We start from the raw sequence: 274,927 nt of genomic DNA on the forward strand, positions 1-274,927 counted from the left end.
TAAAGAAGGCCAGCTAGTGATAGCTGTGCGAATAAACCTGCACTCCCCTGGCCTCAAGATTCGCACTAGCGACTGCCGCTAGAGGCTGCAGTCTTTAGTGTCCTTGCTAACGTGCCCACCTCCCATGAAGTAAATGCCGGTTTTGAATCCCGCTCGGAGCGATGTGAGTAGAACCAGAGGGGTTACATTGGTGCTGTGACCCAGATGGGAATGAGGTTTAGGGGGTTGAGTGTAACGGAGGCCAGCTAGTGAGAGCTGTGCGAATAAACCTCACTCCCCTGGCCTCAAGATTCGCACTAGCGATTGACGCTAGAGGCTGCAGTCTTTAGTGTCCTTGTTAACATGCCCGCCTCTCACGCAGGAAACACCAGTTTTGAATCCTGCTCGGAGCGGTGAGAGTAGAACTGGAGGGGTTACATTGGTGCCATGACCCGGATGGGAGTGAGGTTTAGAGGGGGGTGTGTGTAACGGATGATGACTAATAAGAGCTGTTCGAGTAAACCTCAATCCCCTGGCCTCAAGAGGCGCACTAGCGGTTGACACTAGAGGCTGCGGTCTTTAGAGTCCTTGTTAGCACGGCCACCTCCCATGCCAGAAACGCTGATTCAGATCCCTCTCGGAACAGTGCGAATAGAACCAGAGGGGTTACATTGTGATGGGAGAAACAAAGCTTTTCAATGCTTTGAATCAATTGAACCAATTGCTTCGCAAAATGATTCACTGTTTCGAAGCGTTTGAAACCCCACACGCTGGTGACGCCTGCTGGTCAAAACAGTTTAAGCGCAAAAAAAACTCAGGCCAAACATGCATAAAAACAGCTATTACAAACTTGATTGGCTTGGCTAAACAGGCCAATAAGAGACTATTAATTACTATTATTCCTTTTAATTATACAAATGTCTCATGAAATTGAACCACTGAAATTTCGAAACATTTCGAATCAGTTATGATGTAACAAAGCCTTGTTTACTGAAATCACGTGACTTTGGCAGTTTCATACGTGCTCCGAACCACTGATTCGAAACAAAAGATTTGTAAAGGTTTTGAAGCTTCATGAAGCAGTGTTTCGAAAGTGCCCATCACTATACATTGGTGCCGTGACCCAGATGGGAGTGAGGTCATGGATAGCGGCATGATGTCTTCTTTAGCGTCCTTGTTAGCCCACCTGCCTCCCATGCCGGTTCGAATCCCTCTCTGGGGCGCATTTCCCAAAAGCAACTATGGTCGCAAGTTCCGTCATTACCAACATTAATGGAGATTAATGGAACTTGCGACCATAGTTAGCTAACGATGCTTTTGGGAAACGCATCCCTGAGCGATGCGAGTAGAACCGGAGAGGTCCTCAGCAGAGTTTGATTGGAAGCGGACTGAGACCCATCTTGTCAGCACTCCTGGCCCGCTTGTTTGGTCTGCACCATAGTTCAGATGGCAGCCTTCACAATTATTCAAATCAACATCACTAACATTTTAATCGAACCAAACCTGACAAGTGTGAAAACACCCTTGAAGGGATACCTCTCTTAAAAAAGAATTCTGGCATCATTTCACGTCTTTCCAAACCTGTACATACTTTCTTTTTTTGAAACATCAAAGTATACATTTTGAACAGTGTGCTGGTGGAACTTTTTCATTCAATACAAGAATTTCAAAGCTTCAAAAAAAAAAAAAAAAAAAAGTACTATACTCAAAGGCTTCTAAAGTTATATGATAGCCTGTGTGAGAATCAGAGTGAAATTTATGTTGTGGTTGTTCTCTAAAACTCTTAAAATTCACCTCCTTTGCATAAAAATAGTGATATATGAGTTGATCAATAGTAATGAATGAATGATTCTTTTGAGTCATATCTTTTTAATGAATTGTTTGATATGGTTCACAAAACTGGTCTACTGATCTGGTTGCACAAGTCATATGGAACCACTTTATGACCTTTGTGGTGCTTTTTTGAAGCTTGAAAGTCTTCATTCATTGTAAAAAGAGTGACCAGAGTATGGAAATCTATCCAGATTTTCTAAACTATGAGCAACCAGTACAAATGTTTTCAAAAATTCCCCTTTTGTGCAATAAAAAGGAGTCGTGGGTTTGGAACAAAATCAGTAAATAATGACAGAATTGTATTTTTGTTTCAACTCTCATCATTTATTCACTCCCAAACCCCTTTTAATTTCTTTATTCATGAACCACTGGTATTTGGTGTCATTGACATCAAACCTGATGCATCTCGACGGGTCAAGTTTGAATATGTAAAGAACAAAATCACATGGCACAAAGAAACGCTCCATTATTGGAATAGAGTTTATTATTGTGGTTTGGATTATCATAATAATCATTTTTACAGTGTATCATTTTCATTCAATGCTCATGGCGCTGTATTTTCACAAACATCTCATCATAAAGAAGTTAGAGTCACAGTGATGGCAAAGGTTAAGGGAACACCAACTCATGTGCTGATGTTTCAAGACTGATTCTCTCTCTCAACTATTTACACATTCATACTCAATCACAAATACAAATAAAAAACATCTCATATCATTTAGTGCTACTGAAAACCATCATATCTGGTAATACTGCATGGGCAGAGAAACCCGCATACACGAAAAATTGAAAAACCAAGAAAATGTTCACATGGTGAAGCTTGTATCTGTCCTATTGTAATTAGTTACTGCTTAAACCACATCCTGTTATCTTCATTGTGGTTTATTCAGTTACCAGAACTTGATATTGTTTTTGTGGTGCACTTACAACATCCGTATTTTTTCTTCATAAAACTATTTTAGTGATTGCAATCTGAAATTTGTTATCTATTCATTCTTGTGAAAGGTACCTATACTGTTTCATGAAAGGTACAAACCTTAATTTTGACATCTGAGAAAGCTAGCTCTGTATCTTTAGCTATGTTTTTGCAGAACTAGACATAGATTTGGTACTTTACAAACTCATAATAGGCATGTTTAATTTCAGGGTTTTAAAAACAATTAGGATATAATATTAATTATGTCTGTATAGTACATAAACCTTATTTTACACCCTGACTCTGTTCTATAATCTTGCGAGCTGCCTCGCCATCTGTGGTCTACACAGACAGAAAGTACAATAAAGAAAATTCTTCCAATAATTTGATGTTTGCATGTTGCTAACAGTACTTTAAAGGTGCTGTATGTAATTTTTTGACTGTACTAAAGCATAAAAATACCATAATATGTTTGCAGAGATTTAGGAAACATGCTAAGTTCACATACATGTTTCATATACATTGCTATGGCCAGTTATTCTATTTTAAAATCTGCGTTGGAAAGTCTGTTTTTGTTTTAGTCCGGGTGATCCCGCCCACTGCCATTTTACCCAATAGTATTTTGACACCCTGGGTTGCCAACAGCGTATTGCAGCCAGAGAAGTCAGCAAACGAACTGGGTCAGAGATCGCAGATTCTACCTGACCGAAAAAGCCTCGGCATCCATCTAAAAATCTCTATGAATGGGAGCATATTAACACACGGATAAATCAACTCATCATCTTGTGTAAGGCCCCATTTACACCAGTGCGTTTTTGTTTTAAAACAGTGTTTCTACACTGGCGCTTCCACAGCGTTTCAGAAACTATCTCCGTCTACACTACACGACCGAAAACGCATATCACATGACTGTTCATACACACTGGGCATGCGCGTACAAGTGTAAACAGTTTCCTCTTGCGCATGTAGGCAGCTGCATATTAAAAAAATGTACAGTTTAACTGCACAATGGCTGCTAAAATGACAACAAAGCCAGCAAAGATTGCAGTTCAGTCTCCATGTTATTGTTTACACGGTCGTCAAGGATACGAACGTGGACAGCCACGGCATCATTTTCAAAAGTCTCCGTTTTGGTCTGTTTACACTGAAACGCAACCTTGGCGTTTTCAAACTAAAACAGGCCCTGCAGCGTTTTCAAAAATCTCTGTTTTCGATGTTCGAAAATGGAGGCATAGTGTAAATGACAGGCGTAAAACGACTTAAGCTGTTGCGAGTCCTCAGACTTGACGCTCACTCGGGTTGCCAGATTGAGGAGGAGAGGGCGGGGAAACAACTCTCTCCAATATTTTGAATTTGGACTGCAGTACCCATTTCAACTGCTAGCTGTCAATATTACATACTGCACCTTTAAAAATGAGCACAAAGAATACATAGTACTGTATACACAAATATTGCTGCAATGCATTCTGGGATCCACAATGAAATAAGATACTATCTTTGAATCAGGTCAAAATGAGGTATGTCAGTTTTACTGTCTATGGAACAGCCTCATGTCAGGAGCCCGTAAGATGCATTACAATGATAGGCACCTCTCTAGATTTTGGAACAGAGCTCCTGTGCCTCAGCTTTACATAGAGGGGTGAATCCTACAATGTCCAGGCCACATTTAACCCCAAAATCAAAAGACAAAAAATGAAATTATATTTTGCTTAAAGAAAATGAGCATATTTTATGAAGCTTATTTTCAGGGACATGTTCCTTGCGGTATTATTTTAATGAAAATTGGGCACAGTCCCGTAAGGCAGTGCTGTCTAAACTCGGTCTTGGAGGGCCACTGCAGAGTTCAGCTCCAACTTGCCTCAACACACCTGCTTGGAGGTTTCTAGCCTATAGTAAGACCTTGATTAGTGTTTAATTAGGGTTGCAGCTGAACTCTGCAGGACAGTGGCCCTCCAGGAGCAGGATTGGACAAGCAAAATATAATTTATTTATATCTTTGGATTTTTGAGTGAAATATGACTTGGGCTTAACAGGGTGTGTGATATTCTTCCAATGAGCATTTTATTTTTTAAAATAAAACATTACACCTTTATATAACAGGCAGTGTTCTCCACACTTCGGTTTCTATAATCTTCACATTTCTGCTGTAAACGTAATTCCTGTGGTTTTATACAGTAAGAGAACTAGAATGTCTGGCCATGGATGAAGTGCTACGTGTATGCAACAATATACTATAAGTGCTTGGACATGATACATGACAAACAGACACACTTAACCATACCCACCCCGCCCACCACCTCCCCAAACCCTCCAAATTTCTTATAGGAAGATAGTCCATGATATTTGCTTATGACTTGTGGGTAAAGAAAAAACATTTTTGGGGCCTTTGCACGTGTGAAGTCTCTCAATTCAGTGTTGTCTATATATGGCTATGACCTTGAATTAATCATTTTTCAAGTGATTCTTTTTAGATGTTTAAAGACAATAATTTTTTTTACAAAAATGAAAATTCTACACTGTTCATTTTCAGTATGATCCCTCTGTCAGTCAGGGACCTGTGGACTGTGCTTTCTTATGTATCGTTTCCTTAGGAATGTCTTATTTGGCAACTTCCGCCATACACCTTCTGTCCATACTTGCATATTCCTGTGTGGTTTCTTATATTCATTGGGACTATTGGGAAAAAATTATAGGTGGGCTCATCTCCCGGGGGTCAAACAGGACCTTAGTACGCACCCCTCATCAAAGAGTCTCCTATCCAATGATGGCTCTGTATATTCCCAATGGTTCAGACCTCAATGTTGGCCCCTCTGTGTAAGTTGCATGAAGTCCTTCATATGTTCAGTATGGCTTTGACTGCTTGTCCAGAGAGAGGAAGACACACTAACAAATTAACAGAGAAAAGTCTGGAGAGGATTCTGGGAAGACTGTTTAACAAACCTCAAGTTCCTCTCTCAACGTTGTGCCCTGTCCTTTACAATCTCTTCCACCTCTCCTTTACATTTTTTTTTCTGTCTTTCTCCCTCAATCCTCGTCTGTCCCTGCCGCCCCCCTCAGTCCGTTCATACAGAAGGGCAGAGTTGGAGGAAAGGTGGGTTCGGCTGGAGAAAAGCCACTAAAAGGAGGCAGAGATGCGATCCTTTGCAGGTGAGGAAAGAAAGTGGGGGTTTTGGCCACGTGGTCTGAACGGTGCCCATCAGAGTGAGCTGTAGGCATCTCAGGTGGGGCGTAGCGAATGGTGCTGGGAGCGTAAAGACTCTGAGGCCCCTGTGGGCCAAGAGCCAGGGGGTGAAAGAGCACACGTCCCGCAGCCCCACTCGCAGTCAGTCTCTGCAGTAGCTCGAAGTCTGGAGCGCGCCCTCCGTGGATGGACCTGTCATCTCTGGGCAGGGACGAGGCTGAGATGGGTGGAGACAGAGTTGGGGATGGTGGGTTGAACAGACCCTTGGGTGGAGCTTCTGTCGGGGTGGAGTTTGGAGGTTGGGAAGGTGGACTGCTGCCATTGGTTCCTACACTGCCGGGCTGAGGTTGGCTCCAGCGCCTCCCAGAACCTACACCTACAGTTCCTATCACTTCTTGTTCAGTCTTAATATTCGACCCGGAACTGGTCACCACGCTCTTAAGATGCTGGATCACAGCGCGGCCGTTGTGGATCTTACCTGCTCCATTGGCCCCATTGCCTTGTTTCAGTGCCCCCTCTTCGCTCTTCACCCGTTTGCTGGTGGGGTTGTGGTCCCACACGCTCTCTCTCTCATCGTCCTCTTCCACCTCGCTGTCGCTGGCTTGGTCCGAGGAGGTACATGGGCTGTCATCTCTCTGACGGAACACCTCAATCCGCCTCCTCGCCTCGTGAGGGCCACTTTCAGCGTCAGACTGGTGCGATCTCTTCCTGGTGCCCTCTGATTGGCTGGCAGCAGTGTGTGAAAAGGGTTCCTTCCCTTTGTGGTCCGTCTCAGACCTGCCTTTCAATGGCTGTGTCGCCGTGGAGCCTGGAGAAAAGATAACTCTGCTGATTCGGGCTGTTGAGTAACTCATTACCAGTGTATGGATGGATAATTGTGTGTGGGGCTAAGAGCGTACCTTGTGCCTTTGGAGAGGTGTCACGTGGGGAGGAGCTTGCTTGAAGCCGCTCTGCCCTCAGGCTTTCTGGGAGTTGTAATAAGTCCAGAGGCATGTCTGGCAGCTCTGGTCGACTGAAAATACAGATAAAAGAGTGCAAGCAGTTTACCTTAGAGAGCTTTACACATTTGATAGTTTAAATGCTAAACCCTGCGCCACAGGTTAACAGTGTTCTCCAATCATTTAGTATGGCTGAATCACACAACAGGAGGTTGTACTATATGAGGTACTAGGGCTGCGCAATTAATCGAATTTCTAAACGCGATTATGATTATGGATGCCATGATTTCGTAATCGCTCAAAGGCGCGATTACAAAAAATATATATATCCACTTACATTATTCTGCATGCTCACGACGATGTGTGTTTAAAGCATGTTATCACGACTACTTCAGAGTGTTAAAGGTCTAACCCAGCACAAAAGGAACTACTAGTGATGTAAGTGTATGCTGATTGGGCACGTGAAACACCAGTACCCGCCATTTTTAAAAAGCCATGTACACAGCCTATATATTTACTCCACAAACTAACTGTACAAACATGGAAAACAGTGATAGATGGACCTCTCAACCTTATGCTAAGGAGAAAATCTAGAGCGACTTCGAGTGGACCAAGCGAGACATGATTATGTATTTCTGCTCAGCTAGCGACACTGGGCATCAACCACACGCGCAAAAGCCAATACTTTTTCATATGCTGTCTACTTTCTTTGTATAACAGTTCTATCTAATAACATATTAGACAGGACTGTTAAACAGATCATAAACTAATGAAGACTGAGAATGCGAGCACTGTGCTCGGGCTCTGGCTGAGCTGTTCTCAGAGCTGTCAAAATAAAAGTCACAACAACAAGCGCAGTTTGTCACTTCAGAGTTCCTATTGGCGGTGCAAATGCAACCAGGAAAATGACACATATGAAATCAAACCAACTTACATTTGAGGCTTAATGCTATAGAAAAGCAATAAAATAATTTCAGGAAGAGTGTTTTCAGCTTGTTTTTTATTTTTATACAAAAATATGACAATTGTATAAAGCTTTTCAAAACATTCAATGTAAATTGTGATAATCGTAATTAATAATCGCAATGATTTTTGTCATAATAGTGCATCCCTACCTCATATAGTGCCTGTTCAAAAAATTTAGGTGAGCTGTCTAATTAGGGAACACTTTAAGGCATCATAGACACGCTCCAAACACAAAGTCGGACTACTCCAATCATTTTTGGCACTTTTCCACTGCATGGTATGGCTCGGTACGGCTCACTTTTGGGGGGTTTTCCACTGTGTACAGTACCTAGTACCTGGTACTTTTTTTAGTACCACCGTACCAATACTAAATGTGTAAATGTGTAAATACTGCAGATCACTGATTGGTCAGAGAGAATCGTCACTACCAGCAGCATTGGATTTGCGACAAGAGACATCAAACCCGCTAGATTTAAACAGTCAGCAACAGCCACCGCAGTATGATTTGTTCGTACAAATTTTTAAACGTAATTAACGTCGCACACAACTTGAAAAAAGTTAGTAGATGAGGTGGCAGCACAACTATAATGATCAGTCTATAAACCCATCCACTTTGAAGCGGTACTTAACTGCAGTGGAAAAGCAAACCGAGCCAAAGTAAAGCGAGCCGAGCCGAGTCGTTCCACGCAATGGAAAAGCGCCTTTAGTCCACTTAAACCCCACCATCAGTTGCCCCGTATGCTACATTTTTTCAATGACCCCTTTCATTCAGATTATTTGTCACAATACAGAAAAAAGATCTGATGCTACTTGTTTCATTCAACTTTAAAATCACTTGTTTGGCAAGTAATTTGGCAAGACAGCATCTCATGTATCACCCAGTTGCATAGTGTGTTTATATGACGTATTTTTTATCTCATCTTGTTGTAGTTTATGTATGGTCCAGCATTTGTCTTCCTTCCTTTAACTGTGGTCTAAAAATACATTGATTTTTGGGAATCCGAGAATGTTTTGCAACAAGCTCAATGAAAAATCCAAGATGGCAGACAAATCAAGAGAAGTGCTGAAACATATCAATACATTAGTTGTATTTGACCCAAAATGTGTGCGTTATGTATTTTATACTTACATAATTGTTAGCTTGGCAACATATGCTAGTTGCAAACTCTATTGGCATCAACTGTAAACATAACCAAGCATCTGTGCATGAGAACTTTGTTTAGTGCCAATAAATGACCTTTGCTGACTATGTAGAAAGTTCCAAATCAGTCCCAGGTTTCATGACGGTTAGGAAGATTTTGGAACATAGCTATAGAGTTTCCTCCTCACAGAGAATAACAGTGTGGTAATAGAGGTACCCACTTGTGATACCGCTTCCAAACACACACACACACAAACACACATATACTAGAAAAGCCCTTCTGAACATGAACATGGCTCCAGCAGGGTGCTATAGAAGTTAATTAGCTATCGTAATTACAAAGCTAATTAACTAAAACACCATTCAGCCAGAAAATTTTGACATCCATTTGGTGTAATTATATATCACCAGTCCAATTATCACTGAAATTCAGCCAATTTTTTTCTTGTTTTTGTCTGACTTCTTTGAACGTGTGTGTGTGTGTGATGAAGATTACTGTAGACAGATGGAGAGGAACAGCGTTTACAAGGGGCACTGTGGAAACTCTCATCACATTAACATATTTTTTTTATACTGTAGCACAACACTCAAAAACACAAACACATAAGGTCACTAGGAAGCTGACCTGAGCACATAGTTGACCCAGATGACGTTACGCTCATGGGGCGCTTTGTGGTTAATGGACACGGTGGCACAGGACTGAATCCACAGATACCCTCCTCTCCTCTGCAGCCACCTATAATACCCCGTCACAACCTGCCCTTTCCGCAGCACTAAGAGAGAAAGAAAGAAGTCAGATTAAATATTAGGTTTGAAAATCCAAACCCCACATGAGATGGCAAAAAAAAGATACATGGTTGTGAGTTACACAATTTGTTTATTTGGCTAGGGGGCGCTGTTGTCAAATTGTAAACAGCAGCTTCAGGCTCTTAAAGGGATAGCTCACTCAAAAATGAAAATGTTGTTCCAAACCTGTATGATTTTCTTTCTTCTGTTGAACACAAAAGAAGATATTTTGAAGAATGTTGGTAACCAGACAGTTGATGGTAGTTGATGGACATTGACTTCCATAGTATTTTTTTTTTTTCCTACTATGGCTACCGTCAACTGTTTGGTTACCAATATTCTTCAAAATATCTTATTTTGTGTTCAATAAAAGAAAGAAACTTATACAGGTTTGGAACAACTTGAAGGTGAGTATGTGATGACAAAATTTTCATTTTTGGGTGAACTATCCCTTTAAACTGACAAAACAGATACAACTGTTCTTTACTGATGAGCTGTTCAAATTAACAAAATTTTCTTTTTTTCCCCCTTTCCATTCCTTTTATGCTGCCACCTTCACAAAAGATCTTCATATTTCCTTATCGCCCTACATCATAGGTAAAGTCTAACAGTTTGTTGGTCATTATGACAAGATAAAACCCAAAAGCGTGATCAAGTTCATGACATGAAATACATAAAATATAAATATTTGAGGGATAGGGAGGTGAAAAAAAAAAGAGCACAAATCCTGACAGGCTTACAGTCTTCATGGCTCTGCCTGACGGTGTCCAGGTCTTCTGCATGGATAAAATGGTAGCAGGTTTGTCCAACCACCTCAGCTGGGCTCAGGTCCATATACTCCGAAATCCTACAAAACCCACACAAGGACACATATAAAGGCCAGTTCACACTGCACCAACAGACACCTACCAATGCAGACAATCACCAGAATACAGCACGTCACTTCTCAGACATTCCACAACCCAACAAGTGCCGATTCAACATGTCCAATCAGAGAAAACAAGCTCTGACAATTTTGGGCAAACACTATCAGAGCAAATCAAAGTTTATTTATAGAGCACTTTTTAAAAACAACAATTGTTTACCAAAGAGCTGTAAAAGCATAAATGGCAAAGGTACTATGGCAAAGGTAGCTAGAGATATTGGCTGAATCCCAAATGGCACCCTAAACCCTCACGGTCTTCCTCTGAGTCTGCACTTTCGTGACGTAATGCCACTTTGACTGCCAGATAAAGTCCTCTGCATAGTTCACAAACTTCCGGGCTCAGCTGAAGTGCGCATCGAGGGCGCATAGCAGCCGCAAAGGGGGCACTCGCAAGCACCCTTCTGAAACCTAAAATGATGAATGGGACACCCTACGGTCTCGTGGACTTAACGGACACGCGTACACGGCAGCCATTCTAAGTCCACAAGACCGAAAGTGCATAGAAGTGTGCCATTTGGGATTCAGCCAATGTAACTGAGACTGAAAGGCATGCTGGGAGGTTACCTGTTTTCACAGTAGGTGATCTGCAGGTCCATGTTGACGCGGAAGACAAACATGTTACTTTCCATGCGCACCTCATTGAGTGTGGAGGGCGGAAGCGTGTGAGCCAGAGCAACCAATCCCATTGGCCGATGCAAGGGGCGGGAGGAGCCTGGCACCAGGGCTGGCCGACACCGTATCCGACCTGTCACATGAATCACCTGAATTCACCGGAATTAAATGAGCAGTTCAGTTTATGAAATCATTCAATCAATCATAAAAATTATTAAATGCTAATATTCTAGTCAAACAGTATTTATATGTATTTAGATTTTTGTATTCACTATGCTGTAAATTACACCAAATAGCATATTTTACAGAATATATATATATATATATATATATATAGCGTTTTTTTATTATCTAAAACATGCTGCAATTAATGGGCTTCAGTTTTAATCTCTCCTCACCTTAATTTTTAACAGTTTGTGTGGTAATTCAGTTTTGCTTTAAATTAGTTTAGGCTTGGAGTTTATATGTTGTTTATAATGATTTTTTTTTTTTTTTGTAAACATTTTGTTTTATTTACCAGTATTTTACATGGATGTAATAAAAAGTGACTTAAACACTGCTGCGACGTATCTGTGCTTTTTTCTTTCTACAATGCACTTTTGACTCGGTGCGACTATTTCTGGAAAATACGGTACAAGAGTACAGAGACAAGACAGCCATTGCAGATTCTTCTTCTGCTATTTGCTTAGCAAAATATTCAGTGTTCATGAGCGTCAACCAAGTTATAGTTTTATGTAACAGCAGCAGCTCTGGGCATGTGACCAAAAGCGCAAATCTTATTGGTTATCCAATTTTTCCAGTTTCACTGTGCGACAGAAAAGATATTAGAACACCTCTTTGTAAAAAAATTCTGTTGCTTTAATGGGATGCGAATGTTCACATCGTTCAAAACAGAAGCATTAACAGTCATTTATTCAAATTAAGATGTTTAATCACACTGAATTAAAATGCACAACAAATGTAAGGATTTTCTTGTGTAGTCTTAAAGGGATAGTTCACCCAAAAATTTAAATTCTGTCATCATTTACTCACCTTCAAGATGTTCCAAATCTGTATGGATTTCTTTCTTCTGCTGAACACAAAAGAAGATATTTTGAAGAATATGGGTAACCAAACAGTTGATGGGCCCCACTGACTTCCATAGTATGGCCCATCAACTGTTTGGTTACCCATATTCTTCAAAATATCTTCTTTTGTGTTGAAGAAAGAAATTCATACAGGTTTGGAACATCTTGAAGGTGAGTAAATGATGACAGAATTTTAATTTTTGGGTGAACTACACAAGAGGACTAAACAAGAAAATCCTTACGTTTGTTGTACATTTTACAATCCTTACACATGTAACATATCCCACATGAAGGACTCACTTTATAGCCAGAGGATTTAACGTGGAGGCCACGCTTGGTGAGGGTGGATTTCATCCGGATGAAGAAGCCACGTTCTGACAACTCACTGACTGGAGAACAGGGGCTGGATGGTGCTACAGGGGAAAACACACAACACAAAGATATCCACCCTTAGAACAATATTTCACTGTCCACAGATCTGACATGAACACAAAAAGTAACAGATGGACAGCCAGCATACTCTCATGGCAAATCCTAACTATTTTATGTTTTGGTGAATTCGTATGAGTTTTTACAATCTTATTTGTACATTGGGGTTGAGGGTTAAGGTTAGGGGTGGACCTTCATGATTTTTTTTTCCTTAAAATTTGTAACACTTTAGATTAGGGAACACATATTCACTATTAACTAGGAGTTTTTCCTCTATAAACTCCCAATTACTGCTTATTGATAGTAAGAAAGTTGGTTGTTGTGGTGGTTGTTTAGGTATTGGGTAGGATTAAGGGATGCAGAATATGGTCATGCATTAATATGTGCTTTATAAGTACTAATAAACAGCCAATATTCTAGTAATATGCAAGCTAACAAGCAACTAGTCAATAATGAATGTGTTCCCTAATCTAAAGTGTTACCAAAATTGCATTTTTTGTTTTCATATGACTCAGTCAAATCGTATGAAGAGTTATGTTTTTTCAAGAGTTCGGGTTGGTGTAGCTCAGAACAACCAATGTGAACAAATACGCAGGAAAGAACTATAATTTTATTTTTTCCTGTGGTCTCCTTATAATGTTTGTCAAGGTTTATTGCACCCAAAGCAGTAATATTTTTGTTTTTCATGATCATTTTCCACCCTCTCTCTCTGACCCTTAGAATTAAACAAGCGGTTTTGGCTGCTGGGCTTTAAGCCTTCTATGCAAATACCCTCTTGACAATGAGAGACAGCACTTTCCTACAGAGCAGCTGGTGTTCTACCTAGGATCAGCACAAGATCTGATGGGATTTGGTGTGCCAACACCGAATAGTGTATGTGGGTGGTTATGTATCTTATTGATGACAAAAAGTTTCACTCTGTGCAGTTTCATTATATGATTTGAGTCCTGAAAGTTACAGTATATTTTTAGAGTCTTCATAAGTACTGGAAAAATAAGAGTTAGATAAAACTAGACCTCTGAAGGCGTGTTACCTGGTTCAGGGGTGCCAGCCAGTGAGGATGCAGAGGCGGAGCTTGAAGCACTCTCATGGGACATTTGACAGCCTGCCTCCGCCCGGAGGTGTGGCCGAATGCCAAGACGCTCTGCCATCTCAACATGATCCGCAGGGTGGATGTAATCGAACACGCTACTGCCAGTCAACTCAACCTGAGCAGACAGATACACACATACATACACATGCACACAGATCAATTCAGAGTAACATTCATTTAAGAAACATGACATAGATCACAACATATTGGCTAACAACCAATGAGAGACCTTGAAAAAAAAAACAAGATCATCTATAGCTATTCCTACATTTGTAATGCGCAAGTGTACACAAGCACACACATATTCCTAAACCCTTACGCTGGAGAAGCAAACATCTGAGAGAAATAAAAGCAATGCTACACATAAAACATTAATTATGGTGTACCATGACCATGACTGAATATTCTACCTGCTGCATTTTACAAAACATATAAGAAACTCAAAACAGGAGAGTTTCATAAAACTTAACACACCAACCATGTATAGACTTAATGTTATACAAATGAACAAGAGTAAAACCTACAAATCGTTCTTAAAGGGTTAGTTCACCCAAAAATGAAAATAATGTCATTTATTACTCTCTCTCATGTTGTTCTACACCCCGTAAGACCTTCGTTCATCTTCAGAACACAAATTACGATATTGTTGATGAAATCTGATGGCTCAGTGAGGCCTGCATTGAGAGCAAAGCCATTCAAACTCTCAAGGTCCATAAATGTACTAAAAACATAATTAAATCAGTTCATGTGAGTTCAGTGGTTCAAAAACAAAAGATTCATGAAGCAGCATTTTAAAATCGGCCCATATAGATAGTTGAAAAGTCGGCGCACAAAAAGTATGCTTGCCGCTTTATAATATAAAGGTTGAACCACTGTAGTCACATGAACTGTTTTAAATATGTTTTTAGTACCTTTATGGACCTTAAGAGTTTGAATGGCTTTGCTCTAAATGGAAGGCCTCACTGAGCCATCGGATTTCATCAACAATATCTTAATTTGTGTTCTGAAGATGAACGAAGGTCTTACGGGTGTGGAACGACATGAGAGTAAGTAATAAATGACAGAATTTCATTTTTGGGTGAACTAACCCTTTAAAGGAATAGTTCAGAAAAAAATAAAAGTTCTGTCATCATTTACTCACCCTCATGTCATTCAAATCCATTTTCCTCTTCCCGTGGAACACAAAAGCATCTTTTTACCATACAAACAAAAGTGGAAAGGGGACCAAGATGGTCAAGATCTTTTTGACTCCAAGGCCCCCCATTGTTCAGTACAATTTTCAGGGGCCCAACATTCCTAGTTTCTGTCAATTTCATTTACAGAAGAATTTTTACTTTTAAGCTTCCCACTCTTTTTAACCAATGAATTTACATGACTCTTCCGGTTGTTCAAGATTGAATGGATAAGAAAGAACTAAAGATGAGGATTTTTAAAAAAATTTTTTTTAGTAAATTTCTACATGCTAAAATGCTTAGAGTTTGGCTCAACTTCTCCTCCAGGTCTAGAAATCACACTTTTAAAATTAGACTACGTCATATATCGAGGTTTTCCAAGAAAGTAGGAAGCCTGGTTCTTTGAAGGAAAATTAAGAAATATCTTGACTTTTATTTGCTTTAACTCATTTTCCTCAATAGTTTGGTACTCAATAGATTGGTACTCCTCTTTTGTTAATGCGTTTTTTGCACCTTTGGATCTTGACCATCTTGGTCCACTTTCCACTTTGTTTGTATGGTAACAAGCAGCTTGGACATGCTTTTGTGTTCCACGGAAGGAGGTAAAAAGAATTTGAATCATCATATCATTTAATTTCTATAATATTGTTTAGTCTATACATGGTTGGTGTGTTAAGTTTTATAAAGCTCACCCATTTTGAGTTTCTTTTCTTTTTGAGTTACATTTTATAAAATGCAGCAGGTAAAATATTCAATTATTTATTTATTTATTTTTTAAATCAGAAACATGAACAAGATTTGACAAGTGACAAAATTAGAAAAAAAATACAATTATGTTAATGTCTTTAAAATGTTTTTTTTTTTTTTTAATCATTTGGCACATTTTATTTTTATGGCTTTAAAAGACTACAGGAATGATCACATGGACTTTTATGTTACTTTTAATTGACCTTTCTTTTAATGAAAAAAGAGCAACCTGGACATTCTGCAAAACATATCCTTTTGTGTTGCACAAAAGAAAAAGACACGATGAGTACATGATTACAGTTTTTTTTTTTTTTAAATATTCCCTTAACACCTTACTTAACTAGTAAGGGTGAAGAAATGGTGTAATTTGCAATTTTGCAATTCCTGGATCTATAAAAAAGTAATCTGTGTGGGACAGATTTCATTCTACAGTATCTTGATAAAAGGCCGGCTTCTCCCTCACACCCTTGTCTGTGGGACACAGCCATTTATTATGGGATTAGATCCATTTACGGAGGGATTTTAAAGGATTTTCCGCTGGCCGTCAAGGACACTAATGTGTGTGTGCAAGGCAGGTTACATGCAAACAGAGGGAAGAGCAGAAAGGAGACGGTGGATGAAAAGCAGGGCTGTGTAATTGGGGATCAGTTGAGGGATGAATTGAGAAGAGTTTGGGGTTTTAAGCCCGTGTTGACTAATTGAGAGGTAAAGGTGGAGGTAAATCCAGCAGACAGGTGGTCTGTCTTGGAGAGCTTAATCTGATCCACAATGCCTTGGAGAGGGTTGTTTAGCTTGTTGGAGTGGCGCTGATGGGATCTCAGATGTTTGGAAGCAAGTGGACACCTAAGGTGCATGAGGAAGCTTTTGGGAAATCTCGATTAAAAGGATCCACTGGAGGACACTGGGTTTGTAAGAATGAATGTAACTGTAGAAAAAGCATGCAGGAGAGACTATAGGGGGGACTAGAATAGCATTGGCAAGTCTGATTTACTGCAATGAATCTGTTCATTCAGACAGTTTCAATAAACAGATCACTGATTCAGTTGAGTCAACACTGACATAATTGGTCCTGAAATTCTCTTTAATTTAACCTGCAATATTCCTTTAAATATTTCTTTTTGTAAAAAACATTGTCCAAATTACTGAGATTTTTTTTATTTCAAACTATATCTTTTTAATTTTCATTTACCTTTTTTATTTAAAATGGCCCATGGTATCCATTTCATTGCTTTTTTAAGAGGCTATTTCAAGTCAAAACAGTGAAACTTTAAAAATCTCTGGACACCTGCATTCTTTTTCATTTTGTTGCTCTCCATCTTCCTGTTTTTGAACACAAGAACACGTCCTGTGTGAACGGCTCCTTACGGCCGCCTGTAGTACCGTGTCAGGGGCCGTTCACTGGACACGTTCTTGCATTCAAAATCAGCTAGACGCAGTGAAATGGAATAGAATGCATGTGTCTTAAGACACTTTCAAGTTTAACTGTGTTTATCTTGACACAGTAGGGCTCATGGTGCAACACAGAAAAAACTTCAGCTTTGCCATCACAGGATAAAATAAGAATAATTATATACAGAGATCTGAAGGGATTGAAGACTGATGCAGACATGGCTTTTTTTCCTGCTGAACAGGTAAGGCATTTCAGTGGCTCAATAGGTAGCTAGCTAACTTGCAATGAGTGATCTGATCTGACTGAGCAATTGTTAGATCTAAACATCAGTAAAGTGCTTTATTTTAAAACATTTACTTTTTCATTTGGTCAGAACAAATGCAGCAGATATATTACTTGCTTTTTCAGATGAAATGTTTTCGGACATACGCCTAGTAGGATGCACTTCTTATTGCCATGTCGATGTACAATGATCAGGGTTGCCAGGTCTGCACAACAAAACCATTGGCCGATGAAAAATAGCCCAAAAATATAAAAACAGTGCTTAAATTGTATGTTCCGGCAGGGATGGGGGGCGTGTTAGCCCATTGGAAAAAAAAAAAAAAATCAACCAGTGGCAATAAGTTTAAAAGAAGCCTAATTCCGCGGGAAAACTGCAGACTTGGCAACACTGACAATGTCAGATCGGCTCTTAAGTTGTGATCACAGATTCATCCGTACAGTGGAGGAGTGCGAAGCACAACCCACATAAAGAAATAACTCTGCAAGTAGTAACTTTTGCAGATTTTACGTTTCAAACAAGGATGGCGATAGACAGGGGCGGTTCTAGGATTTCATCCTCAGGGGGGCTTAGCCCTCAGTGAGAATGTGTAGCAAGAGACCATTGCCTATAAATGGTGCCTTTTTAAATCAGTACCACTATATTTCTAAATAGTAAGTCAAATGTAGCCTACTGGTACTTAAATTGGTACCAAGTCAATACAAAAATTGTATAATTTATTTAATGATTCCAGTCTTTCTATTGAATCGGTCTACCTTTCTATCCAATTTTTTACTTGTGTTGTTTGATTAACCTAATGCACGGATCCATTATATTGTCAGACCTCCAATATTTTCTTAACGGTTTATGTTCACTTAAAACTGTGTTTACATGGATTCTCGTTAAGACTGACATTTTGACATAATTTTGTGTGCATTTGCTCATACACGCACAGAAATGATCTATCACAGCGTGCAAGTACCGCATTAAGTTCTCTTTCACAGCGTCTTGCACTTGAATAGCTTAAAATCACTTGAATGTTTAAACTGACAAGACTTAAAAAAAAAACACACTAAAATGATAAACTTTATTGGGGAAACAGCACTGGTCAAACATTCACATAGGTGATTATAGTTTTAGGGGGATTGAGATGACAGACAAAAAGGGTCTAGAACCGTCCCTGGCTATAGAGAGGCAAACTGCAGTTTTAATTTATATTTAAATATTCTTATTTTATATTTTAATATATATCCTTATATTTTATCATCAATTACCTGTATAAAATTAACATCTCAACAGCCATAACAAGAACCCAAAAGAACGAAACGTTTGAAAATCAGACATCAGTAGAAAGTCTCTGCAAAGAGCCAGAGAGAGGAATGAGAAATAGAAGAAGTGAGAAAAGGTTGTTGGTAAGTGTTAAGAAGAGGGTTAAGAAGAGAGGGAGAGAGAGGGAGCGGGAGAGAGCAAGAGAAAGACATGATATAAATAATAGCTAGGATTTAATATGTATGAGGCGTCCGGGCAGTTGTCCACAACACTCTCTCTCAGTCTGCTTCTGACTGATGGGAGAGGAGCAAGAGAAGAGGACGAGGAGGAGGCAGAGGAAGAGATGGGGAGGAAGCAAGGTGATGGGTCTGCATACTAATCAGCCTAGGATCAATTTCCCACCCCATACGCCCCTCCACATTTCCCAGATGGTGTGGCTTTGGCCTTGGAGGCTAAGCTCCTAGACCTCTATCTAGGCCTGGAGCTTTGGCTTGTGTAGGCCAAGCAGCCTGGAAGCAGGCATATCATCCTCTTTCAAGGTTCCTGAACCTGCGTAATCCGCCTAAGGAACCCTACTGTCTTTTGAGAGGTCACAAGGATTAACCGGAATGGATGGCTCTATCTACGATGGCGTGTCATGACCTCTGACACAAGGTAACAAGTGGGGTCTTGTGCTTACAGTTAATGTATTTTCTCCTGTGTTGACCTCAGAGACCCAGACAGAGGCTGGAGTGAAGGACCGTGGCCGTGTAAACTCTACCAGGCAACAATAGAGTGCTGCAGTGATGCCATATTTTTGTAGGCCAACCCGGAAGTTGGCATCACACTGGTTCCCTCGACAAAAACTCAGTAGATTTTCCTATGGACTTTTGGATTATCGCAAAAAATAACCTCTGTGATCAACAAAAGTTTATGATACTGACACATTTTGTCCATCAAGATTTTCGCAACTTTTATGAATTTTGAAGCCTATCTTTGTGTCTGTTACCAGTGTGTACAAGCTTACGGAGCCCCGGACATGACATGCAGGAAAAAAAACATAGGCTAAATTGTGCGCACGACTTACTAATTCGTTCCCTCAATTTACTAAATCGCGCGCATGATTTATAAATCAAGGGAACGAAATAGTAAATTGTGAGCACGTTTTAGTAAATCGTGCGCACGATGTAATTTTTTTCTTGCATGTCATGTGCGGGGCTCCGTACAAGCTTGATGACTGCTGAAAGTAGGTTTTGACTATTAAAAAGAAAAGCTGAACATTAGTTCACAAATATATATCACAAAATATATTGTTTAAATTGTTACTGCCTTTAGTTATTATTTTGGAATAAATCTAAAAATGTGTAAAAACACTAACTTGATGAAATTTATACTTCGCTTTAATAAATAGAACATTACATAGTTATTGCAAAAATACAAAATAGAATTGTATTTGGTGTCTCTTTTTATGTAATGTTTATTTAACCAGGAAAATTAAGTGTAACAGGGACATAAATTAACATTTGATATATATATATATATATATGAAAAAAACATGAGGACTTTGCCTCCTCATTTTAAAACACCACTACACCACCACTGTTTAGAAGGTAGTTCCTTGTAAGCATTGAGCCTGCTGTGCCTTTTCTGTTGTGGCCTGTCAATTAGAAAGAATCATTTGTTTCTGGAAAACCAGACAAAATAAAACTTCTTCTGAATATGCCTCCTGCTCGTGCAGGTATTCAGGAATCAGAGCTTGTCAATAATGAAACAGCAAGACGCCCATAAAGGGTTGACCACTCACAATTCCACTTGTTTTCTCAACCAGCCGAACTCATTCACATCTATTTTCCCTCCTAAACTCACTATCTGTCCTCCCCTCCCCCCTCAGACCCATCCTAGAGTGTGTTTGTGTGTGTGTATTCTTTTTTGCCACACAATCAATGTGGCTTTTAAGATGTCTATCGATTTGTTCCCGAGACAGACCCCGGCTCGCTGGAGCGACGCTTTGATTGCTGTGCGAGTAATTACTGTTATTATTTATGCATCTGGGTGAAATGGCAGGACTTAACATTCCCTGTACAAGAGGCCACAGGCAATCAACAGAGAGAAAGCACCTGGAGAGGCGAGAGGCTCAAGAGAGGAAGAGAGCTGGAGAAATGAGCACAGGGACACAGGGAAATTCACAATACGCAAAAACACAATAATAGATGAACACAGATGAAAGCATATTGCTGGTGTGTTCTATCATAAATTAGGACTGTCAATCCAGATTAAAATCAAATTAATTACAAGATGCATCAATTAATCAATCAATCAATCATTCACAATAATGGCATATTTCAATATTTGTCCAAATTGATCTTTTACACAAAAAGCGCTTCATCTAAGAGTGAATTATACAGGGTCGTCTACAAGTCGACGCATCAGAATATAAATGTGTTTTATGTATCGCTCTCTACAACGTCTACGACTCTCTACAACATTATCAAACAACTAACAATGTGTTGCTAATGTTACACAAACCATGTTCCTGTTCGCCATCTCAGAGTCAGACACCTGCCTTCTAAAACTCAGAATCCTCAGAAACACTTTGGACATCATAGAAAGTCAGTGTAGAAAAGCATATAGTTCATCATAACATCGTAATATACATCATATACATAATTCACTCGCTATATTGCTTTATGTACCCGATTTTTCCTGTCCCTTTTTAAAGGTGTTCTTGTGCTAACTGTGGAGAAGCCCCGCCCGCACGTTGACGGGACTGGTTACATGTTTGTGACGGTAAGAAACAACGTTTTTGAAACCATCTTTGGTTCACTGGAGTTTTAACTAGAAAATACTCAGGAATGGTGTTGACTGATGAATTTGCACATGTTTTGTCTTAAAAGCATATTAAAAACACCACAGAGACATATAAACAACCAAAATACCAAAATAATTAGTTGAACTAAATTAACACATTAAATTAACAGCCCAAGCATAAAGTATGCTATAATGTGTAAGAGTTTCGTCTCACCTGTGAAAGGCCAAGGTAGATGGACACAGTCTCTGAGATATACAGAAATCTGCCTTCTTGACTGACCACGAACACGAATCCATCCAGAGACTGCAAAGAGAAAACAGATCTGTGGCTGAAACTAAAGCTGTACAGTTAAAGTTACAGTTCATTTAAAATTTACTTTAAAGGGGTCCTTGATTATGATTTCATTTTTTAACTTTAGTTAGTTAGTGTGTAATGTTGCTGTTTGAGCATAATATCTGCAAAGTTACGATGCTCAAAGTTCAATGCAAAGGGAGATATTTTCTTTTACAGAAATCACTGTAAAAGGGCTACAACAAACGGCTGGTAGGGACTACAACGAGCTTTTCCTGGGTTGGTGACATCGCAAACCCCAAATTTACATAAACCCCGCCCCCGAGAACACGCAACAAAGGGGGTGAGGGCATGTTGGGCTGCTTTAGAGAAGAGGAAGAGTTGTTGTAGTCGAGTGTTGTTGCCATGCTGTCATTTTAAACCAGACTGCTTCACAAACGAGGGTCAATTCAACACTGGATTTGCACAAAAGATTAACATGACGGCACATGCTAGTCAATGAATTGAATCAACTCCACAGCAACTACATAAATGTATCCACTAACCATTCAGAAATGTCTAATTTCATTCTGTAAGTTATAACTTCTTCCTGAGTCTCTCCATCAGTGTCCGACTCCAGTTTGAACAATGTAAGGCTGAACACGTTACTGACAATTATCATTTTGGCTGCATGAGATTCTCCGGCTTTGTTGTTAAAGCTCCGCCCTCTTCTGGAAAGGGGGCCGGGAGCTGCAGTTCATTTGCATTTAAAGGGACGCACACAAAAATGGCGTGTTTTTGCTCACACCCAAATAGTGGCAAATTTGACAAGCTAAAGTGGCCTTTTATTTCATTAATATTGTATTATATGCATGCATAGATTTTCAAATAAATTTACTTTTAAGATTCGAAGTACACTTCAAGTGCACATGCAGTACAATTAAACGCGCTTCTTTTCACAAGGATTGTCTGTTCTACCTAAAAGTAAAAGTTTTGCACAACACGACACAATCACATCCAGTCAGATTATATCTGATGTTATAGAGATCACTTATAGAGACCACTTTTCATGATGTAATGCCTAAATGATAAAATCAATTCCTCATTAATTATCCTCTTTCACTTAGGAATGTCACCTTACGGAGGTAAAATGGGTTGTGAATGCTGTTTTATCTAGTAAATATGAGAGGCGTTTAACACTTCAGTGGTGTAACACTTCAGACTTAAACTAAAACTAACAACAACAAATCAACCCTGAACCAACAAAATCAATACTGCTGAACAAATCTGAAGATTTTTATGGAATCAAGCTGTAGACATAAGCATCGACTTCAAAGCGAAAACAACATGAGGGAAGAATCAAATTGATTTAGACAGAAACCGCAACAGCTTCCCCCGACTTCAAAATAAACTCTGGTACAGCAGAACAGCGGTTGGCAGATAAAAAGCATACAGTCACCCTATTAAAGGACTAATTTAAAGAATTATATTAATTGTAATAACACACAGGCACGAGTGAAGCAGAGTGGGCACTTTAGTTGAGAATGACTGATGTTGTTGGGGCGCTAATTTATGCAAGTGACGAGTTCAATATGCAAATGAGAGTGGACTGGAATGACGGGAATGGTGGAAATAAAGCGCAATTATCTAGTTATTACTGACAGAGGACGAGACAAAGAATCATAAGGATTTTCAGAAGTGTTAATTTGATTTCTATCAGCGTCGCCCCTCTTTGAACATTTTACATTTTTCTCAAGGTAACCTTCTAATAACACTTTTTTTTTCTCTTACAAATTAATCTTTTTAAGTCAGACAGACAAATTCCAGTACTAATGGCATATAGCTCATCATCTAAAACAACAAAACATTTACAAAAGTGACCCCAAAAAGTTTGGACACAACAAGACATTTAAAAATGCATAAATGGAGTTGCATTAAGTAATGCAACATTAGACTGGATTTATTTGATACTGTAAAAACTGTAATATTGTTAAATGTTATTACCATTTAAAATGAATGTTTTCTTTTTTTACATTTTTTAAATGCAATTTATTCCTATGATGCAATGATTACTCCAGTCTTCAGTGTCACATGATCCTTCAGAAATTATTCTAATATGATGATCTGCTGTTCAAGAAACATTTCTTATTATTATCAATGTTGAAAACAGTTTTTTTTTAAATCAACATTTCAGCATTTATTTGAAATAGTGTTGAAAACAGTTTCCACAAAAATATTAAGCAGATTCATTTTTAAGATTTTACTTTGATGTATATAAAGTTCAAAAGAACAGCATTTATTTGAAATAGAAATATTTTGTGACATAAATGTTTTTAGTCACTTCTGATCAATTTAATGCATTTTTGCTGAAAAAAAGTATTAATTTCTTTAAAAGAAAGGTAGTGTGTAAAAAGACCCAAAATTTCTAATCATCTGGAGAAAAACTAAAATAATTTAAGTGTAACAGTCACATAAAAAGATGCACATCACATGACAACATAACATGACTAACACTGATATCTGTAAACGCACATAAATAAAAGTCATATTTACATATTGATTTTATTTAAATGAGTCATATTTACCTGCAGCAGATGAGCTCCCAGGTGCTGTTCAAATATGTCAGTGACCAACGAATGACTTGTTCTTCGCACTGCAAAAAAACAAGTTAAAAAACTGTCAAGAAAGCAAAAACATAGGGCCCTATCATACACCCTGCGCAATGCGACGCCAGGCGCAACGCAAGTGTATTTTGCTAGTTTCAGCCCAACGCAGTTATCATTTTCATGTCCAGCGCCACGTTGTTTAAAAAGCAAATGCACTCACACCCATCTGTTTGTCCATGGGCATGCTGGTCTGAAAACGAGGTGTGTTCAGGTGCAGTGTTAGCGTGTTGCTATTTTGAGGCAACTGAAAACGACTGCGCCATTGACCAACAAAAACCTGGTCTAAAGTCAATGCCGCAGTATTTTTTTGTTATTTAAAGGGAGCGTTAGTAATATGCGCCTACAGGCGGGTGCACAACGCACGTACACTCTGCTTGTTACACACACAGGTGTGCAGCAGCACACAAACATGTTTAAATATTAAAAATAAGAGGATTCCTTTCTGGAGAAGCGTTCAGTCTTTCCCCTTGCAAATTCCTCCATGTAAATAGCAAATTTGCCATGGTGCAAGCACAGCTGGCTTTTAAAGGGAATGGGAGATGAGACTATGATTGGTTTATTGCATGTTACGCCCAAAACACACCTATGACTCATTAAGAGACTAGGTACAACCCTTTTGGACCATGCGCCTGGCGTGCCGACTAAATTTTCCGTTGTTAAACTGGCAAAAGAGGATTCAGACACGCCCTAAGTGCACCTTAAAATAGGGCCCATAGTGTTTAAGAAGCTGTTTAAAGCCAATGGTCTGTCATTTCTAAAACACGGATAAATGTAAAATGAACTACAAAATAATACTACAATGGAAATAAACCCTTAACAACCTAAAAAGATTAATAAATTACTTCAATCAGTCTTAAATGTAACTTTTTTAATTAAAATTAGTATTACTGTGATGATATTCTTAAACATATTCATAAGCATAAAGAACAGAACCTCTTTAAGCACAACAATTATAATATTCTCAAGCATAGACACATCTTGACAGTCACACTATTTGGTGACTACAGGAGGAAACAGCTGATAATAGCATTAAGCAGCCTCTCCCAGTTCTTTACTGGTATTTCAGAGAGACTATCAAAGACAGCGAACGTCACAGCCGCTGCGGTTTATTGGGCTGATAACACCGGCAGAGACATGCTAATTCATTCTCAGCACACAACTGCATCCTGGGCCGTCTGTCATCACAAAACAAACAAATTTACAAATCACACAAATGACATTCGTGGTGCATTTCAAACATGCCTCGCTCTGATCTTCCGCTGTGGAAGCCCAGTTGAAATTCCCTGCACTCACAGCAGGACGTGCGTGCGTGTGTGTGTGTGTGTGTGTGTGTGCGGCTGGGATGCTTGTGGTAATCAATAAGTGTTTTGAGAGAGGATGACAGCGTTTGTCTGAGTTGCTACTAAACGGGAGACAGACTGTTAGCTCACTTCTATAAACCTTTATCCCGTGGTACTCCTGCCACAATACAAGTGTTCACCTGACAAATACACACCTTCAGGAAATGTCTTCAGCGAGACATGTGAACAGATACAGAAATTAAAGGTACAGTACACCTACAAATAAAAATTCTGTGATTTATTCACCCTCATGCCAACCCTTGTGAAAAACAAGTACACTTTAACACACTTTTAGAAAGAGTACTTACTACTGAAATAATATACTAAAAGGATATACTCAATTAATTGCATGTTAAGTGCAAATTATATGACAATGTACTATAGTTTACATTTATATTAAATGCAATTAGCTGAACTTAAGTACTTTTTTACCCACTTAAGTACTTGTGCTTTAGCATGTTAGTCAACACATCAAAATAGGCGTACTTCTTTAAAGCACGACAAAATATTATTAAAACTATTTAAATTTACTTTAAATTATTTTAATAATTTAAAATGTAATGACATTATTACAAAGTGCACTTTTTAAAAAGTGTGAAGAAAGTCATGAAATTGTTCTCTCTTTAAGTACACTTAAGTGGCCTTTAATTTCATTAATATATTGTCTGCAAGTACATTTAAAAAATCTATATATATATATATATTATATACACACTATTTGAAGTACACTACTAGTGCACATTCAATACAATTAAGCACAATTCTTTTTCACACGGTTATCCAAATCTGTATCATTATTATTCATATGATAATCTTCCCCTCTTTTGTAACTCCTTAATATTCAATATCCACACGAAAATGCAAAAACACCCTATGAAGCGCTGTCAAGAGCATGCCAAACCAACAGGCGGCGATATAACCCTAACCGTAAAGCCATGTCGGCCAATCAGAAGCCTGGAAAAAAGGTTATTACCGGTTCCGGTTGTGACGTCACAAGCCAAAATCTCTACACTGTAACCAGAGTTTCTAAAAATCTTCACCCTGGCAGGAGTTTTCAAAAATGTTCGGTTTCAGTGACCAGATACTGCGTTTGCGTGTGGACGAACGGCCAAACCGCAGCTTAGGTTTTGAAAATACCCCTGTTCGTGTGGACAGGGCCTTAATATAGTACACATGGACCACTTTTATGATCCTTTTTTTTTTTTTTGGAATACCTCTTGTTCATTTTCACGTGGAAAAAGAGCAGCCAGAACATATCACAAAATAGCTCCTTTTGAGTTCCAATGAAGAAAAATAAAAGTGTTTTGAATGACTTAAACGTGAATAAATTATGACAGAGTTGTATTTATTTATTTTGCAGTGAACTGTTCCTTTAACATAAGATTACACTGAAAATAACACACAAGTACACACAGATGAGTCCCTGCACCCAAACTACACACCCCAAAACTCAGTGGCACTTTAAGAATGGGGTCCCCTCACAGGAATATCAATGAGTCTGTCCCATTCAGAGGCCTGAAAAGGGGGTCTGGCGCAGAAAGTGGGATCACCGCTCAGTACTTGTGGGTACACAGAGCACTGCTTGTTCGTCTTTGGGGGTCACATGCGTGTTGACGATTGAATAGTTTAGCAACCCCCCTCATCCAAACACTGAGGGTCTTCCCACAGGGTCTGTGAGTGATGCAGTCCAGCTATAGGGCAGGGCTGACAGGAGCCATACTGCCTGATGGATGGACAATGGTCAGCCCTCATTTCCCAAAGTCAGCCTCAACAGCAGAGGCTAATGCGAAGTCGAATTGGGCCCAATAGGGCAGAGGATGAGAATGATGGTGTTGGTGTTGTTTCTCAGCCTGGGGGTACAGAGGATCTATTTGATGTTAGTATTGGATACTTTAATGATTTGTCTTTTTCATGTATATTTTAATTAAATTTTTTAAAATTTATTTAAAATACTACTTTATACTACTCTAAAATACTACTTAAATTTATAAAAACATCAACGTTAAAAAATATTTAACGCAATTAACGTAGCATCCATTTTTTCTGTCATCCTTTGGCTAGCTTTACAATATACGCATGATCACGCTCTTATTCATGCAAATGCTTTTAAACCATTCAAGTGCGCCAAAAGAGAATGCGCTGTCTGGGAATGTCCTCACACGACGCTCAGGAAAGACGCGCGCCAGTATCGCGCGCAAAGACAGAGCGCCAGAATAGAGTTGTCTTTCGAGCTTGAACAAACAATAACACACACAATAATGCCAAAAATATGTGTTTTGTCGAGTATCCTCATAAAAGCAGCCTTGAATGAGTTAAATAAAGTCTTAAACGAAAGTAAAGAGTTGTGAGAAAGTGGGACATGTGTGAGATCAGCGTCATGTGCAGCAGCGGCAGCTCTTAAAGTGACAGCAGCCAATGCTGTCTGTCACTGAAGATAATCAAAGAACAAAGGTAACAGAGAAAAGTACGCACTGCTGTTGACTAAAGAACTTTTGTAGCTTTAATAAGGATTAATCTATATTTAATTTAGGCTATAACTTATGCAGTGCAGACTGTTTGTTAACTTTATTCAATTTCTGTGTATTTCCTATCTAGACAGGTAGGAAGGGCACAGGTAAATATGACATTTATTATAGGTCAAATAGGTTAGGGTCAAATTAAATGATTTTTTTGAAGCCTAATAAATGTTAAAAAATTGCTAGCTTTCAATTACACTGTAATGTTGAATGGCTGTAATTCATATTTAAAACTGGGGGAAAAATAAATTTCATTGAGACATCAGTAGTAGCTGTATTAGTATCAGTGATACTGGCCTTCATTCATAAAAAGTAAACAAGTATTCAAAATATACTGTCTTTATGCTGTTTCTACATTAATTTGGAGATTAACTGTGAAGTTATTACATTTTAAAATATATTAAGTGTTTTTAATTGCGATTAATCGCGATTAATCTCAGAAAATATGTATTTTTTTAATCGATTGACAGGACTAATTTATACATATATATATGTGTGAGTATATTTATATATACACAGAGAGAGACACACACATATATAATATATATGAATATAATACTATATATATATATATGTATATACACACATATATTATGTAAACAAACTGTTATGTTAGATGTGATTAATCGCAATTGATCGATTCGACAGCACTAATATATATATATATATATATTACAATTATATACATAATTACAATTATATATATATGTGTGTGTGTGTATGCAGGATTTTAGGATGTTTAATCTCATTTAGGAAAAAAAACAAAATCATTTTACTTGATAAAGCTAGTAGTACTTCAGGAAATACTCGTTTTCAAAGCATACATATTGATTTAAGTTTAGTTCTAACTGAAATTTGTTTTTTATTGTTTTAAGCATAAACTCAACCAAATTTTGTTACATTAAATATTAAAGATACATTAAATATTTTATCTTTCACAATTCTGTTTCAATATTTTTACCTGGAAAACAGGGCAAATACTTTTCCTTCTATTTATTGTATTGTGTCAGCTATCATCTCATTTAGGTCTATTTTTATTTTCCTTACAGATTTTTTAAAGAAACATTTGAGAGCAAGTTAAAGAATGAATCCTAAGTGAGAATTTTTCTGAGTAATGAACGAGAAACCTCTCAGCAATAACAGGTTCATGTTAATACGGGTCAGCTTTGAGGGTCTTTGGGACGTTGAAGCACAATAAAGAATGAAATAACTAAAGTCATTTCACTTTCTTCTCCTCCACACTCAGCTCACTTTGACTCTTTCATTTGTTTCCTCTTTCTCTTTTCCTTCTCCCCCTCTTTCAAGCTGACAACCTTTTAACGAAGTTCGAAGGTTACTATGGAAACTGCAAGGTTGGCCTTTCATTCCATGTTCGTTTGCTCAGTCCAGTTGGCTGATGGGAATCGTAGGCCGATCGCCTAGCAACTTGTTTACAGGGCGGTGGATGTAAAGCGGCCTGCGCTCCCCCCACCTCAACCTCACGGATGAGACGGGAGGAATGACTCTCAGACAGACGAAAAGAGGCCGAGAAAGCGTCTCCAGTCGCAATGTCCCTCTCCGCTGCAATTATCCTTTCACTCTGCCATCCCTCCCTCTCTCGCTCTTCTCTCATTCGAAGCTGTTACCTCTCTCCTAGCACGGTCGAACATAATTTGAGTGCAATTAACGTCCCTTAAAAGCCCTCAGTGCTTTAAATGCTTGAAAATAGGAGAGAGAGACAGACACTGGCAGGAGGGAGAGTAAGAGAAACAAGTGAAAGGAGAAAGAGAAAGACAGTGTGAAAGTCAAAAACAAGACTGTGTCACAGAGAAAGCGCTGGACAAAAGGAAACGTGTGCAATTCAGAACTTCCTCAAAATTCCCAAACTGTATGAACATCGCAGCACTGATCTACGCTGACAACATTTCATCTCCACAGTTACAATAATAGCTGCATTTTTACAGTATCTGAAGAAAATGTGATCCAATGCAAAACTCAAAACCACATTATTGAATTATAAAAAGCTTTTGCAGCAACATTTTTGTCTTGTTTCACATTAAAAACATTCCAACATCCTTAGAACATGATACATTTACATGATAAGCTAAATAGAAAGATAATATATCAAAAATAAAATATCAAAATATTTTTTCTTCTTTTAAAAATAAATCTCCCTAAATGTATTTAAAATATATTACAATTTAAAATAAAACGTAATTATTTATTTATTTTAAAATAAGAACATTTTAAGTAAATAAGTAAAGAATCTCATGTTGATGATGTTTAGATATTTTTACTGTAAAGCAAGACCACAATCCTATCTTGCTGGTGTGACTGAATTGAAAAACAAAATCGTGTAATATAATAAGACTTGTTTTCAAAGAAGATATTTATATTAAGTTTATTTTACTGATCTTGGTTTAAAGGAACACTCCACTTTTTTTGAAAAAAGGCTCATTTTCCAGCTCCCCTAGAGTTAAACAGTTGAGTTTTACCGTTTTCGAATCCATTCAGCCGATCTCTGGGTCTGGCGGTACCACTTTTAGCATAGCTTAGCATAGTTCATTGAATCTGATTAGACCGTTAGCATCTCGCTCAAAAATGACCAAAGAGTTTCGATATTTTTCCAATTTAAAACTTGACTCTTCTGTAGTTACATCGTGTACTAAGACTGACGGAAAATTAAAAGTTGCGATTTTCTAGGCCGATATGGCTAGGAACTATACTCTCATTCCGGCGTAATGATCAAGGAACTTTGCTGCCGTACCATGGGTGCAGCAGGCGCAATGATATAGAGGGTATGCATAGACGTCACTTTCCCGCCAGAACGCGCTCCCTCAGCTGGACTGAGTGGCAAAAGAACCTGCTGCATGACTGGATTTAATAGGGGAAACTGCGAAAACGTGAGTAAAACAAACGATTACACTAAAGGTTGGGCTCGAAAGAGTTCCTTATGACATGTCAAAGAAACCTAATCCATGGATATTGACATGCAGCCAGGAATCGTGTTTCCTGACATTTATATGTGCCTGATTTCGATGCCAGGGAAATACATAAAGCAAATCTGCCTGTGAACACTTTATATAAATACAATATAGGTAGGTCTAAATCCGAGTGATTACTTATATCAATGTTATATATTTCGTCATATCGTCCAGCCCTCAAACTTGTATAGTTTTTGTCAGTGTTTATTTAAAAACACCCAATTATGCAGAATATAAGATGGTAAATATCTAATTAATGAGTTGTCAACACAGTATATAACAATACAATATATAGGGTATATTACCCCCAAATCCAACATTTTGACACAAAATGATAACTGCAAAACATGTTTCTTTGCCTGGAGTCCAGCTGTTTCTGTGAATTGCAGCGACCTATATGCTTCTTTTTTCTGTAGCTTTCAGCAGTCTGTAAAAATATACCTCAGATTTTGTGTCAAAGCTATTTGTACAGTCAGTTGCAAAGCTCTTTCTCGTTTTGGATGTGTTTTGTGTGTTTTCCGCGGCATTCACGCTGAAAACCAATGCTGCCACTCATGCCTGTCCCAAATGGCACATTTCATGTGCACTTTCGGTCTTGTGGACTTACAATGGCCACTGCGTGCGCGTGTCCGTTAAGCCCACGAGACCGTAGGGTGTCCCATTCGTCATTTAAGCTTAAAGAAGGGTGCTCGCAAGCGCCCCCTTTGCGGCTGCTATGCGCCCTCGATGCACACTTCTGCTGAGCCCGCAAGACTGTGAGCTATGCAGAGGACTTCTACCCGGCAGTCAAAGCAGCATTATGTCGTGAAAGTGAAGACTCAGAGGAAGACCATGAGGGTTTAGGGTGCCATTTGGGACAGGGCCTCAGTCTTTTGCCACTCAGTGGGCGTAACCGCAGTCATAACGGTCGACAGTGACGTCACGTGCATACCCTCTATTACGCAGCGCCTGTGACCCCGTTTGCACAGGGAACGTGCCCTGCAACCATGGAGACATTTGCGAGAGACACTGCATAATATCATTGCGCCTGCTGCATCCATGGTTTATCAATGTTATCAGTTTTGGTCTTCTTCATGTTTAGTTCTAGTCCCATCCTTCAACATTCATCTTTGACTTTCCTCAGCTGAAGGTCCATATCTTCCTTTGTTTCAGTCAGCAGTGTTGTGTCGTCAGCATACCTCAGATTGTTTATCAGTCTTCCACCTACATGTATCCCAAAGATATCCTCCTCTAGAGTAGCTTTTTGGAATATGGCTTCAGTGTACAGAATGAACAGGTATGGTGACAAGTTAAAGCCCTATCGTACATCTTTTTGAACTGAAAACCAGCTTGTGTTTCCGTATTCCATTTGAACCGTAGCTTCTTGGCCGTCATAAAGATTTTTTATTAGCTGAACGACGTGTTTAGGAATTGAGTGGTGCAGGGATGATGTCAAAACCCAGAAGAATAATTCGTCTCTGGTTCCCTTGGGATTTTCCTACGGGGTTTATAATAGGGTTTTTAATTTATGAGTAAAATAAGGTCTGTGGTAAACATAACTTGATGATAACTTAAAGGTTTAGTTCTACAACGTAAATTGCACACGCTCACAACCCAAACGTTCTTTATCTAGTTACTTAATAGAAACATACGTTTTAAAAAATAAAATAAAAATAACAGCTTCAAAATTCGCATTTTCGATATGGGTGTGTGTAATTCACTTTGTAGAACAAAACGTCAAGTATCATCAAGTTATGTTTACCACAGGCTTTATTTTACTCATAAATTGAAAAACCCTATTATAAAAACTCTTAAGAAAATATCGAGGGAACCAGTGGCAAATTAGTCTTCCGGGTTTTGATGCCACACAGTTAACCAGGAAGTTTGTTTTGAAATGCTTTTATCTTGTACAAAATTGGACAAAGTCATTTTGTACAAGATAACACTTCTGGTGTTCCCGGTCAAAAATGACCAAAACATTTTTTTTGCCAACTTGTTTTCTTTCAATTAAGACAGATTTTGTATTTATTTTTGAAACTGATTGATTGTAGATGACATATATGTACATCTACGGGATTTTTCTGCCCAATTTATTGTCTAGTCGCTTATAAATATAACAGTACGCCTGTCTTCAACAAGCTGCATGATGCGAGTTATCACTCAGGTCTGCAGAACAAATGGTTATGGATGAGTTATGCACCAGAGTTCAATACTTAAGGTTGACCCTAAATACGAGCAACAGTAATAGTGATGCTTGACTTAGCAAATGCCACTAACTAATAACAAACTGCACAAAAATAGTTTGGAACTGGAGCCGCTTGTTTTGTACTTGATCTGCTGATCCGCATGCACTGCGGGATAATATATGTGCATGTATCCTTTTAAGGGCCATAGGTCTGACGGTCGGACATAAAAGGTTTAATCACCCCATTATCCATAAAGACTGTCATTCCCCGGCAGAGCCTGCACAACTACACACTCACATGCACATACACACACACAACACATCCATACGCACCTCTCATAAAGAGAGATAAAATATCACTTTTTTTGTGTCACAGCCATTTTACTTTTCCTCTTGTCCCTCATCGTCCCTCCATTACTCCTCGGCTCACCCTCCCCGTCTCTTTCCCTCTCTTCCTCCCTCTTTCACTCTCGCCCTGTGTGAAGGTCATGCAATTGATTTTCCTCTGTCTATTCATTTTTCAGTCCTGGTTTTGAAACGTGGGAAGCAGACAAAAGCCATACCACCCCCCTACCAGCGCACACAGCCTCCCCTCCCCCTGATTCACACCGCTCGCACCCGCCGTCAGCATCCGCCCTGAGAGGAGCCGGACCCGGACTCACATTCCTGCACTGCAGTTTGAGAGATATGCATCATGACCGTCCCGGCCCAGCTCATTCCAGCAAACGCCATCACCTGGACACATACACTGAACATCTGCGTGTTTTGCTATTCCAGTGTGAAAACCTGCGTCGAATCCACTAATCACTTGCAATTCATTTTAATCTGGCGCTGAATGTGCTAAAATAGCATTTTCCCATTTTTCAATTACGATATTGTTTTTCTTTTTAGTGTTGAATGTCTATATAAATTAAGTTTATTATTGAGGTTTATTTAAAAAACTCCAAAGTCATAAGCATGTCTAAAAGAAATTAAATAATTAAAGGGTTAGTTCACCCAAAAATGAAATTTCTTTCATTAATTACTCACCCTCATGTCGTTCCACACCCGTAAGACCTTCGTTCATCTTCAGAACACAAATTAAGATATTTTTGATGAAATCCGAGAGGTATATGACTTATCCATAAACAGCAATATAATCAACACTTTCCAGGTCCAGAAAGGTAGACATCGTTAAAGCAGTCACCGTGACTACAGTTGTTCAACCTTAATTTTATGAAGCAACGAAAATACTTTTTGTGCGCAAAAACAAAACAAAAATACCGACTTTATTTAACAATCTCTTCCATTTCATTATCCTTACGCAAATGACGCAGTAAGCACAGTGAAGGCTTCCGTGTTTACGTCCGAATACTGACTCAGTATAGGCCAAAGCTGATCACATGACCAGCACAACGCATGCTTGTGATGCTGACGCAGGAGCCGGCCTTCTGACAAAGAAGCGCTGGACGTAAACAATGTATGAGAATGACACAGAAAAGATATTGTTGAATAAAGTCGTCATTTTTGTTTTGTTTTTGCGCACAAAAAGTATTCTTGTCGCTTCATAACATTAAGGTTGAACCACTGTAGTCACGTCAACGATTTAATGATGTCTTTAGTACTTTTCTGGACCTTGAAAGTGTTGATTATATTGCTGTCTATGGACGAGTCATAAACCTCTCGGATTTTAGCAAAAATATCCTAATTTGTGTTTCTAAAGATGAATGAAGGTATTAAGGGTGTGGAACAACATGAGGGTGAGTAATTAATGACAGAATCTTCATTATTCATAAATAACTATTATTATTCATAATTAACCTTTATACTATAGCTGAATGTACAGCATGTGATTTCTAATGACATTAATTTCTTTTAAAACAGAACTTTAGTTCCTGATTGTGGGTTAATGTATGATAAAAGGAAAGTTTGCCTTACTTCAGCAATCTGTTGTAGATATTCTGAAGTGAGATGATCAGGAAGTGAGACTCGTCTGTATCATATCCTCTGGTTTCTCAGAGCTGTCTACATTCATCAACTCTCAGGTGGCATTTGTGTTTACACACTACCACACACACCTATATCATAGTTTGGCCCTGTTCACTTCCTCACAAGCATGTTTATCTACTACACAAATACACACAACATCCACACACGTAATTGTAGCTGAGATGTTTCCCTTTGGTAATAATAGCAATTAGAGCACCCTTGTAATTACTCTCTCCTCATTATATAGTTAATTTCTATAATTACAAATCATACAGATAATTTCTTCTACCCTTTGTGTGGTATCCTGTTATACTTTACATTTGGTTGAGTGGGTGTTTGAGAGACATTAGCTCTGTTTCAAAATCTACTAAGCTGCCTATCTAGACAGCACTTTAAGGCATCACATGAACCTCTTGTGAACTTACTATGTGCTTCTCGTGAAGATCGAGCTCTATTTGTGTGTCACATGAGTTGCTGTCTGTAGAGAAACACAGCATTAGGGTGAAACGATGCTATATTTTTAGCATAACAGCCCTGGTGAAAAATCCAGCATTGCTGGTCACCAGCATGGGAAGTGGGAGTGCTGGTGTACCAGCTGACTAATCTGACTAGTTTAGCTGGTCCACTAGCTAAACCAGCACTATACCAGCTCTAACAAGCATAAACCAGTCTGGACCAACATGGAATTGACACTGAATTGGTTGATTCAGCGTCGTGAATTGGTTCATTTGGCCGATTCATTAAAATGAACACAATTAAATGAACAAGTCCTTTCGGCATCTATTTTTGTGTAGCAAAATACTTAAATAAATTCTGCTGTTCATTACTATATTCATACAAGTTTGGGGTCGGTAAAATTTCTGCTCACCAAGGATGCATTTATTTGACCAAAAATACAGTAAAAACGGTAATATTGAGAAATATTATTACCATTTAAAATACACTTAATTAAATATAGAACAGAATAAAAAATAATTTTCTATTTGAATATTTTTGAAGATTTATTCCTATGATGGCAAAGCTGATTTATATATATATATATATATATATATATATATATATTAACATTTAATTTATTCCTGTGATCCTTTAGAAATCATTCTAATATGCTTATTTGTTGCTCAGAAATATTTCTGATTATCATGTATTATGTTGAAAACGGTTGTACTGCTTCATATTTTTCAAGATTCACTGATGAAGAACAGCATTTATTTGAAATGTAAATATTTTGTAACAAAAAAAATGTATTTTCTGTCACTTTTGATCAATTTAATGCATCCATGTGGAATAAAAGTATTAATTTCTTCTTACACGGCAGTGTACTCATTTATATTAATTAGCCCATTTGCTTGTTTTGATATTTTAAGTATAAATGAATAACCCTGCTATATATTATCAGATTATATATTTTATATCAGTTATTGCTTGTATACATTTAAAAATCGAAATCTCCCTTTAAAAGTGAAATTTACCTTGTTTTGATGGTAGTTTACTACATTTTTAAAGGGTATTTTGACTGTTGAACGCTCCTAGTAAGTCACAGTAGAAAGCAGACAGCAAGGCTGCTCAGTAGGCTTTGAAACAGAATATAGAGACCGACAGACAAAAACAGCAAGCAGAAAGAGAGATATTCACCCAGGTATTTTAACAGGACCGAATCGCTTTGATGCGGCAGGTATAATGAGGCTCGCAGGCGGGCTACAAAAGGACCATCTCTCAGAAACAGACTTCCTTGGTCTGACCACTTGTTAACAAGCTTCAGCGAGGGCTTTGGCTCTTTTGTTCGTCCCCGTCGGCTTCAACACAGCCCTACACACAGGCAGCGGCTAATTGGCTGTTAGATCTATTGTTCACTTCACAATTGAGATGAACCTATCAGAGGATGTAATGAATGACGGAGCGTATTTGAGAAGCCAAATGACCCTGCTCTCAAATTAAACTCAAATGACAGAGCCTCCCTCAGAAAAGAGACATAAGAAAGGAATATGTATCCTGATGATGCCTTTGACAGTGGATTTTGCTCCTACAATCTGTATACTGTCTGTATGCTGCATAAGTTGGCAGTGAACTAGCACATGCATTATTTCAGATGAGCCGTGTTTAACTCCGCATGACTGCGAGCGATTACTCTTGTGGCGCAATCTCAATTACTTTTCTGTGTGTGTGTGTGTCGTTTGTGTGTGCATCTGTAAGCGCTCTCTCTGCTTCTCCGGCAATTTTCGATGTGAGAGTATCCCGAGCGACGTACACGAGCGACCTATAAGACAATAATAGCCTATTCCATTTAAATTCATAATTTAAATTAATAACGCATTTGTATTCATCGACAGGCCGCCACTGTCATGTTCGAATTGAGTTTTGTCGTGGTTCACTCGAAGTCATCTCCTCTGTTAATGGCTCCTCAAATACAAATCGACGCCAGGATTGATGCTGTCGATGAAAGCCTTATATAAATCTGCCTCAAAATATGTGAGATGTAGTGAAGAATCTCACAATCTCACACCTGTTTACGCAGCAATACTGAAAAAAAAGTATTTTTTTATGTTAAATGTATTTATAAAATGTATATAAAATTTATGATAAAAATTATAAATTGATGCTATTACATTTAACATAAATTAAAGAAAAATAGTTTTGGTAATTTTTCAATATCGCTTCATTAACGTGTGTTTTATAATTTCATAATTAATTAGAAAATAACACCTGTTTATGAAGCAATATTGAAAAATCGTTTAAAAAATTATCTTTAATGTATGTAAAATATAAGTTAACTTTATTAACTTTAACCCACTCGTCCATACTAATTTCTCTGGCATATTAAGTAGCCAGTCTAAACATTCAAATTCTCTAGGTGAAATGGTCACGCTCACCCTTGTTGCAGTTGTTCTCTCCCTCCAGTAGAGGGCTCCAGGGTGGGTCTCCCTGGCTGGCAAAGTGTCTCATATGCAGGTAACTGATGGTGAGGCGGATGATGGAGGCCTTGTCCAGCTGGCTGGTAATTGCCCCGGGGAGGGGAAGCATCTTCGCCAGCTCGAAGAACTCAAAGTTCTCTTTACCCCGCCGAGAACGAGCTGCATTGCGCGACTTCTCCTTCCTCAAGTTCTGCAAGCTGGAGAAAAATAAGACAGGACAGAAAGGAAGAGAAGAGGAGGAGAAAGAATGACAGTGACTATACAATGATAATGTACAGGGTGGTGAAGGCAAGTTAGTGTGCCAAGCACAACAGAAGCAAACAAGGAAGCTAGCAGCAGACTAATGTCATATGACAGCAACTGAGACAAAGACAATTTTAAAGTCAATCAGACCAACAGTACTGTAGTTAGAGCCAATTTCATATTTTGTTCAATTATAGTGCCACCAAGTGGCAAAGTCCCACCGCTTTTCTTGTGTGTCCTCAGAGTACCCCCATACATAAGCGTGTCAAATTTGGTGAAAATATCTAATTTCGTTTAGGAGTATGAACACATAAAAATTACCCACACCTGACTTTGATTGCATTTTTTTTTGCCAAATACTATCAAAATTTTGACATTTTGCCATTAGAATGTAGTCAACGACCTATGTTACCGATTTTCCTACAGTGGTTTTGTCTCGATCGGACTAACGTTTTGAAGATATTCTCAAATGTTGTTTTAACGCTAAATCACAACTTTGCACTAACCATAAGGCGAAACCTAGCATGTTTGGTATCGTTGGAAAATAAGTCAACGACAACCAAAGTTATAAGCATGTAAATAATTTTTTCACCACTAGGTGGCACTGGCTCGAATCTAATCATACGTAATGATACGTTCATCTGTTCGGAAAATACAGTATTTTGCGACAAAATTCAAAATGGCTGATATGGGAAAACTGGATAGCATCCGAATCTACCGACAAACCTTTCGGAAGTTATAAGCAAAAATAGCCATTTTTCATATCTCCGGACCAGTAGGTGGCACTGCGCCAAAACTCAGCATGTAACCTCAGATCATGCTTGTGATGACATGGACCAAGTTTGGTCTGAATACGATAAAGTGTTGAGGAGATAGAGCCTTACTTAAAATTCACTACTTTTTTTTAAAAAATGGTTCAACAAATCGACTTGAATTTCATAACTTTTTGTCGGCATGGTCTGAAGATGATCTGGTTCAATTTTCGTGAGCCAAGGAATCAGAAGAAAAAAATAATTTTGTTTCTGACCCTTATGGTTCAAAAGTTATTAGCGTAAAGATGAGTGAAAATTTGGACAGGTGGTGGCGGTAGAGGCATTGATTTAGAGACTCCAAAATCATTGTGGTTAATGTTGGGACTGACCTCTATCAATGTGCCAAATTTCATAACTGTCCCGCAAGCACTTCTATGGGCTGCCATAGACTTCCAGAGCGGAAGAAGAAGAAGAAGAACATCAACGGATACAATAGGTGCCTACGCTTGCACTCGATTGTAATAAACGGGTGGAGTTTAAGTAGACTAAATGAGGTCCAGCATATGTTACCTTAGAGAAGTCTGTGAGGTAACAACATTTTGATTACTAACATGCATTTAGAAAACAGATAGGGCAAATTTTTTCATTTCATGTTGACTTTATTAAGGTTTTGTGATCGACTGTCAGTCTGGATCTTTCCTGATTCCATCAGCTGTACTCCACACTTTCTCCAGACGTCTCAGAGTGTGATGGCTGACCTATGATCAGGTTCACTGTAGCCGGTGGGATGCCTGATCTTACATCAGAAGCGTCTAGCCCAAATCCAATCGCTGCGTCTCTTTCCCAGGCTCCCTCCTGGGTGGTGAGCCCCAGTCTTGATTGAGGGATCAATGGAGGGAGGGGCAGTTGCGGAGGCAGGCCCAGGTAGCTGTCGCTCTGATTGGATATCGACTTGCTCTCAATGGGGCCTGAGTGGAGGAATTATGTTGTCACGGCGACTCTACAATTTGTGACTGCACTGAAAGACTGAGCCGAACGCGCCTCGCTCGCTCTCTTTCTCTGTCTGTGACATTGATTCTCATTCATCCTGCAGATGCAGGGCAGTATCAGCACGGGAGGGAGGGACGGCGCGGAAAAATGTGTGTGTGTGTGTGTGAAGAGGGGAACCCACAGAATGAAAGGGAACTGCCAAAAAGCACACACAAAAGAGTCAGTTCCTTAAATTGAAAAGGGACTAATTTATTTGTTTAGACAGGACTGTGTTGTGTTTTAAGGGACGGAGTGTGTAAATCAGCAAACTTCTTTGATTCAGCTTTTTAACAATAGTTTATGACCTTTACGTGTGTGCGAGGGAATGGCAGAGGGTTTGAGAGTTGATGAAAACTAATAAAAGTTATATCCAATGTAAAATTAAAATAATGGGGCTGCACGATAATCTCAACAGAGATTATCAATCAAAGGCTGCAATTTAATTAAATAACTGTTTAGTCTGTTTCGTTGCGTGTTTCAAAGCGAAGCGCGGCATGTAAATAAACGTGATCTGGTTTATTTATCATCTGAGAGCCTTCCGGCACAGTAAATGCAGCGAAGTCCATCTCTGCATGTGCTCCGAGTTTACTTTATTTACATATTTTCCACCATTTTTGTGGGCAGAAGTTTACAGCATTTCAGCAGTATTCTGTCAAAAATGAAAGCTCAAGAATTGGAAAAGTTTAAAGCTTGAGTTTGAACTCCTGGTCTACAGAGTATCACTATACTGTATGTGTCATGTTAAGTCAGTCGATCAGTGTTTTGGCCCTGTGAGATTTCTCAGTGTGTAAACAGCATTGTTCCAAGTAAAAAAAGTCTCCTAGCAAGAACATCTCATCGTTGCAGTAAGACGACCCTGGAGGGTTCAATCAATACAGAGCCATTGATTCTGTTTAGTTTTATATCCTCCACAGCTGAGCAGACATTAATAATTCTACTAAAACTTAGTTAATCTCCTGCTAATGGATCCAAACCAAGGGCTTACATTGAGCCGTGACAAAAGCAAAAGCTTGAAAGAGAAATTGAATTGTTAGCTGTGTGTTCAGGAAGATTTTTTATCAAGGTATGTGTGTGTGTGTGTGTTTGTCCTCACCAAGGTAAGGTGGGTGGTTTGGCAAGGAGCCCCTGTAAGAAGTCCCACTCCACACTCACACACTTCCCCTCGCTGACGAACGGCATGGCCGCCATCACGCCCCCTAGGGGCCGCCACCTCTAACTCAGGCTGTGATTGGCCGAGGCTATGTCAGTCCGAGACCACCAACAGAAGAGCTGAAAGATAAAAGAATAGTCAAATGAGTATTGAAATAAACTACATATCGAATATGCTTCAGACGATTTTAATAACTGATTAACTTACAGTTTGGTTACACTTTATTTTAAGGTGACGTAGTTACATTGTACTTACTCAAATAAGTACAGAATAATATTAATTAACTACATGTACTTACTTATAGTTACTCATAATTATGCATAATTTACTGTTATTACTACAGTAAGTACATGTAGAAACTTGTAACTACATCACCTTAAAATAAAGTGTTACCTACATTTTAAACACAATATTGTCAGTTACTGTCTATTTTTGCTCTGTCAACAAAAGTAGTTCCAAATGAAGCCTAAACACTATTACTGGTTAACCATTGCAAATCAGTTGATGATTCATTGACTCACTTATTAAAGCAATCAATTTTTCTTTATTGAATACATCTGTTTTTCAACAAATCAGTTGAATGAATGATTCAATGATTCACTCATAAAGACAGTCAACTTGTATAATTTCAGAATGAATCAGTGTTCTTGAACAAATTGATTGAATGTATGATTCAATGATTCATTTTTTTCTGAATGATTCAGTGTTTTGAATAAATCTGATGAATGATTCAAAGACAAAACTTATAAAAACAGCCAACCTGTTCATTCTTTAATGAATCAGTGTTTTTGAACAAATTGATTGAATGAATAATTCAATGATTCACTCAAAAAAAAAAAAAAAAACAGGCTGCGGTTGAAATAGCATACTCTCACAAAGTAAGTACTTATTCAAAACAAGTACCTACTCAAGAGAGCTAAAAAGGTATGTTCTATATAGTATGAATGTGTGTAGTATGAATGTAATCCGGACGTACTATATTCGTCATGTTGTCTTTATCATGTGCCATTCACAAATCCTCTGCCGTGGCCTCAAGGGAAAGTAAAGTGTCCATCGTATGCGCATTTCAGAATCTCGCCGGAAGTAGTAGGTCATCCAGGTACATACTTCATTCTACTATATAGTCGGGAAGTAGGCGATTTTGTATGCAGCCTCCATCAACTGTTTCTGAATTAATCAATGTTTTGAATGAATCTGTAGAATGACTCACTGACTCACTCATTAAGATGGTTAACTTGTTAGTTTTTGAATGATTCAGTGTTTTTGAACGCATCGGTTGAATGAATGATTCAATGACTCACTCATAATGACAGTCAACTTGTTGCTGAATGAATCTCTTAAATGATTCAATGAAACACTCACAAAGATGGTCAACTTGTTTGTTCCTCAATGAATCAGTGTTTTTAAAAGAAATGGTTGATGACTCATTCATAAAGATAAAGTCACTTGTTGCCTGCATAAAGTGTTATTGAAATTATTGCACAGACTGAATGCCTGTTCACACCAACATGAATGATCTGAATGAAAATTTGGTCTGATTTTTGCATGTGATTTGTCTGTTCAGACCAATGAGTAAAAAAAAAGGCAGACGAATGAATGAATAAAAATGCAAATTCACTCCCTGGCAGTAGGTGGTGCTTAATGAAAATCCTATCGATATTCCCCGGTTACTCCTGTAAACAAAGCTCTTCGGAACTTTCTGTTTCTGACCCCCCTTTATCATGGAGAATTAAGGAAGTGTTTTCAAACAGCCACTGAGATTTGTGTATTTGTGATGGTTTATCAAATAACACCAAATATATGAGTACAGACAAAAGAGAGCCAGTTCTGTTATACATGCCTTAATTTAGCAGATTAGAGCTGTGAGATAATATAATTTACATTTTACAACAATACAAGCAATCAGGCAGTTGAGATATGCTATATAGTATATATTGCCCTACGCTAGTTTACTGTATGTATGTAGATAAAGTTATACTACATATTTAACTTTTAATATAATCGCTGGGCGATAATATAGGTCACATTTTTATAACAATCAAGCGGTTGAGATTTGCTATATAGTACCACTTAACGTCAGTGTTCTGTACTGTATATATCAGGTAATGTTGGATATACAATGCTTCTCTCTTTAAATCCAACTGGGCTTATGGCTGTACAGCAAAACCCAAATAACACACACACATACTGACTCCAATTCCATGAGTTTCCAGGGCTGTTTGGCCGCAGTGCTCATCCTGGCCCCATCTCTATGACATTTAAAGGGCCAGCTTGCCCTCCAGCAGCATAATGCCATACCCACAGGCGTGAGATGCCCGCTGGCCAGCTCTGAGTAAATCACAACACAGTCATACTGGCTACATGCCACAGCCCTACACTACCCCTCTGACCTGACCTGGCACGGTACACACACTCACAAAACTAGCACAACATCAGCGGATTCATCATATGGGTCGATGCCACCTCTGACATGACATGAACTTGTATAAAGCCCATTAATTTCAGGTGATCCCATGACAGGCATTAGCAACATCATCATGGCTCACAACAGCTTAGTCATGAGCTGGCAAGACTGTATGAGATGTGCTTTAATGTGCTTGTTATTAGCCGCAATGCATCACTTTGACTATGTTCTGTTGCCCATAGGAAATGAAGATCTCTTCAATGTATCAATTGTTTCTCAGCAATGAGATATAATGGAGAGCAAATGGAGACTTTTGCAAGACTTTTGTCTCAGACTTCCCAATTGATATGTCTCCTCCAAACTAAAAAAACTTAGGTGTACACTGTAAAAAATGATTTCCAAAGTCTGTTTTAAAAACACACAATATCAGTCTTTCTACTTCAAAATATCAAGTTTGATTCAATGTGTTACTTGCGATTTGTTTGTAATTATTTGTGAAATGTACTAGCAATTTCTGAAAATTGTTTCCTACAGTGAAAAAAATTTGGTGTAGAGACAATTTTCACTCAGAAATTGCTAGTAAATTTGATAATTACAAAGAAAGGGGAAGTAACACATTGAATTAAACATGCAATTTTGAAAATAGTATTTTCTTGTAAAATGTTCTCCAACAATGCTTTAATGTTCCAAAAATGTGTTCAAATTTTCAAGATACCAAACTCAAACTCAAGCATTTCTCACCAAACGGACTTAATGTTCCACGTTCATTTATAGTTCTTAGGAAAAATATTTAAGACAAAACTGATACCTAAATGAAGAATGCAAACTCAAAATGGTTGATAAATTGTATATGATACATCATTTGCAGAAATTTGGGCACATATAAGAGATCAGAAGCACACATGGACAAACAAAATGCGTTTATAAGTGAAAGAGTCCAATTAGCATTAGCAACTGTACCACACACACATAGTGATTGCTAGTCTTTAGCCTATCATGCCTCATCTAATCGCGTGAGGGATCTCGCTCGGCATCCTCACTATCTCCGCAGACATAATGGAGGTCCTGTCCACTGTAATTGTTCAATTAACTCCGTAACCTTGATGCAAGGTGTGCTAGCATTCATGCCCTTCGCAAACGGACAATGGCATCAGAGAAGGTCACGTTCTGCTCTGAAAGTCAAACTATAAAGTAAAGAACATCACATCTACCCGACTGAGAACAAGAGACCTTGTCCTCCACTGAAGGACTGGACATTTACAGGAAATTAATATTTGGCAGAGTTAGAGCTGCTTTATGTATTTGTGAAAATACTTCAATAAAGCTGTCGTACAATAAAGCTGACTGTGATTTGACAAAGAAGGATATGTTACTGGATAAACTTTTTTTTTTTTTGGCGGGTTCTGTTGAACTACAGAAATTAACAAATTTCCTCTTTTTTTTTTTTGATCTTTTCCTACTTTTTAGTCATTAAATATTTGCTTGGTTGTGTCTAAAACACACTAGATTTTGTAGATCTAGATCATAGACACATTGCCATTGTGCCTTGAAAGCTGGTCTAAAACAGTTTCCTATTGCGCAAACAGTGTAGTTTTAACAATGCTAACAATGCCAAGGTCATGGGTTTGATTCTCAGGGAATGCATGAACTGTACACATAGTATATAAAGAATGCAATATATGTCGTTCCAAACCTGTATGACTTACAAAAGAAGATATTTCAAAACTTTGGATTGGGATTTGTATTTGTTTTGGACCGCTAGGTTCAGAGAGAAGAAAGAAATTAATTCAGATTTGGAACAGTCATTTTAGCACTATTGATATACTTTATTTATTATAGTATTTATATTTTTAATTAGCTTTTATTTTTATATTTTCTGTTTTAGTAACTTTTTAAAAAAATCTATTTAACTTTAATTTATTTTTGTTTCAGTTTTAGTCATTTTAGTACTTATTTCAGTTTAAGAAATTCTTTATTCTGAAGAGAATAATAGGAATTATTCAGCCAACATTTTTAATTGTTAAGTTTAAGTTTTTCATATAACATTAATATTTTATTTTATTTCAACTTCATTTCAATAACGGATTTTTAAAAAAAAGTTTTAGTGAACGATAATGTTTTGGAATGACATGAGGGCCAGTAAATGACAGAATTTTCATTTTTTAATACAGATGTTCCAATAGCAACAAGGACGTGGATCCTAACTGCATCATGTATGGTTTGTATGCGGTGGGATTTGGCTCATGCCGGGTTGCGGGAGCAAACCAAGCCTGGGTGTGTGTTTGGCGAGCCTGTGGCTGTTTGTTTTCAGAGGGGATCGTTAATTAGGGCCTCCAGCTGTCAGAGGTTCGTTAGTGTGCTCCGCCCCTCCCTATGGAACTGCCAAATGGGGAAAATGAGCACATTTAAGCCAATCTGCACGGAGACAATACACCACGTCTATTACTAACTCACTTTCACACACACACAAACTCCCTCTCTTTTCTCTCACACAAAATTTATTGGTCCCACATTTCCAGGCCAGATATAACACTGCCATTCCGTTTTAAATGTCACATGCAGTGGTATGAGGATGCGTGAAGGACCTCTGGAACATTCTGGATTATTCATTTTTTGTAATGCAGGGTGACTCTGGTGACTTTGACCTTTGAATGCCTTTGACAGAAGAAGAAAACAATTCCTGTATGTGGCCATCGGGCACTTTCTCTCTCACTTTCCTGGCACCCGTCTCCTTTTCCCCTTTTTCTCTTAATAAATCTAAACGGCAAACAGCTGTGGTGGGCCAGTCACGTCACACAGATTTCCAGCCATAACTTTCTTTTTGTAGAGTTTAACCTGACACTGAGTGATTGACAATTGACAGTGAAATTTCACCTTCAGCTTTGGATAAAGTGTAAGTACTAGTACTACTCAAAACTGACAGTTCGGACATCATTTACCTTCACGTCATTCCAAATGACTTACTTTCTTCTGCAGAACACAAAAGGAGAAATTGTGAATAATGGAATGGTCGTTCTTTTCCATACAATTACAATGAATGGTGACTGAAGCGTTCATGCTTCAAAAAAGCACAATAAACTTATAAAAATAAACCAGACAACTTGTGCCTTATATTCCAAGTCTTCTCAAGCCATTCGATACGCAAGAATCATTTGTCGAATGGCTTCAGAAGACTTTTGCGAATTTATTCAAAGTTTCATTAATTTCAAACATCTCATTTTATTGTAAATGCATGGAAAACAATGTACAAAATATTCAAAATTTCAGCTTTTATGTTTCGCAGAAGAAAGAAAGTGATACGGTTTGTAATGATCTGAAGGTGATGACAGAATTTTCATTTTTTCGTTTCGTATTTAAAGTGCATTTTGTCGTTTGTACTTTTGTTATGTAGTCGTTTAAAGTTAAAATGTGAAAGTGCAATTATTGACTGTAAATTATGTTTACAATATTTCTGATGCATTTTATTATACAAAAGTTACATGAAAAGTGAACTGATACCTTCCGTATTTCTTTTACTTTCAATGTTCACTGCACCATGTCACCTAAACATCCAATTTCACTTCTTTAAATAGTTCAATGTGTTGATTTTCAATGCAATCCTAAAGGTCCAGTTTGTTCTCTTGTAAAAACTGTTTATTTTGCTGCAAACTTGGGATTAATTAGTGGCAAATTTGCAGCAATCTTCACCAGACGTTTGCCAGAACACTTTACTTCTGCAAAGGTTGCAAAAGTTACAAAGACAAAGTCACCCATATGTCACTAAAATACATTTGAGAACAAACGTCGACTTTAAAATATTAACATGGAGTCATGCATTAAAGAAAATGTCCATAATTTACCTCCTCTTTGTCTTTGATGCACCTATAAAGAGCATTTCAAATTACCGTTTAATGGGAATAACTGCAGAAATGATGTTGTCTCATGTAACATTCAATTATATGTGCTTTTGGAATTATTAATCCAACATCTTTGAAGTGCAAATAGTTCAGCAACACACACACATATATACTGCATGTAGTTTTCCATCAATATATGGAGCTGTTTCTGCAGAATACTAATTTCTCTTCACATCTCTCCGCATTTGAAGTCCAACATTAGGAAGTCAGATGTTGTCTCATTTTCTTCGAACGCTGATAAATCAGCTCTGGTCAACAGCATTTCTCTCTCCCTATCTCATTTAACTGGACCTCTCTCGCTCTGTGCTCTGGCTGGACTCTTGTGGTTTGCCGCTGACCTTGGCGGCTTCCCATCACTTCCAGTCCAAGGTTCCTCTCAAATCCTCAGAGCTGGAGGCTGCATCTTCATCTTCACCTGGCCCATTAATTATCAAATGGAATCAATACCCCATTTGATTAGATCAAACTGACCCTACCCGCCTCTGACCCGCAACAGAAAAACGGAAAGCGTAAAGGATGCTGGACTGGCTCCTGAGATCTTTTTGATACCATTTTAAATAGAAAAATAAATGAATAAAAGGGACTAAGAGGTTGAGAGCAAACATATCAATAATTGTTTTGCTTTTCTTAACCCTTAAACTAAACAATCATTCAACAGACTTCACATGTGTCTCTTCCAGAGTTTCTAATTCAGATATGCCAGCATATGTCGAGAGATTTCAACATGAACTAAATAATCTTGACTTGGGTTGGATGTGCACAGTTCTATAACTTTTCAAAAATTAATGAACTATGGAGGAAAAAAAAAACTGCATTTCAGAATATTAAACACTTGTATTGTAGTTAATTGAATACTGCTAAAAAATACACAATCCGAAACACACAGTATTCGCCCCTCAGGCAGAGAACGCACACAGGGTCAAATCGCCACAGAGAGAATGTCAGAGAGAAGTCTAGAGTCTATTTGCAGTCATGGAGCTACATCAGTGCATTTAAACAGTAAAGTACAACACCATTTGCACACCATTGAGAATTAGAGGATTTTGCACTATGATGGATACATTTAATGATATATATGTATATAAAATGTATATAGTCTATGCATGTTTCTTGCTTTTTTCGACACGGACAACTGCAGGATATGAGTGTGAATCGCATAAAAACTTTCTTGAACATGTCCGGGTCATATTTCATCCTTTAATCAAAAGAAAAAAAGTAAGATAAATATTGATACAATTATTGAACTGATTCAATATTTTAATTGCAATTAAACATATTTCCCTAAGGCTACTGTAATGCAAATATAATATGTGACCCTGAACCACAAAACCAGTCATAAGTTGCACGGGTATATTTGTAGCAATAGCCAACATTACATTGTATAGGTCAAAATTATCGATTTTTCTTTTATGGCAAAAATCATTAGGATATTAAGTAAAGATTCATGTTCCATGAAGATATTTTGTACATTTCCTAACATAAATATATAAAAAATTGATTTTTGTGAGTGGATATGCATTGCTAAGCACTTCATTTGGACAACTTTAAAGGCGATTTTCTCAATATTTAGATTTTTTTGCACCCTCAGATTCCAAATATTGTCCTATCGTAACAAACCATACATCAATGGAAAGCTTATTTATTCAGCTTTCAGATTATATATAAATCTCAATTTCAAAAAATTGACCCTTATGACTGGGTTTGTGGTCCAGAGTCACATATAAATATATAATTTAATAAACATCACATGTACTTTAATGCTGACTTTTTTTTAATTTGTGGGAAAAAATAAGCTTAATCACATTTCCCCAAAACTCGTATGATTTAAATGTAGAAAAAGTTTAGCATAATGAGAGATATATATATATATATATATATATATATATATATGTGTGTGTGTGTGTGTGTTAAAAATTTATACGTAATTTTTTGTACTTTATAATTTAAATTATTGTAAAAAAATATTTTTTGGTGAATTTGTGGAGAAAAGGCTTGTCCTGAAAATATTGTCTCAATGCAAAAAAATTCTTAAAAGAATATTTTTTTTATTATTATTTTTATTTTATTTCTATTCATTTTGAGGTGAAAAATGGCCTAATTATTTTCACAAGATTCACACATCTATATACTGACAATACATGACTGTCGTAAGGCAATCTCTCACCCTTGTGTGATGCTTGTGTACAGGTTATGGATGATAAGAGAAAATTTTAAGGATGCAGGAGGTCAAAATCTGCAGAAGACTGAAGGGTCTGTATATCGACAGGGGCTCTTGTTTGTTAGTGTGTGTGTGTTTATAAGGGCATATTGACGTGTGTGTGTGTGTGTATGTTGAGTATATAAATATCCGTGCGCGTCCCTGCAGAGCTGGGTGTGAGTGGCAGGAAGTGGTTATGTAAGGAGTCACAACGGGCTGCAGTGGACAGCCTGACCACAGATCAGGTCAACCAAGTGTGACACCAACAGCTTCTCACTGACACCTCCCTGACACTGTCTGTCACCAGGCCTGTCTGTCCCGCTCTGAGAGTGTGTGTGTTTGTGTGTGACGACTTTTATGGTCCTATAGCTCTCTTGTACATACCTGCATAACTTCTATCAATTCTCAATTCACGTTCATTTCCAAGATGCCCCTGATGTCTTCCGCATATGCGGATGTAGTCTTAGGATGTGTATGCTTTACTAACAGGGCGGCTCGCTTTCAATAAAATGGCCATTTTTGTGTTTTTGATTAACACTATGTTAAATAGTAATGCTGTAACGTAACAAGCTTTTTCACAGAAAACACTGTCCAGCCAGAGTCTAAACAACAACAATTTAAAAAAGGCCATTTATCCAACTCGGGATTAGCAATAATAATAATAATTTTTAAAAAAATGCTGTTTCAGGTAACGAAATTACATTATATTACACTAATGAAAGTCATTTTTAACAGTCAGGCCAGGTGGAAAAAGCTGCTTAAGCTTTAACAACTGCTCATTTTCACTTGTGTTCAAACAAATACATTTAATGAGCAACAGGTAGATTTGCAAACTAATATGAAGCTATTGATTGAAACACACAACCAATGCAAAACGATGAGAAGAAACAGTAAACAAACTTCCACCCTCTTAAAACTAAAGTCCCAGGAAAGTTTTTCACTCACTTTTTGTTTTTCTTCCTGGTTAACTGCTGCTATAGTAAGTGTGAAAGTGTTAAAATAATTCTAATTGTCAAACAGTCTGAACTTTCAGTTCATGAAGGATTTTAGCTGAAAAACACACATTAGAAATTAATATTCTGGTTACACTTAAGTATGTAAGTACACGGTAACTACTGAGTAATAATAATAAACGTATCTGAAGTGAAATTATTTTGTGCACCTGCTTGAAAATACACTTTGTCATTATTATTATTTGTAATATTACATCATATTCACATGCAAAGATGAATATTGTAATGTTGCCACTATCAAAGAATCCAACTAAATTTTCTAGGATGTGCGACAAATTAGGAATCGTTTTGTGTCAAATTATTATTATTGTTATTAAAATGATCATTTTTATAACATTTGTTGTTACAATATTAATGATCAATTTCAAAAAATCTATTTAAACATTTTGGGTTTAAGCAAAAAGTTCATTTAAAAACAAGCAGAACTGAATTAAAACACATTATTACAATAGCTATTTAGTTTCTTTAATAATCCCACGCTAAGCCCAAATTGACTGATGAAGGAAAAGGTTAATATTTACCAACCCTTTTCATTTCTAATACAAATCCAGTCATTTAGAAGAAGCTGTTAAATCCAAAGACATCAGATAACAGAAGACAAGCGCCTCGCCGCTACCATTCACTACCTTCCACAGAACACGCCGTCAATGCAAAGCGCACTAATCTTGTAAAATCCACTAATTAAGTGAGAGATGATGTTTGAGAATGAGCCAAGGTGGTCCGCACAATTAACCCCAGCGTTCCTCCCCTCCGCTCCCAATACCTCCGCCATCAAGGGGGAAAGACGAGTGTACTTATGAGCAAAGTGTCTTTCCCAAAAACTTTCCCAGGAAGCCAAACCTCCCGGCATGAAGTCATCAACAAGTTTGAGGAGAAAGAAGAAACCCTTAAGACTTAAAACTGTCAGATACGCATGTGACAGTCTGACATGTGTGCGTCAATAGCAGTTAAGGGGACTCACCTGATGTGCATGTCCACCTCTGAGCAGCTGTTTCGAAGGCACTCGTATCCCTCCTCCTCTTCTTCTTCCGACCCGTCCGGACACCCGAACCGTGACCCTCCCCTCCGCTCAGTCCACGTTCCAGGACCCCTCGCACTCCCACACACACATACAAACACTCACACGGGGGGTGACAAGGGGGTCAGACGGGGCCAAGAACAATCCCAGCTGCTGGCACAAAAGAGCAGGCGAACACACAGCGGTCTGCTGCCGCAAGAGCGTGTGTGTGTGTGTGTGTTTGAGAGCGCACGGCGGCAGCGACCGCGCTCTCTCTCCTCCCTCACTTTCCAACCGGGATCGCCTCAGATATGACTGGAGTTAGAGGATGCGAGTCTGTTTCCTTCTCTGGCGTGCTCCCCGCTTTGGCTCTCTCTCTTTCCTCGTTGAGCTTCTTTTCTTTTCATTTCCTCTTGGGAAAGCTGCACGCACCGGTCGTCTCTTCACCCGCTCCCCCTCTCTCTCTCTCTCTCCTCAATCGCTAGTAAATATAAAAGAAATGCTTGTACGGCCCCTACCTCTCTCTCTCTTTCACTCTCTCTCTCTCTCTCGTTTCTTTCTCGTTTACACTCCCTCCTCCCCGCTGCCCTCACTTTTCTTTCTCACTGTCAAAGCTGCCTTTCAAATGCTGATTAGCACACAGAGTAAAAAAGAGAGAGGGAGAGTGGAGTTATGGCTAGCGTTCGGCTAAGATTCCGTCACATTCGACTTGAACAACACTTCTCTCAGACAAACACATACTTGAGTTTCCGTCCTCAGCGTAACTGCTCTACCGATATCATCTCGCCCCAACGGGCTCTCGCACTAACAAACATTGAGCGAATAAACCCGCTCGGACTGTTTCGCGCACCCGCGCCCCTCTCCCACCCCTCCCCGGTTCGTTCTTCTTGCCCTCAAACACTACTCAGAATATTGATACATCACCCCCTCCTCCTTTCTTTCCTCCGTTTCTCTCTCTCTCCATCACTCACTTTCTCCGCTGAATACTGATAGGCCGTCTAGTCCGTGGTCTGGGTTTCAAATTCTCATTCTCTCTCTCTTTCTTCCGCGGGCTCGCACAAAAGCTCTCCGTAACATAAAGGCAAAAACGGCAGAAGTTAATGCACTGAGCACAACATAAATTCACTTAAGCACCATTTCAGATTATGTCAAGCCAGAAATTGGCGTAAGTGCTCCGGAAGGAGGAGAAAAGAATGTGTGCGGCTGTAAACACAGAAAGTGACGCGGAGGCGAAGGGATGGTAAGAAAACAAAAGAAGTGTGTGGCAAATGTGTAAGAGAACCCTCACTTTTGCTAGTGTCAGTGAGAGGGACAGAGAAATAAAGGACAGCGGGACAGTCCAGATCATAGAAGACCTCCTCCAAAGTTTAAACAGCTGACTGAAAAGTTGTCAAACACACATTCAGTCACACAAACACACATTTAGCCAGCTATCTGAATTCTCAACTGGTGGGTCAGAAGTCTGATCTGTTGTGCACTCTTAAAATTAAAGGTTTCAAAAGGGGGAGTTTTACAGGGATGCCATAGAAGAACCATTTTTTGTCCCCTAAAGAACATTTTGGTGAACAGTTCTTAAAAGAGTATTTTTTTCAATATTAAAAACCTTGTGAAATGGATGTTAAAAGGTTCTACATTGAACCATCAATGCCAATAAAAACCTTTATTTTTAGGAGTGTGGATACTAAAGACAGTACTTAATGCAAATAATAAAATGCAACTAACCCAACAAGCACGGTAAAAGGAAATACAACCTTTGTGACAAATTATTGGCTTGAAATGATCAAATTTACATTTTTATTTGATAAAAAAATTTTGATAAACAATTTTGGTACTGCACTACTCACCACCATATAGATGATGGTTAAATTTTTAATGGAATTTCATGATTTCACCACAACATCAAAATACTGTATAAAAAAATAAATAAATAAATAAAAATTATTAAAAAGTATTTTTATACCCCAATCTCATGATTTACTTTTGAGTTTTTTGTAATTCTCATTCAGTGGATTTTGGCAATATTGCAATTAAACTTTACCTCATGTAAAAGCAATACTTTGATTAAAGTAATGCGATTAAGCTCATAATCGTAGTAAGCATAATCGCATTGAACTAGGTGGTGTACGCCGATTTTAATCGCAATATACAGGCATGTAAACACCTTAATCGCGTTATTCCCGCTCTGACCAAAGTGCGCATGTGCCCGGACATACACGGATGCCGTGTGTTGTTCACACAACTTCATGAATGATCTCCGTGACATTATTCTGAAGTTTTCTCTTCACTAAAACTCTGTCAACACAACTTGCTGCGCAGTCTCTGCTTCCTATCTTCATCCAGACGGCGAAAAGAACGTGACGGAAACGCAGGCAAATCTGGCATTGCGATGTTCATCACGACACCAAATAATTTCCAGTACGTCCATAAAAATGTATTTTGAATTTGATGTGAGTAGATTAAAACAATGGCCGGTAACATGCATACTGTATGCCTATCTGAGTGTGGTATAACCATACATATTAGCGAATAATCAGAGTAATGAAAATTGCACGTAAACTGGAGTGAAGATTCTGCTTGTGTCATGTAAACATCTTACTGCGATTAAGACCTCACTCTGATTAAGAGAAATAATCGCATTATTGGTGCACATGTAAACGTAGTCATTGACTACATTTACATGCACAGCAGTAATCTAATTATTGACCTTATTCTGAATAAGACAATATTTTGATTAAGGTGTTTACATGAGTTGCTTTTAGAATAACCTTTTCATGTTCCCATTTTACATGTTATAGAACATAGATTGATTAATGGCAAATGTCATTACAACCCTTATGCCACGCCGTCCGATGTTCTCTCTGGAATTTTTACGTATCAACATGCAGCTCGTCTTCATTATGGTACCATATACAGTTTTGGGCATTTCATTTTTATTTTACGAAAGCTTCAAGTTCAGTTTATTATTTGTCATGCTATACGTGCAAATAGATGACGGTGGATACAAATTCTCCAGCAACAGAGTCTGTACGTCAAAATTTTCTTCATGCCACCACGACAAACTCAGAGGTACTGGATGAGAGATGAGATGAGGTGAGAGGAATTTCATTTGTGCCTTCCTGCTCTCTTTTTTGCAGTCAAACAGTTGACCACTGCCGCGTGTTCTGTCGCAAAATGTGGCGAAAACTCCCACATGACGTTAATAGTGTGATTAAGGTGTGTACATGTCTATAATGCTATTAGAAATACTCCACGTCTTAATTCGATTTGTGTTTATTTCGAGTATGACTTTAGCCGGATTAAGATTATCAAAAATCACTGTTTACATGGTAGTTTCTTAATCAGAGTATTGTCTTAATCGGGTTAATATCGGAATATTGTTGTCCATGTAAACGTACTGACTGTTATGAATAGATTCTCACTCTTTTTTTACCCCAAAAGTATTGTTCTTAAGAAATATGTTTAATTGTCAAGAAAAAATGAAAAAAAAAAATCTTTATGACCCTAAATAGGCCACTTATTTTTAAGCAAAATATAATTTTATTTAATATTAAATATAATTATATGTATTCATTTGTATTATATGTATTCAATATAATTTATAGGCATTTCTTAGCTCTGTCCATAATTACTCATGACTAATCCAAACTAGACATCCCTAAAGAGAAATTTTGTGACATCTGTCCCCAAAGTGTAGCTAAGGACACACACATACTGTATACATACACAAGACAACAAAACTCCTGTCCACAGACATGATCATCATAAGAAAAAAGAAAGGAGAGGATGAAAAATAGTATAAGCTGTAAAAAACTGTAGCCAATACTGTAAAAGAGAAAGTCTACAGCAGTGTTGAGGAGTAAGTCATTGAAACCACTGTCCAGCGTCCTTGAAACAAAGATTTGGACAGGGTTATAACGCAGAGAGCGTTATTGTCTGTATGATTTTACACACACACACACACACATACTCACACACAGTGCAGTGTCCTCTCCTGATGTCCTCACCTGGACCATTTCAGTCCTGGCACAGGCCCAGTATTCACTCACTGTATTAGCATCGGCTTCTGCTATAGAACAACTGTGCTTCACCATTACTGATCCATGATAAAAGACCTGGACAGAAAAAAAAAAAAAAAAAAAAAGATTATTCCCACAGGGTTTGAAGCATACATTGTAAAAAATATGTATGCTTCAAAAAAATATGTATGTCTTGTAATTTTTATTAAAAAAAAAATTAAGGTGATAATTAAAAATAGTGTGTATATTAATAAAATTGTGGTTCAATGTTGTATGGAAAATATTGAGAACATTTCACTAATAAAACCAAGAGATTACGTAAGGAAACTTAAGCAGTTTTGAGGCTTGAATTGAGGAACCGATTAAGCTAATAAAATTAAGGAAAGTTCAACCTTAATATTATGAAGCGACGAGAATAAATTTTTGTGTGCAAAAACTGCATAAGGATAATGAGATTGTAGAGATTGTTGAATAAAGTTGTTATTTTTGTTTTGTTTTTGCGCACAAAAAGTGTTTTCGTCTCTTCATAAAATTAAGGTTGAACCACTGCAGTCACGTCGACTGTTTTAACGATGTCTTTAGTACCTTTCTGGACCTTAAAAGTGTTGATTATATTGCTGTCTATGGACGAGTCATATACCTCTTGGATTTCATTAAAAATATCTTAATTTGTGTTCAGAAGATGAACAAACGGGTGTGGAACGACATGAGGGTGAGTAATTAATGACAGAAATTTCATTTTGGGTGAAATAACCCTTTAAATGCTACTCAATCAGATACATTTTTCAAATGTGGAGCACCAGATGAACAAGCCTTTGAATTCTCTGACTCAAAGCCATGCATTTTTAGCTGGTATAGGTAACAGCAATGGACTGATAAGGCATTAAATGCTTCAGGAGGATAAGACGTCTGGGCATCAGCATAACAGGAATCATCTTTATTCCCCCCACATGAATACTGTATATCTGATTCAGTTCAAGATGCTTTACAAACTCTCTTTGATCAACATCAATCAGCTACCAGCAGCACTATATCCAGCACAAAAATGTCTCATGCTGCAAGTATTTAAATGCCATCAAATGATGTAACATTAAAAACCCCTGTGCTCAAAAATGCTGCAGTCCATTAAAAGGTCTGAAGCAAGAAGATGCGGTTCTGACACCTGTACTGAACTGTAATGGGCAACATTGCAAGGTACCCTTGAGCATTCTGTGCATTTTAGGGTTGCATCTTGTAACATCATGTCCTGTTTTTGGTTCATTTAGATGTCTTTGGTCCATGTTGCGTTTATACTTCAGTCAAACAGCAACAAAGTTCATTTGGAAATGGATCGAGACCCCCTGAAAAGGTTTGGATGGCAGCGTTCACACTTATTCAAATGAACCACACTAACAGAGCAGCTTTATCGAACCAAACATGCCAAGTGTGAACATACCCAAAGTGACAGTAGCATAATATACCTGATGTGGTCTATGTCCTTTATGATAATCAAACAACAAAAGAAAAAGAGAATCACTTACTGCTTGTGAGTGAATAAATTTAGTAGCTTTAATAAGAATCAGTATATGGATCAATGACGTGATGGGTAATTTTTTTGTCCAAAGGCCTTAATAATAATAATAAAAAACATATGGATATATGGATATATAAAGATATGACATCCAGCGTATGTAAGGTAGACCAAATAGATCACTTTTATTGAATCCAAAAGGTTTTAATTATATTTTGCTACATATAAAGGTATTTTAAAGATTTTGAAGTGTCATTCGGTTTAACCGTGCAAAGGCCAATACAGCCATTTCATTTGTGATTAAAATATCTTAAAATGAAATAAATGTATATATTTTTTTAATTCTGGCATGATTTTATAACATCTTATATCAACATAGTGCAAAATGGTATCAAAATGATGTGTAGAAGTCATTGCTTTGTTATGAGAAAGAATGTCCGGAAAAATGAATTTCACTGATGTCATTCGGAGTAACCAATTTAAAGGGACCATTTTGGATCAAGTCATGTGTTCAGTATCATGTGACAGGATGTGACATCATTCAGACACCTGCAAAAGACCACATGGTCATGAAGCAAAGTAACTAACTCTCTCTTAACTATTTGAAAAATTCATGTTTTCACTTGCTCATACGCATATCCTGGAACATCAGGTCATTCGGTACAACCGCTATAAAACATGAAAAATGTTGTAATATTTTAAAAACTTGTACTAAATATAAAATGTTTGATTGTTCTTTTGCCAGCTAGCTATTAGCATTGTTTGAAAATATCGTCATTCGGTATAACCAAAAGTGTCATTCGGTAAAACCGAAATTTTGTCCATCTTGTAAAAAATGACAAAAGCAGAGTTAATTGATTAAAAAAAAAAATCTCATTGTTAACACTTAATAAAACTTCAAAATCAATTATGTATCCATTATGTTTTTTACAGTTTTTAAAAACCTTATTCGTCAATGACCCATATATTTAATTCACACAGAGGAGACAATGCAATGTTTTAGTTTTACAACTGATTATTTAATTTCTTACTTGCTCATGTTAAACAGACCTGCTCTACCTGAAAAATTTGAAGCACTGTCTGTTTCATTTGTCCCATTCCTGTATTAGTTTTGTTGTTTGTAATTTGCCTCTTTCATCTTATTTTTAATAACCAAGATTGGTAACACTTTATTTTAGGGTCTTTTAACTAGTTGCTTATTAGCTTGCATATTACTAGAATATTGGCTGTTATTAGTACTTATTAATACTTATTACTTATATTACTTATTAGTACTTATTAAGCTCATATTAATGCCTTATTCTACATTATCTTCTTCTACATTCTTAATCCTTCCCAATACCTAAACTTAACAACTACCTTACTAACTATTAATAAGCAGGAAATTAGGAGTTTATTAGGGGAAAAGTCGTAGTTAATAGTGAATGTGTGTTCCCCATATTAAAGTGTTACCCAAAGATTAAACAAAATAACAAAAATAACTGTATTGTGATTTATATTGTTGAGAAATAAAATTACTCATATCGTGAAATAAGATTTTAGCAATATTGTCCACCACAAATAGAGAAACTGATTACAGGAGTCAGAAGAGAGATGTCAAATTTACCGCCGGAGCCACTTTCATGCAAGATCATATAACACAAAGTCTAGTGTTATATGTGTGTACTTTCATTTTTTAAAAATGAAAATATAAAAAGGTGAGATTTAAAATGTTTAATACTGTTGAATCATCACAGTTTGTAAAAACTGTCTATAACATTTAAACAGTGTGATTTGGATACCATTTTATTCTTATCAACTCTACCTGACCTGTCCATCAGCTTGTCTGTCTGTCTGTCTCGCTCTCATTCTCTATTCAGCAGTGAGCCACATCTGTCTTATACAGCATCTCTCAACCTTTAGAAGCTCTGACAGCACAAAAAGTAATTACCTCTCTAATTTACCTTGTCCACTTATAGAACATGTCTCTGTCGTGTGTGTGTGTGTGTGTGTAACCATGTCAGCAAAAACGTCACTGTGTAAATGTGTGTGTGGAAACATACTTTTGTGTGTGGAATATGAGAATGCATTAACATACGTTTGTATGTTCATTTAAATGTGTGTTCATGTGGATTGCAATGTGTTTGTCTGTATGTAGCCTCCCCTTGGTCCAATTACTTCCATCCTCCCTTCCTCATCCTCTAACCCTCTTCAGCTCTCACTCATCCCCAAATCCCTCTCTCCCATGTGGGACGAACTGCCGTACCTCTCCCTGACCAGCCAGACCTTCTCTACCCTTCCCTCCTCCCAATCCTTGTCCCAGGTGAGCTGACGACATCAGGAGCGCTTAATGATCCCGGAATATTAATTAGCTGTTTAGAATACTAATAATATGAGCAATTCAATGAGATGGAAAAATGCATGACTGTCTGATCCCGTCTAAATCATGGACAGCCTCAATGTTATACACCTGATAGAGCAACTGTATTTTGAATTCTTAAAAAAAGAACATAAAATATTTTACTTATGTAACAGAAACAGAATATTCAATGATTAGAAATAAAATTGGAAAAAAAAAACCCTGATTTTATAAATGAATGGTTTGTTGGAATAGGTGATGTCAGTCAAAAAGGAAAATTGTTTAAGAGATGGAACAAATTATTAGACATTTCCTCAACTTTGGGTACTTCTGTGGTACTAAAACCAAGTTCAATTTTTTTTTTTCCTTTTATTATACTTATTTACTTTTTAAATGACTGTTATTTATAGAATTTATTCCCAGACCCAGGGAATATTTGAATCTAAAATACTCTAAAATATACTGTAATCTTTCAAACTCTATCTTTGAGTGAAATAAACTTTTTAACCATTTAAATATTAAGCCATTTCAATATTTATTTACATCTTTTTTTTTACAGAATGCCACACAACAAATAATTACACCCTTAATAAAGTTGCAGTGCTCTTGTTTTACCTTGATGAAAAAACAAGGTAAATATTAATGTTAAATATTAATTACTAATTTAATTACTCACATAAGTAATCTCAATTATTTCATTGCTTACATATTACAATGTAAATATTAATCAAGGTAATATTAATTATGAATATGAACACAATACTTCTACTGTGCATCATTTCCAATCAAAATGTAATTATTAAATTATTTTAAAAAAGTGTGAATTATGATTTAATTATGTGTATTTAAGATACATAAAATGTTAGCTATGAAATTAGCCTTAGCATGACAAAGAGGTCAGCCATTTTATTCCAAAAATGTAATTTCTACCACAGAATGCTATTAAATACAATAAATGGGATATGGTAGAAATGTTCATGTTTCACCAAAAAAAAAAAAAAACTTCTTTGATGGCTTTTGTTAACTACATATCGAATTTCCGCAATAGACAGCTGGATCAACAGAGGGGCGGGGCCCAAATCAAAAGCGCATTGTGGGTGTTGATGTTTCTGTCATCTTGCCAGTGGTGAATTCCCCCTTTAGGAAAGTTTATTTTCTAAAAGGGCCAAAATGCCCATAGTTGACGAAACACACAATTACATTTTGATGAAACCATATTTTTGTGAATAACGGCCAGACGAATGACGGACAATAAGACCAGAAATGACTATGAATGAGTAAACAGGGTCCATTCGGATTTCATGTGGACTTTAAAGTTGACATCACCTTTTCTGACTCTGCTTTAGCTCGTCTCTCCTGTTGATCAAATTCTTGTTTTCTTTTTATCTGCTCTGCCAGTATCGGAGTCCTCTACGTCTCCTGTCCTCCTCCTCCCTCTCCCTTCCCTGGTCTCGATCTCTCTCTTCCTAGCGCTCACTCTCTCTCCCTGCTCACCTACTCGATATTCCAGCCTTGTTTCCCTGCAGTCTCCAGCACAACTTTCTGACCCACTTCCCATTTCCTCCCTGGCCCTGTGATCAAAGCCTGCAGGACGGCATCGCCTTGGGCAGCGGAGAGAGGGAGAGAGGGATGAGGGGATTGAGGAGAAGGGCTAGAGGAAGAGATGGATAGACAGGGAATATGGCACATGGGTGGAAATGGAAAGATCACAGAACGAGGGAAGGGAGTTGGTTCAAGTGATATCTTTCTGTCCAAGGACAAAAAGATGGCAAGATGAGGTCAGCTAGTGCAGCAAGTTATGGTCATCCAAACATGTTCCCTGAAAAATGTCCCCCTACAGTGGGTTTTCATTTTTAGTCTCCACTACCATAAAGTAAAACGTAGTTCTCAAAACGAGAAATTGTGAACAATGTACTCATTTTTATGTTTTCACACCATTACAATGAATACAGACTAAAGCTTTCAAGCTTCAAAAAGACACCATGAAGTATCATAAAATTGGTCAATATGAATCATATGAATCATGTTCTATATTCCAAGTCTTTTGTGATTTGTGAGATCAGAGAAAAATGTTAGTCATTGTATTAACTGAAAATCTTGACATCTGCTTTAGCTTTCTCTGACTCGTTCACGGGAGTTTATGAAAACAACGGCCAATTAATAAATAAAGCATCCTTTCATCTGTCAATTATTTTCAATAAATCAGCTGATTCAGTGCTGAATCAGTCTGAATGTTTCGTTGGACTGATCGGTTCTCACATTCACTGACTCAACATTTAAAAAAAAAAATTAATCATGGCTATAGTCAAAAATTAAGTATTTGCATCTCTGATTTTATTTGAAAAATCATATTTTAAAAATGTATCCATTTAAATTCCCAAGAATCAGCATAAATCTTCTAATTGTGTAAACAATTCAATTTAATCAGTTATTGAAGTATGAACATGGTTCAAAGATGAATAGCTCTGGAACAATCAAGATTCAATTAGTTAAAATATATATGATTGATTTACATATAATAAATTGGACTTATTGATAATAAATATTATACACCTGGTTCATTAAAAAACATACTCAGTTTATTACAATTACATAAATCTCATTCTTACTCGTTTAATTTATGTATGACCAACAAATCTGCATCACATTAAGATTTGGTTTATGTTAAATCTGTGTAATCCAAATGGATAGAAAGGTAATATGCAATTAAAATACATAAATCTTAAAAACAGACCTTTTTTGGCAGTATTATTCACAGCAGTCAACAGTTTTCTGAAGGGGACCTAAATGTTTGGTCTCTGACTGTTCCTTACACAAAGCCATCATTTGACTTCAGAAGAATATAGTGTAGCGTGTGCACCACTTTTATGACACCTTTATTGAGGTTTTGCATCTTTTTAGATGCTTGAATGCTCCAGTCCCCAATTCTAAATGCACAGAAAAGTGACCAAAATTGCACTTATTTTTTCTATTTGTACTTTTTTTAGCTGAGCAGCTTTTTGGTCACTATCTACTCTCATGGAAAAATCATACAGATTAAATAACGACCATTTTTAATTTGACAATAAGTGTTATGTATATGACAATACTTCATTTAGTAGGTATTTAGATTTATTGTTTGAATGAGTCCCTGAGCTTCACCTTATGGCTAATGGATGAAGAGTTTAAAGAAGAACAAAGATGTGGACAGAGACAGAGAGAGAGAGAGAGAAAGAGAGAGAGAGGAAGACACTGGCCCATTTGTACCCAGACCAGAGCATCTTGTACTTTAACATTCTCCCTGCATTCTGACAAAGAGCACTAATTATAAATAAATTAGGGACACGACACGGTGAGCCACAGAGGAACAGCGAGAGGCGCAAGAGAATGAATGAGAGAGAGGGAGAGAGATTGAGGGAAAAGGTGGGGGTGAAAGGAAAACGGGGAAGAAAAGAAAACAGATAAGAGGAGACAGGGATGAGCAAGGAGACACGGGCCGAGAGAAACGATGAGAGAGACATGGATAAACAAGACTGGAATTACTAATAAATGGCTTTTGTGTGGATTGCAAAGGAGAATTAGAAACATTCTACAAAATATTTTTAATTTAATAAGCAGGGGAGACTGAAATGGCACTTTCTGCATTTTCCAAAGAAACATTAACTAAATTTAAATCACATTTGTTTGGGGAGATTAGAAACACCAAAACAATGATCTCACAGTTCTTCATGTGAATTTACAAGCATAAAAGCTGTTTCAAAATGAGCTGCCTTGTTATACTCCTGAGACAGTTGCTAAGGCGGAATCCTAACTCAAAAGAAGTTGCGATGAAGTGGAAGTAGCGACAAATCTTTTCTTCCATTTTACTTTTTCTTCCATCTTTTCTTCCATCAGAGTTAAACGGATTATCAAAAAGGAAAAAAATGTAGGGTGGGGTCTTGGTTCTATTCATCGATTGTTGATTTGATGACGAAAGATCAAGCTCGCAGTTGATTGTAAGAAAAAGCTGGGGTTTACGCAAACTAAATGATTGGAGAAGTCGTTTCACAGCAAGATTGATTGAGTTATGACATTTTTATTAAAAATGATGGTCAATTTTATTTTTTAAATGAAAATTATACACGTTCACAAAATCAATAACATGCATTTAGAAAATAGATTTTCATTTAAAAAATAGATTTTCATTTAATGCTGACTGTAAATGACTGATTTGACTTATCCTCTTGTTGGGGCATAACTAAGTACATTATCAGTAGTACAGCAGTTTTTCAAAAAGCAGCTTTTCCTAATTAAAATCATCATTATTTGTGCCCTAAAATGCTACTCCAAATCTAAAAATTAAGTATATAATTTGATAAATATACATTTAAAAAGATAAATGTATATTTATCAAATTATAACTAGAAAAGTTATAATTCTTAGTAGCTTGTTACTCTGGGCTCTCTATCATCATCTGTGGCTGTAATATAAAATTGCAAAGCTCGACTCACAATTGATTCCAATAGAGTTTGAAGTAAGCTAACAACATTAACTCTTTGGCGACTGATGGAACTTTCCGTCATTTATGACACAACGCTTCCCCGCAATTGACAGAATATTCCGGCAATCCATGTATTCACTGTTATATGATAGGTGGCGCTATTACGCATCTTTTGAAAGAGTGCAGAATGTTGAGGTCTTGTTGAGGTACTCAACCAGATTAAATCTAATATGTCTAATATATTCAAATAATAATAGTATACTATACATATTACACAACCAACATTGTGAACTGCCTACCTACACAGCATTTTAAAGCAGAAAAGTTAGAATAGAAAAGTTATAATTCTTAGTAGCTTGTTACTCTGGGCTCTCTATCGTCATCTGGGGCTGTAAAATAAAATTGCAAAGCTCGACTCACAATTGATTCCAATAGAAGTTAATATAACATTAAGATAACGTAACTTGCATTTTTAGACACTTCCTATTTGCTCCCTCAATGTAAAAGATGTTGCAACACACAGTAGTGATGTTTAGATCCTGAATGATTCAGTGTTTTTGAACAAATCGGCTGAGTAAATGATTCAATGACTCATTCATAAGTCAGTCACTTTTTGGTTGCTGATTGATTCAGTGCTTTTAAATAAATTAGTTGAGTAAATGATTCAATGACTCATTCTTAAAGTCAGTCAACTGTTTAAATTTAGTAACTAAATTTAAAACATTTGTTTGAGGAGATGAGAAACACCAAAACAATCATCTCACAGTTCAAAATTCATGCAATTTTTTAAGCATAAAAGCCGTTTCAAAATGAGCTGCCTCGTTATACTCCTGAGACATTTGCTTACTAAGGCGGAATCCTAACTCAAAAGGAGTCGCGATGAAGTGGAAGTAACGACAGATCTTTTCTTCCTTATTGTAATGTACATCCAAGTAAATTATTCAATGACTCTTTCTTAAAGCCAGTCAACTGCTTAAATCCTGAATGAATCAGCATTTTGGAACGAATCAGTTTGACTAAATTGTTTAAATATTTCATTCATATAGTCACTTGTCGCCACCTACTGGTGTAATAATATAACCAGCAGAAAGAGTCACTGCAAAATCCCCACCATTAATGCACAGAATGACAGTCTGTCTGGAACAAACAGACAAGAGAAGTGATGCAAACAGTAAAAAGTGCCACTACTCAACCAGGGGTGCGTTTCCCGTACAACGACATAACTCACTGCTTAACTACCATAGTACGATGCATCGATGAACAAATCAACTAGCCAGTCACGACTGTTTCCCAAAACCGTAATGTTGTAAACCTGTCGTTCAACCAAAGTTAGTGAATGACGTCACACAGGTGGTCGAGTAATAACTTCTTTAAATGAATCCTTTTGAGATCGAATTAATGCTAGATTTTTAGCTATAAATTATGGACATGGCATCTGAGGACTAATTCTCATTTTTCTCAGTTATTTTGCTTTATTTCCAGATTCAATCATAGGCTCGTTCTGACGTACCAGAGCACGTACGCATATGCACACTCTTCAAAAACGATGCTTAGAATCTCTTGACAAACTAAAATATGTAAATGACATTTGTATATATTCGAAATAAAATATATACATTGTACTTAATGTCAGCTTGCTTATTTTGCTCAAGATAATGATTTATTAAGTCCACATGTCATAAAAACAAGAAACTATGCTTCTAACCACTGCTCGAGAGCTGTCGGTCCAACCACACAAGTTTGTGATGCAGTTTGCGAATGTTTGTTTGGACTATGGTTTCGGGAAACACCAAATCGTTGAACTATGTTAGTAACGATGGAACCTGCGATGTTAGTTGGCTAACGATGCTTTTGGGAAACGCACCCCAGATTGAATCTAATATATCTAATATATTCAAATAAAAATAATGCAATATACATATTACACAACCAACATTGTGAGCTGCCGACCTACGCAGGGGCAGGGCCACGATGTTTTTGGAATTTTTGGAAAAAAAAAATCAACAAAAAATTGTGGACATCTAAACATTTAAATAGTAATCGAATGGTTTTTAACCAAGGCCACTGTAAAACATAAAATATTTACTTACTGTCATTCAAGCTTATCAGCCCTGACTGTCAGACGAAGGAAAGGAAAGGACAAGTTATCTAAATAGATCACACTTCAACCCTTTTGGCCCTGCAGTCATTTCTGTCCATACAGCACGACCAAAGAGCCAGAGACGCCGGACCCGAAAGGCCTGGATCAGTTTTTATACAGTATATACTGAAGATGACTGACAATATCTCATTAATTTCTTTTGTGCGATCACATTAGAGGTGCGATATATATAATAGTCCGTAACTCCAGTGGGAAGGGGGAGGTTGATGCGTGACGGTAGAGGTGAATGGCAGTAACACAGACGGCAAAGGTCACCCACGTCTGCCCCTCGCTGACCTTCTCTGGGCAACAAGGCTATAACCATGGCAACTGACTCACAAACATATGTGATGTCATCTATTGTAAGAGGGTGTTGCTGGGGGGAGGGGATGGTCACACACCAACACACACACATCTTGTGCCAGTGACCGAGTCATCAGCGCCTATGCCATGTCTAATGATCGCTTCAACTTCCCAGACAGCCATAAAAAAAAGCAAGCAGAATCAAAAGAATTAGCATTCCCGTAACGCAGGGACTGTCTGTGTGCCCCCTGGCAGCGGTGAGAGGGGCTTTCTGTCTTTCTCTCTCTTTTCCCTTCCTCTTTCTCCCTCTCCCGCTCTCTGTCTCAGCCTGTGTCATTCCAGCTGCGGGGCTCTGGGTGAATGAGGTGGCATTTTGGAGGATGATGACGGCAAATATTAAAATTACTGGTAAGACTAAGACTGCTGTCAGTCATGACAATACATACACAAATGTTCAGCAGGGTCCAAAAGTCTGATACCACTATTTTGCATTTTTCTAACTGAACACATTTCTTTTTAAATTATTTTTATCATTTAAATTGATATTATCAATGGCAAATAAGTGCCTCTAAGAAAAAGTATAATACCATCACAGGAATTAATTACATCTTGAAATATATTAAAATAGAAAACACTTATTTTAAACTGTATTAATATTTCACAATATTACTATTTATACTATATTTTTCATCAAATACAGGCAGCCATGTTGAGCACAAAATACTTTTTTCCAAAACATTAATAAACTTTTGAATGGTATTATGTATGTGATATGATAACATTTCCAGCTGTTAGAATATTGTTTTTCTAATCGATAGTAATAAAGATTGTCAAACTACTTAATATAATTTCAATAATTCCAATAACTTTTTTCTTTATTATGATATCAGGACAGTTGTATCAATATATGAGTGTGTTTGTGACTTTATGCCCTCTAAAGAAATATCCAATTAAACTTGAATTCAGAAATGAAAAACATGCTCATCACTGAAAGTGTATTCAGGTGAAGTCATTGTATGCCATTGTTAATGTATTTTGGACTACCTTTTTGGTGCTTTTAAGATGATTTTTGTCATTCATGGAGCTTGATTGCTTCAGTCACCATAATCTCCTTTATTATTCCATAGAAGAAAACCATCTTATGTTATTTGGAGTGAACTATCCCTTTAAAGGTGGCCAATGAGCATTTGGCTGAGAGATGTCACCAGTGATCAACTGATCTCAAAAGCACATCTAGAAACACAAAAGCATGCATGTAAAGAAACATGCACATGGATCTCTGATCAGGATGTCCCAAAGTCATCTACAATCAGTGATTTGCAGTGAATTAATGACTCTATCCTAAAACCACACTCCATCCTACACACACGGAAAGGCCTTTTCTAATTGGACATTGATTGTCAAGGCCCTCCAATCTCGTTTGAATATCTAGAGCATGTTAATTGAAGAATGGGATTGGGTGTATCTTCACGCTTAAGGGGAGGAGAGTGACATAGACAAATGAATGTACTCTCACAGACACAATTACAAGAGCTCACCCATGAGCAAACTTACACGCCACAGCATAAACATAAGCTCACGGGGACTTCATCAAGACTCCATCCTTCCATTTAAAAAAACCCTCACACAGAAAACTCACAGATCATTTTATGGAGAGCTCAGAGCTGTCTGAGTGTAACCTTCAGCTAATCCAAACAGTTTAGAACAACAAGAGACCGTTATTGGAAGAATTTACAGCAAGATTTTCAACATTTTATGAAGTATATCACACTATTTTGCCTGTTTTATCATCCACCAGGTGAAAATTATAAGTCTGATTTATTTATAGAATTATTTAAAACTATATTTATTTATTTTGGCTAAAAATGTCAGGGCGATTCAACTGTCCTGGTATCATAATGAAGAAGAAAAAAATAAAAGAACAGTAGTTTAACAATGGCTTTTTGATTATGTGGGGTCCCTCAAGGGTCAGTTTTAGGACCCTTACTATTCTCTGTGTATATGCTTCCTCTGGGCTCAATCATTCAGAGATATGGCATGTCTTATTGTAATGCCGACAACACTCAATTTTATTTTCCAATATGCTTGGATGAAAAATCCTCAATTGAGAATGCCCTAAATTGCTTTGTTGACATCAGGTTTTGGCTAGCAGACAACTTCTTACAGTTAAATGAGAGCAAAACTGAAGTTTTGATTTTCGGTTCCCTCAGGTCCTCTTTACCTGGACTGGTCGATCAACTAGGCCCTCTGTCAATAAATGTACAAGATCACGTAAGGAGCTTTGGAGTTATTTTAGACTCATCGCTGCTTTTAAATAGGCAGATATGCTGTTGTAAAAAAGCATAATTGGTAATAAATTCCTTTTCTTTATCATGGACTCTTTATTCGCCAGTGACACACAATTTTATAATGCAGGACGCTCTTAGGTTCAATACTTAGAGGAGTTTTAAAAAATCCCTAACCTTAGGTATAAGCAACAATAATAGTGATGCTGGCCTTAGCAAACACTACTAATCAATGCCACAAGCATCGGCACATTCGAGTAAACAACTTAACCTGCCAGAAACGCCATTAAACACCTCAGTTCTTTTCATCTCTCTCTCTCTCCACATGCACATCAATCACAGCGCCACAGCATCATCAGAAAGAGTACATCTGAAATCATGATGGATGACAACTTCCCACAGATTTCCCCTCCTGTGCCAAAGCCATTAAACTAAAGGCATCAAAATGCTCAGGCGAATAAGAATCTCCTCACTCTCGTGTCTGTCCCGCCATACCGAACCAGAGACGCTTTCGTAGTTTGACTGCGTGTGTGCACTCACAATCATAATGTTGAGATTCGCTTTAAAGGATTAGTTCTTCCAAAAATTGTTTATTCTTCCTCATGTTGTTACAAACCCATACAGCTTACTTTCTTCTGTGGAACACAAATAGTGAATTCTCACAACAACATCCTGGCCGCTTTTCCATAAAGTGTCTCTTTTCCATTTAATGAAAGCCAATGGGGATAAATCTGTGAAATAATGACCATAATGACAAAAAAAGTATCATAAAAGCATTTAAAAAGTGGCCTATATTAGACATGCACGATATTCCAAACCTTCTGAAGCCATACAACAGCTTAGTATGAGAAACAGACATTTAAGTTGTTATTCACTGAAAATATTGATTTCATGAAAAAAAGAAGTAGTAATGTCCAAAACTCTCTCATGGAAATTCACTACTATTTTAAGTTTTGGTGAATTGGTGGCGAGGTCCTACAATCTCATTTGTACATTTATTTTCACACAACCTTCATTCTTTATTTTCTAAAAAAGCATGTTTACAAATCAAATAGTATGAATTCACCACCAAAATAGTTGCTTGTCTTATGAAATCGGGTTGTAATCTTGGATTCATGAACAAATTCCTGTTTTGAATCAAAACCTCTAAATTAATTGATTAATGTAGCTCATAAACTGATCTGAATAATCCAGTCATGAACCGGACTGATTCGGATCTTGAATTCAGCTCAGTCTAACTGACTCTGGTCACAGTGGTTAAGAGCTTACTAGAGGGAAAAAACGATCAGTTAACAATACTTTCTGTATATTTCTCACACAAACAGGCCCAGAGTGACTTTATCTTATAATGGTTGGTAAGACTTGAACTGATTCATGATTCACAGATGTTCGATTCATTTCAAAAAAGCATTTTTTGCAAATTCAGAATTATTCACTTTGAATCGTACTGAAATTTCATAAGATTTGAATAATATGAACGTAAACGCAATTAAAGATTTAAAAAAATGTAAAAAAAATCTCTAATGTGTCTTGAAAAAAAGGAAGACAAACTACTTGAGCCAAAAACAATTACCTTTAAAGTAATTAAAATAAAACTTGCGCATAAACACACAGAGTGCATTAAACACATAGACTCTCGCACATTGATACTCCAAAGCGTACAAAACGTATACTCCGTCTTTCCAGGCTCATATTTTCTGCTATAAACACATGCTATCAGTCCAAATGGCATGGGGCACAGGACGCAGCTCGAGTCATTATTAGCGGTGCCCTCCGTATTGTGTTGGGAATGAGCTGTGATTGCCAGTTATGTGTAATATGCTGTGAATGTGCATTGACATGGCTGACTGCTCAGCAATATACAAGGCAATTAACTTGATTGCCCTATCTCAGACTAACGCTACCAGCCTGAGTGAGAGAATGAAGACACAAAGAAATACGGCATCAGACCGTCTGCTAAAGCTAAAGCTATGCGTGCCGGAAAGAACAGTTAGCAGAAGAGAAATGCTGGCCAGTCAATTTTGCTATGCTTTGTCAATCTGTAAGGCAGGAAATGTCAGGAGAGTTTGAAGCATTGAAATGAATGTGTGGACTATTAAAGTGTATTTTTACGTTGACATTATCAGACCAAACTGTAACAAAAAATAGACTTTTGAAGAAAATATGAGTGCTATTTTCCTGCTACATACACTTCTGCCCAACCCCATTATAAAAAGGGAGTCCTGCTCCCAACACACGGCATTGATTCAGCCAGAAGTTGGCATGTTGATCTCAAAAAAGAGCAATATTTGAAAGTGCCACAGAGGTATTCACTCTTCAATTGGCTTACGTTGTCTATGCATATTTTAGTATTTTATCATCTTAAAAAAAAATAAAAAATACACATTTTAAATGACACTATGTTTAGGGAGATGGCTAGAAAACATCATCTCCACAGTGAGGCTTTGAGGCCGCAATATCACATATCTGGCAGAGAAACTGAGACACAACCCACTGTTGTTTTGTTGAATGAAAGCCTGAGAAAATATGCCATGCCGGGAGCCAAAAATTACATGCAAAACACATTGCTAGATAGGGAAGGGGCCGACAAACAAACGGTGAACAAACAGGAGATTGGAGCGCACAGAACATCCTGAGGGATGAAACCTGCCGCGTGCTCTCTGACTCACTCACCAAGCTCATGACTTCAGCTAGTTGACTGAAAACCACATATAAATGTGGGGGGGGGGGGGGGGGGTCTTTATCAATTTGTTTGCAGACATTTGATGAGTTTTTGTAAAAAATGCTTAGCAGTCCAATTCATTTGATTTGCAAATTGCCAGTTGAACTTAATAGAACATTCAGTATACATTTCTGTACTTCCGAGTGACAATACTACTTCACTACACGCAGGTCGGAATTATACTGCAATTACGAGATATCGACTTTGCGTAATCTCTGAATTTTCTGAGAGCTCCAACTTTTACAACTTGACCGATGTCACCACCGAGAACGTGAACAGCTCAGAACGTACAGGGTTTACGCTAATTCCCACTATAGCGCCTCTTGTGGCAACGCCGAGATTACCACACATTCTTGAATCGTGTTATGAATTGCATTCTGACACATTTAAGAATGCAATAATGTGTGAAATCAAGCTTGTGTGGAATGGATTGTAGTTTATACATTCACGTTCTTGTGCAAAATGCGCTTCGGGCCTTTCAACCCTTTTTGTCAATAACCAGTTCATTCTTTCACTCTGTCCCATCCTGTGTGTGTGTTTATTTGCAGGTCTTTCTTTTTAATGCAACTTTCAGGTTACAGTGTCACCGCTCCCTAGTGGCTGCTGTGATGGTGTCGGTTGCCCCTGGGTTTGCCCTCTCACTGATCAGTCTCTAATCCTCACTGATGGGGGTCTGCCTGGGTCTAGCACTGGGATTAGGGGGGCACGGGACCACATCTCTGGGGCAGCTGGTCGTCCCCCCCAGAGAGAGGAAGCTCAGAAATATATGCTGAGAAGGGAACTCTGAGAAGTTGACTGAAAGGATATGCAGACAAGACATTATTAATGGTATTCACTAAGGCAAACATCACAGTTATTACTGTTCACTTGAACAAACTCCGAACCCTAAGTATTAAACTTTGGCGCGCAACTCATCCAACACTGTTTGTGACTGATTAAAGCAAACACAGCACACCACCCAAAACACACCATATCGACTGTGAAGCATGGTGATGGCAGCATTATGTTGTGGGGGTGTTTCTCTTCAGTGGGGACTGGGCGATTGGTCAGGATTGAAGGGAAAATGGATGCTGCCAAGTACATCCAAATTCTTGAGGAAAACCTGTGTCCCTCTGCTAGACAGCTGAATATGGGCAGGTCATTCACCTTCCAACACGACAATGATCCTAAACATACTGCCAAAAGAACAACGCAATGGCTTAAGGATAGGAAGGTGAATGTCTTTTAGCGGTCAAGACAGAGCCCTGACTTAAAGGGTTAGTTCACCCAAAAATGAAATTTCTGTCCATTAAGAACTCGTTCCAAACCCGTAAGACTTTCGTCCAACTTTGGAACACAAATTAAGATTTTTTGATGAAATCCAAGAGGTTTTTTTTTTTTTTTTATCCTCCATTGAAAGCAATGAAATTACCATCTTTCAAGGTCCAGAAAATTAGTAAAAACAATGTTAAAATAGTCAAAGTGACTGCAGTGGTTCAACCTTAATATTAATACTTAATACTTAATACTTTTCGTGCACAAACAAAACAAAAATAACGACTTTATTCAACAAATTTGTCTCTCTCGTCATTCACATAAGCTATTTACGTTGCAGTGCTTCCAGGTTCTACATCTGAACGCCGGCTCAGTATTGGCCAATACTGAGCCATGTAGGATAAAAAAAACCTCTCGGATTTTATCAAAATATCTTAATTTGTGTTCCGAAGATGAACGAAGGTCTTAAGGGTGTGGAACGACATGGGTGAGTAATTAATGACAGAAATTTCATTTTTGGGTGAACTAACCCTTTAAATCCCATAGAAAATCTGTGGATGGACTTGAAGAGAGCAGTCCATTGCCGCTCACCACGGAATTTGACTGAACTTGAGCAATTTTGCAAGGAAGAAAATATTCAAATGGGCAAATATTCCCCATTCTAGGGGTGCAAAGCTAGTACAGACATCCAAAAAGATTTATGGCTGTAATTAAAGCAAAAAGTGGCTCTACGAAGTATCAAATCAGGGGACTGATGTCTTTTCCAACCCTGTCATTCTAGTTTTTCATTTTTTTGTTAATTTTCAGAACTGTTACTTTATCTTTCATTAGTTTGATGTTGTAAGGGAAAATTCGTAAATATAGCTAGAAAAGGTTTTTTTTTTTTTTTTTTTTGAAATGGGTTTTGATTTCAGGCTGTACGACAAATAACATAACTATTTCAAAGGGGTATGATGATTTTCTATAGGAACTGTATATATGCGTGTATATGTGTACTGTATATATCAAGCATGCCACACAAGTTCTGAAAAGTGAAGCCAAAGCGTCTCGATCGCCCCCAGGTGGCTGGATGCAGTATAAGACATAAACCCCGCCCTCTCCATTAAATGTAATAGGACGTGAGACAAACTAAACAGTCAAATTACATGTCAAATATTATTTTTCCAAAGATGGTTTCTGTCAACTTTGTATTTAGTTAGTTATTTGATGCTATAAAAACACAGGTTTTGACGTCATGATTGACAGCTGAGATTGACAGCTTCTCTGAGTGAAATAGTCACTGAAGCACCAACAGACTTTTTTCTGGATCTATGGGAGGAGATTGGAGGTTTAACTTTAATTTCTACATTTCCAGAACTGTTTATTTCACACCGACATAATGAGTTCTGCAGTACTAACCGATTCTGCGGGAGTGTGGGCGGGACCCTGATATCGCGGCTCCACTTCACGCTTCCTACTGCGCAGACTCGAGACTCAAGATGTCAGCGCCATATTGACACACTGGCGGCTTCACTTACTACAATGGAAGAGAGTGAAGGTGAGTCGTCCATCTTTTTTTTACAGTCTATGATATATATATATATATATATATATATATGTGTGTGTGCGTGTGTGTTTAGTTTACCACACAACTGCAAACCAGAAGACAATTTTCTTTCTGTACATTCTTCTGTCAAAAACATTTTTTATATATAATTAATATTTGAGCCACAATGCTTGCATCACATCAAGACTGTGTGTTTCTTGTGTGTCGACTGTCAAAATGAAACGAAACAGACTGCACAATCAGACAGAACAGCCCAGCACAGCTCTTAACATACAGAAGGCGGGCAACTCAAGGATTTAAGCGCTCTCCTCCCCCTCTCTCTCCTCACCCCCTTTCATGAATTAAAAGAACAGTCTGCAGGGGAAAGCATAGTTAATTCTGATCAGATCTCTCTCTCCCTCCACTTCCCCTGGCGTCTCTCTTGGCCTGACAGACATAGATGGGATCTGACAGTAAACAGCCGAGCGGATGCCTTGCGCGTGATTGACACGCCGGCAGGTCGCCGCGCGCCCGCCCAGCACCTAATCCTGCCCTGTCAGGTCTAATTGGAGAGGTGGAGCCCCGTGTCACCGGGGCAACTGATTGGCAGGACCCCGGCTTTGCATAGATATGAGCCGTAGATGAGGGGTGCAGTACTACTCCACTGCTAATAGAGAGATGGAGACTGATATGAACAGACACACAAACAAACATTTGTGCATATTTTACACACAAATGCACATTTATTTACCATACTGTAAGAGTTAGGGTTAGAAATATACTGACATACATTACAGACCACATATGCAGATTGTACAATAATGGGCCACAGTATGGTGGCCTGTTGGAGGTGTAGGGTGAGCTAGTTTAGAAATGTGAAAGACTTTTTATGGTTAGCTGAATTTTTAGTAATATTAATTATACAGGGCATATACATTATTACAAGGCTCAATGTGATGCTAATTATGTTTTTGTAAAATGCAATGTGTATAAATATATATATATATATGCAATATAAGATATAAATGGACATTGGCTATAAGATATTAATTTACTTTTTATCACAAGGCAAGATTAGTTCAGGTTGTAAAATGTCATGTGGTGTGACTCCCCACAAATGATGACATTGATAATAATATTTATTAACTGCATTTACATTTCTGCATTTTTGCAGACGTTTTTATCCAAAGTGACTTCAAGGTATACAAGGTATACATTGTGCATTCAAGTGCATTCAAGGTATACATTTTTAACAGTTCTTGCTTTCCCTGGGAATCGAACCCATGGCCTTGGCGTTGCTAGTGTTGTGCATTACTGTATGAGCTACATTAAAAATGCATGATATTTGTAAAAATAAATAATAATAACCTTGAAAAATGCAATAATTTGCACTATTCACTAAAAGACCTTTATGTACTCATCAGGTCCATAAAACGTTTGTTCCAGATCGTGTGACATCAAGAGATGGCCTTGCAGTTGTGTCATATGGTTAATGTGTTTAAGTGTTTATCATTAGCATTTTTTGTTCATATTTAGTATTAGTGTACATTTTATTATTTTTATTCATCAAATAATGAAGTGTGCATTTGTCATTTTCAGCTGCAGGTGTGTGTTGGCTCCAGAGTTTGAATGTAAGTGTGTTTGTTGCATGACCCCACCGTTGCATGTGTGTCTGCTGCGGAGTGATTGACAGCTGCCACTGACCTGTAGCAGTCAGAAAGCCATGGTAGAGGTCACCGGGTCAGACAGAGCAGCGTTGCTCTAGAGACGACCTCAGCCCCTCATCTGCATACAAGCCTTCATTAGTAGCACCACGCAGCCTGCATAACAGCACCATAAATTAATAAGGCAGCTATAGGAGAGTGTGCAGTAGAGAGCACACTTAATTAGGGCAAGGTACAGTCACAGTGGCCAAATTTAAGAGTACAAAAATATTGTAGCTCACTTCTTCCGGAAACAAATGTTTTTGTTTAGTAAATGCTGTACAGATGATCTTATGATAAGCTCATCTAAACTCAGAGAAACAGTCTACCTAAGTCTGAACTGTACTAGTCATGATGGTCTTATCTCTTTGGTCAGCTGGTGTGAAGACATTTAGTTAAAATATTATAAACATTTGGAAACAATATTGTCTGCTAAATCAAAGTAATGTGGTGCAACCACCGTGCAGAAACATGTAGAGGAAAGAAAGGAAATTATATCATAAAGAGGAGACCTTGCAGACCTTCTTGACTGTGTGTCAAGGTCAAGAACTCTCTTAAATTATCTTAATAATTTGGCCTTTTAGTGACATGACAAGGTTAGTTCAGGTTATAAAATAGCATGTGGTGTGACTACTAAAAATGTAGAGATATTCATGAATTACTAATTTATGATATTTGTAAAAACATACTTTTTAAAAAAAATAAATAAATAATAATAATAACGACTGAGATGTGAAGTCACACACTACCATTCTAAAGTAAAAAAATACAGTAAAAGCAGTAATATTGTGAAATATTAATACAATTTAAAACATCACTTTTCTATTTCTATATATATTATGTCTATACATTATATATTTTATAAGCAAGTAAAAACCATAGCTTTTTTAAATGGCATATATATTTATACATGGTTTTTTTTGCAATACACACAAACATTCAAAAGTTTGGCGACTTTTTTTTTTTTTTTTTTACGTCGTTTGTGCTCATTATTTGATCAGAAATACAGTAAAAACAGTAATATTGTGAAATATTATTACCCTATTATTACCCCTAACCCTATTTAAAGTAACTGTTTATTTTAAAATGTAATTTATTCCTGTGATCAAAGCTGAATTTTCAGGATAATTACTCCAGTCTTCAGTGTCACATGATCCTTCAGAAATCATTGTAATTTGCTGATTTGATGCTCAAGAAACATTTATTATTATTATTATCAACGTTGAAAACAGTTGTGCCATTTAATATTTTTGTGGAAACTGTGATGCATTTTTGTCAGGATACTTTGATGAGTATAAAGTTTAAAAAACAGCATTTATTTGAAATAGAAAGCTTTTCTAACACTATAAATGGCATTACCATCAATGATCAATTTAATGCTTCCTTGCTGAATAAAAGTATTAATTTCTTTCCAAAAAAAATCTTACTATCTCCAAACTTTTAAACAGTAGCATATGTGGGTCAATGACGTGATGGGTCATTTTTTCGTCCAAAGGCCTTAATAATAATAAAAAAACAAAGATATGACATCCAAAGTATGTAAGGTAGTACAACTAGATCTCTTTTATTGAATCTAAAAGGTTTTAATTATATTTTGCTACATATAAAGGTATTTTAAAGATTTTGAAGTGTCAAAAGGTCATTCGGTTTAACCATCCAAAGGCCAATACAGCCATTTCATTCGTGATTGAAATATCTAAAAATGTAATAAAAGCATATATTTTTTATTCTGACATGATTTTATAACATCATATATCAACATAGTGCAGAATGGTATTAAAATTATGTGTAGAAGTCGTTGCTTTGTTATGAGAAAGAATGTCCGGAAAAATTAATTTCACTGATGTCATTCGGAGTAACCAATATAAAAGGACCATTTTGGATCAAGTCATGTGTTCAGTATCATGTGACAGGATGTGACATCATTCAGACACCTGCAAAGGACCACATGGTTGTGAAGAAAGAGAAACTAACTATCTTTTAACTATTTGAAAAATTCATGTTTTCACTTGCTCATACGCATGTCCCGAAACATCAGGTCATTCGGTACAACCGCTATAAAACATGGAAAATGTTGTGATATTTTAAAAACTTGTACTAAATATAAAATGTTTGATTGTTCTTTTGCTTTCTAGCTAGCAAGCTAACTAGCTAGCTAGCTAGATATCAGCCTGTTAGCATTGTTTGAAAATATCGTCATTCGGTATAACCAAAAGTGTCATTCAGTAAAACCGAAATTTTGGTTAAACCGAATGACTTTTTTGAATATAAAAACTACATAATCTCATTAACACTTAATAAATCTTCAAAATTAATTGTATCTCCATTATGTTTTTTTTACACTTTTAAAAACCTTATTCGTCAATGACCCATATAAGGAAAACATTTTTGCTTAGATTCATCAAATTTAAACTTTTGATGAAAATTCTATAAATGTTTTTCTTAAAAAAAACATTAAAAACCAACATGAATACAAATAGTACATTTCCACATGCAATTCACATTTATTTTAAAATTCTTTCCTTTAGACACTTACATTTCCAATGATCACATTATTGTCTGTTAATCCTGTTTCCTCTTTAACCTCTGAAAAGAGAGGAAATGAGCTGTTGTCACAGGAAGCAAGGCTCCACCGGAGAAGATGGACAGAGTGTGAGAGGAGGCTGACTGGGCCGCAGCGGGGCTGGAGCACTGGGATGCCCGCTGTGCTCTGGAGGAAATTCTCAGGGCAATCGATGGTAGGGATTAAGGCTGGGTTTTGGGCTCAAAGGCCTGGATCTCAGCGTTATCCTCTAGGGGAACGTTGGGAGCGCAAGTGGAGAGGCGAGGAGCTAACCTGGAACTGTCAAGTGCGCATGAAGGGCTTCTGAAAGCCAGGCAGGAAGATTCGCAGGGGCCGCTTCAATGCACGGAGCCGCTCGCGCGTGCTCACCATGCCATGGTAACCTTATTCAATATTCTATGGAAGACGGAGCTACTCAAAGTTTGAACCTGGAGAAAAAAAGAGCAGTCGCTGAGAAGACTGGATGTGCTTAACTTACTTCTCCCTTCTTGCTATAGAATCATGCCAGGCATCCATATTGATTCTGAATGGTCAATGCAATCATCTTCACTCCGCGCTCCCCGGGGTGAAACCGAACTCGACGCTTGAATTCACGACTCATTACAAAATGAGAGTGAAAAAAAAACACATGCGCACTAGAAGACCATGGGGAAATTACAGAAGAGCTATGGTGAATCTCAGAATTAAACAGCATAATTAATCATAGCGGGGAAAAAGACAGCAAGAGAGGGGGAAAAAAACAACCACATTGCTAATAAACTTAATAATAATTGCATTTCTTTTCCACATCAGAAAATGCAATCAGTTCAACCATGAACTGACTAACTAATCTGCATCAGCCTGTCTGCGTGGCCTTCAGTGCCAAAAACCAGTGACCTGAACACATGAGCACTAAATCTGTACGAGAAAGGTGATTTCATCTGGCATACCAAGAGGTAAAAAATATACTTTAGATTCAAATGACTATTAAAAGAGAAAATAAATAAGTTGTCTAATTTTACCAAATCAACTATAAGTTTTTTTTAGGCACACTACCATTCAAATGTTTGGGGTCAGTAAGACTTTTTTTTTAAAAAGAAATGAATACTTTGAAAAGTGATAGTAAAGACATGTTACAAAAAGGTTTCTATTTCAAATAAATGCTGTTCTTTTGAATGTTCTATTCATCAAATAATCCAAAATAAAAATGTACCATGGTTTCCACAAAAATATTAGGCTTAAAGGGTTACTTCACCCAAAAATGAAATTTCTGTCATTAATTACTCACCCTCGTGACGTTCCATGTCCGTAAGACCTTTGTTCATCTTTGGAACACAAATTAAGATATTTTTGATTAAGTCTGAGAGGTTTCTGTCTCTCCATAGAAATCCTATGCAACTACCACTCCGAGGTCCAGAAAGGTAGTGCTTTGTTTGTGCAAACAAAAAAAACAAACACAATTTACCACTTTATTTACAAAATAAGATTATCCAAAGCGTGTTCACACAACAATGTCAGATCGATTGAGTTGATACGCGAGTCTGAACCCAACAAGCATGCGTTGGGAAGCTCTCATGAACGTGCGTTACAGATCAATATTTTTGTAAGTATAGTGGTAAATTATGTTTTTTCTGCGCAAACAAAGCACTCACGTCACTCATAAAATTGAGATTAAACCACTGGAGTCACATGGAGTACTTTAATGATGTCTTTTTCCTACCTTTCTGGACCTTGGAGTGGTAGTTGCGTTGGATCTCTATGGAAAGACAGAAACCTCTCAGACTTCATCAAAAAGATCGTAATTTGTGTTCCGAAGATGAACAAAGGTCTTACAGATGTGGAACGACACAAGGGTGAGTAATTAATGACAGAATTTTCATTTTTGGGTGAACTAACCCTTGAAACGGTTTCATATCATGAATATTGTGACCAAAATTATCACGGTTATCAATATTATGATGGTATTATTCAAATGTGCTGGAAATGTTCAAAAAGTACTGATACAGACACTGAAATCATTTTACCACTTAAAACTAACAGCAATTTGCACTTTTTTGTTTTTGCCTAGTTCAAAAATTCTAAACAAGTTCATAATCATTATTAATGTCACTTTTATGAGCTTTTCTTGCAATAACTTTTAAACAAATGGTCTCAGTGTAAGTTTTAATGATAGAAATGAAGGTAGTTTTCCTCGAGTTCAAAGTGTAGTTCATCACATTAACTAGGAACCGTTTTCCACTAACGTCTGACAACCACAAAATGTCCCAACTGTATGCCGTTTTATTATATAAAACGTATTTTTGTGACATATATATATATATATTTTTTTTTTTTTTTTTTTTTTTTTTTACTTGACTACACTTTCTGTTTACGTCGTTCTTTAAAATAAATGCCACTTGGTTTTACATCGTCTCATAATGTTAGCATCGCGGTTCTTCGTGATACCACTTCCTCTATCCACGGATCAGCATAAACGTCTCAGTTTTATGTAAAGTATGATACTAGTGAGTGTCCTATTCAATAAGTAATTCTCTTACCTGTCCAACAAAAAGAAGCAACTTGGTCATCACTACTGAGGATTTTCTCCGTCATGAAATCTTTCCACTTTAGTTCGTACCGATGTTTACGCTCGTTTTTTTGTCTTTGTCGGTCTTTCTGTCTTCTTGCTTCAGATCTTTTCTGCTTCTTCGGAAGTAGATGTACTGATTCTAGCGTTGTCTCTGCTGGTGAAGAATAATATGTTTTATTCAGGTTTCATTAGTATAGTTTTCGCACATCGCATCATCAAAAAACAACAACAACAACAACAACAACAACTACTAGCGCGCCTCCAGAGGCGGCAGCCAATGAGATCGAGGATTCTCTTTGACGTTTAGTGAAACGCCGCGCGCGGCTCACGTCAATTCAAAATGGAGGCGACCCGCGCAGTGTATTAAAACACCTTTTATAGAAAATTATTTCAAGTTCTATTTGAGCTCATTTACAACTGAATTGAATTATTTTAGTGTCATTGATCATTATTTTCCTGTAAAGCTGCACTGAAACAATCTGTAACATATAAAGTGCTATAGAGCTAAATAAAGGTGACTTCTTCTCATCCGAGTGTACACCATTCTGACGACTCTTCACAAAAACAAAAATGTATTTCTAAATATGTAAAACTTTTTAAATAAGCACCGAACTGCTGAATCCACCTTAGTGTTCAAATATATTTAGGGGACACTGGAAATACTAACAGGCCTAACAATTTCCACAAATACCTTATGAAAGTTTGTGTGCTTGTAAGAGAAAAAAATAGAGAGACAAAAATCTAAAAAAAAAAAGATATATGCAGTAACTGGAAAGCAAAATAGAAAAACTAATCCAAGTCTTGGGTGTTGCTAGCTGTATTTGACTGTTTTCAGCTGATAGTGCCAGCACCATTTACAGCAGCATTCATCAATTTGACCATGAAATGATCAATAACAGCATCCTTACTCCCAGCACTGCCATCAATCGAGGTATCAGAATCGAAACTCCCACAGTGACCCGGACAATCGATGTGAAGTCTAAGGACAAACATGGACCTAAGGAATCGTGCTTATCCTGTTCTGGAAATAAGAGAGACAGGAGTTAGTTGTCACACATTTTGCTATTCATTAATTACTGTTTGCCAAAACAATGTTTTAATATTTTTTATATTTATTGTTTCACTGCTTTGTGTTTCATAATTGTTTAACTAATTAAAGGGTTAGTTCACCCAAAAATGAAAATAATTTCATTTATTACTCACCCTCATGCTGTTCCACACCCGTAAGACCTTCATTAATCTTCAGAACACAAATTAAGATATTTTTGTTGAAATCCGATGGCTCAGTGAGGCCTCCATAGCCAGCAATGACATTTCCTCTCTCAAGATCCATTAATGTACTAAAAACATATTTAAATCAGTTCATGTGAGTACAGTGGTTCAATATTAATATTATAAAGTGAGAAGAATATTTTTGGTGCGCCAAAAAAAACGAAATAACGACTTATTTAGTGATGGCCGATTTCAAAACACTGCTTCAGAAAGCTTCGGAGCGTTATGAATCAGCGTGTCGAATCACGATTTGGATCACTTGTCAAACCGCCAAACTGCTGAAATCACTTGACTTTGGCGCTCCGAACCGCTGATTCGACGCGCTGATTCATAACGCTCCGAAGCTTCCTGAAGCAGTGTTTTGAAATCGGCCATCATTATATAAGTTATTTTGTTTTTTTGGCGCACCAAAAATATTCTCGTCGCTTTATAATATTAATATTGAACCACTGTACTCACATGAACTGATTTAAATATGTTTTTAGCACATTAATGGATCTTGAGAGAGGAAATGTCAATGCTGGCTATGCAGGCCTCACTGAGCCATCAGATTTCCACAAAAATATCTTAATTTGTGTTCCGAAGATGAATGAAGGTCTTACGGGTGTGGAACAGCATGAGGGTGAGTAATAAATGACATTATTTTTATTTTTGGGTGAACTAACCCTTTAAGTTATGGAGCAGAATTAATAAAACAGCAAAAAATTATAAAAAATAAAACAGCTAAAAAGTATTTTTTTTAAAAATGTAGCCCAGTTTATAAAACTGCAACATTTAAACAACTTATTTTATATTTATGAACAATATATTTTGTCCCAAGAACATTTTAACCTTTTAGATAAAATCTACCTTGACTTTAGTTGACTCTTGTCTGAAGGTTAGTGTGATTTTATGGTGTTCCCTAGTTATATTTATAATACATATCATAATAATATATATTATAAACATATGATATACTATATTTATATAATATATTTATAATATAATAGTTATAATATATATTTACAGGGAAAGAGAGAGAGAGAGAGAGAGAGAGAGAGAGAGAAATAAGACGGTTTTAGAATTTATTAGAAATTTGGAGAATGAAAATCACTATTCAACTATCAGATAAAACCAAATAAGCATATGTGTAACTGGATTTTTTTATTATTATTTTTTTACTCAAACCTCGTTTTCCGCAGTACGGATAATGTAAGAATTAGGATGATGCTTACAGGTTTCGGATGCTGGTGTATTGATATCGATGCTCCACCTGTGGCGGTATGAGTCGTTTGGAATCGGACGCATCTGAATTCAAGACTCGGAAAGACACGGATGAACAGCGATACGTGCCTTGACTGATCATAAGACGAACCGGACATATTTACCTTCAGACTTCGAAACTTTCTGGAAAGTGGCAGGCGAGAATTCTTGATCTACCGAGACAAAAGAATAATCAAACAATGAATTTTTCTATATCCTAAAAATGTGCACATATATCACGAGGTCGAGATGAAATGTTTGGTAATTGCATTCTACATAGCACCTGTGTTCATAACATTTATTATTTTAAAAACTCAGAAATGAGCTGGAACATTAAAGGATGAACATGTATCTCTAACGAAAATAACTCATCGGCGTTAACAGGTGTGAGTCAGAGGGCCGAATGATTCATATGGATAGAATGTCAAAGGTCCAGTACTGAAAGTTCAGCAAGCGAGACACCTAGTGGTCATTTTTTGTCATTGCACGTGAAACCCCACACGCATAAACTTACTAACGTAGCGACTACAGCTCAAAATGATGTAAATAATAAAAATAATCAGTAAGCCTCACCTGTAATTATGGAAGCTGAAAAGATCATAAGACAATTCATTGTGAAGAAAACGCTTTGGTGTTTTTGCGTAGGACACGTGATGGAATACGGTACGCTCTGGTCTTTTTATTACTGTATTAGACGGGAAAATGATGAACTGATAGGCCTACATTCATTAATTTTAGAAACTTTTAAAGGTTTAACTTATTATTGTAAAAGAAGAAAAAGTACTTCACTTTTAAGAGGCTAACATACAGACTCAAAGAGTTGGAATAGCCACAAAGATAAACAATTTGAATCGTCTGATAAACACTCTCTGCCTCCTTAAAGGCTATAACAGGGTTTCCCTGAAATAATACATACTCTTTTTAGAGAACTATCATAATTTACAGTTCAGATTCCCAATGAGCACTTGTAGAATGAACCCACTAACATTATATATATATATATATATATATATATACACACACACACATATATATACATATATACATACACATACATAGATTATATATATATATATATATATATATATATATATAAACACACACATATATATATATATATATATATATATATATACACTGATCAGGTATAACATTATGACCACCTTCTTAATATTGTGTTGGTCCCACTTTTGCTGCCAAAACAGCTCTGACCCGTCGAGGCATGGACTCCACTAGACCCCTGAAGGTGTGCTGTGGTATCTGGCACCAAGATGTTAGCAGCAGACCCTTAAAGTCCTGTAAGTTGCGAGGTGGGGCCTCCATGGATCGGACTTGTTTGTTCAGCACATCCCACAGATGCTCGATTGGATTGAGATCTTGGGAATTTGGAGGCCAAGTCAACACCTTAAACTCGTGCTCCTCAAACCATTCCTGAACCATTTTTGCTTTGTGGCAGGGTGCATTATCCTGCTTAAAGAGGCCACAGCCGCCAAGGAATACCGTTTCTTCCCATAGTGCATCCTGGTGCCATGTGTTCCCCAGGTAAGAGATGCACACGCACTTGACCATCCACGTGATGTAAAAGAAAAAGGTGATTCATCAGACCAGGCCACCTTCTTCCATTGCTCCGTGGTCCAGTTCTGATGCTCACGTGCCCACTGTTGGCGCTTTCGGCTGTGGACAGGGGTAAGTCAGCATGGGCACCCTGACTGGTCTGCGTCTATGCAGCCCCATATGCAACAAACTGCGATGCACTGTGTATTCTGACACCTTTCTATCAGAACCAGCATTAACTTTAACAGCATTAACTCCCCACGTGCATCAATGAGCCTTGGCTGCCCATGACCCTGTCGCCGGTTCACCACTGTTCCTTCCTTGGACCACTTTTGATAGATACTGACCACTGCAGACCGGGAACACCCCACAAGAGCTGCAGTTTTGGAGATGCTCTGACCCAGTCGTCTAGCCATCACAATTTAGCCCTTGTCAAATTCGCTCAAATCCTTACACTTGCTCATTTTTCCTGCTTCTAACACATAACTTTGAGGACAAAATGTTCACTTGCTGCCTAATATATCCCACTAACAGGTGCCGTGATGAAGAGATAATCAGTTATTCACTTCACGTCAGTGGTCATAATGTTATGCCTGATCTACTTTTGAACTAGTGACATTGTGTACACCAAATTCTGGTTTATAGATTATAGTATAAGTTGTGTGACCAAAAAGCACAGATGGAATTACACATTCAGCAACTATTAAATAAAGACAATAGACAGATTTTACAAGATTGATTTATTAACTATAATACAGGTCACAGAAGGCCTTACTGTTTATACACCATTCCCATTGAGACCAATTACCAACTCCTTGGCAAATAATGACATTTTAATTTTTTTTTTTTTTTTTTTTGTAGATGTAACTTCATTTATTTCATTATTTTTTCCATTCGATTTTTTTCATTCTTTTTTTTAATACTGAGAGTGGTAGACCCCTCTCCCTGACCTGGTCTTGAATCATGCACTACATCATTGTGGCCTTTACACCATTTACAAAAAAAAAAAAAAAAAAAAAAAAAAAAAAAACTTAAAAAATGTTTTGTCTCATTTTTTTAATTATTAAAATAAAACATAAAAAGAAAACCTTTTCTATCACCATTGACTACAGGGCAAAGTGTCAGACCCCCTAACGTACAAATAAACCATTCTGAATATAGTTTTGCTCCTTTCTCCTTTAACTTAACAGACAATCTGTCACCATTGTTGAAAAAAATAATAATAAAATGAAAAAAAATAAAAATAAAGTGATGCAGCCAAATTGGATTGCTGAACCAATATCACATTTTTAATACACGTTTGTCTTGTTGCTTTTCATATGTCATGTCTCCCCTGCCCTTTTTTATTCTTTTTTTTTTTTTTCCACACAGTCTTTGGCTGCGAAGGACAGTCGCCTCTGAAAGAATATACACTGAAAATACACAGAGAATGCAGCATTCATACACAAAGTACCAGGGGCGTACAGGCCACACAGCTCCCGATTTCCCAAAATATACCAGTATTTCTGCTCTCTGAGGGCAAAAGACGTAGTGTTTAAGCAGAGTTGCAGCTCATCACAGCCAATCAGAAGTCAGCGTAGATGTTGATTGACATGTTAAAAGGGGTCAGGGCAGTTGTGGTTCACTTACTGATGTTGAGAATTAACATGAATTACAGGGAGAGATATGCACAAAAATGAAGTGAAATCTGCTGTAGGATACATTCGTTTATCTCCATAAACGTGATTGTTTCACAGTTTCACAATGTCTGCTCCGCTTGAAAACCATGGCTCACAACAAACGTTCAAATTAACACAAAAGTCATAGAAAATGATCTAATTTGGAGCGAGTAAACTCACTTAACAAGGTATAAGTGCTGGGGAATATTGGTGTTTCTGCTTTTTTAGTCGTTTTGCTACAAAGTGAATCGATGTGATTTTAAATGCGTCCAGCATTTTCTAGAAAAACGAACAAAAATGTAGCATTAGCATGAAAACGGGCTGAAATTTAACATGCAATACCCGCTTTGTCCACTGGGTGGTAGTGTTGTGCTCCAAGAGCCGACAAAGGGAAAAGGTCTAGTCACAAGCTACCACATTAACTTTCCTGTTTCCGTGCCCACGTTTTCTTCCCCTAATCTTTCTTTTAAAAACTTTATAAACAATGTCATCCTTCTGAGGTCAACTCTGAAGTACAGATATTTAGTTAGACTTGACAAAAGCCACTAACTGCAAGCTCATATTCAGCATAAAATCGGCGTCTCTGATTTCAAACACATTAAAGACTTTATCTTTCCCAAAAGCCATTATTTCCATCCATCTTTACTACTATCGTCTCTATCTTCCTCCTCTAGGCTACCACAGTTCACTGATTCATTGCCATCTGAATAGTTACAGGCAGACAGCATCTCCTCTAGTGCAAACTTCCTTTACCTTCCAGAACTCACATCGTGAGGTAACTCTTGATTTAGTGCATACCTCCCCTCCAAATGCAGGTGGACCACAACCTAACCCATCCTTAAAAGTCACCACTCGTTGCACAAAAAGTAGTCCACAAAACTAACATGAGCTAGAAGGGAGGGACTTCCTGCAAACGTGTAAAAAGAAAAATAATACATCTCCCAAATGAAAACAGACAATGAACAAAGTCGAAGACCCTCATGGAACAGTAAATTGAGGGTTGTGTGGATGTGAGGACATTCTGCAATAAAAGAAGCATTAGTCTTCCAGCATGTTCTGGAGGGTCATGTGACAAGAGATATAGGTGCGGAAAAGACTTCAAATCCCAGAATGCTGTGCAAAAGCATTCCACACACATCCATCCCAGCAAAACTAGATCCAGTTCGTCAAGTTCTAGTTTTGTCTTTTGATTTTCGTCCCTCTGTAAAAGGCTGTTAGAAGCGAAACAGGATAAATAAGGGGCAGGAATGTGGTTGTGTTGCTGTGTCAGAAAAAAGCATTTCTTTTTCGGAATTTGATAATAACAATGGTCGAAAGCTGCAACAAATATCTGGTGAATATATAGGCCTCCCTGTTAGCACGCTTAACCTTAATCCTAGGAGGTTGCGTACAGTGGTGGGGTTCAGCCCATTGGTCGATGAAGACAACACTGAACCAGCAAGAGTGAGGCATCTACGTCACGTGGACCCATAAGAAATCTGAGTTTGGGGGTACCACACTTCATGTGCAGTTGTATATGTGTGTGTGAGGAGCGTAAAGGGACAGAGCGTCGCTGCAATTTATGGAGTAGCGTGATGCAGAAAGAGGGCGATGAAGTGTGGTTGACGCAGCTCATGGACTCTTGACCTCTTTCTTTCTCGTTCCTCTTCTGCTTTTGCTTGCGATAAGTCAGGCACAGCCGTGCAATCTCCTCGGAAATTTCTTCCATTCAATTAATCTCATTCAGTGCTCCCAAAGTTCTCCTCCTCGTCTGCAGGTTCACAGCGTGTGTTGTTCCGTAGGGGTGTGATGAGGATGGAGCGGAGGGAGCAGGCTCTGGATTGGGGATTGAGGGGTATGGGGTGGAGAATGGGGCGGGGACTGTTGGGCAGGACTAAAAGGCGGGGCTATGGGTTGTAGTGGGGTGTAACAGGTGGAGTAGGCGGAGCCTGGCATGGAGGAGGCAGAAGACAAGGTGGCGGTAGGCGAGGCGGGCTGTCCGGACAGGCCGCTGGGTGTGTCGGCCAAGGGTTGATTGTAGAAGAAAAAAGCACACTGGTGGATAAAGGTCTCGATGATTGTCTGGTAGGTGCGAGTGGCCGTCAGCGCATCCATGGTGGTGAAATCGGGCCGCATTAGCGTCGGCCAGAAACAGATGGACAAATTCTCGCTGGTCATCAGGTTCAGGCGGCTGTTTTGACTCACCCTGAAAGAAAGAGAGAGACAGTGAGAACAGAAAACATTTGAGTGAGTGAGTTTGATCGTGTGTTGCCCTAGGGATGGCGCCGATTCTCACTTGTTCAGGTGAGTGATGACGTATTTGAAGACGTCGTAGTTTTCTCGAGGGAACCTGCGTAGCACGTCCTTCATGGTGTGGAGACGCTGCTCTCGATCATTGATTTCTGCAGGGGGCCGAGAAGGAACAGAATGAGACACAAACACATTTATTTTCTTCATGCTTCACAGGTGTTCACTTGTCCCACAACACACAAATAGTTAGAGGGCGACAAGATGCACACACAGGAGTTAGTCTTGACAATGGCTTCAAAGTTTGAAGACCTTCAAGATCAGAACAGTCTGTTTTTGTAATCTAATGGCCTCTCTTACTGGAACATCTCAAACATTGTCTCCTGTTAGTTTCTGTAAAGCAATAAAGGCACAAATCCCATGTTTTTAAGAGAAAGAATGAGTAGATGTGTTTTATAGTGTTAACAATTTACATATCTAGCCGTGTCCCACACATATGAGTTAAACCCTGTTACCATACATATTTCCAGTAATAAAAGTTTGTGTTTCATTACATTTTTACATTTTGGAAGTAACAATTTAGACCCTTTCTAAATATTCCCGCCATGTCGGAAATACAAGCAAACAACTATATTTAATTTGCTAAATTTTTACACAAATTGTAGATTTCACAGCATTCGTCAAGCTGAATTTTCAACCCTGTTATTATGACTTGGGCAACAGGGTTGAAGGTTCAGCTTGATGAATGCAGTGAAATCTACAATTTGTGTAAAAATTCAACAAATTTTATATATTTTATATATATATATATATATATATATATATACACACACACACACACATGCACACAAATAATAGTCATAATAACAGGTTTGAAGGTTACAACTAACCTAAGAAAAATAAAAGTTCATCACTAACTTTAAATCAACATTTGGTCGCAAACTAGCGAGTCCATACGGAGTCCAACTTAATTGACCCTTCGCCAGGAGTTTGACTGACAGGCGATCTAACCAATCATAACACCAAATCTGCCATTTTGTCCGACAAAGTAGTTAGGGGAGTTAGTAGATTAACGTTGTGGACTTGAACTTGAAAATGGTATGTACTGACGTCTTTCCGCGATTGAAACAACATTCCTTATGATGTTCATTCATGTTTATTTGATGCTATAAATTCACTAGTAAGAAAAGATGATTGGTTCACGAGGCGCTACAGCGATCTGTCACAACACATTAAAGAGCCACAAAATGGTATTTATTGTTTAAATTTTATTAAAAATGACAAAATTTGAAATTTGAGAATTTGTTTCATATCAAAATAACCTGCTCTGTCTTGTCTGTCGACGCGTTGTCAGTGTCCTCTTTGCTCCGCGATGTATTTTTCACATGTTGTGTGGCGCGAGATTGCCATGGCTTGCCGGACATAGCAACAGTAACTAAAGGGGGCAGGTCTTTGCAAACAGTCAATTCAGGATAGATTTGCAACCCTGTTACCTATTCTGGTATATTTACAGTATATTTTATTAGAACTTAGATTTATTAGACCTAAGATTTCATTCATTTCATTTTTTTTTTTTTTTTTTTTTTAATTGTAGAGAATTTACTGCTGCAAAATAATGAAATCAAACACAACAAAGTTTTAAACTATTCAAAAATCAAAATCTTTTGTAACAGGGTTGAAACCTCATATTAAAACTTATATCAAAAGTGTAAAATTTTATCTCCTAAGGTGAATAAACATTTTCTGAAGGTTAAACACCTTAACACCTTATAAACAAATTAATAGACTATAAAAGTTTAATTCAAGGTTTAAAAAAAGAGCTAAATAAAATTATAAAAGTCATTAAAATAAAATAATAATAATAAAAATAGTAGTAAATAGACTCCTAGTTCTCAATAATTTTACCTCAGACTTGTCAAACGCTGAATACTAATTAAGACTTTGATTGAATGTGTGTGCAGAAATGTAATCACTCCAGTTGCTTGAGATGAAGTCTGTGTGGGGGCTCTTTCCTAAAACATTATCTACATTTGGCTTTGGGACCTCAGATTGCTTAGAAAGCAACGCTAAAGGAAGTAATTCGAGAATAATGAGTTCTAATATGCACAAAGGAAGCAGCATGCTCCACCTAAATCAATAAACAACAACTCTAGGGAGGAGTAACAGTGAAAAGGTGTGTGTGTGTGTGTGTGTGTGTGTGTACTAGACTTCCCATCAGTCTCATCTGGGGTGACTGAGGGATTGTTCAATGAAGCACAGTGTCTCACACACACACAAACAGTATATGTACAGAAATAATTGTGTAGTGTGCGCAGTCACACACAGAGACACAAACACACACACACACGCCATGGGTGCAGCGAGCTTGATGGTTGCGGTGAGTCAGAACGGCTTACATCAGCCCTTAACGCTGTGAGCCCTGTGTCAGAACATGTGACCACTACGGCAGATGTGTTCCTCCCTGGTCACACACACACTGACATCAGCATTATGCATTGTGGCCCCAGATGCAGAATTACTGCAGTAACTACAAGGAAAACGTGCAAAACGTCAGAGCGTTGCTATATGGTTGCTAGTAAGGCTGCACGATACTGGGGGAAAAAAATGGGCTGCATGATTATGACAATTATAAAATCATAATTGTTGAATATTTACCTTGATATTATTATTGAATTAATAGAATTTACATTAAAATACTCTTTTATGGGGGGCAACTGCCTGTCATATTCTCTATATAGATTATGCATCCAAACCGGTTCATAGAGGGCGCCATTTAAATCCAGTAAAACTGCCGAATAAAATGCGTCTTTGGTCACTAACATAGTGCATTATAAATGCATGTATTCTGTATGCTCAGCTCATGCATGAACCTTGAATTATTTTGCATTTAGTTGGTCCACAAGGTGGCGACACCAGCACCGGCCGTAGTTTCACAGTTGAAGAAAAAAACAGAAGCGACTGAATAACAGCAACAAACTACTGGAGATCACAACGACTGTGTGAGTGGGTTAAAAGATACACGCAATTTTAGTTTAATCAAGTACTAAGACAATTTTTATCTATCATAACTTATGGAGAGAAATTTTGCAGACTCGGGACAAAGATGAATCTTTCTAGTGTGCATGTGAAGAGTATACTTTGAAATAGCGATGCGCCGATACTAAATTTCACTGCCAATACCGATAACTGATTATTCAGAATGATATCTGCCGATACTGCTGGTTTGATTTTCTTAAGGGAAAAAAATCTCTCCCAACTAATGCTGTAAACTATACAGGGAACCGTCTCATTTGGTACATTACTATAATATTAGATGGTAAAATTAAAAACAGAGCACAAACTACTTTATATTCAACTGCTATTTTTTTATTTCAGATATAATAACTGCGCTCAAAAACTGAAATGTTTGTATTCGACTGAAATGTTTGTTGCACATAAGGTAGTTTTCATAAACACTTGTCTTCATGACAAATGTATTCAAACATACATATATAATTAACAGTAAATAAGTTCCTCTCTATTGTTTTTTATAGCTAACTATCGAACTGTGAACACTGGATAACTTTCCTGAGGTAAATGCAACGTTAAGTGACATTGTTCACAAGCAGTTTTACTGGCGTTTTTCCACGGGATATGATAAATTTCAGTAAGTTGTACTGTATCTTTCAACATACCTTCTGATGTTCATGCATGTTTTTTGTGCTATAACTTGTATTAAAGTGGAAGAAAAGACTCACACTCTGCGCTGCCGCTTGAACTGAGGTGCTACAGAGTTCTGTTTGTTTCTTATCAGAAGTAAAGCACAAAGCTCTTTGCGATTATTGGATGGGAGGCGTGTTACAAATAATGTTTGGTGTAGGGAAAAAACTCAGAACTGGCAACCCTGGCTCGAACTATGGGTGATTTATAGGGTCAAATAGAGCCTGTTTAAACATCGCTTTTCTTTTAACTTAATGTGTTAATTTTGCTTTAACTTCGACAGCCCTAAATTCAACACAAGAGGCATTTTCTTCGCACACAAATTGAGATGTGATTGAAAGGATATAATTGGCCCTGATCATCATCTGTTTTCAAACAATCAACAGATGGCCGATATTAAAAATAATTGCTTTTACCGGCCGATAATGATTATTGGGTCACACATCGGTGCATCGCTACTTTGAAAGGCTATGTGTTTGGCTGTATGCATATGCTAAGTGGTCCCATCAAAACTGAAGCATACTTTGGGCTTAATACTCAGCATTAGGTATATGAATGAAACCTTAACCTCAAGTTTTAGCAGTAGTAAAGTGATCTCGAATCATCAGGACGCCATGGTGTATTTAAAACCTGCCCAGACATTGTTAATTTGAGACAGAATATGCAAATATGATTTAATCAATCAGAATAAATAACCAACGCCACTGCCAATCAAAAATGCATTAATCGAAATATCCCGTCAAGACTTCTAATAGATGGCAAAACAACAAAGCAAAGGAATATTCAGAAGGTCTTAAAGCAGTGCAGGTGCTTCCTGTGCCTTCAGAGACTAAAACAGAACAAGCCTGCTGGGCTGTTGCCATGGCGTCCAGTGACAGACGGACAAGAGCAAAGCCCCGCCCACCACCTGCAGAGAGCGACACGGCAGTCAGGTGATCTGCCGTCTGTCCTCTTTTCCCTCTTACTCTCAATGGGCTTCTGTAATGTTCTTGCATTAAACCAATCTTTTAGTTTTGGTTTAATGTACTTACAAGTAGTTTTGCTAAGGCAAGCATCACTATTACTACATATTGCTTGTATTTATGTTGAGTTCAAATCTGTGACCCAAAGCACTGAAGGGGTAGTACACCTAAAATGAAGATTCTGTCATCATTTACTCACCCTCATGTCATTCCAAACTGAGTTTCTTTCTTCTGCAGAACACAAACGATTATATTTTGTAGAATGTTGGTAACCAAAAAGTTTTGGTTACCATTGCCTTGCCTTCCATTGTATGGAAAAAAACAAACAAACCCTGACATTTTTCAAAATATCTTCTTTTATGTTCCACAGAAGAAAAAAAAAATGGTTTGAAATGACATGAGGGTGAGTAAAAGATGACATTTTTAATGTAGGGTGAACTATCCCTTTAATCTTTGGATCGTAACATGTCCTGCAGGTCACAAACCACTTCGAACACATTAGCAACTGAACAGCAACTCCCAAACACAACACTCCATAGCATTAAGGCCAGGGCTTAAGACCAGGGCCGGCTTCTTTATTAGGGTGATAGGGTGACACACCACTAAAGTGTGAAAGGATAAGATTTTTTCAATCACATTCAACCACAGTGTTACACTAGCTGTTTGTTCTGCCTCTGGATATATAGTCCAATCAGCGTCGACGTTCTGTGGAGTAGTTCAGTTGAGTCATGTTCAGTTGACGGGTCTGTGCTGCATCATCACGAAAATTGAAGCCTTTCTAATGTAATTATTTAAGCGCTAGAACACGCGAAAGAAAATTCATTACTCATGCGCTATGTGGGAATTTCAACATCCGAGACATCCGAATCACTCTCCCTGAAAGCAGCGTCTCAATGCGCAAATACTAAGTTGAGCTCTCTTTCATGCCTTCCTGTGCTTGACCGGACAAATTCACACAAAATTTGTCAAAAAATGCCCATCTTGGCGAGTATCCTAGTAAACATTTGATTACTTGTTCTTATTTTATTACTGACTGTTTACTTGTCTTTAAAAATGTAGGCTATTAAAATTATATTATTTAAAATGAAAACCCCAAGCTTTACTCACCCTCAAGCCATCCTAGATGTATGACTTTCTTCTTTCTGATGAACACAATCAGAGTTATATTAATAAATATCCTGACGCATCCAAGCTTTAAAATGGCAGTGAGTGGGACCAATGAGTATGAAGCTCAAGAAAATGCATCCATTTCAGAAAGAAGAAATTCATACAAACCTAGGATGGGTTGAAGGTGAGTAAAGCTTGGGGTAATTTTCATTTGAAAGTGAACTAATCCTTTAAGCTTGTAGGTTTAGCTGTGGTATCAAAATTGGAATACAGGATTGTGCATTCTCACTAGTATCTAAAACATGTCATAACTACCTGTTTTTGTTTCATGGCTGGTAAAAAACAGTTTGGGCCTGTAATTTTTCTTAAAGGGTTAGTTCACCCAAAAATGAAAATTCTGTCATTAATTACTCACCCTCAGTGTAGAACAACAAAATTTTCATTTTTGGGTGAACTAACCCTTTAAGTCACCGGCCATTACCAGTTGTGGCAAAAGGTTAGTTTTAGTGGCATTATTCCTTACATTTTCATCAGAAAACATACAAATACAGTTTATTATTTTTTTTTTAATTTTATTTTAAAAACAAGTATAATTTTCAGCAGCTCGAATTTTAGTCTCTGATTACGTTGGTATTTGATAGATTAAATTCACAAAAACTCCAACCAAAATAAATATGCAACTAACTGTATACCAAATTTATATACAAATATTTTTTTATATACCAAAATTTTAGCACTTGCAAACTGAGTGACATGACATGATTGATCATACTGAATAACTGAACCAGTCAAAGCCCCTCTTTTGTGCTCCAATACACCAGAGCAGGTTTGGGTGTTGCGTTTTGTTTTCTGCTGAATCAGGCCTGCCGTTTGTGAAACTATTTAAAGCATGGTAGTACTTGAGAGGGCTTGTTTACTGAGAAACAGTCTGGAGTGTAGGACTAACGGCAATCTTAGGCTTAAGTCTCATCGCTTTGGGTTGGAGCGATGCCCAGAGTAGACAATGCTGAACTTCACACTGAGAGAGAGAGTGTGTGTGTGTTTGTGTACTAAAGAACGGGAAAGAAGTCAGTCTGTAATGCCACAACAGGAAAACGCACTCTCAGTCCAGCATGTTTCTTAGAGTAGATCCTATTCTACTCACTAGCTTATCCATTGTTTTTCTTTTTCTCCCTCTAACAAGAGCTCTCTACACATAGGGGGTTCACCAGAGGAGATCTCCAGAGCACACTAACCTCCGAGGACTACAACCAAGCACACTGCTTTCTGACAGTAAACATCTGGCTATGGAAAATCGTCCCTGTATCAGTGTTTTTATTGATTGTTCACAGGTCTACATGTACAGTATATACTCACTGAAGGCCTCCACCAGCTCCACCTGCATGCTGTAGGGTACCAGAGGATCGGGCAGCTCCGAGAAGAAGCTCTTCATAGCTCCAGCCACTGTGTTCACAGACAGGTCCTTCTCGATCAGGTCAATGTTAGGGTCTGTAATGTAGAGAGACTTGGGTTAGACTTTCAAATGGAAGTTTGTGAATCACTGCAGCTTCTCAAGTTACTTGCAATTTAAAGTAGTTAAATTACAGTCAAGCTAAAACAAATGTAGTACAAGTCCACCCTGATCATTTTCAGGGTGTGACCAGCTAAGTGAACATATGGGTGTTTCTCTTTTTTTATGTGCCAGCAGTTGAATTTTATGAAAACTAACAGATTTCAACTTTTTTTTTTTCTTTATGCTATATGATTCACATTAAACAGATCTTTTTACCATGCATAAAAGGCATGTGAACAAATGTTTTATTACTTTCCACACACTTCACACAATTTTATTGTTTTATCCCTGTCCTATTCAGTCTAAAACTATGCAAATTAATTATACAGACATGAATTATTACAGTTAAAACTATGATAATTTAAAGAAAGTCAAATAAACCAATCTTTTCAATATTTACTGAGTGATTTATGCTACCATTCAAAAGTTTTGGGGTGGTAAGATATTTAAAAAATATTTTTGAAAAAGTCTCATATGATGAGGCTGCATTTATTTAATCAGAAATACAGTAAAAACAGTTGTGAAATATTATTGACATTTTAAAAAACTGTTTTCTATTGCAATATATTTTAAAATGCAATGTATTCCTGTGATTAAAGCTGTATTTTCAGCATCATTACTCCAGTCTTCAGTGTCACATGATCCTTCAGAAATCATCCTAATATGCTGATTTGCTGCTCAAGAAACATTTCTTATTATTATCAATGTTGAAAACAGTTGTACTGCTTAATATTTTAATGCAAACCGTGATAATTTTCTTTCAGGATTCTTTGATGAATAGAAAGTTCAAAAGAACAGCATTTTTTTTAAATGGAAATTTAACATTATACAGTAAATGTCACTTTACTGTCACTTCTGATCAATTTAATGCACCATTGCTGAATAAAAGTATTTATTAAAAAAAAAAAAAAAAACCTTACTGACCTCAAACTTTTGAACTCTGAACTTCTGCACTGTATTTTTATTTATACACACAAAAAACATTTTTTTAGTTTTGATTAGAGCCGACAAAATGAGTGAAACAATTCTAAGGCCAACTACAGTTCAAGTTCATGTTGTGTCAGAAGAATTACAGTAACCATGAGACATGGACAACCATGACAGAATGGAGATTCTACTCTGAGCTGATCACGTCCTCAGACTCAGAAATTATTCATTTCTATAGCAACGCTCATAACACCAAACAGATATTTTTTTGTGAAAACAGTGATAATTTTTTTTAGGATTATTTGATGACTAGAAAGTTCTAAAGAACAGCATTTATTTTTGAATCTTTTGTAACATATATGTCTTACTGTCACTTTTGATCAATTTAATGTATCCTTACTAAATAAAAGTATTAAATAAAATATTAAAATGTGTATAATTTATTAGATAATAAAGTTTGTAAACTCAGTGTACTTGCCTACCAATGAGAAAAACAGCATCAGTGAACAGCTTGAGATGAATATTAGCAATCAAGATGAATATCATTCATGTAGAATGTTGTGCATTTCCAATTAAGCTGTATTTTTTTTTCCAAATTATGCAAAAAAATATGAATGCATTTAATTGTGTTTCATTATAATACATTAAATGCTAGATGTTAAATTAGCCTTAGCAAGACAAATGAGTCGTTTTATTCCAAAAATTATAATTGCATTTCCATTTTCTGAACTATTAATTTGGATTTTATTACTTATCAAAAACAAATTATAAATTAAATGCGAAAACTTCTAACAAAAAAGTCCAAAGGGCCAAAAGTGTCAATATTTGAAGAAACATTCAAATATTGATCGATGTGACCAGCACCATCATTTTTAGTGACTCTGAAATATATTATGGAGTGAAATAAAAATGGAAAGACCCAAGAATCAGTCCCACCATTCCCCCCTCTAGCGACGCCCCTTTGCTCCAGCCAAGTAACTGCCATTGAGATGAATGGAAAGGCAAATGGACACATTTCTATTATATAAGTACTTGATCTAAATTAAAAGTAAACAGTCTGTTTCTTAAAATCAGAGGCATCAAGAAAACAGGACCATGAACATCTTTTACAGACTGCTTCTTCCAAAATGCAGCTCCTTTATTCACACAGGGGGTCTTCCTGAAATCATATGTCCCTTAAAATCAAACCTGCCCACTCTTGCTGTCTGGATGCATCCTTAATCTCTTGGCTGAGCCGGCAAAATGTGTATCTAATTGGACAATGTGTGCTTAGTGTGCAAGCGTGAAATTGGTGCATGGGAGAGGGTGAGAGGATATGAGATTCAAACAAAACAAGCAATGATTAAAACCACAAAACAATTTTGATCTCAGGTTCTGCCAATATGATTGAGATAAAGCTATAAATCATTTCACTCTACATGCACATTACTATTGTAATCTTTCAGTCTAGCGTGTTAAATCCAGTTGAACCCAGATCAGTTGCTCTATGCGTCCTGATTCTACTTTATCAGAGATCGATAATGGCTGTGTAGCACCTGATTGTGAATTGGCTGACATTTCTCCACCTGCTCACTGGAGTTGGCTGGGATGCTGCTGAGCACATACCTGCGCAGTAATTTCCAGCGTAATTGTATTGTCACCTGGCTGTGCGGGGTTCTGATCGATCAGACACGAGCCTTCGCCTTCTATTAGCTCATGCCAATCCGAACCGTGCCCGACCGGATCAGTGGAGCGTGTGCGCTCGCGGTTCATTACCCAAACCAATCTGCTGGTAATTAACTGACCTTCTCTTCCGGCGCAAACACATACACACACACACACACACACACAGAGGGCGGCCTGTAGTGGCTGGCACACACACACACAGACATGCATCCACAGCACACAACAGTTTCTTTAAAGACCTCAATGAAGTCAAAATTAGGGGTTTGGGGCTTTTAGTCCACGTCTATTAGATTTTTTTCAAATAAATTTTATTATTTTAAAATATATTACAAAGCTGAACTTTCAGCATCATTACTCCAGTTTTTAGTGTCACATGATCCTTCAGAAATCATTCTAATATGCTGATTTGCTGCCCAAAAAACATAGATAATAATGAATTATCAAAGAAATGTTGAAAACAAAAATTAAAATTCTGTCATTAAGACATATTTAAAACAGTTCATGTGACTACAGTGGTTCAACCTTAATGTTATGAAGCGACGAGAATACTTTTTGTGTACCAAAAAAACAAAATAACAACTTTATTCAACAATATCTAGTGATGGGCTTTTTCAAAACACTGCTTCATGAAGCTTTGAAGCTTTACAAATCTTTTGTTTCAAATCAGTGGTCCGGAGCGCGTATCAAACTGCCAAAGTCACGCCCCCCAGTGGTGAACCATTGAAATTTCGAAACACTTGTGATGTAACGAAGCCTCATTTACTGAAATCACACGACTTTGGTAGTTTGATACGTGCTCCAAACCACTGATTCGAAACAAAAGATTCGTAAAGCTTTATAACATTAAGGTTGAACGACTGTAGTCACATGAACTGTTTTAAATATGCCTTTAGTAGCTTTCTGGGCATCTGAAAGTGTTACTTATCTTGCTGTCAATGGAGTCAATGTGCCATTGGATTTTATCAAAAATATCTTAATTTGTGTTCTAAAGATGGACGAAGGTCTTACGGGTGTGGAACAACATGAGGGTGAGTAATAAATGACATAATTTCATTTTTGGGTGAACTAACCCTTTAACATTTTTTCAGGATTCTTTGATGAATAGAAAGAACAAAAGAAATTTATTGGAAATAGAAATCTTTTGTAACATGTCTTTACTGTCCCTTTTGATAAATTTAACGTGTCCTAAATAAAAGTATTATTTATAATCACTGACTCCAAACTTTTAAATGGTAGTTTATTGTACATGGCAATATATTATGCTCTATTATATTATACACACCCATACATATACAAGTCTTAACTATATATATATATATATATATATATATATATATATATATATATATATATATATATATATATATATATATATACACACACACACACACATATATATACACACACACACATACACACACATACACACACACATACACATCTTAAGCAAAAACAGACGCTGTTCTGCCTCTTCTCAAGTACGCACATAATGCAAGCATACTCTATGCGCTCCGACATTATGCTTTCGTAATGGCCCCTGGTGGGCAGGATCAATAGCTGTGGATCAGTCCTGGTTAATTGAGCTTATCTGCTCTACAATGTGCTCATTGACGGAAATGTGATCCATGCACCGAGGAATAGCAGCCATTTCTTTGAAAGCAGCGAGGTCAGCCGGGTGACTGGCCCACTCAAACTTTTCCCCAAGGCAAATATGAGTAACAGAGTTCTGCATGTACTATGATATCCATGAGATGTCTTTAGATTATGCTGCTACAACAGCAGGGTAATGTGAGAGTGTGGAAGTTCATGTGGGCCAGACAAGCAGAAAAAGAGAGAGAAAGAGAGAAGGCAGGTGGTGGGTGTCAATGATTATAGTTTGGTAATCTTCCTAGCTTCACTAGATTCAAGTTAGTGAAGCAATTTTGAGTCATTTGATTACTGTTTTTACGGTAACAATGAAAGTACCAAACAGAACCATGGTATTAAAATGTTTTCTGGACATGTGCCATATTATTTTGTTGTTCTGTGTAAAATTAATCATACTGTACATAATGTTAGGGTTGCAAAGGGACGAAAAATGTCCGGAAACTTTCCATGGAAAGTTAAGGTGGGGAATTTTGGGAATATTCCAAGTTGGACACTTAACGAGAATTTACAGGAATTGAAGGGGATTAATTGGAAATTTGGGGTAATTTATATAAACTTTATCATATACAAACATTAACAGTTTGTGTTTTTGGGTTTTTATTTGTTCTTTTATAGGGTAACCTGCAATTTTGCAAATTTCCAGTTTGTTCCCTTAAATTCCCATAAATTCCTGTTAATTCCCCTGGAAAGTTTCCATATTTGAAAATTCCCGGAATTTTGCAACCCTAATTATAATGTAATATCACATTATACATAAAAAAAAAAACAAACATAGTATTACCTACTACTTTTACACAATTAGTTGTGTTATAAAACTCAAAAAGACTTTTATGTGGAACTAAGTGACCATGAGATGGCAACCAAGCAACAGATTTTCTCAGAATTGTGAGATATAAACACTAAACTGAGAGAAAAAAGTCAGAATTGTAAGACAAGAAGTCTTTGATTTTTTTATTCCATGGCAGAAACAAGTTCCATACTTATTAGATTAGTATAGTGGAGAGTATAAAGTATACAGGAGCTGGGATTCAAACTCGGATCACACTCATATTTATTTTGGGTTTTCCCCTTTTTGGCCAATGAATCAACTTGAAATAAGAGTGTAGGGAGGTGGAGAGAGAGAGTTTGTAACCAAAACTGTACAAAAGTGAAATAAAAAGTTGGCCGGCACTTCCTGCAGTATCTAATCTGTCACATGGGGGGCTTTCACACCGGAGGAATGTTTTCATAGTTTCTATAACTATTGCCGGAAGTACCAGCTTTTTGGCGTGATTGCAACGCAGGAACTGGGAACGATTTTTGTTACAGGAACGCCTTTTGGGTGGACTAAATTAGCTCCTATGGTCTAACCCAGCACAATAAGAACTACCAGATACGTAAGTGTTTGTTGATTGGCCGAGCGCATGCCTTATGAAACACCGGCACCCGCCATTTTCAAAAAGCCACGTAAACACACAGTTTACATATACTTACGCTGCGAACATAGAAAACAACGACAGATGGACCTCAGCTTCGATGATATGTAGCACTGCAAGTTGTCATAGGATATTTCGTCTGTTAGCCCTCCTTTTTGCTCCTTCAATCGCATAACTTATACTCCGTTATCACGAAACCCACGGCGCACAACTAAAACACAGCTCCGATCACAGTTTCCTCCATCCTCCAGTTGCTGAATGCCACACTTAAATTACGTCACTTCAGAGTTCCTACTGGCGGTGCGAATGCAACCAGGAAAATGACCCTAGGGGAAAATGTAGGCCCTGTTGGCTAGTTCCTATAACTGAGTTCTGATAACTACCAGGTGTGAAAGCCCCTATGGATTTTGTGTGGCAGTAATAGCTACACACTTGCTGCATTCGAAAACGCATGCTGTATAGTAGGTACCACACTTGGTTTGAAACTTGCTTTGCGACCGTTAAAAAAAAAAGGTATGTTCTATACAGCATGAATGAAATACGGAATGACTACATTCGCCACGTTGTCACTGTAATGTGACCTACGGTATCAGTTGTGTCGATTTGCTGTTCACAACCATAGACTGTAAAAAAGAAGGACAACGCACCGTCACTCTCTTCCATTGTAGAAAAGTGAAGCCGCCAATGTCCCAATATGGCACTGACATCTTGGAACCCAAGTCTGCGCAGTAGTGAACCCGGAGCCCGAGACTGCGCGGTAGTGAGCATGAAGTGGAGCCGCGGTATCAAGGCCACGCCCACACTTCCGCAGAATCGGTTAGTACAGATTACTGCAGAACAACTCATTATGTAGGTGTGAAATAAACAGTTATAGAAATGTAGAAATTAAAGTTAAAGCAACACTCCACTTTTTTTGAAAATAGGCTCATTTTCCAACTCCCCTAGAGGTAAAAAGTTGAGTTTTACCTTTTTCGAATCCATTCACCTGATCTCCGGGTCTGGCGGTACCACTTTTAGCATAGCTCAGCATAGTTCATTGAATCTGATTAGACCGTTAGCATCTTGTTAAAAAATGACCAAAGAGTTTCAATATTTTTCCTATTTAAAACTTGACTCTTCTGTAGTTACATCGTGTACTAAGACCGACGGAAAATGAAAAGTTGTGATTTTCTAGGCCGATATGGGGGTCACAGGCGCTGCGTAATATCATTGTGCCTGCTGCAGCCATGGTACGGCAGCAAAGTTCCTTGATCATTACGCCGGAATGACAGTATAGTTCCTAGTCATATCGGCCTAGAAAATCGCAACTTTTAATTTTCCGTCGGTCTTAGTACACAATGTAACTACAGAAGAGACAAGTTTTAAATAGGAAAAATATTGAAATTCTTTGGTCATTTTTTAACGAGATGCTAACGGTCTAATCAGATTCAATGAACTATGCTAAGCTATGCTAAAAGTTGTACGGCCAGACCCGGAGAGCGGCTGAATGGATTCGAAAACGGTAAACCTCAACTGTTTAACTCTAGGGGAGTTGGAAAATGAGCCTATTTTAAAAAAAAATGGAGTGTTCCTTTAAAGCTCCAATCTCCTCCCGAAAAAAAGTGTCTCAGTGTCTACTTTACTTAAAGAAGCTGTCAATCTCAGCTGTCAGTCATGACACCACGGTTTTTTTATAGCATCAAATAACTAACTAAAACCAAAGTTACTTAAAAAAAAAAAAAAAAAAAAAAAAAAAACGAACACTTGAACTTACATCAGCATGATAAAAACTACATAAAATGACAGAAACCATCTTTGAAAAAAAATTTATTTGAAGTGTAATCTGATTTAGATTGTCTCACGTCCCATTAGATTACATGGAGAGGGCGGGGATTATGACCTATACTGCATCCAGCCACCTGGGGGCGATCAAAATGTTTTGGCTTCACTTTCCAGGACTTGTGCGGCACACTTGTTCACAACTCCTCTCCTTTGGATTCATAGGATAGTAAAGAGTTCATCAAATGCACACTTCAGAATTCTGTTTTATGGCAGGTGTCAAACAGCATTAAGGTACAATACTTCCACCTACTGTTTTGGAGTTTAAACCATATAGTTACTGGCGCTGGATTAGTGTACGATATTGTATGTGCAGTATTAATACAATATTCAATATGTAATTAATATTGTATTATTTTGTGGTGTATCACAATTACTTCATACTGCAAGATGCAACGTCTTTTGCTGAGATTGATTAGCAGTTCCTGAAATGTGCTAATTTAAATGCATTATTCATATCTGCCTGAATAACGTGAATCATTCCCAATACTGGATTGTTTAAACTTGCCCTAACTAATTTCCCTTCTAACATTTTCAACTTATAATCTACTTCACTCTTCTTTTTTAATTGCATATTAATGTATCTTACTAGCTTTATTTCTTATGCACTATTAACTCTTTCCCAACCATTGACAGAATTTTCCGTCATTTATGAGACAACACTTCCTCGCCATTGATAGAATTTTCTGGCTTTCCATGTTTTCACTGTTATACGGTAGAGGGCACTATTACACAACTTCTGAAAGAGTAGAGAATCTCCAGATCAAAACAGGTGAAAAGGGAGCAGAAACAAGCGATAAAACTAGGGCTGAGACAATACATTAATTCTCGTTTTTATTAGCAGATGTCACTACATGCTTTAGAAACAGCCTTACTCTGCTTGCTTCCAGTACCTTTACACATACCACTTAAACATAAAATAATCATTCATAAAGTTCGAAAAGGTTGAAGCGGATTACGGGCTGTTTTTACATTAATCTCGTGTCCTGAGCCGCGGTGCAAGTATATATTTAACCACTTACATGACTCAGTCGAACGCACGATCGCTGTCCAGCACTCTTCTTCGTGAGCATTTGAGAGTGCGGTTAAAAACTAGCCTAGAGCACCATCTGCTGTTAAAACTAAGCTCAGAATCGATTTGAGAGAGAAAAAATAAGAATCGATCCAGAATCATTATATCGTGACTCGATGTATTGTCCCAGCCCTAGAAAAGCATTGTTTATGTACGTTGTAGTCTTTGAAAAACTTACCCACATTCAAGTGTTGATAAAAAAAAAATATTCATTCAACCAAATAAATATGGGGGCCATGAAAGTTTTGTCAAAATTTTCAAAATTGCTGGTGGTGGCTGGCAATAAAAAAAATAATTAAAAAAAAATAAAGAGTTAAGTTTTGTGCAATTTATATGTATTTGTCATGCCAATAAAGCACACTAAACAGAAACAAACTAAAAAAATGTTGACAGAAAAGAGAGATTGAAAAAAAAAGAAAGTGAAAAAGACAGGTCATGTGACTCACCCTGGTCAAACTGTCGCTGCATGCTTTCCATCTCCGCCTTATTTCCACTCACCCTGTAGATTCCCTCTGTGCTCAACCCTGTGAGAGAGAGCGAGAGAGAGAGAGAGTTGACATTAATTCATGAGTTTTGCACTCCGTTCAATTTACACAGTCTCAGAGTTTGATAAGAGCCACAATGGTGTTATCTCCAGCTCAGAATGTACAATGAATTTCACATATTTAATTTATATCTGAGGCTACTAATTGCACGACCACACTCCGACTGTCAGATCTTCACTGTTTGACTTATCAGTCGTACATGAAGAATGAGCGCTGCTACTGGCAGAGAGCAGCTTGCGTCTTGTGCCCCGCAGATGCAGATGGAGGCAAGAGCCAGAGGACGCTCAGCTTGGCCCATCTCACACGAGCAGAGAAAAAACAACTACATCGATAAAGAGAAAGACAGCGCGAGAGGCAGAGAGACACTCTCGGAAATGAGTCGGCGCGTTGCTGAGGCAGACCGCATTGATTGCCTCACCTCTCCTGATCAATTATCCATAAAAGCTTTTCTGTAGAGCTGCAGGAAGGGAAATGTGTGTAGAGAGGAAGGGTGTGTTTATGGCGGAATGTAAGAACATGAGGGAAAAGAGGCGAAAAAAGGGCCATAAAACTTCTGAAAGATCAACTTTCATACCGTGTTATAGATTTGCGATCAGAAAATTTTGATGTCTAAGAATTCCACAACACACCTGGGGCCAGTTTCACCAGCTGTGCTTAAGTTACAACACCTAGTTTTGATGTTAATGAGCACTAAGTTACAACTTGCGCACTAATGAATATATTTTGCGTTACACCATTAAGCTTAGTAGAAGAGTAACTCTACATAAGAAAAAAGTCCTTTACAGACAGACAGACAGACAGAGAATTCATAATCATTTTTTTCTAGAAAACAATGGCCAATGATGTAAGCATTACTGATTGGTTTATAATTTCTAATTGGTGTTTGATTAGGCAGCACTGGTCAGATTTAAAATAAACAGAATTAACAACAACAGTTTAAAATGAGAGAAAACTGACAGTTCGCAATGCATGAAACACATGTACAAGATCAACAAATGTTAAATTTAGTGACAACGTAGCAGTGGCCCATTAATGGCAAGTGACAGTTTCATCAGCTGGTCCGAAAATCTCACTCCGTCCTCAGGCCACTGGATCAACCTTATTGACAAGCCCTGAATGTGCTTTTTATTAGGCCTGTTAAGTTATGTGCTTCGCAACTTGCAAGTTTTGATGATCATTTTGAGGGGAGTTGGTCAAATGAACCAAACTAAATTCAGATGAGCTTTCTCAGCACTCGAGACTATCAATTCATAGCTTAAAACAACTCTAATCACAAACTAAAGACTTCTAGAGAAAAAGTTCAAGCCACAGGAATATATGGAGGGAGAAAGAGAAACATCCTCTGAAGGACAGTCAATGACAATACAAGGAAGTCACCATATTTCCAGTTCATTATATAATTTTTCTCATGCCTTTGAATGTCCATCCCTCTCAATCTTTTGGCCTTCATACTGAACATCCAGTCCATTAGCAACGTCAAGAGAGCATCATGTTAAGACATTTTAAGAAACAGAGAGCACTCTGAGCCTCATGGGCTTCTCTAACTGAGACTCACCATGACCTTTTTTGCTTAAAGCCCTCCTAATGCACAGCTAACCCCGCAACATGTCCAAACAAACTCCTGCTGCTTCCTGCCATCATCTTCAGCATATCCTCCGGGGCCAGTTCCAGCCAATTCAGCATTTCTCCTTCTTCAACGGCTGTCACGTTCCCTGCTTCTGTCTCTTTAACTATTTCTACTGTACATTTCAAAATGTGAATTATATTAAAATAGGGTCTCCTCTAAGTGACAAGTTTCAGCTGAACGGACTGGACTAATTCTGGAATGGATGTTGCCAAAGGTGAGTGTTGCTATGAGAAATAGAGAAGAATGTGTGGAAATAGCAAACCTCATGGCCCTGAAACACCCAACACTCATTTATCATACCATCCCATTGCTACAATGAGAAAACGACTGACAGATAAGAGAGGGATGGAAGAGATAAAGAGGAAAGAGAAGTTAAATGTTGAGATTTAAGATTTACCTAGAAGAATGAACAGGAAATGAGAGGAACAATAGGGGAACGCAAGTATTTTTGGTCCAGAGGGCAGAACGGAAGGGACAGAAAATGGATCCCTATAGAAACTATATAAAACTGAGGTTACGTAACAGGCTGTGACTGTGCTTTCATTTCTGCCTCATCAAACACAAGAAGAAATAAAAGAAAATGATGTGAATCCTTCTCCAGAAATAAATAAATAAAACTTGGCTCAAGAGTACATTTATCACCCATCAATGAAAACAACGTCTGTCATCAAAAGAAGAAATTTTGAATATTTGCTGGTCAATCTATAAAGAATGGGGCTAAAGCTTTCGCAAAACAACAAAAGTATCATACAAGTTACACTATATTTTATATCTTCTAAAGCCATAATGATTCAAATGATTCACAGTATCTGACTGAAAAGAACGATTCGTTCTTGGATACTGCTACTTCTCTCATGAACCCGCTAGAATCGTTCATACACTTTTATGGTGGATCATTGGTCATTTTAGAACATGACAGCCAAGCCCTTTCACTTTATTATACTGAAAAGACTGGGTAGGTTATTCTTCAAAAACTCACCTTCTGTGTTACAAAAAATGGAAATCAGGTGATGAACTACGCCTTTAAATAAATACTGTATATTTCGTCCTCATTTATGTCCCTGACCCTGTTACACAATTTTCTTGGTTAAGTTAACATTGCATAAAAAGAGAGACCAAATACAATTCTATTTTGTATTTTTACACTATGTAAAGTTCTATTTATTAAAACCAAGTATAAATTTCATCAAGTTAGTGTTTTTACACATTTTTACATTTATTACAAAATAATAACTAAAGGCAGTAACAATTTAAACAATATATATTATTTATAAACTAATATTCAGCTTTTCTTTTTAATAGTCAATTTATTTTCAGCAGTTATCAAGCTTTGTATACATTGGTCACTCACTCACAGACACAAAGTTGTACCTTTAATTTCACCACGCTGATTCCTCACTAAAAACCCCCGCAGTCATCATGTTTTCAGGCCATTTTGAGTTTGATTTTTGACATGAAATAAAGTTGTGATATCTAAGTAACAGTTGTTTACTTACGTTTTAATTAGTCTTCCCATTAGCGCCATCACGGTCTTCAGTCAGGCCGATTCGACGAGAACACGCACGAAAAAAAGAGGCGGGATTTATCGCACGAACCAATCATGTCCAATCGTAATCATATCGAATCATAGCGCGATGGAGGCACTGCCTCCTCTCACATGAGTTTCCCCCATTCATTCTCAATTACCCCCCACTAAACCCACCGCACGCTATAGAGGCTCTGCTTCGTTTCTCTGAGCTGAAGGGAGGCACAGAGAGAGGACTCCCCGCTGTAACTTCACCTGCGGGTGGCGCTGTTTGACAGTGTTTCTTTAGAAAAATTAGTGACTTTCACACTTTTTAATGTCAAATTTTGTAACATTTGCGTTGTTTTATTTTTGTAATATCGATTATTTTCTCATCCAGTTTTTTTTGAGGAGGCACTGCCTCCCTTGCCTCCTCGGAGGAAACGCCCCTGGTATATTTAGACTAGACACGCACTACTTTTTCCAAAGAAATTATTTATTTCTTTTATTCAGCAAGGATGCATTGAATTGATCAAAAGTGACAGTAAAGACATTGATAATGTTACAAAAGATTTTAATTCCAACTGAATGATGTTATTTTGTACTTTCTATTCATCAAAAAATCCTGAAAAAAAGTTTCACGGTTTCCACAAAAAATATTAAGCAGCACAACTGTTTTCAACATTGATAATAAGAAATGTTTCTTGAGCAGCAAATTAGCATATTAGGATGATTTCTGAAGGATCATGTGACACTGAAGACTGCAGTAATGATGCTGAAAATTCAGCTTTTTTTTTTTTTTTTTTAAATAAATTTAGTTATTTTAGATTTTATTGTGTTTTTTAATTAAATAAATGCAGCCTTGGTAAGCATAAGAGACAAAAACTTGGAAAAATAATTCTTACCAACCCTCAAATTTTGAACATTATACTTTGATAATGGGTTAGTCAACAGTGGTTTGAACTAGTCATTGTTAAATAAACCTATATAAGTAGGCATTTTTTTACTTATTTGATTATGCATTGATTATGCATTCAAAAAAAATCTATATAAACTAAATCTAAATAGCTGACCTCATAAACCTACTAGTTGGTTTTTACATGACCACCGTGACCCATCCCTAATTTATACAGCTAAAGGTAATTTTAGTTTTTATGAGGCAGTGAAAGACAGTGTTGCTATATGTACAAGACTGAGCCACCATGACTAAGCACATCTTAACCGTTGCTGTTAGCAGGACTTGCTTGACATATCAATCTGACATTTTTCTACAAAAGTCTTTGTAAAAGCAATTCGGTGTAATTCTGATAAGGTTGTGAGGTTGTATTGTTTTGATGGGTATGGTACTTTGAGTGAGCGAGTGTGTATTCTCTAGTGTTCACGCTGAGAGTACTATCAGCAAATCACGCTGTAGGCTGTTGTAGAAAAGCAGTTCCACCCACAGAGCACAAAAAAAAAAAAAGCTGAGCCCGAAAGATTGTTCACCATTTCTGCTATGTGATATCGATCTCAATGAGGGAGTTATCAGGCAGAAAATTACCGCAAGGGGCTTGGCAACTTACACACATCCACAACAGAACATGAAAAAGGCGGGAGAAGGGCGGGGTGAAAAGGAAATGGAAATGAGGGACAAATATCAGGAGCTGACTTAAGAAACTATTAATGACAGGTCCATTGACTCCACTCTGCCCCTAGTGGTTCACACACACGACCCAAAGGGTGGGGTTGAGTGCTCTCTTCAAGGGCCAGTGCTTTAAAATTCATACACTTCATGTAGTATGTATGCAATTATTACATAAAAGCATGTAGTGGATTCTTTACCTATTATTTTTATTATTCTCGGGTTGCCACAGAGAATGATAGGAAATACATTTTTGTCACGTTTTCTAGGTTGCGCAGGGTTTAGTTTATCTGAACTACAGAAGGACAGATGCATCCCAGAGGGAATACTGATGTGTTCTCCAACACTCAGCGTTACAGATAACACCAGCCGGATCACATGCACTTGCTCTCAGTTGATGAGCTTAATCCCTGGAAGCTAATGGCGCTAATGTTACCGACCCAAATCACAGCTGCATAGATACGCGCTTAACAAGTGCACATACCTGCATAGATGCATTGCATTACCATAATGCTAGATATGAGAGGCTCTTATTCGCATACTGAGCTCTGTGGGATCATTCAAAATGTTAAATTAACTCATGTTAACATACAGGTTAGCCATAGCTATACTCTGTTGACAAAAACATCAAACCAGCATAAGGTTGGTCTTAGTTGGTCTCCCAGGCTGGCTAGGCTGGTTTGGTTTGCTGTTTTTTGAGAGGGGTTTCTGATCAAGATGGGAGACCAGCTAGACTAAATTAAATCAGATAAGATTTATACTTACAACGCTCAGAGTTAGATTTAACTTTAGCCTTTAGCGTCATTCACTAGCACACCTCTTGAGGCCAGAGGAGTGAGGTTTACTCACATAGCTCTTACTAGCTAGCCTCAATTACACTCAACTCAGTAAACCTCACTCCAATCCAGGGTCATGGCACCACTGCAACTGTGCTATTAGGATCACTTGCAGTGGTGCCGTGACCTGGATGCCGAGTGGGATATCAACCAGTGTCAACTGGCATGAGATGGGCACACTAACAAGGAGGCTAGCTTCAGAAATACTTTTGATGTTATCGTTACTTTTCAGCAGGTAGCCTATTACAAAGTTTCATTTCATCTATCTGTATACATTTGTGTAAATGTAAAATGTATGTACTGTTGATGGGAAAGCACATTCTTATAGTTGAGTTGAAGACAGTTCACCAGCTGTCAGTTCACAACTACCATTTCATAAAAAAAGGGTCTTCACACCAAGACTTCTTGTCACATACCATCTACATTTGCATGCAAGCGTTAGCATCTAGCTAATTCCAATACCTCACTCCGATGTAAAGATAAAACATCAGAATATTGGCTATGTGCCGCTTACCTGTAGTCTCGATGTAACGGATACACTTTTCAATGAAGAGTGGAATGGGCCGCTCAGCCGAGACAACGTTGGCCAAGGGAACTCCAAAGTAGTTACTCTCAAGAGGTTTGGACAACGATGACTGACGAGCCTTTGGCCGCGTTTTCTGCAAGACAAGAGAGGAACACCTTATTTTGTGGTAAAATGACAAGAGCTAAGCTAGGTGCAATGCAAAATGTATTTTAACATCTTAACATGGTTGTCAAATGTTAGTGGAACATGTTCAAATTTCATAGAACTACATGTAGTTACTCTGAACTTGAGGAGAACTGACTTCATATATCCATCCACTAAAATCACCTTGATACCAGTTCATTAAAAGTGAAATTAGTTTTTAGAAAAACTAATACATGTGTAGTAATACATACATGTGTCTAAATATTTACTGGAGCTACTGTGCATCAGACCACACTAAACGTGGTCAAATCATTCACATTATTCCAGCAATGTGACGTTATATATTGAGGTACATTGAGTTTGACTTCTGATTTTAGAGTTCTGCAGGAGAACACAAGACTATACCCCCCCGCCTTCCTATAATGCTCTGCAGCAGGGCATCATGGCTCGTTGGCCAGTGTGTCTGCAGTACTGTCAGACAAGAGAAAAAGCCATGACGATTATTAGGCCCGAGTCTGTCTGCTCCATAGCTAGAAGGCATCCCAGCTTCCTGGTACATCCGCAGGTCAAAGCTCTGCTTTTCAAACATTCAGGAACCATGCCACATTTGCCTCCCTTTCTCTCTTACTCTCTCTCTCTCCCTCTCCTTTTTTCCTTACACTTCCCACTCCTCTCCTCATTTTCAGATTTCACCTAAATCCCTACTGGCTCCTCTCAATAGACGTTTACATAATTACCACCCTCCCCTCTCCAAACTCTCGGTAAAGAATCTGTGCTCCAATTACAGTTCACAGAAAGTATTACTGGGATGGCAATGTTATGCAAAAGTAATGCGTTCACCCTGCAATGCAGGTCACACAGCAACCCAGACTAAGGTGCACAAAGCAAACCAGCTACATCATGTTAATAACTGCTACTCCACCCATTTGCAACTTCAGACACGACAGGATACTTTAGTGTTACAATGTGAATGAATACTATGTTTGGTTATGTTACGCCTCACTAATCAATCTTCAAATTGTAATAAGTCTCCTGGTATGTCTACCATGCAACTATTCGCTTTGCAGTTGCTGGTGCAAAGTCACAGGGGGCATTAGAAATGGAACTAGGTGACACCGGAATTTGAAACATTCCACTTGTTGGGTGAGGAGATTTTAAAAGGCTGAGTTAACATTTCCGGCCTCGCAGTCCAACATACTGAGAAAGAGCGAGAAAGTGCTGATGGCATAGTAGACAGAAACAGGAAAGGCTTATTCGAACTCCTTTAACAACAGAAAGGGACAATCTTTGTTGAACAAAGCTTAAACCAGTAGAGATCCCTGGGGCTACTATGTTGCTGCTTTTTTATGGGTTCCTTTATGGATCAGTCCCATAAGGCAATTGATGCAAGCAAGGTGATTTAACCCAATGGCCTCATTCTAACCCCACCGAAATAATAAAGACACTGCTGTTCAATGAGAAGAGCTGGTGGCTCAATCCTTTCATATGCCCTTAGGCTGTCACATGCTTGAAAAGAACAGGAGTCACTTAAATTTCTGCTTGTGTGAATACAGTGTATTATGGGAGCTATAGTAGTATTCCCAGCAAAAAATCAAAAATCGAAAGCAACCTACAAGGCATTGTTAAGGCCATGCTGTAGAAGGAACTATCAAGCAAAGAGCAGGCAACTGTAAGTGAACAGCACCCAACCACCATTAAAACGAGTCAGACTTAACTTAATTTTTTTTTCTTTGTCTTACTTAAACTCCTAAAAAGAAACCACTTTTTCTGAAAACAATTTCTGTAAAATAATCTTTAAAATTGACTTTATCTTACCTGAACAATCAATTTAAAAGGGTTGTGAACTCAAAAATGCATTTCTTAAGACATTAAGAGTTAAAGTACGTGTTGTGAGTTAATTTTATTTTCATATGGATATGATTTTGTATATTTTGTATACTTTTTCAGACATTGATTTTGAGTTCAAATCAAGGTGTACATTTTTCTGTTGATCTAAAGTAAATATAGTTTTTACATCTAAATCTAAAAATCACAAGGTTTCTCCTAAAGAAGTGGAAAAACAACCACTGAAATAAGGCGAATTTAAAAATATCAATCGCTATGATTAGTCTCACAAAAGTAGACTACTGGGTCCAAACTGACTTTAATATCTGATATATTTGATCAACAGATTGTTTGAATCAATTACATCAATTAAGATCATCTTAAAGAATAAAGTTAGCCTGTAAACGTGCTCTTTACAATATATGAGACCATAAAGTATAATTCCAAAATCAATGTTAAAAAAAAAGAAAAGAAAAAAAATACAACAATAAAATTTACCTTTGTAGTTCTTCTACCAAGACTTCTCAAGATATTCCTCCTCTTTGGGTCCTCGCCTTCTTCATTTAAGGAACTGTCCCCTTTCTGTGCACCAAGCTCATCCTCTTTAGTCTTGGGGAGACCTCCAAGCTCATCATCACTGCCAATAAAGCTTGTGCGGAAGCTGCTAAACTTTCCAAGACGTTTGGAGCGATCACGATATAGCCGAGGTTTAACTCCAAGAGCAGACAGTTTTCGTCTACGCTCTAATGAACTGCTATCAGCCTCGCTGTCTGATCCATTTCCTGCACCATTAGAATGACTCTTGTTTGCATTGCGAATAGTGATGATCTTGCCCTGTGTGCTGTCATGTGGTACAGAATAAATATTCTCCTCTTCTGTGGGACGAGGCTTTGCTACTGCATCCATGGGTTCAGCATAATCAGATGGATCATAACCACCTTCAGTTCCTGGTGGCCAGGTGACTAATGAGCGCCTGTTGTGTCCATGTAGGCCCAGGTCCATGTATGAACTGATGTTTTGGGGTTTGGGAATGTCAAAGGTGACATTGGGCTTTGGTCGCACCTGAGGTGGGACTTTGTTGTTAAGCTTGTTTTCAAAAGTGGTGATGTCAGAGATGAGTGAGAAGGCATCACCTTCCAAATCAGGGAGCTTGAAACCTCCACCATGGGTCAAGGTGCCATCATCCCTTAGGGTGGGATAAGGTGGGGAGGGCTCAATGTCATCCTCAGAGTCCAGCAACGTGATGCTTGGAGAGCCACATCGAGGTGAAGAAACATTCTCACTACTGGTGACATTCTCTGCAACATTGTCATACATATGTGTTGCTTCTACAATGGTTTTTTTCTCTACTACTTCCTTAAAGAATGGCTGGAAGTGGTCTATCCGATGCAATCCTCCCACCACACCACCAGGTCCACAGATCACAGAGCTGAAACGTGCGTCAATTTCATGGGCCAGTTCCTCCCCTTGGGCAAGCCGCTCTCGGACAACCTCAGAGTCTGTGAGCTCCGACTGAGTCTCTGCAACAGCAAGCAACTGCACTGGAATAATGTCTTGGACCTCACAAAGGAAGGCACAAAGGGTTTCCATGGAAGCCTTCCGTTTGGCAGAGTACACTGCTATGTAACCATGCACCAATCTGCTTTTACGCAAGGAAAAACATGAGTGGTAAGATAGAACAAGAAGATCAATGCTTTGCCTTTGGCCACCAATAGATAAATCCAACAAAACTGATGTTCCACTGGATAGATTGGAAGAGGGCCGACAGTGCTGGGGCAGCAAGAATGGTGAAAGAAGCTGGTCAACATCATAAGTATCTCCACACATTAGACACATTACGATTCGTAAGTCAGCCTCTGTGTTCTGCTGAGAGTCTCTGAAACCTGCAGGTGCAGGCAACAAGGGTGGGGAGCTACTGCCAAGACTAACTGACGGTCTTCGTGTGTCTAGCAGACCTTTGAGGATCTGGTTTAAATGTTTTTCATTTATATTGCGACCATAGCCCACACCTGGGGAAGCAGGCTCTAAATAACTGCACTGAAATTTGCCAGCCACTTGTTGACCGTGTTGGATGAGGCTTTGTGCTGTTTCACCCCCAATGTCAGAAATTGAACCAACACCTCTTTTGGTGACCAACAGAAGAGACAAGGGAAGCTGAACTAGATTAGTGTCCCTTCGGCCTATGGTTGATTCTCGTAATTTCTCAATACTGTCAACGACATAGGATAAGGATTCCTTTGAGTTGTAGAGGCAGATGCAACCATGTGGTGTGAAAGTGGGGGTATGGAAGGAGTTTACTGGAAGGCGTACATTTCCTTCTATAGGTCGAAGAGCCAGTTCATAAGTCCTTCCATCTAGCACAAACCGTTCATCATTGGTGCACAGTGCTCTGATCTCATTAGCTAACTCTCTTGCAAGTCCATCTTTGCCAAGAATTACAAGATTAATTCTATCTACCTTTCCCTCACCAAACTGTGATTTTGAGCTCCCATCAAAGGAATATCGAGTGGGAAAACGAAGGGCTAACTGTTGCTCAATTTTGCCATCCACACAATATGGACTACTAGGGCAGGTTTCCTTAGTAGGGTGGTATACAAAATGGATATGTTTGAGCACAAGGGCATCTCTCTCAGCCTGAAGCTTTTGGAGGGCCTTGAACCTCTGCTCCTCTCCAAGAACCTCTTGGATGGCACCCATTTTTTCTTTACTGGGCTTAGCATCAACTTCAAGCTCATAGAACAACTCAGAGTACTCCAGTAAAAGTTCTTGGAAGTCCTCTTTGGCTTGGTCAATAATAATCTTCTGGTATTTGTTATAGATATCAAGGTACTCTGGCTCCTCCAGCCACTGATAAAATTCCTCATTCATGATGAAGCTACGAGCTTCCTCCCAAGGTTTGCCAGGTGTAACAAATGGTGAAGATGCAAGTTTCTCTTTGAACTCACAACGCATTTCTGCCCTCTTTCGCTCATTGCGCAGGTGTTCTAAGTGACTCTCATAGATTGCCTCTGCTACAGGGGTTTCCAAAAGGTCCTGGGGAATGCGTTCATCCTCCATGTTGTCAATGTGTGGTGTAGTTTCCCATGGTGTGTCATCCAATATGACAAACCAGTGGGAGAACTCCCGCTTAGTCTCGAGAACTTTCTGTACTCCTGACCAGCTCAGGTGATCAATCTCATCCAGGTCTGGAACCAATGAGTTGAGAGCCTGTGGGAGAGTGCTAAGATAAATTTTACGCCGCTTTTCTATGTGCTCTTGCTTGAGTCTGTGTACATGTTGCTGGAATAGTTTCTTGGCCTTGGAAGTACCCTCAAGGAAGACATACTCTTTGTATTCAGGTGATGTCTGCATTCTACGGTTGGTGTTGGGCCATGTTTCATTATGGTTCTTCACAATTCGGCTAACCAGCCACTCATAGCGGTCCTTAGCGGATGCTATCTGCTGACTCTGCTGCTTGAGGGCTTCAAAGTAAGGAATGATCTTGGGCTTCCCTCTACTTTTATCTATCAACTGCACCAAGGTAAGGAAGGCAAGGTCAACATTAACGTTAGAGCGTGCTGAGGTCTCAACAACCTGCAAATTCTTCTTGGTCAAGGCAAAGGTGTGAGAGTCTTTAATGTACCGCTCAACCCCTTCATCACACTTGGTCAACACAAGTACAACTGGCTTCTTGGTCTTACCTAGCTGGTTATATAGATTGCTGACGAACTTCATCTGGTCATCAAAGTTTCGGTTCATACCCCTGCTTACATCTACACAGAGTAAGAATCCATCCACCAAAAGCTTGCCTTCAGGCATTTGCTTCTGCTCAAAGTCTTGCTCTAGTCCTAGTTGATCTGTGCAGAAATACATAAGCTTCTCAGCAGAGGCCAGTTTGGGGGAAGCTGCCCGCTTGATATAGGGCTGTAAGGCAGTGCTTCGATGTGGCTGGAACGTTTGGTCATCAATAAACTCTGTCTGTTCCACCACATGCATTCGACACTCAGCACCCTCCTCCAACATTCGTACCGCCTCGCCCCAAAACAGGAAGTGGTCATTGTTTACCACTCTACCACCAAAGTCACTTGTGCTTAAAACAGATGTGTGGTCCAAATAAAAGTCATCAGCACTGGGGCGAACAAAGCGATTACAAAGGCAGGACTTGCCTACCCCACATTGCCCCTTCTCCTTTTCAGTCCCGGACAAACCTACCACAACAAGGTTGTAGGTTAGTGCCCGGGCATCTTGTTTTTTTGCCATCATCACCGTATGACTGCGCTCATCTTGCCATTCCCAGAAGCTCTAGTTTGAAAGCTGCTGGGCTGAGGTTCCATCCAAATGCTTTCAGGCCTGGCAAATAATTTATTTCTAATGATCCTGAAAGTTGCTTTAGGGTTTTTTTTCCATGTAGGGTATGTCTGTTCAATCCCCTTAATGATCAAACTATAAATCCACAGTCATCTGGCCGTTCACGATTTTGGCAGAGGTTTAAAAAGGGAAAAAGGGAATGGGGTTTGAGGGTGGGGGAGAGGAGTCCCTGTGGACTTAGGCAGGTGTGCTGCAGGTGGCAATATTCCAGCCCATCTCCTCTCTTTAGGGGCACTTTGACAAAGAAATATTGTAGGTTTCAGGTTTGCCCAGACTGGATCTGACCCTGCAAAAAAATAAAAAAGACAGTACAATTACTTTTTGAAAAAATAAATAACTACAAAAGAGACACTTTAAATAAAGAGCAGAGTAAAATAATTAATCCATTACATTACATTTTCAAATATCTAGGAATATTGTTCAAGTTCGATCAAATATGACTATAAAGCTGTAAGTTTTTGCATCAAGATGAATGACTTTGTCTTGGCTGTTGAAATTTACTACAGTACAGTAAGGGATATGCAAAGTTACAAAGAATTTGATTATTTTGGCACCACTCATCCCCATTTTATTTCATACGTTGCACAGGGTTGTTTGTGTAACCTAAAGGTATCAATACCAAGGAACAAGAGGCTGGTATCATATCAAAGTAAAAAATTTTTGTATTGATTCAACCCTATAAGGCATCACATTCTAATTCCCAAACACATACACACAACACAGATGAAAGCTGTGGTAAGTGCTTCAAAGATACAGTTTTAATTAGGCAACCAGGGAAACACAAATCACCCTTAATAGAAAGCACTGCATATTGGCTGCTTTTCAAAAATCATCTCAAAAAGTCTCAAAAATCATTTTCAAAAAGATTTTAACAACTTCATTAACATTAACAGGGTGAAAGCTTGTGGATACCAAAACAAATTAAGTCAAGGCCTGTAGAAATCTACGAAAGAGAACAGAACCCTCTGGACAATAGATGACAAGAGCTCACAGGAGCAATTACACTGTTCTTGAAATCCTGAGCCCCAATAGCCTGCCAAATGCAGAGACAAACCAAAAAAGACGTGGCTATAATTACAGAATGCAGTGAAAAGAGTAAAAAGTATCCTCAACCTGTTAATAGTTATTTTGCTTTTTGTTTAGGAAACACACACACACACACACTATATTATATTATATTATATTATATTATATTATATTATATTATATATATATATATATATATATATATATATATATATTATATATGATGTGATCTGCGAAAACCCATCACATGGTGAAATTTTACCTAATACCATGAAAGCTGGATTCGAGCCCTTTCCAAATCTGTTTTTACTTCTTTCATAGCTTGTCTGTAACAAAAGTTATGGTTATCTGAAGTCGGCTGATCGCTCTGATTTTCAGAAACGGAATTTTGAGAAAACAGGTTTAAATAACTGTCACCCCTTTTTTTCACATAGACATGAAAATGCACTATCCAAACATAAATGGTTGTAATTCAAGAATGCTTTGGAATATAGACCTAAGGTTGGTCTTGTTTTAAAGAAAACACTTTTCAGATTATTGTAGAAGTGAAATAAATTATGAAAGTGAAAAAAAAAAAGTTATAGAAGTTTAAGTTTTTGAAAATGTAAAAATTGTTTATATTTTATAATAATATATTACAAAGCATGTTTTAATCTTAAACTGCAAGAAAACAAAAGCCAAAAATGTCAACATTTTAGGTTCCAAATTTTAGGTTGAACTATTTAAAAAATAAGCTTTCAGTAAGATTTTGTTTGGGCGCAGTATGAAACCTTTTCACTTGATGACACCCAAGCTCCATACCTGACCATTTAACGGCGCCTCCATTTATTTGAGTAATTTGAACCATATATTTCCATATTTTCATACATTTTATGAAGTAGACATCCTATTCAGAAGTAGTATGGGCAGTTTGGCAGTATTTGATTTGAATTCAACCTCTAATAAACACATAATTAGAACATGTGTGTTCATTATAGCTCAGTTGTTCTCTTGTGCTCTGCCTTCTCACAATAACGTATTAAAAAAAAAATAAAAATCTTTGCGTGCCGTAGATTATACAGGACTGACGGGAAATTTGCATTAATACACCTTCATTCTACATGTTATTTGGTTTATTTTGATAGATGAACTGTCTGTAGTGTTAAGAGCGGGAAAGCTATAGGCGTTTTTTTTTTGTTTGTTTGTTTTGGGGTTTTTTACCTCCGCTGGGTGTTCTTAAACAGTGATGTTAGAGAAAGACAGCCATATATATATATATATATATATATATATATATATATATATATATATATATATATATATATATATATATATATATATATAGATAGATCAAGGTACTTAAATTGGGACAAAACCAGATGGTGGGAGTCATCTAAACAGAAATAATTGTTTGGGTCTACACCAAGGACAGGCACTACAGAAGAGGTGCCACAGACCTCCATCTCCCAGATCAACAGCAGCACCTGGGAGGCAAAACTAGGTAAATGTGCTGACAGTGATGGCAGCTCTTAAAGCACTACATCTAGCGATCACAAGCGACACATGATTGCATTGCAGATGTCGCTGTCACAGTCTGGGCCAAATGTAATGATTCTGCTGTGGCGAATTTGTTCAGGCGAAATAGCTTCTGTTAAAAAAAAAAAAAAAAAAAAAAAAAAAAACACAACACAACATGTAAAAGTTAAAACACTGTATTTGAATTTCTGACATTTCACACCCAATGTGGAAAAAGGTATCAAAGTTTGAGCCTTGGCATGTCATTCAATGTCGGATTGGTGATAAGACCAGTAGAACCAAGCTCACATCACTCTCTCAAAAACATTTTCAGCTTTTGCTGCAGTACGATTAGCCAGCAATCAATGGACACTTGCAACAGAGCAAACATAAAGTGAGGTATGCTAGCTTACCCAGAAAAAAGGCCTGAAATGTCAAGAATGGATTTGTCATTCTGCTCCTCCACTATAGTAAAAACAAGGTGGAGAGCCACTGAGCAATGTAGTGCTGTGGGTGTGGCAGCATAACGTTTGTTTAAACACAACAGCTCGGAAACATCATCTTAATTGCATACGTTAAATATTACACTTGCACTGCTCAAGACCACGGTATCCCACAGAGGACGACCATATTTCATCTTTTCTTTTTTTAAATAAATCATTACTGTTTGTCACCCTTTTACGTCTGCCTGTGGGTTTTGCAAATATTTAATCAATGAAAAGTATTAAAAAGGACTTGTGACTAAACATTGTATCATTCCTCAAACTGTCTTTACAACCTCATAACTCCACCCCGCCTTAATCTTGAATAAAGTGCTACACATATTTTAGACAGTTTTTTATTAAAAATTAAAGACAGTGATTAATTACAAAAAAAAAGTGTTTTTTCCATTTCCTGAAAACACTCTTATACAGTTTTTTGATTTGAGTCATTATATTCATCCAATGAGACTTCAATTACTCTCATTGGATGAATTGGGGGGCAATATACTGGTAGACACGATTAGCCGGTAGAAATTTGTCAACTGGTAGAGATTTTGGACTATCGTCTCTGTCAAGGTTACGCTCACGTGAGGTTGTTATGCTACGCGGTCACGAAAGCTTATAATTTTCATGAGATTTTAAGCATTGCGTTTTAAAAACAAGTGGTTTTAAACCATTTAAGTGCAATTAGCAATTCATTTTAGTATATGCGCGCGGCCTCTGGTATTGCAGGCAGATAATATTGGATGAAGCCGCTGCTCATAGAGCGCGCGAGGACTGAACTGAGTGCTTTTTGCCGCCTAATTGGGCTTGAACGGTTAAATACACATACCTATGTGTCAAAGTGACCATGTATTTGCAAGTAAACAGCCATTTATGTCTTACTTGAAGGTACAGTTGAGAAAGACAAGGCTCGAGTTAATGGATCGGTGCAGTCAGTCTTAAAGGGACAGCATCCAAATTTACCTGCTGTCATTATTAATGCTAACCAAACAACAAAAAAGAGAGAAAATCTCTCACTGCTTGCTTTTTGTAACTTTAATAAGAATAAATGTATATTTAATTTACACAGTAAAGACTATGCATTGTTTTTTATACCTTTGATTACATTATACATTTTTCGGTAACACTTTATTTTAGGGTCTTTTAACTAGTTGCTTATTAGCATACATATTACTAGAATATTGGCTGTTTATTAATAATTATTAAGCACATATTAATGCCTTATTCTACATGACCTTATTCTATATTCTTAATCCTACCCAATACCTAAACTTAACAACTAACTTATTAACTATTAATAAGCAGTAAATTAGGAGTTTATTGAGGGAAAATGCATAGTTAATAGTGAATACATGTTCCCTATACTAAAATGTTACCACATTTTCTAGTGCTGTCTTTGTTTTCTTTGCTCTTTATCAGTTTATTTGTCTTCAGTAAGCTTGAGAGGTTTTTTTTTTTTTTTTAGGCTAGTATTAATTTTTTTTTTTTTAAATTATATTAAAATTTATAATTATGAAATTTCAATGATTTTGAAATTTTGATATCATAAAAATCTTATTTAAAGCAAAAATAACTATAGCGTGATATATATCGTTATTGTGATTTTGGTCATATCGCCCAGCCCTAGTGGTTATCAGTTAGTAAGCTATCAGAGAGTAATTATATCATTCATGCTGATAGAGGACAGGTAATCATGCAATCATGCTGAAGAACAGGTTGACATAAGTGGGACCCATGGTAATGATTTCCATATTAAATAACCATGATGTAACAATGAGGAAGAAAAGATATGAGAATGCATTTTGTGGCTTGAAAATCCATTTTACCAGAGGAACACTTGAGAACTCTCAAGTTAAAAAATTATTAACAAATAACCATGACAGCTGCCTGGATACAGATCAGCAATGACCCATGTGTCACTGTCAGTCACACATACACATGCACAACCAGGTGGTGAAAAAAAAAAAATCAGTGCATCTATTCTGTTGGGTCACCAACATGACAAGTGATGCCATGCTTGCTGGTTCAAGACCAATTGTGAAAGTCATTAGTCTAATTAAGGAAGTGCTCATTATTCCTCAGCTCTTCAGGACCTGGCTCTCAGAAACACTCACATTGCCGACAGCACAAGAGCCACATCTGATCTGTCCCAGCTGTGTAATTCTATGTATTTCTTTGTCTTTCCATGTTCAGCATGCTATTAGTACTAAGAACGAGAAAATTACAACAGCTAAAGTTGAGAGCCAAATCAGCCTGTGTTTTTCCACTGATGAGCTAATGCAGCAACAAACAAATCCTAGACATCACAAACATGAAAACAGATGGCTAATTTAGTTGATACAAAATCAGCTAATAAAACTTCAAGCACTTCAAGCAGACATTCACTAAATAACTGTTCCTGTCAATGCACAGTTCTAAACAATTGTCGAACAACTGCTCTGGTCTTCCAGTTTAACAATAAAACTTTAGTATAGGGAACACATATTCGCTATTAACAACGATTTTTCTCTCAATAAACTCCTAATTTACTTCTTATTAATAGTTAATAAGTTAGTTGTTAAGTTCAGGTATTGGGTAGGATTAAGAATGTAGAATAAGGTCATGTAGAATAAGGCATTAATATGTGCTTAATAAGTACTAATAAACAGCCAATATTCTAGTAATATGCATGCTAATAAGCAACTAGTTAAAAGACCCTAAAATAAAGTGTTACTATAATTACAGTTTATAATAGAAAGGAAACCAAAGTGAAAATGTTCACATGCAAGTTGGATTTGGCTTCCATAGCCATAAAAATGTAATAACGCTCCTGCTACTTGTGTCATGGAAAAAGTCTTCTCCTCTTTGCAAGAAAGTCAAGTAAAGAAAGTCGCTTGAGTCATGTAGCTCCAGACGCCAGAGCTTAGACTTTATTGGTGGAGACAACAAAGCTGAGATGCCTGTAGAACATCTAACCCTCTTGTTCAAATCTTCTCATTCTTTCTTATACAGTCTTACCACTTGTTTACAACTTTGCTCAACCAATGAGCATTAATTGGCATATCTTTATTACCCCATCCTCCTTTGTTAGGTTTAATTAATTCCTTATCTTTTTTGGCTTCTTTTTTTATAGTGGTGTGCCACCAGTTGGTCTACATAAAGAAACATTTAGCAGCTTATTATCATTATGCAAGTGCAAGCTCATGGCAAGTTCAGCTGAAATGAGACATACAGTATGAATCACAGAGGCCTAAAATCATGTATTTTTTTATTCATATCATTGTGCAGGCTATTCTACATGCATATCTTCAATATCTAATAAAAAATATACTATATTTGCTTGCACCTTTGCTCACTTCAGTGTGAATTCAAAAAAGTGTGCATTGAGGGCACATAGAGGTTAAGGGGGCCTTCCGAAACCAACAATATCAAATGGAACACCCTACAATCTTCTAGACAACCATAGCAAGTCTGCAAAAAATTGGGAAAAGGTATCATCTAACAGACTGCAAAGGCAGATGTTCCAGAATCCACCAATAAGAGGTGAGATACAATCATATCCATGGCCATGTTTGGATAAGACATGATATGGTCCATCAAGCCAAAGCTAGGTTAGCATGTAGCCTGCAGGCTTGAGGGCTTCACCCCATCATTCATGTTGGGACACAGTCACTAATAGATGAGGATATGCCTGGACTTGTCCTCAAACATGGCATAAATAATGAGTAGTAGTGTGAAAAATGGAGATGGGGTCCGGCTTGCAGCTGTAAGGAAGATCATCTGAGAGATGGTTGCTAACTAAACCAAAACAGCATGTAGTGGCCAAAAGGGCGTGAAGTTTGCACTTGCTCTTAACGGTGGATTGCCGCTAACTAAATGAGAGGGGGCAAAAATAAGGGATCAGGGCATTCCAAAGCTTCTTTAAAGAGTAGTTTATTCTTTTAAGGGCCAGTTAAAGGATTAGTTCACTTTCAAATGAAAATTAGCCCACGCTTTACTCACCCTCAAGCCATCCTAGGTGTATATGACTTTCTTTTTTCTGATGAACATAATCTAAGAAATATTAATAAATATCCTGACGCATCTGAGCTTTATAATGGCAGTGAACGGGACCCACGAGTATGAGCTGAAGAAAAAGCTTCCATCCATATCCATTCATCATAAACATGTGCTTCACACGGCTCCAGGGGGGGGAGGTTAACAAAGGCCTTCTGAAGCAGCGTTTGAATTAAAAAAAAAAAAAAAAAAAAAAAAAAAATCCATATTTAAACAAGTTATGAAGTCAAATATCTAGCTTCCATCAGAACGGCTTTTGTATTCAAATTACGGAAAAACGGAACTGGCGCCGCGTTAGTTCCGTAAGTTGAATAGGGAAGGTGTAGGACATACAGCGTAAGCTTTTTGAAGAATACGGAAGGCAGTCTGGCGGAAGCACTTGCAAGGCGAGCATTTGTGTTTATAAAGCATATACATTTTTATTTATTTTTTTAGAAAATGACCGATCGTTTCACTGTCTGGTATCGTTAAAAGCCCTTTGAAGCTGCACTAAAACTGTAATTTTGACCTTCAACCTTTTGGGCTCCGTTGATGTCCTCTATAAAGGAGAATAATCCTGGAATGTTTTCATCAAAAACCTTAATTTCTTTTCGACTGAAGAAAGAAAGACATAAACATCTTGGATGACATGGGGGTGAGTAAATTATTAGGAAATTTTAATTTGAAAGTGAACTAATCCTTTAATGTTTAAACCCCACATGTTTTTTGAGCTTTAGGCTACGGTTAAAAATAGATCACATTCCTCCGGCCTTGGGTCTGACCTGCACATAAGCTAAAAATACTGTTAAAATGGCAAGAGCCAAACTGATCACAGGGAGGAATCCATACACTAAGGTCTGAGAGATGTGCTGTAAAGCTTTGCAGGACTGTTTCTTTCTGATCTTAAGGTTATGGTTGCATCAGATAAGGACTGTTTTAAGAGAAGTAACAAGACATTTGTGCACTTTGTGACTTTTTGATTTTTGAGTGCTACAAAGTCCCCCTGATTTTTGTTATGAAAGCAAGACTAAGATGACAATAAAAATACAGGCTAGAGTGTTGAAGCCTCTCTCTGAAGAAAAAAAAAAAAAAAAACTGACATCAAAAAAAGCTGACTGTTTAAGTACCATCAGCCACAACTTCATAGCCAACACAATCAAACTAGAGAACAACAATACAGCCTTTCTGAATAGGTCTTAGGACAGTAAAATGCAGCAGACAAAAGCAATTTCAAAGACTATAATTAATACAAACAGAAATGAAAACTACAATTTGTTTCCTGTCAAACTACTTTGAAGAAGTCTGTCTAAACAGACATTCACACACATAATCAGGCTGACAAGCTGTAAACATCCACTTACACACACTCTCACAGATCAATTGGTCTTTTATATTCCCTTCAAAAGAAGCAAAGATTGAAAACGTTGCTGAACATCATTAAATCAGAGATATGTATTGTTTGGGTATTGAAGACAGTTATTGTTGAGAGAGTATTACCATGCGAAAATAATGTGCTGGTGTTTGTATTATTCCTAATGACGTACTAGAGCCCTGAAATTACAAGGAGAAATATTGGCTTTGTATGAAAAAGCATTCCACTCCTCTATGGTGTTATCTTTACTGTAGCCACGCAGCATAGAAAATGAGAGGTCATTCATGCAGTGTCCCACAGGGCCGGTGCCTAGGCCCTTTCCATTTCCGGCCTGTCCTCGTCAATGCCAAATTTCATAAAAGAATTATAGCCGACAGTGGCGATGGTGACAAAGCAAGACAAGATTGGAGTAAACATGGTTTAGTTTGACTGATGCTCTTTGCAAACCCATTCCTCCAACCGAATCAGCACTAACACGGTCGTAAGAGCAGATAGTCTACTCATCCATTTCCCCCCACCCTGATCCCTCTCGAGACCTGGACTCCATTAGAGCACTGCCTGGGGCGCTGAGGAACAGAGCCTTTGCACGGACAACACTTCCTGCTTGGGGAGAGAGTCTAATGCTGCAGTGGAGAGAGCAAGAGAGAGACTCGCACAGGGATGGGAGGATGAACAAAGGGGAATGAAGATGTGTAAAATATTCAGCTAGAATGGCCAGGGAGGGGGAGAGACTGTATTCTCCATATCCAGAACAGAGAGGCTAAAGTAAATGTTGCTCCACTGCTATAAAATGGGTGATTCAGTAGGCATAATGCACACGGACAAGGATGTCAGAAAGCATACATATGAATCACATCAAAAGTAAATGTACCAGCTTCAATCATATACACAATGCATTAGTTACACCAATACACACACCGGTAGGTTTGCTGCGATAGTCGGTGTTACCGGTGTTCAGCCGCAACACAGGTTACATCATTTGCCCACTGCGACACTGCCCACCACTGTCGTTTTGATTTTTTTAAAGTAATAGAAATCATTTAGTTCAGTTAGAGAACAGACACTACAATTAAAAATTGAACGTGTCTGCTCAATGCAGAGTGAGCTGAACGAGAGTCACTGAAGGAAAGACGATGGCGGAAGATTTGGTTTCAAAGTGAAATGTAAAAGCGCCTATTTGGCAATATTCTGGATTTAAACCCAATGCTGATAGGGAACCTGCAAAGGGTTAGTTGTATTTTTCTAGGAGTTGTGTTTTTCATTCAGAATAATAATGAACCCACCAATCAACCAATTGCCCTGACCGAATGTGCGGCCGTGCGCATTTTACTTTCACTTTCTAATTAGTGATTTAAAAGGTCATGGGTACTCTGTTAATCAGCTAATGAGTTAATTCAGCTGGGTTAAATAAGAGGGACATCCAAAATGTGCAGTCCAAAGGAGGCTCCAGGAACAGTTTGAAAACCCCTTGTCTGAACTGTACCGGCTTGGTTGATTAACAAAAGTGGCAGTACTTGTCAGTACTTGTCAGTTGACCACTACTGTAGTAACACAAAGGCAAACAAACCCATGACTTAAAGCTACATTATAAACAGCCAGGCCACTACCTGAGATTATAATCTCACCATGGCCAGAAAGGGTTTGTATGCAAAGCATGCTGGATTACTCTGGATTATTAGAGCACTCTTTGCATCTTCATATTTCCAGGATTGCTGGCTTTTCAGGCATGATATAATGCAGTTAACCACATACACATATACACACACACAAAAAGCAACCATTGAAACCATAAAGCCCCTGACCTAGATCCTAACACTGCCCGGTTTCGCTGTCAAAATCCGTTATTGACTTGTTTAACCATAGCAAATATCATCCTGCGCTGCTTAACTTTAAAAATGACCTTTTGGTTGCAGAGTTTTGCTTCCTTGTGCTAGAAGCTTGTAATGGCAGGGCGAGCAGGGGATTTCTCATTGAAGCTAGATTGTGAACATGACCAATCAGTAAGACAGCTTCCTCTCTCGCGCTCGACGCACACACTTTTCTCAACCTGAAACTTGGAGGTCTGCTCTAGTAAGTAGGAAGAAGAAAAGAGAGAGAGAGAGTGTGTGTGTGTCAGAAAGGGAGGGTTGAAGAGAAAGGAAAACAACAAAACAGAGAAAAAATGATCTGTTTAAAGGAAAAAGTGTAGAGCAATGAGAAATAGTTGAGGTCAGTTGCTGTAACTCTTTTCTAACACCATGACTCTCTCACGATAAAGACTCTAAATATTTCTCATCAGGGAGCCATGCGTGATGACAGCTATTAATTCCTCACACCAGCAGGCATGGTGGCAGGTCTGACAGCGATAGGGGCTCCCTCTTCCCTCAGCCACACACCGACCTCCACAATCCACAGTGCCTACTGCGCAGCCTTTGCAAAAACAGATGACCTTCATTTGAACGTCCCTTCTGGAGTCACTCTTCTAAACATGCTTTTACTCTTGCCTACTCTTCCTACCTTTTGGGATAGATGACAACAGGCCAAAAAAACTCTGGCAAGACCAAAGCTGAACTTGAGGATGCTGTAGCAGGTGTTTAAGATGGACAGTGTTGTTTGGGGACTGGTTCTTTTGGGTATATTTGTGTGGCTTCCCTCACTTGAGAGCATGGATACAAACATGAAACCTTTGTTTAAATCTGCTAGATGAGAAGGCGTACATGTTATAAAAAGCAATGACAGTGTGGTTGACCAATTGAGATGTTATTCTGATCTAACTCAAAGGCATATGTGGAAAGGTGGGCAAGTTTAAAATCTACTGGCAATGGATCTGAATAAAGCATCTTCTGGCTACAACTGGGTTTATGACCTTCTGATGGACCAATCTCACTGCAACATTTGCAGCACTTACCTACTGTAAGCTCTAGTGTCCAAGCACCTTTACAGCGATTAATACAATTCAATTGTTTAAAGGATTAGTCCACTTTCAAATAAAAATTTCCTGATAATTTACTCACCCCAATGTCATCCAAGATGTCCATGTCCTTCTTTCTTCAGTCGAAAAGAAATTAAGGTTTTTAATGAAAACATTCCAGGATTATTCTCCTTATAGTGGACTTCAACTGGCCCCAAACGGTTGAAAGGTCAAAATTACAGTTTCAGAGCATCTTCAAAGGGCTTTAAATGATACCAGATGAGGAATAAGGGTCTTATCTAGTGAAACGATCGGTCATTTTCTAAAAAAAAATAAAAAATTATATACGTTTTAACCATAGATGCTCGTCTTGAACTAACTCTCTTCTTCTTCTCTATTAGAATTCTGGCACTGTAGACGCTGCTAAGTGTATTACTGCCCTCCACAGGTCAAAGTTTGAACTAATTGTTATATACTTGTACTAACATATTGTATATGACAATTTAGTTATTCCTCGTCTGGTATCGTTTAAAGCCCTTTGAAGCTGCACTGAAACTGTAATTTTGACCTTCAACCATTTGAGGCCAACTGAAGTCCACTATAAGGAGAATAATCCTGGAATGTTTTCATCAAAAAAATTAATGGGGGTGAGTAAATTATCAGGAAATTTTTATTTGAAAGTGGACTAATCCTTTATGGTCGCCAAGTCACTGTACTGTTGGTTTCTAGTAGTAGTTCTAACTCTACAGCTATATCTAACTGTGTAAAACAGTGGTTCACAATAGCTTCACTGTCTCCACTCACACTGAAAGCAGTCATGTCTCAAGTTGATATCTGCTCAACATGTTGCAAAGCACGAGCGCGACAGTGCGCACGATGAAAATGACATCATCGTGGTGTGCGCGAACAATTACTCCGAGTTGCCCCCTGTTGTTTCAAAGAATAGTACAATGGCAAGCATAGTATAAACACCTCAGCCATTTGGGGAGGAGCACGCGCAGTCAATGGAGGCTCACACTGCGGAGCCAGGCGAAAGTATAAACAACTTTAAAATCACCAGCTCTCAAATGAAAATTAATGACTTCCGGTCATTTGCCCCCTTAAGGCCAAGAGTGATCAATCTGCAGGATCTTCAACCTTTATCAAACATACCTGAACAAGCTAATTAAGGTTTTTAGGATTACTAAAAACTTCCAGGTGTGTTGAAGCTGAAGTGAACAGAAAGGTGACCCTCCAGGAGCAGGATTTAATACCCCTGGACTACTGTCAACAAACAGTTGAGGAATAGACCTTATAGGGGCTAAATAAAAAATATAAACACTATACTGTATGCATTCAAACACTAAAATGTGTACAGACACACCCTCAACACTCGCATAAACAGGCAGGTGCAAATGTACACAATGCTACCACACAAAGAGGTAATTGTAATTACACAATGCCTGCTTCCTTCAGGGCTGAACACTCCCTTCCCAGCTGCCAATCTATCCCACTAACAGCAGAGATTTACAGGCTAATTGGCTAGTTAATTGTCTAGGGCACAGGTGTTGGGGGCTGGTGGTACAAAAAGTTCTTAGATCCCTCTCAAATCATGAACCAAAGACAGATACTTTGCTTGAGTGAAACTTGTTTTGTTAAAAACCTAATGTTGCATAGCTAGAGACTAGATAAAATGTCTGTCGAACCTGAATCCATGTTGTAGCACCCTGGTTCACACTTTTTGACTAATGAATTTCCATGACCTTTCTAGTTGTTCGTGATAAGAATTTCAAGAATCATTCCAATTGACAGTGATTAGCTGAATCCGGTCTGATTTGTTTTGACTGGTTTGATTAATTGAAATGTCTACAGAGTTTCCATGACTTCTAATATTCTAAGAAATTAATTCCCATGACTTTTCCCGGCCTTGAAAGTCTCTGAAATTTTCAGGTTTGCCATAACCATGGGAACCCTGTTGATTCATGTGTAATGATATATTGTATATGTGTTAAGCAAGCATGTGTTATGTATGTAAACACCATAACCTATGGGACACCAGCACAGAAGGGATACTCTATTTCAAACAGATGGTTCTTACACACATACGCTACACTTATAATGTACCATCTGCTCTTGCAATGATAGAGAGTGTCAAAGTGCCTAATACACACACATGCACTAACTCATTAACCAGTCAGGTCTCTTCAAATTAATCTATAACATTAAAAACAATTTCTTCTTTGATGTATGCGAGAAATATGTTCTTGCACTGCTGGATTATGACACCAATTAAAACAAAATGACAATACCGCTGTGCGAGAGCTTCAAGTGCGCAATCCTACATTTCTATGGCTACATTCTCACAGTCAGTGTTTGGGATTTACAACTGTATTTAATAACAGGTGTGACTCTCATATAACAGCTTATAAGAGCAGACTTGAATAACCAATGTCAAGCATCTCTTCTATTCTCACGATAGTCATGAATAATGCCTGTAACCTTGATGACTGACTAAAGTTTATAAACAAGGCGAATGGATAGTTCTATCAAAACTAATGATGTTTTTTAATAAAGCAAGTCCAATAGAGACAAATTTGTCAAACAGCTTAACTCACTCACATGTAACTTACTTTTTTTCTTTTTCTTTTTAAATAAAGCGCAGACGGCAGCTTTTGGGTCACACACAGACCACAAAACTGAGCAGCTTTGGTTGACGACAGTTACTGGATCTAAAACCTTTGCATGACATACAGCTAATGTCGTCGCTATGAATTATCAGATTTGTTTGAAATTACATGAGAACTAGCGTTGTCAAATGTACCGGCCGCGATACTGAGTCGGTACTGAAATTTTAAAAATATGACGCTTTGAGCGCTGTTGAGCGGATTCGTAAACACCTCTGATTGGCCTTTGTGTTCACAAGCTCATCAGATATGACTATGATTGGCTACAAAGATCAACGCTTCAAAAACATGTTGTAAATAGACATTAATGATGCTCTTCACCGAATGCTTAGACAGATGCACACGGAAGCGTTTGAAAGCAGGCGTCTATCAGGACCGCTTTCAAACACTCCCACTTTCAAAACGCTTTTATATTCAAACACTTCCGTGTGCTTTCAAACGCTCCTGTGCGTTGATCATTGTAGCCAATCACAGACATCTGATGAGCGCTTGAACACAATGGCCAATCAGAGGTTTTTACGAATCCGCTCAACAGCACTCAAAGCATCATATTTTTAAATTTTCAGTACTGACTTGGTATTGCGGTTGGTACTTTTGACAACACAAATGAGGACCATGAATGAAGGCAGAATTTTAATTTTTTTTGTGAAATATTACTTTAAAAAGATTCCTGGGAAGAAAAAAAAAAAAATTGTTTTCTTGTTCTTTCTCTGACTGACATGACCCTGGTTAAAGCACACTATCAGCCAATTTTTTTAAGCCACAGTTTTAGTTTGTACTTCCTGTCAGTTGGCAGTTCTGCTGATAACCAGAGAGAGAAGCCTTAAATTTTGTAATCCTGCTACATTTTATTGGCATTGTAATTGTAAGCTATAAATTCCAATCCTGATACAACCAACGTGAACCAACAAGACAAAGTCAGAAAGAAAGAGAAAGGACTATACAGAAGAACAATACAATGATCTGACAGGGACTTAACAGGGCTTGGTAGCAACAGTGGTTCACTCATGGGGCATGTTCACTTAAAGAGCATTGTAAAATTCTCATATAAGCCCAGACATGCTGCTAGCTCCTAAAGCAGGAGATGATGGTGCACTTTTCCCTTCTGGTTAAATACACTGTGGAAAACATGGGGCGGAAGTTCTCCATGAGAAAGAGAGGGACAGAACAAATCATTTAAAACTAACAAACAACTCAAGGCAAGGGATAAGAGTGTGAGTAGAAGGGAGAGAGAAGGAAACCAAATGCTAAGCGAACACAAGAAGACATCTGACTCATTCTCTAGAGAGTGAAAACAAACTATGAAAACACCTGAACCTGCCATGGTGTCAATTAGAGATAATGACTTTTTACTTGTTGCCACAGTAACTAGCTCTTGCAGCACTGGCAGATGGCTGTGAACATTTTTTCCTGCTTGTTTTCTTCAGAAAGGGGAACTCAAAAAAAGACCAAAGGAATCAAATACTTTCTGCCTCTTTAAAGGATTAGTTCACTCAAAAATGAAAATTCTATTCCATTCTCATGTTGTTTCAAATTCCTTATGACTGACTTTCTTTTGTGGAACACAAAAGGAAAAACACTGAAGAATGTACTGGTCATTTTTTTCCATCAATTACAAGGCTACTGAGGCTTTCAAGCTCCAAAGAGGCCAATACAACTTATGGCTACAAAGTCTTGTGTGAGGAACAGATTGAAATGTAACAAGTCGCGATGAAACCGAAGTAGCGATTGATCCTTCCTTCTGTATTGCAACGTACATCCAAGTGCAACAGATTACAGAAAAAAAATTAGGGTGGGGACTTAGTTCTATGCATCAGTTGTTGATTGGATGGAGGTAGAGCTGAATGCGAGCTTGCAGTTAATTGTAAGAAAAGGTCAGAGTTTAAACAGACTTAATGATTGAAGAAGTCTGGCTTATGTCATTAGAAAGAAGTCTGTTGTTTCATTGGAAAAAATACAAGGTCGAAAAAAAAAAAACATGCACAAATGAGTCATTCAAAATAAGATCAATAACATGCATTTTAAAAATTAGTAGCACTTGAGTTTGTGAGTTAAACTCACTGACTCATTCAGCTCAGTGGAGAAGATTAGTGAATAACGACTTTCACGAGTTTCAGTCACAAAAAGACTGAATTGCATCCTTTCTGAAGCTTGAAAGCTCTGGTCCGAATTCATTCCAATTGCATTGAAAAGAGCGAACAATGTTATACATCATGACTTTGTTTTGTCAAAACCAGATACTCAAGGAAAGAGTTAATTGCCAAAAGAGAGAGAGAGAGAGATTTCGAACAAACAAGAGGGAATGTGTGTGTGTTTTTCTTCCTTGGTCAGACTCGCCTCTGGCTTTGGCAGTTGCAAAAACAGCCCGGAGGCAGCCAGAGGTTGGAGGGTTTTGTGCTTGCTCGTCCATTTTAAATGGGCATTCAGATGGGGAATGCCATTAGCCCTATCCTGCCTGCACTGACTCAGCCATAGGCGGCAGTAACCTCAGACTCCTCAGAACAGCAGATCAGCAGCTGTCCAACCTTGCTCTTAATGTGGAGGGCCTCTCAGTTATACCTGAGGAACCAAACGACTATTACCCCAACACATTTAAAGCTGCAGAGTGCATTATCAGCACCAAACAACACCTGGCTATCTGTTAGCATTCCCAGGCATCTCAACGGCAGTTCCTCTGAAATTCATCTTTTTTCGCATAAAGTATCACAAAACTATAGAATGAACTACTAAAACATTTACAGCCAATCACATCAGCTGAAAATATAATCAAGTTGTTTGGTTTGGTTCTGATAACACTATGCACTATACGAGTCTATGACTTGTCCATAGACAGGGGTGAGTAATCAATGACAGAAATTAAATTTTTTGGGTGAACTAACCCTTTAACCCAAAAATGAAAAACTGGAAATGGTAGATTTTACGTTTTGAAAGGAAAAGTACCATAAAACAACCTAAACATATTAAACTTTACCCCCTTTAAACCTGATAACCTTTAAACCTGATAACCTTCTGCTATAGTGAGTTGTTAAAACAAAGTTGCTTGTAGGTTTTTTCAGTCGACTACAGTCGTTCATTTAAGCAATTAGTTGACTAATCACACATTTATATTAATTTAATTACTTAAATATATACTGAGGAGAACACAAAACTATAATGAGCGTTTAAAATATATAGGCGTAATATAGCCTATTTTGCGGTTAAGCACACGCATAAAGCTTGCCGCAAAGCACCGGCAAAAATAATGATTATGAATGTGTCAGGGGGAAAAATAGCAAGGAGACATTTTAATTATTTATTAATAAATAGTGTTAAGTTGACGATGCTGTCTCACCATCTCCGCAGTATAGTGGATGCGCATGAATGTCCATTTCATACAGATTACATAAGCAGAGAGTATTTCTTTTCGATTTGAATAGACATTTCAAGCTTTCTAAAGATATATTATTTCTCACGTCTGTGAAGCAAGTAGTCTATACGCTGAGTTTCGGTTAATTTTTGTGACGCGCTCCAGTTCAGAGAGACCGAGACGGCAGAAAGCTCATTCTATTTGTTTTCTTTATTTTACAAAGGCACAATGTTTTCTTGTTATTGCGAGTTTGCGCAAATTAAAGTAGTTTCGAATGGTGTATTATCTGTGTGACTTATTTGTATGACCAAAAATGATGGAGTATTTTAAGTTGTTTGTTGTCAGGGAAAAATGCAAGTAATCTCGCTGGCGCCTCCATGTCACGCAATAAGCGCGCTAACACTTTAGCTTCCACGCTCCGCACAAACACTTGGATATGCGCCAAAAAAATAGCGCAAATTTATCCAGGTTAACATTAGAGCAAGTAGCCATGTAAAGTTGCTTCTTACATGTTTCAAATGATAAGCCATATTTGAGGTCGATGGATAATAGTGAATGTTGGGATTTCCTGCCCAACATACTGTAATTACTACAAGGACCTGCCATTAATGATGTGTCCCTCACGGACTGTGTGACTTCACCGTGAGTTTTTTTTTCTGTGACTCACCGATTAATAAAAATTTGGTCGACTAAGCCTCTTCTAGCCGACTAACGTTTAGTGGACTATTAGAGGGAAGCTCTAGTTGCTTGACACAAAAATAAACCTCACTGTCTGGTTCTAGTGGAAGCTCAAACATGCTTGCGTGACACACGAAAACAAACCTCATAAAGGAACAAAATACTTATGGGTTTGAATCGACATGTGGGTGAGTAAATGATGACAGCATTTTCATTTTTTGGTGCACTATCCCTTTAATCATCTAGTCAGTTGAATTCAAAAACTGGATCAGTCTGATTCATTTTTTAAAAATTTGACTCAAAAGAATGATTTGTTCATGAATCGTTCTTCGCAACTTCTCTCACCAAGGAGATCTAGGGTGGATGTGAAGATTTTCAGTAAGTGAGTGACAAGCGCTCAAGTGTGTACATGGCCATCAGGTGTCAAAGAGTTCAATATAAGATGCTCTGCAGAAACTAAAGCACCCCACGATCCCTCATCCACCCTCAGAAGGAAGTGGACTATAACCCTCCGATTCACTGCAGGCGGTGAGGACATGACCACATGTCTCCAATGTTCTGTTCCAGTCCCAAACAGCATGAAAGCAGTTGGAGGCAACTATCTGTACGCAAGGAGGCCTCACACATTCACTGCACAGTGGTACCCTCTGCCAACAGTGCGGCCAAGCAGAAGAATAAACAGCAGCTTGAAGGGCTACGGAGGCTGAAAGTGTTAGCGCGGGCTCCGCTGGCCAGATTGTGAAGGGACCTCGGAAGCGTCTGCCAGAGTAGTTCTACAAGGAGGAGTCAAACATACATGCATATGACTGTGTTCGAAAAAGGTGAATGAAAACTTTGAGCTTGTGTTAATCTGAGGGTTTTATAGGCCCTCCTGTTTGAATTTCTTCGCTCTGCTTCAGCATGCTCCTGATCTCCTCCGCTTTCATCTCCACCCCCACCCAATGTGCATTTTCACAACCCCATGACTGGCACAGCCTCTCACTGCCACCACTTTTCCCAGGCTCTCTCGGGCTCAAAGTTTGATCACACATCCCGTAACTTTACAACCAATCTTCATTCAACGAGCAATTGAGACACTGGGACATCTTTTCCTCCCCTTTGCACAGAGGATCACTCAATATACACTCTTAAAAATAGGTTCAAAAAAGGTTTTTTCGCAGCAATGCGGTACAAAAATCATTTTTGAACAGACTTCTTAGAGTGAAGAACATTTTAAAAAATCGTATTTTTCCAGCATGAAGAACTTTTACAGCATTGAAAAGTTTCCATAGATGTTAAAGGGATAGTTCACCTAAAAAAAGAAAATTATCCCATAATTTACTCACCCTTAAGCCATCCTAGGTGTATATGACTGTCTTCTTTCAGAAGACTCTTGACTCGCGTACAGCCGTTGCTGAAAGCCAGTTATTATAGTTTATAAAGTTTTAAATATGGATATTTTTCTTACAAAAACCCATCGATTTGCTTCAGAAAGCCTTTATTAACCCCCGGGAGCCGTGTGGAGTACTTTTATGATGGATGGATGCACTTTTTTAGACTTCAAAATCTCGAGCCCCATTCACTATCATTATAAAGCTTGGAAGAGCCAGGATATGTTTTAATATAACTCAGATCGTGTTCGTCTGAAAGAAGATAGTCATATACACCTAGGATGGCTTGAGGGTGAGTAAATCATGGGACAATTTTCATTTTTGGGTGAACTTTCCCTTTAAAGGCACAACTATCCCTTTAACTGGTTAACGTTTAACATTTACTCAATAGCATACTAGTTTTAGCTGTGGCATTGAAACAGATATCGAGAACTAAGAAAAATGTCTTCGGCAGTGGTACCAACTATTGAAATTTCAGTGTCATGACAGCCCAAAACTGTTGTTGGATAACGCCCTATAACCCACATATCTAACAATCAATCAGGTTTCATTTGTTAACCAACACTGGCCCGTCTTCCTCTGCCTCAGCCCGCCTGACATCCATTGATTGCCACATGTGTGAGTTTTTTCATTGTGGAGATATATTTGAGTGCTATATAAGCATTTAACACAAGCTTTGACAAGAGAGGCAAAAGGGCGACTTGACAGGTCTTAGATTTTCCTGCGAGATAACGTAAATTACACTCAAGCTCTTGAGACTCAGGCAGGCATGCTGACCAAACGACCTTCAGCGGGGTTAATTCATAATGCCCAGTACACAAGAGAGGAATGGAGTGGACTTTGATAAAAATCTACTCTCAAACAAGGGGAAAAGTAAGGGCTGGAGAGAAAGGAATAAACGAATTAGGCCAGATAACCCGCTGCTCTGACTGCACTTTGTGAGCAACGCTATGGCAGAAATGCGTAGAGAACAAGAGCAGAGGAGCCCTAAGTGCACTTTCATCCATTACTCCATCCAGCTGCACAAATGAGGAACTTTAGAGAAACGGCACAACAATAATGTGAAGGTTAAAGGAAATGGACAAAATACGCGGAGAGGAATTTCTCAGAACCAAACTTCAAATGTACAGTTCAGTATCTGTTGAGTCAGAAATTGTTCTCAGAGATTCGATCCATGAGTCTCAAATACAGAAAAACCACTAACTTGAGTCAGGTTTTAAAAGAGCATCTGATCAATAAGCTACAACGAAAGAAAAAACAGAAAAAGACTACAAAGAAGTGAATGAATGATGTTTTCTCAGACCCATAAAGTATGTTTGAGGAAAAACCCTGATGATGATTAACGAGTGATTTTATTCAAAGTGATTTATAATTGACAATATTTCTCTCATAGCCGTGTGGGATTTCTACACACAAAAAAAAAAAAATTTCAAAGTTGTAAATAGAACAAAAATGAGTGCTTTTTACAAGAAAATACTATTTCAGTTTCTCTACATCCCAAATTTCACTTTTATTTCAGCTTGTTACTTAGGTTTCTGTAATTATTTGTGAAATTTACTAGCGAATTTCTGTGCGGAAATTAAAATTTAAAAAGAAAAATTAAAGTAAATCCTACACCATTTTTTCCCCAGCACATTTTACACATAATTAATCCAACAAACAAAAAACAGTGACTATATTTAAATTTACAGAAAGAAAATGTGAGCGGCGTTTGGCTGTGCAAAATACGCAAAGTGTTTTCGGTGGTTGCCAGAGGGTGGCTGTGCAGTTGTTAAGGACTTTACTAGGGATACACGATATATCGGCCACGGCCACCATATCGGTATCGTCCGATATGTTAATTTTTAATGTTATCGCTATTGGCCCGATAAGAAAATTTGGCTGATATATTAAAGCCGATAAATAATGGATTATTTCCTTCAGATGCTCACTGTTCACCATGATGGTTTTGAATTGCCTGAAATATGATTGGAGTCACTTCAAAAAGAAAAATACAGTTAAGTGCAACATGTGTGGCACAAATCTGTCATATAGGCTACATAAAATTATAACATCATTATAATTGTGTGCTTGGGACATGGATTTTAATGGTGAGACTTCTGTTTTTGTAATCATTCTCTCAAAAATTACATAAAATTTGGATTTAGATTTATCGGCCAATATATCGGTTAGAAATATAAAGAATTATCGGTTATCGGTATCGGCCAAAAATTTTCATATCAGTGCATCCCTAGTCTTTACCATGGTTTAATACATTTATTCAATATTCTGTATTGTTTTATCATCTGGTCACAAGTAACAGCACACCTCTTTTCAACAAGTCGGATGACCTGATGTATCAATAGCGCAAACTGTGTGGGACGAGTTACGCTCTGGAGTTTAATACTTCAAGATTAAGGGCTTTGAGGAAATGAATGATGTTTGCATTTATAAAGCACTACTAAATACGCAGCACTTGATATCTAGCCATCTCTTTGAGCTAAATGCCCATATATCCCCTATGAGCTTGTCCAATTTATCCACTCAAACGCTCCATGAATATAGCAGCAGACTCAAACTTGATTAACAATTCTACTCATCCACATACTCTAATAAGCTTCTTTTTGCTTCTCTGGCAAACTGTAATTACTCTATTCAACATCACTATTTAAAAAAAAAAAAAAAAAAAACTCTGGCGGTCTGAAAAGACTGCCACAGACTCATGTCATAAAACTACAGTAAAGCAGAAGAAGAGGTGACCACTGGGTTTTCTATCATCCTGTAGCATAAGAGGGTACAAGCCAAGGACATACATTTTACACAGGTTTTACAAAATGCAATTACAATTATGAATGCCTTTCATTTATATTTCTGCTTGGTATTTGGTAAGAAACTTTTTACTGAGGAACACTGTCTGTGATAAAAAGGTTAAATGAAAGAAAACAGACAGGAGACATTCTGTTCTAGATATGCAACCATCTTATGCTGCCTTTTAGGATAACTTGTTTGGCCAAATTAATATGCAATAGCATTGTACGGAACATGCCCTAATAATGCATTATAATGAGTTCATATTAAAAAAAAAAAAAAAAAAAAGATGGCAGAAGATGTGAAAGAGAGATAACTTCCACAAAAATATTAAGCAGCACAACTGTTTTCAACATTGATAATAATAATAGCCTTATACAGTAAATGTTTCTTGAGCAGCATATTAGAATGATTTCTGAAGCATGAAAAGACTGAAAATTCAGCTTTGCATCACAGGAAAAGATTTCATTTTAAAATATACAAAATATAATCGTTTTTACTGTATTTTTGATCAACTAAATGCAGCCTTGATGAGCATAAGAAACCATTCCTAAACTTCTGAACGGTAGTGTACGTGAACACACCCTAAGAAACGTGTCTGATCACGATAAGATGAACCTAAAAACTCTGATTATACAGGGCGTCCTTAAGACCGATTAGTCAAATAGTTGTTCAGACAACTCACCGACTAGACAGTTTTGAAAATAGCTACTGAAACTTTAGTAGGCGGTCTGCAGCAAGACGGCTAACTAGATCAATGCCATGGTCCGCAATTTATACAACACAATAAAAACGTGACTGTATATGTTTGGCCTGTTATTTTGATTTATGAATCACTAAATTCACATAGAGATTCTGCTGCTGCTATTCAAGCTTAGGCTGACTCAGGTGACCCTATCGTGCCCCAAGAACACACCCTATTACTCAGCTAATTGTGTGAGACAGACAACAGCATCCGCCGAAATGGACCTCTTAAACGTCCGCCGATCATTCATCATTATCAGTGTTCTGCAGTGTTTGTGGTTTAGTGAAGCTGAACTAGAGGATTCAGTGAAGAGCGAGACACAGGCTCGGTCTCTGTTTGTACGGTTAAAGGACAAGCATTGCTGTGTTCCTGAGAGATGTAAGGAATACCTCAGGGGCCTCTCCATTTTCACACAGCTGATCCTGTTCGACCGCTCAACTCAGATGTGCGTGTACATACCTGCTCCTATTTCGCCATCATGGCGGTTGCTGGCACGCATCAATCTTAAAACTACACATGTAAACAAGTCCGACCAATATGGATTTTTTAGGAACTATATCAATTACAATATTATGGTGAAAACACCGCTGACTGATCTTCTGAAATCCTGAGTAAAATACACTGTAAAGAATTGTTGGTTTAACTTAAAGTAAGTTGCCTTAAAATTTTGAGTTCATTGGAATTAAAAATTTGAGTTAATACAATTAAAGCGATTGGAAACTCAAAATATTATGTTATCTAGACCACATTAATTATCTAATTTGACTTGACAAAAGAAAAAAAATGTTGTGATAAACCATCTTTTTACAGACTTTTCCAGGGTGAAATCAACCAAAACCTATATTTTCAAGATGTAAACTTTCAAAAACACGTTTTATTCTAATAACACATTTAAAGCTTTTTTTGCTATGTTTGCCAAGGAAAGCATCACTGTTACAATACTGTTGCTCATACTTTTTTAATATTTATGACTAACTAATAAAGTTCCCAACATAAATGATCACTAAAAGCATGCAGTTTTTTTGAGGACAGATTTGATATTACTTAAGTGATCACACTTTTGTCTGTCATACGAAAAATACAATAAATTAAATAATAAAACGAAAAAATAAAATAAAATAAAATAATTAAATTAAATTGATTTATAAAAAAAAAAAAAAAAAAACTACCATTCCAAAGTTTTGGATTTTAGATTTTTTAAAAATCTTTTTTGAAAGTCTCTTATGCTTACCAAAACAACATTTATTTGATCAAAAATACAGTAAAAACAGTAATATTGTGAAACATTACAATTTGAAATGTTTTCTATTTTAATATATTTTAAAATGTGATTTATTCCTGTGATATTAAAGCTGTATTTTCAGCATCATTACTCTAGTCTTCAGTGTCACATGATCCTTCAGAAATCATCCTAATATGCTGATTTGCTGCTCAAGAAACATTTCTTATTATTATCAATGTTGAAAACAGTTGTACTGCTTAATATTTTAACGCAAACCGTGATAATTTTCTTTCAGGATTCTTTGATGAATAGAAAGTTCAAAAGAACAGCATTTATTTGAAATGGAAATTTAACATTATACAGTAAATGTCACTCTACTGTCACTTCTGATCAATTTAATGCACCATTGCTGAATAAAAGTATAAAAAAAAAAAAAAAAAAAAAAAAAAAAAACTTACTGACCTCAAACTTTTGAACTCTGAACTTTTGCACTGTATTTTTATTTATACACACAAAAAACATTTTTTTAGTTTTGATTAAAGCCGACAAAGTGAGTGAAACAATTCTAAGGCCAACTACAGTTCAAGTTCATGTTGTGTCAGAAGAATTACAGTAACCATGAGACATGGACAACCATGACAGAATGGAGATTCTACTCTGAGCTGATCACGTCCTCAGACTCAGAAATTACTCGTTTCTATAGCAACGCTCACAACACCAAACAGATCCATCTGCAGCTTTGTTGTTGACCACAGCAAAACACTTAATCTTTACATTAAAAAGCCTTCTACACTTCAGCAAAATCTTGACCCACTTTTTTTCTCTATAAAGTAAAATAAGCATTTACCATGTTAACATGCAAAACTCACATACTGCAAACAAGACAAGACCCAAAATAATAACAGATTCATAAGCCCATGCAAAGATTATCACAAAAATCACGTAGCGGAACAGCGGCGAACGATACAGGCAGACGATATATGGGTCATGCTTTATAAACAACTGAGCCCTCAAATCTCAATGTTGTGTGAAGTAAGAAAAGAGAGGGAAGTGGAGGAAGGAAAAACTTTCACAGGCAAATGAACCTTACTGTCTTATCTGATCGAAGGAATGTGGCTACAGGCGTTAGCCATGGAGGGCAGAATGATTGCTCTATCTAAATGGTCTTGCCCAGGCATAAATAAACAAAGACATGCCGAGGAAAACACAAACACACACCCACATGGAGTTCTGGGCGTCTGGCGGCTGCATTGTGTAAAGCGCGGGCGCTACACGCCGAACACAAAAGAACTCAAACCTGACTGCAGTGACAACACAGCCACGGCATTTATCAGCTATGGCATGTCTGCCTGACAGCACCTCCCTCCTCACACACAGACATTAATGCTTTTCTATCCGGCTGAGCGTGTGCGCGCGAGAGGAAGTGAGCGGAGCGGACACTGAATATATATTCATTTGCATGCAGGCACATGAACTAAGTGTCTCTGGTGAGGAAGATAAGGGCTTCTTTCTTTCAACTATGTATATGTGAGTGACAGGAAAAGAGACAGAATGAGAGAAGAGAGATGCGTTTCGGGCCTAGCAAAGGACACGTCGCTGTAGGCAATCATTGGACGGGTGCGTGTATGTGCGTCGGGACCTAGGATGCACAAAGCAACTGCGACAAAAGCTAAGCAGCATAAATATCAAAGCTGTGCTCTGCGGCTAACTGACCAAAGCGAATGCAAGACAAACGACGCAGCTGTGCACTTAAAGAAATCAATCTTGTAGCTCTGTGACATTCAGTCCTTGTCTGATAGTTTGAAAACATTCACACGCTATAGCATACATCTAAACGTTGACAAAATTAGCGACTAATCTTTTTCTTTCAGGAAAACAGACCAAAAATATTGATGAGTCATCCTGCACTATACAAATATTTGTTTAATCAAATGCTCTTTAGAGCGGAAAACTCCGATAGCGCCGACAGCCTCGTGGGCTGCGCTCCGACATATAGCGCTGTTGCGCTTCGGACGACCCGAGTTCGAGTCCCGGCTCGTGGACCTTTCCTGATCCCATCCCTCCACCTCACTTCCTGTTCACTCTATACTATCACAACAAAGGCAAAAATAATAAATCTTTAAAAAAAAAGAAAAAAAAAAGAAAAAGTCCCATCTGCTAACTCCACCTGCACCTGACTAGCATGTAACAAATTATACAGCAGTGATGCACCATGGCAAGATCCTATCACACTTCCTCAACGCCTGATAAAAAACATAGCACACTATTGTGATATCTTGCTCTAGCAAATCAAAACCTTTTCTTTACCTGTCACCACTATGTTAGTAGGCAGAGCTGTTAGCTTGTTAGCTGAAGGCTAACTGACAACACAAAGAAAGAGAAATGCTTTTGACAATTTTAATATGTAATTTAAAAAGCCTGTTCTAGCTAATCAAAAGAGCTTTGCTTAAACAGTTAATGCTATGCTAAACCAGTAGGCTAAGCTGTAAGCTTGCTAATCGTAGGCCAACTGAAAACACAAAAGGCGAATATTTAAATTGACCATTAGGCTTTGGTAATATAATGTGATATATAATTTTCTAGCTAATGAAAATAGCTTTTTAGAAACAGTTAACAGTCTAAGCTGTTAGCCTGATAATCAAAAGCCAACTGAAAACAAAAAGGGAAATGTATAATAAGAGCATTTAGCTTTGGTAATATAATATGATGTTATTTTCTAGATAATCAAATGAGCTTTCCTGAAGCAGTTGATGATAAGCTAGTAGACTAGAAAACAAAGAAAGGGAAAAAGTTGACCATTTTAGCTTTGGTTATGGAATATTTTTTCTTGTTCTACCTAATAAAAAGAGCTTTTCTAAACCAGTTAACACTATGCTAGTGCGCTTCACACAAGGCAAATGTTTAATTTGACCATTTTAGCTTTAATAATTTAATGTTGTGCACATAACTAAAGCCTATATTTTAGCTTTAGTAATGCAGTGTGCACATAACTAAAGCCTATTAGCAATTTAAAACAAAAAAAATGACCCCACTTCTAATTTCAACAGGAAATGAACTGCACAGAAAGCTGCAAAACTGCACACATTCAGAGAGTTCAAGGGATCCTTAAGGAACTGCGCTAATGCATTATGCCTGACTTTTACTGTCATCCATAATCAAAATAGGGTACGATTTCTTCTGCCAAGTCTGCTGTTAGAGCCAACAGTTATTGAGAGTAGTAGGGACAAAACGGCAATTCATCATAGCGTTCTCGGCAACGATGAACGGCAGCACCATTCAACCGCTGTGCCTGAGCTGCAGATCTAGGGAGGATAGGGGAGGAGTACTGACTGAGAGGCAGCGCTGATCTTGGCTCGGTTCAGGGAAGGTTCTGTGGGGCAAAAACAATCTAGACACGGTAAGTACAGCTTAGCAGAGCTAGCGGGATTTGTAGTGGTCTTTAAGTGAGTCTGGGCGAGGGACAGTAATCCAGGGGATGATGGGATACGTTAAGGGAGGATTGAGGAAGAGGTAGAAGAGCTAGCAGTGGCTCTGGGCCAAGGGAAGCTCAGAAAGGAGTCATTTTGCATACTTTCAGGCCTACAAATCTTTGGTAGATCTGTCCCATTCTGATAGTGTCTGAATGCTGGTCATCGGCATTCTTCTTCCATGAGGGGGTTTGGCACCACAGCATTTTTTCTAGGCGGACAGTTAAAGAACGCGACACACATGTCTCCCGGACATCCTGTAGAATTCAACCAACCAGATGAGGACTTTGAAAATCCTGAAGTGTTTCCAGTTAAGTTTGCCATATGCATCAGACGTTCAGCCTACGGTCCGTGGGCGTGACGTCTGAGGCTGAGACTATCTAACATTCATTGTCCAGGTCCAGAAATTCTGATTTAGGAGGGAAAATTATGGATTTAAACATTGTAAAATGGATTAAACGGAGCAGAGAATGCTAAACTCTGATTGGTAACTTGAAGCCCAATGTAATGAGCCAAAAATTTAAGTAAACGAACACACAAGGAAACATTGCGTAGAACTTCTTGAGCTTTGGGCATTCTAAGAAGACATTCCAACAGAACATGTTTTTGCATTCCATTGCACTGTTTTTCTATGTAAACATGAACTAGACGGACGTGTTTGACTGTTGCGTTTGAATCTCGCATTTTTCCTGCATCTCGCATCTTTTGCAGCATCTTGCACACGACACAACATTCTAAAAGGACAGTGTCTCTACACCTTGCGTTTTTTCCATTCCTCTGCTGAAGTTTGTTTTTTGTTTTTTATCCCACTGTCATGTTGTTGCATTTCCATTGCTTTTTCATGTTAAGCATAATCTAAACGGACGTGTTTTGGGGGGTGACGCCATTCTAGAAGAGCAGTGTCTCGACACCTCTACACGTTCAGCAAATTTCAGCTCCAACCCCAATCAAATACAACTGAACCAGCCAATTAAGATCTTCAGGAGCTCTTGATAATAACAGACAGGTGTGTTGGATCAAGATTTAATCTGAACTCTGCACATAGCTAGGTCTCCAGGAACAGGATTGGGCACCCATCCACTAGACGTGTTTTGGGAAGTGACGCCATTCTAGAAGAGCAGTGTCTCTACACCTCTACATGTTTTTTTCCCCAATCTTTTTCCCTGTGTCTTGCATTGTTGCATTCCACTGTACTGCAATTCCATTGTTTTCTATGAAAGCATGCTCGAGATGGTCACATTTGACCATTGCGCTCGCGTCTCGCATCTTTTGTAGCATCTCAGGAGTGACACAGCATTTTAAAAGTGCAGCGTCTCTGGACCTCGCGCTTTTTCCATTCCACTGCCTTGCACTGCATTTCCATTGTTTTCTATTGGCTTGTTTCCACAGAGCGGTACGGTTCAGTGCGGTACGCAATTTTTGCGAAGTTGTGCATGCTACCCCAGTTCTGAACCGTACCTTACCACTTTTTTGGGACCCTTCCGTTGGGGTACCTAGCACAATAGTACCGGTACCAAAAGGCTGGAGCTACACTCACTGCAGAACGTTGATTGGTTGACAGAGAATTGTCACTTGCGCGTGCTACAAGGGGAATGACAACACAATACCGTTCCCACACAATGTGTATTTTTCGGCTGTTTTTCCTTGCAGCCTTCAGCCTTTGCTCAAGCAAAGCTGCTGTATGTCCTCCATTGTTGTTTACTGTCAATTTGTTCTTCACGTGAGCTCGACCGCTACTTTCCGGCATACACCACGCCTATCAAGTAAGGGTACTGTTGGCGGTGGAAACGCAAGCCAGATCAGGGTTTACCGTCCCGAATCGTACTGTACTGTACTGAACTGAACTGAACTGAACCGTACTGCTCGGTGGAAACGAGCCATATGTGAGCATGCTTTAGGAGGACATGTTTGACCATTGCGCTTATGTCTCACGCCTTCTTTATTGTCTCGGGGGTGACACAGCATTCTAAAACAGCGTCTGCTTTTTTAAAATTTTTTTTAAATTAATTTCTGTTTCACTGCCCTGCGTTGTTGCATCACATTGCACTGCTTTGCATTGTTTTTCTATGTAAGCATGCTCTAGATCAGGGGTGCCCAATCCTTTTCTTGGAGATCTACCATAATGCAAAGTTCAGCCTCAACCCTGATCAGATACAACTGAACCAGCTAATTAAGATCTTCAGGAGATCTTGATAACAGGACAGGTAGGTGTGTTGGATCAGGATTGGAACTGAACTCTGCACATAGGTAGGTCTCAAGGAACAGGATTGGGCACCATCCACTAGATGGTCATGTTTGACCTTTGCGCTCGTGTCTTGCGTCTTTTGCATTTCTTTTGTCTCACGCATGACACAGCATTCTAAAAACGCAGCTGAGATGAAAGTGCACTAGCATTAAGAGCTGCAGTGTTGCATAAAGTTTGCTCTGAGAATTTGATCAAATTGTTCAAGGCCACACACACATGTGGGTAGATCCAGCTAATACATATTAACTAATCCAGCTAATACATATTAACCTGAGCAGGCGGTCAGAGCGGCAAGTAAACATGTTGTAATTCTGATTAAACAGGGCAGTCAGGGTCATGAACAGCGCTGAGAGACGACTGAACTCTAAACGCAGTAGAAAAAAATGTTTGATATTAATACTTGATATAAAAACTGCACTGTAAACACACACGGTATGACTCCTCTGGCATAATACAACTGTAACGTTCATGAGGAAAAACCATAAAACCATTCAAAAAGGTCTAGGCACCTTTTCCCAACTTTTGATCTTTTTTTTTTTTTTAGAAACATACTTGCTACACAATTTTCTTTTTATTCTGAACCGCCAGTGCTCTGTTTCTGGACGATACAGTTTCGGCGTTTGGAAATTCAGCTCATTCCTCAAGCTCTGTGAGACAAGAGGTCACTTTCTCCAAGCTCTCTTTGAACCGTGACTCTTCCCAAGCCTGCAGTCCATTCAGCGGCCAAACAAAACACCCCTGAGCACTCTGGAGTCTAATCAACAACTTCCACCCAGCCATCACACTTCCAGGCTCCCTGCAGTTGGACAGGCACAAAGAAACTTTGGGTAGGAAAGAGAGGAAACGGGTTGGAGAGAGAGACAGGCTTGCAAACAAAAGCTTCAGGTGAGAAAGAGCACAAAAAGAAAGCAGACAGACAGTTAAAGAGAGCGGAGCTGATTTGAAGTTTCAGGAAAAGGAAGGAAGTAGCGGGAGAGAGAGAAGCCATTAACATTAAGAGCTCATTTTACCTTTAGCAAACACTTTGCCCAAGCAAGACCCTGATGTAACAACCAAACGGACGACTGCAATTAACCAAGGCCACTTATGTTCTGAATTAAAGCATCACCTAACCTACAGCGGCCTATCGATTAAACAGCAGTACAATGCCTGCCTCATTGAACCACCCAGGGTTGCAATAACACAAGAACTTTGAGCATCACTGATTGCGTAGACCATTATTTTGTCTGTGGCTTCTACTAAATTAGCCTGTGAAACTTGAGCGAGATGAACTTGATAACGGAGGAGTTGTAAGATAATTAAACAACGCAGTGCAGGGTTTAACATGGCACAACGTAATTGTGGTGCATGTAATTATCCATTACTTAGAAAAGCAAAGCAGTGTGTAATGACGCATTAAGAACTGGGAGGAAGAAGAATATGTTGATGACTGTGACGAATGCCTGTTTTATCGTCCGCCATGCCAAAAAAAATGCAAGTCCGGTCAGACAAAAGTTAAGTAAATGCTAAATAAGAGTGTTCACGATAAAGAAAAAGAAAAAAATCTTTTAACAATCTAGTAAAAAAAAAGTGCCAATTTCTAAGTTCTACACCATTTTTTTTAAGAAATGTTTATATATAATAAAAATGTCAAGTGGTGTTACACGTTACATGTAGTTACTTTAGTATTTACTAGGGATGCACCAATACCGATACCAAGCTCATGTGTCGTAAAAATACCCCCGATACCAAAGACCGATACCTCACGACGTAACTGACAGAATTTTCCGTGCACAGAGACATTGACGGCAGCAGCAGAAACAATGTCAGCCTCAGGGGTGTGGAAATACTTCACAATTAATGATGACAACTCACACATTGCGAACTGCATGCTTTCAATCACAATTCGTTATCGATTAGTGAAGGCGGAATCGTGCTGAATGACACAGACAAGAAGCGCTCTCTCTCTTTCTTGCGCGCAATCCCAGTTCTCTCAGACAGTGTGCGATCAGTTCTCCTCGCGCCTGAATAGTTGTCAAAATGTCCATCGTGTGGAGTATCTCACACAAATACAAGTGGACGTAAACATTTGGATGAAAACAGGATGTGTGTTAGTATCCATGGATTCGGTCTTAAAAGGACCGTAGCCTAATTAAATATTTGTCATTAATGAAACAACAAAATATGTTAAATAAATGTATCCATGGTAAATAAACCTACTGTATCTGAAAAACAAGTTTATTTAATTTGTATCTCTATAGTATTTGTTCTATTGTTTGTAATTTGTTTGTAAATTTCTTTTTATATAACAACAATTATATATATTGGTAATTATGCCCTTTGAAGGTTATTGGACACTGTGAAATTTTTGTTCTTTAAGTTTGTGACAAGCACATAAAAATGTATTACTTTTTTCATTGGAGTAATAATAAAGAAGCTGTCCTACATTCATTAGTTTCACTGTGTTGTGCTTGGAAAACTGCAACATCACCAAAAAAAAAAAAAAGAAAAAAAAAAGAAATTAACAAATGTATCGGTACTCGTACTCGGTCCTTAAAAAATGGTATCGGTGCATCCCTAGTATTTACTATAAATTGTGCATAATTACTTACAACTAACCCTAAACCAAACATAATCCTAAGCCTAAGCCTATGAAGTTAATTATTATTACTCAGTACTTAAATGTTTAATTGCACTGTAACACGGAAACCTTAAAATAAAAGGTTACACTTTATTTAAAGGTGCCTGTGTTACAGTGTAATTATACATTTAAGTACTGAGTAATAATTAACTATATGTACTTACTATAGGGGTTAGAGTAAGGATGAGGGTTTGGTTGAGGGTTAAATGCACGTAATTATGCATAATTTATAGTTATTACTGCAGTAACTACATATAACGTGTAACAATGACACTGTAAAATAGAGTTACCGAATTTTGTTCAGCATTAGAACACGAAAGGAAGATATTTTTAATATTGCCATTTTATTTTTGTCTATTTACTAACAAGTCCATCGTAAACATTTTTAGGTTAACAATCCCTTCAAGTTTTAAAATAAAAGTTTATATTTAATGACTATTTAATAATGAAAAAATCATGTGTTGTAACAAAGTAAAAAGTTATATATTTTCCTTACACCTTGAATGCATTTGAGTGCATTTTAATCATTAATATTAAGGTTTATCTTTTTTTTTTTTTTTTTTTTTCAAGGTAAAAAGCAATTTATAATTTAACCAAAATAATTTATTTATGATAAAAAAATAATAATAAAAAAAAAACATCATGAATTATGCAGAAATATCATTAAGCTTCTGGGTAAGTCAGATTATCTGATATTTTAAGAGACTTACTGAGTTATGAGGCAAGGCCGTAACCATGTCTTGAACATTTTGTTGTTGTTGTGTTTGTTTGTTTGTTTGTTTTTTTGCATGAAGGGGGGGGGAAGGGTGTTAATTAAAGGATCAAAATCGATTTAAGGGAATTGAGAAAAAAAATATGGTAAAAGTTCCAAGTCTATTATAGTTATGACGTAATCAATTTAAACTATTTGCAAATAATAATTCACTCTTATTCGTATGTCTAATATGTAAAAACAAATGTCTTTGTGTCACATTCAGTTACGAATTACATGAATCATGTAAATGATAGTATATATTTTTAATTGAAAATGGTGACATTTCATAAAAAAAATAAAAAAAATAAAATAAAAAAAATCACTGGATATTACTGTCAGTCGCTGAACACTTCGATCGTAAAACAGATGTCAAATATTAAATGTTTATCTACTTACATCTTACTAAGCACTCTTTAACTGTTGAAACTAAAGCGTCGCATTGGAATTCACACTCGTCTTCTTGATTGGCCATTTCGATCATTTTGACATTAATGAGTGGTGTTAGACCAGTATGGCAAACCAGCCATTTTTTTGTTGTACCACACGACCTTGATTTTTCTTGCCATCAAAATATAGCAAATTGAATTTTAATTGAGATTCATATTCAAATCCATAAGTATGAGCATTAGAAGTAGTGACGCTTACCTTAGCAAGCACATCTAAATACGGATGTTTGGTAAGGTGTGAGCCGATGAAGAATCTAGTGATTCACACTATAACACTTTCTAAGTGTTCTGGAGAGTATTTGATAGGCCTGGTGAATGTCATTACCATGAGAGTGAGCATTCCAGAAGCACAAAAATCAACCTGGGGTCTCAGAGGTGGAACATCTACACATATACACACACCCCACTGCTCAGTGAGCGAACACATAGTCTAGGTTATGCACATACAAGGGCACTGGGATGGCTCCAGGCTGCAGGAACTGAGGAATGTGGGTAAAATTCAGGGGGGATGGGTCAACTGCAGCTAACTGAAGCAATAGTGTGTCAGCGAAAGAGGAAAATAGAGAGGGAGAGTACGAACAGGCAAAGTAGGAATGAAAAGCACAATAGGAAACCAAGAAGGGAATCTGGTGAAACAGATACAGGCTGCAGTTCATGCAGGGGTCGAGAGAAAAACATCTATTCACTGTGATCAGCAACTTAAAGATAGTGTGAAAGGTTCAGCTGATTAAGAGATATTAACCACTTGTTTGTCAGTAACTGTTTATTAGCAGTTTATGAAGCACTTACAGAACGCTTGTTGCAGGATAGAAATTTGCATCTAGAAATTGACTGATATTGCTCATGGCTAGTGCAGATACTGACGAATATGTTTCCAATGACAAGTTGCTTTTTGACAAGTTTGGGGTCAGTAAGATTTTTCTTTTTAGAAGACAATACTTTTATTAAACAAGGGATGCATTAAATTGATCAAAAGTGACAGTAAAGACTTTATAATGTGACAAAAGATTACATTTTTTAAACAAATGCTATTCATATGACTTTTTTCCAAGAATCCTGAAAAAATAGGTTTTAGACAAAAATAAGAAGCAGTTTTCAACATTGATAATAATAATAAATGTTTTTTGAGCAGCAAATCATCATATTAGAATGATTTCTGAAGGATCATGTGACACTGAAGACTGGAGTATGATGCTGAAAATTCAGCTTTGCTTTAAAGAAATAAATTTTAAAATATATTAAAATAGAAAACAATTTAAATTGTAAAAATATTTGAAAATATTACTGTTTGCACTGTATTTTGATCAAATAAATGCAGTCTTGGTGAGCATAAGAGACTTCTTTCAAAAGCATTAAAAAAAATTAGCGCTGTCAATCAATTAAAAAAATTAACTAATTCATCGCACACTTTTTCTCTAATTAATCGCGATTAAAAACATAGGAGTTTTTAATATTTTTATATTGTAATAATTTAAGTTACTCTCCAAAGAAACAAATTAAATGCAGCATATTTTAACTCAAATATTTTTATGAATGAAGACCAGTATCACTGATACTAAAACTGCTGATGTCTCAATGAAATTGATTTTTTAAACAATTATAGACATTCAACATTACAGTATAACTAAAAGCTATCAATTTCAACATTTATTAGGCTTTAAAAAAATAATTTATTTTAAGTGAACTTAAAACAATCTTCACATAAACCCATAATAATAAATATCATATTTACCTGTGGCCTTCCTACTTGTCTAACAGGTAGGAAATTGAATAAAGCTATCAAACACTTTACAGTCTTTACTGCATAAATTATATATTAAATATAGATTAATCCTTAAAGCTACAATTTTCTCTGTTACCTTTTTTCTTCGATTAACATTAATGACAGACATCACAGCAACTGGTTTATTAGGCTGCTGTCACTTTAAGAGCTGCAGATGATGCAGATCTGATGCACATCTCATGTTCTCACAACTCTTTAAGTTAATTTAAGACATTATTTAACTAATTTAAGACTGCTCTTATGAGGATACTCGACAAAACGGGCATTTTGGCATAATTCTGAACTCGATACTGGCACGTCTTTCTGCGCACACGGGTCGTGTGTGTGTCACAACATTCACAAATAGTACATTTTCGTTTGTCTTGTGGCGCTTAAATGGTTTAAAAGCATTTGCATGAATAAGAGTGTGGTCATATAATGTAACACTAGCCAAATTACGACGGAAAAAACGAATGCTGTGTCAATTCCGTTAAATATTTTTAACGCCATTAAACTGAGAAAAAAAAAAAAAAAAAAAAAAGTTGCATGCATTAATGCACTAAAAAAAAAAAAAAAACCTTCCATTGTGTATTTATATAATTTATTATTATTGTTACTATTATTATTGCCATGTCAGTCCCAAAGGGGCTTTTTAATATTTTTTTATACAGAAGTTCAGTGACCAAAACAAAACTGAGCATGTAACACAAGAAAAAACTATTAAAATAAGATTAAAAAGAATTTTCAGAATAAAACCTTTATAATAATAATAATAATAATGCTATTGTTTAATGTTTAATATTATTTCATTTTTTAATTTACAAATTAATTTTAATCTTTGTTTTAAGATACCTCACTGGAGCATTTTTTTAAAGATGATAAATATAAATTAAATTAATTAGAAGCTTTTTTCATCCTTCACCTCAGTTTCTGTAGATCTATTTTCATGCACATAACCAAAAACCATGGTGATCAGAAGACCGCCACACCAGTATGAAGCACAGAGCGAACACTACCTAACGTTGCAATCACGTTCAAGCATAGTCAAGTAGACGTCACAGTCCTTCTGCAGGTCCAACACTATCAGTAGATGAGAGTAGCTGATTTTCCAAATGTCAGTAACTAGCAATGCAGTGCATTTCAAGGGTTAAAATTTGTCTTCACACACACATATTGTTAATATGCATGCAAAACCATCGCCCTGCAATGCCCTGGTGATGTGTCTGGGAAAACATGGCCCTCTGCCCTGCCACTGCCATACAGTCCCGCACTGCGAAAACTAGCGAACCGCTAATGCATTCCAAAACAAAGAGAAATCACAGACCTCCTACACTCCTCTCTGAAACATAAAGCTTAAAAACCTCCTAATTTTTTGCACTTCACCCACAAGCTCCATTCATTCTGCACATCCTCTCCACCAGGCAGACATTTTCAAGGCTGCCCATCTATCGCTTCCATCATCATCCAATTCCACGCAGGGAAATAGTGGGATGTGATTTGGGCGCTTAACTTCATTAGCTACGCCTCAGTCTGGGGCCCGTAGATTATGACTAATTAATCAGCTTACCGTGGCTTAAACATCACTACACAGAAAGGAAGAGCCTTATCTGTCAACACGCTAAAAAGATTTCACTCCCGTCATCTTTTCTTTCCTTAACGCGCACGACACAAATTCCTCCTCTCCGCATCCTTTGTTGCCCAAAGATTAGCTTGACACACGCAAGCGGCAGCAACATAACCAGCTGGAACGGACGCCGCAACTTGGCTGAACGCTTGTGCCTACGAGGCGGAGATGTGAGCCGTATTGTGTGCTGGAGGTTGTCTTGTATGCTATGATATGCTGTGTTAAGAAAGAAAGAAAACAAGGAATCAAGCCGTTTGGCTAGGAGACTAGTAGGGACCTATGAAATCCGCTTTGTTTTTTCCCAAATTCCATGTCCATTTGAATTTCTGTATTCCATTTTACCGTTTAATTTGATTTAATCTAATCAATTGAATACATAAAATTGAACAAATAAGATACGTTTATCTTTGTTTTTCCCCCAAATTCCATTTTATGGTTTACCACATTCCATGTGTTCCAGAGCATATGAGCAGAGCGGTAACATTTCCACAGGAAAAATAATGTTTTAAAAAATTTTATTATTATATTTGTATAATATATTTCATGTCGTTCCAAACCAGTAAGACTTTTGTTCATCTTCAAAACACAAATTAAGATATTTTAATGAAATCTGAGAGATTTCTGTCTCTCCATTGACAGTCCACGCAACTACCACTTTGACGCTTCAAAAAGTTCATAAAGAGATCGTAAAATTAATCCATATGAATTGAGCGGTTCAGTCGAAATTTTTTGAAGCGACAATCGTTTTATATGATAAACAGATTAAATGTGAATAAAAGCCTAAATTCAAACATGTTTGTTTGACGTGTGAGAACCAATGAAGTTCATTCTTCTGTTTATGTTCACTGATCAATGTTTACGATCTCTTTATGAACTTTCTAAAGCGAAAAAGTGGTAGTCAAAAAACATTTCTTCATTTGTGTTCTGAAGATGAACGAAAGTCTTACGGGTTTGGAACGAAGTGAGAGTGAGTGAATGATGACAACTTTTTTCATCTTTGAATGAACTAACCCTTTAAAACGAACATTTACTTTGATGGGTTGTCGTGAAGAACTGAGTTAATGTGTATATGATACAGTGTTTCCCACTCATTAACTATGATTAACAATTCTGGTGGCCCACCATAGTCTAATCTGTCCCGCCAGTTTCATAATGAACCGAAAATTTATTTACACCTCTCATAACAACATATAGGCCCGGTTTCACAGACAGGGCTTAGATTAAGCCAGGAGTAGGCCTTAGTTCAATTAGGGCATTTAAGTAGCTTTTATAAACGTGCCTTAGAAAAAACATTACTGGTGTGCATCTTGAAACAAAACAACGGCAGTGACATATTTTAAGATATGTTAGCGCAAGTTGCTTTTATTTAAAATAGCTCAAACATGCATTTTAGTCTGGGACTAGCTTAAGCCTTGTCTGTGAAACCATGGTATAAGGTTGTGTTATCATTTTGTAATAATAATATATAATAATTATTAGCATTAGTGGTAGTATTTTCGTTGTTGTTTGGCTTTCTCAAATCACTTTTGTGAATGTAATGTAAACATTATATCACAACTAAAAAAAAAGGTTTGAGTCCACTTTAAAATCAAGGCAAAGACTTTACTCTGTTCAATTTGTACACTGAATAAGGGTTGGAGCTCCTAATTTTGAACTCTCAAAGTGTACCAGATTGTTGCATTTAACTTTAAAATGTACAATATTTTCTTACGGTGGAGCTATAGTCCCCTATAGAGAGACCGAGGTCAACCCCCCCATAGTCTCACAAAATCCTGTGTTAAACTGTGATGTGATGATACATTTATCAAATTAAATGATGAAATGCTGGTGAAGTGACTCAGCATTATACAGTAAATTCCATTTTTATGACTGTATTCCACAATTACGTCTGTTTTCTCTGCACTGCGGAAATCACAGGGCTTTGAATGTGAGGCGCACAGCCATCTGATTTCAGTATTGAATGAAGTTAACATATCAAAGACGTCACAGAGTGCTAATGGTAACGCTAGTCCGAGGTGGTATTTACAGACAACAACAGGTGAATTCAAAAGCCCCGAGGCAGAGTAGGTCTGTAATTAGATCAATTAAATGGGAGGCAGTAAAAGGTGCACCTTGCGACAGCAGAGCGGGAAAGCGTGGGGTGTCTCTTGCGCCAGTTGTCGTAGTTTAACCCAGACGCATAATCATGGTGTTTCTATGCCTCCGCTGATGTTCATTGACAGCGTCTTGTCATCGGTTTGGAGTCTGTTTGCAGCGCTAGGCGAGATTCCTTGCTCTGAGGCGGGGCAAGGCGAGGCGAGGCATGCAGAGACCCCCCCAAATGCAAAACCCATAGTGTTTCACAGTTGGACGATACCTGTTAACATCACCCAGCCCTGCTGAAACCAGAGTAGCTGCTTCCTGTGAACCGGTCTGTCCGGTTTATCCACAAAAATGAGAAATAGACTTCCTACACTCAGTATTCTCTCTGTTTTCCCTATAATACTGATCATTGAAAGCTATTTTATCTGATGGGGTGCCACAGTGCGAGCTAAAATGCGACAACATCCTCAGGTCGACGACATACAAGAGTGCCATGATAAAGAAAAGGAAAAATGTAAAACTGGTCACACCACATGACTTTAGCAGACAAATATTTTTCAAACATTAATAATTGTTATTAATGTTAAGTTATTCTTCATTATGATATCAGAACAGTCATATCACCCTAGTCTTGCATAGCCAGACCTACAGACTGATGGCAGAAGGTCTGGACTCCATCGCAGCTTTCAGTGGCCACCCAGAGTCCATCTGACTGACATGTAAAACAACCAATCACAGTTCGTCTTGTTCAGCATCATGTTTAGGGGCATGAAAATGCAAATTTGATGTCCCTACGATAACAGACAGACGTGCATCTAATAAATTATACATTCAAGAACGTTGTGCAAGTTGTGCAACAATGGCGCCGCAAACGTCACATAATTTTAACAATCCAACGTTTAGTTGATCCCGATAAGCGCTCATTGTCACAGTTGTAAACAAGACGGCTTTCTTCCATGAGGGGGTTTGCCCTCATGACGGCTTTGTTTGAATGCGGACCGTTAAAGAATGTGACACGCACATCTCCCGGAATTCCTGTAGAGTTCAACCAATCAGATTACGACTTCGAAACTACCACTCCCGAAATGTTTCCCATTTTGTGTGCCTTATGCATCAGACATTCAGCCAACGGTCTGTGCGTCTAACATCACCCTCACGTTTTTACGCTTTTGATTTTTTTTAATTTAGAACTGAAAAACATGAGTGAATCAATTAAACAGGTTAGTAAAATAATCTGTGATTCAGTTTAAATCATTCAAACTGCTCACTCATAGAGTTTGGACAGGTTTGTGAACAACTCTGTACTACTAAACATAACGTATTTTAATGTATTTTTGAATTAATTAGACAGGACAAAAAAAAAAAAACTTAGCTTCATTTCATTGATTCCCCTCAACAAATAACAAGACACCAGATACAAGGTTTTGAGATGATGGACGAGTAGGAATAGATTGAGGAAGGGAGGGGAGAAGAGAAAGCAAACAGGATCTGTAATAATTTGCACATTCACGCATCAGGGCTTATGCCAATTTGTCAGATCAGTGGACGGACGCTGAGCACAGTTCATCACCCTCACCCCATTCCAATGAAGACACAGCTCGCAGCGCCAAGCAAGACCATCATAGACTCGTACACTCCACCGGGCCTTTAGTCAACCTGTTCAAAAAGCAGCACATCTGCAAAGCACAGTGCTGACGACACGAGAACCAAACAGAAGGAGAGAGAGAACATCAGATAAGAGGGGATTTGTCCTACCCTGCAACACTAATTTACCAAACCGATTCTCCTGAAGCCCATCAGTCCAGATCTGTGAGAGATTAGACGAGTCAGCCAGTGCCCGGCTTTAACACGGCCAATCGCAGGCCGCCTCTCTGCGCTGACTCTAGGCTACCTCTACTAATCAAACTCGAGAGAGAGAAAGGAAAAAAAACGAGGAGATTAAAATGAACACCATTATTCTCATGTTTCCCTCCAGGAAAGCACCAGACTGTTGAGTGTGTGATCTGAAGATTTGCTGTTTGTAATCGCTTGCGCTCGCACCTCTTCCTCTTTTGATCCCGGTTACGTTCATTGGTTTGCTTGGTTTCCTTGTTCCACCCTGCAGGTAGTCAAGTACCCATAATGCCCATCAAAACTGTCTCTGCAATCCTCTCTGCGTGCAGGATTTCTGTCTCGCTGCATACATGAGATTACCTCTCTTTTTTCCCCAGTCAATGTCAAATTCTTCCCGAGGCAGAGAGTCGCTCACTGACAAACAGATCTGGACATGCCGTTTCAGACAAAAAAACGTCCAGAAACCAGGCCTTTGGATATATTCTCCAATAAGTGAAACTAGATTTTGACATTTTCTGAAGAAAATGTGAGTGGCGCTTACACAAGCAGCTCATTGCCACGATGCTACTGTGTTATGTGATTGCTAGCTGGTTGCTTACTAGTAGTTTGCTTACTGGCTAAACTTGAAGCTAGTTTATGACATTAATCAACAGCAAGGTGTTAGCTCTGCTAGTTTTTAAATTATGTAGTTTTTCAGGTCTCTATTGATTGAATTCACAATGTAACTGAAGTACCGAAAGATTTTTCTTCCATATTGTTATGTACATTTGAGTGAAACGGATTATCGAAAAAAGAAATACATAAATACGAGAATACATGTTTCCTCATTTATGAATCTCGTAGGTTTTCCCATTTGGCTTTAACCTTGTTCGCCGCACAACATACAACAGTAAAATTAAGATAAATAAAGATTGCTACTACACAGAAACAATCATAAATTCCAACTGCAATCTAAAGTGGATTTTGATTAAATAATGGGCAGACGTGCATTATTTGTAGTGTTTTATAATAAACTGAATGCTACACCTGTTTAGCATTTCTCATTCTTTACCGTTATAAAAACATCCACATGAGCAATATGAAAAACACATACAGAAGAACAAATATCATTGCATATTTATTTGACTTCATATTTCATCTGTAGAAACGTTTCTCTCAGTTGTTTATGTGCGGAACCGTGCGGCACTCAGAACGAGGAAATGAACACAACGTCGTCATACGGAAGGGCAGGAGTTATGATCACATTATATGATTGACAGCTCTAGAGCGAATGAGCTCTCTTATTCATAACACACGCACAGAAGAAAACTGCTCGGGTACGCTCAAATGAAATTGGACGGCTCGCTTCATCGCAAGGCGACAGGAAAAAAAAATGAGTAGCTAACTAGTAGTAACACTGCTTACCAGTGTTACTGTTAACTAAAACTATTAAAAATCATTTTTGTTAATAAAATAATAATGGTCACACTTTAGTTTAGGGTCAAATTCTCACTATCAGCTAACTATTAACTACGACTTTTACCTCGTAAAAATTTACTGCTTATTAATAGTTAGTAAGGTAGTAGTTAAAGGGTTAATTCACCCAAAAATGAAAATTATACCATGATCTTCTTTCAGACAAACACAGTCGGAGATATATTTAATATATTAAATATCCTGGCTCTTCCATGCTTTTTAATGGTAGTGAATGGGGGGTGCAATTTTAAAGCCCAAAAAAAGTGCATCCATCTATCATAATTATAATCCATACGGCTAGAGGGGGTTAATAAAGGCCTTCTAAAGCAAAGCGATGCGTTTTTGTAAGAAAAATATCCATATTTAAAACTTTATAAACTAAGGGTGTACTCACACTAGGCACGGTTGCCTTTAACCGAGCCCGAGCGCGATTGTCCCCCCTCCCCACTCACATTGCACTTAACGTTCCAGGCCGGAGCACGTTGACGTCATATACGATGCAATTTTTTGAATGAAAGAAAACAGGAAGAAATGTACTTTCACTAAGATACTGCCTAATATAGGCTATTTATAATTTATGTCGCACAGCGATTTTCAATAGCACGTATGAGAGGATTATTACGAAGGCAGCTGACGCTAATGGAGGAATTTGCAGCTTTACTTGCAAACTACAATTCCTATTCATCAATAAGTCTAGAATCAGACACATTATAAACCCAAATACACTCGAATTAATTACATGAATTGATAAGCGTACTATCAAAGTAGTAATAAAGGTTGTCTGAATGCCGTCATAATGATGACAGTAGCGCACACAAAAGTAGTAGCTGTTCCATGCTCTGACACGGTTAGCGCTCACACTGCATGCGAATCGTGCTCGAGCCCAACCGAACCGCGCTCTGGCCCACTTCTTCCAAGCGGACCAGGGCCTGCTAAACGAACCGCGCCCGGGCACGGAACAGAGCGATCACACTTGTCAAACAAACCAGGCTTTGGGGGTCAAGCGCACTCAGGCACGGTTCAGAGCGCCTAGTGTGAGTACACCCTAAAATAACTAACTTCCATATTTGGAAAGCCATATGGATTATTTTTATGATAAATGGATGCACTTTTTTGGGCTTGAAAATCACGCCATTATAAAGCTTGGAAGAGCCAGGATATTTTTAAATATCTCCCTTTCCTGAAAGAAGATAGTCATATACACCTAGGGTAAGTATATCATGGGATAATCTTCATTTTTGGGTCAACTAACCCTTTAAGTTTAGGTATTGGGTAGGATTAAGGGATGTAGAATGTGGTCATGCAGAATAAGGCATTAATATGTGCTATATAAGTACTAATAAACAGCCAACATTCTAGTAATATGCAAGCTAATAAGCAACTAGTTAAGAATTGGACCCTAAAATAAAGTGTTACTGTTAATAATATATAAATAGCCCACCACCAAGACTCTATGATATTTTGGTATGGATATAGTAATGAACTTTCACCAATTTCTTCATTAACCAGGCATAAATCATACATTTGTCCACTCATAATAGCATGCCTCTAATCAACAAGTTGCATGATTTAAGGAATCATTCATGTCTGTGGCACAGACGGTTACACTCTGAATGTTTAACACTTAGTTATGAAAACATATGGGCAATAGAAACAGTGATGCTTGTCTTAGCACACACCACTAATAACTGACAAAGTGGGGTGTAAAGCAGCTGCGCAGCCAGAGGAGCAGAGCGATGACATCAGAGGGCGGTGATTTCCAGAGAGAACTGGCACGACGGCTACAGTCGACATTCCAAAGGTCAAGGCATCGCAGCAAAGCCAAAGGTACATTTTTGTAAGCTTTGCCCACACCACAGGGGAATGGTTAACAAACAAAAGCCCCACGCTCCCCCAGGGCCCAGACAGGATCCCAGAGCAAAGTCGCAGAGATCCTGCATCTGTCTTTTTAAAAAAAAAACAACAAACAAAAACACAGAGTCAGTTTCCTCCTGGACTGCACTAAACCCAACGCAGACTCATTTCTCCCAAGGACCCCTTACTCACTGAGGGCCAGATCAGGGTTCCTCTCACCCCTGACCCTATGGAGAGAGAGAGAGAGAGAGACGGGGGCCTTGGATTTGCTTGGGTAGATTTGCACAAAGCCTGCTCCATGGGACACAGCAGGAAATGCAAGATTACAGTGTGTGTTTTTGCGCTCTCTCTGAAACATCCTCGTTTATTTGGCTTACATGGAGGCTAGTCACAAACGTAATGAGGAGAAATGCATGTTGACAACATGTCTCAGAGTGTTCACATCGTGACTCATCCAATCTGGATCGGTTATGTCAACAGACAAAACAGGCGTCCGTCTTCTGCAGTGCCCTCATATTAAAGTTCTCCTATCAAACATGCAGCGTAGAAAAACAACAAGAGCCGGGAAGTACCGGACCAACAGCATTCCTCTGCTAATGCGCTTTAACCTGACAAGGTACCTGCATTCCCTTGAAATTCAGCATGGTATTTCATCAAAACCACAAACTATCATTCTTAGTGCCTCTTGACAACAGCATATAAGCTAGTAAGTTGCTCTACAACCCTGACCATATTTTGAGTTCTAGGGCTGATGAGGGTTCATGATAAGGAAAACCTAAAAAAATAAAAAATTTAACTTACAACACATGCATTCATGTTGGTTTCACATGGTTTGAAAAACATTTTCATACATCAGTTTCAATTAAATGGCTCTAATAAAGTCATGTGGTGTAACTGTCAAAACTACAACTAAAACCATTCGTTAATTGAAATAAAGCTGAAATGATGAAATAAAATAAACTATTACATGAACAACTTAAACAAAAAATTAGAACTGAAATAAAATAAGTTGAATTACTAATATTACTATAACTCAAATAAATATAAATTAAAGCTAAATAAAAAATGGTAACCACCAAGTAAAAGTAATAACATTTTCCTTACACCTTGAAAACAAGTGTATCATTCTTTCAAATGTAAATTTTTGAATATATTTTCAAGGTAAAAAGTATTTTTTGCAAATATCATTGAATTTTCATTCATAAATATTTTGGGACACACCGATATGTAAATTTTGGCCGATACGATAACCGATAATTCTTTATATTTGAAAGCCGATAAACGATATATTGGCCGATAAATCTAAGTCCAACCTTTTATATAATTTGGGATATAATTTATATATATTTTTTAAATATAATTTCTGATTACAAAAACAAGTCTCACAATTCACAAATCCAAAGCACACAATAATAATGCCCTCATTATAATTTTATGTAGCCTATATGACATATTTGCGCTGCACATGTTGCACTGTTTTTTTTTCTTTTTGAAGTGATTCCAATCATATTTCAAGCAATTCAAAATCATCATGGCGAACAGTGCATATCTGAAGTGTCTCAGCTTAAGTAAATAACCCATTATTTATCGGCTTTAATAATTTCCTATTTTACCTTTGTTCCTGTTTTTAGGTTGAATAATTTTATTATAACTAAAGTACTAAAGGCCTTTTTTCATTATATCAGGGCAGTTGTATCATTTCTGACATTTTTGCGTTTATGTCCCACGAAAAATAAATTTTAAATTACATAAAGTAATCAAAGGAAATGTGTATTCAAATCAATGTATGTATATATATTCTGAATGTCATATCATTGACCCTTTTATTGGATTTCAACAAAACAGGTTCTTATCTTAGGGCAATTTTTTTGGCTTATAGTCACTTATTTCCCTCCTGAACAGTTTTTATTTTTGCTTGCACTTCACAATTGACTCTCAAGATAAAGATCAATCCCTACAAGCCAACATAAAACAAGGCCCTAAAAATTGATTCAAGTTACATATAGATTTAAAAAAGGTGCAATAACTCTCCCATCACATGTCTTAAAGTTAATAACTATTATTACAGTGCGAGTGAGGTTGAGAGTGCTCCTGACATTTGAAGTAATTGTTCTTCGAGCTCTAGTAGTCCCTGAAGCAAAGGTCGTGACGTTCCTGTGCGTCGCCTTGGATTCTGACAAGCCATCTGCTTGACACCGAGGCCGGCTACGATCGTTTTTTAAATGCTACACATGGAGCAAAAGATCAAAATATCAGGGACGGATCCCAAACAGGCAACAAATCAAACTTTTGCTGTACAAAAGCAGCTAACATTTCAAAAAACTATGCTGGTGTGATGATACGACCGCTCTGGAGGGTTATATTTCTAGCCAGATTGCAAAGATAACCGTTTAGCAACTGGAAGTAGAACTAAATAAACAAATCTATTTCCTCTTGTGAGAAGCCATATGGAAGTGCTGAAATAAAGCAAAGGCCCTTTTCCACCAGCCTGAGAAGCACTTGACTCGCTGTCTCATATGAATCTCATCCATCTTCCCAGCCATGACGCTGCTTGTTTTATAGCTGCTTTCCCGCTTGCCGGCGATAGCACGGGCATCATTAGCTAAGTGTGACCAAGATGACAAGCCGTTGCAAGGGCGCTCGATAACACCAGGCCCAGCACCTTTAAGCAACGCAGCACTTACTCATGAGTGAGCGTCCGGCACTGTCACCAGATAAGGAAAGAGCTGGCCAGATAAAAAAACGGTCCCAGATGGTTCTCTTATCACATGATGTAAGGAGAAGTGTTTGTCATTATGCAGCAAGACACACCTCAGAAAGGAATGACCAATGTGTTAGTATAACTATTTCCCACACTGTCACCATGCCATTTGACAAGTGTTGCTATAATAAAAAAAAAACATTACTCATTGATACTATGCTTCAGCGCTCAAAAAGTTCTGGAGTAACACTGAAAAAAATAGCATTTCAGATTGACATGAGGGGAAGTACATAATGAGAGAGAAATGTTATTTTTGGGTGAACAATTCCTTTATTGCACCATAGCTACAGCCCCTTTTGAAACAAGTTAACCACTTAATTTCAATTTCCATTGGTCTTCGCTGGTTTGTGAGGAATGTAATAAGTTTTATGTAATAAAAGATAGATATTTACTTTGTTAAATATGTTAGTTAATGTCAGCTGACTATTTATAATTTGACACTAGTGTTGTTATTGTTAACTAAAATTCAAACTATTAAAAATCTTTTTTGTTCATTAAAATAAAGCTGAAATAAAATATAAATATTAGATGAAAAATGCATTTTATATTAGATTTGCCAACTAATTTTAAAGTTGAAGCACTAAAATGACTAAAACTGAAATAAAAATACATTAAAGCTAAACAGAAATGTTAAGAAACAAATAAAAAAAAGAACACTAATAACAAAAGCACATTTTAATTTAACAAAAATAAAACAAATTAAAATGAAAACTGAAAATATTAAAATAAAAGCCAATTCAAAATATTTTAATAATACTACATAATAGTACTTATATACCACTAAAATAACAGCATTTTAAAAACACAACACATATGGCGGGACACTCAAAATGCACCTGCCAAAGTTCTCCAGTGGCAGTGCATTCAAAAAATTATAATGTCAACTTTGTTGCAAACTAACTGCTAAAGCACATTTCAATGATAGCATGCTAATTGAAGGTGCAGTAGGTGATCTGGGAAATGCTAACCTTAGCCTGCTAGCATTGAAAGCAAATCGCCGTCCAAAGCCACGCCTCCTCTAAAACACATGAACGCGCACACACCGCTGTTCTCAGCAAAGCATCACAAGAGACGGTGTTAAACTACCTCATGTCTCAAAGCACATAACATTACAATAATAATGAACGTAAACAACTTAGAGAGCTTGTGCCTGACTGCTGCAGATTCATTTCAGTGTTGATACTGTTTGACATGGATACACATTCCGAATCTGAGGACGTGAACAGCTTCAGTTACAACGTCATTCGTTGCCATCTCTTAATTACAGTAGTTATGGTGTGAACGCAGCATAAGCTCATTGTTTTGATTCGATAGGAACTGTAAAATGTGGCCAATGTTTGTTTGCGGTGCTCCGTGACTTACGTCTGCATAGCATGAAACGCCCGATGACATATGGTGTCTGCGCAAACGGTATGCGAGGGTATATAAAAACATACGCTGGCAGGCAGGTAGGACATCGTATTATTTAATTCGGACCGAATATAAAGATTGAATGAACATTTTATGGTCCTACGCCTTCCATAGACGATATACATTTATAAAAATACATTTAGACCTTTAGAACAGTGATTCCTATCAGGATATGAGGAGGATTTCAGCCAGAATAACAAAAAAAAGTTTCTGTAGAGAATCACCTATTGCACCTTTAACGTAATTCTCTAATACTCACTAATAGATTACTCAGTTGTCTAGAATCAAATTTTGACTGTATATGAATATGGTGACCCAACCTAACCGAAAAAAAACAGGGTGTAGATCTAATGAAGACTAATTGTTCGTACAACCCAGACTAGTTGAATTTGATTTGTTGTTTTGTATTACAACTCTAGTAAAGGTGCAACACATTGGCAAAATTTTAGTGAAATACAGCGGGGGAAAAAAAATAACTGTCTATCATTAATAGAATAACGAAGTATGAAGCACAGCTCACACTGAAGCATCTTGCTGTTGGTCAACGCGGCAAATTCGTGTGAACCCGTGGAGAAATCTGTGCAGGGAAATCTTTTGCCCTCACATGAAATAAGATTCACAGAATAACGGTAAACATTGTCATACCTTAAGACTGCTCAGAGACGCATGCAACAGTTGTGCATATTTCTCAGTCTGCCATTTCTCTTTCCAGCCCTAATTCTATTCAAACACTGTCTGCCACTGAGGTCATTTCAAGACGGCCAATTGCTTCACTCCACCCTTGTGGTGACTGAATTCGCTCAGTAAGCACTGGGCAGTGTTAAAGGCCACTGCAGTGGTAACGAAGTTTCTGCGAGCAGACAGCCTCATCTAACAGCTTCTGACAAGGTGCTGGCCTTCCGGCACCCTGGGCGCCTGCCGAAGTTTAAGCACAGACGTAAAGAGATGGGAAGAGGGGAGTAAGATTAGAGGGCCAGTGCAAGAACTCATGATAGCATCATGCCTTCACTCGTTCACACATTTGGGCATTTTCAAACCCCCTTCTCCCATGACTGCTCATCTTCCCGTGATTAAACCTGCTATAGCTAATTATACGTTACATTGCAACGACTCTCTTCCTCCATTTCTGCCTGGCAGGTGGAAACGCTGGAAGTCACAATTGAAGCTATAAAAGAGTTTTCAAACGGTAAATGTAATGTAATTTCTTTTTATCTGATGAAGTCATAATCAGGCGAGGCTCACTTGCGAGTGCCTGCTGTGCTCTTTCGAGCACTACTTGCACACAATTCATGAGGATTGATGAAGTGCTAAAGGAAAAATCTTTTAGAAATCTAGTTCTTAGAAGTTCTTATAAATGTACTGTTTGTATTAATGTTGGTTTCATTTCGAAAAATGTCAAGACCATTTTCAAGAAATTGTTTATTTTAACGTCATGTGGTGTAACCATCAAAAAAGCAATAACATGTTCCTTACACAATACATGTAAATGTACTCAGCAATATTATGTCCAAAAAAAATTCAAGGTAAATACACTATTGTTCAAAAGTTTGGGGTTAGTAAGATTTTTTGTTTATGAAAGATATCGCTTTTTCTCACCAAGGCCGCATTTATTTGATCAACAATACAGTAAATACTCTAAAATTGTCTGATATTATTAGAATTTAAAATAACTGTTTTCTATTTTGATATTTTGCAAAATGCAACTTATTTCTGGGAAGCAAAGCTGAATTTTCAGCATCATTACTCCAGTTCTTTTTTTAATGATTTATAAACGATTAAGCCAAACTACTTAAGGTTTCCTTCAAGAATTGTTTAATTGTACAAGATTTATTAAATATAATATATTAACTAAGACATGCTCATCATATGTCCCTCATATTAAGTCATTGTGTGTGAATTGCATTTTTAAAATATTTTTGAATAAACTAATAGATCTAAAAAACATGAGCATCACGTTGTTGACCCATGAAACGGTTGCCAAATGAAGCACACGTTTTTAATTTTGATTATCCCTTGACCGGTAGCAAATTGTATTCGAAGGAATGGAGGTATGTAATAATGTTCATCCCCCACAGAGAGGCCTGACATCCAGCTAAGCCCTTTCATACGGCAGTCTACTAGCCCTTCTCTCCTTGTTTTTTCACTTACCCCCTACCAGGAGCATCTCTGGTGGACATCCTGCAGGAAACGAAACGCCGCTGAAGGAAAGAGGGGATTCCCAACAATCGCAATGTAGCGACAAAAACTGCAAGGGCACCTCCAAAAGAAACGGAGGCTGAAAAATGATCAAACAAAGAAGGGAGAGCGAAGAAGAGGGCTTCTTTTGGAAATCACATGCCAAGCCGTTTTCTTCCCAACAATACCAACAGCAAACACTGGAGACACCAAAACATGTTATAAAGAAAAAAACTGAGGCGAGTGGGAGGAGGCCGTGGCGGCGATCCACTCGTATTTCTCTGCCTTGGTGTGAAGAAAAACTACAAAACGCTCACATAACCAAAGCCCAGAAATACAGACGCAAGGAGAAATAGTTTCAGTTTGGCGGGAGTCCGCCATGTCTGTGGGAGGTGAAATTCCTGAATGTTACAGAAAGTTCTTCCTGTGGGCCATCTTTGCTCGGTTTCTGTTCATCTCTCTTGTTTCCCAGATGCTCTCATCTGTAGGTAAAATGCTGAGTCACTGAGAGCTGCACTCAAGGCCACAGGAGTGGCTGGAGACAGCAGAGAGACAGATTATTGACAGAATGTACATAGCTGATCCACACGAGCCAGTGCAGTTTCTGGGAACATGCACTGGGGAAATGGTTGGGAGGCTCTTTTATGAATGTATAACACTACTAGACCATTTCCTGAGAGCTTCTGTATATTTGCAGCACACACTTGATGCCTACACGAGGAAAATAAAGCAGAACTGCAGATAGCAAAGCAGGGCTCGACAATAAGGTCTGCCAGACGGCCAGGGAATTTTCACTGTCATGATTGGGCCACTGCTGCATCGTCATGAAAGTTTATCATTTGCAGTTGCAAATGTAAAGATTCAAGTGATTTTAAACCATTTAAGTACATGAAGACGTGAAAGAGAACTCAATTCGGTACTCGCACGTTGTCTGACATGGTTTTCTTTGCGCACACATCCAAAGCGCGCACACAGAAATCCAATTCTCAGAGTGCCAGTACCAAACTGAGTTCTCTTTCATGTCTTCTTACACTTAAATGGACAAATACAGACAAAATTATGTCAAAATGCCCGTCTTGGTGAGTATCCTCACGAACAGTCGGTTATGTAAACAGTTGAAAAAGAAAATGCATGTGTCAGTATATTGGATCTGTGCATTCGCACTTAAAGTGACAGCAGCCTAATAAACCTGCTGCTGACTGTGTAATCAAACAAACAAACAAAAAAAAAAAAAGACAGAAAATGAGTTTTGTAACTTTCATAATGATTAATCTATATTTTATTTAAAAAGTGAAGACTGTGCAGTGTTATTTTACATTTGATTACTATTCAATTTCTGTACCTGAATACTACTGTTATTAGACCTGAAAAAATTAAAGCACTGCATGTTTCATTTGTATCTTTGTTTTAAATGTATTTACATGTGTTATTGTTTAGAATTTGATTATCTGTTCTTTTGTTACTGACTGTTTTCTTGTCTTTAATAAAGTTTGAACTTTGTGCTAGTAGTTTTTTTGTGGTACTGTGAACAGTAAAATTTCACTGGTATCTAAAGTTGTGCTGTCATAACCTTATTTATTAGAATACAAGGTTACACAGGTGAAAAAAACTATTTTAAGTTATTTATTTATTACCCCTTTTGTGGTGGGGCCAGTAAAAAGTTTGGCCTGGCAAGTAAAAATCTGAACCACTGGCCCAAATGGGCCACAAGAAAAAATCCTTAGAAAAAAAAAAATCCCATTCAGTCCTGCAAAAGTCATGCCAAAAAACATCCAGGAACTTCATCGCCATGGACACTATTCTTTAAAACAACGTGAAGGCCATTGTTGCAAAGTGCTATAGCGGGTGATTCAAAACTCTCTGACAATAGACAGTTGCCCATTGTAGAAGAAAGTGTCCCCACCCCCTCTCAAACCCACAACAATGTGTTCATTTCGAAAATGGAGCTTCCAATGTGAGTCATTTTCTTATCAATTCTTTATCTAGACTCTACTGGGGGTTTCTGGGTAAGCTGTGATGTTTAACACAGCATTTCTTACCCCAGAGAAACTCCTTAGTTGTTGCCCACTATCAAATGCCTCCTGTCGAGAAAAATAACAAAGGGGGGGAGTGTTAGGAGCAGATTTCCTCATGGAAATTCAGATACTCATTAGAAAATGCCAGTTTCCTTTCCTTGTAATCCAGCCTCAAACAAGGCAGCAATTCAGAGCAGAAGTGGTGTAATCTAGGGAACGCATGCTAAACCAGCTATAATTAGCTCTTTACTTTATCAAACACAACCCAATTCTCAACTCAATTCATGCTCACTTTTCCCCCCACATCAAACAAAGGCCTACTCAGAAGCATTCAGGGTTTCATTCTTGCCGAGTCCTGCAAATCGCCTCAAAACAATGACTGTCTGCGTTAATATGACTTTTAAGTCATTCTGGGAAACATAACAATACTGTGGAAACTAAGACTGTGTCACAGTGCCATAGCTAGTCAATGCTTATAGTGACCACATTTGAGCCATCTGCTTGTTTTTCCATACAAACACAAAGACTCTGCAGCCTAAATAAAGCTCAGATTCCTCTGTAAGACAGCAGATGACTGAACCGAATACTGTTTACGACAAACAATCTAAGGGCATAATTAACGCAAAGACATCAACGGTATTATGACTACATTTTTACATTACAAAGTGCCACTTGACCATGCAAAACTCACCGCCACCATGCCAGGGTGTTGTAAGCAAGAATATTTGGCCAAAAAAGCAAACAAAATTAAATTTTCAGTTTCGGCCGAAATAGTTTTAAACCCGGAACACACCAAGCCGACGCCGACGTCGACGAACTAGTGGCGACGAAAGCAGACTGCGGGGTTGGCTCACGTCGGCAGCGCCTTGGTCCAAAGTTGCCCTGACACACCAAACTTACGCTCGACAGCCGACGGCCAAGCAGCCGACCGTTCTGCGCCTGCGTACCAGCAGGTGGCAGTAGCTCAACAGCCAATCAGAATGTTCAGATGGACCGACTGACCGACGAGCTCAACATGTCGAATCAGCCAAAAAAAGCCGACGAGGACCAACTTCAGCCAACGGTGCGGAACACACTGAGAAAACTTAGTCAGCTGACAAACAAAAACTGCCCGACGGCTGTCCGTCGGCTTGGTGTGTTCCGGGCTTTAGAGGGCCAAAATCATTGACCGATCGACACAAAACTGATAAGCTACAACAGGTAAACATGTCAGCCGTGTGAAAGCACTTCACCGTGACCAAAAATAATGGTAGCTATACATAAAATGTTTGCGTTGTTGAAGAAATTTTACTACGACTTGTGAACACGACACCCTGAACATCATACTGAATTCAATTACAGAACTACATATATTGAATTACCGAAATGTTATTTTCAGTTTTCGGTTAAATAAAATTTGGTGCATCACTATCGCCAAGGTGTTGCCAAGGCCTTCAGAATGGATGTTAGCATGTTGCTATCCAGTTATTGGGATGTTTTGGGCAGGTTTGGACAAGAAAATTAGCTAAGCTAAAAGTTTAACATTTAAAGTAGCTGGTAACAAAATAAGCCAAAGGGCAAAAGTAACTTTCTACATTTAAACTACTTTAACTTTTACTTTAACTAACTGAAACATCCAAAAAATTGCTAATTCTCAAATCGCTCTAATGTGTTCTAATTATAAACAGCTAACAGAAAATACCTGACACACAACTTAATTTTGGAAGTATTGTTGGAGAAAATTAGTTTGTCGAAACAATCACACTGCTTAATTATTAAAATAGGTTTGCAACTCAAAACCTGCATCATTTCAAAAACTAGTGATGCAACTACCGAGAAATGTAGCTTCGCTATTTGTAGCAACACTATACACCCAACACTGTTTCAGGGTGGTTGCTAAGGCTAGAGGTTTGTTTAAATCCCAACCCTAAGTATGAGCAATACTGATAGTGATGCTTGCCTTAGCAAGCACAACTAATTACTCAATCGTGACATGCTGAATTCAAGGAGAAAATGGAACTGGAAAAATAAATGAGAAGGATTAAATTACCAATCACCCTTTCTGCAACTTTTGGCAAGTGGACGGGTCTTACGGGCCAGACACTTGGCAGATGAACAGTGGCTCGCCTCACGCTGAAGGCACAGCCAAAGGGCTTAGATGGATCACAGACGCTTCTGTTCGTGCAAATCACACGTATATTAGCAAAGGTGGAAAGCATTTAGAGGTGTGCTTGTCCAGCAAATGTCCCTATTAATACTAATGTCAACTTCAAATGTCTAAATATCAAGCTTATAATAGCCAAAATAGCACATTATCCCACAGTTTCACAGACAAGGCTTAAGCTAGTCCCAAACTAAAATGCATGTTTGAGCTGTTTTAACAAAGCAACTTGCACTGACATAATATATCAGTGCCATTGTTTTGTCTCAAGATGTACACCAGTAATGTTTTTTTTTTCTAGGGTACGTTTATAAAAGCTACTTAAATCCCCTAATTGAACTAAGGCCTAATCCTGGCTTAGTCTAAACCCTGTTTGTGAAACCGGGCCTAGGTGTCTGGTCTCAGATCCGGACTGCATATATGGTGACTGGATCACGTCAGCTGATATATATATGCGAGATAAAGTGAACAGGGCTGAGGAATGAGAGATTAAACACTCATAAACCCACGAAGTTTATCTAGCGTTTCCATCGGCCGGCTCGCAATGTTTGTGAATTTCTGGGAAAGCAAAGCCGCTCCTACAACAGATTGCAATCACAGCGTCTCTCCGAGTTCTGTCTACCTGTTCAAAGTTACAGAGACAAGACATGACAACAAATCACAGTTTTTCTCCACTAAATTCCAAAGCAGAAATCTCCTATAAGGTCAGTTCAACCAAAAATGTGATCCTTTACACACCTTTAATGTTGTTCCAAACAGTCTTGTGTGGAGCACAAAAACAGCCATCTAGCAGAATGTCCAAGCTGCTGTTTTTCATACAATGAAAGCATGTAGTCATACAGGTTTGCAATAGCATGAGGGTGAGTAAATGATGGTATTTTTGATGCCCCTTTAAAAACACTCACTTGCGAAACCATCCTCAACTCCAACTATTAACCTCCACTCAGAGCACATGCTACAGAGGAGAAACATGGCAGTTGTGCTCAAAGCCAGAAGAGTTTCATTACGTTGAATCCTCCTGCATTCTTCACATTTCAGCTAAGGGGCTCGGAGGGGTCGCGGGGTCTGCGTTCAGAAATGAAAGATCATAGGAAGGAACACATGCTTCACTTGAACGATTTAGAGTCTCTAATGTTCAGACTTTGTAACAGGAAGGCAGTATAACAGGTATGCGATTTATTAAGCGTTGCTTCAGCACAGGCTGCCCATGGTACATGTACACTAGGACAAGGCAAGCAGATAAATGATCAGAATGTCTTGTTTACTTACTACTAAAGGGACTTCAAGGGATATTTCACCCTAAAATAAATATTCTGTCATTTACTCACTTTTATGTCATTCTAAACCTGACTGACTTTCTTCTGCAAAACACAAAAAGATGCTCTTTAATAGAACGTCGGGGTCCAAAAATTTTGGATCCTAATGGCTTTCATTGCATGGACAATTTTTTTTTTTTAATAATAATCCAATTTTATGAGGTGGCGATTTTGTAAAAAAAACAAAGAAAAAACAAATTTACTGTGTGATCCCGATGTACCGATATGAAAATTTTGTCCGATACCGATAACCGATAATTCTTTATATTTGAAAGCCAATAATTGATATACTGGCAGATAAATCTAAATATCATATTTCAAGCAATTCTAAAATATCATGGTAAACAGTGCACATATGAAGTGTCTCAGCTGAAGGAATTATTTATCAGCTTAATTATATCGGCCAAATTTTCTTATGAGGCAGATGATGATAACATTAAAAATAAACATATCGGCCGATACCGATATGGTGGCCAATATATATCGTGCATCCCTACTATGTGATTCATATTAAAATGTATGATTTTTTAAAACAAAAATATGACTGTCCACCCTTGAACCTGTTAGTGAGGCACAAACAGAGAATACGATTTCACACAAATTCGCCACTAATTTGCCAAATTAGTTGTGAATTGCCATTAGAGTGTGCTAAAATATATTCTTTTGTGTTGCAGAGAAAAAAGTAAGTCATACAGATTGTGGAATGACATAAGCATGAGTAAATGATGACAGAATGTCAATTTTAGAGTGAACTATCCCTTTAAACGTCTCATAAAAGAGCAGAATAACAAGAGAAATGAGCCTTTCTGCTAATACTCCAATGGGAAATGGCCCCAGAGTTTGACTGAACAGACATTCCAACCCTTATCGTTCATTCCTGATTTGATGGACTTTCATCTGCATGAGGAACACAGACTCATTTTTACTCAATCAAGCATCGTCAACAAATTCCTCACCGTCTGACTTGTGCACTAGCTGATATTCTTGTGTATCTTCCAAGCTACATCATGTCTTCCCTGAAGAAATAACAGTCTGATTCAACTGATATTTCATTGTCAAAGCGGTTTTAAAAATGATGCCCCTGAATGCAAGAAGGCAACACATCACCAAAAGGTTTCAGATAGGAGCCACAGACTAATCTGTTACACATGTGACAGTCGAGCAGAACAAATATACACCGTCATCATCAAGCACACAAACACCAATCTGGAATATTTCAAATAACCTGGACTGTGCCAGATAAAGACTAGGCGGGGAATTTACTCAAGTTAGATAAAGAGTAATCTTAAAATAAGTTAATCATAAGTACTGTTCAATATATCAGCCAAGTCAACTAGTAGCTGATTTATTAAAGGGTTAGTTCACCCAAAAATGAAAATTACATCATTAATTACTCGTTCTACACCTGTAAGACCTTCGTTCATCTTCGAAACACAAATTAAGATATTTTTGATAAAATCCGATGGCTCAGTGAGGCCTCTACTGCCAGCAAGATAACTAACACTTTCAATGCCCAGAAAGCTACTAAAGACGTATTTAAAACAGTTCATGTGACTACAGTGGTTCAACCTTAATATTATAAAGCGACGAGAATATTTTTTGTGTGCCAAAAAAACAAAATAACTACTTTTCAACTAGTGATGGCCGATTTCAAAACACTGCTTCATGAAGCTTCGAAGCTTTACGAATCTTTTGTTTCGAATCAGTGGTTCGGATCGCATATCAAACTGCCAAAGTCACGCGAACCATTGAAATTTCAAAACACTTATGACGTAACGAAGCCTCATTTACTGACTTCGGCGATCCGAACCACTGATTTGAAACAAAAGATTCATAAAGCTTGGAAGCTTCATGAAGCAGTGTTTTGAAATCGCCCATCACTAGATATTGTTGAAAAGTCGTTATTTTGTTTTTTTGGAGCACAAAAAGTATTCTCGTCGCTTTATAATATTAAGGTTGAACCACTGTAGTCACATGACCTGATTTAAATATGTCTTTAGTAGCTTTCTGGGCATCTGAAAGTGTTAATTATCTTGCTGGCAATGCAGAGCCATCGGATTTTATCAAAAATATCAGGGTAAATATATAGGGTGAGTAATAAATGACATAATTTTCATTTTTGGGTGAACTAACCCTTTAATAAATAGTACTTATGACATCTGCATTTGCCAATCACGGTTACAACATAACTGATTAAAAGAAGTATATGTAATGCAATTGAATGATAGCAGCATTACTAGCTCAAAATAACAAAATACGACTAGTTCTGTTATAATAATCTCAATAATGTCAAAGCAATGGATATTGCCTGATTAATTTTAACATCTGGGGTCTAACAGGGTTATATCTCACTCAATTTTGCTGTAACTTCAGCCAAGATATGACATAAATTAATATAACAGATACACACTTTTATGAAAACCTCAGTATATGCATATAGCTACCCTAGTCATACTGAACTACCGTGCAATAGGTCAGGAACGGACCTCTACCAGTTCCCCAGCCTGTTCTGAATTTAGAGGGAGTATAGGTCAATACCAGCTGTTTTTGGAACATCAACTAGAGGATTCAACCAAACTCAAATCTTCCTAAACAAACAGTATATTTCTTTTCTCTTTTTAACACACAAAAAAAGTCATTTAGAACCAGCACTCGCAAAAAAAAAAGTAAAATGTTAAAATCAGAGAACTTTACTGTATTATGCCACAAAAGGTCCATATTTTGGTAAAGCCTTTGAGAAATAGGTGTTTATAACGTAACCTGCATAATCCAAATAAAGACCATTCTTTAAATAGAAATACTGGACATACCATTTACTATTCCAGTCATCATTGTAGATGATAAGATAACTCAATTCTACTTCCTTAACAATAACAAAACTTAACAAAATGTATATTTCCAATTGCAAAATATACATCAGCATGTTTTAATCATAAAAAATGTTTAGATTAAAAAAGCCTCCTCCTCCTGTTTCTTCAATAGCTAGCTACTATCACCTGAAATTATCTTTTTGTGGGCATGTAAGGAATTAAATATGTTGGATAGGGAGTTTTATGACCCAATAACCCGGAATGTTGGCTTAATCCAGATATTCATTCTAATGTTCATGTGAGTTTTACATAATTGGAATATGACCAAACTCTGATATCATAAAATCAATAAAAACACAGTCAAGTGTATCAGATCTGAAAGCCAAACGTCATTCAGATATCTTTTCATTTACACAAAAACCAGCAACGATTATGATGTTTTTGGCTTTTTATCATAACCCAGCGTGGATCTTAAATTTACTAGGAATTATTTTTAAAGATGTAAAACATAAAGACTGCCCTGAAATCTTTCATTCGCCACATACTGCCTGACAGCTGTAAGGCTGGTATCTGAGCATGTTTTAACAAACTCCTGATCTATCACACAATATCACAGTTCTAGTTAAATGGAGGAATAGCAAATTTACATACAGAATTTACATACAGCCCTCTAGTTTCCCCTATACAAATTAAAACAGCCCAATAAAATAGAGTTTTTATAGCCACAAACCAGTTTGCTAACAGGATCCCCTGGAATTAGGAAATCTAGATGAAGGAAAAGAAAAGGACTGGCGCATACCACAGCATGCCTCCCTCTCTCTTCTCTTTCACTCCTTTATCCGCAGCAGCAGTAAACCGGCTCAGAAATTCATCAAGATGAGGAATAACAATAATAATAGTCCAGCAGTAGTCCCATAAACATCGGCGTTTCCCTTCTGCGACTGTCCGATCGCAACACAATCTCTTCTTTCAATGACTGATTGTATTCTGAAAGTTTTCAACAATCTGATGTGTGTTTCTCTTCCCAAATGCAGCACAAAAGACAAAAAAAAAGGATCGAGGAAAAACCAGACTGGAATATCAGATCACTGTTTCTTGTTGGAAAGGAGGGGGCGTTGAAGGAGAGAGAGGGAAAAACAGCTTTGTATCGTTGTGTCTTCCCTTGGGTTCACCACGTTGTTTTTGAGCACTTATAATTTCCTTTGTTGTGTCCAAAACATCTTGAGTTGTCCATGTTTATCACACAATTTTCAGCCGTCAACACGCGGTCTGTGAGGAACAGCGCAGGTCTCCAGCGGAAAAAAGGACTTCTCGCAGCATAAAGGCGAAATCCAGTGACGGTGCGTGCGTGAATGTGTGCGTTAATGTGTTTTTTCAGCTTCCCAATAATGGCGGCCCTTCTCCCGTTCTCGGTCTCTCCTCCCTCCTCTGTAGTCTCGCGCATGGACACAATTACCGAACACACACGCGGGCGCGCGCGCGCGCTCCTTTGCTCTCTCTCTCTCTCTCTCTCTCTTTCTCTCTCTCTCTCTCTCTCTCTCACACACACACACACAGAGTAATTATTATAACGCCAACACACATCTTTAAAAGTGCTGTTATCCAGTGAAATTAGGATTGGTGTTAATATTACTGCTGTTTTTTCTTATTAAACAAATAATATGCTAGTCATTATCAGATTTTCTCGCTATATAGGCTTATATAAAAGAGTATAGGGGGAGTTGTCAAAAGGGCTCAATCTCAGCAACTAAATGAAGCTTTGAGTCAAATGTCCAAATACGTGGTTTGTTTGTTTATGGGTCAAAGACTTTTAGATGTCCGCATCGATAGACATTTACAAAAGTGATTTTATATACATAGAAATCACATTAAATGCAAGTAAAACGTCTACTTTAAAGGTTTCAAACAAGTTTTGGGAGAATAAAATGTCAAAATGTGGGTGAAATAATGTTCCATTGTCATTCAGTGTAACAGTTGAAACAACATACTTATTCTGACCTGTATGTATTAAAATATGTAAAAGAATAAGTGAGCATACTAAATTTTAATTGAGTGAAAAATTCTTGCTGACAAAGTGGTAAGTTTAAAAATGTAAAATTACAAGTAATTCGCATTTGGGGTAAAAGTAATTAGTCTTTAATATGGCATAAATAGGCCTAGATTTTTTTTTTTTTTTTTTTTTTTTTTTTGTAAATATCCATGACAAGATTGTTACAATGAATGACATTTTAGTGGGTGTCTTCTCTAAATCGTGGTAAAAATGTATGATATTTAATTTTTGCTCAGAAAAAAAACAAATTAAACAGGACCCATTCTGATGTATTGAAAAACAACAACAACAGCAACAATTCAAAGCTGTATTACACTTATTGTTTTGATGCTTGAAAATCCTTTTTTGTTTTTGACCCTTATGTGTTGGTTTATACACTACCGGTCAAAAGTTTGGAAACATTACTATTTTTTATGTTTCTGAACGAAGTCTTTTATGCTCATTAAGGCTGCATTTATTTCATAATAAATACAGAAAAAACAATAATATTGTGAAATATTATTACAATTTAAAATGATGGTTTCTATTTTAATATACTTTAAAATACAATTTATTTCTGTGATCAAAGCTGAATTTTCAGCATCATTACTCAAGTCTTCAGTGTCACATGATCCTTAAGAAATCATTGTAATATGCTGATTTATTTTCAATGTTGGAAACAGTTAAAAAGTTAAAAAATATCAGCATTTATTTAAAATAGAAATCTTTTGTAACAATATACACTACCGTTCAAAAGTTTGGGGTCAGTAATTTTTTTTCTTTCTTTTTTTTTTGAAAGAAATTAATACTTTTATTCAGCACGGATGTGTTAAATTGATAAAAAGTGATAGTAAAGATTTATATTTTGAATAAATGCTGTTCTTTTTAACCTTGTATTCATCAATGAATCCTGAAAAAAGTATCACAGGTTATAAAATAATATTAAGCAGCACAACTGTTTTCAACATTGATAATAAATCAGCATATTACAATGATTTCTTAAGGATCATGTGACACTGAAGACTGGAGTAATGATGCTGAAAATTCAGCTTTGCATCACAGAAATAAATTATATTTTAAAGTATATTAAAATAGAAAACCATAATTTTAAATTGTAATAATATTTCACAATATTATTGTTTTTTCTGTATTTATTATGAAATAAATGCAGCCTTAATGAGCATAAAAGTCTTCGTTCAAAAACATTAAAAATAGTAATGTTTCCAAACTTTTGACTGGTAGTGTATACATAAATAAAAGATTAAAATTAAAATTCCAAGATGTTTTTGTCATATCTGTTGAGTAAACAAGTGAACATATTCATTGCTTCATATATGTATATGAAGAATAGAATATGTAGGCCTATTTTTAACTGAAAAGTTATTTTTCATAAAAGTGGAGCAAGTTTAAAAGTCACCAAGGTTATTATCGACTAGAACTATTATCTATATATTATTATCAACTAGAATTACAAATATTTAAAACATTTTTGTTAATTGAAATTAAGCTTATATAAAGTAAAATATAAATATTAGATGAACAACATGGAAAATAAAAAATAGAAACCAGTTAAAGTTAAAACAATACAATTAAAACTAAAACTAAAATAAATAAAAACTACATAAAATACCAAACCTTAAAACCTGAAAATAAAAACAGAATAGAAACATTTTTAAACGGAGAACAAAATCTGATAAAAGTAACAAAAACATAACAAAATTACTAAAAAATGACTAACTAAAAATAAAATGAAATCTGCAAATATAAAAATAAAAGCAAATAATAATATTAGATATTAAAAAATAAATGTAATAAAAACTATAATAATACATAAATAATACTGAAATTGTCACGTGTTCTTACATACTGTTTAAAATGTAAAATCCCCCTGTAGTCAATAGTTTTATCCCTTAAAAGTCATCTTTGATCACCAAAATGACATATTTAAAAAAAAAAATTCCTTGAAAAAAAATTCTTCATGCCCCAAAAAAGCTTGAATGTAACTCTACACCCTTGCCTCATTTAGTATATGCGGTTCTATGAATATGCAAATTAGCCCCGCCTCCACTCACACCAGTTCACTTGTTGACAATCACACGTTGACGTGATTGGTTACAAGGTGGTTTGTGACATCAGAAACACCAGCGATTTCAAACCATGTTTTTGAAACTGTCTTTAGATCACTGCAGTTTTAAAGAGAAAATACTCAGCAATGGTGTTGACTGATGAATTTGCACATGGTTTGTCTTAAAGCATATTAAAAACACCACATAGAGACATAAACAACATTAAAAACTTGATTTTCACCACAGGGGGACTTTAATGAAAAGCCAATAATATGCTGTTTAATGAAACGCTCCATTGTGACAACTTACCCCAAAGGCAGGCCAATAAATCTACTCTAAGAATTATTCACTGCAATATAAAAAGTGTATCAACCACCTTTCTGATGCAATTTTGATTAACGCTTTACCATATAAACAATAATTTCCCATAACCCTCCCTGTAGCCCAAAGTTCTGAGTTAGGCCTATTCAGATATTTAGCAGCCAAGGTGATCAAGGTGTCAAGGTGATAAATATATATATATATATATATTCTGTTAGCCTAGTAATTGCCTTCAGCTTTAGCTCTTCAAAGGTTTCTGTTCAGTTCAGTTCTTTCCATCTCACCATCATTATTCATATTATTGATTATGTGAGTCCAATCATTGAGTCACTTGGGGTAAAAGTTAAATAAAAAGAGCTCTCTGTTGTATTTCTATAAATAGGCCTACAAAACTAAAATGACAGAAACAGAAGTTAAATCCAGTTATTTGCAGTTATTCAAAATGGTATTTATCATGACACATAGTTCATTAATAAAACCGCAGCCTTTCACAACAAACTGCTTTTGGTGAAGTGAAGAAACTGTGAAAGGTCTCTGCTCCCACCTCTAGACTGCAGCTGAAATATTTCTAAGTCCCAAGGGCCAACACATTCTTCTCTCTCACAGTTGTGCAATCTCTTAACAATCAGAGCCCCAACCCCCCTCTGAATATGTGCAGAGACCCTGTCCAAGTTCTCTGGACAATGTTCTGTAGTAGACAAACTTACTATCCTTAACAAGCTGAAGCGCAAAACACAAGTGTGGTGATGTAACGCAGATATGAGCCTCCATTTTTAAAGATGTATCCAGAAAATATGGCAAGAAATGAGTAATGAGACTTCAGACTGGACTCACACTGGAGCCATTGTCCAGATGCGGTTGTTTTTCAAGAAATGAGACTCATAAAAAAGTAAATGTTAAAAGCCAAATATTTCTTTAAAAGTCATTGCTTTTGAAAACAGAAATTCATTAAAAAATACATAAAAATCTTATATGCGGTTTTACTGCATTAAAAAAAATTTGAATCAATTTGGGACAGAATTTGTCATTGGCACTCTATCTATCTATCTATCTATCTACACTGTTAGACTTTTTATTGTATTTTTGCGGTAACTTACTGGCAGCACTATTGCCAGTAAGTTACTGTAACTGCCCCTTTACAGTAGCTTAACTGTAAATTTGTTTTACAGTATGATGCCCTTACCGCAATTTCATTTTACAGTAAGATGCCCTTACCGCAATTTCATTATAGATCTATCTATCTATCTATCTATCTATCTATCTATCTATCTATCTATCTATCTATCTATCTATCTATCTATCAGTGGTGTAAAGTATTTGAGTAAATGTAATGAGTTACTGTACTTATCTTTTTGGCTATTTTGTAGTTGTACTGAGTATCAAAGATATTGGCAACTTTTACTTGACTACATTTTTGAGCAAGTAAATGTGCTTTTTACTCCAGTACATTTGTGATGAGTAATGCAATTACATTTTGCATGGCACCTAACTTTTTCTGCAGCAGTTTGTTTCTGATATAAAGAAGCGATATCGCCATCTAAGGGCATTGAAGGTACTATATCTTGTGCGTTTTTCCTTTATTCACCCAAACTTGTCAACAAGGATACTTTACGTGAATGCGATTGCATTAGCTGGTAGTTTATTTTACTTAACATTATTTTATTTATCCGCCATATTGATAAGACCTTTTTGAGGGATTTTGATTTACTAATGGATTTTTTTGTGCACTTGAGCTTAACTGAAACTTGAGAATTTGTAGACATTTAAGAGGCTGTTGTGTTGACCTTGATTTATTGCAATATTGAGGTGTTCTGTGTTATTTTGATTTTAGAAAATAAACTTGATTTCTCATCTCACTAATCAATTGTTTCTTATTTTCATGTCTCTTAGGACTAGTGCATCTTTGAGCCTACATTCAGTATGAGTAAAATACTTAAGTACTGTTAAAATCAGATACTTTAAGACTTTTACTCAAGTCATATTGGAATTGGTGACTTGTAACTTGTAATGGAGTAATTTTCGCTGCAAGGCATCTGTTACTCAAGTATGGTTTTCAGGTACTCTTTACACCTCTGCTATCTATCTATCTATCTATCTATCTACTAAATCTATCAATATGGTCTGATAGATGAAAATTTCTTTTTGAATGTTTTTCTGGAACATTTTCTTTTATTTCACATGAACATTTCTTATTCTTTAGTCTATTATCTTGATCAAAAATGAGTATAAATGAGTTTATATTACAGAATATTTGGCTTACAGAATAGGTCAATATGGGAAAGTCCTGCGGGGGTCCGTGAATAGATGTATAATAACTTAGCATTAATAATAATAATAAAGAACAGAAATATTTGAAAAATGTCAAAATGTGGTAGTCTACATTAATAATAGCCATAGGTATATAATTTTTTAAAAGAAAAGTCGAGCTATTTAGGTTCTGTAAACGTTGAAACCCCCTGGATTAATGTTCATAAAAGCTGTCATTAATATTATTTAACGCTATTATTATTCACAAGCGCGCTGGGCTCTATTTAGTAACTAATCCCAAAGCAAAAGTCAAACATCTATAATGTTACCTTTAAGTCATGTGCTATCATCGACAGTTCAACCGCGGTGTACGATTGTAATTGTAGTATGGAAAGGCGCATTCTCTTGATATCGATGTATGTTTACAGCTAACTGACAAAACTACATTACCCATCATTCCTAGCACCAACGGGCCTCTCCTCGCATCCTGTCCGGTTGAGATAGCGGGCGGCTACAGAACCTAACTCAAGCCGAGGCTGCTTTATTTCGTAATTAAATCAATTAAACATTGATTAAAATAACTCAGGCCACCTTAAACGATAAATACAGAGCAAAATGGTAAGTGCAGATGCCTGTTTTTGCTTGCTTGGATCGTTATGTTGGGTAGTTTGAGTGTCTGTTCTTCTCGGCTAACATGCTAGTAACGTTATATATGTCGATTATAACAACACGACCAAGGTCATAAATCATATTATATAGACATAATGTTTTGACTATAATATCAAAGAGAAAAAAATAATCAGCCTTTCATTACTCTAATCCGGGTCAGAATAGGAATAACGCTGAATGAATGAAGCTAAATGCTCATGCCTAGATGCAAGCTATGTATGACCTGTCTAATATATATATATATATGAATAATGTCTTCTCATATACAAATAATATAGTGAATTATACGTTTATAATGGCGGCTTATGCATCTTGAGCTATTAAAATGCTTAAATGCATTGTCATTATGCCTACAAACATACTAACAAGCATTATGTCAGGTTCATGACATGACTTGGATGATTTGTGAGAATTAGGTCTAAACTTTTCTCCTGTTCTTCTTCTGCAGATCCGCTTCATCCTCATCCAGAATCGAGCAGGGAAGACCAGGCTGGCCAAGTGGTACATGCAGTTTGATGATGATGAGAAGCAGAAGCTGATTGAAGAGGTTCACGCCGTAGTGACAGTCCGTGATGCCAAACACACCAACTTTGTAGAGGTACAACACTTAAGTTACTTTTAATGTTTTACACTAGCTGTGGTTCAGAGACGAGTTACTGTCCATCACAGTTAGATAATTAGTGTAATGCATAAGGAACATTGATCTAATCCAGGCGTTTTCAAAATGACTTTGAGACAATATTTATTGTGAAAAGATCTGTAAAAATAAATTTTAAGTAAAATGTTTCTCTTCGGGTAGAAACATTATGTAAATATTTTCTAGTTAATATTTCTTTAATTTTGGTTTTGGTAAAATGGCAGTATAAAAGCTAATTATTTGATTTAGCTAGCAAATAACATGTCATGCAATATCATGCTTACTAGGTTTCTACATTTGTATATATAGTTGCCTTTATGCTTTAGAAAGGATGTTCCTCACAAGAGGATCATCATTTTTGGGGGGCATCTAAAAGTATTAAGTTTCAAAAATGATTTGTAAAAAATCACACGTGATTTTAGCCAGGATTGGTCAAAAGGTGTTTATATATTGGCCTTAGATGTTATATATTGTTTTCCTCTGCAGTTCAGAAACTTCAAGATCATTTACAGGCGGTACGCCGGCCTGTACTTCTGCATCTGTGTGGATGTGACAGACAATAACCTGGCTTACCTGGAAGCTATTCACAACTTTGTTGAGGTAAATCATACTGAAGCTAATTTTAACTGTGTATAAACAAATAAACTTATATATATACAGTAGTGGCCAAAAGCAATGTCCGGCCTAGGAAAATTGGCATCTTCACCCTTTATTCAAACATTATTAAAAATGTGTAAGATTTTGTAAGCATATTGCATAGTTGTGCTTGTTTTATTTGTGATAACGCAATGAAACATGCCAAATTGTGCGGACATCATTTTTTGGCCAGGCTGTTATGCAAAGAAATGCAAAAACAAGAGAGAACCAACAAAATATTAATAACTGATTATGTGGTAGTCAGTGTATGCTTTGTCCTCTGAACTTTTTGGTTTTCTATGCATTTTTTGGCTTAGTAAAATAAAGCCTGTAGCTGTAGTTTGCCTTTTTTTGCCAAATAATTTTAAACATAATTTTAGTGTCTTGTTCTTCCCTCATATTTAAAATATTTTAAAAATATAAAATATTTTCCTCATATTTTGATGGTTTAATCAAACTTGTAGGGTCATTAAAAACAAATATCTCCTCAATTTTTTTTATTTTTTTTTTGGGCCACTGCCGTATACACGGATCCTTTTCGGCTCCCACTAAATAAAATATAAAATCATTATCTATGTGTTATGCGTTCAATCGAGCAGCTAAATGGTGCAATCAGCACACTTCCTGAGCATTAAATTGATTATGCTGCACAGAATCCATAATTAAAAATCTCTCTTATATGCACTTTTATGAAGCATAAATCAAAATGAGATATGCAGGAAGTTCAGGTTTCTAGCTTTAAAATGTCAGGAGATTAACTTTAATGAAGGTTCTTAATGTGTAGCATGATAAATGTGCTTTTCATTAATGTTTAAAAGTGATTGCCTGCTTGTTCTTCCACAAATACCAGTATAATCAAGCTTCTAGTTTTGAAAAGAAATACTTAAGTCAAGGTGATATAACTGAAAAAAATCGTGACGTTTATAAACGTGGTCTGAAATGGCTTTAAGGGTAATTTAACCCCCAAATCAGAAGAACCATCATTTTGACCAAACAGCCACAGTTGCCAAATCGATTCGAAATGTTTAATAACAAGCAGAACAAGTTAATTGAGTTAAAACTAATCAAGCATGTTTTTCACAGTTTTTTTTTTTTACTAATTGGAAACATGGGAGAATCATTTTTTCCTGTGTGCCCAAATACATCATAAATACAGAAGTGGAATTATTTTTACAAAGATTTCAAAGCATTTAAAATGTTAAGCAGGGAACAAGTGTGCGTTCCGTGTCGGAATGTCTGTTTTTGTTTTAGTGTGTGTGATCCCGCCCACTGCCAATTTACCCAGTAGTATTTCGACACCCTGGGTTGCCAGTTTGGCGGAGAAAACAGCGTATTGTAGCCATGGAAGCCAGCAAACGAACTGGGTCAGAGATCACAGATTCTACCTGACCTAAAAAGCCTTGGCAATAAAAACATTGCAAACCTATACATTAGCTGATCAACGTACCGTGTAAGGCTCTTCGCTTTCCATTGTCAATTACGCTTGTTTCTGTTGTGTCTCCTCAATCTGGCAACCCGTATGAGTCTGAGGTAGTCTCACATAGCCAGACCTTCAGACTGACGGCAGAAGGTCTAGACTCTATCGCAGCTTTTATTAGACAAGGACCGCCCAAGAGGACGTTTGACTGACACGTAACGCAACCAATCACAGTTCGTTTTGTTCCGCATCATGTTTAAGGGCGTGAAAAAGTCAGTGTCCCTACAATAACAGACCGACGTGCATCTAATAAATTATTTGTTCAAGAATGTTGTGCAACTTTGCTCCAACAATGGAACCGCAAACTTCACATAGTTTTGAAAATCCAGCATTTCGTTGATCCTGGTAAGCGCTCATCGTCACAGATGTGAACATGACAGCGTTCTTCTTCTATGAGGGGGTTTGGCGTCACGGCATTCGTTTCCTGGCGGACCGTTAAAGAATGTGACACACACGTCTCCCGGACATCTTGTAGAATTCAACCAACCAGGTGACGATTTCGATACTCCTGAAGTGTTTCCAGTTAAGTGTGCCATATGCATCAGATGTTCAGCCAATGGTCCGTGGGCGTGAAGTCTGAGGCTGAGACTAAGTCTGAGGAGGAAAGTGTGGGGGAAACAACTCTCTCCAATATTTTGAATTTGGTCTGCAGTACACATTTCAACCACTAGCTGTTAATATTACATACTGCACCTTTTAAAAAGCACATTAAAATCATTGTTATGTAATTTTATATAGTGAACAAAATAATATTGAATATATTGTAAGTCTATCCATTAACGCTTACCGTTAACATTTCCAATCTAAATACAATTTAATGTAACACAAATAATTATAAAATGAGCTTTAGCGAGACCTCTCACCAGGTAAATAAAGGAGCGCTGGAGCAGCACTTCTGTGGGTGTAATTTTCCATGTCTGAGAGACAAATGGAATGTGTCCGTGAGGGAAACCAGTGGCCAGGAGTTCAAGAACATTGTGACATGGAATTCTAGGACTTCCTCTGACCCTCACTGTAAACAACTCCCCCTACATATCCCCACTTCATTTCTGCCCAAACCAGCCCACTTTGCTGAAAAACACTAGATTAAGAACAAACAAACGCCTGGGTCACCAGCCGAAAACAGTCAACAGCTACTCGGAACTGGTTTTGCTGCTACTTATTGAGGTGAACGATAGACTGATGCGATTAAAGGTGCAGTAAGTGATATCTCAAATCAACACAAACAAAAAAACACACCCCTCCCTTCATTGCTCCACCCCTAAAACAAACACGCAATGCAAGGGTGGATGTCATTTTATCATTGCTAAAGCGAAGCAAATTAATGTTTCACGAAAAATAAAGCAAACGAACGACAAGGAAGAACAAATAATGAACATACAGTATACAAGAGTAAATACAAGCAAGAGTTCGTTGTTCGTCGACACTCAAAACAACAGCGTATCTTGGTTCTGTGAAACCTCAAAACCAGTGTTACTCACATATAACTAAACTCAACCTCTGCATCCGTTTTCAGGCCTTCCCACTTCGGTCTCTCCAGCCCTGGAAAGCTTTTCTAATATTAACACGAGTCCTAAAGCACTTGGCTGATCCTTTTCTAGTGATATTCCACTGACCTCTGACTCTTTTGTAATGTCTCTCAGCCATCTCTCTTTCTACAGTCTTTCTTCAATTCTTCCTCTTGCTCACTCTCTCTCTCCTCCCCCATCATGCGTGGACACACCCCCTACTGCTGATTGGCTACAAGTGTGTTGTGCTGCTTGGTCCGATCCACTTTTAACAGTGTTTCTCAAAAATCACTTACTACACCTTTAAGTGTATTCTGAGGCCTTGTCCACACTAATGCATCATTTGAAAACCTGCGAATACACCTGCGGAAACTGAGCTTTTTGAAAACGTTTTCCCAAGTGGATAAATTTAAAAACACCGTTTTCACAATTTAGTGTGACACATTTAGTAGTGACGCATATTGAACCGATAGATATGTATGTTTTATACCGCTATTGTGCCTGTTATGTACTATTTACTTTCACACTGTTGCTAAAGATACATTACTTTGCACACTCTTCATATCCAGTCCTGCAAAGATAACAGAAAATCAGTATATCAGTAAATGGAGAGATATTTTGCTAAAAAAAAAGATCCTGCCAGAAAAATAGCATGAGAACTTGTCTGTATCATCTCAGTGAGCTTTTATGAGGTTTTACGCATACACACTGAGGTGAATTTAGCTTTTTCTGACTTTTCAGTGTGGATGAGAAACTTTTGGAATTTGCTTGAGAACGCTAGTGTGGACTGAGAGCGTTTTGAAAGGAAAACGAGTAGATGCCGCCATGAATGGACTGGAACTGATCTGTATTTCTCTTCCTCCACAGGTTTTGAATGAGTATTTCCACAATGTGTGTGAATTAGACCTGGTCTTCAATTTCTACAAGGTAAGTGTATATTAGGACTAAACTAATATACTAATACTACATTATTATAGCTAAAAATGAAGAAAAAATAAATAAACAGTGTAAACAATGCATCTAAAATATATATTGTTATATATATATATATATATATATATATTATTATACACTACTTTTTTAATGTTTTTGAAAGTCTCTTATGCTCACCAAGGCTGCATTTACTTGAGCAAAAATATAAATAATGTGAAATATTATTACAATTTAAAAGAAATGTTTACTGTTTTAAAATGTAATTTATTCCTGTAATCAAAGCTGAATTTTCAGCATTATTACTCCAGTCTTCAGTGTCACATGATCCTTCAGAAATCATCCTAATATGCTGATTTGCTGGTCAAGAAACATTTCTTATTATTATCAATGTTGAAAACTGTTGCTGCTTAATATTTTTGTGGAAATCATGACACTTTTACAGATCATGACATATGACACATTATATAAATGTCTTTACTGTCACTTTTGATCAATTTAATGCATCCTTGGTGAATAAAAGTATTAATTTCTTTCAAAAACATTTGACTGATGTGATGCAGCATAACTTGCCTTAACCAATCAGAGGCATTATTGTTAAGGTAAATGACTGGTTACATCTACCCATGAAGTGTTTCTTTAAGAGGAACATTTAGAGAAGCTTCACTGACAGAAAAACATCCAAAGCAGGGGGAAAAAAATTGTATGAGAAAAATATGTAATTAGCTCTCTGTTTCAGCAGCAATGCAGCTCCATGGCAAATTACAAGAGTCATACAATTAAGAACATCCACATCCATTCAGCACGAGTAGAAGTAATTTAAAAAAAAAAGTTGCCTTGGATAATTGCATTTGATTTCTGCTGAGCTAATTATCTGATGTATTTTTAATTCCACCCACTGCATGAACAGTTTGGCCCACACCAAAGGCATGCTCATGAGATTTTTCTTTTTAACCATGTAAAGCCTGACATATGAAATAATAGTTAGAAATGTAATTATTTTAAAAAAGTAACAATTTATTGAATATGTATTTTCTTTGAGTATCATTTAATACATCAGGCTTTTATTGCTCATATAGTATAATACAGGAGAGTATGGAGCTCAAAAAACACCTCAGTTTTATTCAGAGGCCCAAACTGAGCAAGAATATGAAATTTGGCGTTTTCAAAAACTTGACTTTGAAACCCGTTTTCAATCAGTTTGTGCTTTCAGGCCCCTAAAACGCCATTGTTGTGTAAATGAACAGCCAAAACACAGTTTTACGTTTTAGTTGAGAGCAGCATTGTGTAAACGCCAGCGGCCCCTTAGTAAAATGGTTTTCATGCTCAAAGCTCTGTAGTTTTAATTGTAGCGGCAAAACATATCATGCAATGCAATACAATGATGATTGAGAGATAAACACAAATAAATGTTCCTCAAAAGCCTGATGTATCATATTTGATACTCACATTTTTTCATAATTTTACTAAAAATGAAGTATGGATAATCAAGTACAGGTAATACAAGTGTTAGGGTTTTGAAATATTACTAATAATATAAAAGTTATTCTTACGTTTACCTAATAAAAATCAGCAAAGATTTCACAACGAAAAGACCTGAAGGGGAACGTTATTAGAATTAGAAAAGCCCCTTTACTTGCTAAGAAGTATAAACTACTAATCAGATGACGGAAGGTGTGTAGTAGACTGTATACAACGGGTTTTTCAACTTAGGCCATGTGTCCACCAAAGCGTTTATAGCCAGCTGAAAACGCCTAGCTGCAGCGAAAAGTAGCATTGGAAAAGAAAAAATGTGCCTCCAAGGGGATGTTCACACAGAACGCGTTTTTCTATTCCAATGCTACTTTTCCATTGTTTTTCTATGTAAACACGCTAGAATGTGCATGACCGTTATGTCATGCTTTGAAAAACGTGAGACGCGGGCAGTGGAATGGGAAAAATCGCAAGATCTCGAGACGCATTTATTTAAAAGTTGAACTGATTTTAACTTGAGCGCCACGCTTTTAGAACGCCGTGTCATGCGCAAGACGCTGCAAAAGACGCGAGAAGCGAGCGTGGTTTTGCATGTGCGTTTACATAGAAAAACAATGGAAAAGTAACACTGGAATAGAAAAACGGCCCCTTAGGCTACTAGTATCTCATTACACATAGTTTGTTTCTGTACTGTTTCTATATAACAAAATGTCGATACAATGCAAACTATTTGCTCTAGCTCTTGTTTTAAATTATTTTGTTCCGTTATTATGCTTGTTGTTGTCATCTGTTGACGTTGTACAAGCAGAATGTGGCGGTTTGTGAGTGTTGTATTTGTCCCGCCCCTCCTCCACTGTGATTGGATGGCTGTGTACAAAGTGACAGTGAGCACTGCGTTTTACCCAAAGTTGAACATTCTTCAACTCTCAGCGACTGGTAAAAAACGCAGAGTGCTTCAGCGTGAAATAGATGCTCAGTACCTCGTTGCGCTCCAGGCGTTTTAAAAACGAGGCGCTGGAAAGATATGCTAGCCTCGGAAAAAATGCTTTGGTGGACACACGGCCTAGAGTGTTAGTTACATTTTTGAATGAGACTAAATGCTGCTGTTGTGTTTCAGGTCTATACAGTGGTGGACGAGATGTTTCTGGCAGGAGAGATCAGAGAGACGAGCCAGACGAAGGTGCTGAAGCAGCTGCTCATGCTGCAGTCTCTGGAGTAAAGAGCCTACTGGTGTCCAACTTGTCACTCAATCAAGCACCATTGCAGCAGGCTCCGCCCACCCCAGCTGCAGCCAAGCCATATTATTTGTACATATGGGTGTCGTCTTGCTCGAATACATCCACAAACATTTCACCTTTTCTTTCAAATCTCACATCCACGATGAAGGATGTTGCTGTTCTGTTCTATAACTTGATCGTAATTTTTTAAAGCAGCTATGCATTCGTAAAAACCTCCCTGGTTATTGACCTAATTATTCTTTGGCATAGTCAGAATTGAATACTTCAGCAATTTTTAGCACAGAAGACTTCAGTGTGTCTGACCGGCAACCTCTCCAAGCCCCTTCATTAACACTAACACAAATAATCATGTTGGCCAGAAACTGCCATCGCTTCTATAATTGGAAAATAATGGGCTGCACTACTTTATAGCAGTGATAAAACTTGATTTTATCAAACAAATCCTCTCCAAACATTAATGTTCAGTACGTCAAATCAAAATCTGTGAAGGTTGTGTGTATTGTGTACATATATACATTATAAATGCATCTATTTTAAGTGTAATTGTATGAACTAACCTGTCATTCCAAGCATCTAAATGATCAGTTGCTGCTCTTTGTAATTGCATTGCTTTGTGGGAACTGGAGCCAGCGATTAGCGAGCGGTTTAGAGAACAAGGCAGGGTGGAAGAATGGAACTCTGGGGAAATGACAAAAGATGGTCTTACTTTTAATTTCCCCTTTTGTGGCGCTGGTTCCCTCGCACCAGGAGCTCTACGGTAACTGCTCAGCCTTGAAACGTTCCATTACAGTTCGAGAATAGTCTTTATTTTGTACGTGTGTTTTATATTGTCTTTCTTTTATTGTCCCTTCTGCCTTAGTCCAAAGTATTCTAGATCTGCCTATTTGTCCTTGTGAGATTGCAGAGTGAAAAGCTGATAGAAGTGGTGTTACTGTCACGTATGTGTTTCTGTCAGTGTATATATCCATGAAGGTGAAATAAAGCAACTTAAAACTACTTCAAATAGATGTGTATTACATGTAGTGAGCTTCCGATCAGTGACTGACTTTTTTCCCCCATGTACTATACTGCCATCTATCGGATACTGACGATTATGCAAATATTTGACGGTGTCATGATTTATTTCTACCTCTGAGCGAAATGCCTATTCAGTTAATTCATGAATATGTGCCAGTAATACAATAAATGATAGTTTAAAGTTAAGTAGCATAGTTATGAGCATTGGTGATTACTTAGTCGACGGTTATTTGTTAGCGCGTCATCAAGCCCGCGAATGTTGTCCAATCAGGTGAGGACGGAGATGACGAAGGGCAGACAGCAACAACAGAGCGGGAAGAAGTTTGGAACTTCACAATAAGGTCCCATTAGTTAACGTTAGTTAATACATTAACATTAATATTAATAATGCATTGTTACAGTATTTATTAGCCCTAACGTACTCTTTGTAAGTTAATAAAAACACAACTGTTCATTGTTAGTTGATGCTAGCTCAGGTCCGTTAAATAATAGGCCTATTAACATATAGAAATTAATTTTAATAATGTGTTAATGGGCTAAATGTCGAAATTAATATTAACTACGTTTAGTAAATGCTTTAGAAGTATTGTTTATTGTTAGTTCATGTTAGCAAATTGTGTTACCAAGTTTATTTTCAATGAGCAGAGCAATTCAATTAAAAAACAAACTAGAAACTAGAATATAAATTAAATTACATACATGATTTTATATGAATTATAATGTAAATGATGAATACTATAATTATAAAATAAGTAGGCTGATGATTAATATACTTGTATTCATTTTAGTTTATATGTAATAATTTGAATTATTAAATTTATAACTTAAATTAAATGTCACTCCATAAAATATAGGTGGTTTGTGAGATTGAAAACAATGACAAATTTTAAATAATGTGTTAACTTTGAATGTTTTGACATTTAACACAGTTAATTGTTTAATTTAGTTCTGTGTGATTTCTATAATGGAAGATTTATGCACAAGATCATGGGACTTTTTGCAATTACTGTAGTCAAATTATTTAATTGTTTTCATTCCTTAAAAGAGGAAACAGATGCACCTTAGGAATAAATGTTAACATTTAAAAAAAAGAAAAACAAGATAAATCAAGAATAAAATAATCATGAGAAAACTGATTATTTTAATAGGGCTACTGACTTGGATATGTAACAGATTTAAAAAAAAAAATCTATTCAAATTTAAATGATAAAAATATTTCAATAAAATATATATTGTACTAATTTATTACATTTAATATTGGGGAGCTCAAGAACATAAAAGTTCAAATATATATACATATATAGTGAACGTCCAAAGAATGTAATTTTTATGCTTTTTATGCTCTAAACCAAAAATGGAGTATTCAACACACTCTTAGAAAAGAAGGTTCTATATAGATCCCTAGCAATTCTCCAAGAACCTTTTATTCCAAAAAGGTTCTACACAAAGGATGTTTTAAATGATTGCACAATACTTTCAAGTTTAATGGGTTATTTCAGATTTTTTTCAGTGATAAAGTATGTTTACGAGCTGCCTAATTCATAAAATTTTATTAAAATGAAATATAAAAATGAATTAAAATTAAATTGAAACTAAGTCCATAAAATGGTCCCACGATGAGAACCCCTAAACACCTGAATTAACCATTTAGGGTTCTATATAGAATCTTTTCTTTTAAAAGTGCACACTTAAGGCAATTCGTAACTATTTGAAATGGTGGTTAATTCTTCTGAATTTGTACAATCTCATTCATATAATCTGCTTACACATTACTGACGGTTAGGTTTAGTGGTGGTACGAATCACACTGTATGAATTCAAATGAAATCGCCACCTCATAAAATGCTTACATTTTCTTACAAGATCAGGTTGAAAGTATTTTATTTCCCTATGAATCTCACGTTTTATCCATCTGTCACTTTAAAATAGAGATAACTTTGAATAAAGAGCATTTGTTGAACAAAAAATGCAAACAGCAACTTGCTCATTGTCACACACTGCCACACAAAACAGACAACAGAAAAAAAAGACTTATCGCACAACATAAAAAAAACAAGCAGACTTTAATTATAATCTTTAAAACCAACAAGCACCCCTCCCCCTGAACACTCTGATAGACAAATTCAATCTTATTTACAGCATAGATGATCCAGATATACAGTATTTATGAATGAACAAATCACACTGGTTACTAAGCAACAACTGGTATGCAGTACTTTTTGAACTACTCTTCAAATGCACTCAATAATGATATTTGGTTATGAAATGCTACCAAATTGCACTACATAAGCCATCGGATATTATCTGGCTCAGACAATGTTGTTCTACAGGCGCATCACATCAGCAAAATTTTGCGGGCAAAAAGGTCCTTTGTCTAGCGATGTGTGAAGCACAGCTCGAACAGAAGTCACTTTTAAACCAGCTTTCTGTTGGTCAATAAGACGAATTCACATTGATTTGAACCTGCAGAGGGAAACAAAATTGAAATGACAGGATTTTGCTTGGCAAAATTTCTCTGCCAAAATCCAGTCATTTTAATAGGAATCCGCACTATCGGGAGTTTCGTGTGAGGGCAAAAAATTCAATTTGGTCAAACAAATTTGCCGCATTGACCAACAGAAAGACGTGGAGTCTCACAAATAGGTCCATTGTCTTTCAAACCAAGCTGCTTTCTGTCGGCCGACGCAGCGAATTTGCGTGATCGATTTGAAAATGTTGCGAAATTGCGAATAGTGTAGAGAAGTATAAAGCACAGCTCACACAGAAGTCACTTTCAAACCAAGCAGCTTTCTGTTGGTCAACAAGATGAATTCACATGATCAATTTGAGCATGGGGAAATCTTACGGCCCTACACAAAATTACCTGAAATGAATGGATTTTGCATGCAAAAATTTGCCAAACGTGACCATACCTTAAATCACATTTACATTTGCTTGACAAAATTTCAAAAGAATCGGCAGGAGTTTCTTGTGAAGGCGAGAAATTTCACCACAGATTTTGCTCGTTCAATTTGGTCAAAAAAAAAAAAAAAAAAAAACTGCCACATTGTCCCACAGAAAGCTGCTTAAAGGCGTGTCACATTAGCAAAATTTTGCAGTTAAAGCTGCAGTCTGTCTTTTGGCACTCTAGCAGTTAATAAACAAAACTGCATGTGTCTTGCGGATGAACATTGTAGCCGGAGCTACTTCTCTCTGTTTATGTCTATGACGAGTCACTCAGGTACTGTGTTACTCCACAGCGGTGCCGACCCGACCGGTCTAAAATAGTCCAAATATAAACGCTTATAATAGGTGTACCGTAGTGATTCAGGATAACACAAAAACACGGTCTGGAAAATGGATTTATGATGTGCTCACTCAGTATGTAAATTTTGAACACACCAAAAAAAAAAATTTTACGGACTGCAGCTTTAAAAATAGGTCCATTGTCTTTCAAACCAAGCAGCGTTCTGTTGGTCAATAAGGTGAATTCACATGATCGATGTGAAATCTGCATGTGGAAATCTTTCACCATGACACAAAATTCCCTGTCGCATGGATTCCTACTGAAATAACTGGATTTTGCTTGCAAAAATTTGCTGAACAATAGTAAATGTGACCACACCGTAATCACGTTTACATTTGTTTTCTCTGGCAAAATCCAGTCATTTTAATAAGAATCCGCACTATCGGGAGTTTCATGTGAGGGCGAAAAAGTTTGCCATGCAGATTTTGCTCATTCATTTTGGTTAAAAATATTTGCCGCATTGACCCACAGAAAGGTGCTTAAATGTGTGTCACATTAGCAAAATTTTGCAGTTAAAAATCGATTTGAACAAGTTGCGAAATTGTGAACAGAAGCTGTTTCCATCACCCTGTTTTTATGCGCATTCTGAAGTATTGCATCAGAAATGACTGATGGAAACGGCAAATATCGAATAAAAATCCCTTAATTTGCGCTCGCTTGAAGTGGTTTTTGAAGAGTAACGAACACAGCGAACATTAAACCCACGTGACTAATCGTAATTGGCCGTTTCCGCGGATGGTGTTGTAGACGATTCTGTTATGATGCATTAATTCTGGATGTACTGGCGCTCGTTATATTTGTGTGTGTGTGTGCAATGCATTTTCCCCTCGTCACGCGCACTTTTGTACTGGTGTGTCATGGGCTTGTCGGGCTTGTCCTCTCACATGTGTGATGCTTAATAAAGTTGAGAAGAGTTCAGACGGCTTTCGTTTATTCATAAGTGTTTAGGCGAACTCTTCACGAACGCTCCGTCACAGTGTTTTAATTACTGTTGGCTACAAGGTTACCAATACCACCGTCATCCGCTCAAACAACTTGATGGAAACGCACCTAATTCGCATTCATGTTTTTCTGCAAACTTTGAAAAGATTCGCTTCACGTTTGGATGGAAACAAAGGATTTTTAAAGCACAGCTCACATAGAAGTCACTTTCAAACCAAGCAGATTTCTGCTGGTCAATGCGGCAAGCTTGAACGTGAGGAACTTTTTCGCCCATAAATGAAACTCCAGATCGCATGGATTCCAATGACAAAGGCTGGATTTTGCCCGCAAAATTAGTAATTGTGATCGCCCCTTCTTAACACCATGTACTACATTTCAGTGGGACCATACAAAGCATGCAAATTTAAGGAAACAGTTTGAAACTCACTAATATCGGCGCCATATTAAAAGGAATATTCCAGGTCAAATACGTTGAGCTCAATGGACAGCATCAATGACATGCTGTTGATTATCGCAGAAAATAGACTTCCATTGTAACTGCATAAACTTCCACTTTTTATGAACTGAATCAAAGTAAATTTCTGTAACTCTTTGTTGAATATAAGTGGTTTAAATCAGACAAAACATTTGGTAAAAGTGATCACAGTCGACCAAAATAAAAAATGGACGTAACAGTATAAGTGCATTTTAAAGAGCCTGATTATGAGAGCATGAGGCAGCCATGATGAAACGCGCCTCTTGAATCATGGAGAACAATCATGTGGTTAGTCAGTTAAGGCTGTGCTTGTACTAGAAGACATGTGGCGATGACCCACCCCACATTTACGACTAACAGCATGTTCTTGTCCACAGCAAGGTGACCACTTCCTGCTGAAATGGTGTCGGACTTGCCTCAGTTGTTTTTTAGTAAGGAATGATCACTCCTCAAACAATATTCTCTCATTTAATATCATTAAATTACTATAAATTTTACAATTCTATAGGTACAGTATATAAACAGTCAAAAAAAGTGCACTTGCAGAGGGAAAAAAAAAAGAAAGAAAGAAAAAACACATATCACATAGACAGTTTTTAAAACACAGATCAAAACAGGTCTGTCTATGGTGCATAATGATAATGTCACTGAGGGAACGGGGCACCGTGCCGGTCATCACCTCTAGATCTCCCTGTCATGGGTAACCAGAGCAAACAGCGAACCCAAAATATGTACACTAGCTCAAGTGTAAGATGAATTATGTTGCAGTCTTACAATATACCTTGTTTCAGTTTTTACACAACTCTAGCAGAACAGTAAAGGGTTGAATCTCTCAAAGAAATGTCTGGGTGCAGTTTCACCCCAAAAATCACAAGGAAAAAAATAAGAAATTAGATTTTGCTATTATGATTTTTGTTTTGTTTTTTTGGCATTGTGACATTTTTATCTGAAAAGTAACCATTAAAAATTATATTCACATTACTTTAATCCAGTAATAAAAATCTTTTTTTCAGGTTTAAAATCAGCATAATTTATTGTATAATTTAATAATATACTTTTTCACATTATAATAATGAAACTTTTGGGAGAAAATGTGCTTGTCACCAAAAAAAATAAAACATTTTTTTTGAAAAAGTCAAAATTCCAAAAAATCTTAATTGTCCTGAAGTAACATTTATTTTCTTTAGGAAACATAAAATTTCTCATTTTTTTTCCTTTTGGCTTCAGGGTGAATGATGACAAGTTTTTGAGAGATTCACCTATACAGACTCCAATTTAATGATTGATTTTTGTATATAATTTTTGGACAATAAACTTTTAAAGAAATGTTAAAACCCCCAATTGAGTTGATGTCCTAAATTTCAGTAAATGATTTAGCCATTAGCGACCCGTGCAAATGACCAGTGAGGTTAAGTTTAGAGGATAACCTCTAACCCAAGCCAGAGCGGGGTGGCGGTAAACATCTGATATGCGCCAGATAGTGAATTACAAGATCTGAACAGATGTTTTTTTTCCCGCTTCACCTTCTTTGTGCTTTCAGAGCTCTTTAAATGCATGGCCAATGCAACAGAGTGCATAAAGGGTTTTATGAGCTTTACTTTCTCACAGAAGACCAATATTTGGCTCTAAATGATTATAGAAATCTTCATTTTTAAGCAGGTAAAAATGCAGCCTGTGCTAATAGACCAGATAACATGCATGGACCAATCATATGGTCATTTTTGGTAACTTTGAAACAAAATCAAAAAGGGGACAACCAATCCAACAAAGGTCTGATATGTCACAATGTATAAAATGATTCAGCAATATCTAGTTTAAGACCTAGGAATGTTACTGCTGTTGTTGAATGGTTTATCCCAGTCTAGTGAAGTCTAGATGATGGCTGTTGACTTTACAAGAAGGAAGTGTGTGTAAGAATCACAGGAGAAGTTAAACACACACACACGCACAGTCTCTCAGTCAGGTTGGATTCACCTCTACTGCCCGTGGCCCTCGCTAGGGGTTTCCCAGCAAAGCAGCCAGGGAGATCTGTCCTAGGTGAACAGCTTTCTGAGGTCAGAGGTCAAAGGTTGCAGATGGACTTAATAAGAAAGATCCAGATGTGTCTGGGTGTGGAAGGGTCACGTTTGGGAGAGGGGGGCGTACATACCCAGAGACACCCGGAGCTGAAAGAAAGAGTTGATCAATGTTTAAAAACAGTACAATCCACACTGATTATTACATTTTAACAGAACTTAAACTCTAGTGGTGTATGGTCAATTACCCCAGACTGTAACTTGAATTAAATATTATATATTTTTTAGCAAGGACACATTAAATTGATTAAAAATAGTAAAGAAATTTATGAAATTACAAAATATGTTTGGTATCATTGGACTCGGCAAGGATTCAGCAATCTAAAGCCCGGAACACACCAAGCCGACACAGACGAACTAGTGCCGATGAAAGCAGACTGCGGGGTTGGCTCACGTTGGCAGTGTCTGAGTGCAAAGTTGCCCTGACACACCAAACCGACGCTCGACACCCGACGGCCAAGTAGCCGACCGTTTTGCACCTGTGTAAGAAGAAATGCCTTTCCGTACCAGCAGGTGGCAGTAGCTGAACAGCCAATCAGAATGATCAGATGGCCCGACTGACCAACGAGCTCCGACGCTGATTCAACATGTTGAATTGGCCGAAAAAAATCGAATCGGCCTGTGACCCATACAGAGTTTCATAACAATACACTAATGCGTTCATAAAATACGGTATTTTACTACAAAATTCAAAATGGCCGATGCCCAAAATGGCTGATATGGAAAAATTTGATATCAATTAACTCGGCATGCCCCAAATCTAACGAGTCAAATTTTGATTTTGATTTATATATGATTTTTGGGCAAACCGTTCAGAAGTTATAAGCAAAAATAGCCATTTTTCGTATCTCCGGACCAGTAGGTGGTGCTGCGATAAAACGGTGCATGTAGCCTCAGGTCATGCTTGTGATAACACGTACCAAGTTTGATCTGAATATGACAAAGCATTGCGGAGATATAGCCTTACATCTATTTTCGCAAGCGCTACGTAAAATTCATTTGCGTGTTTGTCGAAAACGGTTTGACAAATCAGCTTGAATTCCATAACTTTTTGTCGGCATGGTCTGAAGATGATCTGGATGATCTAATGAAGATGATAAAGCAACAGCCTAGGAGGACTTCGAAAAAGTAGGGTTTTTTTTAAAAAAATTCAAAATGGCGGAAAATTTTTCATGATGGAAAATGACGTCAATTTGACGTGGAATCAAACTGTAATAATATTTCACAATATTACTGTTTTTGCTGTATTTTTATTAAATAAATGCAGCCTTGGTGAGAAAAAGAGACTTTCAAAAAAAGCATATTATAGCGTTCGTGGTATTATAATAAATACAGTAGTTATATTATAGTCCTTTTTAACTGCAAGTCTGCTGTCTAAGGTGGATGAACTTGAACATATACGTACAATGTTTAAATCTTGTAATAATACTTTCATAACAGTGTGCATTTTAACATTTATCCTGGTGTAATGTATAGCTCTATAGACTTCTATTTTAACTGCATTGCTGTACATATGATTACTCTATGTCACAACATGTCAAAATTAGTTTTTGTGGTAATCTGTCATAAAAATTAACACTAATATTCATATGAAAGCACTGAGCTGACCTGAGGGGGAGGTTGTGTGTGTACGGTCTGATGACAGGTAGCGGTCAGGGTGTCCAGGCCCCTAACAGTTACACTGCTGCTTGGTCTGTGCAGCAGAGCCCCGGGGCTGTCTGAGCTGCCGCAGGGACGCGTCGCCATACTGGATCCCCGAACCCATCCGCTCCGGGTCCAACTCACCTGTATGGGCACAAACACAACATTTAACCCTATAAAGCCAAACACAAACAAATTTCTGAGGACTCTAAATTATAAACTTGATCAAAACTTTGTTGAAAAACCTGTTGTACATTAGCTACTACATGACTTATGTAATCTGATCCTTAAACTATTTTTAAGGCCTTTAAATATAATTCTAAAACCACCCACATTTGTCACTGCTAATATTTTTGGCCATGGCTGTGTACCACATGAGCCATAAGAGCCTGACGTATCAAATATGATACTCAACAACAACAAAAAAAACCACACGTTTTTAACACACATTTTTGTAAATATTATGACTATGACAGGCTTTACAGAGTTAAACTATTTCTTTCACTATGACTTTACTGAAGCTTTACAAAAGCATTTAGGCTCCGTCTATCAGAAAGCAGTAAATTAATAGCACATTTAACTCTTACCTGACTCAATCTTGTTGAGGATGGTGCGAGCACATTTGAGAAAGGCTTCCTCTACGTTCTCCCCGGTTAAAGCACTCGTCTCCAAAAACATCAGCTCTGGGAGGAGGACACAGTCAGGCGAACACGTCATAATCAAACATCTGATCATGCTGCAAAAGCTTTAGTGTTATAAAGGTCCATTTGGACACCTGTTACCAGGCTTGCTAAGCATCAATTTTATGAGGGTGCTTTAGTGTAAACAGCATCATCAGCAACAAACTTATGGTCTTTATCCATCTCTACAGCACTCCTGTGACCAATACATAAGGGCTTGCAAATGAGCCGCTCATAAAAATCCTGCTGTTCGACAGAGAAGCACGCTCTCTGCAGCGGCACACATCTGTTTGGACAATTATGAATACAAAAAGATCTCTCTAGATACATGACAAACAGGTGCCAGAAGCTAGTGAAAATTGATGAGTCACACTGTGAGGCACAAACAGGCAAAGAAATATTAATACATTTGGACCCCAGTTACAAAATAGGTATGCATGAAGAGCAGCTCTAACCATTCTCCTGGGCAAAACGAGACGCCTCTAGGAAGGTGACCTCACGGTCCGCATCCAGATCCTTCTTATTCCCGCAGAGGATGATGACGATGTTGGGGCTGGCCAGCGTCCGTGCGTCCGTCAGCCAGTTAGTCAGAGCATTGTAGGTCTCTCGACTAAAAGACAGATAAAGACAAAGTCAAATTTGTCAAAAAATGTAGTGCTTTTTATGATACACAATGTCAAAGCAGCTTTACAATAAATCATGATGTTAATGTTTAGAACGTCTTAATATCTTCAGGCCTTACAGTCTCATTTAGCAGATCAGAGCTAAGGAGATAATATAGTTTAGATTTTGCGATGATACAAGCAATCAGGCAGTTGAGATATGCTATATAGCATATATTGCCTTACACTAGTATACTGGATATAGTTGAACATACTTTCATATCCTTGCATATCCTTTATGTATACTTGCATTTACATAAAGCACTGGGCGATAAAATAGTTACATTTTTGCCACAATATAAAGCACAGCCGAGATTTCTTTATATATTGCTTTAAAGGATTAGTTCTCTTTAAAATGAAAATTACCCCAAGCTTTACTCACTCTCAAGCCATCCTAGGAGTATATGACTTTCTTCTTTCTGATGAACACAATCGGAGTTATATTAATAAATATCCTGATGCGTCCAAGCTTTATAATGGTGGTGAACAGGGGCAACGAGTTTGAAGCTCAAGAAAATGCATCCATCCATCATAAAAGACATCAATATGGCTCCAGGGGGTAAATAAAGGTCTTCTGAAGCGAAGCGATGCATTTGTGTAAGAAAATATTTAACAATATTGTGTAAGATCCATATTTAACAAGTTTAAAAAATAAAATATCTAGCTTCCGCCAGACCGCCTTCCGTATTCAACTTACGAAGAAAGTTTAACGCCTCTCGTAGTTCAAAACGCTTATGCTACATCCTACAACTTCAGTATTCAACTTATGAAAAAAGCTTAACTGACGCGACATCGTTGCCCCCGTTCACTGCCATTATAAAGCTTGGATTTGTTAATATAACTCCGATTGTGTTCATCAGAAAGAAGAAAGTCATATACTCCTAGGATGGCTTGAGGGTGAGTAAAGCTTGAGGTCATTTTCATTTTAAAGTGAATTAATCCTTTAAGTGTGTATACTGTATGTATGCAGGTAAAGTAGCATGTACTATAAATATCTAACTTTGGTAGCACTTTATTTTACAGTCCTGTTCCCCAAGTACATACTATGTACTTATTATAGTAGTTGTAATAACTGGGTAATAACTAACCCCTGAACCTACCCCTAAACCTAACCTTAACCCATGTAGTTGCCTTATATTACCCAGTATTTTCTTAGGTAATTACATGTGCACGTACTGTAAAATAAAGTGCAACCCTAACTTTTAATACATCTCTGGGCAATAACGGTGTACTTTTTGACAAGTCATTTTCTATATAGTACATACCGTTTTATGAGTGTACTGTATATATCTGGGTAAGGTAGGTTGGATTTACTTACAGTAGTTGTATGATTCATATTATTTAATAATTTGTTACCTAATTCAAGTTATTCAGCACTGCTGTTGCAAATTCTGCTGATTTGCAACAAAGATAGCCAACCAACAAAAATATCACAAGTCACAAAAATTAGTCTTGAAAGCATCAATAAAAAAATGTGTTGAGGAACTACTTAACAGCTGTATAATTTCCAGCTTGTAAATTTCACAGTGATGTGTAATGCAGTCACTCCTACTAGCCACTTTGGTGGGTTGAATTTTATATACAATATATAGGCTACATTTTTCAATTGTAGTCTTATAAAAAGGCATCTGAAATAATAAACAAAGTGCAATGTAGCATTGTCAAAATACCCGCCTTCCCTCACTCACTTGATTCATTTGCTCTGGATGAATATTGTTAGTGTTACAGGGCTTGAATTTCGGCATGGGATTGTGCATATTGCACATAATTTTACTCATTCCCACAGATTTTGTGCTTACACAAGAGCGTGCGCATAAAGCCGCCTCTCAGAACTAAGTTCTTTTTCACTGCTTATTGCACTTAAACAGTCAATTAAAGACAAATAATGTCAAAATGCCGGTCTTGGTGAGTATTCATGCTTTCAAACCTGTTGTTATTTGCTATTATTGCCATAATCCCTATTACATTGCCAGGCATTAAGTTACTGATAACCACTGGCAACATTTCAGAAATTAACTATTACCTAATTTATGATGCTTTTCCACTCCATGGTACTGTTCGGTAAGGCTTGGTTCGGCTCACTTTTTGTCGCTTTTCCACTGCATGGGACAGCTCGGTACAGAACGGTACAGCTTGCTTAAATAGTACCACCTCGGTTGAGGTTCCAAGCGTGCCATACCAATACTAAATGTGACGTGTGAACACTGCAGATCACTGATTGGTCAGAGAGAATCGTCACTACCAGCGTCATTGGATTTGAAACACAAGACACCGAACCTACTAGATTTAAATAGTCAGTAACAGCCACCGCAGTATCATTTGTTCATCTTATTTGAAACAACTTACTTTAAACAACCGTCGCACGCAACTTGAAAAAAGAAATGGCTGTATCATGGTCAGTAAACGAGGACAGACAGACTCGTTAGTAGACAAGGAGCGGATCCATGACAGTAAAGGCGGCGTATCAGTCTATAATCCCACCCACTTTGAAGCGGTACTGCAATGGAAAAGCAAACCGAAAGTAAAGCAAGCCGAACCGAGCCGAGCACCAATAGTAGCCTAAAACAATGCTTGAACATTAACCAATAGCATGTGCAGCTTAGTCGAATGAAAAGGAAAGTGGTTTCAGAATTGAGCAAGTTAACAACAATTATGAGCACAAATATTTATAACCTGTAGAGATAAACTGAGCAGAATGATACCAGGAAGTATGTTGACAGAGAATGGCCAGGTCAGTTGCTAACCCAATATTTACCCTGCGTTCTACCATTTATAATCAGTCCCACAGAAACTGCCTTTGTGAGTGAATAACAGCGAACATTTAACATACTTTACTGTTAACTCCACTTCTCAGAAGTCAATGTCTGTGATGACCTTTGAGTGCTTTATGAAACGACGAGACAATACACGACTCATAATGCCCTTCACATTTCTTCACTGCGCGTTCGTCACGCCTTCAGGGAATCTAGTTTTGTTTGAGTCACTGGTCTCCAGGGCAACCATTAGCCTGTGGCCACAGCAACGAGCGAAAGGGAGCATATTAAATGTGTTTCAGTGTAACGCAGTGAAAGTGTCTCCGGTCTGCAGCTGCAGTGATGGCAGTTCAGTGCTGAAGGATGACCCTCATCAAACACACAATCCATCACTGTGTTCATCTCTCTCTCACTGTGCTCACACTCCGTCAAATGGACTCAGGGTTGCCGCTCACCAGAAGATGACATTTTATCACAGTGCTGTCAGTCTTTATTACTCCATTGTCTTTGTCTCTATTATTATGACAGCTGCATGGCAACCTGGAGATGATCCAATACAACGCCAGAGTCATTTTCTCTGTCTGCCTCTGTTTTTAGAAATTAGGTTTCTGGTTTAATTTTTTCCCCATTTTCCCCACAAAAAACAAAAACAAAATAACGACTTATATAGTGATGGCCGATTTCAAAATACTGCTTCAGGAAGCTTCGGAGCGTTATGAATCAGCGGTTCAGAGCGTCAAAGTCACGTGATTTCAGCAGTTTGGCGGTTTGACACGCGATCCGAATCATGATTCGACACAAAAGATTCATAACGCTCCGAAGCTCCCTGAAGCAGCATTTTGAAATCGGCCATCACTATAAAAGTCATTATTTTGTTTTTTTTGGCGCACCAAAAACATTCTCGTCACTTTATAACATTAATATTGAACCACTGTACTCACATGAACTGATTTAAATATGTTTTTAGTACATTAATGGATCTTGAGAGAGGAAATGTCATTGCTGGCTATGGAGGCCTCACTGAGCCATCGGATTTCAACAAAAATATCTTAATTTGTGTTCCAAAGATTAACAAAGGTCTTATGGGTGTGGAACGGCATGAGGGTGAGTAATAAATGACAGAATTTTCATTTTTGGGTGAACTAACCCTTTAATTACTCACCCGTGTCGTTCCACACCCATAAGACCTTCGTTCATCTTCAGAACACAAATTAAGATATTTTAAATGAAATCCAAGAGGTTTCTGTCCCTCCATAGAGATCCAACGCAACTACCACTTTCAAGGTCCAGAAAGGTAGTAAAGACATCATTAAAGCACTCCATGTGACTCAAGTGGTTTAACCTCAATTTTATGAAGCGACACAAGTTTACCACTTTATTTACAAAATAATATTATTTAAAGCGTGTTCCCGTAACGCCAGCTAACGTGTGAACATGAAACGCATACATCGTGATGTACTCGTGAACACTCGTGCATGTGCGTTGTTGACGCGCGAGTCTGAACACAACACGTATGTGTTGTGATGCTCTCATGAACGACAGATCCGCAAACTAACATGCCGCTGCCCATCGCTCATTATAGATCAACTAACATGATCATTATAAGTGTTTAACCTGTTAACTGTCACCCCCACTTTTTTTTTAGACAAGAAAATGCACTATCCAAACTTAAATGGTTGTAATTTAAGAATACTTTGGAGTATAGACATAAGGCTGGTCTTGTTTTAAAGAAGAAATTTCGCACGCAGATTATCGTAGAAGTGAAATAACTTATGTAAGTAAAACAGAAAAAAAGTTACAGAAGTTTATGAAAATGTAAAATTATAATATTTTATATTTTATATAAAATATATATTTTACAAAACAAGTTTTATTGCAAGGAAATCAAAGCCAAAAATCTGAACAAGTTGTGTTCCAAATTTCAGGTTGATATCTCAAAAAATGAGCTTTCAGTAAGAATTTTTTCAGACCTTTTTTTCTCAAAAAAAATTGAATGGATGTTATCTTTTGAACTCTTGGCATGAAAACAAACATGTTTCAACCAATCTTTAATGATTTTTCATGTTCATCGCTATTTCAAAATAAAGGCTTATGAGTATGAAAATATGCTTGTTACAAATTGATAAATTACTGCTCCTCTGTAATTTATTTTGAAAATCAGTTTTCAAATATGAAAACTAGAGATTCTAAGCTTTCAAATGATATATAGTTTGTCAAGATTAGTTTAGGTTTAGTAAAGATTTTGTAAAAGTTGTGAAAATTATTCCTGAACACATTCACTAAATAAACTAATCAATTAAACTGAATTACTTGTTTTCATTTCTGTTTGATATTCATTTTAGGATAATTAAACTTAATGGTTCTGGACAAAATTAAGAATGTTAACCTGATTCAACTAAATGGCATTGAGTTAACCTTATGTAATAAATTTAAGTTAACTGAAATAAATAATTTTAATTAAATGCAACATAACCAAATTACTTGGAACCTGTTGACATAAAAAAATTAAGTAAATCCAACGTATCATTTTTTTGAGTGTACAGCTAAAAAGATTCATTTCATTCCACTACAAAATGTGTCTTCGAGTGACCCCGCTGCGACAGCCTTACCTTGTGATGTCATAAACGAGAAGAGCCCCCGCTGCTCCACGGTAGTAACTACGGGTAACTGACCTGTAAGACACAAGCAGTGAATGACGTCCACCAATCAGTCAGCATACAGCAGTAAGGATATCCTAACAAACCAATCACAGTCAAGTACCTGAAGCGCTCCTGCCCAGCCGTGTCCCAGATCTGCAGTTTGACTGTTTTGCCGCCAACATTGACAACCCTGGAGCCAAACTCAACGCCAATGGTGTGGTTGGAGTCCTGTTTGACTGTGACAGAAGATGCTCGGTTAGAAACAGATCTGACTGCTTACAGAGGTCATTTCATACAGCCATTTTTTGTACCAGAATTTATTTTTTTCATGACCATCTACTCAGAGAAATGCATTGTTTTTGCTGCTGTGCCTTTAAGACTTAAACGTAAATGTCCTCTACACATGTGAAATAAGATACAGCACTTTCCTGCTCTTACTCACAGGCTGTGGGTTTGCAGTCAGATCAAATATAGGTCAACCGCCCCCATCCTTCAATAACAACCTCTTTGAAAAGCCTGTTTTACATTGTGTTCACAAAACAATCCATGCTGAAATAAGCTGTTCTCATAATCAGTAATTAGACTGTAATTATGTCATAAAAATAAATTCGCTGTTGTGTATTTTTTAGAATGGCAGAGCGAACATTTTCGGTGGCATTTGCAACTGAAACTACTGCGTGCATCTGTGAAAAAATACTTGGGTGTGTTGAGGACTCGATCGAAGCACATGAATAGTAGGGGTGGGAATCTTTTGGAATCTCACGATTTGATTCATATCGATTCTTCGGGTCACGATTTGATTCAAAAATCGATTCTTGCCCCTCCCCCCGCATAAGAAATCCTGTGCCCTCAATTGATATTAAATACAACTCACATTCAAGTCTTGTTGAATTATTTTTCAATCTCATCCTCAGTTTATAATACGTCAACACGTTATATTGCACTGTTATATTCATAATAAATTACATTTCCTGCCTTTTAACTTTACTAGCTATATTGTTTATATTCGTTCCCCTGCTAGTTTTGCTATATTATGTTTTAAGGGGCTTGTTTAGGTTTTTTGTAATATCTGGCAACCCTTCACCAGCGCTTTAATGAAGGTTAGAGGTTCAGGAAGAGTGCAGAAGAGCAATAGCTACTGTTAGTGCCAATCAATCAGGACTTATTTAATAAAGTATTTTAATTATACACACCTTGTAGGCATGTTATTTTACTCTAGCCCGCTGCCGCTCAGCCTTTCATATTCGCCCCCTCATATTCATATAGAGGATATGTTCATTCACTTTTATAAGTCAATGCATATTCAATTTTCATATTATAACTGGTTTCTATCTTGGAAAACAACTTAAAAAGCAGGGTCATTCATAATCCATTCAATGTCAAAGACATAATTTCCAGCAATGAAGCCTCTTTTCTTCATTTTCTCTGTAAATTAAGATTGGCATTGGATTTTTAAAGCTTACTGACAACATGATTTCCATTCATTACTTAACATGCCCACGTTTCAAAAGCATGTAAACCTACTCCGGTTTCCCAAAGAATTAACATTCAAGGGCCCCATTCTCTCTGTTGAATGCTTTGAGAATTAAAGGTCATGTTTTAATTCAAGTCTTTGTAAGAGTGAGACATTAATATGGGCTTACACTTGTTCTCTATGAACTGGTGAAGTAGGCATGATTTCCCAGTCCCAGCGCTGCCAATCACCAGGAACTTAAACAGGAAATCTGAAACCAAGAGAGAGAGAGAAAAAAAAAAGAGAATCAATATGACTGTTGCATTCTGAGAACATTTAAAAGGCTGTTTTGAATGTCGCTAAGAGCACTGGACCATCCTGATATCCTTCATTCAATCGCTCCTTCATTCTTATGTTCATCCAATTGAAGCATGTATACTTTGAGAAAATATAAAACATCTTGAAATGTAATGTGTATATTTGGCCAACATTTGACCAGCTTAAGATTATCTGCATCCGATAAACAGAAGTCTAAATTTTAGATTTAAAACATTAGCATTTTAAACAAATTCATTATAATTGCACTCTCCAGACTTCTGTTACAGGTATATTAAAATGGGGAAATATTGGCCAATTAATCATTTTTGCTGATGTATTGGTCAAGTCACCTTTATTTATATAGCGCTTTATACAATACAGATTGTTTCAAAGCAGCTTTATGGTGATAACAGGAAAAGGATGCATTTCGGCTGTTGTTCAGCTGAAGTCAGTTCAGCGTTGATCAAGTTCTGTTGTAAAGATCATCAATTATTAAATTCACTTCATCTACAAAGCAGCTCTGCAGATAAAAATGATGTTATCGTCCAGCTCAGTTCAGCCTCATACAACAGCGTCAGTACAGTCAGATCAATAATGTTGAATATTATTATCGGTCTACCACTAATAATCACCCACCTTGATCTCTAGAAATTGGAATGGCATTGGCTATAAAAACACATCAGTTGACCTCATATATTATGTATTATTAGCCTATATGAGAAGTATTGCAATTATATCAGACATTGCTCTCTAGATATTGACATCAGCCATTAAACCACTACTACAGGTTGACCACTTCATCTACTTCTAATATCATTCTAATCCAACATTACATAACAGGCTTTTATAGGCTATTCATCAGTACAATACAATGTCAATAAAATAATGTCAACTAAATTGCGAAGAAATGCATGCAAATCCTTGCTGAAGACACAATGACAATGAGGCGCCAATTTAAGTTTCACAGCCACGTGATGAGAAACACGCGTACGTCTTTCAAATGTTTCAAATGAGAACATGGGCTAAGCAAGGTGACACATATGCAAAAAATGCCCCTCAAAACAGAATTCAGAAATCTCAATCGTTTTTTTAATGGTTAAAATGAATGGTGAATGTGTGCGGAGGGTGTGCGCGGTGCAGAAGTTCAGTGGGGTCGGAGTGGGTCTCGACCCCGACCCACACAGCGGGCCGCAGGGTTTAGCAGCTGATCAGTGTGAGACAAGCACCGTCCTAAAAGCTCTTTGTGTTGGAAGAGGACAGAGAAAGAGCTATTTGCATGTGTGGGTATGACACAGCTGGATTCAATGTTACAGGAGGAGGATGTATGGAAATGTCCATGATCATAACTGCTTGCATTTTTAAGAATCTACATAGGCATCTACAGTGACACTGAAGACTGGAGTAAAATTCAGTTTTACCATTAGGCTACAGAAATAAATTACATTTTAAAATATTAAAATAATTCAAAACAATTATTTGAAATTGTAATAATATTCCACGAATACACTCACTGTATTAAAAAAACCATTAAAAATCTTTCCGACCCCAAGCTTTTGAACGGTTGTGTACATGTATCCTATCTAATATAAGATGCTGCCGTGTACCTTCAAGCACAGTTTTCGCAACACGATCCCATCTACGATGCCTTAAAATTCTGTTAAGAGAGACAGCAAGGTTTTGGAACAGATTTATCATGAATATTCTGTCATAATGGAAAAAGGTAAAACCTGCAAGGACCTTCAATGGATAAATGACTTCCACAATCACTCCAACATGACATTTAGGCATAATAAATCATATTAAATGAAGTGGTCCAGACTCAGACAGAGACAGTCAGCTAATGGGTGCTATTTCTGGTGCGAGTGTGTGTACTCTGACAACATGACCTTGAGCATGTCTTCATGGAAAAGCAATTGGTGGCAAAATGTTCACAGCCAGTCTGTACAGATACAAGCAGCTTAAAAAAACATCAGATTTTTGACTGAAATTACTTGGGTGTTTATGGCTGACATGTGAAAGGTGTATCGGTTCCCTTTAATGAACTGTAAGGGAAGTGAAAGTGTTTTGAAAAGCGATGTCAAATATTAAAGAGGACTAATAAGCAGGTCCAAGTTTACCAATATAAATATGAATTGCCAGTTTAGATGCAGTACATCACTAGTAAGAAATCCAGGCCAAGGTACTATTGTCAAGTCCATACTCAGCTACAAGGCAAACTACGTCAAAGAAGATAATCTGATTAACAAATGACTCATTTCACTTCCTGTAAGAGAGTTTGTTGAAATAATGAAATATCATACCCCACAATGTAGGGTTGCATAATTATTAAAACCAAAATCATGACATGGCTGTGATTGAATTCATATGCACAGCATATTGTGCAGCCTACAAACAAGCACAGCAAACAAGCACAGCAATTAAAATCGTCCAAACTTGAACTTCCACTTTCGGGGTGACCAAGCAATATATGCGCAGACGTGTAACCTTTCTTTACAAAGTCTCCAACTACTTGTCTGGCATGCATAATACAGCATTTTTATTCATTTTCGCGGATCCGTGTGAATGGGCATAGTTATGATAACGTTGTCATCTGTACAAAAGAAAAAAAAACTTCTCTGTTTTTAGTACATCGTTGTCATGTAAACGTACCCTAAGTGGCTTTGGGTATTGATTGGTTACAGTGGGACAGCTAAACCATACTATGTCTGATGATAAATGCTACAGTGAAATCACTAGTATTGTAGTAGAGATCTCTGCATATTGTATCCTGAGTGAGCAATGGATTGTCATTAAGTGTGGCCCTGGAGATTTTAAGGACATCAATATGCCATAGAAGATCAATTACAGTGCCAGGGCAAGATGCTCATTCTTTATTGGCATGGAAAGGTGATTTGTAGGCCAAGTACAATAAGGCAGACTCAGTTTCACAGGGGATTGATGGGGGGTTGGAGGAGAGAAAGAAGAGATGAGAGTGAGGGGGAGATTTCTGCAACATGAAACTAGTATCCACATTAACTACATGAATATTTTATCATCTACAGCACAAATACATCAGTCGATTATCAGACAAAAGACATCACTGAAGTCTTCAACCAGTGATTTAAAGGAGCCACACATGCTACATTCACATTTCACTATGGAATATTAATTAATCTCTTATTGTATACCGCACAGTATACACTATAAGCCTGTCTACATGTCGAGAAAGATGTTAAAGGATTAGTTCACTTTAAAATGAAAATTACCCCAAGATTTACTCACCCTCAAGCCATCCTAGGTGTATATGACTTTCTTCCTTCTGATGAACACAATCGGAGTTATATTAATAAATATCCTGACGCATCAGAGCTTTATAATGGTGGTGAACGGGACCAACGAATATGAAGCTGAAGAAAGTGCATCCATCCATCATAAACATACTCCACACGGCTCCGGGGGGTTAATAAAGGCCTTCTGAAGCGAAGCGAAACATTTGTGTAATAAAAATATCTATATTTAACAAGTTATAAAGTAAAATATCTAGCTTCCGCCAGACTGCCTTCCGTATTCAACTTACTTTTTTGTAATTTGGACGTAGTGTAAGCATTTTGAACTGTGAGAGGCATTACGCTTTCGTCGTAAGTTGAATACGGAAGGCGGTCTGGCAGAAGCTAGATATTTTACTTTATAACTTATTAAATATGGATATTTTTCTTACACAAACGCATCGCGTCACTTCAGAAGGCCTTTTAAACCCCCCAGAGACATTACGATTATGATGGATGGAGGCACTTTTTTAAGCTCATACTCGTTCACTGCCATTATAAAGCTTGGACGCAACACGATATTTATTAATATAACTCCGATTGTGTTCATCAGAAAGAAGAAAATCATATACTCTTAGGATGGCTTGAGGGCGAGTAAACCTTGGAATAATTTTCATATTAAAGTGAACAAATCCTTTAAGTCTTCTGGTGTATTCATTACACTGGAAATAGAAAATCATGTGGAACACACTGCATTCTGGGATAAAGTATTCCTTGCAGGACTACTTGAGCATCCATTGTGTACTGTCCATTTCAGCAAATAGGCTACTACTATTTCATACTGGTATCATTCCATGTACAAAATATTTGCATAATGTGCATAAAGTAGATAATAGTAAGATAACTTGGTTATTCAAAACAGAGTTTTGGGCACTGAAAAGTCAACGTGAAACTGCTTTTGTAACATATTTTAGGCCTACTTATGTTATGCATTTGTAAGTGAATCTATACAATGGGAAAAACAAAACAAATCTAAACAGGCAACACTTGATTTTATCCATTGATCAGTGGATCGTAAAAAGTGTTTCTTCTGTGACAGGTGGTTGTGACAGGCTTGGTGAACTTACACTGTATGGACAAAACATTTCTCAGAATATCTTCTTTTGTGTTTCACAGAAGCAGGAAAGTCATACAGGTTTGGGACAACATGAGGCTAAGTAAATGACAGAGTTTTTCCATTTTTGGGTGAACTATTCCTATAAGAATAAGAGCAGGAATGTGTATTAAGAAAGTATATAAAGCAGTACTGCAAAACATTTGTATTAGAGATGCACTGTTGTATCGGCCAACAATTGGTATCGGCCGATAAAAGCTATTATTATCACTATCGGCCGATTGTTTACAAACTGCCGATGATCAGGGCCGATTATATCCTGTCAATCAAAAGAGTGCGGAAAAAACGTGTTCAGACTGCAACTCATACATACTGTGTGTGAAGAAAATCACTCGTGTTGAATTTTAACGCTTTAACAGTTTAAAAATAGTGATGTTAAAGCAGGCTCTTTTTGACCCTATGAATCACCCGTAGTTCAAGCCAGGGTTGCCAGGTCTGCGTTTTTTGGCTACATCAAATATTATTTGTAGCACCTCCCATCCAATAATCGCAAAAAGCTTTCTGATAAGAATTAAAGTTTCAGTTTTCAAATTCTGTCCATTTTTTCATGAAATTCAAACAATAAATGGCGTTTTGACGCTCTTAAAGTGACGTGTCAGATCGCTGTAATGCCACAGCTCAGGCAGCAGCGCGGAGCAGTACAAGTTATATCTCGAAAAACATGCATGAACATCAAAGTTATGTTGAAAGATACAGTACAACTTACCGGAATGCATCATGTCTCATGTAATCACTTTATTTGTGTTTCAACTGTGGAAAGATGTCAATAAAACAGCTTGTGAACAATGTCACATTTACCTCAAGAATGTTTTCCACCATTCTCAGTTCCTTAGCTATCTACTATATACAATAATAAAAATAACAATAATAAAAACACTAGAGAGGAGCTTATTTACTGTTAATTATATGTTTGTGTAAATCTGCCATGAAAACTACCTTGTGAGATACTAAGTTTTATACAAACATTTGAGTTTTTATTTGAGTGTAATTATTATATCTGAAAATAAACAACAGCTGAATATAATACCTCTGTTGTTAATTGTAACCTCTAATATTGTAGTGTACCAAATGAGAGGGTTCCCTGTATAGGTTGCAACATTTGGGAGAGATTTTTTTTCCTTAAGAAAAAAAACTATCGGTATCGGCATCGGCCGATATCATTCTGAATAATGGTATTGGCAGAGAAATTTAGTATCTGTGCATCTCTAATTTGTATAAAATCAAATAATTAGCATTAGTGGTGTGACACTCTAGGATTTAAAGAAGAAAAATCATTAAACATTCCCCTTTTCAATGAATCAATGCTAACCACAGCAAGGACAAGTGGTGCTTGTTTGAATAGGCTAAGTGATTTTCTATCAGAGTGTAAAATTGAAACACAGCTACACACAGTTCATGCAGAGCAATGATGCATGATGTTGATGAAGGAAGTCACATTTTACAGAGTCACTGCAATGAAACCAACTATCCCTAAACCACAGATGTCAAGTTTCTGTTTAAGCTGCTGTAAGAGATTTCAGCCATTTTGCAAACTTCCACCAGTCATCATTCAACCACACGCTCTTCAAAACCTATCTGACCTCCTAAAGATAAAATATACAATCTATAAAGTGTTCAAAGGCATGCCAGCAAACCCTGACATTAAAAACAATTTAGTGTTTATAGTATTTCTGAACAAATCTTTTCAATGAACAAATCATTCTTGTTCACTACCATTCAATGACTCATTTTTGAATGAACTTAAAACATCTTGTTTATGAAGAAACTAAACGAACTAAACATGTTGTTAATGAACAACCTACTCAAACAAAAATGTTGTATATGAATGAAGACGATCTGACCGACTAAATGAAATTGGCAGTGAATCTCATTCAAAATATGTAAAAACTATAAAAAACTATAAAAATGTTGGATGTTATTGAAACTTTTCTTTCATTTGTTGACTTGATAAAAGTCATGCCCAACAGTTGACAAAAATGGAGAGAGAGAAAAGACTGTGGTTAAAATGCTAATGAGATTTGTAGAAACATAGGTTAAGACTGTTTTCATTCTCCTATTCTCTATTTTTAATGAATCAGTTGAGTGAATGATTCAGTGACACACAAAAGAGCTCACCTTTCACCTAATGGTGCTGTAACCCGCCGATAAAGTCACTGAAGGAATCAGTAAACAAATATGAAATAGTCCCTTTTTCTGAGAACGGATAAAATATGGAAAATTCCAGGCAACAAAACCGTTTTTAGCATTTTATAACATTTTAAAAGACTAACAGGCAGAGAAAGTTTATGATTGGCTACAAAACGGCGGACCTCACTACTCACCTTTACTGTTGTTTACAGAGCCTAAGACTGTCAAAGACACGTGTTATTTCTCTAGAAGTCTGTCAGGTGTTGGTAAGGATACTATTTGTGTGGTTTTCCAAAAAAAAAACCATCGTTTACAACACTTCTAAGTAGATAGTAAGATGTATATATTGTTTTGTTGGGATTATCAGCAGTTATCTAATCAGTTTATTAGATCTTAATCAGTTTATCAGCTCTACACACCCATTTACGTACACATATTATTTTATACATCACTACCACCAGTGCAACATCGTCAAGCGTGCTGCTGATCTGACAGGCCCATCTGACAGTGTGGAAATTAACCTAATAAACACATATATTTACACACAGCCTCACCACCAGAACTACAGTTGTGAGTCTTAGGTTATACTATGACAATACTAAGTAGTAGTGAATATTTGCGTAAAAAAAAATATTAAAGGTTTGGAGTCAGAAATCGCCTGCCTCAAGATGATGTTGATACAGCACGCGCGCTCACTCACACGCACGCGCCAGCACTCATTAGCTCTTAGCACCAACAACAACACATCTGAACTGTCATTACCGTACGTCTCTGACATGTCGGTCCCACCGATGAAACCAATAAACCGGGCAGACGAAAATCTTTATTCCCTTCTTCAGATAAACGCTTGGATTTAGTTTCTGTGTGTAGTGGTGGTAGCCAACAGGCTAACTGCTTCTAACGCCTCTCACCGTTTCCTGTTTTACACCACAAACCTGCGCGTGCACAACGTGCTCGCGATACCGGAGTGATGTCATGACGCAAATTTGTCATATGAAACCTGTCAAATAAATAAGAAATTAATTATTAAATAAAAAAGTAAGAAGCATTTAAGTTAAGCACTTTAATTTTATAATGGAAATATTTTTAGCTGTGATGCGAAAATATCGAAATATGCTAGCCTATTATTTTAAATTGTAAGCACAGTAGTAGTGTTATATCACTCTAACCAGAGCAAATTAAGTGCCCTGAACATTTTAACATTTTATCATATTATCATCCGACAAATAGGCTTTATCTAAAATGCATCAATATTAAATAGTTTTAACAAGTTATCACTCACACGAGTCCCACGAAATCACGTCTTTTTTGTCTTTTTTTTTTTTTTTTTTGTCTGTTGACTTTCCTATCGAATAGACCTTATTCACAGCAGCGCCATCTTTGATTTTTTTTTTACAGGAATGAAAACGAGGCTGTGAGAGGATAGACGTGATACTGTTATGTGTTTTTGGATTGTTCTGCTAAGGAAACACTGCAAAAATATCTTACCAAGGAATTTCAGTAGACAAAAATTCCCTACAATATAGCTGTGGAAAATTATAAGTGATCTAGTAGCCTACTAGCAGTTTACACAGCTTTTTACATCGGATGCCATTGAAAACACGGCAAGTCTATCCCTCTCAGGAGCCTCGCTTTCATAACTGTCATGGCGCTGCTCTGAATATAACCAGGTGGTCGCCACAGTGCAAATTTGACTTCTTTTTTTTTTTTTTTAATAAAATATTTAAAAAAAAAAATTTTATGTGATTTTTTTTATAATGTATATAAAATATTTTCTATTAAAATATTTTCATATTTTTCTTTGATGTTATATATTTTACAGTTTCATTTATTCGTTATATCAAAGCTAATGTATGTTTTAAAGATACATTATATAAAATATACATATTCTTATTGCTTAGTATCTGAAAACATTATAGATTCTACTAATTTTTAAACAGCAGTCAAAATATACCCTAAATAGAGTTCACAGTATGAACACACGGTGGCAGTCAAACTCCAGTCAGAATTATGTTGTTTGAGCTAGCATTGCTGTATGTAGGGATGATCCACAGTGACTTTAATAGCCTACTTAACCTAAAGACCTTAACCTTAAACACTGTGTTTTGATGGTCCACTTTAGATATTCTACTAACTATAAGTAACTATAACTCTCATTAGAGTATTAGTAGACTGTTAGGTTAGGTTGACATGTAGTTGCAAATATATGCATGTGAAAAAACTCATTTATCACACCACCAGACTTTTTTAATGGAACTGCACAAAAGCTAAAATGTGATCATAAATGATAAAAAAAAAAAAGGTGATTAAAGCTCAAAATATAAACTTTAATGTATGCATATTACCTAAGTCAAGCAAGGATCACTTTTGTACTAAGAGTTTCCTCTGCTGAAAACTTAAAATAAAAGTGTTGGTTGCAATTCTTTGGGTTTGCTGATTACACTCTTTTTGAAGCGCAATATACTGTCATCTTCTATTCTCTTCTGTCCACACATTCCTTCATGCACACTCCGAGGGGCCCGGTGCACACGTCTTCAAAGCCCTTGTCATGCCAGACCGCCCAGGGCCTACAGGTGATAAATTACAGATCCCTCTGCCACTATCTACATGATTTCCTCCCTGCCTTTGTTCTCCTATGACAGATTCCCCAGCATGTTTTCTGAAAGGAGATTAAAGGGAGGAGGGAGAGCCTGCCGTATGGATCACGGATGTTCTCTTAATATTGTCCAAACTTTGAATGAAAGAGGCAGAAAAAGAGGGTGCTTTTTCAGACCCCAGTGCTTCATGGTCTGAAGGCTCTGCCGTACTCGTTCTGTAACACCATAACACTTTCATTGTTTAGACTATATGAGTTCTCCATGTTTGTGACCTTGGACAAACCTGTTAGTAGTACAAGATTAGGACCAGGTCAGTCAGCCTGTTCTGGCATTTGTGTGTATGTTAATGAAGAGACATGTCAGGACATGTGCAGGAGGGTGAAACCTGCAGACCTAAATTAGGCATATAGCTGCAAGCGGCAATAAGCAGAGCCTAAATGTACTTCTCAGGTAGATAAGAGTCAGGTGAAGTGAAATCGCTTTCTCAGTTTTAATTATGTTTTTAAAAACAGTGCCAACATGGTGCTTTTCCCCATTTGGTGGAATAATAAAGCAGAAAATTCTGAACATTTTGTGCTGCTATGTCTTTATTAAAGGGGACCTATAATGCCCCTTTTACAAGATGTAATATAAGTCTCTGGTGTCCCCAGAATGTGTCTGTGAAGTTTCAGCTCAAAATCCCCCACAGATCATTTATTATAGCTTGTCAAATTTGCCCCTATTTGGGTGTGAGCAAAAACACACCGTTTTTGTGTGTGTCCCTTTAAATGCAAATGAGCTGCTGCTCCTGGCCACTCTCCAGAAGAGAGAAGCTTGTGCTTCAGTTGCTCAACAACAACAAAGCTGGAGAATCTCACGCAGCCAAAATGAGGATTGTCAGTAACGGTGTTCAGCCTTAGATTGTTCAAACTGGAGTCGGAAACTGATGGAGAGACTCAGGAAGAAGTTACAACTTTTAGAATGAAACTGGACATTTCTGAATGATTAGTGGATAAATTTATGTAGTTGCTGTGGAGTTGACTCAACTCATCGACTAGCATGTGCCATCATGTTAATCTTTTGTGAAAATCCAGCATTGAATTGACCCTCATTTGTGAAGCAGTCCGGCATAAAATAACGGCATGGTAACAACACTCAACAACTCTTAACAACTCTTCCTCTTCTCTAAAGCAGCCCAACATGGCCTTTGTTGCGTGTTCTCGGGGGCAGGGTTTATGTAAATTTTGGGGTTAGTGATGCCACTAACCTGGGAATAAGCTTGTTGTAGTCCCTACCAGCCGTTTGTTGTACTCCTTAAACAGCGAATTCTTTAAAAGAAAATATCTCCCTTAGCATTGAACTTTGAGAATCGTAACTTTGCAGATGTTGTTTATGCTCAAACAACAACATTACACACTAACTAAAGTTAAAACAGTGAAATCATAATTAACCACCCCCTTAATTGATAATATGTCCATGTAATTTGCGTGAAAAGGAGTAAAAGTTATTTTATTTTGTTTTACTGACAATAGTACTGAGCCCCTGCACATGACATGCAAGAAAAAAAAATTAAATCGTGGGCACGATTTACTAATTCGTTAGCTCGATTTACTAAAACGTGCGCACGATTTACTATTTCATTCCCTCGATTTATAATTAAATCGAGGGAACGAAATAGTAAATCGTGCGCACATTTTAGTAAATCGAGGGAACGAATTAATAAATCGTGCGCACAATTTAGCCTACTATTTTTTTCCTGCATGTCATGTCCGGGGCTCCGTACAATAGTGTTCATCATGTAAGCTTTTTTTTTTTTTTTTTTTAAGAAAAAGAAATGCAGTATGTAAAAAAGTATTTCAGCTATTTTAAAATTAAATTCCACTGGTGTATCTGTGTTACATTTGTTTGAATTGCACTTCAGTACATTCTCCTTTTTGTCATTCCAATTCAAATTCCAATGGAGTACAACAGTCAGGTTCCGGAAGTGAAAACTTTTCTCCATAGGGAAACTGATTTTTAACAATAACTTATGAATGTAAAAAAGACAGACCTCCTGTAAGTTCAGAGGTTGTTAATCCATGGTGTATGCTTTTGTTGAAGCCATCTGTTTGCATTATTTCAACTTATTTTTTAAAATAATTGTGTTTAACAGCTGCATTCTTGGTGTAAAACTACATTACCCATGATGCTGTTCAGAAAATTACACTAATCAGCATATCACACCAAAACAGCTTGCAGGGAAACATATATATTTTGCAATAAACTTAAAATGTATTGTTTCTATAGACATAATCAACAACTTTAAATGAATCGTTTTATATATTTCTTATTATTTTGAATTTGGTTGTCATTCACAATGCTTCATGGAATTGTAGTTCTTTCCTCTTTGTCTGATTTTCAAATACTTTTTTGCTTCAAATTAAAGTTTGTAATGTTGTGATTCACTTTTGGCTTGATTCATGACATACACTAATGCATTTTATTCAGGATTCTGTGGGTGTGGCCAAATCCATTCAAAATCCATTGAAGGCTGTGTTTTCCACATCACGGTTGGACTCTCCAGATCAGAGTTCAGAAATCATCTGACGCAACCTCATCTGCTGTTAATCCACTATTATCCATTGGAGGGCAGAGTTCGGGCCTTTTAAAATACACCTCTTAGTATGTCCTTTTCAGGAAGGAAAAGCCCCCTGCATTCAGTATTTCAAAGGAAGAGAATTAAACATTAGTGTACTAGTGAACTCTTCAATGATAAACCATGACTCAATGCTTAAGTACACTACATTTTCTGTGAAAACAACAAACTTTCCCAAGTCATGATAATGAGTCACCTTCTAGAGTCAGGTTACACTGATTCTTTGTTTAGCAAATTCTCTCTACATGAGCACAGTAGGATGGAGATATTACAGCTGAAGTGTGCTATATGCATAATCAGACTTGCAAATATTTACTCTTTTCAATTGCGTACACATTCTCGTCTGCCCTTGTTTGGCCAAACAGATATCCCCACCTCAAAATCAAATGGCCTAATTTATAATTAGTCTCTGCATTGATATTAAAGTAGAGAAACATGTGGTTGCTGCTTCTTTCTTGAGTGCTCTTGCTGTTTCCTCTATAGGGTCCTGCATTGTCGGACCAGCATTGATAAGTCATCCTCAGGCTAGCAACTCACTAAGACTGAAATAATCAGGTTTTGAGAGGGAGAAATGACCTGAAAGGCAAAGTATTCTTTGAATGTATTTACTCCCCACTTTCTCTTCTACTCTGCAATATAGAACAAAGAGAAGGGTTAAAATAGACATGGTGTGCAGAAGTATAAATAAACCTCAGGGTCTTGTGTGTGTTTTTAACCCATCTGTGGTCAGTTTTCTGAGACTGGACAATCCTTAGAGACAAGCACGCTTTTAAAGAGTGATTTCAACAGTGGAGACTGACGCAATCACTGCATTCAATTGTTTTCTCTTTTAAAAAATAGCACAAATGTATTTGACCTATTGTATTTCAAGGACAAGGCCACAGATAATGCAGTATTTACTTGGAATATAGTCAAAGCATTTATCTTACCGAGGTCTTTCAGGCCTTAGGGCTTAAGTACACAAAAACATGATATAACATTCACAATATAGTTGGTTGTGTTACAGGCTGAAGCAGTGTGGAAATGACTCTATCAGTGGTATTAGTTTCTCAGACCAGCAGAAAACTGCACATAGTCACATATGTTGCCAGTGTTGTTCAACAAAAATTGGGTTAGAAATTGATGCAAAAGCATAATAATAATTAGAAAGTTTGGTATTAGAAAGGTACTTTTCAATTTAGACCATGTGAGCAAGAGAAAGAGCAACTGACAGTCAACAGTGAGGGAATTTTCCGATGAGGATTATGTAAATCAGAGGTTGCACTATACAAATAAACAATTTCCGTCACTTTGACTGACTGGGTCGTACATGTTCTGTTTTTAGATGTTCTGTGTTCCCCCCTTTTTCTTCACTTCTAATCCATGTTAGCATGTGCAAATGTTTCTAGTAGGGAAATACTAAACCATTCGATAACAATAGATTTTTCATCTGTGAATGACAGGATTTATTTTGAATTATCCCTCAATGTTCTTAAAATTAGGTAGATAATGGAAAATTGTGAGTTAAAGCAACCTCTTGTGTAAATCAGCCCCTCATTCTCACAGGAAATGTTGGAAACAAATCAAACATTACCTGTTGTAAACGTTTTTATGATGCTGCATCACTATAAAAATTACTATATAGCTGGCTTAAAATGAACTCAAAATAGGTTGGAAATTAAAAATCAGACACATAATTACTAGAGGCAACAATAATAATCAAAATTCTCTGGGTTAAAACAACCCATTCGCTGGGTTAAAACAATCCAATTGCTGGGTGAAAACAGCCCATTCGATGGGTTAAAACACTCCAATCGCTGGGTTAAAACAACCTATTCGCTGGGTTAAAACAGTCCAATCGCTGGGTGAAAACAACCCGTTCAATGGGTTAAAACACTCCAGTCGCTGGGTTAAAACAATCCAATCGCTGGGTGAAAACAACCCATTCGATGGGTTAAAACACTCCAATCGCTGGGTTAAAACAACCCATTCGCTGGGTTAAAACAATCCAATCGCTGGGTGAAAACAACCCGTTCGATGGGTTAAAACACTCCTATCGCTGGGTTAAAACAACCCATTCGGTGGGTTAAAACAACCCATTCGCTGGGTTAAAACAATCCAATCGCTGGGTGAAAACAACCCATTCGCTGGGTTAAAACAATCCAATCGCTGGGTGAAAACAACCCATTCGCTGGGTTAAAACAATTCAATTGCTGGGTTAAAACACTCCAATCGCTGGGTGAAAACAACCCATTCGATGGGTTAAAACACTCCACTCGCTGGGTTAAAACAATCCATTCGCTGGGTTAAAACAATCCAATCGCTGGATTAAAACAATCCATTCCCTGGGTGAAAACAACCCATTCGATGGGTTAAAACACTCCAATCGCTGGGTTAAAACAACCCATTCGGTGGGTTAAAACAACCCATCCGGTGGGTTAAAACAACCCATTCGCTGGGTTAAAACATTCCAATCGCTGGGTTAAAACAACCCATTCGGTGGGTTATAACAACCCATTCGCTGGGTTAAAAAAATCCATTCGCTGGGGTTAAAACAATTCAATCGCTGGGTTAAAACAATCCAATCGCTGGGTTTGTCCATTTTCAACCCAACTTGGGTTGTTTTTAACCCAGCATTTTTTAGAGTCTATCTATCTATCTGTGGAAGTGTTGTTGGTAAACTTAGCAAAGGGTCAATTTGCCTACTGCACATGAGAGAAAAAGTAAAAAAAAAAAAAAGAAAATAAATATCAAAATGAACATAAATATGAACATGAGTAATGTGAATTAGAAGATGATATATTAAAATAAAGTATTTTTAATGCTTTTATTGCAATATGTTTATTTTTTATAATTATATTTAGAATGTAATTTATTTACATGTTAATAAATGTTTGAGGAGGCTATGCTTCCCCTGTGTCCTCTGGCTGCCACTGGAAGTCAATAAAACCTGAATAATGTGTTTGTTTAGGTTTAAGAATGGGGTGTTATCTGTTAACTACTCACAGATTCACTTTGACAAGAAGCCAATTTGCTTCAAATGGAAAATGACATTGCTCCAGATGTCCAAACGCCCATGGCCAAGCTTCAGGGCTCCCAGCTTTCTACAAACTGAAACAGGCTGATAAAACGTCACGCTGTGTGTATTGTTTATGTGTGGAGAAGCCAACAAGGGTGAACTGGGCCCTGAAGGAGCTGGGATGATCGGTCAGGGCAGAGGAACAAGCGGAGTCATGTCCACTGGAAAGAGCACATCGACCCGCCTTCCAGGTTCTGATCTTTATCTGACCTTCTGTGAGCAGAATTGAGCTAATGGCTGGAAGCGGTGTAACCCCCCAAGAGCCCCAAATACACACACATGCTCCTCTGTGCTATCTGTCTGCAGTGGGACATGCTCCACTGCCTTGGGATGCAAGAGTGGAAGAGCAGATATAAAGATACATCCTGGGAGATGTTTTGGCTATTGCTTGTTACCTCTTTTCAAGTGCTTTGGAAACACGCCGCCAAGTCACTCTGAGTTAGTTCACATGGATTTCCTGACGTAGTAAACAAATGGAAAAAAAAGTCACGGGTGAAGAAAAGAAGAATATATACAATAATTAATTGAAGACACTGAAATAGGGGAAATATTATATGCTTTTCAGATTAATTTGTCATGTGGTATAAGTTGGAGTGCTCAGAAAATTCCCAGTTTACAAATTGTAATTTCGAGTTCTACAAGGACGTGAATGCTTTTTACAAGCCGTAATCTCGTAATTATGGTAATTACAACATGGCCTGAACTCACTTCAAATACAGCATCCTTTTAATAATCCGAAGTATTAATTTCTTAAAAAAAGAAATAAAAATAACCTACTCACACTTTTGAACAGTAGTGTGAATAATAAAAAATGTACATGCAATGCAAATTAATGGTGAAATAGTGTGACATTAAAGGTGCACTATGTAACTTTTTTTGTTCAAAATTAACAAAATTTAAATAATGAGTCAATACACCATCAATCCTTCTTCCAAAACATGTTTTTGTCTTACCCCAATGCTTTCTCATGACCAATTCGTGCATATTTTACGAGGTGGCTAATTCGTACAAATTCGTATGACATCACTCGCACAAATTCATACGATTTGTCTAAACCCCAGTGACGGGTTTAGGGGCGGGATTGGGGTAGGTCATTCGTACGATTCAAACAAATTTGGCAACTCAGAAAACATGTACGATTTCACAAAAAAACGTTCAAATTCGTATGAGGTTGTACGAATTAGCCACCTTGTAAAATACGTACGAATTGCTGTGAGATTGGGTTGCTTACTCTGATTCACTATGGTAAGTCTGTTATAAGTGTTTATATTAAAGACCTAGCGGGATGGTTTGACATAGGTTAGTTGTCACAACGAATTAGAAAGTTTGACATGGAGCACTAAATCACTAAATCTCTGGGGAAACTTTTAAACAAACGCTGAACAGAGGAGAGTCTGCTGGCAAAAAGAGAACACAACAGAGCTCGTAATAAAACAAGAATAAACATTAGCTTGGCTTTTCTGAGATGGCAAAAACTGAGGGAATATAAATGAGTGACATGGAGATGGCATTGTTATTTTAAGGTGTCTATTGATGGGTAAAGCTACAGTAACGTCTTTGGCTACACTGTAAAAAAGAATTGTTGGTTTAACTTAAAAAAGTAAGTTACCTGGTTGCCTAGTTCACTGAAATTAAAAATTTGAGTTAACACAATAAAGGTGATTGGTTTAATCAACAGAAACTAAAAATATTATGTTATCTGAACCACATTAATTATTGAAGTTGATTTGACATAAGAAAAAATGTTGTGATAACAAATCATGAAAATAATTTTTTACAATATAGTCAGCTTGAGATCTTTTCCATTGAAACTAGTTGTATCTCTTAAGCCTAGTTGTGAATGTTTTATGAGTAGTATGATAACCATTTTCATCCTCACAGTCACGCAGAGCTGAAGCACAACCAAAACAATGTTCTTCTGCAAAATGCATGCAGTTTTGTTTTTACATAGTGTTCCTTTAAGATGTTGTTTTGAACTTCACAGCATTGTGTTCACTCTCTGGTTGGTTCCAACTCCTGTCATGTTGAAACGATTCTCTGTCAACCAAAAGATTCACTCAGCACAAAGAAAAAAATAAAATAAATAAATTTCACACAATTTCCAAGATGCTCTTTACCACACAATGAAATAAAATGCCAATCCCAACTGTCAAAAAACAAAACAAAACACATGAGGGTGAGTAGATGATGACAGAATATTTATTTTAAAACACCCTTGACCAAGGAAATGACAGGAACGCTTTTTCTTCCATTGTATTTTGTGCCAAAAAAGCTCTGAAAACAAACTACGCTTGAGAACACAAAAGAAGAGGAAGAGAGTGACTAAAGGAAGGGATATGACTGATGACAGTGCGTTTCTGTTATCAGTCCTCTCCTGCAATGTCAACGGCTCCACAAGTCAACAATACCCAGAGGAACGTGAGCACACCATAAAACAACTGCAAATTATAAGGCAGCTGAGTGATTTATGCCAAAGCAATTTCATTTCCAAGTCTCAACATTTTTCAAAACACTTAAACACTTATTCACTGCCAATATAAAGCTTGGATGAGCCAGTACGTTATTTAATATAACTCCAATTGTGTTTGTCTGAAAGAAGATAGTCACATACACCTTGGATGGCTTGAGGGTGAGTAAACCAAGGGGTAACTGTCATTTTTGGGTGAACTATCCCTTTCAGTAAGGTTTCAAGATATTAATTGCACAGTGGAAATAATCAGCTATAGTGTCTGGGAACAACACCAATCAGTTATATAATTAATCTCAGCAATCAAAATGGTCAAGTTTCTGCAATATGAAGTTTTGGCGGTATATGAAAAGTCGACTAGATGCAACATGTTGAGGAATCCGTGCATGATGTCATTGGGAAATTTTTGGAATTCACACAAGAAACAGATTGTATTGCAAGTTATCAAAACTGAGCTGACAGTACTAACATTCATGTCTGGGTGCAGGGTAGTTCACTTTAAAGTGCACTTCTTTCATTTCCAACATTTATTATCTGCCACAGGTCTTCATATGGACAGTGATGTAGAATCTAATGTTAGACATCTCTCAACACATTGCTCAACAGCTCTGACAGCTACGTGCACAACATGGTGTACAGACGCTCACAAACTGCACGTACCCTAGAGGTTAACTGGGGAAGTGGAGGCGGTGTTTTTGACAGAAAGTACAGGAAAATTTAAAAATCCACTCTAGACCACCACCGTTTGTTTATGCTAATGCTTGCTGGAAGTACAGTTAGATGCAATGTATATAGTTTATATTTGTAAGCGTGCACCTGGGTCATTTCTGCTCAGCATTAAACTCTGCAGCACAGACACCATTCACGGATCTCCACTGCAGCTTGTCCCAGCATGAATCAGGACAAATGGAAACAGTATAGCCTTCAGTGATGTCAGGATGATGTCAGTGACTTTGAGGAATGATGTCCATTAATCCACACAGGCATTACACACCTGCACCTCCACACACATGCACATCACACGCACACATTTGTGTTTCTATAATGGTGGGGCTTTCCTTTGACTTATGTTGTTTTTAAATTGAGGTAATTATATTTTATCTCCTAATCCTAAAATTAACCCTCACAGAAATGCTTTTTTTTATTATTATTATTCTATTATTTCTTCACCTTTGACACCGACAATGCAGGTGATTTCAGATTTTAGGACATTCTGATGCAGTGTTTGGGGTAACACATTAAAAGTAACTTGAGTAATGTAATCAGATAACTTTTAAAAGTAACAACTAAAGTAATGCATTACTTTTAAATTTACAACAAAAGATCTGAGTTACTTTTTCAAAAAAATAACGCAAGTCATTTTGTTTTCCCATTTATTGACCTCTACTGTAGAGGTGTGAATTTGCATTTCCTTCACCCTGAGGCTTATTCATTCCACTTTTAGTATTTGCCAAAAATAGAACCTTTTTTGTTGTTGTTGTTGTTGTTAAAAAACAAACATGCAAACCCAGCCTGCACTCTAAAAAACACTGGGTTAAAAACAACCCAAATTGGGTTGTTTTCCATCTAAGGGCTGGGTAAATATAGGACAGAACACATGTTGGGTTAATTTTACCCAGCAAATAGGGTTGTTTATTTAACCCAGCATAATGGTGTGATTAAATTTTACATTTTATTTGAAAACTAGCTTTTTACTTATTTATTTTTTTACCTCATACATGAATTAATGTTTACGGATTAACATAAATCCCCGCAACTTTTTAAAATACTCCACACACAACCACTGGTTTGCATGATAATTCCTTTATTTTTGATTATATTATACAGTATAGCATATTTTATATCGTTTTTTAATACATATTGCCTACATTTAAGCTCATTTAACAAATATTCGAAGTAAAAATTAAACATTTAGAAGTAATTCAAGTGTAATCAACCAGTCCTGTTTCCACTGTAACGGCGCTGGATGTCGTGCCGGAGATGGCTCGCGTTCAGCGGGGGAACTGCTAACTTCAGACCACCGTCCTGTGTTTCACTCGTTGCCAAAAAATGCTGTGACTGACTCCTTAACCCGTTCATAAATAATCAGAGTGTAATTCTGAGAACATATTTCAACATCTTAAGTATTTATATTCTGTATATTTTTGAATAAAATCATAAAATTTTATGCAAGCATCAGGCGTTTCCATCACACGGAAAGACAGACGCGACACTTGTTTAGGTGACTCACATCGCGCCCCTGTTTGTTGCTTTGCATAAAATTAAACCATATACAGCACAATAACGAATTCATAGATAAAAAAAAAAAGTACACAAACCTGTATTTTACCAAAGACATGCACCAATTTGACGGACCTGCACTGCTCTCTCCTGAAGAGAAAAAAGCAAAAAGCCCACGATAAATAACTCAACCCCCAAACACTGTGTTGTTACGTTTGACCCAGGAGCCGGGTAACACAAAAACTACCCAAACACTTAAAAAATAACGCAAAAGGCTAATAAATGACCCAAAAAGCTCAACCCAGGACTTGGGATATAACAGAAAAGTAACGTAACGCATTACTTTCCATAAAAAGTAACCAAGTAACTCAGTTACTTTTTTAGGGAGTAATACAATATTGTAATGCATTACTTTTTAAAGTAACTTTCCCTGACACTGCTGTACACAACACCAGTTTTCAGTCTCGCACTTAAAAAAAAAGAACAAAATAAAATAAAAATAAAACAATTGATAAAAAGGTTCAAAATGTCCAGTAGGAAAACATAGTTGTAGCATATTTCGGAACATGAATCAAAATAAAATGATCAATAAAAAGATAGAAAACATCCAGCAGAAGAACATAATTGTATCATATTCCCCATATATATATATATAGTTACTGTAGGATACTTTAGACAAATACATATACACCTGCATCATGCATTATAATGCAGCAACAATCTGCCATTGACCTCTTTCTGAATGTCCCTTCAGGTTCTGGCTGATGAAAGAAAGCTTTATGTGACAAAGGTCTCACACAGGTCCTGAGGCCTGAGTCTACACAATACTGATGACATAATACCAGGTGCAGCACACCTGCAGTACAGTTTCTCTATTCTTAATCTGAGTGGTGTTTGTAGTTCCCCTTCCCCTTCCAAACCACTCTGATTGTGCATTTATTCTCTCCATCCCCTCATCCATTCAAAGACACATGAACATTGTCTACCTTGTGGATCCTCCCTATCCCAGTTCCACCTAATCTATCTTTTTTTCTTCTTTTCTCCTCTGGGCAATGACTACTGTGTTTATGCCTCAGTGGTGTTGCTGTTATTAGACATAATAGTGACTGCAGATGTGTCATTGTGCTAGACCTATTATTTTCTGTGAATTTGTGTGTGTGTGTTCCTCGTGTAGGCCTATGTTTTAACCTATGTTTTAAATGACCACCTCTGCTTTTTTTCTGGTATCTGTAATACATTTGTCCCAAAACATATTGAGCTACCGACCTAGGCAGCATTTTAAGGCACTATAGGGGCATCTAAATGGCTGTTCCAAAAGATAAGATACTTCCTATGCTTTTGGCTAAGTCAAGTCACATATGTGTCATTCGCATTAAAAGCCAATCCCAGAATGAAATGTGACAAGCTCATTTAAAAAATCCAAGCATTTTAATGTCTCCCTCACGTGGGATCAGAAATATTGTAATTACGAGTTTCGAGCACATGAATGACCGAACAAAGTCATATTTACGAGTGGGAAACTCTGAATTCTAGGTGTTGTCAAGTTGGGACGTTGAATTGAAACATTGTGGATCTATAACATAGATAATATAATATATTATATCTATAATCTATATAGAGATCAGTTTGCTTTATGTACCACATTAATTTTGATACCAAGTGATAGAAATGAATAATTTCAATGAAAATTTCATCATTTTGAATTAAGATGTAGTTATTTGGGTTTATTGTTCACAATATAATTGTTTTGTTAAGGCTACTTCCATGTTATGTTTCGGACTTAGATGCGTGTCGTAACAACGAATGACCAACTTTGCGAGTTTTTACGAGTTTCCAGGTACACTTGAGGCAGCATAAAATTACAAATATCCGTTATTAATAAACATAGGCCTATATTTTAATATGTCTGAAAAGTGGTCAATAAAAGATTTCAGTCTAAATGTATTTTTATTGTTATCAGAGTGCATAGGCTAGTTAGCTTATAGCATGCTAACACCAAACTTCATTGGAATCAATTGACCGTTCGCAAAGACCTGCCCCTTTTAGTTACTGTTGCTACATCTGACAAGCCGTGCCGCTCTCTCGCCACACATCATGTTCTCACGCAGTGAAAAATACATCGTGGAGCAAAGAGGACACTGACGACGCGTTGACAGACAAAACAGAGCAGGTTACTTTTGATATGAAACAAAATGTCAAATTTCAAATGTTGTAGTTTTTAAAGAAATGTAAACAATAAATACCATTTTGTGGCTCTTTAATGTGTCGTGACAGATCGCTGTAGCGCCTAGCGGCTCGTGAACCAATCATCTCTTCCTATTAGTTAAATTATAGCATCAAATAAACATGAATGAACATCAGAAGGAATATTCTTTCAACTGCGTAAGATTTCAATACACCCCATTTTTCAAGTTCAAGTCAACTGACGTTAATTTATTAACTCCCCTGACTGCTTTGTCGGACAAAACGGCAGATTTGGCATCATGATTGGTTAGATCACCTGTTAATCAAACTCCCGGTCAATTGTGAGCTGAGTCTCCCGTGAGCTTCGCTTTTGAGGTTACAGTTATACTGAGATAACTGAGATACAGTTATCTCAGTTGGTGTCTTACAAATTTTTCTATTGTGCATAGTGTTACATAGTGATGTGTGCATACAGGTACTGATATTTTGTGCCGCGGGTCAGATTAACTTAAAATAGTATGAAAACAAATGTATTGTGTAACATTTAGTGTTTAAAAAACACTATATTGACTGTGTCTCTAAAATTTTTCACTTAGGAACACAATTGCACCCAAAGCTTTGAATCCTTTAATTTCCTTCCAGGTGGTTACTTAGCCATAAGTCTGTCATCTCAAAACATTTTTTTTTTTTTTTTTTTTTTTTAATTTCCGTTTTAGCTGAAATATTTCCCCCCCTCCTCTGAAGTGCTTTCGAGTTTCCAGTCATTGTTGAACAAATGAATCCAAAAATCTTCATTTAATAAAGCTAAATGCTATATGTCTTGAAAACCTGGGATTAGATTAGTTTTCCCACCCTGAGGGCTTCAGCGATGACAGGGACACAATGGAAAGCAAAGGCCTATCATTAGCAACACGAGCTGGATTGAGTTGCCGCCTGACCCTCCTTGGCTAAGCTAGGTGTGGATGTCCACACCCTCTAAAATGCAAACCCGACCCACTGCAACATCTCTATTAGTGTCCGTTCGCATGAAAGAAATGGCCTCAGTTGCCCGTTAGGCTGCACTGTAATTACACAACTTCAATGAATAGTGACTCAGCACAAGCTAATGGAAGGGGGAGAGCAGGAAAAATAATTAACAGACTTTGGGAAGGTGCACACATGTTAGCTCAGATTCTTCTTGCTACATCCACAGTTGTTCCTCGACTGTTTCACGCACTTGGATGTAGTATCTCCTAGTGTCTGTAACACATTCACGCCAGACACAATAGCTGGACAAAATGAGTCTAATAACCCCATGCAGAGCATGATGGACCCTCATGGTGACCCTAGAGGCACATCCACAGAATGATGCAAAGAAATGTGTAATGAATTACTCCTTTGCTGACATATGGTCCTCCATCCAGAGTGTCAACAGATGGCTTTATGCTCTTCTCCACTAAATATTTAACCGTAAATAATGATGCTTGCTAAGGCAATTACTATTGCTCATTTTAAGAGATGACATAATTTGTGCAAAGACCTCAAATTGTATGGCTTATTCAGAGGTAGTATTAGTTTATTAAGTTTTTGGAATTAGTTATAACTGTGGTCAATAAACTTAAAAAAATCATTTACTTTCAAGTCCCAATGCCTACTTTGTTCCTCGAGCTCAAACAGTGGAGTATGGCGTCAACAACACCAAGGTCACGGGTGTGATTCCCAAGGAATGCAAGGGCTGATAAAATGTAATACAAGTTGATTTGGATAAATGGGTTTGCAATTTTGGGACCAAAATATAGTTTCTAGAGTTTAGGGCTGGACCTTAATGTTTGCACGTTTTCCTAAAAATCATACATTTCCCTAAAAATCACATTGTACAAATTTGCCAGCTCAAAATAAAATTAAAATAGTTATGTTTTCTCATGAGATTGGGTTGATATAGACCAATTTGGGAGCAAACATCGCAGTTACGTCACTTGCAGCTGCGCGCGCATAGTGGTGACAGAAAAATAGCGGCAACAAGTGGAGGAAAATGGCAAAATTCACAGAATAAGAAAAAAATATTTTGTTGTGCCTTTGCATGTCAGAATCGGAATGCAAAAAAGATCATCTTCATTTTTATAGAATACCGTCATTGAAGACGTCCTTTGAAGCTAAAAGCCCAGAACACACCAAGCCGACGCTCGGCCGTCGGGCAGTTTTTGTTCGTTGGCCGACTAAGTTTCCGCACCGTCAGCTGAAATTGGTCCTCGTCTGCTTTTTTTCGGCCGATTCGACATGCTCGTTGGTCAGTCGGGCCATCTGATCATACTGCCACCTGCTGGTACGGAAAGGCATTTCTTCTTACGAAGGCGCAGAACGAACGTGCTGTCGAGCATCAGTTTGGTGTGTCAGGGGCAACTTTGGACCCAGACGCTGCCGACGTGAGCCAACCCCGCAGTCTGCTTTCGTCGCCACTAGTTCGTCGGCGTCGGCTCGGTGTGTTCCTGGCTAAACTCAGACGCTTGTGTTGCAAGTCACAGACTGGACTGATGAAACCTGCAATGATTAGTCTATTATTAAAGTATAAATTTGATGAAAACAGTAAGTCTACATAATATTCACATATGCAGTTCATAGGGGACATACATACATAGCCATACAGTTTCAGCATGAAATAATATTTAAACCTACAACATTTTACATAGATAACTTTTAAACATATAACATCTTTATCTCACAATTCTGACATTTTTCTTGGATTTGCATGTTTATATCTCCTATTTCGGACGTTATAACTCACAATTGTGAGTTTATATCACAATTCTGATGGGGAAAAGAATTGCGGGATATATCAATTATATCACAATTCTGAGGGGAAAAGACAGAATAACGAGTATATCTCACAGTTCTGTTTTTCCTTCTAAGAACTGTGAGATATAAACTCGGATTTGAGAGAAAAAAGTCAGAATTGTGAGATATAAACTCGAAATTAACTTTTTTATTCTTTTATTATGTGGCTTGCACAGACTGCTACTGCAGAACTGTCATTTTCTGACACCAGGTAGGCTCCGCCCACAAAAACATCATCGCTGTTTGCAAACACAAAATAGGTCTATTTTACAAGTTTAGACAGATGCTTCATTGTTTCATTTTAAAAATGTATTACTCATGTTTTTAGCAAAACATTCAGACTTGGTGCAAATATCCTGCTAAACGTGTTAAACCACAGACTTATTTAGACTACCCCTTAGGGGTGCAAAGGTGCCAGGTCGATCTGAAGTATTAGCTACACATTAGAATGGTTAAGAGACAAATATAACCTCCACAAGTTTGCTTCCTCCAGAAGTCTGAACTGAACTGAACATGTTGTATTGAGCACAACATGTTCTGTGGTGTGTATCATGTGTATCCTACCCACTTGAATGGAGTTATCCATTAATTTTGACACCATGTTATAAGTGTTGCCTCCCCAGCATGTCTGGACCACAGCAGATTGAGTCTTACCAGTGGAATGTCTAAATGCATACATCTCAGATAGTGCTTATCCCTCAGGCCATAGAGGCTCTTTTTCACGGTAATAAATCTGATTCCTAACTTTGATATTTTGGAAAGTACAGCACCTAGGATATTTTTCATGTTTTTTGTTTGGAACATGGCAAAGATGGACCACCAAAGATGCCATATAAAATTCCAAGATAAGGTGAGCCTGGTTTTCAGCTAGTTCAAAAATTGACTAGCAGTTGTCTTGAACGTTGTTGAAAGCTAGCTGGAAATTACAAGTGTTTATGGAGTATTATCAGATGGAAAACTGAGCAAGCTGTCGATTTGAGGAAGTTCTGAGTTTTTTTCTCAGTTTGTAGTTTCCTCTACTTGAGCTTTGCTGTTTCATTCTCCTCCATTCACAGAAACACACCACACCCTGAAGGCGTGCATGAGAGCCTAACCCAGCAATCATCTTCATTTTTTACAACTGTCCTTTCTTTGACTTTCTACCCATTTAAACAATTGACAATTGATCACATGAACACAATGTTCCCTCTTTTATCATGTACCTTCTTCATCCCCCTCCACCTGGTGAGCAACAAAATCAATATCAGCACTGGAAAACTTATTCCTATGCCAAACTGCTTTTTTCCATCATAGAGATCAAAGTGGGAGGTCATGGAAGCTTGTTTGCACAGGGAGCAATAAATTTTCCTTGAAAACAAGGCAATAAAAACGTGTTCCTGTGTCATCACGTGCCATGCATTGCCTCTCTTTTGTTGCTCTGTGTGTGTTTTAGGATAATCTGTTTGTCCTAGGTCTTAAGTTATTTGGAAGTGAAGCAAATCCTTTCAGAGTCAAATGAGACTCTTTCTTCTCCCCCCAAATTGTAACTCAGCCATGTGTGCTCAAGTTGTGAGTTTCATGTGTTTAATTGTTTTATAATAAAAACATTTTTTCTCAATGCTACAATTGTGCATTTGGAACATTATGGTTGCTTGGACAATGCAAGAAGTTGGTGATGAATTGTCAAACTTGAAATAGGGTCTGATATGGAAACCATGAACAAACCCATGTAAGTCCTATACCTCAAACCCCTTTTTGTGCCTACGTTGGCCCCACCATGAAATGTTGGCTGGGCTTAACTGGAATATGGAAGACGAATGAAACTCACTCGTAAAGGACTTTTCGGATTCAGCGCAAATAAATAGCACCTACAGTATGTCATGCTGTTGATTAACACAGAAAATAATTCAAAATATAAAACAAAAAAATTATTTTACGTGATGCACATACAGCGGAAGCCCATGGACCACGGCATTCTAGAGGGTTTAAAAGCAAAAATATGAAACATTTTTTGGTTACACTTTATTTTAAGGTGTCCTTGTTTCAGCGTAATTGTACATTTAAGTTGTTTAGGGTTAGTTGCATGTAATTATGCATAATTTACTGATATTACTGAGTACATGTGTAACAAGGACAATGTAAAATAATGTGTACTTGCACCATATGCCAAAAGAACAAAGCTCCGTCATGTTATGGTTATTACTTGAAACCTGCTCTGAAATTCTAAAGTCCTGTCAATAGCTATGTTTTCATCCAAAGCTGCGAATTGAACTTTTACGCAAATTTGGAATATCGCATAAAACGTTTGCGAATAAAGGACTGTTTCCATCCATTGAGTCGAAGAGAACAAAATCCTGATAAACTGGCACTAAATATCTCTAAGAAAATGGAAATTTCTGCATACCGAACCACTTTAACAACAGACTTTGCTCAGGCATTACAGAATGACCAAACAGCATTTCAGATGCTGTGCAAAGAGATCGGTCCGCTGGTTGATCCAGCTATGCCATCCCATCGCAAAGTCACATGACTTTTTTGATGCACATAAAGGAATTTATTCAGTGTTTCCATCGTAGTTTATGCACATGTTTTTATATCACATAAAAAATTGATCAGACTCAGTTGAGCACGTAAGTTTTTTATGCGCATTTTTAGAATTTATACACATCTTGGCATTTCCATCCAGCGTTTTTTTATGCAATATCCCAAAATGTGCATAAAAATAGGTGGATGGAAACATAGCTCATGGATAATTCAATAGATTTGTTTGAAATAAACAGATCAAGTCAAACTATGGAGAGCAAAGGAGGATTGGAACATCTGCTGTGCCTTAATTTTCAGTTCATAAACTTCTTGCCAAAGGCGGAAGAGGAGTACTACAACATGTGCTGAAATTTTTAACAGCCCAAGAACAAAGAGCTTACTCACCTGTTCCTCTGGCTCCTCCAACCCAAAACAAAACAACATTGGTGGCTGCCAACACTCAAAGCACAGATACATTGTGTTCTGACATTTTTTCCCCATACTGTAAGCCTGTGGAAAAACATTCATCCAGCACTCCTCTGATACCAGTAAGATGATGACGCATTAATGAGAAGACTGGACTGACACTGAAGCATTAAAAGATTCTCTTTCACTTGAAAGGCCATGGAGGCCTCTATGTAGTCCCAAATCCCACCTTCAACTCTTGAGTCCACACTTGAGACCATGTGACATAATGCCACATAAACTAATGGGTAGAAATCCACTGGAGTGTGCAAAAGTGTCTGCTCATGAGCATCCTTTGAATCACAAAATGGCAAATGGGACACCTAACATCTGGTGGACTTTACAGATACATGCTAATGAGTCCACAGTACAGAAACCACAAGTACACATCGAGTTTGCCATTTGGGACACAGCCTTTGATTGTTCAAGCCTCAAATTGGGCCCTGTTGGCAGCTGTAAGTACATGTTACAAAAGATACTTTTCAAAATCTACCTCACCTGCCAGCATCAGAGGCCCTGCCCAAACCAAACAAGTGTTGTGACATAATGGTCAAAGATCACTAAATTTAGGTAGCACCAGTTAAATAACCAGTTGGTAAGTTCCAGGAGACCTCCATGCTTTTCTAAGGTGGACAATACCTGCAACTTTTCAAATGAAAGCCGCTGCGAATAAGCACAAGTTTTATGCATAGGGTCAAAAATAAAGGTCATTAGCATATGTTTTGAATGCAGGTAGTTTTTTGGGACCTCTAGTTCACATTTATGCATTTGTGCAGACATCTGTGCAGACACTTTTGTCCAAGATAACTTACATTACATTCAAAGTGTGCATTAGTGCATTGCCTGGGAACCAAACCCATGACCTTGGCATCACTAATGCAAAGCTCTACTGTTCAAGCTAGACATTTTTAACTTTTTCCTGCTCTTTCAAGGCCTTGGATTTCAATCAAGGAGATTACAAACAGAAACCTTAACCAGCAAGACTTCCTTGGTCAACCACCTTCTTAAAAAAAAGGGCATGCTGGTTTACCAGTTTCACAAACTATGTTTTGCTGGGGAATAGCATCGCTATGCTGGTCCACCAAACCACTAACCACAACACTAACCATTGAATGTCTCAGTCTGTCCCTTCTAAAAACTCCAGCAATCATTCAATCCAACATACTACAGGGGAAGTAGTAGCATGGGGGAAGTTGAGCGGCCGGCTCCCCTCCCACAACCACCGTCGCTGCACGTTTCCCACACAGCACTGCCAGAACCTTTGACCTTAGAGCCCCAAAGAGGTTAGGCGAAACAGGACCACCCTGCCTGGCTTAAGGGAGCGCCCCTAGGGGGCTTCACCCCTCCTCCAGCCTCAGGAGGGACTTGATCAGCAGTGCAGTGCTCATGGCTGAATAGACCTATTTCAGGGGGTTGTCAGTGTTGTGGGAGCAGTGGATGTGAGCAAGGGTTTGGGCTGACACGATGTCTGCTTGCTTACACTGAGTAATTGATCTCACCGGCTTCATGAAGTGCTGTTGGAAAAGCAGTCATACACTAAATGTTGACATCTGTCCCTACTTCCCTTACAGAGGGGCCCGACTGTGGGCAGATCAGGTTCAGTGTGAGTGGGGTGGACCAAACCTTCAGCAGCCAGCAGCTAGAATTCATTCAGTGGAAAGTAAATGCTACTAGAAGTGGAAATCAAATAGAGCCACTGCACTGTGTTCTGGCCAAGTACAATCGAGCATGCCAAAAGCCAATAACTGGCAACCCTGCTGCTGGCGAATGCTACGTGATCTTAGTTTTATTGTTTTAAAAATAGTAGCAACATAACTTTATGATTTACCTATTCATAGCTGAGCATTTATGCTGGGTTTGTTGGAAGGAAGGAGATGGATTGAGATGTGTAAATCTCAGCTTCTAAATCTGTCTTTATCACCTGCCATATAATGCTCTCAGGGATTTCTCACAGCACAACAAGTGCCCTAATAAAGCTGCCAGATTTCACCGCATGCTTTCTGCCAGTTAATCTCCATTACCTGAGACTTCCACTTCAGCTGAAAGCCATAACTTCTGGGGCTATGTATTTACAGGTGCACAAATTAGTTCCCATGGTAGGTTTTACTGTTTATAAAAGGAAATTTACACACTCTTTAACTCTTTAACAGAGACATTAAGATCATTCAAAAACAGTACTATTATGGTATCATATGGTACATTTAATACTATTGTGCTGCTGCCATATTAATATTATATGGTACTCCAAATTACTTGCATGATTAGACATTGGTTCATTTCCATTGGACATGTCCAATAATTAGTAAAAGCAGACCTTTAGTGAAGCCCCAGACAATCCCTTAGTTCAAACAGTAAAGCATTGTGCTTGCAACACCAAAGTCATTGGTTTGATTCCCAGGGGGTGCAAAAAAAAAAAAAAAACAGCATATAGGTTTTGAAGCTGGTATGCTGGTGTGAGCTGGTTTATGCTGGTCCTATGCTGGTCTAGGACCAGCATGGACCAGCATAGGACCAGCTCAGGACCAGCATGGACCAGCATAGGACCAGCTTAGGACCAGCATAGGACCAGCATAAACCAGCTCAATCCAGCATACCAGCTTCAAAACCTACCTTAACCAGCATATGCTGTTTTTTCAGCAGGGAGAACTGGTTAAAATGTGTACCTTCAATGCAATGTAAGTCGCTTTGGATGAATTTGGTGTCTCATTCGCAACATATCATTGTTATTAAGGCCTCCTAAAATAAAGTTCCCCAAACATGTTTGGATATGTGTCTGCATGTGAACAATAGAGGCAGTCCCATGTTTGTGGTCTCATCAGATGCTGAGATGCCTGGGAACACTGACGGCAGGATGCAGGAATGTGCCGGCAGGTAGCGGAGGGGCCCAGGAAACAGTGGGATGTGGAAATATCCGTGCTGTCGAACAATGGAAGCCGTGTGTGGGTGCGGTAAAAAAAAAAGCCCCTGAGAGAGAGGAGAGGAGATCGGGTTACCCGGCCCCACTTACCTGCTCAGTTCAACACAAACACTTCAAAGAAAGAGGGAAAGACAGCAGGTTCAATGTGTACCATTCATAGAAACCCAGGAATTAGTGTGTGTGTGTGTGTGCAAGCTTTTGTGCCTGTACGTTTGTGCCTACAGCGGAAAGCTGTTGATTAATTGACATGGGAGTGAAGTGAGAGGGGGAAGGCATCTGACTATAGACAACTCTAGTGTGAGACTCTATGTCTTACCCAGACACTTGATTATATTCAGTTTTTTACATACTAAAAATAAATTTGGGTATTTTGTCATTGTGCCACCACAATGGGGGTTGTGAGTGCTTAAAATTTCTTTGCTAGGTGCTTTCAAGTCATAAGAGCCCCTCCAGACCTCTATGATATTCCAGATATGGCTTGGTCCCTATAAGCTGCACAATTTGAGATTTTATTTTTGTGGTGAATAAGCTGTAGGATTAGTTATGCTCTGAAGTTTAGCACTTAACGTTAGGGTTATGTTTTAAATCCTTAGCAAGCGCCACTAAAGATATTCCCTGTCTCTACCTTAGAGTTAACTTGCAGACACTTTTATCTAAAGCAACATTGCATTTGGGGTGTACATTGTATCAGTTGTTTTGCCTGTATTTTGATAGGACAGTACAAGGTTAGACATGAAGCATTGGCAGAGGAGAGAGAGGGGGACAGGGTTGGGAAAGAACCTCATTTTGTATCACTTTATGCATTCCCTGGGATTTGAACCCATGACCTTTTCATTGTTAGAACTATGCTCTACTATTTTAGTTATACATCAGTGTTGATTGTTGTCACCATCTATGCAGCCAAGAGCTGACAACATAAAGAGGAAGAAGTAAGGAATCCATAACATACTACGATTGTTCCGGTCTGTTTACCCGGTGGATGTAATCTCTGCTATTATTTGAACTACTCCTGAAAAGGCCACTTTCATGTTATCAGAGATCATATCCAAGATGTCTCTGCGTGATCAGACATATACTAAAACAAAGTGTGAAACTGGTTGCAGGGCAACTTCAGCTAATCTCAGAAGAAGACTTCAGGAGGGTTTACTGTACAGGAGGTCAACGGGTCTCTAATGGTGTGTACTGCAGCAGATGTCCTACTGAAATCTGAGAGCTTCAGTGATGTGCCAAAAACAACACTGACCTCAGATCAGAGAAGCTGCTTCCTTGGTTGTTGTTATTGAGGATATTGTTTTGGTCAGTCAAGTAATTGGGCGTATTTTTTCTCCTAACAGATCAGGGAATCATACTTGCTATCCATTTATTGAACAGTTTATGTGCTGTCCTTGGGGGTTTTAGGTGGTTGCTTACTGCACTCAGAGGAGTTCATTCCCAAACCTCTATGATATTCTTGTTCCTAAATATTGCTCAGTTTCTTCCATCAGTGTAAGTCTACTGGACTTTTTATCAACTTTCAGTCAAAAATCTCCTCAGCAAGTCCTTCAGATTGATGTAACATTCATGTCCGCAGCACAATCTGTGCACGCTGAGGTTAAACACTTTGAGTTAGGAGTTTAGAAATAGCCTTAGCAAGCACCACTAATAATAGTAGCAACTCTGCTGTGAAGAAACGATCTCGGTCTCCCGCCGACAGAACAAGTGTTGAAGTGCAATGTTTATGCTCACACTAGTTTTGTAGCACCTCACACCTCTTTTCCCACCACCACACCTTCACACTTCTCGGCCACACACTCATCTTCCTTATGTTTATGAGATTTGCATGTGGTAGTCTGAAGCCAAATCTGACCTGTTCAACTGAGTGTGACTGGAAATGACACAAATCATAATTCATGACTTATTTTTCAGTGGAACTCCTTTGCAAGTCTTTGTTCCTTGGAGTTGTAATGAAAGAACTCTAAATAGCACAAAAAAATGTGAACAGAGATAGAAACTCCTTTGTAACTTAACTCGCTGGGATTATGCACAACCTCTTATCGCTGGAACCCAAACAATACAATCGAAACTGCACTACACTGCACTGCAAAGGCCTCCTGCAATCAGGATGATGGAAGTCCAAGGCCTCCACTTCCATAAAGAATGGTGCTGTTGCTCTTTGAAGCCAACTGATTGTTTAGCAGTCTGATGGGACAAAGTCAAGGCTATCAGCTGATGAAGAGCCTTCTGTCGAAACTAATTCCATATCCCGCCCTTTCACTACCCTCTTCCACCTTCCACTTTCCACACAGCTAGTGCTTCAAAGTGCCGTGGACTGATTCTGGGACAGATATTTATCACAAGGCCTGACAGATTGTCTTTATGGCATGTATCTGTTTCAATGGCCAAGAGTTATGAAGCTTCCCTTCCCCCAAATCTCAAGCTCGACAAAGTGTCCAAGGAAAAGGGGGTTTCCATCAACAGGGCCTAGATCCCTAAATGATGTCACTCCTCAGCTGGCAGCCGATGGGGCCCATGAGTCAAGGGGTCATAAAGACACATCTGCTCCATTCTGTACAGTGCTGTCCTGTCTGGAAAAGTCTCGGCTATTAGTAGAGGAGAAGTTGTGGAGAAGAGTAAGACATCAGGTCAGAGTCGTGAGAGGAATGAATTTAAGAGATTTAAGAGCTACGTCTTCATCTAAATGTTTCTGCCATTTTTAATCAAGAGACCCTCATGACAAAAAAAAGTTGTCAAAAGAATTTTGATTAATCAAATTAAGGCAATTAATTATAAGACATTCAATGGACACATGCCAAATGGCATCACATTTTGCCCATAGGGGGTGTGACATCTAAAAACCAATCAACTCTGCAAACATGTGATCAATAAAATGAAAAAAAAAAAAACATGTATTTTCTTTGGTAGAATTGCTCACATACCCTTTAAATATCAATCAGACAAATCAACAAATATGGCTGCCAGCAGCCAATCAAATTTTGGTTACACTATATTTTGATAGTTACCTTTAGATATTCTGTTGACTATAAATAACGTTAGCTAACTCTCTTTAGAGTATTAGTTGAGTATTAGTAGTCTGTTAGGGGTAGGGGTAGGGTTAGTAGAATAAGGGGTTAGTGTTAGTAGAGTAAGTTGACATGTACTTTCAAAGTTACTTACTAAGTAGTATGTCTGTTGGGGGAACATCAAAATAAAGTGTTAGGAGATATTAATTAAGCAGACAGTCTACTAATACTCTACTAATACTCTAATGAGAGTTAGCTGGCATTTAGGTACAATGTTCCTTATAGTCAACAGAATGTCTAAAAGGGGACCATCAAAATAAAGTGTTACCCAAATTTCAGCAGCTAATAACTTAAATTGTAAATGGCCGATCATTATGAAATCTGGCAAATACATACAGGGTGTCTCGATGAAACACTGTACCACATTTTGTGAGAATCAGCCACATGGTGGCGCTATAAGAATCAAATGTACTCTTCTTTAGTGAAAACGACTTCAGTCTGTTTATCACAGAAATGTATTGTATGGCTTCAGAAGACTTTAAATATAGTGTAAAAGACATATTGACTACTTATTTTATACTTTTATGGTTCTTTTGTGTCTTTTTTGGAGCTTGGCAGCGTCACTACATGCTTTCACTGAAAAGAGCACCTTGGACGTTCTTCCTAACATCTCTGTTTGTGTTTATACATGAGTGTGAGTAAATGATGAATGATGATTTTTTTAGGTAGAGCTATCTACCTAAAGAGCTATCTCTTTAATATTTGATAAGTACATGCTGTTTTCCAGCTAGATCATTACATAGTTTGTCTGTTGAACATTTTGTTTGTTAAGTGGAATAGCTTATAGGCCTCAAATGAACTGTAAAAGTGCTTGTACACAGTGGCAGGGATATTAGTGGCTTGGGCTAGGTTAGGGTTGTGTGTTTCTATGAGGCAGAGACATTTAAAGACAGCGTGAAAGAAAGAGTGCAGTTATTTCTACGGATGTCTGAGCGTCTAAATTTGGGGTGTAGTGTGAGTGATTTGTGATATTTGTGACTGTCTGGGAGATCTCCAGTGCCTTGCTTGTTTTTAAGTTTCTATATTAGCGTGTGGAGTCTATACATCTGTCTGGGCTACATTTGTGCCTATTTAAGGGTCAACTGCAGATCCTTACATTTTTACCTGTTAATGTTTGCACGTCACTTACAGTGGTCCCAAAAATATTCAGACACTTATGTCACACATAAAAATATCAAACCAAGTGGCATGTAGGCTGCTTCACTTTTCTGAGCCATTTTGTCAGTCACTTCCAACTGGTGTCTGATTCGCGATTGATTGTAATTTATTTAAGCAGAATTCAAATGATGTTTTGATTCTCGTGCTTTAACAGTATTATTTTTCAAGCACTGCTTGCACCACGTGGGCCTGTGCATTACATTGATTTTATCTTCTTTACCATGGTAAAAATCACTGTAAAAGGTGCTTATTGTTTAATTGTAGCCTATAGAAAAACTATGGCATTAGAATGGCTCAGTACTAGTATTGAATGAATCCATACAGACAACAGAGAGGTAGATTATTAAATATAACCTGTAAAATGTACAGTGGTGTCTCACAAGAGCCTCTATTGTTGGATAAGCTATTTCAGCACATAGATACAGCCATTTCAAAAGAAAGAAAAGAGGTTTAAATATAGGTTGTCCCTGGTATCTGCTCAAGTATTGTATATACTCGGTCACCGGGCAAAATGTCTACCAAATTACACTCGGGACACAAAACCAGAACACTGCAGAACGCCCAAGCCTCAAGAATGATTAAGATGTCAAATGTCTTCCAAAAGGTTTTACAAACATAATATTGGGTGTATCATAGTTCATAACTTCATTATGTGCATGTAGAGGCTCATGATCTGTTATGCAACTACATTGAAATAACACAGGGTTTAGATTTGGTGAGGCTGCAACTCAGGCTGTGGCATGCAAGTTATGAAGCAATTTGCAATCCACCTCCATCTTCATATAGAACTTTTTTTTTTTTTGGAAAATCCTTAAGCAATAATTTTGACGTACCTCTCTCTTCTTCTTTTTTTAATTACATTTAATGCATTTAAATGTACATATTGCACTTTTAACATAATTTCACAGCTAATATTTTGTTGGCTTCTTTATGTAAAATTGCATAAGAATTTTCCTCATTTGTAATTAGACAAAAGCATTTGCTAAATGAATAACTATAGATTAAAATAATAATATAAAATAATTTAATATATTAAAGCTGCAAGCAGCATTTACCGGGGTTCAAACACTTAAGGCCTTTAAGCACATATGCGTAAAAATATATTAAGTTTTATTTAGCAAGCTTGTAACAACTTAGAACATAGAAGGAAGAGACCATTTTCAGCCAAAACAGGCAATTTACCATTGAAAATATATGGTTTTTAAAGCTTTTTAACAGTTATAGTGCCACCTATGGTCCAATCTCCATAAAAGTTGGCATGCTTCTTTAGAGCCATATGCTGCATGTGCTCACTTAATTTCGTGAAGTTCTGAGTTTTCGTTTAGGATTTATTGGCTTTTGAGTATATTTTGCCACACCCATTTACTAAATGACCCTGTTATAGCCATCCAAAGGGTAAAGTTAAACTTTTTTTTGATAATTATTGATCTAGAGAGTCCAGAGAATTGTACTGCATTAGTTTGGTTCCAATCGGACGAACAACCTAGGACTAGTTTGCAAAAGTAGGTTTTTTACATAATCGTGAATAATTAATGAACGATTTGATTGACAGCAATGGTTCTTGAGGCAAAGCTGTTCAGAATGAGGAGATCTATCAAATGATATGCATATTGTGTGGATCCGTAAAACACCACGTGATTACAGGGGTGTAAAACTCATTAGCACCAACTAGTGGCCAATTTCTTTCAAAATTCTCACAGGACCATTCTTACCTCTAGGACCATGAGTCGAACATGCCCACCGAGTTTCGTTCCGATTGACCTCCATTAACCTTGTCTAATTGGTGCTCAAACTTCATTGGCCGATGGCGGCCATGTTTTTTGAGATACGCCAATGTCCTCATAGGCCCTGTCCCAAATGGCACCCTAAACCCTCATGGTCTTCCTCTGAGTCCGCACTTTCATGACGTAATGCCGCTTTGACTGCTGGGTAAAGTCCTCTGCGTAGCTCACAGTCTTGCGGGCTCAGCAGAAGTGCGCATCGAGGGCGCATAGCAGCCGCAAAGGGGGCACTCACGAGCACCCTTCTTTAAGCTTAAATGATGAATGGGACATCCTACGGTCTTGTGGACTTAACGGACATGTGCACGCAGCGGCCATTGTAAGTCCACAAGACCGAAAGTGCACATGAAGTGTGCCATTTGGGACAGGGCCATAGACTATCATGCCCCCTTGGACCAAGACACTGCATGCCAAATTTCAAGTCGATCGGACTAACAGTTGCATAGTTACAGCTGTTTTCGTGTTTTGTTTTTTTATAGCGCCAACTAATATCCAATCGACGCAATTTTTTTATCGTGACCAAAGATTGAGGCCCTACACATGTGTATCGAGTTTGGTGCAAATATCTCATTTCGTTCTTGAGTTATAGCTATTTTAGTAAAAGTGGCTCCACCCTCATCGTTTGTTTTGGCACCCCATAGCGACCGTGAATCAAAATTTCAACTTTTTTTTGATAATTATTGATATTCAGACTCGAGAGAACATTTCTGCACTGATTTGGTTCCGACCGAGTCAAAAACCTAGGACTAGTTCACAAAAGTAGGTTTTTCAAAAAAACCCATACCCGAAAATTTAAAGACACTTGAGCCTAGGCCTAATGGCTTCAGGAGCCATTTCGTACTTTTGACTGCTGTAGCGCCCCCGTCAGGCCGATCGGGGCAATCCTTGGTGACGTTGTAGGAGGTATGAGTACTACCAGACCTCAAAGTTTTAAGTCTCTACGACTTGCGGTTTGGTCTGCCCGATCACTTTTAAGGGGGAATGCTGATCCTTGGAAAATGTAACAATTACAATAGGGTTTCAGCGCTACACGCTTCAACCCCTAAATATAATATAATATAATAATGTAAAAGTGATTATATTTTAGAAAACATTACGTGGCAGGTCAGAACGAAGGGCAAAAATTGCAGCTCTGTTTGTGTCCGTCAGGCAAGCCTGTAATCTAAAGAAAACGAACAGACAGCCACAGGCAGCTGGAGATCTCAGCAGCAGCAGCAGGAGGAGGAATCAGGCCACCCTGAATCTTTTTAACAGCAGCTGCTGTCAGGACGCTGCCATTTTCATTTGACTTGATGCCTGCTGTACTTGAACTTCAAGCGTTTTAGATCTTAAAACAGCAGGCTGCGTGTCAAATCGCTCAGGCCTGATGATGACCTGAGATTTTACACTTTTAGGAGAGTGAGGTGGACATTTAGTAATTGTTTGGTTTGACGTCAGATGGAGTATCGATGAGCCCACTCGTATGCATACTTACGTAGAGATACACACTAGCGCACGTTTCCTGACAGAGAGGCTGGTTGTTCATAAGAGGGCTCTGTTCTACATTTCAGAGGCCAAGGTCACCAGACGTGCTCGTACAAGGAAGTTCCTCACTAATGAGCACAATTATCAAGCTGAATGAGGGGCGAATACTCCTCCTCTGATCACGTCTATGTTGTCAGGTTTTTGTGTTCTTGTCCTAAGTATGTTGTCAATGCCGCCTGCAAGAACTCATTAAAAACATTAAAGCAAAATGTTTTTCTCATTATGAAAGGAATATGTTGAAATTCAGCCTTTGATCTGAACGTTTAAGAACAAAGTGACACTTATAATAATACATTTTGTGCTTGGGTTTATATTTTGAGGAGAAAGCACAAAAACACAATTTTGGTTTAGAAAGACTTTTTATTATCTGTCATTATATATCACTAACTTACTGGGCTTTTTTGTAAAATCTGATTTAAAATTAAATATATTTGTAATTACACATTTGTAATGATGAAGTTGCATTTTGGTACATTTAAGACATATTAACATAGAATGTAATATCAAATAACATACTGTACTGTCATTAATTATAATTAAGCACTTTACATGTGCTTTAATAGGTTAGTCAACACATCAAAATATATGTATATACTATGTATGTATGTATATACATATACATAAATTTTATACATATATGTGCCAAAAAAAAAAACGACTTCTATAGTGATGGCCGATTTCAAAATATTGCTTCAGGAAGCTTCGAAGCGTTATGAATCTTTTGTGTCGAATCATGATTCGGATCGCGTGTCAAACCGCCAAACTGCTGAAATCACGTGACTTTGGTGCTCCGAACCGCTGATTCGACACGCTGATTCATAATGCTCCGAAGCTTGCTGAAGCAGTGTTTTGAAATCGGCCATCTCTATGTAAGTCGTTATTTTGTTTTTTTGGCGCACCAAAATCTACTATTATCGTCGCTTTATAATATTAATATTGAACCACTGTACTCACATGAACTGTTTTAAATATGTTTTTAGTACAATAATGGATCTTGAGAGAGGAAATGTCAGTGCTGGCTATGCAGGCCTCACTGAGCCATCGGATTTCACCAAAAATATCTTAATTTGTGTTCTGAAGATTAATGAAGGTCTTACGGGTGTGGAATGGCATGAGGGTGAGTAATAAATGACATTATTTTCATTTTTGGGTGAACTAAGCAGCTCCAGGCACGTGAACAAAAGCGGCAATCTCATTGGTCGGCCAGTTTTCAATGCAGCGCGTCAAACCAAAAAAAAAAAAAAACGAACCTGAGGCGTTTTTTTTTTAAAAAATGACGCTTTTATGCGTGGTGTTTTGCGCGTCGGTGTGCACACTCACATTGCTGCCCTTTGTTTAGTCACGAGGCGTTAAACGTCGATGCATGCGATAATCGTCCTAGTGTGAACAAGCCTTTAGTCGCAAATATGCAGAAAAAAACGATTGCAAGATTTAAACGTACATTGCAAGATATAAAGTCACAATTATGAGGCATAAAGTATGTTTCTAAAAGCTCGTGGTAACTGTATCCTTTCATAATATACACTCTTGCAAATCAAGAAAGACAGGTTTGGAACAACAAGAGTGTAAGGAATGACAGAATTTTAATTCATGGTGAATTAACTCTTTAAACAGTCCTAGAAAGACACCCAGACAGAGTAAAACATTCCTCCACTGTATATAATGGCTTTTCTCTGCTTCATTGGATAAACTTTGTAAGTCTCCTTCCCTCCCCCTCACCTCTATGTAGTGCTTATCCTCCTCTGACCCTGTGCCTGACCCTTACAACCCCTTCATCATTATTCTCTACGAAAAGAAAAGAAAAGAAAGTAATCCTCCAAAAGAGACCAGACTAAAACCTTTAGTTTTAGGTAATGAGGAAAAGAAACTCAACTCCAAACTACAAAACAACAACAACAACAGAAACTCTTAAGGTATATGGTATATATACCTCTTCCATGATCTATACTTACTTAGTTGCTGCTCAATGTAATGACACATTATATAAAAAATCCTAGTTAGTTATTTATTGATAGTAGCACTACCCCCAGTTTCCTATTTTTATTTCTTATTTTTATTTAATCACCATTAAATGCCCACATTTACACATCAGTGATGTCTGAGTAAGTATTATAAAAATCTATTAGTCATAAAAACCAAAAAAATAAACTCTTAAATATCAGAAGAACTAACAATAAGAGCAAAATCTGAAGGTCCACCAAACCTTGAGCTGTTTGTGGCTGTGTGTAGCACCTACCGCTCTGCAGAGCCTTACCAAGTTTATTTTTAATCAGATCCATAGTGATTCAGTCTCACTTCAACATTTGAACGTGAAACATATGTACAATTACAATTTCATATACATATACAGTTTATAAAAACATAAAATTTCCATCCATTTGGATTACACAAATTTAACATAAACTAATAAGCATAATGTGATATTCAAGTAAAATTCAAATATTCAAAAGATAAAATGCTTGACATTGAAACAGATTGAATTAATTGATAAATACATAGTTATTGAGTATTTAAAGTCCCTGTGAAATCAAAATTTAAGTTTTTTAGCTTTTTATGAATATGTTAGCCTTAATGTTATGAATAAGTTGGTGTGTTCTAAAACAATGACAAAATTCGCATTTAGGAGATATAAGCATTCAAATCTTCTGCTAAAATGGATCACGGATTTTCATGACATCACCGTGCACTTCAGCTTCTCATCAAATCTTCTGTCCAATCAAATGCTCTCTAGAATCTGAAGTCCCGCCCCCTCCTACACTATAAACAGATGCTGAAGCTGCGGCTGAAATCGGTCATTTGTTCACACGTTTACTAGTTTCTACATGGTGAATGGCACATAGTGCACTATATAGAGGATAGGGAACGATTCAGACAGTGTAAATATGCTTTCCATTAACGCGAATGAAGTCCGTTTTTCTGTCACATGAACATCGCAGCACGAGCACAGTCTGCTCCGGATCAGAGACACGAGAGCACAAAACAGATTATACACGCGATCGGACACATTTGAATTCTACAAACGATGCTATATTTTAAAGCAATATGGAGGAGAAACGGTTAGAGATTATGAGGAAAATGGGATATTATGAGCTCAACGACTCTGGTCGAGCTGTGATCTAGGCGAAACACTATTTGGCTATTTTGAAAAAAAGTGGAGGAGCTTTTAGATAGATCTTATATGTCTTATGTCTTACATGTAGATATGTCTTCCTGTTTCATTGGAAATGACGTCAACACAGTGAATAAAGCTGCGCGTTCCAAGGCACTTCAGTGGACCTTTAAAACACGTCACAATATTCCTCATTTAAATAATTCCCGGCCAAGGCATACTCAACAAAGGGGACAAGACCTGATTAAATTGCGTTAGTAGCGTGTAGAACCTCACGGTTATGGTAAGAGGAGTGACATTTCCTAAACACACTCGAAGCAGTTGATCAATCACAACACACTGGTCCAGCTGACCAGTCAGAGCACATTGTGCTTTTAAGAAGGAGGGGCTTCATAGAGACAGGAAATAAACAGAGCGGGCCCTATCATACACCCGGCGCAATGCGGCACCAGGTGCGACACAAGTGTTTTTTGCTAGTTTCAGCCTGACGCAGTTATCATTTTCATGTCCTGCGCCACGTTGTTTAAATAGCAAATGCATTCACGCCCATCTGTTCGCCCATGGGCGTGCTGGTCTGAAAACAAGGTGTAGGCTCATTGTAGGCGCGTTGAGGCAACTGAATAAGCGTTCAGTTTTTCCGCTTGCAAATTCTGCCATAGCGAATCCGCCATGGTGTGAGTGCAACTGGCTTTTAAAGGGAATGGGAGATGAGACTTTGATTGGTTTATTGGACATTACGCCCAAAACACACACATTACTCATTAAGAGACTAGGTACAACCCTTTTAGACCATTTTTCCTGTCGTTAAACTAGCAAAAGTGGATTCGGACACGCCTTAAATGCACTTGCGCCGTGCGCTTCAGACCATGTGCTTAGAACGTTAAAATAGGGCCCAGCGTTACTGAAAGACTGGGACAAGAGGTGCTGCAATATATGTGAAAAATAATGTGTTTTTTGAACATTCACACATGAAATCCTATTTTAGTAGCAAAATCAAGACTTTGAAAAAGGGCATAGTAGGACCCCTCTGCTCTGTGAGTGCAATAGCAAATTAAAGATAAAAAATAAAGAGGACATTTAGAGCACTGAGCACAATGCAATGTAGAGCTCTTTGATGTGAACACATACACCCACACTTGGAATGGAAAAGCTCTCTCTATACTAATGTCTCTGTCAACAGTCAGAGAAGAGAGCAGTTAAAGCAAATGAATTATATGGATTCACATCGACCAGTTGCATAATGGACAAACAAAGAGAACAAGAGATTTTGTTCATATGTTCCGTACTGGCAATGACTAGCAGCATTCAAAGGCGAAACTGAACGTGGGAGGGTACAAGACCGGGGGAGAGATTGAGTGTGTGCACTGGGACGAGAGACAGCAGGACAATAATACAAACCCTGTTCATCTGCTCTGTCCACCCTAACCAGTAACAAAACCACAGAACATCAATGTGGAAATGTACAGCAGTTACACTTCCAGTCAACATGTGGACACACATACTGATTTTTTTATTACTATATTTCACAGTTTAGATCATAGCAAAATCTACAGAACTAATAAAATAACACAAATGGAAGTATATGGGAATTATGTAATAACCAAAAAACTTACTGTACACTCAAAAGTAGATACCTTTTTACTAGATTCAACTTCAGTTTATATACAGTCAAACCAAAATGTATATAGACACCTTGAACATTTCATTCATTAGTACAGTTTATTCACTATAGTTTAAAACAAATAGTAATAAAATATGACAAGATCTCAGAGTTAAACTGTGTCAGAAAAAAATAATCTTAATTATGACAGATAACACATGGTCAGGTCAAAGTGTCTGAATAATTTTTGGTTCCAAATGTTTTATCAATTTTACTGGTAGTCCACTGTATGAAGAATTTTTGGGTATAATATGTCACAGTTTACTTTATTTTGCTATCCTCACTTACATAAATGAACTATAGTGTCCTGTACCTACTATTAAAAATATATAAAAATGTGAATAATTTTTGGTTTGACTGTGTATATATATATATATATATATATATATATATATATATATACTTGACACACAGTTATGAGGTCCTCTTTATGATATCATTTCCTGTTTTTTTCTGCTTGTTGGTCGCACCACATGACTTTAATGTAGCAGACAAAAGTTTTTTTAAAATATTAATAAGCAGTGAAGCAGTCATATTTTTCCCCTAAGAAATAATGAAATAATATGCCAAACTACTAAACTTTTTTCTTTTAAAAAATTTCATTCCAGGGTTATTGTTATCTGAAACTAAAATTAAAGCTAAAACCATTATATAAAAACAAAAGTTTGTTACTTAAATAACATTTACTGAAATAAAATAAAATATAAAAATGTCTTAACACACAGGAAAATTACTAAAACCTTAACTAAAATTAAAATAAAAATGGAAAATATAAAAACTAATTAAACATTTTAATAAAACTATAATAGTATATCAATTATATAACACTGTTAAATAACATTCTTGGGGGCTTTTTTTCTTCATTTTGTATATGTTATGATATATGAACAGTCATCCTGAAATATATGAAATATCACCCAAAAAGTTTATCATAGTGTGTTCAAGTTAACGCATGCATGAATTGCATTACTGATGTAATTTCGAAAAAAAATTATAGATGAACAAGTGTGACGTTACTGACCCACATACATTGTGAATATTTATAGTACATAATAATAATACCTGTAAATCTTCTTCTACCTCACACATATTCTGTTCATAGCAGGTTTATGAACCACCTCTCTAAACATAAACACCCTCTCTAAACTGTCGCTTTTCCTTAACAAAGTCTTGATGTTTAAAGCAGACATGCTGTCTGGACAGTGTCTCCGTCCAAGGGCCTCCAACCATGCTACCGGTGAGGGCACATCCTGTCCCGGAGCAGGGGGAGCTCTGGTGGTGGGAGGTGAGGCAGGCAGGTTAAAGGTTAGCGCCCCTCTCTCTTAAGTTTTAAAAGGCTAGGACACTAGTTATAGAACTGGGTCACTAGCTGCTGACTCCTAGTGAGACTGCTGAGCCTCAATCAGACAGCGCTAATGGCTTCCGCAGCTATAAAGAGCTGAAAGTGGAAACGATTATCTAGCTCATTTGAGGGGTGATGCATGCTATGGCAACAACATGTTGGGCAGCATTATGGCGGAGGGTAATCTGGAAGATTTGAGACATTATACACACACAGAAGCACAATTGGACTTAACAGCCATGGATTGAGTTCCTCATCAATCACCACCACAGTTCACTTACCATTTGACCTATATGAGCAAACAAGGCCTCTGTGTGAGCTCACTACATACCTGAGCTGCTGGCTACGGCCAATTAGAGTCCTTACAGAGTGACAAGCACATCAAAAGTGGGATGGCACAAGGAAGGAGCGTTTGTGTTTCATTTGTAGTCATTCACTAGATCATCATATTCAGATGAGATGCTATAATGAGGTTATTTTCAAATTCAAATAAAATGTACATTTGATTAAAAAACACTTGTAATTTGTAGCTGGTGAAACTGCTCTGTGAATGAAAAATATCAGACCTCTGCATGCAGATTTTGCTTTTCTCTAATCACTGAGGCAAATACATTATGAAGCATTTTCAGTAACAGGATAAGACATGCTTTATAATGTGCAATAATACACTTGTCACCTGATGGAGTTTGGGTTCCTTGCCGCTGTCGCCTCTGGCTTGCTTAGTTGGGGACACTTGACTTGACATTTGATATTCAACAGTGCTTTGATCTGCCTGCATTGACACTATTCTTTAAGAGCTGCTGTGCAGCCAAACAATGTACCAGTTATCAATGTAAAGCTGCTTTGACACAATCTACATTGTAAAAAGCGCTATATAAATAAAGGTGACTTGACTTGACTTAAAAAAATATAAAGGTGTAAAAATGTTGAGCAAGTGCTTGTGCCAATATTGTATAAAATCAGAATACATATGTGTCACATTTATGTTTTGGTTTACCTATAGGGGGCGTTTACACGACACCATTTTCAGCTAAAAATGGAAAATTATTTTATATGTGTTGGCCATTCATTTACATGAAAACAGCATTTTGGGGGCCTGAAAACGCAGGTTTTCAAAGTTTTTGAAAACGATACCATTATCGTCTCCGTGTAAACTACTAAAATGCGAATTTGTGAAAACAGCGACGTCACGCGCATGTGTATTGCGTGTTCAGTCTATAGGAGCATAGTGTTTCTTTACAAAGTGATATTGCCAACTACTGAATAATACAGCGCTTTAATTCGTTTTCGCAGATCCATGTAAATGGGGATCGTTTTGATAATGTTGTCATCTATACACAAAAAACGTTTTTTGTACATTGTTGTCATGTAAACGTAACCTTAGTGTTCCTTGTCCCAGTTTAGTTTGACCTGGTTTCCTAATGTGTGATCATTTGTTTCCATAACAACCCATTGTGTTCACCTGTGTCTCGTTTAGCTCCATTGTTTGTTCAGTTCTTACACCTTGTCCTAACGCGAAGCCGCGACACACGATAGAAGGTATCTTTTCCATGTTAATCAGAGTTTTTGTGATAAACCAGCCGCAAAGATTCTATGTTTGAAACGGTTTCTATTTCTCCGCGACTACAACACAAAGTATGGCAATGATAATATCAGGTACTGTTTACTTTTAATGTTAAAAGCGTCTAATGTGAGTTTGAATATCATTTTGTGTCTTTTATAGCCAAACTGAAAGCAACAATGGATAGTTCACCTCAGATCTTCAAAATAAATAAAAGGAAACAAGAACGTTCAAACTGTCAAGTCATCGTGAACAGAAAAGTGTATTCTATAATAACAAAGATTGTTTTAGTGACTCAGTATGTATTTTTAATCATGTTAAAATGGTGTAATATTCATGAATTTGATTACGTACTTATCAATTTCGTTGCGAGTGCCGGGAGCTTGCAGAGACAGCCCGCCCATGCGCTCTTCTGATTGGCTGTGATTTTTGATTGACTTTATCGCTTCTCATAATCGTGTCGCGTCTGGTGCGGACAGACAAATTGTTTGTTGCTGGAATCTTATCACCTTGCGTCTGTGTTAGGGTACGTTTACACGACAAAAATGTACTAAAAACAAAAAAGTTCAATGCTGTCAAAACTATTGCCATTCACACGGATCCGTGAAAATGACTAAAAACACTGCATTCTGCTGTCAGGCCAGTAGTTTTGATTGATTGATTGATTGATCCAAATTTGATCTTATTGTGTAACCAAAACTTATATTTTAACCATAAATTTATTTAAAATATATTTTTCATCAGAATATCAACCAATGTTCATGTCCCCAAATTTTTCTTGATTTTTTTAGGCATAAATGCCACCATTTTCTGTTACTGTACTTTATATAAAGTTAAATGATAAGAATATTTAATTCACAATTAACAGAGAAAGTGTGTTTTAACAAAAATGTTTGCACGAATAACAAGGACTTCACTAGGGAAGGATCTCAGAAGGTTACAGGTTTGTACTTGTTGCCGGTACCAACAGTTTGTTTAATCTGCATCTTGTTGTGATGTGAAGAGTGAAGTCAAGCTGTTCTACAGGTGTTATCTCAGAAACAGATAAAACTCAGTTACTGAGAACAGCATGAAGAGCTGCACATAGGGAGACGTCCACGTTTACGTAACAAAACGTCCATGGCAGCCTCTCCAGTCTGAACTTGTCATAAACCACCCTGCTGAGTTTGGATCCAGAACAACTAATCCAGCATTAAAGTGGGTAATTCAGTGCCAAGGACACAGAGTTCCAGACCCACTCGTAATGATGGCCTTCATCTCACAGTTCCCAAAACATCTAACATGGGATATTTTACTTTAGTTTTTGGAAGGACACTATTAAGAAATTCAGAGTAATTACAAGTGTAGTAAGATTACGCCAGGCCGTTTTTTCAATCAAGTGTTGAGCTGTCAACATTTACCCATTCAAACCTGGGAGATCCCCAATGATTCACTGAAACCGCAAGTAATCCCGAATAACTCTTTCATCAGTTTAGCTTGGCCTATATATCTTTTGTGAATGAGCCAGCATGTGACAGCACACTTCGGGTGAAAGGGGAATGATAAGGGATGGACTTGTGGCTGGTCAATGTTTAGTTTGCGTGTTTCAGAATACACCAACACATGATCAATGGTTTGGTTTGAGCAACAAAGGCAGTCCTGTTGCCTGACTATCTGATTCACAAACAGAGGAGAATGTCTCGAGGGCATCAGGAACTTTGCAGGGGCTGAGGTGCTATCAGTCATCATGTGGGAGATCAAAGACAGCCTAGTGACCGTCAAACAATGGAGAAAGAAAACTAACAAAACTGACTGAGGGAGGAAGGGGGGAGAGAGAAAGAGACAAGGAGATGTAAAGTATCAATAGGCTACTGAATATTATGCTGCCTTCACATGCTCTTGGAATTATCATAAATACGAGTTTCCTAGGCAAAAGTTGCACATGAACGCCCTCTCAAATCTAAACTTGAATGCAATGAGCTCGTAATCACGACTTCAGAAGTGGGAAGTAAGAAATTTTGAACTGAACTGAATTGAACTGAATCATGTGTCTTGATTGAGCCAGTCAGAGGATTAGTCTAGGTTTACTACATGTGTTCGCGCACAAAAGTTTTGCGTTCCCCCGAGAAACTTTGCGTTCGCTCGTGAAAGTTTTGTGTTCCCCTGAGAAACTTTGCGTTCGTGCACAAAAGTTTGAGTTCCCCAAGAAACTTTGCGTTCACTCGTGAAAGTTTTGCATTCCCCCTGGGAAACTTTTCGTCCGCATACAAAAGTTTTGTGTTCCCCTAAGAAACTTTGCGTTTGCTCGTGAAAGTTTTGCATCCCCCAAGAAACTTTGCGTTTGCTCGTGAAAGTTTTGCGTTCCCCCAAAAAACTTTGCGTTTGCTCGTGAAAGTTTTGCATTCCCCCAAGAAACTTTGCGTTTGCTCGTGAAAGTTTTGCATTACCCCAAGAAACTTTGCGTTCATGCACAAAAGTTTGCACTCCCCCAAGAAACTTTGCGTTTGCTCGTGAAAGTTTTGCATTCCGCCAAGAAACTTTGCGTTCGCTCGTGAAAGTTTTGCGTTCCCCTGAGAAACTTTGCGTTTGCGTACAAAAGATTTACGTTCCCCCAAGAAACATTGCGTTCGCTCATGAAAGTTTTGCGTTCCCCTGAGAAACTTGGCGTTCGCGAACAAAAAGTTTTGCATTCCCCTGAGAAACTTTGCGTTCGCGCACAAAACTTTTGCGTTCCCCCGAAAAACTTTGCATTCAATTGTGAAAGTTTTGCATTCCCCCAAGAAACTTTGCGTTCGCGTACAAAAGTTTTGCGTTCCCCTGAGAAACTTGGCGTTCGTTCACAAAAGTTTTCTGTTCCCCCGAAAAACTTTGCGTTCGCTTGTGAAATTTTGCATTCACTCACAAAATTTTTGCATTCTCCTTGCATTCAAACTTTGTGTTCGCTTGTAAAACCTTTGCGTTCCCTCACAAATGTTTTGCATTCCCTCACAAACTTTGCATTCGCTCGCCAAGAACTCAAAAGTTTTTTGCGAGGGAATGCAAAGGTTTTGCAAGCGAATGCAAAGTTTTTAGGGGGGATGGAAAACTTTTGTGAGAACAAAAGCACTGAAATATAATTTTTTCTCCCATATCATATTTTTTTCCATCATCATGTCCCTTCAGGGGCTCCGTATCAGTATCTCATTTGTTTCTCCCAAACACTAATTAGATCAGAAAAAATGCTTCTCGGGTGTTTCTCCTGAGAAAAATTTCACGTGTCTTCTCTGGAGTTTCAGAAGAGACAAACAATACTAATATTTAAGATACCAAAGTCTGCAACCAAAATTTGGAGCTCTAAATATGACCTCAATCATGTCTCATCAAACTTAAAACAAATAATATGAGTTATGCGATCCACATCCATTTTACAGCTTTGCACATTAACATCTATTTTTATTCCTCTCTGTTATAATTTTATCTTTTTTAGTATAAATAACATGAGATTAAATCAAATGTATTGTTATTACCAAAGGAAAACAAGGTAAATGCCTAACAAACATATTAAATATTATATTCTACTATATTATATACAGGCAAACGCTACTCAAATTTTCTTCAGAAAATGCATTTTGTCATGAAAAACTGCCCGTGCACAGAAACGTCATTGAGGTTTCCTCGCAGTGGCCTCTGCGTTGATTATTTGACTATATGCAAGTGAAGCTCCCTCTGGCCGTGTTGACAAAAGCCAGCGAAAAGCAGCCTCATGTGAGACACAAACACATTGTGCCTTCATGTGTGAGTCTGTGTGCCAAAGACTGATGGGTTTTTATGGCCTCTTGTGTATGGCAGGAAGTCAAAAGCTCTTGCCAATGAAACTATGGAGCAATTTATGAAGAGTTATCAAACAATCATATCAGCATTAAGTCACTACAGAAACACTCAAGTCTGGCTCAGTTTCAAAAAGCTTCTCAAAAGTAATGCCAGATTTAAATCAAAACTAGATTTTTAATTTTTCTGAAGAAAACGAGAGCGAATGTTTTTTGTCCACACAGTGAACGTTAATGGGGTCCAAAGTGGTATGGATGCTAATGTTCTTCATATTATCTTCTCTTGTGTTCCACAAATAAAAAACTTGATGGTTCAGAATGACACAAAGGGAGTAAATGATTGCAGAATGTTAATTTTTGTATGAACAATCCTTTTAAGTCATTATTTGTTATTCGCTGGTTAAAGGCACACTATGTAATTTTAGAGGTTAAAAAACAAAATTGCATTGATTTTTGTGGAAGAACATTGTTCTGGTTGTGCTTCGGCTCTGCGTGACTGTGCGGATGAATATGGTTATCATACTGCTCATAAAACATTCACTACTAGGCTTAAAGGAACACTCCACTTTTTTTGAAAATAGGCTCATTTTCCAACTCCCCTAGAGTTAAACAGTTGAGTTTTACCGTTTTCGAATCCATTCAGCCGATCTCTGGGTCTGGTGGTAGCACTTTTAGCATAGCTTAGCATAGTTCATTGAATCTGATTAGACCGTTAGCATCTCGCACAAAAATGACCAAAGAGTTTCGATATTTTTCAGCTGTCGGTCTTGGTACATGATGTAACTACAGAAGAGTCGAGTTTTAAATAGGAAAAATATCGAAACTCTTTGGTCATTTTTGAGCGAGATGCTAACGGTCTAAGCTATGCTAAAAGTGCTACTGCCAGACCCGGAGATCGGCTGAATGGATTTGAAAACGGTAAAACTCAACTTTTTAACTCTAGGGGAGTTGGAAAATGAGCCTATTTTCAAAAAAAGTGGAGTGTTCCTTTAAGAGATACAACCAGTTTAGATGGAAAGGATCTCAAGCTGACTAGCTGAAGACGTTACTGTAGCTTTACCCATTAATAGACACGGTACTCATTCATGACCTTGATGATGACCTTTCACAATAGATAACGCTTTACAATGAACTCCATGGCAATTTATCTGTTCAATAAAATACGTTACTCACCTGTTGAGTAATAAAAATGCCATCTCCATCATTTTTACATCATTTAAAATCCCTCAGTTCTCGCCATCTCCGAAAAGCCAAGCAAATGTTGATTCTTGTTTTATTACAAGCTCAGATTGCATTCGCTTTTTGCCAGCAGACTCTCCTCATATGATATATGTCACTGACATCAAACATGGTGTTACACATCATTAGCACCATATTTGAATATAAGTGAAATTGAAAATAAGATTTTTGAGAATAAAATATACTTAGAATAAACTTAGACTTGTATAAGTCAAGTATATTTAAGTGTACTTTTAAGTATATTTCTTAGAAGTAAAAAGTAGACTAAAAATATACTTATTTTTTAGTTTAAAAGAAGTATACTAATAGCACACTTTAATAAACTTCTATTTTTGTAAGGGTGCGATGACAGAAGTTATTTTTTCTTTTTTTCATTTTGGGTGAACTTAATTCTAAATATGATTGATTCTAATAATGATGCTTGCCTTAGCAAACACCACTAATTATGGCAGGAAATGAGCTGACCTTCAGAAAACAACATTGTGGTATTTAGAAACCATCACTATGTGTGTAATGAGATTTAATTTATCTTAAGCAATGTGCCCTCAAGCCTTCAGACGTACATTAAAAGCAGATTTGTGTCAGCAAAAATGTTCCAAATGAGACCACACCGCCGTGGGTTTTAATCCTATCAGCCTTCCCGCTAAAGAGGCCCTGAAACATTGCGTCACACACACATTACAAGGGACTTCAGGCTGTGCAAAGTTCCACACATCTTCCAGAACAAATCACATCGACAAGCAGAAAGGACTTGTGCTGTTAAACTCCTGTCATCTATGGGACCACAGTGACAGAATCCAACTGCAACATGAAGTCGTCATAACTCATTACCAAAGTCCATTTCAGGATGTGTCAAGGTTCAGACATTCAGTTACCTACAGTAAATGTTCCCAGAAATTACATAAGAAGAGTGAAAGGGGTTTAAAACCTAAAGATGATTGACTAAGCATTGGTCACAACAAGGTCACATGATATGTGTTCAGGTCTGCTATTGTTCATTTTAGGTGTCTTGTGAAAGTTGTCAATAGAAATCTCTGTGTTTGCATGATTTTAACCACATTATGTCCTTTTTTACTCTGTGATTATTATGAAATGTGTTGTTTCTTTCTAACCACATTGAATGTGTATTACTTAGACAGTCCTTAAGGGACGTTTATTGAAAATCTTTTAGCATGTGTGAAGTGTGCTAACTGTGATATCTTCTTTCAACCACAAGACCGCCTGAGTAGCCTACTGCCATACAAAACTGGCTGTTATGTATTGTAAAAGTGCACATTATGGTTTGAGAGTAACTGTTGTTTATTCCTGAGTGAAATGCTACGTATGCTAAGCTAAGCACAGACTGTATTCACTGAAAATGTCGTCTGTGCAGTTGGCTTTTCTGTGAGACAAAACAAAGCCTCTTAATGATGGGTTACTGAGACTGTTGCCGACAATTATAATCAGAATTGTATCCGTACTGTACAAGTTCCCTTTTAGCATTTTATGTGGCCCAGTGACCTGCACTGGTACGTCTTCAGGTCGAAAAATTCTGTTATGCACACATTTTAAATATAACCAGCACCAAAAACTTAAGATACGAAATTTAAAGCTGCAGTAGTCCGTAACTTTTGGCGCTCTAGCGTTTAATAAACAAAACTGCATTCGTCTCGCGGAAGAACATTGTAGCCGGAGCTACTTCTCTCTGTTTATGTCAATGACGAGTCGCGCAGGTACTGTGACCGGTCTAAAATAGTCCGAATATAAATACGTATTATATGTGTACCGTAGTGATTCAGGATAAGACAAAAACACGGTTTGGAAAATGGATTCATGATGTACTTAATCATTATATAAATTTTGTAAATGTTGAACACAAAAAAAGTTACGGATTACTTGGTAACTTTAATAGTAAAAGTAATAAACATTGGAACTAACCTTAGCTACAATCATTAGCATTAGCAATAAAGACAGAGGGATCTGAACTAAATCATTAGTTTTGCGGCTGACAGCTGTACCTTCTAATGTTTCTTTTCGGACATTAAAACAACATTTAGCTTTTTTCCTTGACACTTTATCCACTCTTTTAAAGATGTTTGGACACTCAAATTATTTCTAAATTATTTCCCCCTGTTTCTGTGACATATACACACTTACTGCATTTAGTGTTTGCTAACATAGCCATCATGGGTTAGTTAGGCTATTTGCATGCTAACATGAAAGCAAAATTGACCCAATATGTACTTCAATACATGCTCCTGCTGTTGTAGGTCAGGTGATGTGACAGACACACATCTAAAACAATGAGAAAAACTCATGGAAGTTTCAGTTAATGTCACATTTATTTTCCATGAAAATCATGGATAGCAGTCAGCAACACACATACACACTGTACCATAAACAGGAGTGTTTATAGAGTAAGAAATTTAAATGCAATCATAAAATGTACAGATCTTAAAGTAGATTACCCTGATAATGTCATTGCGGTGGCAATAAAGTACATAAAGAACAGAGGCCACTTCCTGATGTGAGGCTGTATGGAGCGAACAGTGACCGACCACTCTGTAGGCGGCTTTGGTTCTGGAAGTATCTTCCCCATTCATTTTCTCAATTGGAGTTTAATAAAAAAATTAAGAAATAAAAATAAAAACATTTCAGTACAAAGAAAAAAAGAAGTAAATGAATAAAATGATGTAATGAAAATGATGGAATGAACTACGCACTACAAACTTGTTGGTGCTATGACAATTTATAATTGATAACTGGGGGGATTTTTACTTCCTGAACCCTACTGTTGTGCCCTTTCATTTGTGGTGGATCTCTGACTGAATGACTCTGATTGAGCTTCTGAATAATGAGAAGCAAATTCAACATCTCATTGGCTGATCAGGAGGACACATAGCCAAAGAACTTTGTACTAGACTTTTTACAACATGACACGACAGTATAGATCAACTAAAATTAAAAGACTGCAATAGGGATTAACAAGAGATCACAAGTGCAATGCACTGTATGGCATACAAAGGTAATGTGTTATGCATGATAGGTCCACCTTTCTGTGACTAATAGTACACAAGAGTTCACTGAACCATCTCACATTGCAAAGGCAAAGTTGTGTTAACAAGGACAGAAGAGTTGCAGTTACACTCCATTTTGGACAATCAAAACGATGAAAACGTGGCCTAATTACAAGTAGGTTCAGTTACAGACTGAACACTTCAGCATGATGGGATATAAGGACCATTTAGAGTGAGCGTAAATGGCCGAGCGGCCACAGGACCTCTTTGTGACCTCAGACATGGAGGTTAAACAAACAAAAAAGGAGCTTGATCACCAGTGTTAGCATGCTTGCATCATCAATATATGGTCTCGAACATGCATTTATCATTTAGAAGACATGGGTAAATAAATAGAAACTGTGGCACTTTGTTTGGTATTGAAAACAAGAGCAGTAGATGATTTTTAAAACCATAATCAGACAGTTTTGGCTGTGGAAGAGGTCAACAGTGTTCTTCACTATCCAGTTGAGTCATTTAGTGTTCATACAGTGAGGATTGACATCGCAGAGGCACGATTGGGATCGTTTTCCTAGGCTCTGTGATGAAGGGTCTCACTAGCTACATTTCCATCCAAAGTTGTTAAGTAAAATTGTGCAAAAAATGGAATATCGCATAAAACATTTGTGACTAAAGCACCGTTTCCATCCCATGTGTTCAAGAGAACAAAATGGGAAACTGGCGCAAAATAAAAAAAGAAAAAGTTGCTGCAACCGAGGAAGCCTGTGACTCATTTTTCTTACATAATAAATTGCACCTCAAAAGAGCGTGCAGATAAAAAGCAATTACAAACGCTGTCATATTATCTTGTGATTGAATGCCTGATGTTTGGGAATGCAATCGTGTGAGACAGTTCTGGGAATAATTTTGATGACATACACTAGCTCAGGCATTTCAGAATGATTAAAACAATATTTGAGATGGTATGCAATGAGATTGATCTGCTGGTTATTCAAGCTATCCAATCACATGATCCGTTAAGACAAAGTCACGCAAGTTTTTTTGTTGTGCATCCAGGAATTTATTCTGTAAACATGTTTATTATCAAATAAAAAAAGTATCCATCTCAATTGAGTATGGTTTTTTAGCGGCGTTTTAAGATTTTAGCAGATATTGGTATTTCCATCCAGCATTTTTAAAGGGACAGTTCACCCAAAAATGAAAATCATCATTTACTCACCCTCAGGTCATTCCAAACCCGTAACACAAATGAAGGTATTTTTAATAAAATCAGAGATTTCTGTCCCTCCATTGACAGCTACGCAACTACCACTTTGACGCTTTCATAAAGAGATCGTAAAACTAATCCATATGAATTGAGAGGTTTAGTCAGAATTTTCTCACTTTATATGATAAACAGATTGAATTTAGGCTTTTACACACATATAAACATTCATCAACATACACATCAGATATAAAAACACAAGCTCAAGCATGTTTGCTTGACGTATGAGAACCAGTGAGGTTCATTCTCGTGTTATGCAGCACATTTGAGCTTCTGCAAGAACTAATGAGGTTTGTTCTCACGCATCAAGCAAGTACGGTTGAGCTTCTGTTTATGTTCGCTAATCAATGTTTATATGTGAATAAAAGCCTAAATTCAATCTGTTCATCATATAAAGACAATTTAGACTAAACCACTCAATTCATATCGATTAGTCTTACGATCTCTTTATGAACTTTTTATGCCGTTAAAGTTGTAGTTGCGTAGACCGTCAATGGAGAGACAGAAATTTCTCAGATTCCATTAAAAAGATCTTCATTTGTGTTCCGAAGATGAACAAAAGTCTTACGGGTTTGGCACGATGTGAGGGTGAGTAAATTTCATTTTTGGGTGAACTAACCATTTAATGCAATATCCCAAAATTTGCATACAAATCTGTGGATGGAAACATGGCTAATAAGGTCCTCTACACCTACTAAATAGCCCCAGGGTAGGAAATCTTTATCCTGGGCCCTGTGATTTTTTAGCAACGGCCCTGCAACTTCCTTTGTACTGTCGCTACCGAACAAGCTGCACCTTCTGTCATCATTCATCGTCCTTACAGCAGCAATACTGTTCATTGTTGTTTCGTTACCAACTGACCATCATCCACTTGAGGAGCGTGACGCTAAACCAGAGTCTATCACATAGTTCATGCCTCAGAAGATTGGCTTGATCTTTGCTACTGTATGCAGATATATTTCTTCCACCACGACTTCGAAAGCATTTTCATTTTATCAGCAGTACTGTGGACCTTCCGTTCTCGTCTGGCTCTTCTGTCGGAGTGTCGTAGCCCCACGGAGATGGCGGCGTCAAACACATCCTTCAGGTTTTTCTGTGTGAGCGAGGAGCATTCTACGTAGGCTACCGCTCCTATTTTGTCCGCCAGGGCGCGGGCATCCTCTTCCAGGACAGGCCGCTCTCTGCGCCGTGCCAGTTCGATGAGGACCTTGACGTCTTGCCGCAGGTCGCACTGGGTGCCCACCAGCAGCACAGGTGTGAGCGGACAACGCCGTCGGATCTCCGGGACCCATTTTTCACCAATGTTCTGGAAGGAAGCGGGGCTGACGACGCTGAAGCACAGCAGGAGTACGTCAGTCCGTGTGTAGCAGAAGTGACGCAACTTATCGAATTCATCCTGAGGTGGAGAGAAAGATAAAAGTAAATGCACTGCCCAGACAGGAAGCCTATCACTTTATATCATTAAACTGGGTATCATTACTGATGTTTAGAGGGTTTAGTAACGCAAGGCCTCATGAACCTTCTCAAAACTCATTTGCGGGATTCCAAATTGTTATTTCAAATAATAAAATCCTTTTAACTAGCTCTTGGGGTGTTTTATTATTCCCTGAAGCAATTAAGTGAAATTATAGGCTGGTGCTCGCAAAGAACATTGCATGTGGAACACGCAGTGCACACTTTAATCTTTCAAACTTGGCCAAAGTTTTCAACTCTGGCACACCCTGTCCCGTTTATGCTGTACAAATGAATTGAAAGTATAACTCTGTAGAGCTTTTGGAGAGCAGGGCCTCTCAAATCTTTGAGAACAGCAATTATGATAGATAAGAGCGCCAAAACCTTTTCAATGCCTTTGCTGCATATACTTTTTGTTACGAAATCATATATATATTATACACACACACATACATGGGTCATTGACAGATAAGGTTTTTAAAAGTGTAAAAAAACATAATGGAGATATAATTAATTTTTATTTTTATTTGAAAGTTTTATTGAGTGTTAACGATGAGATTACAAGTTGGACAAAATTTGTCACCAAAAAAGTCATTTGGTATAACCAAAATTTTGGTTTTACCGAATGACGATATTTTCAAACAATGCTAACAGGCTGAAATCTAGCTAGCTAGCAAAAGGACAATCAAACATTTTATATTCAGTACAAGTTTTTAAAATATTACAAAATTTTTCATGTTTTATAGCGGTTGTACCAAATGATATGATGTTTTGGGACATGTGTATTAGCAAGTGAAAACATGAATTTTTGAAATAGTTAAAAGAGAGTTAGTGACTTTGCTTCATGGCCATGCAGGTGTCTGAATGATGTCACATCTTGTCACATGATATTGACCACATGACTTGATCCAACATGGTCCCTTTATATTGGTTACTCCGAATGACATCAATGAAATTAATTTTTCCGGACATTTTTTTCAGAAACGACTTCTACACATAATTTTAATACCATTTTGCGCTACGTTGATTTATGATGTTATAAAATCATGCTATAATAAAAATTATATACATTTATTACATTTTAAGATATTTTAATCACAAATGAAATGGCTGTATTGGCTTTTGGACGGTTAAACCACATGACCTTTTGACACTTCAAATATATATATATAAAATATACCAATAAAATATATTTTTAATTTTAGTGAACTTTTAATATGATATGTTTATTACAGTAATCCATTTACTGTCTAGGTACAAGTACAGCTTGATACTGTACAATTTAATTTTTTTTACTGTAATATATTCCAGCCACCAATTACAGTAATCTAAAAATAACTGTAAAAATGCCAGTGCAGCTTACTGTACTAGCTGTCAACAGTAATAATAATTAATTTTTTTGTGTTGGATTTATAGATTTAAAAAAGATGTACTGTGGTATACACACATGAATCTCTACTGTAATTGTGTATAGTATATACAGTTAAATCACCCAGCCCTACAATTACAATCACTCAAATTGGTATTTAAAAAGCACTTAATAGCACACAGATGGCAACTTACTGACGCACAGACATTGTCTGATTGCTTTTATCATTATCAAACAACGACTATTTTCCTTTGTTGACATGGACACCTGCACAACACAATGGAAGTACATCTAAATAGGCCGAGCAATAGAAAGAAATAGACTTTTGTTTCTATGCGTTGGGCAAAGTGCATTTGTTCTTTCCCTTTAAAAACTATATGAAAGCCTGCCGTACTATAACTGGGGAAGTGAATACTTATCTTCCCGTGTTTGCCTGAGCTTGCCTCTGCATGGTTGTGTAAAGGGATTTATAGATTGTGTACGAAGAGGGCAGAGTCATTTATTTGTTAACCCATGTAATGCATGACAAAGCAGTGTCGGTTTCTGAGGTTCAAAACCTTTCAATGAAGCAATCTAATATTCCGATGTGGAAATTAGAATGAATGTAGAGCCAGTGGCATTTTCAAATTAGTGATAGTGATAGGTAGTTACACAACAGCAGCTCGAAAACAATCAGCAATGAAAAAAGTTTGGCATCTAAAACATCACTTGGAGGCAAAACTGCTGGATAAACAGTACCCTGTCCAAGCCTGTGTGGCTCAGAAACTGAGAGGGAGATCCAATAACTACAGTGCCAATAGCTGGAGGATTGTTCTTTTAAGTCTCTTTATGATTTCCTCACAGTATGGCATCCCCGCCGATCTTTTCTAATTGATAAGAATTTGTTTTGTGCAATTGCTTTGTCATCCAATTTCCAAATCCTGCTTTCAGAGAGTGACAGAAATGCCCTCATCCACCCCAAACAAAAAGGTCTAGTTGATGTTCCTCTTTGGGTTGGATTCAAAATGAATGGAAAGCAACATGATGTAATGAGCATCGGACAGTCATGCTGTCAGACTAGGTGGTGCACTGGAGCTCTTACCTGCCCAGCAGTGTCACAAAGCTGCAGTCTCACTGGCTGACCATCCACCTGGACGACCGCTGGAGGAAAAAAAAGGAAAAAATGAGTCATTTTACTGCCAACACACACCTGTTTCCATTTAGTCACCTGATACTGTAAACAAACACAATGTCAATGGACTTTATGGATTTAAATCACAAATGAAGCCCTTAAGGTGCCATTTTATTTTAATTAGAGCTAAGATACACGCTTTTCCTTATTCATTGATATAAGTAATACATTTTATACAAAATATATTAAGGAAAGTGTGTGCGAGTGTGTGTATGTATGTGTGTGTGTAATGTATGTAGGTATGCGTGTATGTATGTATGTGTGTGTGTGTAATGTATGCATGTATGTGTGTGTGTAATGTATGTAGGTATGCGTGTATGTATGCATGTGTGTGTGTGTATGTATGTATGTGTGTGTGTGTGTGTGTAATGTATGTAGGTATGCGTGTATGTATGTATGTGTGTGTGTGTGTGTGTGTGTGTGTATGTGTGTGTGTGTAATGTATGCATGTATGTGTGTGTGTAATGTATGTAGGTATGCGTGTATGCATGTGTGTGTGAGTGTGTGCATGTATGTATGTGTGTGTAATGTATGTAGGTATGCGTGTATGTATGCATGTGTGTGTGTAATGTATGTATGTATGCATGTATGTGTATGTGTGTCTATGTGTGTGTGTAATGTATGTATGCGTGTATGCATGCGTGTGTGTGTATGCATATATGTGTATACACAAATATTTTTATTAAAAATATTCTGAAAATATTCTAAATATATACTCTTTATATAATCCCTATATACAACTCTATAATAAATATTAATATTATTTTATTACAGACTGATTTAAACATTTTGTACATTTAAATTAATTTGCTAAATTAACAAAAAGTCTCTTTAATGTTATTATTATTAACAATTATAATTAATATTATTATTTTCAAATCTGTAATAAAATAATCTTAATATAACAAAGGCTCTTTAATAATAATAATAATTATTATTATTATTATTATTACTACATTTACATGTATTCATTTTGCAGATTGTATTATTATTAATATATTTTTATTATTTGTATTATATTATTTTATTATTTATATTATCTTATATTAATTATTTATATTACATTTGTTATAATTATATTATTTTTTATATTATTATCATTGTTATTTTTAATTAGTCTGCAATAAAATAATCTTATTTTCAAATGTCAGTCTGTAATAAAAATCCTAATATAACAAGGTCTCTAATAATAATAATAATAATAATAATAAATTATAATCAGTATTGTTATTTATTATTATACACCCTCATGAACATGGTATAATCTGAGTTCCTGCAGCTCATAAACCGCTCATCATTTGACCTTTCACCTTTGCTTGTTTGCAGGACTGTAGGTGCTGTTCAGATCTATGAGAACGTTCATTCCATCATCATGCCACGCTAAAGTGATCTCATGAAACACAGTAACACTGAGGTCCTGGTGATGATTTGTCACTTCAAAGTGTTCTGCTTCAAGCACCCATTGTATAATTGTCTCCAAATCCCTGTCATATGATCTGCCTTGAATTCAGCCCTTTCCACCTCAAAGTGCCACCTGTTGAATTGCGTAACTGTTCTCAAATCAGTGCACAGATTTTCTGATCCTGTTCCAGGAGTTAGAGGGTGACATCACCACTGGGGCAGCACACAATATCTGCTCAGAGATTGAAACCAGTGGACCCAATGGATTTCAGGGGCCAGATTTTCAGGTCAGCCATTATTGCGCAAGGGCTTTATAACTACAAAGACATGCTTGTGGGAACTGAACAGCTCCGGTCCATTCAAAAATTATGAAACATTTATAAAGCATTCTTTGAATGAAAATTGTTATAGAAGCGCTGCATTCATTTCCAATTTAAAATGTCTGAAATGTAAGGAACTGCACTTGAATCATTTTGCTCACAAAGGAAATTTTTCCCCTAAATTGTCAACACAAGTCTGATATTTATGAAAATATATGAATATTTTAATTTATTTTAATTAAACAAACATGCTTGTCAAGTAAAACGCTTCACAAAACTACAAAAAGCTTGTTTGGTGTAAATGTGTTGAAACTATACATATAATCTTCAAAACTGAGGTTAAAAAGTCTGACATGTTCATAGTTAATGTGATGAACTGCAGTTGTGGTTCCTCTGCTAAAACACCTGTCTGAACTTGAGGAGAACTGACTTCACAGATCCACTGAAATCACTAAAATGGCACAATTACGCATTCAAAGACTCACCTGAGAAATCGTCAAACGCTGTCGGGACGTATTTAGTTGGATATCCATTGGTCGTGTAGCTGACAATCAGGCTGGTTTTCCCCACAGCTCCGTCCCCGAGAAACACGCACTTCAGCAGCCGCCCCTCGCAGTGCGCAGGCCGGGGGGATGTGGGTTTGTGAGGAGGCACCGGAGGCGCCATCAGGGTACTGTAATCCATGTGCGTTCAGACGCGCTGCTCGACCGGACCGCAGGTGGATCGCACACTCCTGATGGAGTGACCCGAGAAAAAAACATTAAAAAGAGCACTTTATAAACGACTGGCGCTATGAGCACTGCGTAAATGCGCTTGATCCGCTGCTGTGCACATAAACCGTCAGTTTCATAAGTCCCAGATACTCAGTATCTCCACGAAACTCTACAGACGTCTCACACTCTACAACAGCTGGGCAAGGAGCGAGAGAGGAGCTTTTATAGTCAGCTTTTAGACCAGCTCCTCCTTCTTCACATGGCTGTTTGAGCATAGGTTATTCGTGACGCTTGTCTCACTAGAAACAATGGCAAGTGTGCGTTAAAAACACATAGGCTATTGGTTCTTGATTTTCTGAGTACATTTCCTGTTCTACTTTAGGGGGATTTGGGAACATATAGTTCCTTCAAAAAGTTTTATTTTGAAAATGTGCAACTTAGGAGGTCAGTGAACCCATTTATGTTCATGAATATGGCTAACAACATAAAAATCCCGAAAAACATTGTTGTGTTTATAAAATATAACAATGTATTTTTAACATTTACAGTGCATTTTAATGATAATTAAACTTTAGTAGCAGAATCACTTTATCACTGTAATTTAATTAATTTTCCTGTAAAAAAAAAAAAGTAAAGGGATTACTCTTATTAATAATAATTAATTAAATTACAGTTACTTCTGATATAATTGCGTTAAATAGGCTATAGATAGACTATACATTTCTATACAAAATTTTACATCTATGTATGTTTTTAATGTAACATTCTCTCTTTAAATACTTTGTTCAGTTTATGATTAATTTATGCAATTTAATTTATTTGAAAAAATTAAAAGAGCAGTTTCATGTCCATCCTTTGTATTGTTCAACTGGTTAATAGGGATTTAGAAAGTAATTAGTATTAAGTAATGCAATGCTTTTTAGAGACACTTTTTAGAGAACTACACTATGTAATTAGTAGCTAGTAGGCTAATTAATTACTTTTTTGAGTAACACTGGCCTTTATTTTACATTTGATTTGATCCTGTTACTCTTCTCCTTTTGGTGAGTTTAAACTGATCTTTTCTGCCAGCTAGTGGTCAACATTAGCTATTTAAGTTTGAGAAATGAATGTAGCCATATGTATGCATATTATAAAAACCAAGTGATGCCAAAAAACTGACAGACAATATCATTATTATTGTTTTTTTCTTTTAGTATATCAAGTTTCATGCCTAATATTCTAGCCTACTATGTTTTACTAAAATAAAACTAAATAGCATAGTAATGTCATCAGTGAATTTGGAAATGGAAATTGATTTTTGTCCAGTTAAGGCTTTATATCAACTGTAATGGTCTCATTACACTTTTAAGGTATAGCCTATCCTGTGATAAGCTCTGAAGAGGTATTTATGGCCATATGAAAGGCAAAGGTCCTAGGAAAGTTGCTCTAAAGACAGCACATATCTGGGTAAAGTACTAAGTACAGCAGTCAGCATGACCTTCACATCGGAACAAACTCCGTAAGTGCTTATTATATTCTAATCTGATTCTATTATAACGTGTTCGGGTTAAGCGATCAAGAGAAACTGTGTTCAAGTATTGAATTTGAATTAACTGACCATATGGGATCAAAAGCATTATTCGGAGGAATATTTTATGTAGCCTATCAATGTAAATCAATGCTAAACGAATCATATGTGTCTGAAATCACACTTTATAACTCAATAATGTCTGATAATAAGGTATATGAGCGCGTGTAAGGCGCATATAGGCCTAGCGAATCACATACGCGAAATATCGCGGGCAAAAAATGTCAGTGAAACGATACACGAAGCAGCCTTATAAGTCACTTTTTCAAACCAAGCAACGCAGTTAATTCGAGTGAAAAACTTGAACCTGATACAAATTCTGCGAGGGGAGTTTTTTTACTCTCAAGCTGATTGACTGGATTTCACCGCGAAACGGTTATTTTATGGGTACATAATATGTTTTCTTACAACAAGATTGAAAAAGTTTGAAAGCCTCCCCCTTTCGCTGTAACTGTATGAAGAAAACGGTCCCAAAATCTTAATCCCGCTTTGTGTGTTTCACTTTCAGGTTTCTGGCCTAAAAGAAAGTTCTCAATATTGCAAAACTAACTAAACAAAACGGTGAAAAGTGAAACTACAACACATAAAAAGGAAGTAGGGCCTACTATCAGCATCCACTCAGGCCTGTGACTAACCTTTTAAGGCTTCCTGGTGTTATTTAAAATGGAGGGGGAGGCAGGGCATTAAGTTGATAGTCTTGCTGACCATCATTGTAAAATGTTCCATTGTAAATGGCTGTGGAAACATTGTATTATTATAGCATTCAGGGCCTTTAATTGGTGAAACTAGAAGGCCATTAGCAGCTATTCAACCGGTTTTCCCCTTCTTTTATTATGACTTTATCAGACAATAAAAATAAGGCATCCACTCTTCCAGCTATTAGAGGTCACCTTAACAAATGTAAAAACTATCTTCACATTTTTTAAAGAAAAAGTATGCTAGGCAAAGTTTTCAGTGTTTAGCATGTTAGCATGTTGCTATTCAGGTGATACAATGCCCTGGTTGTCCAACCCCCAAACCTCCATGATATTCCCTTGGGATAAAGAAGAGCGCATAATTGTATTGAACGTGCACTTGTAGTGTACTTCAAATATTAAAAGTATATTTTAAAAAAAAATGGCTATATATATTCATGGTTTAGAAGCCTTGCCCCAGAGTTTACAACATGGAGAAACGTAACTCGGGCAAGAAGAGGAAGTAATCTCATTAAAGAGAAATTGATCTTATGCCAAAAACACCTATTAACCTCATAACTGTAAACAAATGAATTATTATACAGGTATTTAATATAAGAAAATACTTTATTAATGTTATGGATCGGCTATATGACACACTGTCAATAGAATATTTTACCATTTTTTAAACATCACACATTTTTAAATGATGAATACAGTATGTGGCTTGGCTTCAAATGTTTTCATTCCAGTCAAAATGCTCTCATAAAAATTCTCCACCAGATTTACTATGCTGCACACAAGTTCACGCTAACTCAAAAAGCTTAAAACCTGATGTGAGATTTGAATGTAGCCACCGCTCACGTCCATATTGATAAATGTCAACTTTTGCGTGGAAACGACTGTACACCCAGTTTTCAGTCATGTTCGTTTCATAAAGGAGTGCTACTGAATGAGATTTGGAGCACCATAAAAGTGGCCCATAGATCTAATGTGCAATATTCCATGTGTTTTGAATTTATATGATAGTTTTGTGTGACAAAAGAACAAAATTTCAATCATCAACCCCCCACTATTGAAATCCCACCTACTATTTTTATGGTTGTTATGATTCAAAAAACTCTTACGGGCATTTGACTGATTCATTCTGCCACATGAGGTCAAAAGTTAACTTGACCTCAGTGATAAGCCACCAGTGTTTTTGTACAAAGGTCATATGTGGTGCAGTCATCAATACAG

The 274,927-nt window shown here is 37.5% G+C and overlaps 5 protein-coding genes across 8 annotated transcripts; 1 reads left to right on the plus strand and 4 right to left on the minus strand.

Moving 5' to 3' along the window:
* Positions 1–2,276: 2,276 nt before the first annotated feature.
* Positions 2,277–53,871, minus strand: npas1 (neuronal PAS domain protein 1). 2 transcript variants are annotated; one of them, XM_051863831.1, is made up of 12 exons: positions 51,936–53,871; positions 41,408–41,583; positions 38,249–38,487; positions 24,347–24,414; positions 21,705–21,794; positions 13,807–13,981; positions 12,645–12,757; positions 11,230–11,426; positions 10,481–10,587; positions 9,580–9,727; positions 6,809–6,921; positions 2,277–6,717 (listed from the first exon to the last, which is right to left on the minus strand). In XM_051863831.1, exons 2-12 carry the CDS (start codon positions 41,500–41,502, stop codon positions 5,753–5,755), a joined length of 2,310 nt encoding a protein of 769 aa, XP_051719791.1. In that variant the 5' UTR covers positions 41,503–41,583; positions 51,936–53,871; the 3' UTR covers positions 2,277–5,752. The 2 variants fall into 2 exon arrangements, with proteins under 2 accessions (XP_051719791.1, XP_051719792.1); XM_051863832.1 differs by lacking the exon at positions 51,936–53,871 and adding an exon at positions 51,500–51,758.
* A 32,259-nt stretch (positions 53,872–86,130) lies between these two features.
* Positions 86,131–178,447, minus strand: arhgap35a (Rho GTPase activating protein 35a). Of its 3 annotated transcripts, none has more exons than XM_051861375.1 (7): positions 177,788–178,443; positions 114,279–118,413; positions 111,801–111,945; positions 105,600–105,677; positions 96,414–96,545; positions 89,339–89,444; positions 86,131–89,248 (listed from the first exon to the last, which is right to left on the minus strand). In XM_051861375.1, exons 2-7 carry the CDS (start codon positions 118,020–118,022, stop codon positions 88,822–88,824), a joined length of 4,632 nt encoding a protein of 1,543 aa, XP_051717335.1. In that variant the 5' UTR covers positions 118,023–118,413; positions 177,788–178,443; the 3' UTR covers positions 86,131–88,821. The 3 variants fall into 3 exon arrangements, with proteins under 3 accessions (XP_051717335.1, XP_051717336.1, XP_051717338.1); XM_051861376.1 differs by having other exon boundaries at positions 177,719–178,443; XM_051861378.1 differs by lacking the exons at positions 86,131–89,248; positions 89,339–89,444; positions 96,414–96,545 and adding an exon at positions 102,798–103,093 and having other exon boundaries at positions 177,788–178,447.
* A 5,644-nt stretch (positions 178,448–184,091) lies between these two features.
* Positions 184,092–193,215, plus strand: ap2s1 (adaptor related protein complex 2 subunit sigma 1). Its single transcript, XM_051863136.1, has 5 exons — positions 184,092–184,269; positions 184,769–184,918; positions 185,444–185,557; positions 189,446–189,505; positions 192,099–193,215. The coding sequence occupies exons 1-5, from the start codon at positions 184,267–184,269 to the stop codon at positions 192,198–192,200; spliced, it is 429 nt and encodes a 142-aa protein (XP_051719096.1). The 5' UTR covers positions 184,092–184,266; the 3' UTR covers positions 192,201–193,215.
* A 2,064-nt stretch (positions 193,216–195,279) lies between these two features.
* Positions 195,280–217,672, minus strand: rab4b (RAB4B, member RAS oncogene family). Its single transcript, XM_051862005.1, has 8 exons — positions 217,468–217,672; positions 210,032–210,112; positions 208,510–208,624; positions 208,359–208,421; positions 202,790–202,944; positions 202,242–202,337; positions 201,622–201,798; positions 195,280–200,103 (listed from the first exon to the last, which is right to left on the minus strand). The coding sequence occupies exons 1-7, from the start codon at positions 217,481–217,483 to the stop codon at positions 201,683–201,685; spliced, it is 642 nt and encodes a 213-aa protein (XP_051717965.1). The 5' UTR covers positions 217,484–217,672; the 3' UTR covers positions 195,280–200,103; positions 201,622–201,682.
* A 45,388-nt stretch (positions 217,673–263,060) lies between these two features.
* rhoub (ras homolog family member Ub) lies at positions 263,061–271,650 on the minus strand. The gene is made up of 3 exons (XM_051863487.1): positions 271,217–271,650; positions 268,921–268,979; positions 263,061–266,414 (listed from the first exon to the last, which is right to left on the minus strand). Exons 1-3 carry the CDS (start codon positions 271,413–271,415, stop codon positions 265,959–265,961), a joined length of 714 nt encoding a protein of 237 aa, XP_051719447.1. The 5' UTR covers positions 271,416–271,650; the 3' UTR covers positions 263,061–265,958.
* Between the last annotated feature and the right edge of the window lie 3,277 nt (positions 271,651–274,927).

Source organism: Ctenopharyngodon idella, chromosome 15 (assembly GCF_019924925.1).
Source record: "Ctenopharyngodon idella isolate HZGC_01 chromosome 15, HZGC01, whole genome shotgun sequence".
Taxonomy (NCBI): domain Eukaryota; kingdom Metazoa; phylum Chordata; class Actinopteri; order Cypriniformes; family Xenocyprididae; genus Ctenopharyngodon; species Ctenopharyngodon idella.

What these genes read in the sequence shown, in the direction of transcription:
- npas1 (XM_051863831.1), bottom strand. Translation starts at nt 41,502, where the DNA reads ATGGCGGCCATGCCGTTCGTCAGCGAGGGGAAGTGTGTGAGTGTGGAG. An exon ending in TCTACCTTGGCCTTTCACAG is followed by an intron (nt 13,982 to 21,704) that starts GTGAGACGAAAC and finishes CTGTCTGCTCAG; the next exon opens with GTTGAGTTGACTGGCAGTAG. An exon ending in GGCTGGCACCCCTGAACCAG is followed by an intron (nt 12,758 to 13,806) that starts GTAACACGCCTT and finishes TTTCCCCTGTAG; the next exon opens with CACCATCCAGCCCCTGTTCT.
- arhgap35a (XM_051861375.1), bottom strand. Translation starts at nt 118,022, where the DNA reads ATGATGGCAAAAAAACAAGATGCCCGGGCACTAACCTACAACCTTGTT. An exon ending in TTGGTAGAAGAACTACAAAG is followed by an intron (nt 111,946 to 114,278) that starts GTAAATTTTATT and finishes CTTGTCTTGCAG; the next exon opens with AAAACGCGGCCAAAGGCTCG. An exon ending in GTCATCACTCACCTGAACAA is followed by an intron (nt 89,249 to 89,338) that starts GTGAGAATCGGC and finishes TCTTTCTTTCAG; the next exon opens with GGTGAGTCAAAACAGCCGCC.
- ap2s1 (XM_051863136.1), top strand. An exon ending in AACACACCAACTTTGTAGAG is followed by an intron (nt 184,919 to 185,443) that starts GTACAACACTTA and finishes TTTCCTCTGCAG; the next exon opens with TTCAGAAACTTCAAGATCAT. An exon ending in TGGTCTTCAATTTCTACAAG is followed by an intron (nt 189,506 to 192,098) that starts GTAAGTGTATAT and finishes GTTGTGTTTCAG; the next exon opens with GTCTATACAGTGGTGGACGA.
- rab4b (XM_051862005.1), bottom strand. An exon ending in CTCGTTTATGACATCACAAG is followed by an intron (nt 202,945 to 208,358) that starts GTAAGGCTGTCG and finishes TCTGTCTTTTAG; the next exon opens with TCGAGAGACCTACAATGCTC. An exon ending in CCTCAACAAGATTGAGTCAG is followed by an intron (nt 201,799 to 202,241) that starts GTAAGAGTTAAA and finishes GTGCCCATACAG; the next exon opens with GTGAGTTGGACCCGGAGCGG.
- rhoub (XM_051863487.1), bottom strand. Translation starts at nt 271,415, where the DNA reads ATGGATTACAGTACCCTGATGGCGCCTCCGGTGCCTCCTCACAAACCC. An exon ending in AGCGTTTGACGATTTCTCAG is followed by an intron (nt 268,980 to 271,216) that starts GTGAGTCTTTGA and finishes TTTTTCCTCCAG; the next exon opens with CGGTCGTCCAGGTGGATGGT. An exon ending in TTTGTGACACTGCTGGGCAG is followed by an intron (nt 266,415 to 268,920) that starts GTAAGAGCTCCA and finishes TCTCCACCTCAG; the next exon opens with GATGAATTCGATAAGTTGCG.